Source organism: Pseudorca crassidens, chromosome 5, assembly GCF_039906515.1.
Source record: "Pseudorca crassidens isolate mPseCra1 chromosome 5, mPseCra1.hap1, whole genome shotgun sequence".
In the NCBI taxonomy this organism is placed as follows: domain Eukaryota; kingdom Metazoa; phylum Chordata; class Mammalia; order Artiodactyla; family Delphinidae; genus Pseudorca; species Pseudorca crassidens.
The window spans coordinates 71098491-71386848 of record NC_090300.1 but is presented as its reverse complement, the minus strand read 5'-3'; the positions used below and the strand labels follow the sequence as shown (position 1 = coordinate 71386848).

At 40.1% G+C, this 288358-nt stretch overlaps 1 protein-coding gene, 1 long non-coding RNA gene and 1 pseudogene across 4 annotated transcripts; 2 read left to right on the top strand and 1 right to left on the bottom strand.

Annotated features, from left to right (window-relative positions):
* Positions 1-57970: 57970 nt before the first annotated feature.
* Positions 57971-81997, top strand: LOC137225027 (uncharacterized). Of its 3 annotated transcripts, XR_010943658.1 has the most exons (6): positions 57971-58150; positions 61409-61551; positions 62395-62451; positions 64398-64519; positions 74660-74752; positions 77163-81997. It is a non-coding gene; the product is annotated as an uncharacterized lncRNA (long non-coding RNA). The 3 variants fall into 3 exon arrangements; XR_010943659.1 differs by lacking the exon at positions 62395-62451; XR_010943657.1 differs by lacking the exons at positions 62395-62451; positions 64398-64519.
* Positions 81998-91873: 9876 nt separating this feature from the next.
* Positions 91874-94988, top strand: LOC137225452 (abasic site processing protein HMCES pseudogene; annotated as a pseudogene).
* A 7787-nt stretch (positions 94989-102775) lies between these two features.
* Positions 102776-286319, bottom strand: TPRG1 (tumor protein p63 regulated 1). The gene is made up of 6 exons (XM_067738399.1): positions 286188-286319; positions 213528-213758; positions 204465-204556; positions 175514-175687; positions 115293-115446; positions 102776-102994 (listed from the first exon to the last, which is right to left on the bottom strand). Exons 2-6 carry the CDS (start codon positions 213747-213749, stop codon positions 102800-102802), a joined length of 837 nt encoding a protein of 278 aa, XP_067594500.1. The 5' UTR covers positions 213750-213758; positions 286188-286319; the 3' UTR covers positions 102776-102799.
* Between the last annotated feature and the right edge of the window lie 2039 nt (positions 286320-288358).

Below are 288358 nucleotides of genomic sequence, written 5' to 3'. Positions count from 1 at the left end.
TGTCCAAATGAATGACTTTTATCCAAGGACTGGGAAGTGGGAAAAGAAGGCATCCAAGACATTATTTTCTTTTACTGCTCAAGCTGGTCACCATGAACAGTCTAACACTAGGAATGAAATGTTAGCAAACCCCATCTATTAGCTTATTTGCTAATAGAACTCAGTTGTGGAACTGCATTATGGAAAAAGCAGTAAGTCCATAGCTACTGTAACAAACTTCATTTTTCTTCCTTATGGATTTGCTTTAACTCTGCAACTGATTTGCTTTAACTTTGTGACTTTTCTCATGCAAATGGCCTCATCACTGAGCCACCAGTAATCTCCTCTCACCTTCACAATTTCCACACCCACAATGTACTCATCTTCAGTAAAAACAATGCCCTAACAGAAGGTACTTGTGAGAATTCCATTGCAAATAATATTGCTGCTCGAAAAAATAACAACTTGTAATAACTTTAATGAAAAAGAATCTGAAAAAGAATATATAACTGAATCACTTTCCTGTAAACCTGAAACTAACACAACATTGTAAATCAATTATACTTCAATAAATTTTTTTAATTAAAAAAATGACTGAATGTAAGGGATTCTTGCAAACATTATTGATAACAATCCTCACAAAATACTTACGACATGACACTAGAGGAAGTGATAGCTACCATTTATTAAGCATACACTATGCATTTCAGGCAATTCTCTTTTAATTGTCACAGCTGGGTATCACCAAACAGACAAAGAAAACTGAATTTGAGCTGAAAAGTAACTGCCCCAAAGTCATACAACTAGTTAGTGGTAGAACCATGCAATGTCTGATCCTAAAGTTAGGCAACCACTTATTTTTTATAAGAACTTAAGGCAAGGCTATTGCTTAATTTTTCCAAATTTCAAGTTCCTCCCCTTTAAAGGAGGGTGGGTAATAGCTGTCCTGTCTACTCTACAGGCTGTTTGAGGACCTCAAAGGAGTTAACAGATGGAAGTAAGAATACTTTCCACAAAATATAATGCAGTACAGAAATACTTGGTTTTGTCAGTCTGTCTAATGCATCTCTCCTTTTAAAAAAAAAATAGATATTTATTAAGTACCTATTTACAGTAGGAAAGTTCTAGGCTTTGGAACTATGCTCAAAGATGGACCAAATATATAATGCTCTATATAATAAAAAAAGTTTGACGTTAAGATGAACATGGAGAAGTAAGAGTGAAGTCTAATGCAGTTATGGAGGTTTGGTTCAGAATATCTATTCCTATTTTCTTCTTGTGTGATCTCTCTTTCCTGTGGAGAACATAAAGCTAAAAAAATTTTCCTAATTCATTTTCAGCTGGTGACCCAAGTTTGATTCAGGTTCCATAGCAGATGTAATCACATGAGACTTGAAATTTGAACTGAGATAAATGGGATATTGAGCATGTGTTTTTTCAATATGCATTATAGCAAATAGGGCATGGCTCTGATGCCTAACTCTGTCCCTGAGGCTTGCTGATTTAACAAAAATGGCTTCTTGATAGTAGAAAACGTGGCATGATGGGGAACTCTGAAAGTCTAGTGGCAGTTTCCAACTTTGCACAGGAGGTTCCCTGATTGGACCACAATGATGCTGTTCTAGAATCAGTAACTCTAGCTAATTTAGCAGATCAGATTGAAGCATTCCTATATTCATATATGTAATAAGGGTGCCTCCTGATTTGACAAGCAGCTTCCTGATCATGGCAGGAGAAGCAGCTCCTTTGACAGCCTGGCTCTGCCGTATAGATTAGAGAATAGATTCTGGAATCTCATCCTACAATTTTTTTATTCAACTATTTTAATAATTCTGTAAGCTATCTGACAAGCTATAATAAATTCTTTTATTCAAATCATTTATAGTGAAATCTGTTTTCTGCATCACAATACTGACCAATAGAAACCCTAAAGAGTACATATATGGAACACATAAAAGGATAATTTTTAAAGGCGCTTTTTTTAAGTAAATCAAGTCATTAAGTTGAACAATAGTTGACCCTGACAATAGGTCTCCCATGGCGATTCCTCTCCTTTTCACTGCCAGTAATTTCCTGCTTTCTTCTCTCTATTCCTCATCTGTTGTCTTGCCATTCAGAGGAAAGGTGAGATAGACTGTACTTAAAGTTGTAACATCTACAAGGAAATGTTCTTTTGAAATGCAATGTCATATTTCTAATATGCATTGTTTGATTCCTCCTCAATATGCTGCAATGATTTTCATTCAAATCAAATTCATTTTCCACTTTACCCTCAAGAGTACATTCTCTTAAAAACCCTTCCTGCTAGTGTATCTCTCATATAATTGAAGAGGGGCTTTGATGAGTAGAGACTTTATTTTTCTTGGATACAGCCATGTACCTTTCAAAGCAGTGTTGGGGCTGCAGTTTTGTTTCAAGCTCAGTGTAAGGATAAACAGCAATGCATAATCAGATCTGTCCCATCCCACTCACAGTGGCTAATCTTAAATGAGGTGGTGGTATTGTTCCAGATTAAAGGCACCCAGTGTTTCCCACACCTTAATTTAATTCTGTACAGTTAACTGCATCCTCATAGGAGATGGCGTTTTAAAGAAACACTTCTCGTATAATTTGAAAATACTAAGGTGGCCTGGACTGTTAGAAAGTGTGCTATAAGACTCAAAAGTTAAATTCTATACATGGCTTTGCTACTAATTAGTTGTATAAACATAGACTTGTCATCTTCCCGAGTCTCAATTTTTTCATCTATAAAATGAGAAGATTGAACTGGATAATTTCTGTGTTGTGTTATTTAGCCATCATTTGTTGGAACCTACCAAATGCCAAGTCATATGCTTAGAGCTGATGTTATAGAGATGGATGGCACTATGATCCCAGCTTCAAGGACTGTGACATCTGGTAGGGAGACAGACATAAACCAATAATAATAACTCAATATGATGATCTCTAATGGCTCTTCCAGTTATGAGTCAAATGAAAGTTTCCCTTTTCTTCATAATGTGTGTGTGTGTGTGTGTGTGTCTGTGTGTGTGTGTGTAAGCTCCTGCACATGCTCACACAGGAGTAAATTAATTGCAGAAAAGATCAAGCAGAGATAGACTTTACATGGATGATTACCAGTTAAGGAAGGGCTATCACAGAAGGCATAAGAATAATACTATTTACTCTTTGGATTTTATTTACAGTTACTTTTCCATATGGAATGAGGCAATCTGTGGGAGGTTCATAGAAGGCTGGATGAAATTGAGTTACCAGAGTGAAAAAAATGTGTCCACTTAGTTTCATAATTATTAAGTCATTCCTGAAGCCACCTGGATTCTCATGCTCTGGGATGTCTTCCACCATCAAAGCAACCCAGGACGTGACTTTCCTTGGTTTCCTGATATGCAGGAAGGAAATTTGAGGATTCTCTGATAATAATCATATAGGAGGGTATCAAGTCCCAGGACTCAAACTCAGAACATCTGAGTACTGTGTCTGCTACTTACTAAATACATGTCTGGTCTAAAAAAATGACCATAGACAAGTCAATTGATCCATCTTGGCACTTTTTCCTTTGTAATTGAAAAATGGTGACCACTTTTGTCTACCTCATAGGAGGACTGGGACATTCAAAATGCTTGCAGTCTTTAAAGAGGTTCACAAATGTTAGATGAGGCTATATATTTTGTGAGATAAAATGGGAAAGAGTGGTGAGTGTTGGGAATGGGAAGTTTCAATAAATAACATATCCATATCTGTTCAGAGCTATCAGAGCCTTGGAGATAACTTGGTCCATATTCTCATTTTGCAGATGAAGAACAAGAGCCCTTTCAAGGAAGTGAGACTTGTACATATTCTACTTGCACATATTCCAGCCAAGTACTAAGAATTAGAAGTAACAATTAATCATGCAGATATTTCATGAGTTCAGGAATGTTTAGGACATTGACCGTTTCAATAATTTTTGTTTTGTGCTCTGATATTTCTACAGTGAGTACTGTTCATATTCTACTAATTCACTGGGTTATTCCTTTCTAGATTGTGTTTCTGCTCTAAAAGTATACTCTTTCAAGACAAGCTATCGCTCAGGGCAATGAGGCATTAATTTTTTTTTAAACTTCAAATCTGTAAATAGTGTTTTGGAACTATCTAGGCTTCTGAATTCTGATGACTTTAAGCGTTTGCTCTTGGAAGAGTGATATCTTGGCTTTGTTTAGGGAAAGAGTCTGCCTCTACACCAAATCAGGCATTTCCAACCTGCCCTTATTCACTCTATTCATCCATAGACAATTTTAAGATAGAAAAGTTGCAGCGGTTGTTAGGAGACAATTATCCCTGGGTCTTTCCACATTTCTGTACTTCCTCTGAGCAGAGACACTAACAACTCTGTTCCAGAATATATCGTCAAGGGTGTTCATGTGGTGAAGAGCCTTGGAAGAGAGTGAGAGTGCCTCTTTTTCAAAAAGGGGAAGGCAGGTTTATAGGTCATTATGAAATATTCAAGTTCACTAAACTCAGGATTCTTCTCCTATAATGTACCTAAGTATGTCCAGGTGTTACCTGGCACTTTTTTGGCTGTCCTTTAGGAGGTGGGCCTTAGGGAACCTGTACAAAATTGCTGATGCTCAGGCTGTTTCTCTTGCCATGAGTAAGAACCTGTCCTTTGTTGCTGACCAAATAGGTTTATGTCTTCTACCAGCACCCATAAACTGGGGCAGGCTAACTTAACAGCTTGCAGGTAAAATCTCAGACCCTTCCCAGTTCTCAATAGTAGTTATGGTGACTTATTCATGAACATGCCTTCCATCAGAAAGAATTAATTGAATCCCATTCCTCTTTGATAAAAACGGGTTCACAAATATGCACATGATGCCAAACTAGCCGAGGCAATGTGTGGGGAGCTATGGGAGAAGTCTTTGAGAGAGAAAGCCAAACGTGATCCTTGTAAACATTACAGCAATCTTACTTCAACCCTGGGAATGACAAACACCACACGTGGAAAAATGCGGACACAAAATCGTAGAGATAAGGAACCATCCCTGACTTAAGGAGCTGAAGTCAAGTCACCTAACTGCTACTATGTTGGAGAACATATTTTCTTATTGTTTAAGGTACTTTGCTTCAGGTTCTTCTGTTTACTCTCAACCAGATGCACTCTGCTAATATAGCAGTCCATGAGCAATATCTCACAGTACTGAATCACAGTACATTTCCTCTTTGACCCACTAAAATGAGACTTCTGCTCCCACCCCTATGCTGACATAGATCTCCAATTACTTTATTTTGTTTTAATTTTTGTTATGATATACACACAGAAGAGAACATAAAACTTATAAGTACCATTTAAAAATTAAAAATAAAGCAAACCCAAACCACCACCCATGTTGGGTAATAAAATACTGACAAAAGCTGACACAGGGACCTCGTCACAAGCACAATCCCTCTCTACCCCACTAGAGATGACCACGCTTCAAAATTTTCTCATAAACATTTTTCTGCCTTTCTTTAGAGTTTCACCCTGTACAAATGCATCCCTAATCAATTAATTTAGCTTTGCCTGTTTTTGAACTTTATATAAATGGAATTGTACTCTACATATTATTTTTTTTTCTAGCTTCTATGTGACACAATTTTTTGTGTAAAGCTTCCATTCGTTTTTTGCTTGCATTGTTGCCTAGCATTCCATTCCATGAGTATGCCATTATTTATTTATCTATGCTATGGTTGGCATTTAAGTTGTTTTTATTTGGGGCAGAGAATAAAAATTCTGACGTCTACATTCTTGTAAAGATATCTTAGTACCTATCTCCAAGACACTTTCTAGGTTATATACATAGAGGGGAATCTCTGCATTATAAAATGTGTATATTTTCTATTTTACTATATAGTGGCAAACTTTTTTTTTAACGCCATACCAATGTATCCTCCCACTTAAAGTATGTGAGAGTGTCCATTACAATATATTCTTGAAACACTTGGTGTTGTTAAACTTTTGGGTTTTTCCTCAACAATTGAGAAGGTAATCTTGTTATGTTTTTAATTTGCATTTTTCTGATTATGAAGGAAGTTAAAGATCTTGGTATATCTTTATAGGTCATTTGGCTGTATTCTGTTGTGATTTGCATGTTCAAATGTTTTACCCATTTCTTTATTGTGTTGTCTGCTTTTTCAAGTTTATTTGTAGGAGCTCTTTACATATTCTGGGTACTGATTTCAGACACTGTGGTGCAATATTTTCTTCCAACATCTGTGGCTTCCTTCTATTTCTTTATGCTGTTTGAATGATATAAGTTCAAATTTTTAATACAGATTCATCACTTTTTCCTCTATGATTACTACTTCCAGGGAACTGGTTTAAGAAATCTTAAATCTTCATGAGGTCACAAACACATTCTATATTCTCATGGAAAAGCTTAAAACTTTGACGTCTACACTTAAGGTTTTAATTTGCATGAAATTCATTTTGTACATGTTGTGTAATAAAAGCCTTTGTCTCAGCACCATTTGTTATTCACTTACCTGTGATGCTATCTCTGTTATAAATCAAGTGTCCATTTACGTGGAGATCCATTTCTAAATTCCTCACACAGTTCATCCAAAAGATGATGAGGTCATCACTCAACATAAAAAGACAAAGCTGTGTTTTTTATTTACTAGAGTAGGGGAGACATCTGTGCTCAGTGCTTTTGGAAACTGTGGACTTTCAGAAATGTAAGCACATTGGAAAGTGTGGACTTTCAGAAATGTAAGTACATTGACATAATCTGGAAACGTGTGCTTAACTCAGGTAAGACTGCTATTGACAGGTTGGCATTCAGAGGCGGGTTTATTAGAGTATGTACGTCACTGATTGGCTGACTTCCAAATGAGAAGGATGATACCAAATTGGTTCTCTTACAAAAGTGTGCTCACTAGGCAAGTTATTGTTGTTTATTTGGACAAGCTCGGAATTGGTTCTTGTTGTGGCTACAGAATAATCAACCTTTTCCTTCGTGGAAACTTTTTAAAACATCAGTTCCTTTGTTCTATTTGTCTAACCAGGTACCAGTATAACACTGTGTTAATTACTGTAAATTTAGATGAGTCTCAATATCTGGTACCACAAGTTCTCCCACTTCGTTCTTTGTTTCTTCAAGAGTGCCTTGAGTATTGCCTATTTTACTTATGTATAAATTATAGAAAATGCTTTTTAAAATTATACACACACACATTTGTGATGTTGCTTTTATTCTATTGAAACTCCAGATCAATTGTAGAAAATTGACATCTCTACGTTATTGGCTCTTCTAATCCAAGGATATGGTGTATTTTTTTTTCATTTGTTGATCTCTTCCTTCACGTCACTCAAAAATTTTTAGGTTTTCTTCATCTTGTGCATCTTTTGCTAACTTTATTAGCAGGTACATCCTATTATTTCATAGTACAGTGAATGGCATATTTATTTCTTAACTGCTTGTTTCTGGTAGTGTTTTGCAATTGATTTGTGCACATTGATTTTGTAACTAGCAACATTGTTAACTTTTCTTACTTATTTTCATTATTTATCAATAGATTTGGGGAGATTTGCCATGTACACAATAATGTATCCAGTTTTGTTTCTTCCTTTCCCATTCTTTTAACTTTTATCTCTTTATCTTGTCTTTTGCTTCACTGGCTGAGACCTCTGGTACAATGTTGAATAGAAGTTGCGAGAGCCAGAATTGCCCTGGCCACATTTTGGACTACATTTCCGAGCTTCTTTTTGTAATTACAGGTGGACATATGACTGAATCTTTATCAATGGAATTTGGGGGGAAAATGTGGCATGCTACTTCCAGGATTTATCCAACAAATAATTACATGTAATATTTCAATTTCCCCCTCTCTTTTTCTATTTGCTAGAGGGAGAAGGCTCTGAGAACCTACAGGAGAGCAAGCTACAAGATGAAAGGAGCCTAGGTACTTGAATGCCATATAGATTGTCAACTAATCAGGATACTCATGCTGCATTGTCAGATAGTGAGGACTGAATTTTATTAAGTTTCTTAGCTTTTGGATTTTATTTGGTATATGAACTAGAAAGCATCACCTTAATTACATACATTTAGTTTATTAATTTCAGTCTTTCTTCCTTTCTAAAATATGCATTTTTAAGGCTAAAAATTTCTTTCTAAATACTGCTTTAGTCACATTCCACAAGTTTTAGTATGTAATGTAGTATTTTCATTTGCTTAGTTCAAAATATTTTCTAATTTCCATTTAATTTCATCTTTAATTTCTAATATAGAAATGCACTTTTCATTTCAAACATGAATATTTTCAAGTTATCTTTAAAGTATGTATTTCTAGCTTAATTATATTGTCTTCAATGTTCTGTATATATTGAATCCTCAAACAATTGTTAAAACCTACTACCCAAATTAAGGTCAATTTTTATAAGCAGCTATAAGAATAGGTACCAGAAAGGGTGTTCTGCAGTCATCGGATGCAATGTTCTACATGTCCTTTAGGTCTAGTTTGTGACAATAGTGCTTAACTATACTCTATTCTTACTGAGTTTTGATCTGATTTGCTTGATCTACCAATTACTCAGAGAAATCTGTTAAAATCTCCTACTGTGATTGTGGAATTCTTTCATTGCTCTTACAACTCTGTTGGTTTTTTGCTTTCTACATCTTGAAGCTGTGTTATTAGCTGAATATAAATTAAAAATTGTAATTTCCTACTGAATTAAAATGGCTTATCATTATAAAATGACTCTCTTTTACTTTAATAATGTTTTTTCCTTATACTTTATTGTCTGATATTAATATAATTTTCTTTCAGTTAGTAATTTCATAGTATATCTTTTTCCATTCTTTTAGTTTCAAACTTTCTGTGTCTTTATGTTACATACATAATTTTTATAGAGTATTAATTATATATTTTTCTAATATAATATACCTTTATGTTTTTTTTTTTTTTTTAAACATCTTTATTGGAGCATAATTGCTTTACAATGGTATGTTAGTTTCAGCTTCACAACAAAATGAATCAGTTATATATATACATATGTTCCCATATCTCTTCCCGCTTGCGTCACCCTCCCTCCCACCCTCCCTATCCCACCCCTCCAGGCGGTCACACAGCACCGAGCTGATCTCCCTGTGCTATGCGGCTGCTTCCCACTAGCGATCTACCTTACGTTTGGTAGTGTATACATGTCCATGCCTCTTTATTGCTTTGTCACCGTTTACCCTTCCCCCTCCCCATAGCCTCAAGTCCATTCTCTAGTAAGTCTGTGTCTTTATTTCTGTTTCACCCCTAGGTTTTTCATGACATTTTTTTTTTTCTTAAATTCCATATATATGTGTTAGCATACGGGTCTCTTGTAGACAGCAAATATATGGGTCTTGTTTTTGTATCCATTCAGCCAATCTGTGTCTTTTGGTGGGAGCATTTAGTCCATTTACATTTAAGGTAATTATCGATATGTGTGTTCCCATTCCCATTTTCTTAATTGTTTTGGGTTTGTTATTGTAGGTCTTTTCCTTCTTTTGTGTTTCTTGCCTAGAGAAGTTCCTTTAGCAGTTGTTGTAGAGCTGGTTTGGTGGTGCTGAACTCTCTCAGCTTTTGCTTGTCTCTAAAGGTTTTAATTTCTCGATCAAATCTGAATGAGATCCTTGCTGGGTAGAGTAATCTTGGTTGCAGGTTTTTCTCCTTCAACACTTTCAATATGTCCTGCCACTCCCTTCTGGCTTGCAGAGTTTCTGCTGAAAGATCAGCTGTTAACCTTATGGGGATTCCCTTGTGTGTTATTTGTTGTTTTTCCCTTGCTGCTTTTAATATGTTTTCTTTGTATTTAATTTTTGACATTTTGATTAATATGTGTCTTGGCGTATTTCTCCTTGGATTTATCCTGTATGGGACTCTCTGTGCTTCCTGGACTTGATTAACTATTTCCTTTCCCATATTAGGGAAGTTTTCAACTATAATCTCTTCAAATATTTTCTCAGTCCCTTTCTTTTTCTCTTCTTCTTCTGGAACCCCTATAATTCGAATGTTGGTACGTTTAATGTTGTCCCAGAGGTCTCTGAGACTGTCCTCAGTTCTTTTCATTCTTTTTTCTTTATTCTGCTCTGCAGTAGTTATTTCCACTATTTTATCTTCCAGGTCACTTATCCGTTCTTCTGCCTCAGTTATTCTGCTATTGATCCCATCTAGAGTACTTTTAATTTCATTTATTGTGTTGTTCATCGTTGCTTGTTTCATCTTTAGTTCTTCTAGGTCCTTGTTAACTGATTCTTGCATTTTGTCCATTCTATTGTCCATTCTATCTCCAAGATTTCGGATCACCCTTACTATCATTATTTTGAATTCTTTTTCAGGTAGACTGCCTATTTCCTCTTCATTTGTTAGGTCTGATGGGTTTTTATCTTGCTCCTTCATCTGCGGTGTGTTTTTCTGTCTTTTCATTTTGCTTATCTTACTGTGTTTGGGGTCTCCTTTTTTGCAGGCTGAAGGTTCGTAGTTCCTGTTGTTTTTTGTGTCTGTCCCCAGTGGCTAAGGTTGGTTCAGTGGGTTGTGTAGGCTTCCTGGTGGAGGGTACTAGTGCCTGTGTTCTGGTGGATGAGGCTAGATCTTGTCTTTCTGGTGGGCAGGTCCACGTCTAGTGGTGTGTTTTGGGGTGTCTGTAGACTTATTATGATTTTGGGCCGCCTCTCTGCTAATGGGTGGGGTTGTGTTCCTGTCTTGCTAGTTGTTTGGCATAGGATGTCCAGCACTGTAGCTTGCTGGTCGTTGAGTGAAGCTGGGTGCTGGCGTTGAGATGGAGATCTCTCGGAAATTTTTGCTGTTTGATATTATGTGCAGCTGGGAGGTCTCTTGTGGATCAGTGTCCTGAAGTTGGCTCTCCCACCTCAGAGGCACAGCACTGACTCCTGGCTGCAGCCCCAAGAGCCTTTCATCCACAGGGCTCTTTAATTTGGGATGACTGGTTGTCTATTCAGGTATTCCACAGATGCAGGGTATATCAAGTTGATTGTGGAGCTTTAATCCGCTGCTTCTGAGGCTGCTGGGAGAGATTTCCCTTTCTCTTCTTTGTTCTCACAGCTCCCAGGGCCTCAGCTTTGGATTTAGCCCCGCCTGTGCGTGTAGGTCGCCGGAGGGCGTCTGTTCTTTGCTCAGACAGGACGGGGTTAAAGGAGCCGCTGATTCGGAGGCTCTGGCTCACTCAGGCCCGGGGGTAGGGAGGGGCACGGAGTGTGGGGCGGGCCTGCGGCGGCAGAGGCCGGCGAGACGTTGCAGCCTGAGGCGCGCCTGTGCGTTCTCCCGGGGGAGTTGTCCCTGGATCCCGGGACCCTGGCAGTGGCGGGCTGCACAGGCTCCCCGGAAGGGCGTGTGGCTAGTGACCTGTGTTCGCACACAGGCCTCCCGGTGGCGGCAGCAGCGGCCCTAGCGTCTCATGTCTGTCTCTGGGCTCCGCACTTTTAGCCGCGGCTCGCGCCCGTCCCTGGAGCTCTCTCAAGCAGCGTTCTTAATCCCCTCTCCTCGTGCACCAGGAAACAAAGAGGGAAGAAAAAGTCTCTTGCCCCTTCGGCAGGTCCAGACTTTTCCCGGACTCCCTCCAGGCTAGCTGTGGTGCACTAGCCCCCTTCAGGCTGTGTTCACGCCGCCAACCTCAGTCCTCTCCCGGCGCTCCGACAAAAGCCGGAGCCTCAGCTCCCAGTCCCGCCCGCCCCGGCGGGCGAGCAGACAAGCCTCTCGGCTGGCGAGTTCCGGTCGGCCCGATCCTCTGCGCTGGAATCTGTCCGCTTTGTCCTCCGCACCCCTGTTGCTGTGCTCTCCTCCGCGGCTCCCAAGCTCCCCCACTCCGCCTCCCGAAGCCTCCACCCGCGAAGGGGCTTCCTAGTGTGTGGACACTTTTCCTCCTTCACAGCTCTCTCCCGCTGGTGCAGGACCCGTCCCTATCCTTTTGTCTCTGTTTAGTTTTTTCTTTTGCCCTACCCAGGTACGTGGGGGGTTTCTTGCCTTTTGGGAGGTCTGAGGTCTTCTGCCAGCGTTCAGTAGATGCTCTGTAGGAGTTGTTCTATGCGTAGATGTATTTCTGGTGTATCTGTGGGGAGGAACATGATCTCCGCGTCTTACTCTTCCGCCATCTTCTACCTTTATGTTTAATTATACAATTTAATCCATTTAAATTTCAGTGTTTTACTAATACACTTTACTATCTTCCTTCATCCTTTCCATTAAATACTTTCTCTCTTCTTTTTGACTTTCCATTGGAATTTTTTCTAATTATCTTTCGCTATTGACTTGTTTGGAAGTCATGCATTCTATTACTATTTTTCAGTGGCTATTGAGAAAAATTAAAACATAATTAACATATCAAAGTCTACATTTAATTAATACACTTACCCTTTTTCTGAATAGTCTAGGACCTTAAAACTTTCTTTACCATACCCATGACTTATATGCTACTGTTTTAGTGTATGTTAATTGTCTTTTATTTAACTCCATGATAATTTATTTCCCTAGATCTCACTGTTGCAATTCTTCTGCACTCTGGCAAAGATGAAATGTCTGACTATAGGGCATCATGTGATCATGCAGCCAGAGCTGTCTGTCATAAGCTGGATTTCATCAGACTCACAAATCATATGGTCAGGTAGACCTAATAATGGTCCATCATAACATGGAGATTGTACACTTGTGATTAGATACAAGCAAGGCTAGAGGACATGACTAAGTCACATGAGCAAGTAGCTCAGAAGCCCATGCTATTTGCCACGGTTGCACCAACACTTCTTCTTCCACTGACACCTCTGGTTGCATGGGAATTTTTCCGACCATCTCATAGAAAAGGGGAAAATCTGAGCTTGGTTTATGGATAGGTTGGTTCCATATGTGGATGCCATCTGAAAATGGAAAGCATCTGCACTAAAGCTCCACTCCAGAGTAACCCTGAAAGCTAGTTGTAAGTAGAAATCTTTCTAATGGACAGAGCTTGGGGTTACTATACCTAGTCATCAGCATTGTGTGGAAAACAAGTAGTCTGCGCAAAGAGTATATACATATTCACAGTCAGTAGTAAATGGTCTGGTTGACTGATCAGAGCCTTGGATAGAGAAAGATTGGAAAATCAAGACCAGGAAGTCTGGGGAAGAAGCTTGTGGATGGACATATGAGAAAAGACAACAAGCGTAAAGAACTTTGCATTGCATGTTAATGCCCATCAGAGAGCACCTGTCATAGAAGAGTCAATAAACAACCAAGTAGACCAAATCACCTGGCCAGAGGATATCAGCCAGAGGCATTCATTGTCCTCTCCCTGCTCTGCTTAGTGACACCATGGGTTCATGGGGGAAATAAAAGGGCCATGGAAGTAAGCTTGGAAGCAATGGATGGACCCAATAATATGGGGTCTCCCTTACCAAGTCTGATCTAACTACTGCTACAGCCTAGTACCCAACATTCCAGAAGAGGAGATCAAAGCTGAACGCCAAATATAACTGCATCTCTTGAGGAGACCAAATCATCACTTGGTCATAAGTAATTCCAACTTGGAAAAGGCAGAATTTCATAATGGTTGGAACTGACAAATGTGCAGGAATATATTTTTCTTTTCCTGCCTGTAGGGGCCTCACTGACATCATTAACAAGGGTTTACAGAGCATCCAATATACTGATACATGATCTTATGAAGCAACAACCCATGAAGGAACAAAGGACCCATATTTGCAGCAAGTGCGGTGCAGTAATCGGTACACAATCAGCGGTCCTATGAATACTGCACGACCCAAACACTGCTGGCATGATGAAATAACGACATGTTCTTTTGAGGACATGGCTCATACACTGGCTTAGAGGTGATACCTGTGAGATTGCACTGGCATCCTTCAGGAAGTGTGTACACATATGAACGGCTATTACATGGTACCATCTCTAGTAGGTAGAATATAGGAGTATAGGAACCATGGGGTGAAAATAAGAGTGTCCTCATTGCCAGTGACACACCTGAGGAATTCATGCTTTATGTCTCTGCAACACTAATCTTTCTAAGTCTAAAGATCCTCTTTGGTGTCAGGCAAGGGGTTATCTGAAAGAATTGGTAGACAAAGAAGATACCATCTCTCACAGTTTACAGTGATGGAGAGAGAGAGGGAAATTAAAATACTGCTAGTATAATAGTACAGGTTATTATGAAAACACAGGGAAGAGGATTCTAAGTCAAATATATATATTGGTGGGCAAGGATGAGGTAGGGATTGAAAGAGAATTAGGAAAGGCAGAAAAGACATCCAGGGAGAGGTAATGATTGAATTGGATTGTGTAGAAAGAAAAGGCAGTTAAACATGTAGATGTGAAGATGAGAGTCATACAGGCAAACAGAGAAACTTACCTGAGGACAAGGAGATGTACAGATTTCCATTCCAGTAAGTGGAATAGAGTTTGAAAGGGAAAGGGATGTGCCAGAAGGTTAAGCTGCAGAGGAACAGAGAAGTCAAAGCAGAAGGCTTTAATGCCAAAGGTGCCTGGGGGTAACAGGAAGCCATCAAAGGGTTTTAATCAGGAGAAGGAGGTGGTTCCCTGTGCACTGAGCAAATTGAACTGAGAACATCCATTCACGCATGTCTTGTTCTCATCCCGCTCAGAAAACAAAAACCCTCCCTTTGACAAGGAACCCATATCTTAAAAAGATTTATAAACTTCTGGAGAAATTCCAGTGTAATACTCCAAGTTCAGAACCAACTGTTCTTTTGAGAGAGAGAGAGGAGAGAGGAAGAGAGAAGAGAGAAAACTGCCCTTTTGAGAGTGTGTGTTTTTTTACTTGTTGGAGGGGGGAAGAGATTACTTCAGATTTTTGGATAATCAGGCCCTGATTACAGAGGCAGAGGGTATAATTACTTCAGTAATGAGTTGTTTTAGGAACTAGGAGTTCCATTAAGAAAAGAAGACAAGAAAAGCTACAAGAAACTTCCTCCTGAGCTGGAACACTGTGTTTTTAGTTTTGCAGAGTCACGAATGAGTTACATCAAGGACGACACTTTGCTAAGAGATTACTCTCAGGAAATTAATTAATTAATCAGTTCACTAAAATGCACTTGCTAATTGGCCCTCAGTTAAAACTGACTCTGGGGAGCCATTAAGGAACATCTCCCTCATGGAGAATACTTTCTCATTGCCTTCGGGGTTTCAAAGTTAAAGCCCTGATGCGTTAGAAACCTTGTTCCATGGAATATATGCTCCTCTGTGTGGGCCAGCCTCCCGCTGGACTTTTTATATTTATCACTAATTAGTCCTTTCTTGGCATTCGTGTAGCACTTTTTCACAACCAATCTCTTCATCTGTCTCAACTCGCAGGATTGTAAACACACTAGTCAATAAGACTGCGGATTGCAGGAAGCATGGAATTTTAGTCGGAGGGACTTTGAATTCCAATCCTGTCACTTGCTAGTGGCCCAAGGCAATGAAACCTCTCTGGGGCTCAGTTTGCCCACCTGTGAATTGTAGACACGAGGCCCCTGATGGAATGTTCTTACTGAGTTCCTTTGACAAATGATTCTCAACGCAAGCCAGACATTAGCATCACTTGAGAAGCTTTTTGAAAAGAACTTTGACAGGGTCCCATCTTCAGAGATTCTGCTTTAATGGACCAGGGCGTTAGTATTTTTCAAAAACTCCTCAGGTGATTCAAACATACAATACAGCAGACAACCACTACCTTCAAACAGGCCATCCCAGCCACACACAGGGAACAAGCGCAGAATAAAACGGGCATCAGGCTTCATTGCACCGTGCTCTTCACACTGACCTAGTGAAGAGAGCAGAGAGGTGGGTTCAAGGCTCTCTTTCACCTGTCTGTTGGTGGCATCCGAATGGCTCAGCAATAGGAAGGAGAGAAGAGTCTCCATTTCAGACTAGCAAAGCTTTATTCACCTGAGAAGAGAGTATGAGAACAGAGTCAGGGTGCATGAAGTCTGATCCCTTTACTCCCTCTGTAGTGGTAGAACCTGGGAAGAGCCAGCAAAAGGTCTAGTACTGTTGCCTTTGAAACCACACCATCTTCCTTCTACAAACAACGAGCCCTGGCAGGAAAGCTTTTTCTCTTGCCTGGAGGCCTGGAAAAGTATCTCCTATTAAGAATGGGAACTAGTATTTTGTGAATGTTTGCTAGGAGTTGAGAATTCTGCTAACACAGAATCCCGTGCACAGCACTTGGGCCTCAAGCATCAGTCTGTAAATAGGACCTGCCAGCTTTCAATGGGATTGAGAAGACTTGAAGGTAAAGCAGGTGATATAAAGCAGAATTCTGGTCTGCCACACACCAGTCTCTCAGCTGCTAGACTGCTCAGGCCGACCTGAGGCCAAATGGTTCTTACACTTTAGCAGGTACCAGAATTACATAGGAGGCTTATGCTTACCCATATACAAAGCCATAAATATAAGCTTCATACGTTTTTAAAATTCAAAAATGACAAAGATAATATTCAACAATAAAATATAAAATGTAAGCATGTAGAAATGTAAAAATGCAAATGAAATACAGACTCCTGAGTCTCTGCACAAAATTCCTAATTCAGTAGGTCTGTAGATGCAGCTCTAACAAGTTCTCAAGTGAAGGCGAGGCTCTTGGTCCGGGGACCATACTTTGAGATCCACTCTTCTATGGCACTAGTACAGCAAGCACCCTCCGAATGGGTTATCAAGGATCAGATATGTTTGCTTGCAAATCTCTTTATGATTCTCTTCTTTTTGACACGCTTTCATTAACTATTAGGTAAATAATGAAATACAAATATAAATAAAAGAGTTCTGTTTTTCTCTGAATGCTAAGTAGCATATTTTGGAAATACCCCATAAGGAGGGTCACTTTAAAAACATGTCAGGTTAGTTGCCTGTCAGGTGAAAGATTGGGGGTGGCAGGTAGGGAGAGAGCCTTATAAAACTCTTTAATTTCTGCATTCAGGGTGCTTCACAGGTGTTTTATTATTTCTTTGTTACACTGTAAAGATATTGAAACTACAAAAAGCCCCAGCACTACATCAAAATATCAATTAAATGTGTATGTACATACATTAAATTTAAAAACAGTGTTTCTGAAAAACCTTCTGAAAAGATGTGCATAATATTTTTATTCTCTTTAATTCATATATTTTCTTTATTCTTATTCATGTTATTAATTCAGAAATCGACTGACCAATTATTGATACCTATAATAACTAAACTCAGATCATACTAATTTTTTGCCTGCATAGGAATTACAGAGATTTCTCTTCATTTTAAGGCAAATAGAAACATAAATTAACTTGGAAGGTATGAATGGATTCTGCAGCAAAAGAGAAAAAGTGACCATGTTGTGAGGATTTGGAACACACACACACACACACACACACACACGCACACACAAGCATGTGGTGTATCTCTATATCTCTGTCGACATCACAAATATTGTTACGTAGGCTTTTTTAAAAATAAATTCCTTCTTTTTCCTTTAGCCAATATTTAATTAAAGACTTTTATAATTTCTACATGCTATCATTTTACATTTGTTTAACATAGTGCAGTTTCTCTTTTAAAGTATTATTATTAATATTATTATAAATGATTCTTAAAGACTTCATTCAGAAAGCACTTTCTTTCTTGTATTCAAAGTAGGATATATAAAAAATTAATACAAAAAATAAAGGTGCTTTAAATTAAATGGAGGGAAAATAAACTTATAACAAAAGGGGAAACAAAGTTAGCTCTCAAACATGGAAATAGGTTCCTCTCACTAGTAATCAGAAAAGGCAATTTAAAATGAGACAATTTTGAACTACCAAATTAAAAAGCGTTTTTATGACAATTCATAAAATCACCCAGTGTGCAGTGAAATTGGCTCTCCTGTCAATTACAGCTTGAACTCTTTGGAAAGTAAATTTCAATGATGTATAAAAATACCCATTCATAGTTCTTTATATTTTTGGAAAATCATCCTAAATAATTTAGTAATAAATGTGGATTTATGAAGGGAAACCTAGATGTGCACCCAATATTCATGTTTCCTTTCCATAGGGTGGAGTTGTCACTAGAAAGTGAATTCCCAGCCGTTTTGCATTTAGATGAGCCATATGGCTAAGTTCCAGTGAACAAAATGGGGATAGAATTAATCTAAGCTACTCCCATTACTGTCCAGACTTTCTAGGTTCCAAGCTTACATTTCCTCGTGACTAACACTTTGTGCTTCAGTCTCCTCATCTGTAAATTGTGTTTTATAATAGTGGCTACCTCATAGGGTTAAGCATTAAAAATAAGTTAATACATACTAAATGCTTAGACCAGTGTCAGGAGACCAGCAGTTCAGAGAAGTAAAAGCATTACCAAATGCATCAAGAATGTCAATATAAGGTGTCAGCCCAGAGTACATGTTGTTTGCCTTGGTCCATAGGGAATGGGCCATGGGTCTCAAACTGAAGGAGACTCAGACTACCCAGAGTACGCCCTCCCTTCTCCTGAAAAGTCAGGACAGCAGTGTTGAGATCATTAGGCAGTGTTCCCAGTGGCGTGGAATCTGTGTTTCGATCCAGCAGACCCTCTCAAGGCCATCTGGTCACCATGGACCTGGGAAGACCAGTCACCCTAGCCCCTTCAGGGAACCAAAACAAGGGTCATCTGGTTGCAGGCTTCTAGGGAGTTTGGGTGAGAATTCATGTAAGGTCTCTGGAGGTGAGATGTTATTTATATAAGTAAAGGTCTGTGGCTAGAATTGAGATAGGAAGACAGCTAAAGGAAACCATAAGAAAATAACCCTATTGTCCTGAACATACATTTGCCTTGAAGTAACCAATATCTTTTTAAAAATTATTTAACAACCACTTATATAGCACTTAGTATGCAAAAGGCATTAATCTAAGAATGCCACATACATTAACCCATTCTTTAATCTTCATAGCAAAGCAGTGGGGGATATTCTGTTACTACCCATATTTTGCTGATGAGTTTAGGTAACTTGCCTAAGGTCACAAAGATTGTAAATAATAAATCTGTAATTCAAACCCAGACAACTCCCCAGTCTTTTGTCTGAGTTGCTAAGCTCTCCTGCCTCTCTCATTATACCAAAGGAAAGATGGCCATTAATGCTATTTTTAATACTACTTCATATTAGTGTAGCATAATTTTAAATTTACATAAAGCAGTTACAGTGATTAGCCACAGATTCTCACCATCATCCCAGGAAGTAGATAAGACTATTATTAATTCTCATTTTCCATAAGAAAAAATTGAGGTTCAGAAAATCAAAGAAACGTTCAGAAGAACACATATCTGAAATTCAGATCCTGGTTATTTGACTACTGATCCATTATTTTTTTCTCCACTCCACATTAGTTTTCTCAGTTCTCTATTTTCCCTTAGGGAGAATTTAAAATCAGAATTTTTTTTTTTTCCATTCCCTCCTATGTTGGCACAGTGATTAAATCAAAGAGATGAACTTTTTCTTTTTAAACCCAGAAACTTAAGCAATTCTCAAAATGACTAGGAATGTTTGATTTCAATCTTTTCAGGTAACCCATTTACTTATTAAGAGTCAGGAGGGCTTTTGAAGCTTGATACAATTGTACAGGATGACTGGGTAGAACATGGCAGTCACTTTTCCCCTTCATCTTCAGCCAGCACATTGAATTGCTTTTTTTGCCAGCTAGTAAGGCAGGCATGTTGGGACAGCGTAAAGGCAGGAACAGAAATATTGGTAGAGGAAACCCTGGGGCTGCAGGGAGAGGCCTGAGTTCAAGTCCCATATGAACTCACCATGCACTAGGGAAGCCTCAGCAAATCACTCACCCCTTTAGGCCTCATTTCTTTCATCGGTTGAGTATGGGTTTTGGCCCAGGTAACTGCTGAGACCCCTCCCAACTTCCCAGTTCCTTCGGTGGCTTTAGCTCTTTCTGGCTTTTTCCATGTGACTCTGGACATGTTGGGCCTCAACTGCCTGTTTTGTAAACCAGGAGTCATGATATTTATCATGATCATCTCCCTGGATTGATGAATGAATCTGAGAGGATGCTAGATACAAATGCCTTTAAATACAAAATATGCTTTAAAACAGGCAGATACTTACCACCATTAACTAAGTAGAAAAAAAGTTGCTTAATAATTCAGCAAGTGAAAGCATTGCTACTGATCTTCATAAAGCCCTTAATGGGTTAAAGGTTTGGACATCTGGTGAAATACTAGCCTCAGCTATTTAAGTGACATCTTTCTTGGGTCAAATTTCTCTCCTCTCTCCAGTCCATCTGCTCACAGCCTGTCATGATAAACACTTCGGAGTTACAAAGCAAAGAGTACACAGCAACAGGAGAGGGACAGCATCTTGGATCTTAACTAGACAATAATATCAGAGCAAAAACAGTACCCAGTCAACTACTTTTCATTGCCCCAGCTCCACCCCACGCTACCCACCTCTGCTCACCACTCTTCTTTGCTTCATGTGTCACAGCCACATGTCAGGCTGGAGACAAGTTGAAGGTAAGAAATCAAAGCCACCCATGAGTGACTGAAGAAGAGAGACAGGCTTAATGGGTAAGAATAATGCCAGGTTTAAAATCTAGGTGTCACTTGCCCTTGGTTCAATGAAAGTAGAATGTGTTAAGTGATTGATACTCCCTAGAATAGAATTATCTCAGTGTAGTGTGCTGGGGATCAGGGCACTTGGCTTACCCAGGCACTGTGGTGATTTGTTCTGAGACTTTAAGCAAAAAGTGCTGAATGTTCAGCCTCAGCTTCTTCATTTGTAAAATCACATGGTTTTTGGTGTTAGCAATAAACAACTGTATCACTGTTTTCATTAGGCATGAATAGAGAAGTCTCTGACCGAGCTTGGCATGTAGTAGGTAGTAAACATTTTTTATTGACTGAATGTTTCATACTGGAAAGAGCACTATACTAAGTTCTTGCATGCCCAGCTGAAGACCTTGACCTCTCTTCAACTCTTTAGGAGCGCTGAAGTTTCAGAGCAAGGAAGTGTAATCATTATTGTTGAGGTTAATAGTCTTGGGGAACGATTTAAATGTTCTGTAATTCTCTCCTTGCTCTAACGTTCTGAAAGTCCATGCTACTGCTTTGAATATCTGATTACGTTTAAAACCAAAAAGTTGTGTCATTCCATATGCATTCTGTGTGAATAAGCACATCCCCAAAAGCTAGTTCCTCTAGCCTTGAAGTCACTAACATCAAAATGACCTCAGTAACAAATAGATTACGATGCAACCATACAATGTTAATAGTGGTTATTTCATAATGATTCAATTTCAGATAATAATGTAAAAAAAAGTCTTTAACTCTAGTTTCTTATTCATCTCTCATGAACATGCATTCCTTATGCACTAAAAATGATAAAAGAGAGAGTGTTGTCCAGCCAGGAAGAAAGGAAGGAATAATGTTAGCAAGAAGCAGAGCACAAGCTGGAAAGTGACCCAGCACTTACCATGGTAGGTACAAAAAATAAAGTTTTGCCTACAAATACCTTCTTTAGCAATAAAGTTATCTGTCTCTTCCCACTGGAAAAAAGGTGTATGTTCTATAACAATCCCAAAAAGAATCTGCCTCTTCTTTCTCTGGCTTTGCTTAAGTATCAGCTCTCTTCATTCTTTCATTTGACCAACAACCATTACACTGTACCCACCACGGTCCAGGTGCTGTGCTAGGTGATCAGGACACATAAATGAAAATGATGGCTTCTATTTTCAAGGATATGAAGTAATGGAAATTGTCACACATTGCTGGTGGGAGAATAAATTGGCACACCCATTTTGGAAAAGCAGTTTGATTAGTTGTTACACTTTAAGATGTGACTTTATGTTTTAGGGCCCAGCATTTCCACACCTAAATGTTCTTGAACAGATGCAAATATTGCATGTGTGCACCTAGCAGTCATATGCAAGCCTGTACATAGCAGCGTTGTAATAGAAATGAATAAACTAGAAACAACTCAAATATACATGTGAATGAACTACAGCTGCATGAATCAATAGTAATGAATTTCAAAAACATAATGTCGAATAAAAAATAAATCACAGAAGACCATGTATAATATGGTTTCATTTATATAGAGATCAAAAAGCTAAACAATATATAATTAGGGACACATGTATCTGTGGTTAAACTACAAAAGAAGCAAGAGTATAAAGAATAATTAACATTCAGGATAGTGGAAACCTCTGTAAGAGGAGAAACAAGATTCTTAATAGATGAAGACGACTGGGGGAATTTCAAAGATATTGGGAGTGTAATGGATATATGAGTAATAACAGTGCTATTATTCTTTAAGCCATATAAATATAATGTATATAGTCTTTGTATACATAATATTTTGATTTTAAAAATAAAGTGCACAAAAATGGGATGAAATACACCTCCCTGAAACAATCTTTTCTTTCAAAGCCCAAATCAAACATTTCCCATTTGTGGAGTCTCTCCTGACTTGACTGATATCTTCCCCCCCTTTTGATTGCTTTTTCTATTTTTTAATTGTACTTGTCTTCCTACAGCTCTCAATTTCTACCTTATGTGAGCACACTTTAGGTAAAGATCTTATATCCTAGAGACTGCACACATCTTGAGTATAGTATTTGTGTCTCATTATCTCTGCTTCCCCACAGAAACTCTCTTGGGAATCACCTGTGGTATAGTCCACAGAAATTGGGATTTGCCCTCAAGAGTTTTGAGTTCAAATCCTGACTTTATGACCTAAATCATATGAGATGTTGAACGTCAGTTTCCACGTCCATGAAATGCTGATAATGTCCACCTATTAGCACCACAAATTCAGGATTTTTCTGAGAATTCATTGAGATACTGTTTGCTAAACTGCACTATAAAGCATTATATAAATGTTTATTTGGGCCCTTGAAATAGAAAGTTCTCAACAAATATTTGTGAAATGATTTTGATACAGTCTTACTTTATTATGTCCCAAGCCCCTACAGGGAAGAGACGGGTCTCACGAAGGGTGAAATAACTTGCTCAAGGAAGGTAGTGAGTCACTCAAGAATAACTCACTCAGGAATATTGACTTTTTCAGCATTGAACCTTCTAAGCTAGAAAAGGCTTTTGGTCACTTTGTTTCCCAATCTTTTATGACCAGGGAGCTGTCAAAGGCTACCACACTTTGAGGTCACGTAGCAATGTAAACTATACTCTAAGTCATGAAGAGTGGCTATGAAGCTGATGCATGACAGATTTGATAGCAATTAAAATACCTCAACCTGCTTTTACCTTGAAATGAAGTCATCATTTGTCAACAGTTTTCTTAAAATATAAAATTGGAAATTTTTAGGCTCACTATTATAGACAGTGCTAAAAATGTTCAAAAATTGACTTCCAGTTTGTTAAAAATATTTTAAAATATGTTCTAAAGGTGTTTATTAATGTTTTTCTAAACAAAATTGTTTAAAGAGAATAAATAGGCAAATTGGTTTTACTTCATTTTGGATCTTTGTATATTAAAATGACTACTTTGATTAGCATTTTCTTATTTCCAAAATGCTTTAGGATATATTGTTTTATTTAAACACCTGTGAAGTGAATATTATAAATCCCACTGGACACAAGATAAATCTGAGGACAGACACAGTAGACAGTAAGTGACAGACCCAGTTTCAAACATAAGTTTACTGACTCAGGACCCCAGGCATTCTCCATACTATTACATACTATTCTCCATACTATTACTATTACATTACCCCAGGCATTCTCCATACCATTTACCTTCAACATTTACCTTGGAGAGATCACCTCTCTGACACTCATGTATTTTCTACAAATGTAAACTCTATGCCTAGCACACAGTAAGCAGGCATTATGTACTTATTGAATAAGCAAACTCTTTTTTTATTCAACATCTTCAAATTCCTACTATACATATGACATTGCGTTAGGCACTAAGGCAGAATCACAGGCTACCCCTACCTTCACAAATATAGCATCACAAATATTTTCATCTTTTGTGTGCATCTACTGTAAGCAAGAAACTTCTCAAATAGTTAAAATTTTAAAGGTAAGACATAAGTTTTGGTTCTTCACCTAGAAGTTGGGCCCTTTGATTCCATTTTACAAAGGCAAAGATACCGGCTTAGCAGATGTAAGTGGGAAATTATAAGTAACATTCATGTCTTTCTTAAAATGTGACTGTTTATAAATATAAGTTGAAACATCTTATTGATCTTTCTATCCTCTAAGTTTCTACCACCTTTTCTGGCACATAGTAGGTGCTTCATAAATATTTATTAAAGAAGTTTAAGTCTTGACAATTCCTATAAAATGGCCAAGCCAAGAAAAGAAACAAAGGGAATAGAGTTCTGTGTGTGAGTGTGTGTAGTAAACTTTATCTTGAGGTAATTTTAGATTTAAAGAGAAGTTGAAAATATAGTAAAAAGTTCCCATATACCTCTCACCCTGTTTCTCCTAATGTTAATATCTTACAAATCTGCCCAAACCAAGAAATTAACATTAATACCTTACTATCACTTAAATTTGAGATTTTTCTTGGATTTCACTAGTTTTTACACTAATGTCTTTGTTCTGTTCCAAGATTGAATCAAGGATATCACATTGCATTTAGGAATTTCTAGGTTCATCAACCCAAATAACCAGTTGAAGCCTAATTAAATAGTTCACATTTATCTAGAATAGAAACAAAGTAGCACAAGACCTGTGGGAAATGCCATCAAATAAAAAACAAAGATGAACAAAGAAAAACTGACCCCAAAGACACAAGAATGACACAGGAAATAGGAATAATGTTTACATTTGTAATTATATTGTTAGAGAGATTTGAGAAGATAGTTCACCTATTAAATAAGAATGAAGGCAAAAAAATATACCAGCAATCAAAGAATCAAAAAGACCTGTTGGAGATTAAAAATTCATAGGAATAGAAGCTTAGAAAAGTATTTGAAGAATAGTTTGAGGGAAAAAATTCTTAGATTGTAAAGGTAAAGAAATAGGGATAGAAAATATGAAAAAAATACAAGTGGCAGGGCAAAGCAATCAGGAAGCATGGTACTCATCAAAGAAGTTTCAGAAAGAGAAAAAAGAGAAATGATGGGAACATATTCTCAAAGAAATAACAGAATAATGTTTCACTGAAGTAAAAGTGGACACCAGTCTTCATACTTCGAGGGCTCAAAGTATAGAGCGAGCAGGGATGAATGAAATAATATACCTACTACCTACCTCTTCAGAATTTGAGAATATCAAGGATAAGAGAAAACCTTAAAATCCCAAAAGCAGACAGAGGGAAAAGAAAGAAAAGTATACCTATGGAAGAAAGCATGAAACTGGTCTCAGACTTCGCATCATCTAGTTTTATAAACTAGAAAGTAGTGGAAAAATAGCTTCAAAACAGTGAGGGAAGATTATTTTAACATAGAATTCTCTATCCTGACAAGTTGTTAGTCCAAGTTTTTGTTACAAAATAAAGAGCTTTTCAGACGTGCAATAACACCGAAATTTGTTTCTTATACATCTTATCTAAGCAAGTCAACAGGTAACATACTCCAACAAAACACGGAAATATTGAAGAGAGAAGAAAATATGGAATCTAAGAAAGAGAGGTTCTGATCTGGGAGGACAGTGAAGCTCCAGGATAATACCCTTGCAAGTAGGCACAGAGGACAGGCAGTCCTGATTGTAGTGGGGTGTCAGAGGGTCTGGGAGAGAGGATTTCAAGGAAAAAAAAAAAAGGAAGAAAAAGGGAATTCCATGTAATTGACCATGTGATTAAGAGCCTGAAAAAATGTGGGGATCTGGTGAAGCCATGCTATTGATTTTTAAAAATAAAGAGATGTTAATTAAAAAAAAGAGCTATGCAGAGTCATAGTACAAACATAAAATAAATTAAAATGGACTATGATTTTGAGCAATTGATGGGGTATAAAAAAGCAAATCCAGTTAACACAGATTCTAAGAAAATTATACACCAAGTAACAAAAAGGGATCATTACATTAGATTTTTAGAAAAGGAAATTCATCCTAAAACACTTCAGCATATTTCACTCTGAAATGACCAAGATTTATCAAATTGTAATAGTGCTATCTGCTTATTGTAGTTACCTTTTAGAGTCAATGTATATACGAAGTAAAAACTCATTATCTTTAACTTCAGAAGATAATGCAAATGCTAACCTTGAAAGTTATGGTCAACGGGAATTGAGAGCTAGAAGGGGAAGGTTGTGTAAAAATAAGGACAGGAATACTAATTTCCTTATTTTCCATAGCGAGCAGCTAAACAGCACCGTCTGAAGTTGCTGAAATGAGAAACAGAGGTGTAAATGCTATACTTATAAGTAGTTTAACTTACATTTAAAGTTACAATCAATAGGAGAACTAAAAATAATATGAAAACAGTTTAAATATGGGAAGAAATGAGAAATAGTGTAATAATGTTAAATTCTCATCTTGTAAAATTAGAGAGTCAAAAGATGTCACAGGACAGGAATAAAGACACAGACCTACTAGAGAATGGACTTGAGGATATGGGGAGGAGGAAGGGTAAGCTGTGACAAAGCGAGAGAGAGGCATGGACATATATACACTACCAAACGTAAGGTAGATAGCTAGTGGGAAGCAGCCGCATAGCACAGGGAGATCAGCTCGGTGCTCTGTGACCTCCTGGAGGGGTGGGATAGGGAGGGTGGGAGGGAGGGAGACCCAAGAGGGAAGAGATATGGGAACATATGTATATGTATAATTGAGTCACTTTGTTATAAAGCAGAAACTAACACACCATTGTAAAGCAATTATACTCCAATAAAGATGTAAAAAAAAAAAAAAGATGTCACATAACATTTTCAAATAAAAATAATAGAGGTATAGCACATCATTTAGTGTTTTGGAAGCAACCAGCAGATGAACTTAACCCATAAAAGGGGAAATGTCCTAGACAGTGTTAAAGGCTAAGACATTGGAAGCCTTTGCGTATTTTATTTTTCATGATGTGCATATAATTTTTAAATATTATAAATATATGTCAATTGCAGAATTTTTTAAATTAAAAATCTTTTAAAATAAGTCCATAACATTTACAAAAGGATGTTAGTTGCAGTATATTCATAAAGTGTCAAATTGGATTTAAAAACCAATAGATCAATAGGAGAATATTGTATGGAGTTTAATATGGAGTTTAATGCAGCATTAAGAATAATTACGTGGGGACAACTGTACTGCCATGGGTGGATTTCTAACAAATGTAGTTGGTGAGAAGAAGGAAGCTACAGAATATGTTCAGTGTGATAACATGTATAAGAAGCATAGGGTTCCATTTCTACAGATACAAATGCATAAAGGATTTCAGGGAATAGGTCTGGAACTGACAGCAGTGTGGTGTGAATTATAAGGGGAACTTAAGTTCTACATAGTTTTGTTTTGTTTTCTTTTCCCCTATGACTTTCATTCTTTTTTTAAACTCTGCACATTTTTCTACTTTTTATTGTGGGAAAGTAGAGAGACTAGTATAATGAATCCCCATGTATGCATCTTTCAGTTTTAATACGTATCAACTTAAAGCCAATCTTATTCTATCTCTACTCCTACCCATTTTCACCCTTTATAGATAATTTTGAAGAAAATCTCAGACATAATATTACCTGTAAATATTTTCATGTTACAAGATAATTATCCAGATTTTAAAAATTAATCATTTCATGTCATCAAATATCATGTTCAATATTCTGAAAGATTCATATGTGCACTTTTTTACAATTTGTTAAAGTCATTATGCTTGATTTTTTAACGTTTTAATTTGTGTCATGAAATATTTAAAAAACGAAAATATGGAAAATAATTAACAGGCATGCATATACATACCAACCAGATTTATATGTTGTTATATTCTACCATTTTGGCTTCAGAATTTTCAAGAAATAAAAACATATTTTGGGGAGAAAAAATACAATCATTCTTTAAGAAATACAACATGTTTTCAAAGACATAAAAATGCTGAGGAATAAAAAGTTCATGATACAAATTTATCCTATGCTTCCCTAAACTTCTATTTCCCCCTTCTTTCTCCCCAGAGATCATATCTGTTCTATTGTTAATATATATCCTTCCCATCATATGCTTTATAAGTTTAATACATACATAAGCACATACAAATAATATCTTTTACTAATTTAAAAAACTTTAAATGGTACTATATTGTATGTATCCAATGATATCTTTTTACCCTCAACATTATGTTTCTAATATTTATCCATCTTGATACATTCAGGTCATTTATTTTAATTGCTGCCTAGAATTTCACTGTGTTTATATATTCATTCTCTCATTGATGAATGTTTAAGTTACCCCAAGTTCAGTCCTGCAAGTTCTATCATAATGGTTATTCTTATTTATTTATTTTTATTTTTATTTTTATTTTTTGCGGTATGCGGCCCTCTCACTATTGTGGCCTCTCCCGTTGCGGAGCACAGGCTCTGGACGCGCAGGCTCAGAGGCCATGGCTCACGGGCCCAGCCGCTCCACAGCATGTGGGATCTTCCCGGACCGGGGCACGAACCCGTGTCCCCTGCATCGGCAGGCAGACTCCCAACCACTGTGCCACCAGGGAAGCCCCATAATGATTATTCTTGAACATATTTCTTCAAGTGGATATGTGCGTGTTTCTCTAAGTAATATTCCTAGAAATGAGCTTCTCAGTCATAGAATATGGTATTTTCAAATTTATTTGATATTGTCAATTTGTGCTGCTAGTGATTTTCCCAATTTGTTCTCCCCCAGCAGTATATGAGCTTCCTCTTACCACACCCTCATCAATCTTTGATATTTTCCAAGTTTTCAATTTGCTAGTCTGAGGGATGTGAATTTCACTGTGATTTTAATGAACATTTCTCTGATTGCTAGAGGAGTTTCAGACACTTATTGACCTCTCAGGTTTCTCTTTCTTCAAAATTCCTATATTTAACATCTGGTCATATTTCTATTGGCTTATTTGACATTTTCTCATTAATTTTAGGAGTTCTTTATAAATTCTGGACACAGTTTTCATCATACATTATCATTTATTTGAGTTGCAAGAATTTTTTTTCCCATCTTTGACTTGCTCTTATTCAGAGTCCTGTCATAAAAAAAAAAAGTTTAAAATTTTAATGTAGTCAAAACTATCAACATTCTTCTCTTATGGTTTGTGCCTTCTGGGACTTGTTTATAAAATCCTTTCTAATTCCAATATCCCTAACATATTCTATAATTTCTTTAAAAATTTTTAAAGTTCCAAGTTTCATATTTTGATTTTCATAATAAAAATATATTCATCTATTACTTCTATAATAATTAATAAAAAGATACAAAGTAAAATTCATCCATAATTTTAGCCCTCAGAAACCAAGTGCTGTTAACATTTATACCACATACTTCCAATTTCATTTCTGTACACATATCCTTTCTGATATAAGTAAGATGACACATTACCTATGTTTTTATACACTTTTTTTCCTTGAACAACCCTTACTAATATTTTTAGATGTATAATAATTCACAGAAGGAGAGGTTGAGGCTGGAGTACTGGGAGATGCAAGGTTTGGAGAGGGAACCTGAGTGAAAATTTTCCTTTACAGTGTGCATGTGGGATACAAGCAACCCAAACCACGTACACTAATTAGCGTTTTTTGTTTTTACATAGCCTCTATGTGTCCCCCCACTGTAGCAACTTACATAGTCTTCTAGTGATTGTTACTCGTATTCTGCTTCCACAATTAAATCATACACTCCTTTAGGTCAGAGACAGCTCTCACTCATCTTTGTATGACTGATTGAACCCAGCAAATATTAGGTGCTCAAGACATATGGAAAGGAAGGTGGTAAAGTGAACAGTGAATTAGGAATGAAGAGACCCAGATTCTATCTAGTTCAGTAAGTAACTACCAAGAAGCATCTTAAACAAATTTCTTCTGAAACCCAGTCTCTTCATCTGTAAATTGAGGGGAGGGGATTAGATCACCTTTAAGTTTCCCATCTCCTCTGACATTCCAGACTCTCTTGTTTCCTTAAAAAGGGAAGTATTCACAGGGCCCATAAATATTCTTTAAAAATTTATATTTCATGATACTATTAAGTAGCCCAGGCTTTCAACAACTTATGATATCCAACAGTAACAGGTGTTTACTTAAACACAGATGGAAATTGTGGTCCCTTAAGAGTGCCAATTTTTCAGTAGAGATGTCCTTGCAGGTTTGGATGGATGAGCTGTTTTCTGGTAAGTAGCCATCGGAATACCAGAGAGTGAGCTTAATGTAAGATACCCATTGGAGCTCTGTTACCACTGAGATTTCTGGCAGGATATAGGGCCATGTCATTTCCTGGCTCGTTTGCCTTTCCATCTGTCCCATGGACTCCAACCCACTAAAGGGAGTTTGTGATTACATCTCCCTCTAGTGACAAAAACCTTTGCATAGTGCAAAGTCTCCTGTGGCACATGAGAAAGAACATTTGGCTAGAAAAATATAAATGAAAAGAGAATATACTGGTCCTTTGATAATTCGAGGAACATTTTCTCACTGTTGCTCTGTGAGAGGAGCAAAGTTCATCATATATTTCGCTTTGCATTGAGAGAACTAACAGTCAGCAAGCTGTGTTTTTTTTTTTTTTTTTGCATGTCTGAGAACCAAATAGTCAGGAGTCTGCCCCATTAATATAATGCACCAGACCAACCATCAACCAGTCTCTTATAAACATATAATAGGATAATCTCCAGTGCAAATATACACAAAAATAATCTCTCTTCTATTCATTCTATGTATAGTGGTCCACAAAACTGGTTTTGGTTGAAACAGCCATAGTATAATTTTTTATACTAAGGAACTAAAAATATCAGGAATACAAATTTTTACCCTAAAAATATACATTCATAAGAGAAATTCATAATAATAGTTAGCCAAGGTTAACTCAAAACCAATAGTTGGAGAAATGAGATAGACCAGACAGAAGGCAGTTCATCTTTTGGGACATGATTTCTCATAAGAAAGCTGGTAGAAATGGCCTCTTGTGTATTTGCACCATCCCTTCAGCAATAGTCCATTGTGATTCAAGGGAAAATACTAGGCAAACAAACAGCTATTTTGTTTTCTTCATATTTTGTTTGTGATAAGTGCTGTTGTGATTGTCCAGTACTTATCACAGACCAAATAAGGAGGAAATCTCCCCTGCATTGGCAAAGAACTTGCTTGTGGTCTCATAAGCAAGGGGCCAAACCAGTGACATCACCTCAAAACTCTAACCTCAGGATGTCTCACCTTTCACATCAAATTCCCTAATCCCTCTATTCAGTACAACTTCAGGTCAAGGGATTAGGATGTCCTGGATCTTTAAGAATTTGCCATCACAAACAGATTCATTTCAGGAGCCTTCTTTTCATTGAAACTGTTATATCTGCAATGGAAGCTAGGAACTGGGCTCTGGGGAAGAAGGGATTTTCACCAGCTCCCTGGGAAGTCCCTCTGGTTTCTAAGTTCCATCTCTCAGTTCACTTTACGAAGCTCCTTATACAGCTGGTCCTGTAATTTTAGACCAACATGGTCAGTTTTTTTCACCATTGACCTTGCGGATGGACAACCGAAGAAGTCAAGTCTGTGATTTCTATACAGTTGTAGTCGCTGAATTGACCCAGGTGTCAGAAACGAATCGGTCAGACTTCTTAAGTTTACAGCACAGAAACCTAAGGCCTAGAGTGGATAAGACTTCCCAAAATCACACAGAAAGAGTAAGACTAGAAGCCAGATCTCAGGATTCCAAGGACTGAGTCTTTTGCATCTTGCCATATTGTTTTTGTTTTTTTTTTTTCAAAACAGACCGGAGATCACATTTCCAAATAAACATAGATTTATTTTTGCCCATTCAAAATAGTCTTTTAAGAAGTTTATGGATATTTAAATAATGGTACTTTTATGCAAAACGTATTTAGAATTCATCTTTGGGCATTACACCTAGTCTATGGTACATTATTAATGATTTCCTTAGCTAGCAGGCTGTTAGCTCATTAAGCGCCCAGTCTTCAGTTTTGCCTGTATCTCCAGCACTTAGCATATAATTGGTACCCTGTAGCTCATCGCAAATATTTTTTGAATAAAACAGCTCATCACTGTTTATCATTTGATAAAATGTTTAATTATTAGAAATATCCAATATCACAAAGAAAAAAATCATGAAATCAGTGGTTGGATGTATACACTGCATCATATGATTGAGTCCCTGTCTCTCCCCTGCAGGGCTAGAGTAATCTGAGGGCAGAAACCATGTCTTTTTCACCCAGCGTCTCACAGCACCATGCCAATTCTTGCACAGAAAAAGAACTCGCATAGATAATCAATACATATTTAATGAATAATGGGGCAGCAGGTGGGAATTTGGATGAAGGTGGAGACCCATTGTTTCTAGGTTGCTGCAACAAGAATGTAATGGTAATATTTCTTGGTTGGAACACAAAAAACTTGAGCTATTGCCAAAGTTCTAACCCTTAACTGGCCCCTTTGAATGAAAAAGCATGGATGAAAAAGCATGGCAAGGACCTTGGATGAAAAAGCATGGCAAGGACAATAGATTGTACCATAAACTGACATCTAAATGTCTTTAGCTGCCCATATCCTCATCCCAGAGTGTTTCAAAGACAGATTTTTCTCTTTTTCAAAGATCTCGTCTTGCTCCTTCAATGCAGTGAGTACACACTGCCAGCAGTACATTAAAGAAGGAGCACATATGACTACTGTAAGTTCTCTAATACTTAGGGCTGGTTGTGATCGGTGTTTGGAATTACATATATTATGCTTGGGAATAATGCACAATGGGATATTTTCTGGAAAAAAACTATGCACATACATAAGTAATCAAAGGCTGTGTAATAAATGCACTTGGGCAAAACCAGTGACACCTATCTACCCAAGGTTGTCCCTTTTTAAATCCACAGTTAAATGCTGAGGCTCAGGTGCATATTTTCATCTGATCCCATTTTCTTTTAGAAATGAGAGTTAAAGAATCTTCCCTTTTACCACACATTGTCCTGGGTAGAGTAGAAGGGAATTAATATTTGTGGTAAATAAACTTCAGGGCTCTGAGATCCCATGAAGCTTAATTAGATGTATAAAAAATAACTTTAAATTTGGGCGTAACTACTAGGGTCATCAATAGTGCCTTGGGCATCGTCCCACAATCCAAAATAATTTTTCTTTATAGAGGAATGTGCTTGAAATATTATGTTTCATTCCTTAAGGCGAATCGTCCCTATTTGGGATTCTTAATATATTCTAGTTTAACACGCAGGACTTATTTTTAACAAAGTGTGTTTTATCACTGAATCAGTTTGTGGAAGAGACCAAGAGCTGGTTGCATTCAGTCCCGCCCATATACAAATAAGACTGTTTGGTTGGCGAGGGAAGGAACTTTGTCTTCCATACTATTCTGTCCTTCTACTGCTCCTGACCTAAATCTCCATCTAGAGTGGACGAGTTTATAATATTTCTTTATAAATATTCTGGCACATTAAAGTGAGTGTCTGTACATGGAGCAAGTTGGATGGAGATAAAGTGTAGGGCAGGATAACACTTCTGTTGGACAGCTTGCTGGCTGCTGTCGTGTTCGCTGGATGCCAACATGAAAGATAGGTGAAAAAATCCCTCAACCCAGGCAATGTACATTTCTCATTCCAGTGAAAATTGAGTGAGTGGCTGTGGCTCTGATGCTACTTCCATGTGGCTCCTAAGCCCCAGCCAGCAAAGGCTCTATCTTAAGTGAGTGCGATGGTGAGATTCGGAGGTCTTCAGCTGCTGATGCTGCTACCGTCTGTGCCACTCAAGATCAGTTTGGACCTACCGAGTTCCCCACTTACCACATCAGCACAGAATCGCTTTCCCCCTGACAACCCAAGGGATCTATTGAAGTCTCCAGAATGGGAAGCATCTCTCTTCTCCCTCACACCCTGTAGTATTCTCTATAATCTGATTTGAAGCATGTGAATCCTACCCAGACCCCTGAAATTAAGACTTTCAAAAGCCAAGGGCTAACTCTATTTTTCTCTTTTATTTCTGCTATGTCATCTCTTCTTTGAGGCAATACAAAGAATGCCTACCTGGATGAATGGAGGAAACATTAGGAGTAAAAATCACATCATAATGCTTTAAAAATATGATCTCACAATAACTTGTACATGCATGGAGAGAGAAAAAAGGGATACAAGCCCAGAGAAATGCATTCATAGTTTGTTATTTTAAGACCATGGAGACAAATAGAGATCACCTTGTTTAATCCTTCCATTTATAGTGGGTAGAACCAAGGTCCAGAGGAAGGAAATGCTTTGCTCAATGTGACAGTATAAGTTATTGGGAAAAAATGGGATTTTTGACCCATTTCTTATCAATTTAGTTTACAGAAAAAAATACATACTTCAATGTTAGTCAAATCCATACTTTAATTCATATCTGAAAAAGATTTTTAATTAGTATATGAAATAAATTCTGTCATTTATTAGCATGTGTGATCTTTGGCAACCATTAAACATCTTCAAGGGTTATCTGTAAGTGGGGCTAATATTATACTCTGTAGACTTGTTATAATCAAACTGTAGGTAAAGTATCCAAATTTTTGGCATATACTAAATGCTCAATAATTCATAGCTGTGGTATGAAGTATGATGCTATACTCTTTCATATTTGTAGTTATAGATTATCATATGAACGTGTAGATGAAAGATGCTAGTTAGATGCTTAAATAAATAAACATTATTTATGCTTTTTGTGCTATATTGTGGCATAATAATGTGCTATATTGAAGGCTATAATATCCCTTAACAGGCAAGGTTAAAACAAAGTACTTTTGAACCTTTATTATTCACTTCCAAAAGTACGCATTCAATTAGAAACACTGAAGCATTTACAAGTAGAATTTTCTGACTTTTTAGTTCAAACAGTTCAGCCAATCTGAATACAGGTCAGTCAAAAGATGTAGGATAAGAAAGCTAGATTAAAGGATTAGTATATCTTTTTCACACAAGACACTGAGCCTTACAGAAGGGAAATGACTTCCCCAAGGTGGCAGAGCTAGTTCTTATAGAGCCAAGCTTAGAATCTCCAAATCCAGATATCTAAACTAGGTCACATTACCCCCTCTGTCCCATTTGTAATTTAAGAGTTAGGAAGCGTAAACCTCAAACCTAGAAGTAATCCAGACTCTTCCTCTGCCTTCATACTACACCTTAACATCAACCATCAGAGGTACTATAAATTGCCTTACGTAACTCTTAAGATTCACTCCCACCAATAAAGCGCAGGTTATGAGACAGATATGACTGCCCCAAACTGCTTATCAATGGATTCCTTATTTCCATAAACTATTTTTTCTTATTTATAATGTTTTTTAAAATTACCTGTTATCGATATATTATTTTAAAACCTTTTTAAAGCCACCTTTTTTGCTTTATTAAATTCCCACAATTCTATTTCTTTGGTATTTTCTCATTTTTATTTGTCCAGATACTCAATTAAGAGAGAGAAAAAAAAAAAAAAACAAAAAAAACGGGTTGCCTTACCAGAGTTTCAATCTAGTCCTAAAATAAAGGAGATAGACTAATTTTCTGATTACTCCTTTTACTTAAACAAGTTCAAAAGATAAAAATAAACAAATGCCGGAGTGATTCAGGGATAATAAAGGAATTTTATCTAAACAATCCCAATCACAAAGACACAAAAATACTAGTGAAACACACAAAACATAGGAAGGACAGTGAAAACTGCCTTTATCATAGACACACCTGAAATATGTTCTCAAACCAGTCATGTTCAATTTAATAATAGTTAATATAAGCTGTTGCTACAGTATTTTTACTGTTTTTAAATTAAACCTCACCCATTTATAATCCATATAAACAGACTTAAAAACAAAACACAAAATTCTTAGCATCAGTTTCTTGGTCAAAGTGCAGTAAAAGAACAAGTGAAAATGCCAACAGTGAAACTCAGGAACAAGTTCAAACATCATAGACACAGTTGAGACTCTAAGAGTTGTATCCCATGGTTAAGAAAAAGGGATGCTTTTATAAATAAGAAAAATGCCTTCATCAGCATAAAGCATAGTCAAACATCATTATAACAAATGTTTTTGATGTGACACTAAAGAATAGGATTTGCAGGTAAGGGAGGGATCTGTGAGGCTGACTATTTTCTTGTTTACATCTTCTAATTTTTCATAATATATTTTTGCTATGTGACTTTAGTCTTATCACACTTAACCTCCTTGAGACTCCAGTCTCAAAACAAAATTAAAACAATAATCTACCTCACCTGTCATTTGGTGTAAATTGTGAAGAAAAAGCCCACAGAATTTTTTGACAGAATGAATGTAATGGTGAGAGAAAGAGAGTTGTCAAGAATAACTTTAAGGTATTTAGTCTTAGGGTCTGGAAGGATGGTGTGGCCATCATTTGAATTAGGGAAGCCTGTGGAGAGAGCGTCTGAGATTCCACACTTCTCCAATAGACGTTACCCCAGCTCACTGATCACAGAAGTCAAGAAATTGGAAGGAATCAGAGTTCTTTACAATCCATTACTTAGCCCAGGCCTAGCACACCTGTGCTATGCTTTGTTGGATTCTATGGCGACAGATTTCTACAATTGGCTGCTCAGATATTTCAATATGAAAAAAGCCTCTTTCTAAAAAAGATCTTTACTTCCCAATGAGGTTACCTGCAGAAAGGTGGTTCCCAGTTATCTAGATTATATACTCTATTTCATGAGATACTTGCATATCCTGATTATTTTATTGTTTAATACATTTTATATTAGTGGGAAAAATCATTTGGGATATATTAGATATCATATCTAAAATTAAAATGCAATACACTTTTAGACATAATCGGAAGATAAAATTGCAGCTGAAATGGAGGATATAGTGATTGAGGGACCAAGGTCAAAGGTAATTTTAACATGATACTTTTCTATTAATAATTTTAAGAATGCACAGCTCCTCCTGTCTGACAAATCCCTTCCTTTAGTAACTGTAGGGAACCTAAATTATTCATCTTTTCTATTTGGAAGTCTAAAATGTATAAATAAAGAAATAGAAATTGTAGTCTATTATTTAGAATTAGAAAGGTATCTAGCTGGTAATAGAAAATTAAGATCTATAAATTAGTGAGTCAATGGTGAGAGGAAGTATAATTTTCATAGGAAGGAGTCATTAAATACTGTGCCAGTTGGAGTCTGAGTAGAAAACAGATGGCACACTGTTGTTGAAGAGAGTTTAATGAACAGCAATTTACAAAACTATGGACCATGTTTAGGTAAAACAATCAGGGATGATAAAGTACCCAGATTACATCAAGGGGCAGGTGCAAGAAGCAATTGCCAATACCTGGAGTGACCTATAGCTGTAAGGGAGGGTTCCTCCCAGGAGCTGTGGCTGACAGGAGTTGTAGCCATAGATGGGAGCCACTTCCCAACCATCACCTGATGGAAAGCTAGCCAGCAAGACAAATACCCTCCCTTTGATCTCAAGATGATGTCTCCCATTGGCCAAACCCATTTGGAAGACTCAGGGAATGGGAGCCTAGACAGTGAGATCCAGAGGTCAGCCTCCTAGGTCACAGTGCAGGGTGGAAGATGATGGACAATGGATGTGGAGAAGCACAGAAAATTTCAGCTGGGATACTCTCTAAGAGTGGAAGCACAAACATATTAAAGTTGCCTGGGAAAACACATAGATATTTACAAAGAAACATCATTATTTTTTAATAGAGAAAAGTTGAAAGAGTAGGGTTAAAAATAATTCTTACCACTCGAAATAACCATTGTTTATACATTATTTATACATTATTTCAGATCTTTCTAGATAGATAGATAGATAATCAAAATAAATAAATATGTAGGAAGACAGAAAGGTAGAAGATATTTAAAATTATATTACATCATAATTTCTTATAAAGAGTACTAAATATAATACTACTTGAATACAATGGAGGATAAGTCTAAGATATTTAAAATGTAACTGAAGTGGAATTCAAGGATTTACTGATACATATTTTTTTTACCACAAGCTTTATTAGTATAGGTTCCTTAGCACATTTTGCCGTCTTTTAAAATTTACACTTTATGTGACTTATTAAACTTTGCATTTATCATTTAATTTTTATGGATTCATAGATGTGTATTTTATTCTAATGGCTATAATCCAATCTTATTATTTATTGGGGTGCTTAAGTTGACCCAGATTTGGCCAGTGGGGGCCCCTTCAAACTAGCTTCTCTGTCCTTTTGACATGTACCCATCATTCTAAGAGTATCTCTTTACCCTTTCAGCCTTACAGAATGTTCCAGGCTCATTTCGTGCTTTCTCTGCCCAAGCTCTGGAAATAGCCATTCCTTCAAAGATCCCTGGTTTCTTTTAGTGGAGAATTATATTTCAAAACCAAGACTTAAGTGATATTATGCTCATTTATATAAGCATACCTCTGTTCCCAAGTCCTCTTAGTGAATAGAGCTAGGGAATGCACACACACATTCATTTATGCCTATGCTTATTTATATATCTATTAATTAATTTATCTCTGTATCTATTTATCTATCTAAACTGAAAACCATGAGTTCACATTGATGTCTTCAATTCTAACCTAACACCAACAGTTTCATTTTGTTTTTCCCTTTCCATATTTGCAATGCCCTTCTCTAACAATGAGGCACTTGGCTCCCATGATACTTAATAGTTTTGCTTATTTGATTAACCACTTATATGTTAAAAATCTTCCTCACTTCTGACACATGTCCCTACCTTCCACTGCCAGAACTCCAATGTTCCATGTTGAGCTGTCCCTCTCCCCACACACAGAAACTTTCCTCACCCCTGCTGGGCTCCAGTGCCCTGTGCTGGGCTCCAAAATCTGCACTTGGACACCTCTCTCACACTAGTTGAGCTCTAAAATCTCACTCTGTGTCACCATAGTGTTTCCTCTCTTCCCAATTTTGATACCAAACTTTCTTTGGGCTGAATTTTTCAGGAAGAAACGGGAATAGAAAGAAGAATGAGAGAACTGTTATTTTAAATACCTATGTTAGAAAGAAAAGGGAAGTAAAATCAATGGGCAAACTTTCCACCATTTAAAAAAATCTAGAAAAAGAACAAATTTTAGAAATACTAAAAAAACTTTTTAAATAATTGTGAAAGGAGAGAAAACTAGCAATAAAAGTAACAAAAGAGGAGACATTACAGGTGTCAAAAGATAATTAGGTGATATCATGGATGACATTATATCAATAACTTTGACAACTTGATATAAAGGACAAATTCCTTGATAAATATAACTTATCAAGATGAACATAGAAGAAATAAGAAATCTGACTGCTCATATACTTATTAAGGAAATTGAATTCTTGATCAAAAACCTTCCCACAAAGAGAATCCTGGTCAAAAATGGCTTCAAGATGAATTCTAACAAACAACTAAGGGAGAACTAATATTAATTCTGTAGAATATATAGAAGGAGGAAGCACTTTTCAAATTATATGCATAACCCTAATGCCAAAACTTGACAAAGATATCACAAGAAAATAAAATTATAGAACAATATAACTTATGATCAAAAATTCAAAAATTTCTAACAAAATATTAGCAAGTTAAACTTAACAATATTTTTTAAAGACAATAAATACATCGTGACTAAGTGATTTTTAACTCAGGAATAAAAGCCTGGTTTAATAAGAAAATCAATCAATGTAATTTATCACATAAATAGGACAAAGGGGAAAAATCATACATTATCTCAACAGGTGCAAAAAAGCAGTTATGATAAAACTCTCAATATCCAGGAATAGAAGAAAATTTCATCAATCTGACTATGGGCATCTAAAAATAACCTATAATTAACATTATTCTTAATTGTGAGGGACTTAAAGTGCTTTCTTTCTTAAGAGTGGGAATAAGGAAAGGGTGTCCTGTTCCTCCTCAACCTTTGCCTTCAGCTTTTTAGTGAGAGTCTTAAACAGTGCAATAAGGCAAGGAAAATAAAAGAAAGGGTAAAAACTGAAAAAAGAAAGTATTGTCACTCATAGGTGAAATAATGTTAATATTAAGAGCCCAATAAACTTCACAAAAAATACTGTTCGAATAAATGTATATACCAAGTTCACAGGAAACAAAGTTACTAGTCAAAAATCAATTGTCTTTCTATAAATAAGCAACACATAATTGGAAATTGAAATTTTTAAAATACCATTTAGTATATCATCAAATCCATCAAATATATAGTTGTAAGTATAACAAGATATCAATGCTGAAAACTACAAAATATTGCTGAAATAAAAAAATTAAAACAAATAAAACCTGATGATATTAGAGAGATATACAATATTTATGAATTGGATGACTGAATATTATTTATATCTTCCCTGTCAAAACTAATCTCTAAATTCACTGCAATCCCAATGAAACTTTCAGCAGGCTTTTTGAAGAAAGTAAGATGATTCTAAAATTTATATGAGAATGTAAATGATCTAGAATGACCAAAACAATTTCACATTTGTACACTGTAATATTTGTAAGATCCAGAATCAGAAAGTGACAGTTCTCACAATGACAGAGTGACCTAAGGTAAGGGAAGCCAAGAAGAGGAACTCAAAAATAAAGATTAATAGCTATCTACTTACTGTGTTCCAGGCATTATTAGGACTTTGTATGTATTCTATCTTTTAATCCTCACAATAGCCCTATGAGGCAGGTGTAATTAGGACCTCTACTTTATAGATGAAGCAGGTGGTGGAGCCAGAATACAAAGTAAGGGTTTTCAGATTACAATACTATCCATGAATGAAAAGGAACAGACCAAAATGGCATTTACATTTCATATCCAATATAAACAAGGTGAAACATTCTAAGCTTTCCAATATATTATTAGTATATCTAAATAAGAATGATGTTTCGCTATAAAGTGACAACTTGCTCTTCATGGTGTAAACTAAAAACATTTCTTTCCAAAATTTTTCAAAATGGTTGAATGAACAATGTGTTGATGCAAAGATTTAATGACGACTTGAAAGTAGGAATAATATTAAGAGATGATAGGGTGGGATTGAATCCCAAGCAATTATTCCCAGAAGTTATACAGTAAAGAGTATAAACATGGGCATTCTCAGAAGTCCATTTATGCTACAAGTATGGACACCTGAATTAAACAGTTTTGAAGGAACAAACCTTTATTACTAAACAAGGGTCATTCTCAGAAAATAAAAGAAATCAACATGATGATACAAGGTTTTCCCTGTATCATTCATTAGGAAAAAAAAAAAAAGAATATGAGTAAACTCCCTGTTTGCACTGGGAAACATTTTTTAAATATGTTATTAAATATTTATTCTAATAATATTTGTTGAGTTTTCCTATAGGGAGAAGAGATATAAAAACACAGCTATTGTGTTTGAGAAATTCATTTTAGTGAGTAAACAAATGTATGGGCCATTAACTGAAACTATAGAGAAATCAGAACTGAGAAGATTGTGTAAATTGCCAAAGGATAAATGGATAGTGGAGGCCTGGGGAAGGGACCAGTCAGGGATGGATGCAATGAGAAGAAATTTATGAAGAAAGTGTGATAAATCACTTGCGGGGCAAGGATAGTAAATACATTCTGGATAAGGTATCACTGTAATCAGAGACATGGTGGCCCATAGAGTGTTCTGGAAACTGCAAGAAAGCCAATATGGCTAAATAAATGTGTGGTAGATGGGCAATCAGTGAGGCTCAGGGGGCAGAATGTGCAGGATTTTTAATTTTACCCTGAGGTTATAGAACCATGGAAGGTTTTACACATTGGGGTAATTTATTTGTAGTCTTATCAGTAATCTGGCCCAGGTTGCAGCCTGGATGATGATTAAAACGCTATTGCAATAGTTCACAGGGACAAATCTAAAGACATAGAAATGAGATCAAAAGATGAATTTGAGGACATTTAGGAGACAGGATCGATGGAAATGAACAAGGAAAGCAGAAGGAGAGGGGTCACTCCAGGCTGACTCAGGGGCTGGAGGTACACGTAGCTAGATGAACATGAGCGGTGCTAAAGGATGCCGCCTTTGATTTGATCGTCCTTACAATTATAGACTTCTAGAGCTAAATCGGAGGGGGGCAAAGCATAAGATAAGTAGAACCCCAGTTTCTTAAAGCGAATTTCACCCACCCTTCTTTTGTGAATTAAGTTTTCATAAAATAAGAGCAATCCTGAATATTCTAAGCTTTGACTTTCACCAAATGACAGAATGACCGCTACCAACTTTGGCAAGCCTAATTCTACCCAGAACCTGAGATGTCAAATTTCCTTGTCCTAAGGATTCAGATATGTAATTCCTTTCTAAACATTGTGCATGATTCACTCTGTCTGACCAGTGACGTGACAGTAGGTAAAAGAAAAAAAGAGGAGAAATTGCCACGGAACAACAAATAACGTGAGACCACGCAAATATACTGAATGTGAACACCTGCTATTCCACACATCATGAGTTATTTTAGAAGTTTCAAGTTGAATAAGCACCAAAAGCCCCTGCAGAAACAGAAATATCTCCACCCAGAATGAGCTCTCTTCTTACCACACTCTGGGACCGTTCTCTGTGCTGCTGAAAGTGAGCTAAGCACAGATATGACTGTGTACTGTTGGTGTTATGGGCATACGGTCCAGGAAGCCATGAACAAAATGAATCTCCTCCACTTGTCCTTCTTCCATCTCTACATCTGTTCATAGCCTGATCTCATCCACCATCTCAATCTAAGCTCTGACCTCAGGTCAGTTCTCCAGGGAATCCGCTGGCCCTGGGCCGCTTTTTACCTCTGAGGAATCCCAACACTGATTTGTGGTTTCTTGGGAAGGCCCAGGACTGAGGATCAAGAAACCTGAACTACTATCTCACCTCACTTCAAGTTTCCATTCTGTAAAGTGAAAACAATCATGACTCAGCCATCATAGTAAAAGCCAAACCAAATGGTGTTGTAAAATGGCCTTTGGAAGCTTAAAACGCTATACACATGTGGGAGATTATAATTGTCCTATAGCCTTTCTCAGCTAGTTTATACATTTTGTCTGAATTACATGAACGATGAACTTGGGTATCTTCTTTTGTATTAGGATAAATACACTGCCTTAACAGAGTGGTTATAAGAACAAAATGAGTACACATGTGGAGCACATGGCACAAGTCTTGGAAGCACTACACACTGAATAAAAAGTAGTACTCTTGGTAGTAGTGCTTCTATTATTACCATGACTCCTATTGATCTGTTCCAGAGAAATCAGTATTTGATCCCAGCCTATTTACAGGGCCCAAATGCAGTGCTTGGTGGGGAATCTGCAGATCGAGGGTGCAGAGGGAATGGTGAGTGAGTTGCTTGGTGTTCTTGTTCTTTTTTTTTTTGGCCGTGCCATGCGGGATCTTAGTTCCCTGACCAGAGATCTAACCTGTGCCCCCTGCGTTGCGAGTCTTAACCACTGGACAACCAGGGAAGTCCCATGAGCCGCTTGTTTTAAGCGGCAGATGCAGACTAGACCGTGGCCCTTGCTTGGTACTAGTACAGCATTACCACTGCTAATAAATACGGGCTGTGAGACTAAATTTTCTTAGAATCATGGAATGATTCTGGAATGATTCATGGAACGAGGGCCAAGAGAGTATGTTGTGTGCGTTTTGAATCATCACTGACAGTGAACTTGAGCTCCTGGTCCTTCCCCCGTGGATACAGTTGCTACAGACAAATATCATTATCCTTTCACGTATGGAAAATACTTGGCTTGCCCTTTATTTCAGATCCTAGAATTTGAGAATTGGACAATACCACAGAGATCATTGAGCTTGACCCACTTACTTCCCAGATGATGAGACTAGGCCCAGAGAGAAGCGACTTGCTGAAGGCTGTATACGGCTGTATACCAGTGGAGAAACCAGACCAAGTCTCCTGACTCTCAGCTAGGGCTTTCTTCCTCTTTTATTCCGCACTCGGTTAATTTGGTCTCTGTTGGCCCCGACCACCTTGTTGTTGGTTTTCTGAGGTTGAGCACCTGGATGGGTTCTTATCCGAGTCTTGAACAGCAACCAAGCATGTGGATGGGCAGAGGTGGCTGACTCAGACTTCGGAACACTTTGCGCCTTAGGGGCCAAGGTACAGTGTAAAGGAAGGGTGTGTCAGTGTGACTGGGTGAATGAGAGGGGAGGAGAGTGGTTTCACCCTGCAGGGCTCCTGCTAATGAGTTCTGGGACACGGAGCAGCTTTGATTACTCACCCAACTTAAGAAATGCTTGGCCCAGGTAAACTGAGCCATGAATTACAAGGGCATCCCTCAGCATAAAACAAATAAAGAGATTTGCTTTTGCAGGGAAAATCATTATCATTTTTTCATGCATTCATCCAGTTGTGCAAAAGATATTTATTGATTACCTACCACACGCCAGGAGATGTGCAAATATTCAGGTATTCAATGGCAAATTTCATGATCCCTGTTCTCAGAAAGTGAGAGATGGCAGGTCAAGAGCTAAAGTTGGTACAGTGAGATATATGCTGTAACAGTGGTAAGCACAGGGTGCATGTGGAAGCTCCAGGGAGGACCGTCTTGTGTATGTTTGTGTTGTGCATGTGTGCAGAGCTCAGAAAGATTTACCTGGAAGTGATGCTTGAGCTGAGTCTTTAAGGATACAGAAGGAGTATAGCGTCAGAGTGTGAGACAGCACGGCTGTTCTAGGGAATTAGTAATTCCATATGTCCGAAGTACAGAATCAAACACAAGGATTATTAGAAGAGGCTTTTTTTAAATTTATTTTATTCAAGTATAGTTGATTTACAATATTGTATTGATTTCTGCTGTACAGCAAGAAATTACACATATGTATATTCTTTTTCACATTCTTTTCCATTATGTGTTACCACTGGATATTGAATATAGTTCCCTGTGTTGTACATTAGGACCTTGTTGTTTACCCATTATACATGTACTAGTTTGCATCTGCTAATCCCAAACACCCAATCCATCCCTCCCCCACCCCCTTCCCCCTTGGTAACCACAAGTCTGTTCTCCATGTCTGTGAAGATGCTTGGCATGTAACTATCAACTCGCTGTAGAAATGTCCCATCTCACTTTGCTATCAAGCAAATGGAAGCTCAGGGAGACCAAGCCATTCTCCCCAGACTCAGCAGACGTCAAGCACCAAACCACGATTAGACTGGACCTTCATTTCTCATGTGCCTCTTATCCTCAACTTAGAAGGTCATACTTGAAAAAATTATCTTCAAGTCTTCCTTAACATAGAGACTGAGCAGTAGTTTGGAACTGAGATCCAAATTTCCTATGGAAACCATGGCATAAATGTTGGTTAGGGACCCAGGTTTATCTCACAAAAAGCTACTTAGTCTATGATGCACTTATAACACCGTACAGAACAGTTACAGTAACTGACTATGAAATGTAACCAAGTGTGTGTGGGAAAATGGACTTTAATTCAGAATGCTTGGAAACTCTCACCACCACCTTCCTGAAGTGGGAGATGGAGACTTCAAGATCATACTAACTGTGGGTCCAGGAGGACAGGGAGTGAGAATGCAAAGGGAGAATATGACCACAGGACACTAGGGACCTGGAATATGTGGGACAGAGTGTCTTTTCCAGAACAAATTCCCCATAGACATCTCTCAGTCCTGCAGTCTCCATCATCATCCTCTTCCTCTTCTTCAGGGAACCCTTCCATGACAGCACCTGAGGTGTAAGACCATGTTTTTCTCCTCTCTGATGTCCCATAGATGCTTTCCTTCCCTCCTGAGATAAGCACTAAAAATTTAGAAGTTTCATGAATGGCATTTGTTGCAAGAAACTATGGAAAACTGAGGAATAAAAAACCCTCCAATGTCCTTTATACTTTTTTCAAGTAGATCCTCTGGAGAAAATCGAAAGTGTATAACCAAACCCGCCTTCATTGTAAAGAGGTTAGGAATAATTCTTTGGCTAGGGATTTTGGGCCAGTCTAAGTTTAGTGTCCAGTACACAAGTCCTTGGTAGATTTTATTTCATCTTTACTTTGAACTTACTGAAAACAAAAAACAGAGGGAGGGAAAGTCAGCATGTGGGTGCTTCTCTGTGTCTGGACTCCCCAGCCATCCTGTCACTATAGTCCTGCATGCTCAGGGAGAGAAAAAGGGGCAGCGTGGAGAAAACAGAATAAAAAACATGGCAGCCCCTGATATTATAGTCCTTTTACCAGTTTTATCTTCCCACTCTAACAATGACAAAAACAAATATTTGCCTTACGCTTTAGCGTTTCCCAAAAATGTCTAAACACTTTAAAATATTAAGATACAGTTCTTTAAATGTGAATTGCAGACTGAGTTAATATAAATACTGGAAGGAATTCAGAGACGATCCTGTCCAACTTATTCATTCTACACATGAGGAAACCAAGGCACACAGAGAGAACGCAATTTGTTCAGGTTCACAAAGGGGACCAGAGGCATAGGCAGTTAACTGAGCAGTTTCATATCCGTTATCTCATTTGTTATTCACGAACCTCTGGGTTTGCCCCAAATTAGTTTGGTTAAAGCGATTTACCTAAATCCACACAGTTAATGTGACAGCTGTAAACAGACCCCAGGTTTCTTAGATTCCAATTCCAGTGCTTATAAGACTCCATAAAGATGGCCTTGTGGGATTCCCCTAGAAACATCTGACCGGTGGACTAGGTTAAGAACTTAAAAATAAATGATTGCTTTTGGGTAATCCCAGATAGCAAAATAAAAAAGCCCCGAAATGAAAACTGTAAACAGAACTCTTCTCAGAATGAGTGTTAAACGAACCATACCCCCTTTTTTTTTTTAAGGTAATATTTTACATGGCCCATCACATAGCAATTCAGAACACTCTAAAATTTAGGATTTCTATAAATTTTTCATTTAAAGAAAATTCTCTCATCCCTTAACTCGATTGGTCAAATTGCTGCCATTGTTATTGTTATTATTATTATTATTACCATTATTATCTCCTCTTTGTAGATGAGAAACTGAAGCTCACAATCTCAAAGGTAATAAATGAAAGCGTAAAGCTAGGTTTTCTGTTTCTAAATCCAGTAGGTTAAACATTAATTCTGGCACATTTCAAACCATTTCTTGTTGTGTTTGCTTTAGTCTCATGGAGAAACACATTTGGGCACCCACAGTCCTGAATAGCACTTGTATATTTAAATGTCAGTTTGTTTCTAGGTAAATAGTGACCTATAAATTTGAGACCAATGGATCATTATGTGAAGGTTTTTGCTATAAACACTACTAGTAAATATTGGTTTTCAAGATATATTCATAAGTACTCACCTACCAGATATAGGTTTCCAGTTAAATGTTTAATTTTCAATCTATTCCTCAGGTTTACATATGAATTAATGAAAAACTAAAGTGTATAAATTTCTATACTGTATATTCCTCTGAACAATGAACATAAAAAAGGAGAAATGATGAAAAATTTTTCTTTAAAACTTTGAGTACTTTAGTGTCCCTTTTTTAATCCTTTTCTTGTTTAATTCCCTTTCACTTGGTCAATGTAAAGTTTTATTAAATTCTATTTGTTTAATTAAGTTCATACTAACTTAGTGCAGAAAATGATTTTTTCTTTCCTTTGGTTCCAAGCAGGTAGATTTATTCTCAGTTGCCTGAGCAGATATATCCCTTGGTAAGTATATGCAATAGATAACAGTTCACAATCAGAACAGTTTTACCTTCCTGTACCCACATGATGAATCTGATAGCAATTCATTGTTATATAGCCTGAAAAAGTACCTTACCAATGCTGAATATTGTAGTTCATTTCAACCATTGTGACTGAGAACTAGGCTAGGTTGTTTTGTGAAGGTTAAAATTTAACTTCATTCTGGAACTGCTCTCAGAATCATGGAAGCCAGAATAGCACTCAGAACTCATTTTAACCATCATCAGACAGCAGCAAAGCAAACAATATTTACAAATGAAATTTAACTTTTACACAAAACAAAATCAACTTATAAGTTTAAAAACATATCTCCTAAAAGAAAAACTGTATTTTTATCAGTAACTTTAAAAAAGTTAGTTATTTTTCCTGTTAGGGTGTTTTTATTTGCAATAACAGAAAACCAGTCAAAAGTAATTTAAACAATAAGGGGTTTTCTACCTCGTATAAATCCTGAGGTCAGTAGTTCCAGTGAAACCTAGCAGTTCTATGGGGTAAAATCATAATCTCACACCACTAACATCACTGCCATTAAAGAGAGCCAGAAGTGAATGTAATAAAAAAAAGGTCAATGGAATATTACTCAGCCATAAAAAAGAACGAAATAGTGCCATCTGTAGCAATGTGGATGGATCTAGAGATTGTCATACTGAGTGAAGGAAGTCACAGAAAGACAAATATCAAATGATATTGCTTACATGAGAAGTCTAAAACAAGGTACAAATCAACTTATCTATAAAACAGAAATAGAGTTACAGATGTAGAAAATAAACTTATGGTTATCAGAGGGTAAGGGCAGGGAGGGATAAATTGGGAGATTTGGATAGACATATATACACTACTATATGTAAAATAGATAACGAGGGTAAGGGCAGGGAGGGATAAATTGGGAGATTTGGATAGACATATATACACTACTATATGTAAAATAGATAACTATTAAGGACCTACTGTTACAGCACAGGGAACGCTACTCACTACTCTGTAATGACCTATGTGGGAAAAGAATCTAAAAAAGAGTGGATATATGTGTATGTATAACTGATTCACTTTGCTGTACACCTGAAACTAACATAATATTGTAAATCAACTATACTCTAATAATTTTTTTTAAAAAAATGGTCAATAATATGGCTTATTACAGGTAATTTAATATTTTAAATTGTAAGACATTATAATGATGACATTAAATGGTTTATTTATATCTTTATTAATGTGCATGTCCTAAAATATTTATGAAATTCCAATAACTCATTAGATTTCTGAAATTAAAAATTTGACTTCTAACAAATTTTAAAAGTCTGATGTCAGTTATCTTACTATTGATAAAAAGGATGAGAGGTATACTTCAGAACTTTATTTTTTATAAAAAGAGTATTAATTAGTGATATTTATTTATGTAAGGATTATTTTAAATCCTTACCCACATACACACACAGCTTGACCTGTGTTATTTTGAATTCCTGGAATTTCTGTTAAGTAACTTTTTCTTAAACAAGGAACGTGATTATGTTCTGAACTTAAAGAGATATTGAGTGAAAGTGAATCAAATGTGAACATGTAACTACCTCCTTCTGATCTTTTCCACCCTTAGAAATCACTAAATGTATGTACACGTGTGAGTATGTATGTGAAAATTATAAATATAGAATTATATATTAAGTACTTGTATCTATTATATATATGAATTTTGAATCAATATAAATGAATTACAGTGCTGAAAACAAGGAAGATTCACCTCCATTTAACAGAAATTATACTAGATCATTGTTTTATATATATATATATATATATATATATCTCACACACACACACACACACACACACACACACACACACACGATTTGATTCCTGAGAAAATCACAGTTCAATATACTTAAAAGGGAGCACTGCTATAAAAGGTAGAAATGGCTTTGGATGTTTGTTTGCCAAGTTTAAAGGTAATAGATCCTTAAGAAAGGAAGTCTTGGGGCAACCTTCAGGATAATATTCAGAGAGATCTGCTCTTCACACCTCTCACTCCCCAGGCAATAGACAATAGAGAAAAATGTGCTTTCGCGCTAAGCAAAAGCAGTAATTATGAATGCTTAGACCTGAGACACAGGGTAGGACCTTGGATGACTGGTTACATTTAAAAGGAAGAGGAAATTCTCATATTTTCAATGCCAGCTATTGGTAAAACCTGACAAACAGCACGTTTCTCCCTCTTTTACAATTTTGAAGACAGGGTGGAAAACACAGAAATCATATTCTCAAAACATTAAACATTCTTAAATACAAAAACAAAGAGAAAAATTAGAATCATCAGTATCTGAGGAAAACCAATAACATGAGTAATGTTATTGAGTAGTAGTATATATTAGTATAATAATTAGTAGTATAATAATCATTTAATATAATAGTATGCAATAATATGTGTTAACATTTATTATAAGTGCTTTACTTAAATTTAACAGAAGCAATAAAAAGTGAAATTAATCTGAAGTTGCTGACTTTTTTGTGTTTCTTTGCTACAAGAAATATTATTTTGTAAAAAATTCTTCTAGATTTAAAAGAATTAGTATAAAAAAACAGGTGAAGTCATTATGTTTTAACTATGCACTTTGAATGTAGACAGGATTGTGGATCCTTTGGCTAAAAAGATGAGCGTATGAGAACTCTGACAATTACTGCATCAAATCCCTCCTCTCAGCTTGTGGTTTCTATTAATTTTACACTGCTAATATTTGTAAAATATACTTCTGTTATCATAATTAGCAAAATTGTTTTGCATTTTTTCTGTTTTTAAGTGGAGTCACTTACTTAGTCATCTTTATTATTTTTTTAAATCATGCATTTTTCTTTTCTGTATTCTTTGAGTCATCCTTTAATTGACTAGATATTATTGTTAAGAAATGTTTTCCAAAAGGGCTCATGCATACTTACACTCCCTGGATTCTTTCATGTGAGAGAATGTCGACCTGTAACTGTCTTTATACAACGTATGAATCTTGACTAGTAGAATATCCTTTAGTCACAGTTTATTTCCTTAGATACCTGAAGACACTGCTCTGTTGTAATCCAGAATTGAATGTTACTGGGGTAATGTCTGATTTTGGCCTGGATTTTTATATCTTGTAGATTTGTTTTCTCTAACTGGATGCTGGAACAATTCCTTTATTATTTTTCTTCAGATTTTTTTTCCTGTTTTCTTTCCTTTTCAGAGAGATAAAATATTACAGATATAATTTAGCTACTTATAATTTCCTTCCTGATTTGAATCCCACCCCCTATCTCCACAGAACCTCTATTTTGACTTTGTGTTTTATCAAATCTCTGTAGGCTGCTCTACTTTTACTGTCCAAATTCCATATTATGTTTTTGAGATATATCTGTACTAATATACATGGCTTTTGTTTATAAATATTAACTGCACAGTTTTTGCCGGGTATTGTATTGTTTCTAACTCATCACTAATGCAGCACTGCAATGCAATGAACATCCTAAAACAAATCTCTCAGGGCATGAACACAAGAGCAATTCTTGGGGAGAAATTGAGGGGTCAAAGAATATATCTTCAGCTTTATTAGATATCTCTAAAATTGTTGTATAATCTTATTTTTCCACCAGCAGTGTAGAAGAATTTCCATCTTACCACTTACTCTTAAAATAGCATGTAACACATGGTGTTACCAAACCAAACTTGGGTCCACTGTCCCATGTGCAGTAAAGCCAATCTACTGACACTGGCTTGCAGTAAAGGAAAGTTCAGAGTTTATTGCAGGGCACCAAGCAAGGAGTCCAGGCAGCTATTGCTTAAAAGGCTTAACTCCCCAATGGCTTTCAGGAAAAGGTTTTTAAAGACAGAGTTAGGTAAAGGGTTTTAGGGTGTGTGATCAGCTCATGGACTTTCTTCTGGTTGGTGATGGTGAGATAATCAGGAGTCAACATCATCAACCTTCTGGTTTCAACTGGTCTGGGTTCTAGGTGCTTGTGGGCAGCACAGTTAACTTCTTCCACCTGGTGGGGGTTTTAGTAGTGGTCAAACAGCTCAAAGGATATGGCTCAGGATATGGTCTATCTATAGACCTTGAGGAGGAACTAAAAGTCCTTGACTTTGTTTAATGGCTAAACTATTATTATTTTGTCTTGATTGTTTTCCTTTGTTGCTGCATTTTCTCACTTCTCTGATTAAATTTATCCTTTGAAACTCGGAAAAGGCTTAGGAGGCTAAAGTTTTTCTACAAACAAGAGGCAGGAAGAAGAGACAGGGGATTGTGTCCCAGGAAGGCTCCCTAGGGTCCTGCTCAGTTACAACGGTAAAATACCATATAAGTTTTACTGTTATTGAGATTGAGATAATATCTACTTCATAATATGAATTAAGTTGCTTTTTCTATGTATTCTCTATTTTATATATGTATTTATGTATGTACAGATATAGATATAGATATATAGATACACACATATTCCTTGAATGTGTGGTAAAAATCAACATTAAAAACATGACCTCTGTATATTCTGAAGGGAATATTTGATTATCAAACTAATTTTTATAATTACTATTCATTTAATGCATTTATTATTTTTGTTAAGTCAAATTTAAAATTAATATTTTTCTACAAAACAGTCATCTCTTCTTTTTATTCCTAAGATTTATTGACCATTTAAAATTATTTATTAAAATTTAATACAAATTAGTGAATATTTAGTACATTTATCCAATCCATTCTCTTTTCTCTCTTTTTGTTGATTAGTTTGGGTAGAGGTTTATGCAATTAAAATTAGTTAATTTTTGTTTGTTTAAAGAATTGGCCTTTGATTTTGTTGTTTACTTTTTTAAAAATTATTTTTGGTTCTTACCATTTGCATTTTTTTCCTCCAAATTTCTTTATTTTTGCACAGTTCCTCTTTTGTACTTTCTTGAGTTGAATATGAGTTGCTCACTAACTCATGACTTATTTTAGAGTGTGTTTCTTTATTTGAAAACGTGTTATTGTTGAGTGTCGGTGTGAGCATTCTTTTATGTAGCTGATGTCTAATTTAAATCCACTTTGGTTCAAGAACATGGTATTGATTCTCTGAAACTTGGTGAAACTCCCTTTGTGACCAATTGCTTGGATATTTAGATCAGCTAGTTAATTTTGTCTTCAAATCTTCCATATTCAGTGCTAAACTTTATTTGATTGGTAGATCGGTTGCTGACACGTGTGTTAAAAATTTTCAGCGATTATGAATTTGTCCAATTCATTTTGTGAACTTTGTATTTTGAGACAATATTCTTTATCAACTACAAGTTTATGATTGTCCTCTGTTCCTGGTAGATTGTAACATTTATCATTATTGTTATTATCATTATGCTGTTTTTGTTATTGCATCTTTCTTAATTCCACTGAACTAAAATAATTCATTTGCATTTTTGTCTTTTAGGAAATATCTACTGAATTATCTGACATATTTTAGCTTGCAGACTCATCAGTGTTAGGAGTACTCTTTCTTCATGAATTCCCAAAGGTGATAAGAAAGGATTTCATATTGCTCACCAATTCAAAATCATGCTAATAATTAATTAACTGAGGGGATCCATGAGAGATTGCATTGGATTAGGGGGATAGTAACAGTGGTGCTGGTGGTGTGTGTATACACATGCATGTGTGTATAAATACAACTTAGTGTTTGTGACTAGATAAATAAACCCTGGTGGACCTAAAAGCTTTTGAAGTATGGTGACATGTCATGCTATAAATCTTCACAATTTTAGAAAAAACCTGTTGTTACTGTTGTAGCGGGAAATCACAGCATAATTGTTTTCACACTCAATAAAAATTAATTGGCATTAGTTGTCATAGAAAACACTCTTGAAAAGCCCCTTTTTAATCCATTGTAATCTTGTATATGGTATTAATTTACTTAAATTCTTATTTCTAGACAGTTCAACAAACTTGAGTGATATCTTTGTTGGAGTCTCATGATTTCTAATGATTTTCCTTTTTCTGGTATCAGTATGCACAGTGCCATTTAATTAATTAATTTGATGACTATCCATACAGTGTTCATTTGGAACAGGACCCTGTCTAAGGCTCTGGAGAGAAAAAGACTAAAGGGCAACATTTTGTAGACTCATACTTTAGTAACAAGGATAAATATACAACAATGGTATTATATGAAAAATGTTATGGGAGCACAGAAGAGGTTGTAATGAATTCTGCTAAGGGTTGCTACAGAAGGGCATGGTGTGAGAAGACTTCAAAATGCAATGTCAGGGCTTCCCTGGTGGTGCAGTGGTTGAGAGTCCGCCTGCCAATGCAGGGGACACGGGTTCATGTCCCGGTCTGGGAAGATCCCACGCGCCGTGGAGCAGCAGGGCCCGCGAGCCATGGCCGCTGGGCCTGCGCGTCCGGAGCCTGTGCTCCGCAACTGGAGAGGCCGGCGTACCGCAAAAAAAAAAAAAAAAAAAAGCAAAATGCAATGTCACAGGATCCAAAAGCTAAAGCATGAGAACATTTCATCAAGAGGTTAAAGTGAAGGAAGTTCATTTCATCAGAATGAATGACTCAAGACTAAGGGAAGAGATGGGAACATGCCTGGTTTGATTGGGAAGAACAGGGAGTCTGGCATAGTTGGTGTGTGAGGAGCAGCGTGAGAACAGTGGTTAATGCAACTGAATAAATTAATTAATTAAAATTATTACTATTATATCTAATACTTTTACGATGCTACTGTCTGCCAAGCTGCATTCTAAGTTCTTTACATATGATAATTCATTTAAGCCTCAAAACAACTCTATGAGATAGCTACTATTATTATCTCCATAGTACGGATGAAGGAACTAAGTACAGAGAAGTTACCTTTGCCAAGGTCTCAGAGCAAGAAAGTAGTAGGAGTGGAATTAAAATCCAGGTATTGGGCTCCAGAGCCAGAGTTCATACTATTCTACACATTTTAAGTAACTACACATGGAGGGAATTTTTGCAAGATCAGCTGCTATCCTAAAAAAGCATACAGATTTCATTTATTTTTCTATTTCCGTGGCATAAATGATTCCCCTGGGACAATAGTTATTTGTAAGTACCATCCAGATATAAAGGCAGAGGCAACACAGGTAGAAACTGACAAGAACCCAAGAGCCTGGCAAACCTAATATCATATTTTAGAATTATTTGTATTCATTACCAAAAGCTAAACCTTATGATGTGTGAAGGTAAGACAGTGTGAAAACAAGCCCTCAGGAGGAAAATCATAGTAGACATTGTCAGCTGCTCCTGTCACTCTGAAAATGCAAACTTGTGAATTATTTCAGGCCCTTACACAGCCCTAAAGGTCTTATGAGCAAATGGTTTTATTTTAAAACAATTTAAAACACTTTAAGTTAATTTACCATTGTATTTCTGTGTTCTGGCCTAAAGCCAGCATCTTCCCAGTCCTAATTTGGTACCTAGTTGAATTCAAATTTTAAACTTAATGTTCCCAGTGAAGCTAACCCTAATTTCATTTACCTCCTTAGGGATTCAGACAAAGGTCCCCCCTGTTAATTTCCCATGCTTAGGTGTACTTCTGAAACATGCAAACAATGTATTTTTCCAAACAGGAATCTGGTTAACTTTGCCAAACTTAATTTTAAGAGACTCTTGAGTCCACTGACCTCACACCATTGTTCATTTCCTTTAAACTCAATGACTCCCTCTTCCATGGCAAGGTCCAAACCCCAGGACTAACTTCCAGCCTTGCCGTGATTCTGGGTACATCAGTAAAACAGAGATTTTCCCCCCAATTTTCTACATTCTCTTTCTTTAAAACTTTATTGATGCTTTTTTTCCACTCTGAAATATCTTTCCCAATTCTTCCTACCCCACGTTTCAGAAAAATTTACCCAAATTTCAAGGCCCAGGTCACGTACAATTCGTCTCCCTGAACTGTGCTCTTTTTCAACTTTACATCCAAAACATTTATTTAAGGTTCTAAGAAAGCTCTCAACAAAGCCCACTTGGAATTGTGTTACCTGATATAATTTTAAAATATGGGTGCTTCTCCCCCCCCAGATATGAGCACCACCCCCGATGATGATGACTCACATAGCTTTCATAGCATTCTGTATACAACAGATGCTCAGTAATAGTAGTTGGGATGAACAACAAAGACAGACATGTTGAAATCTGCAGCTTTATAGTTGAAGCTGGAAGGAGTAGTGAAAAAACCATAAACCAAAAAAACTCGTGTTCAAAGCAGGGCTCTACCACTATCATTTGTAATATCAGACAAATAACTCTCTCTCGGCCAAAGGAGAATGCATTAGATAATTTCTAAAATCCCTTCTAGTATTTGGAATTTGTCATTTTATGATTTCCCCAGTAATATTATACACATAGAACACTGACTACTTCTATCTTAACCCCTAATCCAGTTTGAGAAATTTTATTTTGGACTATGATCCATGAAACTACATCATATGGGGTCAACTAGTGAAGCTACATGGTATAGTTTGACATTCCCTGACATTCTTGGCCACCTGGAGGACAAAAAACAAAACAAAACCCTAAAAAAAAAACCACTCTTAAAGAGAATTTGAATGTAAATTTAGAGGCAAAGCCTCATTTCACTAAAGAAGAATCTCAGTTCCAGGAAGGTAAATTATTTTCACTTGTCACACAAATAGTTATGAGCAGAGCACAGGCTTCAGCTCAGAGTTCTTACCTCCCTGGAAGAGCTTTTCCTATAGGAATTTAGAATTTAAATATTTACCTGACTTAAAGGGCTGAGATAAAGGTAATGAAGAAGAAAAATAGAGAAACAAGGATGTGTTTAGAGCTTCATCTGGGGTACTGAAATGTGGTGGAATTAATCACTGGGTTTCTGAAAGGCACTGTAATTGTAGTGTATATGAATTGTAGTTCAAACTTGCAGATAGGAAAAGTTTTCATTTTATTTGTGTGTAATTGAACATACTGTATATGCTGTATTCCCGTTCTACCAGGAGGTAGAAACTTAATCTTGGCCACTTAAGGGATCCTCTCTTTGTCCCAGGTTTTCGGTTCAGTTCCAAAGGATTTATTTTATGCTGAGGCACCAGGAGACATCTGGTCCTCTACTGCCATCTAACCATTCACTGAGATATCCACCATGAATTTGATTCATGTCCCTAGGTCCACACAGGTCACTGCTCAGTCATCCCTCATTCTCATGGCCAAGAGGTCTGGTTCTCTTCCTGTGTTTCCTTGGTCACCTTCTGCTGCTCTGGGCCACATTCGGCCATAGGAAACTCTGTGAGGCCAAGGTTCTATTTGCACACACCATACACTCAGTTCCACACTGGGTTTTCCTTCTTGCCCAAGCTTTCCTGGGAAGTAAGGCACAGGCCTCTCAGCTCTCCAATTCTACAAATCTACATGAGGATTTGAGTATCCTTCTCAAGGTTTTAATCTGGGATAAAAAAAAGTGGCAGAATAACTTTTTCAGGATCTCATAATATCTACATGTTCATTGCTTTGTAACCCAGTTCTCTCCCCAACCTAGGAAATATTTTCTTCTTTTTTTAGACTTTTTAATAATAAAAGGTTGCAAATATATACAAAAATAGAGAAAATATCATGACCCCCACGTATCCATTACCCAGATTTAGCAATCATCTACCCCAAACCAATCCTATCTTATCTATACTCCCACCCATTCCCCACCAAGGTTATTTTGAAGAAAATCCCAGACACCATATTATTTCATTTGTAAACATTTAGGCAATCTCTAAATGATAAGAATTCTTTTAAAAAGCAAGACATAATCCTATTAGCACACAAAAAATAATTCCCTAGTATCATCAAATATCTACTTAGTATTCATATATTTCACACTTAAAGTGTCTAATAAATATTTTGCTTTTGAAACAATTTGAGATCCAGACAAGAAGGGTTTATTGCTACTGATTGATACATCTTATAAATCTATTTTTATCTAATAGGTATGGCTCCATCAATCTTCACACACATCCCTTCCCAAAAAGCAAACAAACAAAAACTTTTCTTGAAAAAAAAACAGGTCTTTGTCCTATGTATTTTCAAGAAATCTTTATCTGGACTCCAGGTGGGGAAACTCCAGCCCCTGCCCCACCCCTTCCCCTCACATATACATATTCATCAGATATCCTCTTCAATCTATTCTTCAAGCTTTTTTCCCTGTATTAGTGCATGATACATAAACCCCAAATTGGAGTGGCTTGACACAATAGAAATATATTTCTTCAAGTTTAAACAGGTGTTGCTGATCATCTGAACAGTGGCTCTCTTCCATGCAATGAAACAGGGCTCCATCGTGTCTAACACAACACTCTTGAGTTTGCCAAACATGTCCTCTCATTCCAGTCAACTAGCCAGCAAGGAAAGAAAAGGAACATGGATTATCCCATGTAGAGGTATTTGTTTTTTTAATGCTCCCAGCCTGGATATGGTGCACATCACTTCCATTCGTATTCCATGGCAACACCTAACTGCAAAGGAGGCTGGAAAATAACAATGAGCTGTGTGCTATAGGAGGAAGACGATATGGGGTGAGTATAAAATCAGCTGGTCTCTGCCCCTGCTCAAGAGCTATACTTTTAAAGCTCAAAGGCCAAAATTACAGCTCTGCCACCTCTTTCCTCAATTAATGCATTTAGATTTACCTAGTTTGGCTGGGTAGCATCATGGCATTAAAGGGAGTACCAGGGTTAAGGAAGAAAGATATCGGTTATAATTTCCATTTTTTTTCCTGCCACTCAACATAGTATTTTTAAAGACAGGCTTGTAGTAGGGTCTGATTGAGTTTGAATCCTTGATCTACCCCTATCTAGTTGTGTAAACTTGGTCAATTTAATTCCTCTGAGCTTCGCTTCCCACATTTATAAAATGACACTTACCATTCTTTATTTCATAGGCTCGTGGTAAAAATGAAAGGGCATAAACAAAGATTTTAATACAATTCCTGATATAAGGTCGAAGCCCAATAACTGGCAAGTAGTAATAATAAAGCAAATGATGAATTTTTCTGTAACTGTAAGTCATTCCTCATTACTTCAAGCCTGGTTCTATAGATCAAGCCTCTACACAGGTACATCTCATTTTCTGAATGTAGTCTTCAAAATCTACCTGAAAAGTTTCGAATGCCTATCTCCTCATCATGAATATGAATAACTACAAACATCAGAAGCAGCAGAGTTACAGAACGCTATAAAAATCTGTCAATCTAAATAGTGTATATGTTTGATTCACATTTTAAATGGATTATTTCCTTTAAAAAGGATGGAATAATTTTTGTTGTTTTTATTCTGATTCTTGTTTTCTGTTTTGTTTTGTTTTGCTTTGGACTTGTCAGCTTTTTGCCCTGAGCAATCTTCACAGCTGAATCTCCAAATGCCTGGAAATGAGAATTTGTCAAGGTAGCTGTTGCTCTTCTGCCCTGTCAGGCTGAGGGATCCAGCTGGAAATAAGAGCAGCTGCTCTTGGTGCCCTAGTTTAGGACACTTCAAACACAGCTTTAGCTTTATCCCGTTTTAAGTCCAGACATTTCAAGATCCCATGGAATGGGACACGACCCATATACTTTATATTTGGATGCACTTTTACTGAAGATAGACTGCAGGGGTGGGGGGAGGGGAATGAAGGGATGTAGTGAGAGCCTACTGATGCCAGGTCAATGATATCTGTATTTTTAGAGTACCTTTCATTTCCAAGAATGTGTCCACTATAGCTCAGTATTCTCAGTCATATCAGGCCCTCAAAATTTAGTTTTTTATTGTAAAAATAAAAAACAGATAGTGGTATTTCACTTGAGTTGAAAAAAATGTGAATCTGGTTGGGAATTGGACCTGTCCACCTTTGTGGTTACTCACCTAAAAGAGACCCTTCCTTCCTAGGGTGGAAGGGAGTCACCATTTCACTGCCGTGCTAACAGCCTATTTTTACGTTCAGGAAGTAGAGTTATTGCAGAATCATGAGAATTAGATATGGAAAGAATTCATGAAGCAATCCATTCCAACTGAGGGCCGCTTAAGAATTTTTAGTCTGTTCTCCAATGAGGTGCAGGCCACCACATTCCTCTCACTGTGTGCTGAGCTGACTTTACCCAAGGCTAAACTTCTCTCAGTTTCATAAATAAAAGTATAGAGGTGTTAATGGTCTATTTACAGTTAGTTTTAAGTGGACTGGCTTCCCATGAAAGAGACTATGTTTCTATAGCCATTTTCTTTCACAGGATAGTTATCTTTGGATAAACAAAATCCAAAATCCCCATACACTGATGAATATATATATATACCTGTTAAAAATTAAACAAAACTAAAATTCTATATAAAGTACTTAAAGTACTTAATGAACAATGAGACACCAATTAAAATTTGCAAGACATGAAATACCCTTTAAGATAATGGGACTCATCTAGTCATTATCATCCTATCTATACAATAGCCAAATTTGAGTTATAGAGTCAGAATGCAAGAAAAAAATGAGATCTTTAAACCAGTCTCATAATTTTACTAAAGAAAAATGAAGATCTAGAGAAATCAAGGGACTTGCTTAAGGGCTCCCCCAAAATTATTGGTACGATTCTTCACTGATTAACAGACCAGGGATCTTTGCACTATAGAATACTACTGTCAATTAATTGCTTAGGAACTCTGCAAATATCCGATTGAAATTTCCAAGAATCACTGGTCCCAAATAGCTTCAGCAAACTTTGGTACAACATCTGGTGCACTAGAAGTCTCTCAAGAACTTATGATTAAATTAAGGTTGTGGTGAAATGGTTGGGCCTGGGAAAATTACCTGCTTGAAAATACTATTGACCTTAACTCAGTTACAGAAAATAGCCTCTTAGGACAGAAATCAACAGTGCAATATTTTAGTGCCATCTCTGCCTCGGAATTGTTGGGTGAGTTATGGTATTTACTGATCTTCTCTAAAATAAAGGTATTTAACTAAATCATTCTTAAAGCTCCTCTGAGAGCGCCACTAGTTCACCCAGCATAGCTGTTCTTGCCCAATAAGTATTTATTAAAAGAATTTAGCGCATATGTTCAGTGAAAGATTCTTTCATCATGTAAAGTTCAGAGCATGTCTTACATTGGAAACAATTAATGAGGAAATGTTAACCAGGCATATTGATTTATTTTACAAACAACTATACTCTATATTGTCTTTGTGAGGTTATGCCCTAGTGCTGTATAATAATAAATATACATGTTTAGTTCTGAAAGGAGTCAAAGACTTGAAAACTAATATAAAAAATAAGTAAACCCCCTACTGCAATGGCCGCTATTCACAGAGGAGTTTTTAGGGTGAGAATTTACCAACATGGAAAATATAAAATGAAGGGTAAGAAGTGAAGGCAGGAGAAAGACTAAAATGTCGGGGAAATTCTTAAATTAAAAAGTTTCTGCAATGTAGCACAAGTCCTATGAAGGAAAGGTTACCGGCTTGCCATGGTCCAACAGCTTAACATTGGACAGAATGCCTGGAACTGGCCATTTCCTTACTCTTTTTTCAGCAAAATATCTTCCAAATCATATTCTGAGATGTTTATCATCATGAAACTATGTTTGATTTATAATTTAAGTGATCAATTGTATTTGTTTTACAGAAACGGGCATCACAGTCAATATTTCTAGAAGGCATTTATTCTACATAAATTCTTATTCATATGCACTGTACATATTGAATTGTTTGATGTTAAGGCATAGAGTTATAATAAAATGAAGTCTAAATGTTTGTCAGACAGGAACCTTTTATAACTTAGAGATTGAGAGTAAACCGTGTGACTTCCTTTCCTGAAGCTTCCAGCTTTACGCCCCTCCTTGACATAGTACTGTCATCACATCACCTGGAACTCATGGTTGCACCCACTCTTTCACACACTTGGCCTTCCCCCCTGAATCGCCTTTGAGGACAGGAAACATGCCTACCTTCATAAGCCCAGGTAAATCCTATTTCTAAGACATATTAAATGTTCTTAAATTAATTAATGAAAATTAAGTTCTGTGTTTTGGTGACATTACCACACTCATTATCCATGTGAACAAAGCCCATGATCCTCTCTGATCCCAGATCCCAAATTTGAAGAAGGAGAATAACAGTTATCACTTGGCCACCTTATAGGGGGATTGTATCTATCAAATGGAAAAAAAAGGTGTGACTGTGTGCTGTAATTGTAATTGGCTCTAACAGGTGAATTATTATTTAATGCAATTTTTCATGCTTTTTGGTGGTCACCACTTAGTAACAACAAAACAAAATTAAGGCACTAAAGAAGAGAAAATAAATTAAGTTCACACGGTGTTGCACTTTGGGCATTAAGAAGGATTTTTTTTCTTTAAACTATATGACAGTAACCACTTCCCAGAAAGGTTACCTACTAATGCAAGAAATCAGTGCAACTGAATGAAAAATTTTACCAGGCAGTATTCGTTATTCATTTCATCCATTAGGTCATTTCCCCACTGCTATCTGCATGACTCTGTGCCTTTCACCCTTCAGGTTGGTTTAGCTCAGAGCACGGATATGAAAGACAGAAGACAGCACAGCCTCATAGAATCTGGTCACTTTCATTCTGCATCACATTGATTTTTCTTTCATATCTATTACCTTTCCTATATCTGGTCCAGTTCAGTGCCTTAATAAATGCCTGCCAGGTTGCCTCTCTCAAATCTCCTTTAGACATATTACTTGCTGAATAAATCCTCGCTGGTTGATTTATTAACTTATAATGCTCTCATTGTCCTAGTCTCTTTGCCTCAAAACCCACAACTTTCTCATTTTGCAGTTACCCCAGTGAAAGATTGGAAACCCCCTAGAACCCGACCTGGGATCGCTATGCACAGTATGTGGAATCACCATAGAGAAATCCAACATTCAAGGGAGTCTTCACATTTTTATTACTTAGACTCACTGAGGGCAGGAAGTTACCAAGTGTACTATTTTCAATTTAAGGATGAGAAAGAGAGAGAGAAAGAGAGAGAGAGAGAAAAGAGAGAGAAAAAGAGAGGGAGAGCTCATTGTTCAAGGTCACTCAGCTTATTAGTAGGAGAGCTGGAATTAGGATTGTAGTTTCCGGACTCCTAATTTAGAGCTCTTTCCACTGAACAATTCCATCTCCTTTACTAGTGCTAAAGTTTTAAATACTAAGAATTGTTCAATACCTTTAAATGGTTGAGTGTAAATTCCAAGGACTGTTAGCTTCATTCCTCCTGGGGTCACCCTGACACACAGGCCTAAGCCAGCCATTTTCAGAGCAATCCAGGGACCAAGGAAGGTATCTGTGTTATTGAGTGTGGGTACATTAGTGACTACAAGTAGCTGAAGTTTTAAGGACTCTTCAGGATCGCATTTCCCTGCAAGTTGCACTGCAGTGACCCAGACACAACACTGACAGCTGTAGAGTAAATAAATAAAAACAGAGTATTTTGATCCGAGTGTGGAGGAGGGGCCAGTGAGAAGCTGGGGACAAGAGGAGAAAGAGGCAGACAGAATGAAGCAGCCACAGCTGGGAAAAGAACAGATGCTGGCCAGGAGAGAGGGAGAGCGCGAGAAGGGAGGAGACGGGAGATTAGGGTTCCGCCAATGTCAGAAATGTCGGAGCTCTTGGAAAGGGATACACATACTTGGGACAGGTGGGAAGTGTTTACATTAAAACCAGAATATCAAATGCCTTCCTAAATGCTAGCCAGATCATTAAAGACCCAAGTTGACCCAAAGGAAAAAGCTGAAGTCCTTACCCAGGGAGCCCATTACAGAGAGAGCTTCTAGAATTCTTTATATGCCATTCAAATTACTGGACATCAGCTGTGTGTGGCTGGATATCAACTGTGTGCATTAACTCATTATGCTGTAGGCCAGTGGACCTCAGTGTGGTCTCCAGACCAGTAGTGTGAGCATCACTAAAGACATGGATAGAAATGCAATTTTGGGGACCCATTCAGATGTACTGAATCAGAGAATTGGGGGGTAGGGCCCCAAATCTGTGTTTTAACCAACCTTCTGGGTGATTCCGATGCTCAAGATTGACAACCTCTGCTCTATTTGCCTGACTGCTCAGCTTCCTCAGGATTCTCCTTAAACTCATCACCCCAGGCAACAGGCCTCCCTGTGACCTCACACACGTTGTCTCTCTGGGTTCTGCAGGACCCATGCCCTGACATTAGCAAGCACAAGTCTCCCCAGAGGGGCAACAGAGGCAAGGGACCACACAGCCTGAACATCCAACAGCTGGGCCAACAAACCAACTAAACCCACAGGACAAAACCCTAGAATCCGTGCATTGAGATTCCATTTAGTAAGTGGTATCTGACCAGAAATTGGCCCCATGCAAGGGCAGCCGGCTCAGCCTCCAGGCCATTTTAAATAGCCTCTGCAGTGTCTTTCGTTTAAAGAATACAGAACATTGTCCATTAAGTTATGGAACTTGAGTGTCTAGAGGAAATTTGGAAATTTTGGTGGAAGTTCAGTTCAGTTCAACATGGAGAAAAAAGTATTCTCTATCCCTTGACATTATTTTCGGGCATCGGTGGTGTTGTAGCTGGGGGTCAAGAGATCTAGCTTTCAGTGTTACCTCTTCTACTGATCTTTGATCCCTGAACAGTAACTTGTATTCTCTCATCCTTCTTTCCCCCTCCTATAAAATGAGGAGCTTGATTAGAGAGCATACTTAAGATCCTTTTTCAGCTCTCTTAGATAATATCTTTGTAGTGAAGCTGACTGGTTATTAGAGCCAATGAGAGCAAGTAATTAGGTGGGGCTTCTAAGTCCAATTCTCTGTGTGGTCTGCAGGGCTTGGCTCGGTACAGTCCATCCTCCTTTAACAAACATTGGCTTCTAAAGGACTTTGGTGGTTCACTGTGTATGGATTGGCACCAAGAGACCGATCACCACTTTGGAGAGAATGACTCAAAGTACGTACTGCTTTATACCCAATAGTGTCAACCATAAGGACATCCCAAAATTATCATTAAAGAAACAGTCTTAGAGGTGGGCTAGGGAAGAGTTTCTCAGACCAGGAAACCATCTCCTGATTTCCTGGGACTTTTTCCACTAGGTTCTGCCTTATGTTAAATACCTCAACATATCTAAGACAGAGGGGTCTCACTTTGCCGAAAGACACATTTCTAAAATTATAGAATATCAGAACTAGAAATTCCTTAAAAAGGAAAGTGGGAGAAAATGACTCCCATGAATTTAGTACTAAATACATGAAAATGTATTTAGTACTAATCCTGTACCAGAAACTGTGTTCGATGCTTTACCATGACTATTTACCACACTGAGGAACTCTAATCTTACCCTCCCCATTTCACCACTGGGAAACTGGAATTCGTAGAAGAGACGCCTGAGGTGATAGCTCACACTATGACTTAAAAGCAGACCTAGGACTAGATTCCCAGTCTGGTAACTCCTTAATCTGTTTTTTGTTCCCTTTCCTCATATACTGCCATCACCCCCCGACCAAGCTTCACTATCCTCCCAGAAAAATTTAGAGGTAATACAGAAGTAAGAAAACATGGGGTGGGGGGGGCTTCCCTGGTGGCGCAGTGGTTGAGAGTCAGCCTGCCGATGCAGGGGACACGGGTTCGTGCCCCGATCCGGGAGGATTCCCACATGCCGCAGAGGGGCTGGGCCCATGAGCCATGGCCGCTGAGCGTGCGCGTCCGGAGCCTGTGCTCCGCAACGGGAGAGGCCACAACAATGAGAGGTCCGCGCACCGCAAAAAAAACCAAACAAACAAAAGAAAACATGGGAAAGAAAAAATTCTTTTGATTTTTTTCACTCCTACTACCCACTATAAAAATCGCTGCCTTTTAAAACTTGGGAACAATGAAATTCCCAAGGATAGTTAAGGACTAGCTCAAAAGAGCACCCGGGCAATTGCTTCAGTGTAAGAAATTCTAGTGTGGATTTCCAGAAAGACTTTCTCTTGCAGAGTTTGGGAATCACAGCAGCCACAGTTTGTAGGTGTGGTGTCGTAGTAATAGAAACACGTGCCGATTATTTACTGTGTGTCAGCCACCGTGGTATTACCTAATTTAACCCTCAGAGTCATCCACTGAGGGGAGGATGCCTTTACAGAATGAGGAAACTGAGATCTAGCAAAGAGACACAACATGTCTGAATTTAAACAGCTTCTCAGAGGCAACAGCAACATGTGAACAAACTTTGTTTAATTGTAGATCCTGAGCTTCTAAGCATTATTCTACACTCCCCTTGGGAATAGATGGTGTTAATTAACACCTATGTTGTCCTTCAGGGTTTACAAATGTTAATACCCTCCGTCTTATTTAATCCTCATAAAAATGTGGGAAGGTGTCATGGAGGGAACTGTTAAACTCCATGGAAGGGATGAAAACACGGAAGCCCTGTAAAGTTAAGGAACTGGTCTCAGATTTTACAGGTGGAAAGTACAGAAACAGAACTTCTGAGTCGTAGCACATTGCATTTTCCCTCACATCATAATGACAGACCCTAGCTAACCAAGAAGGGGATAGTGGAGATGTATGACCAAGCTTCAGTCCAAGGCATTGCTTAGTGGGCTAAAGGTCAATCCCACTTGCCCCTGGGGAAGACAGGAAAGGTTGGGGAAGAGCCCAGAGGTCATGGCAGTGATGTAATATGCACTCAGTGCTTGTTCCTCTCACTACCAAATACCAGGTTATTCCTCTAAATATGAGGGGGAAATGAGAGCGGAAATCATGGAAGATGGCTGCTCTTCCTTCTTTGTCCTTTCTCTCCTTCTTTGTCCTTTTATTTTTCTGTCTGTAAATGGACCAGAGGATCTTTAAGCTCTGACATCTGCTGATTCTACTGGCCCTGGGCAGTCAGCTTCGAGTGGGAGTTAGGAACACTCTGCTTTCCCCTATGTTACAGGGTCATGGCTGCCATTGCTGTTGGTTCCCCAACTCCAAGTGCCACTCCCTCCTTCTGGCTGTCTGTGCTGAATGCGTTCTCATCACGCTTTTTGGCAAAATGTGCCTTGTGGTCTGATGAGTCCACATCACACATTAAAGTACATTTCAAAAACAGAATATAAATAATCATATTCAGTTTAATCTTTAACTGACAATGATTTTTATACAAAGAGAAAAGTCCCTTTTTTATAAGCAAATTTTACAGATGCTGGACATCTCACCCCCAAAAACAAAACAAACAAAACATATATATACATTAAAAAAAAAAGAAAAGAGGGGATTATGTGACACAGTTCTTGAATTATTCAAATGCTGGTTTAATTGGAAAGTTTTCATTGATTTTTAATGGAATGTAAAATTATTTTGCAATTACTCCATTGCTGCTTTAAAATATGTGGAGTCTTACTTTTTTCCCCATATGTCCCTATTTATTGGCCATCAAAACTCTGTATTATACATTTGTAAACACACAGAGATTTTGACGTGCATACTATTACAAAATGATAAGCTATAAATGCATAAGCACTAATGAAAAGTTCTAAGGGCAAGAGTTGATTATTAACGTTTTCTCTTCTTTGACCTTAGGCAAGACTTTTAATATCTCTGGTCCTCCGTCTCCATGTCTGTAAACTGGAAATAATAATCTCCACCTTGCCTCCTTCACTACATCACAGAATTTGTATAAAGATTAAACAATTTGGAAAACTATATGGCATTGCACCTGTGAGGCATTTTTACTGTGATTATACTCATTTCTCTTTTTTAACCTCCTCCTCAAGTGCTACTCCATACAATGTGAATCTGTTATCATATTACAGATGTTGCTCTCTTTAGCTGTTTTTATATCCTAGGAATATATGACCATTTAGATTGATGATCATATAAATCTTTTCATTATTTATCTTCTTAGTTACCTGTAATTTGTTACTGTTATGTCATTGTTTCAAAACTTGGGCATGCCAGGTGACAAGTCTTGTTAAGAAGATGCAAGGTATAATATTGTATTTATTTGTTAATGATTAAAATAGTCATGTTTCTTTTCATTCATTTTTCTATTGTTTTATGATGCTTTTGTTTTTTAATTGGAAATATCACATTCGATATTTTAATCTGAATATTTGTTCAAGCTATCCGAGACTGCAACACCCAGAACCTAATAGTAAAGTTGTTGCTACGTCAAAGAAATTTTTTTTTTCTTTTTGTAAGGATTAAAAGAGTCAGAAGTCACTGTGGGACACCTTAGATGTCTGCCTGTCAGAGCCATCTTAAATCTACTGAATTAGCAATTACACATACATATACACACACAAAAGGCAACAAAATTTAAATTGTTTTACTTATACAATGGTGGCAGCTGTAAGATTTTGGGAAAAGTCTTCATTTCTCTGAGCCTCAGTTTCTTATCATTAAAATGAAGTTAGTAATACTCCCTTTATATGTCTTATAGGTAGTTGTGGGGAACAGTTATAACAGTGGTTATGAGTGAAATTGATAAATGGTAGAAAGTGACCAGAACAGAGAGAATGTGTTTCTCGAATTTGTTGGCCCTGATGATGTTTGCAGGTAGAGCTAAGCCAGGAACCAGGGTCAACATTCACAGTCCATGAATCATCACTCAAATCCTCAGTCATAAAGTGAAAGGCAAGTCTAAGCTATCGTTTGATTTGTTGTGGTTTTATGCCCTTTAAAGCCACGCCTACCTATATAAGAACCAAGAACTTATGAGAAATTCATTTGAAACGTTTGTTCTATTGGGTACAGCAAAGTGGGGCCCAACCCTTTCATGATGAACCCAGGTTGATTTAGTTAACGGCTTGCATCTGGTTTCCAAACTTGCCCTTACGTAACCCTGGTGAGTCTTAACTCAGCCTCAAACATTAATAAAGACAGAAACCTCGCACATCAGGGCAAAAAACCCTTGTTCTTACAAACCTCCAATCAGCACAGCTTGAGCGTCCAAAGCTACACAAAAGATACTAGTGTTTCAGGGGTTTAACGAGCCCGTGGAGTCATCCAGATCGCACCCTGAGCTCATTACCATAACCCAGTTTAAGAGCACAGAGACCACAAAATTGCTGTGTGTGCCGAAGCGGGTAATGCAGTAATCCTCAGCTCCTGGATTATCGTAGGGCCAGGGAAATGTTAAAAAGCACAAGGCCTCGGGTAGCCTCTAGGGGAACTACTGGAATGTTGTTTATCTTCAGACCGCAACAACTGGTCCAGTATTTCACAACAGGAAGGTCTGTCCTGGGGCTCAGACGTTGAAGGCTTAGAGAAACAAGGCCTGAAATAACCCCCCCTTCTCTTCTACCTTCTATCTCCCCACCCTCTGGGACCCCTCTCCCACCCAACAGTTCAGATGAAAAAAAAAAAAAAAAAAAAGGCACAGCCAGGGCTGAGACCTTGAAATAGATACAGCTTTCTGAGCAACTTGCAGTTAATTTAATACTCTGGCTGGGAAGGGACACAGCCTGATCCAACAGGATTTTAGGTGACAGGGAAACTAGAAACTATGCCTTTTTTTTTATAGTCTTAACCCCTTAGTTTATAAAACTCAACCTTCCTTCTACAGCATCTGTGTTTTCAGAAGTTCAGATGTATTCTCTTAGATCTCTTATAGGACAGAAAGGAGAAACTGATCATGATTCAAATTCCAAAATGAAAGTCAATGCCTGGTAACTTCATCTTAGCTCCATGTGATTTGGGAAATTCATTTTTAAAATTCATAATAAGTATCTCTGTGATCTTGGACGAATCAGTTAACCTCTCTGAGACAGCGCGTGAACATTCAGAGGACAGATGACAAGAGTTTATATTCAGGCCCATGAAATGGAGAGGTTGCGTGAGCTTTGCTAGTTCAGGATCCAGGGATCTCTGAATCTCTCTGACAGCACAGAACTCAGAAAAATTTCGGTGGTTTTATTATTTAAAGAAATGGGAGCAGATTGTTGTTGAGAAAGGAATCTTTATACACCAGACCATGAGGAGGTTCCTGAGCTTTTGGGGAGTTACAGTAGAGACCCATTGGTCTCTAATATTTATGATCGAGTCTCATCACTTCAACTGCTTTTGCTTTAAAAGCACAAACTGCTTTTACTTCAACTCGGCTCTTCTTTCCTGTGATGGAGAGAAGGAAGAAAGCTGGATTCAAGATAAATCTTCTTCTGGACAAGCCAAGATGGAGAAGCACTAGACCTCAAGACAGATGACTAAATGATAATTGTTTAAGGAAAATGTAACTACTTCATATCCAACTCCTTCTTGGTTACATTTAACCCTTAGCATTCTGGCAGGTCAAAGTGTACCTACTTCTGGTATACCTACCATGTCCAGTCTTAGGCATAAAAGATGAACAATACTCACACTGTGCACTCAAGAAAGGTACAGAGAATACATAGGTAAAAAAAAAATCAACTCTCGTATCAGGCAAAGTGAAGAACAGAGCAAGCAACAAGTTATGGCTATGGAATGCAGAGAAAACACAATGAACTCTGGCTGTGGATGTCAAGAAGGCCGCCGTGAAATCAGTACCACTTGACCTGAATCTCAGAGAATATGGGGGAGAGCTCATTTCAAGCTGAAGTCAAAGCAGCAGCAAAAGCAAAAAAGTGTGAAACTATGAGTGATACATAAGGAAAGCAGTGAGCGATTAGGGAGGCCATAACGGGTTGCTGACTACACCCTCCCATCCTTCCAGAAGGACTCCCACTTTCAAACTGCTCTTTATGGCACCTATGAGGTGGAAAAATTCTTTTCCAGAGCAGCGTAGTGAGGAAGTTAAAAACACAGGCCCGGGGGTCCAACTGCCTTGTTCTAAAGCTAGCTCTGTCACTTACCATTGCGCTACTCTGATCTGGTTGGATGACCTCTCTGGACATCAGGTTCTTCTTCTATAAAATGGGAATAATGACATTACCTGCTGTGAGATTTAAATATAAAAGTGATGTAAAATTCTTGGCACAGTGCCTGGCACAGAGTGAGGATTCAGTGTTACTGTTTTTGTTGTTACTTGCCTATTTTAGCTCTCTTATTAAATAGGTATACTTAAAAACCAAAGGATGATCCATTCCTATTCTTGGCCCAGAATTTAGACTAATGTTTTGCACAAAAAAGAGGACTTCTATAAACACTTAAATAAATGAATGAATGAATGAACTCATGTATAATAAGTGAAAGATCAAATTTCAGATCTAGACTTTCCTATCACCAGGATCTGACTTTGGCTCATGTCATTGAGCTATACGCTATCTTCAACTTTACTGTTTTATAGATGCTAGTAGATATTCTGGATGTGGTGATGTGCACTTGGGTGGACAGCTGGAGAGATGCCAAGACATAGGTAGGGAATTCCTTGGACCCAGTGCTCTGCCATTGCCTGGTCTTTCTCTCTGAAAGGTATTTACTTGGTTTGTGACTAAATGCCATTAACTGTAAGATAAAAATAATTACAGTGACCACTTAGTAGGGCAAAATCATTAGATGACTCAAGAAAAAAACAACCTCTCTGAAAAGGCATTTGGCTAAAACCTAGCCAGATAATGAGGTGTCCCAGGATGTCGGAGAGAATTGCAAGAACAATACCATTTTAAACAAGCCACTTTAACAAACTCCTCGGGTACTTTCTTACATTCTGAACAAATTCAGAATTAAGGATGAAAAAGTAAAACCAAAGTTAGCAGCTATGGGGTAATAAAAACTTTCCAATGTTAAAAAGAATACGCATATCAATACATAGAATATACAGATATCTAGTTCTTTTGGATGGGGAACTGGGTGCATTAAAAAAAAATGCATTCCTTCCTAAATTACCCTCAGGTCAGCTAAAAAAGTTTAGCACTAGGGAGGAGTAAGAGGTAAGGATGCAACAACAAAACAACAACAACAAAAACCACTGCAGAATGGCTGGAGATTCTAGAGGAATAAATGTAGAGAATTTAAAAAATATGCTTCATACCCATGGCCTTGCAGACTTGTGTGAATATTGGTATTTCTGTACAATAGATCCTAAAGAGTAGACTTGCTAAATAAAACAAAAAGGATGGAAATTTTAAAACTAATAGGTGCTGTCAAATTCTCCTTTCAGACTATTGTAGCAAGCTATACTTTGTGCCTGGGGGCCCTGTCTTTGACATCCTGGCCAACAGAGTCTACTGAAAAAAAGAATAAGCTGAAAATTGGAAACAATCCATCAATCCATCAACAGTTAATGGATCAACAATTCTGGTGTAACCCTGTGGCGGACAACTACTGCACAATAAAAAGGGAAAAAAAGTCACTGATGTACACAGCATCATGATAAACTCAAAAGAATACACTAAATGAAAGAAGTCATACAAAAATAATACATAAGATTCCACTTGTTTGAAATCCTAGAAAAAACAAAACTATTCATAGTGACAGGAACCCAAGGCTGGAAGGGAAGTGGATTGTCTATGAAGTGGCAACAGGAAACATTTTAGGTGGATGGAAATATTCTATATCTGACTGGGGTGGTGGTAACATGGGTGAATATTGGTCAAAATGCTAAGTATATCTCAATAAATTCCATTAAAATGTAAAAGAATAAGACAAAAAGAGGGAGGGGTGATCTCCAGGATTCAAATGTGGTTCCGATTGTATCTGACCCTGGATTCTAGTGTTTCTTTCTGTCACAACACCTTCTTTTAGAATATTTTATTTTCACTTTATGCTCCTCTAAAAGTTGAAATCTCAAGGACCAGGGCACTCTTAGACTCTTCCAGGGCTGCCAAGCAAGTAAATTCACTTGGTCTGTAGTCTTTTACATCCAGTGTAAATTTCAAGGAGTCACGTTCTGTATGTATACAAGCGCTTGCTTCCCTGAGACATCCATACCCTCCCTGGGCTATTGGAAGGCGTTAGGGTGCCTTCTTGCCTCCCTATCGTGTGCTTAGCTTGGCTTTGAGTCTCACTGAGCCCTTTCCCACCACGGAAAGCTTTGCACTTATCTCTTTTTACGATCTTTTGATTATATTCTCTTATGGTCCAAGGATTTTCCCCACAAAATTGAAATGACAGAAAATATAAACAGATTTCTAGATACACATGTTCCTACAAAACATTTTCACATGTCTTATCTCATTGGTTCTTCAGCAACCCTGTAAAATAGGAACATCTCCCGTCACTTTCAGGATGTAATTCCAACTCTTTGCGTTAGCTCACAAAGTCCTTTAGCATCTGGGTCCCTCTCACCTGGCTTGCCTCATCTCTAACCCGCAATCCCCTACATCCATCCACCTTTTCCTCCAGCCAGCCTGAGACACTAAGGCTTCCTATCCTTCCACACCCCTAGACATTAATACATGTTACTCTTTCTGCCAGTCACAATCTTCCATCTTTGCCTTCTTGCCTAAAACCTAATTACCTCTAAACGTTGGCCTGCGTCAACCCTCTGAAGTCCACCACTAACTGCTCCCAGGACTCTATTGTAACGCAAAGCAGAGCATTTTTATCGTGGTTTCCTGGATTTCCACTCCCACTGTGCGTTCCTGAAGGCCAGGACATTGCCTACTTTATCTTCTGGCCCCGCAGTGACTAACATGACTGACACATAAGAAGTACTAAAAAAGCATTTGCTGAATGAATGGATGTGATGTGAAATTTCTGGACAAAAAGATGACTGTCCAATGTCTAAAGTCTGAATTGCAGACTCAAAGGAGGAGACAAGATCCTGATTCTGAGCTCTACCCTGAGTTCTACACATGCCTTGGTGGCGTGACTGTAGTCTTTTTGTTTGTCAGAAAAGTCTGAGGCCAACTTAAGGACACAGAGACTGTAATTTTGCTGTGTCGATCTCAGCTGAAACCAAGATATTTTGGCACGAGACAGTAATCACTTAACTGCCTTGCACCTAAGAACACTAATATTTTGGCCTTTCCAGACAGGCTCGGGAATGTGATTAGGAGCCATTTGAAAAATGACACCCCACAGTAAAATGGAGCTTTGTGGCCTCTTCCTCAATCCCAGCTTCTGATCCTTTAAAACCGCCTTTAGAAACAATTATTTTCCTCTTCTTGTGTAAGTTTATTTAAAAAATGAGAATAACAACTCTCTTCTCAACTCTTCGCTGTCAAATTATCCAGTATTTATTTAGGCAATATTCAAGTCTCCGTATTTAGAATAAACCTGAAATCTTCCTATCCAACCGACTAATGAAAGTCTATGCTAGAAGATGTGTCCAGTCATTATACTTTGCCAAAGGCATACAAGCAGAAAATGACTTCGTGAGTTAGGTCCTCATTTTTGGTCTTCCCCGTATCCTGCTGAGCCTTTGAGATCAATTTGTCTCTGTCGATGTTTTCACAGGGCCGTCATTAGCTACTAGAATCTCAGGTTTGGACTGGAACTTGTTGTTTGATCCTTTCTGTACAGCTCTCTGCCAAATGGCTCTGGAATTTCTGTTTGAAAACTCCCTCTAGAAAGAACTCACTAACTCCTAGGAACAGTTCATCCCATCTTTGAACAACACTGGCTACTTCACCTTGTGAAATCATTTTTCCTGGAGCTTCCATAACTTTAGTCCTACTCTAACCCTTAGAGCACAAGTATAATGCCTCCTCCATGCCAGCCTTCAGATGTATGAAAATGATAAAGATAATTCCATTAAATCTTCTGCAAGTGACTCCCTCATAGGAAGTGGCTTGAGTCATGCTCCCTAAAGATTCCTGTCAATCGAAGGTCTGGTCCCTAGATCTAGAACCTGCCACCCACATATGTTCTGATGAAACACATAGAGCAGGACCATTGACTACCTCCGTCATCACTTTACACGATCCCCACAGCTCTTTCCTTCATCTTATATTTTCCATTCTGCTTTCAAATTTCCCTTCCAGTTTATTCTTTCATGAAGCTCGTACACTCATTATATTGTCCTTCCTTTACCCGTGCTATTAAAAAGTGTAGCACATATGGTATTTCCAATACAGAAAACACAGATACACAAAGAAAACTGTAATACAGTACATTTGTATATAATCTTTATATATAGATATATATCAAGATATAAATCTTTATATATAGATATCTTATATAATTGAAATCCCAGTTCTGTCTGGTGGCAAAAGTTGTTAGTTTGTTATTTGACTTTGCTTTTTCCTGACCATGAGATTTTTCCAGATCCACAGGCTGCTATCTCTGAACCCTCCAAGTTGATGCCTGGAGCATTTCCCATACCTTCCATGCCACTCTGAGGCTGCAGACCCTTCTGAGGTACGTCTTTGTTCTTTTTTGCCCAGACATGATGCACCACCAATCCTTGTTCAGCGCCGCTCCTCTGTGTTAGACAAAGTATCCTAGAACCTGCTAGAATCCAGACAGGAAGTAAGCTCCTGATCAGCTATTAATCTCAGATCACCTCACCTGGGGAAAGTGTAATACTTAACCACTCACCTCCCAGTTCTTTCAAGTGAACCACTGAGTAGGGGGGAGTCACTTTCTCAGGAACTTTCCTCAGCTTCTCACTAGTTTGTTCATCTCTCTTCCCCATCTCCAGATTTTTATCTAGCTACCATCGATATGAAAACCATTCTAGGCTTCCTTCTAGGCCAAAACCAATCCATGCCAGAACCTTCATCATGAATTTCTAGAAGAGCCAGACTCTGAAAAGTTCTACCGCATTTGCTCTGAAAGTTTTCATTTCTGTCATGGGCTTTGAAAAGCCTAATTTGAAACTAAAAAATCAAGCCTTTCCCCCTATCTTGTTTCTGTGCTTCTGCAGTAACAATTCACCTTGACAGCGTGAGGCTAAAGAGAATAGCCCCAGGATCCAAGAAATTGGAAGGAGGTAAAAATATCAATTAATATCTAAAAATCTTATTCAGCTTTCCAGAAAACAGAACGTTTGGGATCCCTTGCCAGGAAGGAAGGGTTAAAAAGCACTTACAATCCAGAATTCCCATACCCCCAACCTTTCCATCATCCAGGAGCTCCTGCTGCAGGGTCTTAAGAGACAGGCTCAGATGACCCTGCAGGGTATCTTATTCCTCCTACTTTATTAATCTCCTATCCAAGTGAAATCACAGAATGTATCCCTATCTGATTTATCTCCTGTCCAGTTAAAATGCATGTAAGTCACAAGAATTCCTTTTGGCCCTTAGAATCTCAGGTAGCTATTAGAGTCCCAGTGCAGAATCATGTCAGCAAATGGACAGGAGGCCATCCTAGGGACGGCCTACGAGGGGATCTAGGCAGGCCCAGGATGCGGAGGAAGAGGGTGGCTGAGTCTGCTCAGAAGGCATCCGTATGTTGGTCTGCTAACCTGGAAAGTGGTGACACCTTCCTGGGTGGAAAAAGAGGGCACTATGAAAAAATCATCACCAGATGGAGGGCTATTCCACCTCTACTCACGTGCAAGCCAAGGCAGATCTCCACCGTCAGAGTACCTTTAAAAAGTTTTTTAATTGAAGTTGACACACCATTCTTAGTCAGTTCCTTATGGGTCAGTCAACTATTCAAATTATGCAGTGTTTTCTAAGTCCTAGTCTCAAAACCAGGTAAGCACGGGAGTGTGTTGCCACACAGGAAACCTCAGGGAAGTCCCAGGACCAGAGTCAGGCTATGTTGAATGGTCAGAATGGGAAAGACAATATTATGGCTCCGATGAGGGGGAGCAATGAAGAAACTGGTGAAAAAGAAAAAGCTCAGTGGCTAGGAGAGTCAAGAGGCTTTGAGAAGGAAGAATTAATCCGGGGTGTCATTTTTATTGCATTTCTAGCACATCTTTCCTTTGCATCCCAATTCTACCATAATCCACTGTGAGCTCAGGTAATGCAAACTCATTTTCATATCAGCAAAAGGGATTAAGAAGGTAAATCTTCAGAGGGAGAAAATAACCATGATGTATTTTAAAGCTGAATGCAGTATAAATGATTTTGTATCTGCTCTTTTGTATTATTCATGCCTCAGCTCCCTGTCACGGCCATGAATAAATGAAATTTAACAAATGTTGTTTGGTCCACAGTGGCCCAGAATCACCCTAGAAGCTGAAGATCAGCTGCAACCCCATTCCAGGAGCTCTTAGAGTATGAATGTGTTGGTCTTGGAGATCATCAAAATCAAAATTAAAAGACTTCCTCAGTCTTTTCAAGCTCCCTTTGATAAAAAAAAAAAAAAAAAAAAAATCACACGCCCACATTTAATTGCATTTGAAATTCAAGGTAAATTAAGTATTGTGACAAAAAGGCAAACCAGATCAATGGAACAAAGTGTGCTGCTGTGTATTCATGGCACACGTCTCCCTTGAACTTTTACAGACCCTCCTTGGCGAACTAAGATATGGGTCAGTGATTGGTAAACTATGACCTGCAGCCTGCTTTTATATGGCCCATGAGTTAAGAATGGTTTTCACATTTTTAAATGGTGATGAAAAAGAAGAATAATACTTCATGACATGTAAAAATTATATGAAATTCAAATTTCAGTGTCCATAGATGAAGTGTCACTGGAGCCCAGCCACACTCACCCTTATTGGCCGTGGCTTGCTTTTGTGCTACGGCAGCAGAGCAGAGTGTGTGCAAAAAAGATCATGTGGCCCCCAAGTCCTGAAATATCCACTATCTGGCCCTTTACAGAAAAAAAACAAAATTGTCTAGCCTTTGTAAACCAATGCTTTCTTTTAAAGATGAGAAAATTAAAACTGAAGGAGAAGAAAGATCTCAAGGTCGCCCACCTGGTATTCGGCAGAGACATCTCCAGAATCAACTCATCTAAACTCCACGTGGGATCCTTTCTTATTATACCAAGTGGTCTGGAGTAGAGGTGAGGGGGGCTGTCCCCAGGATTACAGACAGCAAGCCCGTGACTGAACAGGCTGTAGGAACCAGAGCCATGGTTTCAAGGGTTCAGGAGCATACGTGAATAATGTGTTTCCTAAGGAGAAGAGAAGAAAAAACAAGACAAAACAACACTGAAACTAATTATGTAGGTGTGCAGCAAATTCATTTTGGCCCAGCACATGCTCTACTGTGAGATCTGGCCATCTAACCTGGTCTGAATTGAATGCCGCATGCCTTTCGGTCCCAGTACCCATCCACTGCTTGTACTTACTCTTACTTTGCTGCTTCCATTTAAGGGCCCTCAGAAACAGGGATGTGAAATGCTTCATGTAAGGGGAGGCACTGGGAATAAACAGAAAAGAGAATCTGGGGGTGAGGGAGAGAGTTGAGCTTGGTTTTCTGCTGGAGGCTACATTTTTATTTTTTTCCGACTGGCACGCGTCTTCTTTGTTTTGAATAATGGAGATAATTATACATTCAAGGGATCACACTCTAAACCCCCCAAATGATTAAGAAATCTTATTGCAGGCAATCATGAGAAAATGTAAGGGAGGATTACCCAGAGAGACAATGCAAATCATACATCTTCAAGTGCCTCGCTTAGCACAGAGACCTAATCACCATTCTCCTCTCTTTCCCATGGCTGGATTGTTTATATTCCAGGCCTCTCTCAGGGCACAGCAATGTTCTTTCCTAAACCCTGCTCATGTGTAGTCAAAGGTTCAGATGGGTCCCTCTTGGGAAACTGCTACCTCGGTGATTTTGATTCCGACCTGTAAGCTCCCATTTACCAGCAACTGGGAATAGAACAAAAGCTTGCATTATGTTCAGGCTGCAAGATTCTTTATCTAGGGAGAAAGGAATCCTGTGTATCATTTGCTCAATTCAACAAATATTTATTGGGCAGCAACCACAAAGCAGACATTACTCTAAAAGCTGGGATAAAACAGTGGAAAAAATATAATCCCTGACCTTATGGGTCTATATCTAGTCAAGCCAGATAGATAGACAAGGAAATAGGAAAATCAAACGTGTGTCATGAAGGAAATTAAAAAAGTAAGTCCAGATTGTTCAGGGGTTGCCTGGGTGGAGCAAATCAATTCGAAGAGTCCATGGAATTAACAAGGAAAAGAGCTTAGAGGGAGCATCTGTCAGGTGGAGGGGACAATTGTGAAGCCCTGCAGATGAGAGAGGTCATGGATTGTTGACAAAACTAGGGTGGGACTGATCAAACCTTGGGAAGGGGAACAGCAGACACGTGGATAAGGAGGGAAGATGACCAAGGATGGGGCTGGGAATATCAGCTGATGCCAACCAGGAAGGGTCTTGTGAGCCTTATCCCGAGGATATGGAAGGCAGGCATTTCGGAAGGCAATGCAGAGTCTCAAAAGTGTTTTGATGACAGTGGGGGATCGGATCAGGTTTATCTTCCTACCATACCTCGCTGTCCAGGGATCACATATCTGACTCACTATGCCCTCAGGTGTATGGTGTAACAATAATAATAATAAGAAGAAGAAGAGCTAATACATATTGTGTTAATATGTGCCTGGGATTGTGTTAAGCACTTTACCTGAATTATATGATTTACTCCTTACAACAGTCCTATGAAATAGATATTACTATTATCTGTAACTGACAAATGCGGAAACTGAGGCACAGAGGTTGAGTAACATGCCCAAGAGTGTACAGTTCTTAAGGTGAGGAGCTGGAATTGAAAGCCAATACAGTCTACCTCCAAAGCTCAGACTAAACATGGGCCTGTGAGTGAAAAAATCAAATACAACTTCCAGCTCTGGTTCTCAGTGTGATCGTGGGCTTTCACTCTCTGGTCTCCTTGTCTTTAAATAAGAAGAATGAGCTACGTAACTTTCAATCCTCTTTCTCTTGTCTAATATCAAGATATTGTATTTCTCTTAGATGTCAGCAGAAAAGCAATAGTTCAGGGTAGTCATTTGACTCTTAACTGTTCTTAAGGCAAGAAATAGTTACAAGAAATCAACCCCTATAGAAGATTTATGATCTCTCTCGGGGATAATTCCAAATCTTTCTTCCTCTCCCCTCACTCTCTCAGTCGTCTTTCCCAAGGTTTGTGATGGAAATCCAGTGACAGAGTGATTTCCATAAACACGTGTTGATTGTCAGTGGATCAGAAAATACAATATCACTGGAACTTCCCCCCCACACGTCACTGTCATCAGGTTTTGTCTTCTTTGTGGTCCATCGACAGTGACAATAATCCAGGCTCTGTTTTCTCTCTGTCAATTACACTTTAAGCTGGTCAGGGTGAGACTTCTCATTAAAGAAAAATCAACGGCTCTGAAAAAGCAGGTGTTAAAAGTTAACAAAAGGATTGAATATTCATAATGGTTAAATTGTGTTTGTTTAACCAATTTTTGTGTTTGGCATGGCCAACAGGTACCTTTTCCTGAATTTGCACCACCATCCATAACATAGAATGGAAGTCGTGACTGGCAAAAAAAAAAAAAAACGGTTAGAGAAAGGTAGAGGACCATCCTATTTTAGTGTCTTCAGGATGCCAGGGGACTATCCATGCTCAGTTGGGTTTTGATACTAGAGACATAACTCAGTGGTCTCAGCTGCAGAATTCTTAGACTTCGTGGAACCACAGGTCTAAAATCTTGGCAAGCCTGAGTCATGGCTTCAGTCTCTGTCTCCTTCGAAAAAAATCTGAAGAGCAAGTGATTTATGGTATTTCTTCTTCTAGAAGAGCTCTCCAACCCCTGGCCACTGAATGGACTTTGAAATATGCCCACAGGGATCCTTTATCCACGGACAATCTCTGAGTGCTTATTATTCACTTTACTAGTGTAGAAGCTCTTTAATCATTGTCTCTGCGTTTGCTTTAATCTAGAAACTGTCAATTTATTAGCTCATAATGTGCCTGAAGCTTTTCACCATCTTACTGGAGAAAGACTTGTATAAATCCAGGAGATGATTCTAAAGAAGTCAGATTGATATGAGATAAGGATACGAAGAGACAAAATAATATAGCAATTAGAGTACAGAACTAAAGTTTATTTATGAAAAAAAGCATTCTATATTTTGTTTCAAGAAGAGTAAAATCATTTTTAACTCCACCCAGTGATAACTGATGAGTGAGTAAAAGAATTATTTATTATAAACATGAAATTATCCATCACAAAGGATTTTCAGCACCAAAGTCTTAGGAAGTTACCCAGAGTGCACACTGGAGGGATACTCCTGAAAATGAAAGTGGTTAAGAAATCAAAGACCATGAGCTACAAATATATATATATATATATATATATATATATATATATATATATACACACACACATATACATATATATATGTATATATATATTTCTGAGGTTGAAAAATCTCAAATGTGTGTGTATATACATATGTGTACGTGTGTGTGTGTGTTTTCATGGAGAATAATCAGAGCATCAAGAAAAATAATGTTCAGGACACAAAGATAAGTAAGGAGCCCAGCCCAGCACAAGAGCAAAGCAGCACAGAGTGCACATGCTATAGAGAAGATAGCAAAAAGAGTCTAGAGAGAAGGGACTGAAAGAATGACTCCACCTTGAAATAAAACTGTGGAATACTTGGCTTCCAGATGACCTAAAGACTGATCACAGCTAGTCTAATAGCTATAATCACTGTGAACTCTACCTATGACATTCCTGATCTGTTGCTGTTTGTCTTCCATCTTTCTCCCAGGGTGGTTTTATTATCAAGTAAAATATTTGCTTCTTTCTTTTTCCTTACAGAAGAGACCTTTACAATTACCTAGTCCAATTCATTCACTTTACAAATGAGGAAACCAGGACCCCGAGAGGTTAAAGTGAATTGCTCAGTCACCTAGATGGAGAGTACCACAGACAGGACTAAAATCCTGAATCTTCTAATTCCCAAACCACACTTCATTGCAAGAGCCCATTCTTCCTCTGAAATAATTACCACTTTCCTCTTCATCATAGTGGTAATTTCTGCAAAGGCAGAGAAATACTGTGGGTGATTCTCAAATGCTAGATGTTTAAATTAGCATTTGGGAACTATATATCTACATAGAATTACTGGAAGTTGAAAGGAAGACAAAACCATCACCTTTACTTTTAAGAGGGTCCCAACACAATCTTCCAGCATACTTGCTTAAAATTGGTTCTTCCTTCCCTATCAATTAGCCATCTTGCTTTTATTTTCTTACCAGAGATAGAATTTAATGATTCAAAGGATCTTGGAGATCACCTAGACTTACTTTCTTATCTTATAAGTGAGAAAGCTGAGGTTCAAAAAGGATGCCTCACCAAATCACAAAATATTCGAATTTGAAGAAGCAACAATATTTAGTCAACTTTTTTTTTTAATTTAGAGAAATAGGAGAAGTACTTAACTATTATAACACCTGTATTTCTCACTACCTATAATTAATAATTCTTCGTATTTTTCTATATTTCTTTCAAATATTTTATATAAGAAATAAAGCTATGCAGCTACAGTTGAAATACATTTTTCCCAACCCCTAGTCTTACTGACATCCTCATCAACCCAAGGACAGCCGATATTAGAAATTTGTGAATCCCTGTGATCTACTTTGTATAATTTAACATACACATATAGATATCAATGGACAATGTATATTCCCAGCTAGTGCCAGGGGATTGGGGATATTAAATCAAAACTATTCTGAGTTTGTTTGATTGTGTGTTATTCTTCCTAGAAATATTTAATAGAAAACTACTGTAAGACAACAAAATTGCAAACAGTTTCAATCTAATAGACCCGTTTAACAGGTCAGAGAGGTTAAGTGACTTGCCCCAAGTGACACAATGTCACCATCCAACTAGAACTCAAGATGTTTTCCCCCTACACCCATCTCCACTTATCTTTTCATTAGAAAACCCCACCTGATTGTCTCTTTCCCCTTAAGTCCTCTGCGTGTTTTTCTTCATCATTTTCAGAAAGCCACATTTCTCTCCCTTACCTCCCTTCAGAAAAGAAACAATTCTGGGGTTGAGAAATCTCATACCAGAAACAATATACTCTTTAACTTCACACTTTGTTCTGAACAGCAGGGCAGCCAGGCAGACACCAGGCTCACACACCATTATGAATCTGTCAGCAATTAGAATTCTAAACCCTATTCGGTTTTTACTTGCTTCAATCAACTTGTCACTGCAGTGAGGATTATCTACTTTCTCAACATAAACATCAACAGAAATGAGTGCAATGGCTTGCGTCCTTGGCGACGGCACCGCCAGGGAGAATGTTAAATAGAACATTCTGCAGACAGGAGGGATCTGGGGCCTTAATGGGCCATAATTAGAGGGGCAGAGCCTACACTAGCCTTTGTGTAAGGCTTCAGAATTCCTCTCCTTAGGATGGGGAGACATCTTGGGACATGCAAGGAGACTGCTGTTGTCTGCTTCTCCCTTCTCTGTTTCCTGAGCTAGAGAAAGAAAGGGAAAAGAAGAAAATGTATCCCTGCAATGTCTTCACTCAAAACCAAAGGACCTTGGGAGTCATGCCATTCAACCCCCTTATTTAAAGGATTAGGAAGCTGAGATCCAGAGAGGGAAGGCTGTGGCCAAGGTCGAACTCATGAGCCCAGTGTCCTGACTCCCAGTGCGGAACCCTGCTCCCTTCAGGGGGAGTAGAAAAGTTCTGAGTCATAAGCCACGTTCTAACCCAAATACCCAATGATGCAAAAGACCAAGCTACACAGTGCCACGATATGAGGACAGGGCAAGCCCACGGTGCCAGGGTCACCGAGAGAAGAGATTCACTCCACCTCAGATCCATTGTGAAGACAGAGAGTGTGTAAGTACACAAGTAGCAATTAATTCGATTCCTTTCACAAGTTATTTTTTTAAGGATTATCTAAGGAACTTAGAGTTAGGTGGGTCAAGACAAAGAAAGTTTGGTATCTTCTACTACTAAAAAGAGCTAAATTATGTATACTAACTTATTTAATCTTCATAATGACTTTACGAGGTTAGTACTATTATTTTAGTCTTTATGTTACAGATGAAGAAACTGAAGTATGGAGGGTTGGGTACCTTGTTCATGTTTTTGCATATGGTAACGGCAAAACTAAGATTGGAACCTGGATGGACTGGGTCCAGAGGCCCCACTCTTAACCACAAGAGTTGGGTGACAAACCGTCCTGATTTCCTGGGACTGTCCCCATTTTAGCAATCAAAGTCCCATATCCCAGGAAACCCCTCAGTCCTGGACAAACTGGGACAGTTGATCACCCTACGCATAACTATACTGACTCTGTGGTTTGTCAACGATTCAACCCAAGCCTCAAAAACTGGCCCAGTTAGTCTGGTTGCCATATCCGTCTTCAAGCCTTGGGAGGCTGAACTCACAGGGAAGGACTTACTCATAGGTGCCAAGTATTCTTCTGAGCAGTTTTGAGGCTTTATGTTATTTAAATTCTCACAAGCACCCTAGAGGAGGTATATGGATAAGAAAACAAAGGATCCGAGAGGATTGGATCAGTTGCCTAAGATCTTAGTGTTAGCAAGTAGAAAGCTAAGATCTGAACCGAGGCAAGGAGGAAGATCTTGGGACTTCTTTAGAGAGAAATAGCTAAAATGAGGGAGTCTCAAAATCTGAAAGTCCTACCTACTTGGTGTTTTTTTCTGGAGGTGGGAATTCACACCTAGGAAATTAGATATAACTCTTTGAGAATTCCCTCTATCTGAGTAGAATTTTGTGCTTCCTCCTCCTTCTGACTCAGCCATGGGATATAGCATCAGCTGACCACAAGTTGGCAACAACACCCTCAATGCCCTCCCCATCTCCATGCTGTGTCCACACTACTTCTCCCTCTTTGATGATCACCCCCCTGCCATTGTGTGCATGTAAAATTCTTACCCATCCTTTAAGACCTGGTCATATACTACCGTCCCCAAAAGCCTTCCTTGGACTTAGTTTAAATTAATCTTTCTCTCTTCTTCTTTCCCTTAGTCATCTTAAACCTTTTAAAAATAGGTATCCCAATCTGCCTTATTCTACAGTCACAGTGTGCAAGGGTGGGAGAGGGCCATGCCTGGCTCTCTTGCTGTGTGAGCGACTCCCACCTCAGCATTATCTTATTTCCTCTCTCAGTAGTTCACAGGACAAGAGACAGCACCTGCACACAGCCCGTAGTTTGACAGCCTCTTGAATGAATATATGTGCACATCAGTGTGTTTAGTTATGAACTATGATGTTTGTATGTGGAGATGTGGATACGGAAAACGATATCTAGGATGCCTGTGTATGTCAGGGGATAAGTTCTTTGGCACTTCTAGGCTCGGTTTTACTCCCAAACTAAACGATTGAGGCAATTAGCTCGATGTTTGTAGTAGGCACCTAAGTCTATAAAACATACCTAAAGTATCTTTGCAAAATTATTTAGAGTTAAGAATAACGATTATTAAATGGTCTAACAGAAAGAAATACAGGGTAAGGAGTTAGTTTCCACTTTCTCGGTAATGACCCCAACTCACTGCATAAACTTTGGTCCTCTTTTTGCCCAAACTGTAGGATGATGGTGGTAGAATTACACGATTTCTAGGATCTCTTCCAACTCTACATGCCTATAATCCAATAATTCTAATACTTAGAGCAAGTCTTCCCCCACAGGGACATTCTGTTTCCTACTGTAGCCTTGGCATTCAGAACATTCTGGGTGGGTAGTAGAATCAATAACAAAGTCAAGGACCAGTCAAAGCCACTGAGGGAGAAAAGGGTGTTCTGTTTGAAGAAAGGAAGCCAGAGATTCTGGAGGGACATGATGTGTGAAATGCAGGCTTGGGGTTAATGAGTTTGAGGCGTGAAAACCCAAGCTTCAGGCCACATTCTCTGGCAGTGTTGAGCAGGGCATGTCTCCATGCCCTCTGTGGCCGAGTTCTATTTTAGAATGTACTCGAGCTTGAATCCTCTTAACACAGCTGTGACTGTCTGTTAAATTTTAGGCATGGTTCTCCATTCAAGCAAGTGGCTCTTGGTCTTACATTGACAGACCTGCGGAAAAGCAGCTAGAGGAGGACAGACCTGGAAACTGTCAGGGAATTGATTGGTAGTGAAAGAGGTGTATTTATTGAGATTGAGATGTAGTCAGTGTAGCCCAATGGACCAGGGTAGAGAGAAGATTGTTCTATGCAGGTCAGAAGCAAATGCGATGGGGAAGTCTCGCTGGACAGCCCCACCCACCAAGAAATGTTTCATTCAGCATTTGAGAGTCCCTTACGCCTCCTTAGCCATTAACGTTCCTTTCTAGCTAAGACACACCTCTTGAGACCTTAACCCATGGAAAAAATGAGAGCACAGTTGAGTCATTTCACCACGCTCCCACCCTTCTCCCTTCTGGAATCCCTTCCAGGGCCCAAAGTGCCGAGCTGTCAAGTCCTGCCCTGAATGCTTTGGTTAAGTGGATGCCCAACCCAACTGAGGAAGCTGTGTCAGGGCTGGGTTAAGCCCTCCAGCTGCTGGAAAGAGCAGAAGTGGTCACCATGGAAACAAGCCCCTCATCAATCTTGTAGTGACTCACAAGATCACTGGGATGCACAGGGGACTAGAGTCCCTGGAAAGACAACACCTTTTTCCTTGAGAAGAGATGACTGCATTCTTGAAAACCAAGGCAGCTGCTTCTAAAACGGAGTGAAAATAGCCAGGGTTGCTTCTGCCTCCTGAATTTAGGCCTAGATGATATGTGCCCTGAGACCATGAAGGCAGGAAGGTCCCCATTTGTGTGGATTTTGCTACTGCAGCCAGTTCTATTTGACACAATTCAATGTCAGAGGGAGAAGAGAACTGGGTGTTACCTAGTCAAACTCTTATTTTTTAAAGGAATGACTGAGGGGCCAGGGGGTGAATAACTTGTCCAAGGTCCATATTATGAATCAGTGGGAAAGCCAGGACTAGAATCAAGACTTTGCACTCCAAATCTGTTACTCCTTCCACAATCCTAGGGTCAGAGTGGATTTTTTGTGAAGCTAATAAAGATTAAATTTCAAAATACCTCCCTTAATGGGTCCATTCTGAGGCTGCGAGAGGGGCCCTAGCAATAGACGCCCATGGCCATTTTTCTTTCCTTTTATTCCTTCGTTTTCAAAAGTAAATTTTATTTAACTGAAATTGGTTTAAAGTGCTGTTCCTTTCCATTTTGTCTCCCCCTTTATCACTCGTCCCCTCCAGTTGGGTGTCAGAATGACCATAGGCATTTGTGAGATATGGTTAAAGGGACGTTGAGGTAGATTAGCATTGAGCTGTGGTTAAGCAGGTAGGATAAAATTATATGGTTCCCACTCACTTTCACAAAGAGTTAAGTTATCCGTTATCTTGATTGAAGACTGGCCTCTACTTCCGTAACCAACTAGCAACAAGATTCAAAGAAAGGGCAAGACCAAAGTTCAGCTCCTATGAAGATACAAATAGTCCCTCAATTATCTGGCACAGGAAACATGAGGGTAGTGGAGAAGAACAACGGTTAAAATATGTAGAGCCAAGAGGTAGCCCATGAAAATTCTTCCAAATCTCATATGTGGAAGAAACTTGATGAATATTTTGCATTATCAACAATGAATTGTAAAGTTGAATGAAACTTTTCAAAAGTATTAATAATAATTTTATGAAAATACACTTCAATAAACTGAAGAAAAAAATGAATGAACAATTCTCCTTATGGAAAATATTTTTTTTTCCTGTGTAAAAAGCACAATTTATTGCTTTTAGTATATTCACAGAGTTGTGCATCCGTAGCCGTCAATGATTTTAGAATATTTTCTTCATCCCAGAAAGAAACCTGGTACCCTTTAGCTGTCACTCCCACCCTCCCCACCACCCAGCCCTGGGCAACCACTGATCTACTTTCTGTCTCTGTGGATTTACCTCTTCTGAACATTCATGCACATGGAATCATACAACATGTGATCTTTTATCACTGGCTCCTCCCACTCAGCATCATGTTTTCAAGGTTCATTCATGGTGTAATTTGCATCAGTGTTTCATTCCTTTTCATGGCTAAATAATACTCCATGGTGTGGATTACTCAAGCCCGTCTTCCTTGGTTATCCTTGGAGAGACCAAGGTGGACGGTCTGAGGGAACCTCACTCCTGGACCCCAGACCCCCTCAGGTGGAACAGCCTTTGAGGATCAAATGCGGAAGGAGACACAGATCTTTTTTTTTACTTTCTTTTTTTTTTTTTGGCCGAGCTGCTCGGCATGCAGGATCTTAGCTGACCGCAGTGGAAGCACGGAGTCCTAACCACTAGACCGCAAGAGAATTCCCTTTTTTTTTTTTAACTTTCTTAAAAAACAATCTGTATAAGTGAAATAGGTACCAAAATCTCGGCATTATCATTTTACTCTGCTGTTGCAGCCCACACTGTTGACTTCTGGCTTAGGACCCAAGGCCACCTGCTCCCCTTGTCGTAGGAAGAGGTAGTCAAATAATATGCAGTCACAATGAGTATGAACAAAGTATTATTACATAAGTGTGCTAATTAACAAAGGTATTATGTTATTTTCTGAATTTTTAATTTTGTAGTAAATTTCAGGTTTGTAATATCTATACTTTTTAATATTGATTGGGATGATATTTGATTGGGATGTATTGTGCCATTCAAAAACATTCATTTTTGTGCCTAATTGTGTATTTATAGTATTACAGTCTTTTTTGCTCAAGGAGAGCCCCCTTGTCATATAAGCTGCATAAAATCTGGATCTCTCTCCTGCCTGAGATACCTGTTTAATGAGTTTGCATTAATCACAGTGTTACTGAAAATGATAGTAAATATCCTGGGTCGGTTTTGTGGATCAGGAACCCATCACTACTGCACAATCATGCTATCACGATCCTCATTGGAATTTAGCAATTTAGAAGAGTGTTCGGAGTCATTTGCGTTGTGCACGAGAGCAGTTCCCAATGCCAATTCATTGGGGTCAGTTTCACTGCCGGTAACGGAAGTAAAGCCTCATAAGACTTCACTATTACTCATCAGTGTTATGTTTGTCTACACCTATCTCCCAAGTAACCAAACCACTTAATCTCATTTCCTTTTACACATTCAATTCATCTTCCAAATATGCACACTTGCAAAATATGTCTGGGGGACAGGTTATTCTACCCCATTTTAAAGAAGGAGAAGACTCAATGATAGGGGTGAGTTACTGACATTCAAATTACTCAATTCCATCTCTAATATGTTCTCTACTTAAAGAGTTGCTGTGAGGGGCAAATAAAATAATGAGTATGAAATATCCTAACCTGGACACTGGCACATGAGTGCTCGGTAAATGTTAGTTTAATATTGTATGATTCTTTACCGATAGGTAAGCATTTGCCAACTTGTGTTCATGATGTACCCAGATGCCTGGAGGTATTTCTGCAGTTCCTTGAAAGAAAATGTGGCCACAGAACACAAGCTTCAAACTTCTCTGCTCCAAAATGAACCATGGATTTTAAACCTAAAGCAAGAAACCCAACCCATTACTTTTTTGCAAACTTGAGTGGTCAGGGAACTTTACTGAGAAAGATTTGCAAGGTGATATGTCATCAGAAAACTTAACTTGACTGTCAACTTCCCTACTTCCAGTTGCATGACCTTGGTCAAGTCATTCTATTTATTTCTATTTCAATTTCTTTATATGCAAAACAAGGATATTAATAACTTATAAGCCTGTAAGAAAATCATAAGATACTATATGGTAAATTTGGAGACATATAGACAATGAGTTATTATTTTTGCACCAGCAAAGTAAAACGGAGAACTAAAGCAAAGCATAGATAATTTGTCTCACGTTCCTCCTTCCACAAGCCTCATCACTTCTTTTCTCAGAATTACCAAGTGCAGACAAGTGTGACACACTTCATATGATTCCAGAACAGAATGTAAATGTTTATAACCTGGATAAGGTAGAAGTAAATGCATATTTGACAAAAGGCAAAAAATAAGAGTTGCTGGAGAAATCTAGAGTTATCTCACCAACATCTTTATTTTCACAGAGGGAAGATGAAATAGAAACTAATATTGATAGAGAAATAGAAGTGAAAATGTATTATTTAAGTAACAAATTTTATCAATAGAAAAGTGAAAATAAACAGGTAGAGAGGAAAGAGAAGTGTGAAGGATAGTATATGTGAACTAAGTCTGGTCCTTTCATAGAAGGCAGTCAACAGATAATATCTGATATTGACGAATCAGTATAGAGAAATAGAAGGTCACTACCAGCAGAACCAGAAAGAAAGGCTCTTAAGTTACCACTAAGCTGGAAGTGGAAAGAGGTGAGTTGGGAAGCTGTTGGTTTCCGACACAACTCTTTGGTATCATTGGATTTTCTTTACCATTTAATAAAATATGAGAGGCGAAAAAAACCCTCAAAAAGTCATGTGTTCTTTTTTATCTTTGGTGCTATCAATATAAGCTCAGATATTCAATATTGCTATTATTAAGTATTTCATTTTCAGCATCTTTTTCTTTATTCCTATACCTGTGCTATTCAATAGGATAGCCACTAGACATTTTTAGCCACATGAAGTTAGATTCGTTAAAATAAAATAGAATTTCAGTTCCTAAGTTTCATCTGCCATATTTCACAACAAATGGCCTACTGCGTTGAACAGCATAGAATTCTGGAATTTTCCATCACTGCAGAAAGTTCTATATCCTCACTGTAAGCAATTTCATCCACACTAAAGGTTTCAGCTACCGCTCATTCTTGGATGACTCCCTGGCCTTTATCTCAAGCCAAAGATCTTGCCTCCTGAGCAACATACCTTCACATGTACCTGTTGATGAGACAGGAATATTTTCACTTATGTCCCACAGCCCTTCATACTAAACTTATCCAAATCTGAACACGTTGTATTTCCTGTGGAAGTCATTTTTACTTCCTACGTTCTCCACCTCTCTTGTCGGAATCATCATCTGAAAAGTCACTAGAATCAGTTGGCTAGCGTCTACTGCTTGCAGCTCACTTTCCCTGAAGCTGGTGGTAGCCTGGGAGAGCCTCAGCTCATCTCTTCTTCCTGACACACTCCTTCTGGCCAGAATACCTACCAGGTCGTCATGTTCTGCTTATTCTAGGTGTGGCCTACACTTCTGGTAAACTAGCTCCATTCTAAAGCTGTCAAGCTCCTGGCTGGTGCTCCGGGCATCACTCAGCTAGTTTTCTTTATGATTTTTTTTTTACCCCAGGAAAATGCTATTCCTCACTTTCTGTAATGATGACACATTCTGAGTGTTGCTATGTATTTTTGATTTAACCACAACAAAGTCTGGGGAAAAAAACACTTGGTAAAATCAATATATTATTTCTTTTTAAAGTCAGGGAGAAGGCCTAAGTGGGTCTGCTGCTCTATAAAACCAGACTACAAAGAGGCAGTGTTTTCCTGGAAGCTTAAACAAGTGCTACTGACATGGATTGAAACCCAAATGCCTATGAGATCATCATCATAAAACACATTTACCAATTACCTAGGTAACTGTGTGTGGTGGAGGAGGAACGTGGATAACTTCAAGGAGTTGATAATCAGGCTGAAACATAGTTCAACAGTTATCTTAAATATGTCAGGTTGAGGATTCAGTGCAATGACCAGCTCAACATCTCTTCCAACCTTGTCTTAGTAGGCTTTTTTTTTTTTTTAACTGCAGAAGTTAGAAAACTAAACATTACAATTCTCAGATTCCTTTGTAGCTAGATTCTGGATATGATTGACTTCTAGGTTAATCCAGGTCTTCTACCAATGAGTACAGAACCTTGGCCAAGCTTCTTAGCCTCTTTGTACTTTTACTTTCCCCATTTCAAGATGGAGGTTTGACATTAATATTATATTGAGAGATTCATTCGAGGATCCATTGATGTAATGAATGCAAAGATGTTAGCACCCTGCTTGGTACCTATAGATACTCAATAAATTCTTGCAATCACTATTAAGAGGAATAAACAGAATGCTCTTCCCACGTCCTACTTCAGAGTAAGTAAGGAGGATGGGGGCAGAAGTTGTCGTATTCATTTTGCTGGTACAGATCTAGCAGATGTAAAGAGGCTCTGAAGCCAACAGTTCCAGGAAAAAACTCCTGGTTATTGAATTATAGCTAAGGGGCTGTGCTCCTGGTACCTGCTCTTGTGATAGCAGCCTCCTGATTGCCTAGCTTCTTCTGTATGGCAGAGATAACTAATCCTTGGGTGTGCCACTTTTGCAGTGTTGTTCTGGGAATCACTTCCGGAGTCCCAGCCTGTGCCTCCAGCCTTTGTAACAATGTTGTAAATACTTAATTCCATATATTAAAACATTTTGTGTTTAAAATTGTGAAATGGTTGCTATTACGTGGAAATGGACCCAACCTGATACAGGCAAAATGGAAGACGGCATCATGTCTCTACCACTAGGAAGCAGTGGTGGCTCTGTGAGACAACGTGTGAGAGTAACTAGATCACACCCCTACTCCAGATATGTTTCCTCAGTTATAAACTAGAAAGTAGTCTTGAAGCAGAACATGGAAATGGAATTCCATTTACTCTGCCCACTAGGAGGCGTGTTCTCCAGCATCGTCTTTCAGGACCACCATGGAGAAGATGTCACAGCTGTCCACGTCCAGGTGACGCAGCAAGTCATGCAGAGCCATCTATGAATCAGGCTTATTTTTCTTGCCTCAGTCTATTGATTGTAGAGAAATCTCCATGAAGCCATAGGTGTAGGTTGAGAGAGAAGAAAATGTAGTAGGAATAGGTACCATTGTTCACTTACTCATGCAGCTTGCTTGGCCCTCTGGACCTACTTGAGCCTTATCAGGTATATGTCACCTCCAGCTGATAAGAGAGTGCTGCTGTGCATGCCTGAACTTAAGACTTGGTGGGTCAGACTACATCCAGTTCATTATGGGCAGCTTAGGCTGCACTGCAACTTGATGGTGTGTGGTCAAGTGCTCAGTCTCTACTAGGGCCCAGGAGCAATCCAAAAGGAATACTGTTATCTAAAAGAATGGCATATCTTTGCTTAATATCCTAAGGTCTATCCAGTGATTCATCCGGAGGGGCTAGCCAAAGGTTCCCTGCAGCATTTCTATTTGCCACAGAGATTTTAAGCACCACTGGATCTACTGGGGATATAGCCCAAGGGACAAAGTAGCTTTCACAGCAGACTGGACCAGTTGCAGAGCCTTTTCCTTTTCTGTCCCCTACTCAAAACTAGCAGCCTTTGGGATTACTTGACCAGTAGGTTCAAATAGCAGACCTGAAGGAGATAACTGTTGCCTCTATAATCTGAGGAACCCCAATAAGCATGGTGGCTTTTTCTCAGTGATAAGAAGGCAGAAATTCGCCATTTCCCTTAGGAGGCGTATCTTAACATGTCCCAGACCACTGACACCCTGGAAAAATCACCAATGTGACTTTCGGTGATATAAGCCTCAGAATTTGGAGAGATGTGTGTCACACAAGTTTTGGAATACTTTCTACTTCCTGTTCACCTGGTTAGGTCATTACATGATAGCATCAGGAAAACAGACCAATGCCATGTCTTACAGAACAGAGAGGTGATCAAGTTTCCTATTGACTAGAATATGACATAGGTTTAGAAGGTTGATGCACATGGCTGGTCCTAACACCTGGCAGTAAACTGCCACTGATGATTTTTAATATCAAGTAAAAAAAAAAAAAAAACTTGCCAGATCTATAACTGGCAATACCAGGTACCAGGGAATTTATCGTTTCACTCAAGCAAAAAAAAAAAACAAAAAAAAACCCCACAATTGGATCAACAATTGTAGTCAGTCAGCTCGTGATTAAATGTACAATAATCTATTCTCATTCTGCATTGTTTCTAGACTTATAACCAAATTCAGCTTCTAACAAATAAGTTAAAAAAATACTATTCATGAGAAGGTGCAACGTGCCCCTAAATAATTTTGAGGTTTTGCCAATTCATACTAACAGAAAACATGTATGGGAACTGATTCAAAGCGTATTAGATCTAGGTGGCAGCAATATAATGTTGGGACAAACAAAATGTTATTGATTAGAGGGTACCAGGGTAAGATTCTGAATTCAATGTGCTTGAGTCACTAAAAATGGCTCCAACAGGGGGGCCTGGCGCAGGGTGCGCAGAGAGACACGCGGGTGTGGGGCCTGATGTGGAGGGACCCACAGTGTGAAGGTGGCGCGGAGGGTATGCAGGCGGATGTACTGCCACCTGCCCAGGGAGGCCCTCGCCAGGGCCTGCGCCTACAGGGACCTCCAGGGACCCGGACCGGTACTGCCCCTCGTACAAGAGCCTGCAGTCCAGCAGCCCAGTGCTCCTGTCCCGGGTGCACTTGGAGAAGGGCACAGACTCAATTGAGCATATCGTTGCTGCCACGCGATGGGGCTTGGTCCTGTCTTGGTTCAAAGGAGCTGATCCTTTCAAGCTGCAGTTCAACACTCCCAGCTGTTGTAGCGACACCATAATGGAGAAACGGTCCTTCAAGGTGCCTCTGGGAAAAGGAAGATGCTGTGTTGTTTTAGCAGATGGATTCTGTGAGTGGCAGCCATGTCAGGCAAGAAGCCAGAGGCAACCCTACTTCATCTACTTCCCCCAAATCAAAACAAAGGTCAGAGAGCGTGGGTGCTGCATAGGGACCTGAGGACTGGGAGAAAGTCTGGGACAGCTGGAGGCTGCTGACAGTGGCCGGGATCTTTGACTGCTGGGGGGGTGAGGGTTGGAAGGGGTTCTTGTATTTTTACACCATCATCACAGTGGGTTCCTGCAAAGGCTTGAATCAACGTCATCCACCCCAGGAGGTCTGCCATATTAGATGGAGAGGAGGCAGTCTCTAAGTGGCTGGGCTTTGGTGAGGTCTTAGCTCAAGAAGCTCTGAAGTTTAGCCACCCCACAGAGAACACCACCTTCCATCCAGTCTCTCCCTTGGTGAACGACTCCCGAAACAGCACTCCTGAGTGTCTGCTTCCTGTCCACTTACTGGTCAAAAAGGAGCAGCAGCCAGAAGATACTGCAATGGCTGGCCACAAAGTCACCCAAAAAGGAAGACCCCAAAACACTCCAAAAGGTAGAGTCAGATGTGCCCCTGTGGTCCAGCTGGTTCCTGCGGAGGAGCCTCCCCGGCCCCGCCCCCCCCCCAAGAGAGGCGGGGCAGGACTCCTTGAGCAAAGCCTGAAGCGGAAGAAGGAGAGGCGGGGTTGCTTGGGAGGAGGTAGCACAGTGTTAAAGAGTCGTGGCTTCTTGGGCGAGCGGCTGTCCTGGTTGAGACCAGGAAGCCCCCAGTGGGGTGGGTGGGCGGGCAGCCTGGGAAGAAGAATGGCCACCGCCATCAATTCCTGGTGGGAGGGGAGGGGCTCTTGTGCCTACCGTCGTCTGCTGGTAGGACCGGTGGGCTTTCCCTCAGAGCCTGACCCTGCTGGCTGTTCTCAGCCTGACCTGACCTGGTGCTGTTACAGAGGCTGTTTTCTGCTCAGCCTTTGGGCTTTTTCAGTCTTCTTTTGGAATTAAATTCTTAAAACACTGTATTTTTTCTGAATAAATTATATTTGATAAACTGTCTACATTTCAGAAAATGCTGCTGGTGGGAGGAATTCCAGGTCTCACTGTTTTCTCCTGGCATCATACCTAGGGAATGATTTTGTAACAAATGTGGGGCACTGGGATTTTCTGTGGACAAAATTGCTTTTTTGGAAACAATAAAAAGGCTTGGTGGGAGAAAAAATGGCTCCAATAATTTGCTTGCTTAATTGATTGAGAGGTGTACCCAGAGGAAGGGTATACTGAATGAAGTTGAAATGCTAGAAGGAGGTATCCAAAGGCTTAGGGAGATTGTGATGCTCAAGTGTATTTATTATGTAAGAGCTTCTCAGTTTCCCTCTAACTATATCCCCTCAGAAGATTCAGAGACACTTCCTTCACCAAGGCCAAGAGAAATACATTCGTGAGGGGAAACCCAACATTCTTAAACAGTTTCATTGTGGCTAGTCTCCATAGGCCAAAAATGACAGTGGGAATTATTGCCATTGAATTGGGCAATCTGCATTCAATGAAGATAATAGTATTGTGGTGAAACGGAGCAGGACCTTACGGTCCTTTCTCCCCCACGTCCTCTGCCTGCCTTTTGTATGTAGAAAAACTTTAGCCAAAGAAGAACTTTAATCAGAGAAGTGAGAAAATGCAGAAACAAAGGAAAACAGTCAAACAGGACAATATAATAATAGTTTAGTCATTAAGCAAAGTCAAGGACCTTTAGCTCCTCCTCAAGGGCTATAGATAATACTCTGAGCCATATCCTTTGAGCTGTTTTGTAGAGACTGAAACCCCTACCAGCTGGAAGAAGTTAACTACATAATGACCAGACTGTAGCCATGACATAAGCTGCCACAATTCCGAGAACTGGCCTCAAGGAAATGGGAAGAAACTGACTCTGGAACTGAAGACTAACTGTACTTTGAACAATCAAGATGATGCTGATCAGACCACCACATGATCAAGTTCAAGATGACTGTCAGAGCTAGCTGCGCTGTTGCTGCATGTAGCCCCCTCCGTCTGCCTATACACGCCTGAATCTCCCCTTTAAAGGTCTTGCCCACTGGTTGTCAGCATGGGGGAGTTGGCCTTTGGACATGAGTCCACACTCCCCTCCAACCCCATTGCTAGCCCCTGAAATAAAGCAAATTTCCTTTCCACCAACCTTGTCTTTTTGTTGGCTTTAGAGTGGCAAGCAGCTGGACCCCACTTTCAGTAACAGTGGGGTGGTAGGTGCTGATTCAAGTCAGCCTTCTGTTTACTCTTGCCTACACAGACCAAATAAAACTTGAGTGGACTGCCCATCTATTTTTGCTCTGAGGACAAAATGATCAGCTAACCAATACCAAAGATCTCTATGGGGCTTCCCTGGTGGCGCAGTGGTTGAGAGTCCCCCTGCCGATGCATGGGACACGGGTTCGTGCCCCGGTCCGGGAAGATCCCACATGCTGCGGAGCAGCTGGGCCCGTGAGCCATGGCCACTGAGCCTGCGCATCCGGAGCCTGTGCTCCACAACGGGAGAGGCCACAACAGTGAGAGGTCCGCGTACCACAAAAAAAATAAAAAAGATCTCTATGGAGTAAACCATTCTGATTACTGTACCTCTTTGGCTCAGCTGCCCATCATGGTAACAATTCCCACTTTGTCCTCTAGACGGAAGACAGAAAAAAATTCCACTTAAAAATAATGTTGGTTGCCAGATACTATAGAAAAATAAGTCTGACACTGATTCTGGATAAAATATTAAATACATACTTTAGAAAAAATTTAACAAATAAATTTAAAAGTCAAAAGAGAAAAGCAGTGATTACTAGGAGCTAATCCAGGTTCGTTACAATTAATCCATACTAAAGTGGCCTCATTGGTTCCTTAAATGATATTATTAAATCAGAAAAATAATGTTATGCATTATATATAGTATGAAGTTGACCATAAGCTTCATGTGAACAAATAGTATAATAAAGAAAACCTGGATTTCATTAATAACAGTACATTGGCAAGTGAAGAACAACTACATTCTAACCTGCACTGGTCAGACCATATTTGAATTGCCATGCCAGTGTTGAATACAATATTTTAAAAGAAATGTTAACCAAACAGAATAGTCCACGAACAAGGAGGAGTTCAACAGGGGCTATGGATAATCCAGCACATGAAGAATGGTTGTGGTAACCGGGGGTCTGTGTCAAAAAACAAAAATAAAACTACTTTGTTGGGACAGCACCAGTTAGCTGCCTTTATTTGAAGTGTGGCCATATGAAATAGGAAATTGATTTACCCGGGGTAACTTCAAAGGAAGATCAAGGACCAAATAGGTAACTTTCCAGGGAGGAAGGTTTGGATGTAATATTTAGAAAAACTTTCAACTCACTGCAGTTGCTTGGCAGTAGAACTAGCTGCCGTAGAAAGCAAGGGATTCTCTGCCCTGGCAATGTTTTTGCAGAAGCTGAGCCTGCATCTGCTGTGTGTTTTGGTTGAGGGCATTCCTGCAATAGGTAGGAGGTTGAACTAGATGACCTTTAGGGTCCCTTCCAATCTGTTTCAATAATTCCATAAAGAGTGAGCAGGAGATACAAAAGGAAGGAAAAGTAGTTCCTGAGATGCATGAGGTAGCCCTGTGGACAGGATGTGAGAGACGAGGTGGTAATTCAGAGAAATTGATATCAACATACTCTCTACCCATAATGTAGCATCACAGTCTCTCATATCTACCTAAAAACATGAGAGTTGATTAAACTGGACCTATTGTTTTCTCACCTCAAAGTAACTTATGATACACCGATTTAGATGACAACTGTGAAACACTGATTTAGATGATATGCCTTTCCCTGGGAATGGGGATATATGGAAAGAGCAGTGGCTAGGAGCAGGAAAATGGAAGCTTTAGAGTTTCATCCCAGTATTGCCCAAAACTCACCATCTGCTTTTTGAGGGATTTCTTGCAAATTCCATTTAGCTTCACTGAAAAGGAGACTTTGAGTTTACTACAAACTTTTAAAAACTGAGTGTAAAATAGCTCATCAGATACAAGATCTAGGCTCAGAAGCAACCTCCTGACTTCGCCTCTCATATTTCATATTGCAGCCCTGAAATGAAACAGAGCTTGTGTTTTTTTGTCTTGGGTTTTGAGGTTAAAGGGAGGATTTCGCAGAGGATATCATAATTCCTCCCTGTGGCTATAGAATTATCCTAAGGGGTTGCTACAACTGAGTGGAGTAAGGTAAGTACTGATCAAGTCTCAGTCCCTCCCAAGGCCTTAAACTGAGTTCTTCCTTAATCTCTGAGGAACTGGTATCTGTAAGAAAATCAGGAGGCCTGGTCCCCGAACTGCCTTCAGAGCACATTGTGGGAGGTGCAGACCAAAGGTGAGTTTACACATCAGTGACTAAAGTTTCCTGCCACTAAGCATAAGAAGTCACTCATGAGCAGCGTCCCTAAACCACAGCTACAGGATGTGGGCACAAGCCCTCGTACAGTTGTTGGCCAAAAGCCAATGAACATTCATCCCTGTGCAAATACTCGGGCTTTGTTGTTGTCGTTAACCTTTGAAAACCACAGGCATTCATCTCTCTCTTTCTTCCCCTTGGCAGGAGTCATCTTCTTTTCTCCAACTTGGTCTCCTGTGTGTAAAGAATTTCTGAGGAGCTTTTAAGCCTGAATTTAATACTTTTGCCCTCCCCTCTTCTGCCCCACAAAATGCCAGGCAGAGGTAAGGCTGCCTTACAAAATATCTGCTGGCTTCCGCAGCTTTGTTTGGGCTTTTAAATCAGATAGGACATCAGAGAGCTCCATGAGTGACCTTAGCCTTTAAGAAAATACAGGTAATTTCTGGAAATTCCCCCTGAACAACGGTGACCTATTGTTTTCTCACGTCAGAATGAACACAGAAACTATGATACGCCGATTTAAATGACGTGCCTTTTCCTGGGAATGGAGGTATACGGAAAGAGCAGTGGAGCTGGAATTGGAGATTGGAAGCTTTAGAGTTTAATCCCCATACTGCCAAAAATTCGCCATCTGCCTTTTGAGCAATTTCTTTCCAGTTTCCAGGCCTTTGCTCTGTGTTCTGTGAAATGAAAGCATTAGATTCGATGGTTTCTTTGCTTCCTTAGCCCCAGGGCTCTATGAATCGGGCTTCCTTAGTAAGGCTTCAGCAAAGGGACAATGAGAAGGGGGTGCAAGGCAAAAGATCCTCATAAATTGGCTTCTCTTTTCTGCCTTAGAGGCTGGTCAAATGTCAGCCTCCAAGAAGGCCCGACTGCCCACTGGGAGGCCAGGCGTGGTGATTCATGGCAGCTCCCCTTCTTGTCACGTGTTAGAGAATCCATCAACCTTGGTTCCGTAACCCCAATGCCCCACATTCAGGTACTGAAACACAAGCTGAACCTACTCCAGCATGGGAATGTTATTTTTAAATAAAAGAGATGGCAGATGGATGTTCCCGAATCTAAATCAACAGGAGAACTTTCTAACCATCAGAGCTGCCCAAGATGTATCAGAAGACTATGAGCAATCTGCCAACAGAATTGTTCAAATAGTTTCTGAACAGAGCTTTATTGGAGATTTTCTAGTAGGGTTTCTTGAATAGACAAAGATCAGATAGAGAAAATGGCCAACCATGACATTTTTATGATGTTATGCTTTGTACTTAATGCCTCTTGTATCAAATCTTATTCCCAATCAGACCTAGGATGCCCCTTTGGGAGACGTTATTGGTATAGTTCAGATGATAGCCTGAAGGAAAAGCCCAGGTATACATATAGGTCTCCTGATTTGTGGGTTGTGGTTACTTGTCAAGCTCATGGACAAGGAACCCAAGTGAGAATACCATGTGTCAAATGGGAAAGAGGTGGTCGGCAGGTCCATGGTGACCAAAAAACAACTCCCAGAAGAACTGAATTTCGTTCCCTTGGATGGTGTCCCAGCTTCTGCTGCCAAAGTGACATTGCACTACAGGCAGATACTCAATGATTTTTATTTAATAAAATAATTTAACCTCATTTCCTGGAATCCTCACAAGGTCTTTATGAAGTAGACAAAAGAGATAGCATCGTCTCCATTTTACAGATGAGGAAATTAAACCTTAGGAAAGTTCAGGTAATTTTCCAGGGTCTCACATGATTGATTCAACTCTTTCCAAAAAAAAGGATGTATTACCTAATCATCGACAACAATTATTTGGAGAATCATAAGGTCTCTGGTTTTAAATGATTTTATCAATCATCCCTTTAACAATCCCTTTCACAATATCCACTTTATCTAGTCCCTACTAGTACACATCAAGTGATGGGAGACTCTTTCAAGGAGCAAAGCTTCCCATCTTTGGACATTTTTAACTATAAGAAGTTCTTTCTTGTCTTAAACTGCCATCCAAATCCCTGAATCCTCTCATCCTCTGGTCATAATCCTGCCTTCTAGATCCCATTTATCAGTTTCTGGAATATCCCACAGGACAATCTGTGTGAAATGTGAAGACAATTCTCATGTCATCTCTGAGATCATTCTTCTCCACACTAAACAACCTTGGTACCCTCTTGGTACAGACTGACCTCAGGGCTAAGACATATTTCCCTCCTCTCATCTTTTCTGATTTGCTCCATTGATGATGCTGCACTGTGTCCTTTCGAAGGTCATTTGGGAACAGTCCAGCCTAGGTTACAAGGGGAATAAATAAGCAGAAAGAAGTCACTTGTCAGACTGATCCTTAAATGGTAACTCAAGAGAATGTGCTGGACATTTCGGAGGCTTCTGTCAACAAACGCCACTACCTTGAGGCAAATGGGGATTTTCGGGCAGTGGTGTTATAATAATTTGCCAATTGTGCCTGCTTCAGAACCACTGCCAAAACAATCCAACGACTTTTCATTCCACTACTGTTGACAGGACGGCTAAGGATTTCAACATTTCCTTTTACAGTCTGAAGAGAAGTTCCCTGCCTTGGGGACTATACCAATATTTGCCGTCATGAGGGGAAAAAAAGTGGGTGCTGGGAAATGGAAAGAGAGGGAGAGAACTACTAATGGAAGTAAACAAAGATAAAGACAAAATAAAATGAGGGTTATTCAAAGTTTGGATTTTGAATGCCTCCATCAAATTGATGTTTGTGAAATATCAGAGGAAATCTTTGAAATCGAGGAAGTGAGCATTTTGAAGAAAAGACTTTAGACTTCACACAAGCACCCCCTTCCCCCTTCCCACCCCCCAAAAAACAGCTGGAATTTTTAACTTGAATACCAGCCAAGGTGTCTCAACTTTGGTCCTTTGGACAGGCAAAGAGCTAATTATAATAATGTTTACAGTGCTCAACATTAAAAGTTTCTTTTCAAAATAAATTAAAAATACAATAAAATTGAAAAAAAAATTTAGAGATGAAAACAGATGAGATGACCTCCTGAGTTCTTCACAATTAGACCTAAGTCAAGGAGCGACAAAGAGGAAATATGAGAGAAAAGAAAACAGAAACAGAATGAGCTAGAAGAGTATTTTTGGAAACATTCTTCTTAAACTCCTGTGGGATCCATAGACATTCCACAGAGGCACTTCTGAGACCCAAAAAAGAGGAGATCAGTGGCATTCCCATCTCTATTTCAATCCTAGTGGTCCTACTTCTATCTGTTTTACATATTGGGCAACTGAAACAGATTTCATTAGAAGGAAAGGTCTGCTGTTAAAAAAACAAAACATATGAGCAAACAAAAAAAAAACCCTGCAAAAGGAAATGAGCCATTGAAAGTTCTTGAACAGGGAATGATATGATCAAATTGTGCTTTAGGAGTCTGGCAACCAAGTATAAAATGGATTAGAAGAGGGTCAGCCTTGGAGCAGGGATACCAATTAAAAGTCTATAACAAATATCCAGGTAAACAGAATTTAAAACATGATCTAATAACATACCTGTGAGAATGGAAAGGAGAAGGAGTATATGAACAGTTTTGAAAGAAGAATGAACCTTAAGTTTGACATCTGGGCATTGGGCACAATCTAAGTCACATACAGATGTGGTACTTCTATGGTCTGAACGTTTATGTCCCCCCAAAATTTATATGTTTAAATCCTAAAGCCCATTGTGATGGTATTAAACAGGGGGCCTTAGCTTATGAGGGCAGAGCCCTCATGAATGAGATGAATGCCCTTATAAAAGAAGCACGAGAGAACACTCTTGCCCCTTTACCTGTAAGGATATAACAAGAAATCTGAGCCCCAGAAGAGGGCCCTCACCTGACCAGGCTGGCACCCTAATCTCAGAATTGCAGCCTCCAGAACTGTAAGAAATAAACTTATGTTGTTTATAAGCCGACCAGTACGTAGTATTTTTGTTATAGCAGCCCAGACAAAGACAGATACTATATGGAATGTATCTGGCAAGAAGTTTAAAGACATCAAAACTGATGGATTTCAGGGATGATGACTGGGACCATTAAAATCCCATACAGAAATCCGAGATTTTGAAGATGCTGAGTGTAAGTGGCCATTGGAACACTGATATAGATGATCAGCAGACAGAAGTGCAAAACTGAGTCTTAAACACCAGGGATGAGAATATGGATTTGGAAGTCATCCCCATAAAAAAAGGTAGCTAAAATAATATAGATTGAGACCCCAATGAGAGAGAAGATCAGGATCAGAGGGCTGAAAATAAAAACCCAGAACAAGCCTACATTTAGAGGACAGAGAAACAAGAACCCAGAGGGTCCTCCCCAAGTTTATGATCAGGTGTTCATTTGTCATTCATTTGCCAACATTATTTGATGGGCTCAGGAGAATTTATTTTCTGGTTTGAAGAAATTTGATTATCCTTATATAAAGTCTGAAGTGTGCATTTATCAGTCTAATCAAGCTTTTAAGTCCCCTAAGATACTGAATCTTCAAAATCATGTAATACTATTTAACAATAACTAATTGTTTCAGTCCAAAAATACGGTGGGCTGAAACAGAATCTTCAGTAATGGTGTAGCTATGGATGATGTACTTATACCCCCAAAAGAGTGTCAAAAACCAACACTCCCCCGGGCAAAGGAATAGCCAAGTTTGTTGCAGTTTCCAATGAATGACATCAGACCCGTGTAGGTCTCAATCAAAACGGGTTCAGTTAACACCATCAATCCCTTTCCTCTTCCAGATCCAGTGGAATTCCTGTGGGCATTCTGGATAGCTGGAACAAGCTTAGACATGAACCTGGACGACTAAAGAGGAGAAGGCACAGAGTTAGTGAATGCAGAGTAGGTCCAGAGACACCTCCTCCCCAGCCCGTGCTCACAATGGTTGACCACTCTCCTGGAGCTGCAGTTATTCTTACTTCTTAAACAGAAATCATATCTCAGAATTGTTAACATTGCTTCTGTTAGTCTTTTAATAAATTAATCCGTTAATAAATTATGTACATAATAAAATTAGCTACCACATCTTGTTTATTTTTCATTATTCATAACTTGTACAACATTAAGAAGTCAGTTTAATAAATATTTGCTGATAGTCTATTATGGATCAGACACCAGTCGGGTACTGCTGAAGATTCAAAGACAAGGGAGATATAGTCTCTGCCCTCACAGAAGTGACACTATAATAACATAAAAAATGAACTTGTGATGATCGTACAAAGTCCACGAAAATAAACAGCAAAAAGAGGCACATGATGCTAAAGAAACACAAAAGAGGGAGAAATCATATGTGGTTAGAGGATTAGGAATGACTTCAAAAGGAAACTCTTGAGACAATCCTTTAAGGGTTAATAGGGTTTCAATGGGTGAAATGAGGTTAGAGAGGGCCTGTCAGCAGCTGTTCTTTCCTAGCCAGCTTCTTTTCCTCCATTTGAGACTCTTCTTCCAATAAGAGTACCTCGATTTTCCTTTGCAGAACCACATTCTTCCATTTAGTCCAAATAGCTTAAGCAGAGCTGACTTTAGCACATGACTCAGTCCTAACCAGTCAGAGGAATCCATTCCTCTGGTCGAGGAGATTGATTCAGGTATGGGCACATGACCAATGTGGCTGTGAATCTGATAGCATCCAAGCCCGGAGGTATTCATGGTCATTTTGGCCACACAGTGAGAACCTGACTGAGACTGAAACCAACAAAAGTGAAAGAACTAAGACATGGAGAGAGAGTAATTCTTCACAAAGCCATTTGGGTTACTGGATCAGCCTATCCTGAACTTTAAGTTAAATGAGTGAAAAAAAAAATTCCTTCTTTTGGTAAAATCAAGTTGAATTGGGTTAAGAGGAGGGTAATTCAGGGAGCACTGCAAACAGAGATATAAAGAAGGAAATGAATTAGGAAAGCTCATATTTTTGTATTTCCAATAAGCTCTTTTATATCCATTATTTCATTCCAGTATAAGCCTATCAGGTAAGTAAAAGAAGGTATCATCATTCCCGTGTTGGAAATCAAGACTAATAGAAGGTAAATGATTTGTCCAGAATTACTCCACTTTCTGCACCATGGTAAAAAGGAACATGAGGAATAAGGGCCTGCTCACAGTAAGATCCAAATATGTTTCCTAGGCAACTGGCTTACAAGTCTAAATTAAAACTTTTAGAGTATATTCCAATATCAATCTAAATTATTAAGCATGTACAATAAAGACACCATTGTTTTTCCTTTTCTCCATGAGGAGGCCAATCTTGGCTTTGAGGGACTGATACAGAATGACGATTCAATGAAGAATGAGAATGTAGTCTTTCCCCATAATCCCATTTTCAATATAGGTTTTATCCTGGATTCTTAATTTTATACCAAATTGCCCTTGGGCAACCACTTCTCCATTGGAGGTTTAGTTTCCCTGTTGGTAAGAAAAAGAACCTAAAATTTAGAATATGTCCATCACTACTATTTGACCTAACCTATAAGGAAAAAAAAGAAAGAAAGAAAAGCCATGCAAATAAAACTGCTGATTTACTTGCTCTGTGACATTGTAAATTCTCTTCCGCTTTTTGAGCCTCAGTTTGCTCTTTTGAAAAGATGCATTTAAATCTATGGATTTGGGATAATATCAGAAGTTAAAAAAAATAGTGACTTTATGATAAACAACATAGAGTTTGCTAGAGTGCCTCAGTATCTGTGGGTTTTCAAAATAAACTAAGGTACTTGTCTCTCTACTTTAGTTCAAGTAATATTTACCAAATTAGATAATGTCAAACCTTAATTTAAAAAACAGACTCACTTCTAAATATCACTGACTAAAGAATCCAACAGACAGGTAGGATTTTGCTTGCTTTCCATGAGCCTATAGTGACAAAGACAGACAGAAGTTACCTCTTATTACTAGTTCCCAGGCCTAGCATCCTCTTTAAGACCTTAGAATGGATCTAAATATTAGTATCATTGAATGAAATAAACTATAGTCATGTAGCCTGGGGATTCTGGAAAGGAGGACATTGTACTTTACAGCAAACTCCACCAGTTCTTTAGTTGATTAGATAAGAAAGCCAGAAAGGGGACTTCCCTAGCGGTGCAGTGGTTAAGAATCCACCTGCCAATGCAGGGGACACGGGTTCGAGCCCTGGTCCGGGAAGATCCCACATGCCGCGGAGCAACTAAGCCCGTGTGCCACAACTACCGAGTCTGCACTCTAGAGCCTGCGAGCTACAACTACTGAGCCTGCATGCCACAACTACTGAAGCCTGCATGCCTAAAGCCTGTGTTCCACAACAAGATAAGCCACCACAATGAGAAGCCCACACACTGCAATGTAGGGTGGCCCCTGCTCGCTGCAACTGGGGAAAGCCCGCACGCAGCAACAAAAGACCCAACGCAGCCAAAAATAAATAAATAAAATTTATAAAAAACAAGAAAAGAAAATACATCATCAGTATCTTCAAGAAAAAAAACAGTCAGAAAGAAGTGTTCTTTCTTAAGTTTCCAGGAGAGAAAAGCAAAATCGGAAGAATAAATTAATAACATGGAATAATCAAGGTCAGAAGTGATCTTAGGTTTATAGATTCCAGCCACTCATCTATTGTTTAATTTGCCTACACTCATCCTCTCCAAGAAGCCACACCCCTCTGCATGGACATATACAGTGATATGGAACTCACTGCAATCTAACCATGTCCATTCCATCACTGCATATAGTGGGAAAAAAGTATGTTCCCTTGCCCTATCTGTTACTGATGATTAGACTTTGGAAAAATCATTTAATCTCCCTGAGCCTTAGTTTACACATCTGAAAATGGGAAAATAATAATAATGATAACGATGGTAAATATCAACCTCATTAGACCCAAGTGCATTGCTCAAAAATATTTTTAAAGCATACTATTCATAGATATAAATATTATCACTTACAAGCAAGAACGATTTTAGCTTCCTTAGTCCTATTCCCTTCAGTTTCAGACTTTGAATGCCATTTCTTTAATATGCATGATAGACTCCAGAAAGCACTTTTGTAAAAACCTGTGATATGCACTATTTTAAAATAATAAAAGTTCCCTAGATGCCAAAGGCTATATTAAATTCCACTCAGAAACCATGACTTCAAAAAATATGGGTTGAGCATCAAAGTACCTCTTCCAAGATATTTATCAATTATAAAGGGAAAAATACTAACTTTACAAAGGAGCAATATAGCATACCCCATCTTAGACAAGTGATCAAGGTTAACATCACTGGTAATAAGACATACAGGCATCGTGAGCCTGCAATAGAGGTAGTGAAAGGACACATCATTTCTGCAGTATCTGTGCCCCCCAAAAATCTAATTCAATTCAATCTAATCATGAGAAACCATCAGGCAAACTCACAATGAGAACATTCTACAAAATAACCGACCAGTATTCTTCAAAATCACCAAGGTCATGAAAATAAAGGAAAGACTGTGAAACAGAATAAAGAGACAGAATAATTAAATGTAATATGGGATCCTGGATTGGATCCTGGAGCAGACAGAGGACATTAGGAAAAACAAAACAAAAAACTGATGAAATTTAAATAAGGTCTGTAGTCTAGTTAATAGTATTGCACCAATGTTTAACTTCCAGGTTTTGATATCTATATCATAGTTATGTACATTGCTAGAAGCATTTGAATGAAATCCTAATATTTAGGAAAGAATTTATGTTCCTCTAAATAAATTTATGTTCCTCTAAATAAATTATGAAAATTTATTTTCAAAAGGGATAGAGAAAAAATCAGACTCAATAATTTTCATAACTTGTTCCTTAGAACACTAGATTTCTTCATAGGTTGGGTGACCATATAATTTATCATCCAAACCAGGATTCTTTTGAAAAGAAAGAAAGTGCTATTATTAATAGTATTCAAACAACAGATACCTGAGGATCTGGGGAGAAGATATGGAAGAAAAGGTAAAAGGTAAGCTTCAGTCCCTATAGTCACATCGATCAGAGCTGCTCAATTTTTGTAGGTTTTATGTATTTGGGTTCTGAGTAAGATCTTATTTTAAAAAGTCTTTTCCTTTAAAAAAATTTTTTTAAAAACCCACTGTACTAAGCTTGCCTAAGAACCTCTAGCTCTGACAGTCTGTTCAATCCACAAAGATCTATAGTGCTCATTTTTTTAACCAAGAAAAACTAAAAAACCAAAAATGAGTTTTGAAAAAACTCACTTTTCAAAACGAAGCTCAAATCCTATCTCTTCCATAATGCCCCGCCAAATACTCAAGGCAAAAATTATTTTTTATTCTGTTGCATTTCATGTATGCATCTCAAATATTTCATCCAGTTTTCTAAGAATTAAAGTCAGAAGTATGGCTGGCCATCTATACAACTAATCCAAGATTTCTCTACCTTGGAACTATTGCTGTTTTGGACCAAATAATTCTTTGCTGCAGGGGAGTATGTCCTCTGTATTTTAGGAAGTTAAGCAGCATCCCTAGCTTTACCCACCAGATACCAGTGTCACCACAACCCCAGGTACGGCAACAAATAGTGTTGCCCAGATATTGCCAATGTGCCCCAGGGGTAAAATCATCTCCTGTTGAGAACCACTGAACTAAAGGAAGTATATAGCATGATGTAACATGAGTATTAAGATAAAACAGATCTGCTCTTACATCGCAGATATGGCCCTCACTAGCTGTGTGACCTTGGGCAAGTTACCTAACCTCTCTGAATTTTATAGTTTCCTTTCTATAAAATAAGGCTATTAATACCATCAAATTCATAGGTTGGTTACATAGATTAAACTAACTTTAATAAACGTAGGGTTTGTAATAAGCTCTGTGTGTGTGTGCCCACATGCTAATGTCTTTCAGGAAGGGTTGGGGAAGGTGAATAAGATAAGGCTGGAATTTGGAGTCATATTGCAAAAGCATTAAAGGAAGCCTTATTGCCAGTAATGAATATTGTCAATAAATCATTAACTACATCATCACTGTCATCACCGAACTATGATTTCCTCAAGTCCAAGGTGCAATTCATCAATTCACCTCAACATTTCCATGGCCAACACTCTCTGGATTGTCAGGATGCCTTTTCACAGATCAATATATATCAGTTTGGGTTACTGGATGCCTCCCCAGAGTCCTCATCATAAGCTTTATTTCATGAGAATTCTCTGTGGCCTCAGAATCAAAGTGCTGGAAAGAAAAAGTTGACACTATTTCATACTCAGTGAACTTGGCATTTCATTCGAGTCAGATGCACTTCATTTCTAGTCATTTCTGTGAGCCCTTTAAAAAGAGGAGGGGCTGTGAAGACAGAGGGACAAGCTGTGCATTGAAGGAGGCAGACAAAAGGCCAAGTCCCCAAGCTGGCTCTCGAGCATTTCAAGCACCTGAACTCAATCTGTGTGACAGGAACGCGGTGTCATTTGATATGAATGCCACCAGCCACATACTTTTCTCTAAAAGCTTTTATACACCCACCCCTGGCTCTCTCTTTTATTCCAGTCTCAAAAACAGAGGGTCAAGTTTTAACAACTCCGGTTACATAGGGTCTGTGTGCTGGTTAGGGTAAAGTATAGCTCTGTGTGTGCGTGTGTGTGTGTGTGTGTGTGTGTGTGTGTGTGTATGTGTGTGTGAGTGTGTAATGTTCTTCTTGACTTTACAGCGATTATTTACCAGCTGAGTGACTGGGCCCCTGGTTTGCTTCAGATGCTGTCTGCCAGCAGTTCACTGTCCAGAGTCTCAGTTTTCCTTATTACAACCATCACTTGCTTCCTGTTTACACTGGGTAAAGAGACCAGGTTTCATGCCTGCAGGCCCACATTCTTTAGCTGAGCAGGTTTTCCAAGCCTTCAGGCTACAGGTTTCAGCCACCCCATGCAGCAAGTGAAGCATGTTGGAGTAAAACGTCCATCCAATACCCAGCAATGGAAACCCCTTGGGAAGCCACACAGCTGAACAGAAGATAAACAGATGTTTATATCATCCTTGCACGTATTACTTGGAATTATCTTTATAGAGACACCATGACTGTGGGTATGTTCAGGAATATAGATGGAAAAAGGAAGATGCGGCAAAAGCTTTTTTTCCTACACAAAAGGGTTGTTTCTACAAATCCTCATCCTACAAATTTCCATCCTCATCCTATTCCATTTTCCCAACCCTCCCCGTGCACACGCGCACATGCGCACACACACACACACACACTTTAAACTCTAGCTTAAGTGAACGACTCTTTGTCCAAGAACATTTTATACACTTCTGTAATTTGCAGCTTCTAATCATGTTTCTTTTATTTAAAATGTCTTTCCCCACCTGCTTTGATGCTTAAATCACTCTTACCTTGAGTTTCACATCAAATGTAATCACATTTGTTAACTTTTGGACTTAACTGTTCTCTCTGCTGGGCTCTGATAAAAACTTTGAATCTTTCTATCAACAGTATTTGCATATTAAATTATAATTTGTTAATTACATTTTTTGCCTTCTTCATCTACACTATAAATATCTGGGGGCAAAATCTGTTTTATTCTTCTTGCTATCCCAACAATTATCTACAGCATTGCTCAGCATGTAGTACTCAATGCCAGGTAGGTATTCAGTAAATATTTGTTAGGGAATTCCCTGGCAGTCCAGTGGTTAGGACTCAGTGCTTTCACTGCCAGGGCACGGGTTCAGTCCCTGGTCAGGGAACTAAGATCCCAAAAGCCGCGTGGCCAAAAAAAATTAAAAGAAAAAATATATAAATAATTCAATAAATATTTATTGAATTAATGTAGCAGGAAACCAAGGGGTTAAGAATATGAAGTTACATTTGATTGCTAAAACATTGGTTCACTTTCATAATTCCCTTGAAAATAAGGAGAAAGATGCCAGACAAAAGTAAAAAAGGTTGGTCTGTAAATCACTTTGATTAAGCTGTAGAGCATCCACGATCCATTCACCATCATTCTACAGCTCTACAGCTCAATCACTAGTTCCTCTCAGCAAGACTCCACACAGTCTAAGAATCCAGCAAGACAATGTGAAACCAAGGGCAGTCATCAATTAGATCCCTTGAACTAAAACTTGCTTAATAAATACTATTCTGTAACCTGCCTTCATTGACTAAGCTCTCTTTAATTGTTCCTGCCAATTGCATGCCCTCCGAGCTTCATGTAGGTTAGAGAATATATCGCAAGATTCCTTTAACTGCCCCCTATAGATAACGCCTCTAACTTACGGGTGGCCAGAGAAACGGTGGCTTGAGTTGTTTTTCAGGAACATGGAGCTAGTCTTGTCCAGTTCAAACTGGTCGAGACCACTGACCGTTCCACTGTGTAAGTGTCCAGAGGAAGACCTTTCGATGTCAGAAGGCCAAAAACTCCACCCTCAGATTATACCAACACCATCATTTTCTGAATAAGCACCCTAAGAAGAAGAATGTAAATCCGATACGCCTGCACAGAACACAGATTACCTCAGTGTTTTCTTGCCTCCAATCACCTTTCCCCATGCCTCAGACCACCCTGTTTCTTTATCCTATAAATATCCCAAGCCCCTTGTCTTTGGGGAGGCTGACTTGAGATCTGTTCATCCATCTCCTTGCTTGGCTGCCTTGTGAATAAACCCTTTCTCTGCTGAAAACCTGGGCACCTAAGCGTTTGGCTTGCTGCCCATTGGGCAAACAAAACTGATTCTGTTACAAATGGTTAAAAGGGGAAAGATAATGCTAAAAGTTGCAAATATAAAGTGGATGGAACAATTGAGAATAATTAACCTTGGTTGTAAAGTATCATATCATATTATATCATAGCAAAGACTATAATAAACACACACACACACACACACACACACACACACACACACACAGAGTTCTTTCTGGTTTTTAACTATTTCCCTGAGCATTTGCAAATTGTGTGTAGAAATACAGTTATGATTATAATACCTCAGTCAATTCACTTAGTCACTCTAAGTACCTTCACTTTTAAAGTGGAGATAGCATCCTGCCCTCAAAGGGTTTTTGTTACTTGAATTACATGAACACGTGCAAATTGTAATCAATAAATATAAAGTGTAATTACATAACTCATGAGATCATTTTATGTCTTGTAATATAAAATCAATACCAAAAATATTATTTCCTATTTTCACAACTGTTTTATATGAGTAATGCAAAGTATGTGCATGCACAAGTTGAAAACAGTTGGTAAGACTTGGAGATAAGCAAGAATGTCTGGAAAGAAGCCATTTGACCATCACACTTACCGGAAGTAGAAGTGATATAGAGTTAGTGAGCTGGGTAAAAGAAGTAATGTCTTTTGACCTAGTATTTCATAAATTTGACAGTGATTTTTTTATATCAGTGCTGAAGGACTTAGAGATAGTATAAATTTGAATTTGAATGCAATTTTTTCCATTAATTCCTCTTCCTCAGGTACTTTTCTGACCAATCAACCCCATCACTCAGCTTCGACCCGGTGCTGTGTGGTATGAAACCTATATAAACAGCTCAACTTTCTCTCCTGAGCTTCGGACAGACCTAAATTTCTAACTGCCTGGCAACCAACTCAACCCCACATTCCATGGACCTTTCAAACTCAGCATGTCTTCAACTGAACCTTTAAACCTACTCTTTTTTCAGTTTTCCTCATTCAAATTAATGGACTCATCACCTACCCAAACCAGACCATGGCATCTTTGACTTCTTCCTCTCCTTCACCTATCATATCATGCCAGTTACCGTCTTCCATTGATACCCTGAATATCTCAAAATCTCTTCATCTTCTCTCCATTCCTAGCACTCCTAACTTAGTTTAGGTCCTTATACCTATCATCTGAGCCAATACAATTATGGTGGGAAATATACAAGATTAAACTCCAGCTAAACTGTCTGTCTCTAAGGTACTCCATGTACCTTCAACTATCTCCAATTCTCTTCATCTGATCCAAACTCTGTTTCAGTTCTTTAGCACTTATTTAAAAATCTTTGCATTTTTATCTGCATCCTCTATTAAGCAATGCCTTCCACAAAGGGAAGAATCTTGTCTCATTTATGTTTGTATTCTTAACAACAATCAGAATAGCTGCACATTTTAGGTACCAGAAAACATTTGTTAAATAGAGAGAGTCCAGGTTCTGTAGAAGAAAAGACTGAGTAAAAACAAAAAAATGAATTTTATAAAAGTACTTCTAAAAATAAGTTATTCAATTAGATTGTAAATAATTTGAAATTTTTGACTGTGGATATCTCAGCTGTACATGATTCCCGCTCCTCTGCCATAACAGGTTTGCTAAATTGAATTAAATTGCTTCAAGTGTTTTATTTAGTTATGCATTTCCCCCGTGTTCTTCTACTTTTTCCTATTTCATTCATAGGGGAAATGAAAAAACTAGTTTATATCACCCTTTTAAAATCTTATTATGTCAAAATATTCATACAAAAGATTCTATACCCCCAGAATTACTGTTCTTCTTATTTATACTTTCACACTAATAAAACTGAATATTAATCAAAGCCAATTTTGGAAAATGTCCTGAACACAAATAACTTCGTGACATAAAAACCAACAACAAAAGAGAAACCAAGACACAAAGAACTGGATCAGAGTAGTCATCATCTCATATCCCAGACAGAGATCACTTGTTTTCTTAGGGAGCTGGGACTCGGGGTGGCCTTTAACTGAGAAATGGCTTGGCAAATAAAAGTTCCAGACTGTTTTCAGGAACGAAATAAAGACTTTAAAACAATAATTTAATGAGAAAAGCCTTAAAGAAAATACACTTAACAGATTCAAAAAGTAGTTTGATTGACTGGAAACCAACCAACTAACTAACCAACCCCTCATGGTGCTCATACCCATGCATGCATGTGCACACACACACACACACACACACACACACCTGTTGCTCCTTCTTCCATCCAAGGAGAGCTATATGAACATCAAGTTTCCCCTTTAGCCTTGGCTGACAGGAAGTCTTGGGCAAAACTTAATGCTCCAGTCTGCTAATTGTGTTCATGGGCATTTGGGGAACAGTTATTCCATTCCCCCTTTTTTTCCATTCCCCTTTTGATATTTTATTTTTTAGCTTCCTTCTAAATTATTAATTTTATTTCTCTATGGCAGAAAAACAATAAAGCACTATCAAGTATTAGACTAATGCAGTGGCATATCTCTGTAGTTCATACAATTTCTTTTTTAATCCTTTACCCTGAATTTCTTCCAGCAAAGGACAAGTACAAGAGGACAAGTACAAAAGGACAAGGACAAGAGAACAAGTACTTAAACACACCAGATATGAGAAATAAGAGAAGACTTTGCCCAGGAAGTGATGGACATAATAACCCAGGCAGTTGGTATTTATTTTTGACTTAAAATAAAAAGAATTACTACTACTTCAAAATATATATTAAATTAATTACTAGAACCAGTTTTCCTTTAAAGGCAGGAAATAGCTTTGGAAACATACATTATTAAGTTCTTTCAGTTGGATTAACAAGTGTTAAAAAGAAAAAAGAAACAGATAAATGACTGCACATTTAATAAGAAAGAGAAAAGGAACAGGAGTTTGGGGAAGAACAAGAGCAGGATAGAGAGAAAAGGAGAGGAGACTATGAAGTGACGTATCCGAGCATTATTATTAATAAGGTCTTTTAACAATAAGGAGAACAGATATTCCATTTGAATTTGGGGGCATTATTGTGATGTAAACTCCCACTCTATCTCCCAGAAGTCCTCAGTGAGTCTACTCTCACATAAATGCCTTTGTGTCAGTGTTATGTTCTTTCTGGTTTTCATTTTGGGTTTTTGTTATTGTTGATTTTGGGCGGTTAAGAGTCAGGCTAGGGGCTGATGTTGATGCATGGGTTGAGGTATTGTGAACTAGGAGTATAACAGGGAGACTAGCAAAACGATCCATACAAAGAACTAATTTAGTGCCTGCAAGAGCTTGGTGTCAGAGGCAAACCTGGAGACCAGAAGCCCCTGAGGACATCTGCATAAATCTTGAGAGGACAACTGAGCTTTGCTGAGAGCAGAATGGGATTCAAGCCAACTTCACCTACAGGTTAGGAGGAACGGAGGCCCCATCTAGCCTCTAACCACATACATTTTGCCTCAGATCCTTTTTCATAAAATAGGGAACTTACCAATTAAAAATATTTGTTTGTACATATACATATTCACTTGTATGAATAAATGTGTTTAAAATAAGGCAAGAAATGCAATGTATGCCATCCAACCACAGGACTTTAGATGTAGACTGTCATGTTTTGAATTTATAGCAAATAAAGTTATGCTATTCTGAAGTGAATGACAGCATATAAAGATAAACTTAGAGAGAACAGAGAAGGCAAGAATTTCTAGGCCGTAAGCACACTCCTATGTGAACATCTGGTTTTGTCGAAAGTACACAGGTTGCTCGTTCACTGCATTTACAGCTCCAGCTGTTTCACTTCCTGACTATGCAGAGTGTCCAAGGACTGCTTAAGTCTCCCTAGGGAAGATGAAACAATAGTAGAAGGGGACCTCCCTGCCACTGATGAATTTTAAATTTACTCGGGGAGATGAAATTTAAAGGCATTAAAAATAACTCTTAATTGCTTTACGATATACAGAACATTTATATATGCTTTATCCCATTTAACCTTACAATGGCCCAGTGAGGTTGAGAGGAAGGGCAGTTGTTCACTGTGTCCATTTTAGAGATGAGACTACCAAGTCCCAGAAAAAAAAAGTGACGTAAACATGACCACCGAGCCGTATCTGACTTCATATTTCACACTATTCCAAATTCCTTCTTTGAATAAAATAATTCAAATTTAATTATACCCAGAAAATTTCATGTACCCTGTAAGCAATAAACACAGACAAACAATACTACTGCAATTTTAAAACAATATTACACTACAATTTTTGCTCAGAGATTAGCAAAGAGGAAACAGCAGTGGTATGGTTACTATAAATATTGCTATATATATTTTTTCAAATATAAAACATCTCTACTGTTTACTGAAAAAGTCCTATAAACTTTTATAGTTTTTATCTATATAAACCCCAGGTTGTATCTTATTTTTTTTTTTTTTAACAATACCTGGTTTAAAAGCACATAGCTTCACCAACAAAGCTAATTGGAGAGTGATGCCCAAGCCGTCTCCTACCTTGCAGATTTCGAGAAACTTCTCACTGGTGTATTTCATAGGGTGCTCAGTGAAGGTAGCATAAGGCACCTCAGTGGACCATGGGTTCCAACCGGATAATAGTGACTGCTGCTCTGGACGTCCCCAGTACATCCTAAGGCCTTCTCCTTGTCTCCTGCAAGAAAGGAGTTTTTCTTTAGATTAGCCATTTTCATTAGATTAAAACAAACAGAAAAGTGTGGGAAGGGAAGGGAATGCCCCAGTCAGCCTTTCTATGGATGCTGAGATAATTGGCTGACCAACTAGTTAAATTGCTACAGGAAATTTAGGAGGTGAGAAGAAAAGTGTGGATTAGGTTGCAAACATGATGAGTTCAAGATGTTGTTGAGAATTCTGTGGGTAAATGCGTGGCTGGAAATGTGACACTGGTGCTCTGCACAGAGGCCACGGCTGGAAATATGGGTACTGAACTCATGCCAATATTCTGGTGGTCAAAGTTGACAGAGGAAGGAAGAAGGAAGAGTCAAGGTGGTGGGACAGGAACTGAAACATGGAAGACATCATCAACATGGGAGACAGTTTCGAGGAGAAGGAAGATGACTACAACTACAGTATCCACTAAGCAGTAAACTCAAGCAAGAAATGACTGAGAAAAGAACTGGGACTTCCCAAGCACTGGGAAGAACTGGGACCTTCCCAAGAGGGTATGCCTGATCTTTAAGAGGGTTGATGACCAATTCAAAATACCCTGCGACCTCAGCTTCTACGTCTCATGGTTCTCTATTCTCTGCACACATTCCTTCTACCAAAATTGCAGCAACAAACACGTCAGAGCTCATAGGAAGACTATGCCTGGTCACAGTCCTGACCCACATTTTGTAGGAGGCAGTAACCATCTGTTACAGCGCAAGCCTGGTCATCTGGTAAACCCAAGTACAGAGCAAGAGAAAGTCAGCTTGGGAGTGGTGATGGGAGGAAAGTTGTGGCAGGGGAATGTGGCCACACTGGATAACAAATTTGTAATTTCTGCGGCCTCTGCTTTTGCATGTACCCATCAGAATTTATGGTTTATGGTTTTAGACATCTCTGAATGCAAAAGAGGTCCCTGGAGATTAAGCCTAGCTCAGGTGCTTTGTATTCGACAAGCTTTAAAACTAAGTTGCCTGTAATTCTAAGCAGACCCATGGAACATCACAGAGGTCTCGTTTCTTCTAGAAATTAAATCCTGGGATCTAGAAGGAAGAACCAGACCTCAAGGGAAAACTAGAGCTCAATTGTGATGCCTTCACAAAGCTGTCACTTCCTGTATTAAAGACAGGATTCCTCTGGGAATGTCACTGTGGTTTCTGAATGTTTATCCGTGTAGAAATGTCTGTAAACACAATCTCACACGTATGCATATAACACCCCAACGGGCTGATTCCTCAGCTTCTTCTTTCAAAAGAGAAGTAAGAAAAGAGCCTGGCTCATTCTGCTGCTCAGTTCTCAGATTCTTGATGATTATATTTGAAGGCTGATACCCACCTTTTTTGTACTTAATCCTTTGCCAAGGAAGGGGAAAAAAAGAAAGAAAAAGAAGAGAGAGGGAAATAAAAACATCATAAATACCTCTAAAGTTCCCTTTCTAACCCTTCATTTTCTCAGCTGCTATACTGACATTTATCTTCCCCAGCTGCTATACTGACATTTATCTTCCCACCCTGTACTTTCCTTCATTCTTTTTTTTTTTCCCACTGGCCTGGTAATAAGCCCTAAGCTCAATGAATATTCTATGCATGTTAGTTAATGGAGCATTCTGGCTTGAGTCCCTTAAAACAACTTGCACGATACAATTATTTACACTTCATATGTCAATTTATGTGCTGGGTGCAATTTTGCTTTTATTCAAAGGCAATGAAGCTCTTCCAAGATAGCTTTCCTAGTAAATACAGTTTCTATCTTTCACTTCAGGGAAACCTCAAATGAAGTTTAAGCATGAAATTCAAGAGGGGCCCTATTTCTAAATAATTAATCAATTTGAGTGTGGCAATGCCCTTTCTCAGAGATGTAGTATACTTCTAAACATACAAGCTTAGCCAACCTTCTCTCCTGAGCTCCAAAGGTGATAGATGGGAAGAGAAATCTACAACCACGCAGTCTCTCCAAAGGTAAAACTAAGGTGGTATTTCTCAGCAAAACTTTTAGTACTAGAGTCGTATAAAAATCTATCATATTCTGTCAAATGTCTCCTTAGGGCAACTGCAGAGAATATAGTTCCCTTTATGACTGGGAATGCTTTATTAAACAGTTACTCGTGCTTACCATGAGAGTGGTCATCCGAGGTGACAGGAGTAGAGTAAAAAATGCAGTGAACAGGAGGTCAGGGAGTGCTGTGTTAGTCTTGGTTTTGACACTTAATGCTGTATGACTATGCGACTATAGGCAAGCTCATTTCTCTTTCTGAATCTCAGTTTCCCCATATGTCCTTCAGGGTGTCTCGATGTGGTGATATTCCATGACTTCGGTAACTGTGTAAATGGTATAGACAGCTATGGTCATGATGCTGCTAGCATTCACCCTGTCAAGGACATACAGGATCCCTAAGAAGCCTCTGGATTATGGCTTCTGTAATTTAGGGGTACCAAAATAGCCTCCTTAAGTAGAACAGATCTTCTGCTGCAAAGCCTACACCCAGTATTATCCCATCACTCCTCAGAAACTTTAGCACCTACCACGCTATTTTACAAACATGAAAAAGCACAAATCAGCCACCATGTGGAGGAAGAGTAGTTTAAGGTTTATAAACTGTAGAATGTCAGAGCTAGAAGGGCTTTTGGAAGCTATAGTCCGGTGTCTTCTTTCTGGAGATGAGTGGAGATGAGAAAATTGAGACTCAGGAAGGACTAAAACTTTCTCAAAGCATCTCAGCAGGCAGGGCTGAGCTGGTGAGAGCCCTGGTCTCTCAAGACTTCAGTTAGGGTTCTTTTCACCATCCTGGGCTATAGTCACAAAATACATTCAAAGTGAAGCTCCTGCCATTACACAACATAGCCGGCTTTATTTCCAATAGACACAGAGTTAAAAGAATTGCCCTTCGGAGCCTGCCATGATCTGTGGGCAAAAAACCTGCCCAGGGATCCTAGCTAAAGGTCAGAAAGAAAATCTCTGTCTCAAAAGGAACTGTAAATTTTTATATATGCTCAACAATAGCAATTATGAGATTATAGGAAAATAAGTTAGCACTAGAAGGGTAGGGGGAAATTACAAAAATGTTATGTTGTCAGGGTAAGAAGATTGGGTCTTTCTCGCCGAGCTGCTTTGGTCAAATTAATCAATGTGGGAGTATAGTCCCAGGTAAAGAATGCCAAAATCAAATTATTTAGCAAAGAAAGACTTTTGGCAGCTCTCTTCCCAATATCATACTCTGAGTGTAAACCCTGGCTTTCGCTAGCTCTGTGTCTTTGGGCATTTCACACCACCTTTCTCATCTTCAGGTAACAACAATTTTGTGAGGGACAAGAGGATAATGAATGAAAAAATGTTTTGTATGCTGGAAGGCTCTGTCCGACTGAGCAAACATTAAGTCCCTATTATGTACCATAATGCTTACTGGGTACTGTTAGAGCCTTTATATATTTTTTCATTTTATTCAACACTTATAAGCAATTTTTAAATGTTTTTGATAGAAATAGATGAAGTTAACAGGACATAAGATAAAAAGTACGACCAGGTTTAATCAGATCATCAAGTCAAGAACCACTAGTGGAAGAGAATAAAAAGAGGGAGGATAAACACCATGATCTCTGGACATAGACAAAACCAGAGGAGCAAATCTTTAGCACAGAGGAGGTGCTGGAATCTTCTATGTTCTGCTTCACCTATTAATCCCTTTCTTTCATCTGATTCTGAGTCCCAGGGTATTTCTTATGCATTCAGCTTCTGTTTCCCATCAGTGTATTGATGTATATAATTTCCTACTTAAATCCATCAGAGAGACTCTCATTCACCTTAAAACACCCTTTCAATTCTCTGTTCTTCAGACTGAATAAGCCTAGTTCTGTAAAAGTTTTATAATAGGTTAAAAATGATCTTTTAAATCACCTTAGAGCTGGTTCTCTGAAACATTCCTAAGTTGTCTATCTTCAATTCCACCACTTAATTAGCACATTCTCTGTGCAGTGTGTTATCTCGAGTAGAGAAATGGATAAGGCCCAATCCCTGAACTCCAGATGCCCATGCTCTAATGATCTCTGGGCGTATTTTACTATTATCTGCTTCCCAGGCCTAAACAGGTACACATAGAAATCTGACGGTCCCATTACGGAAGTAGAGGAGCTCACCTATTGCAACTTATTTTGTTCGCACTTTCTATCCTCAAAGACACCAACTGGATCTGGCCTCCATTGTCACAGTAGTGGAAGCAAGAAGGTTAATGTACCCTTCACTTCTGATAAATTTCAAAACCTCACAGAAAGGTATAGAAGTAAAAGAAAGGATCCATTAGGACTCATATAAGAACTTGGTAGAGGAAGAGGGTTTATAGTAATAGCTGGAGATTTTTAGGATCCTAGACTGAGTTGGAAGGCCCCTTAGAGGTGTGTTTCTAATTCTTTCATTTTATAGATATATAAACTGAGGACCAGAATTTTCAAAGACCAGAGTTCTTCCTTTAGTCATGTTAATTACACGTTTTACTCAGTGATTCAGATGCAAAATTCTACTCAAATACAGTTGCTGGCAGGGTGGAAGGCCCAAGCAATTACTACTTTAAACCATCACAGCAGCCCAGTAGAAGATTTGCTTCCTACCCCAGAAAAGCAAAGCCATGTTGAAGCGATGAGGCTTACACAGAAGAAGCTATCAAACGAGGGCCAAAGGACCAATCATGGAAAATAAATACGGTTTAACAACACAAAGAGGAGCTCAAGTTCAATGAAGGGAAAACTTTCTTCAATTACAAACTTTGTGAGACAAAAGTTATTTTTGTCAGACTCCTCTCCGTGAAGTCATTTTTAGCTGAAGTAGAAAAATATGCCAGCCGGTCACCAGTCTGGGTTCATTTGCTCATTCCACACATTTTTCTTTCTTCGGAGAGAAGCCATGCATCCTTTTGCACAGTGTGAGATAGCCAACATCTTTTCCCACGACGGCCCCCTCTCCTTCCATCCTGGCCTTCACAGATGCTGTGCTGAGGTATAAACTACCTGTTCAAAGAAGCAAATGAGGAGTCTAGCTCCCCGGAAGGAGCAATAGCAGCTTCCATTACTACATCCATCCGCTGCCCCTCCTTTCTACTCATTCTCGACTCTCAAAGCTCCACCACAGAATTAAAAACATAGCTCCAGGCAGCAAACCGAGATTTATGAGGAAGCACAGACATTAACGCTTGCTCTAAACGCAGGGCGTGTGCTTGTAAGTATGGGTGAGCAAACAGAGGGAGGCCGCACAGGAGGAAGGAGGAGGGCGGGCAGCCAGGGGGAGAGAGCAGTTCAGAACAGCACAGTGTGTTTTCTAAATGGCTCCTTTTCCCTACCTCCCAGCCTGTATTGTTGAAAGGTGGGCCTTCTAAGCCCATGAAACGTTAGTTCCTTGCTTATTTAACCTGGACAAAAGGGGGGACTGGGTTGGCACCCTGGAGGGTATTCAGTGCTCCTCTGTTCAATGAATGACCTCAGAGGAAACATTTTCCATGACAAGAACCCAAAAGACGCTGGCACAGAGTCAGACAATGAGATTTGCAGAATGTGTTTACATTCTCTCCGTGTCCCCAGGCTGTTCCAAACCCAAGGCAGGTGCTGCCTTTATCTGCTCTCTTTGCTCACCTGGCTCCCTCCCAGAAGTTTCCAGGGCCTTGGACTCAGTGCGATTAACCATTTACTGGCATGGGTAACCAAGAAACTCTGTGAGTTACATTCCTTGAGGAAGAGGTGAGTGATAAAGTTAAAAACAGATCAGCGGTGTCTATAAAGAGAGAATTCAGGGGCAGTGTGGTGTCAGAGGTGGAACTTTGTGTGGCATTAGGAAGCCTGCATTCAACGGATTGATCTGCCACCCACTTGCCGAGTTACTTGAACCATTTTCTTCTCTCTGGGCTCCAAGGGTCCTCTGTGAAACCAGGTAGTTGAACTAGATCATCTCTAAGATCCTTTTCTGTCCCAATAAATTAATATCTGTGCAGAAAGACCAAAATAATGTGCATTAATAATGTATATTATTAGACAAAAAGCCAAAGGATAACTTAATGGCTAAGAGAAATTCTCAGACGGCTGCTGAGACCTGACCTTTCTCCTCCTAGAAGAAGAAGAAATCATCTTAAACGGCAGAATAAAAGACCTAGGGTGAAAACAAAAGCAGAACTCAGAGAAAGTGAGGGTGAATAATTACAAAAAGGGTAACAGAAAAAATGTATGGAAGCTCCAGGGCTGAAAGTCCTTAAAGGAGAAGTTGATCTGCTTGGGAAACTTTAGATGTGCTTGTCCTTGAGCTGGTCACATTCAGGGTTGAGGTGAAGAAGACTGAGGTCCAAACCAAAGGATGACCTTTGATGAGCTAAGATTTCATGGCTCACAGTGCTGTTGTTGTGTGTGCGTGTGTGTGTGTGTGTGTGTGTGTGTGTGTGTGCTCACAGCAAATACTTAGAATAAAGTAAAAAACATGGACACTTATAGTGCCAGGTACATAGCAATCACTTAATAATTCCTTCTTTAATGATGATAGATGAATAAATAAATTCACAAACCAAGTTAGGATGCCTACGAGTTTGAATGCCATATGAGTCCATCCTTAGAATGTTACATTTTATGGCAGTATGTTTCCTGAACTGGCAGTCACTAAAACCTGGGTCTAATCCTAGCACCAATGCTAACTTTCTGTGTGGCTTAGAGCTGGGCACACTATCTCTGGATCTTCATTTCCCTTTGTTACGTTTTCACAGTGTTTGTGTCCTCCCAAACCTTATATGTTGAAATCCTAATGCCCAAGATGATGGAATTAGGGAGTGAAGCCTTTGGGAGGTGATTAGGTCATGAGGGCAGAGTTCTCATGAATAGGATTAGTGCCCTTATAAAAGAGATCCCAGAGAGGTCCCTCACCCCTTCCGCTATTTGAGGACACAGAGAGAAGGCACCATACTTGAAGCAGAAAGCAGGCCTTCACTAGACGTTGAGTCTGCTGGCACCTTGATCTTGGACTTCCCGGATTCCAGAATTGTGACAGAGAAATTTTTGTTGTTTATAAGCTACTCAGTCTTTGATGTTTTGTTACAGCAGCCCCAGAAGACTAAGACACCCTTCTTATAAAATACTGAAGGTTCTAGATTAGTTACCCTCTAGAAGACACTCAACTATGCACATATCCAGCATTTCTGACCAGAAAGAGCCAAGTCTTATCTACTATGGGGTTTCATTTAAATGACATACAGAAATTTTTTATTTTCCAGAAGTTGTATGAATGGATTATTTGGATGGATATCATTTTAAAACTTACATTCTTACTTTCTTAAACAGTTTATATTAAAAATAACTAATTCTTTTATGGCCTAATAAAAATCATCACGAACCCCAGACTTTAAGACATGGAAGGGATTTATTATTCATGTATGTCCTATGTCCTTCACCCATTAACTCTGCCAAAACAGAGACAGAAATTTAGAAGAGTACCTAGATTAATACTTAAACCTCCATACTTCTTTCCTATCCTCTCACGTTTTCCTTTAAGAAAGCCAACTGTTGTATATGAAGAGTAAGGCTATTACTCAAGTTCTAAAACATTCTTGACTGCTAACTTTATTAGTTCTTATAACAGCTCTCTCTTCTCTCACCATCAGGCTGTCATTTCCTGCTGCTATCAACACTCCTGACTCCAGAGCTCTTCTTTCTAATTTGCTATTTCTGTACTCCTACTCACAGGTTAACTAGGAATGTGTTACTATTGGAGTCATGGGCAAATAAACAAACAAACAAACAAACAAACAAACAAACAAAAACACTTCTCAGTCCCTTTCCTAAAGGGAAATGTGTCCATTTTATAGCAAAAGCTTTGGTTTCACAGATGCCACTTAAATGGAAAGCAAATCCCATAAGGTTGAGGGCAAATAAGTTTTAGATAAAGGAGAAGAAACTGTATGGTTCTTTTAGTCTTGGGCACCTAAATGCTCATGTTTTAGAAGGTCATTTGGAGCTCCATGCTTGTCAGAATGAAACAAATTGTGATCCCAGGATTAAAAATGATAACCTGCTTGCCACTGATGAAGATGACATGAAATTTTGTCATCCTTAGAGACATACCCTGGTAGACTGGCGTTATGATATTCTGTACAAGGAGCCTCATATTCTGATCCTTCCTTCAAACCTTTTAGAGTGTAACTCCCACAATATTTAGCAATTGCTTTGAGTGTCAACATTATGAGCAAATCCCTATTAACATTCCTCTATAAAGCCCAGAGAAATTGCTCTGGATAAAATTGTAAATAAGATCTTCAACCCTGTACCAAGTACCATGCAAAGAGCTTGAAGAACATATAACAAGTCTTCAAGAAACTCAGAGCAGTCTAATGGTTTTGTAAAGTAGATGGTCTTTTAGCTGGGGTTTGATGGATATGAGGACTTTGATAAGTCAAGAAGGTGACTGAAAAAGAATAGCATTAAGTGCACTGAAGACAGAGGAAATCATGAGAGCAAAGACTCATTTGGGTTGGGGTTGGGGAGAGAAACAGAGAAATTCAGTGTATGTGTCATGATTTGTATTTTTATGATGCTCTTATCTATTTCCAGTTTGACTACATACGAGTCAGCAGGGTAGTGGGAGACAGGCCAGAAGAAGGCTACATAAGTGGTAAGATTGAGGTTAGGTGGTTGATCAGGACTGTGAAAGGTCTGGAGCAGCCTAATACTAACATAGAAGCTAAGATGGGACTTCCCTGGTGGTCCAGCGGTTAAGACTCGATGCTCCCAATGCATGCGGCCCTGGTTCGATCCCTGGTCAGGGAACTAGATCCCGCATGCCACAACGAAGATCCCGTGTGCCGCAACTAAAGACCCAGTGCAGCCAAATAAATAAATAAATACTTTTTAAAAAGAAGAAGAAGAAAAAGCTAATGAGAAGCTACTGGAGAATCAGTGGGGAGTGCTTTAATTAAGTGAGAAAATATGTCCCTGACAGGCACACTCAAAACTACAAAAAATATCAAAAACAACAACAACAACAACCCAAACAAAGATGGGCAGAAGACCTAAATCGACATTTCTCCAAAAAAGACATACAGATGGCCAAGAAGCACATGAAAAGATGTTCAACATCACTAATTATTAGAGAAATGCAGATCAAAACTACCATGAGGTATCACCTCACTCCAGTCAGAATGGCCATCATCAAAAAATCTACAAATAATACATGCTGGAGAGGGTGTGGAGAAAAAGGAACCCTCCTACACTTTTGTTGGGAATGTAGATTGGTGCAGCCACTATGGAGAACAGTATGGAGGTACTTAAAAAACTAAAAATAGAGTTACCATGGGATCCAGCAATCCCACTCCTGGGTATATATCTGGAGAAAATTATAATTCAAAAAGATGCACGCACCCCAATGTTCATAGCAGTGCTATTTATGACAGCCAAGACATGGAAGAAGCCTAAGTGTCCATCAACAGATGAAGAGATAAAGAAGATGTAAGATACACACACACACACACACACACACACACACACACACACACTGGAATATTATTCAGCCATGAAAAAGAACGAAATAATGCCATTTGCAGCAATACAGATGGACCTAGAGATTATCATACTCAGTGAAGTAAGTCAGACAAAGACAAATATCATATGATATCACTTATATGTGGAATCTAAAAAAATGATACAAATGAACTCATTTACAAAACAGAAATAGACTCACAGACATAGAAAACAATTTTATGGTTACCAAAGGGGAAGGGTGGGGGATAAACTAGGAGTTTAGGATTAACAGATACACACTACTATATATAAAATAGATAAACAATAAGTACCTACTGTATAGCATAGGGAACTATACTCAATATCTTGTAATAATCTATAATGGAAAAGAATCTGAAAAAGAATAGATTTGTATATATAGGTACAACTGAATCACTTTGCTGTACAGCAGAAAGTAGCACAACATTTTTACAATATAAAAATGTTACATAACAACTATATTTCAATCAATCAATCAATCAATAAAAAAAAGAGACATTTATCCCAACCAGTCGTTCATTCCCCAGTGAGCCAATGTAAAGACAGTCATTTTGTTTGTTTGTTTGTTTGATTGTTTTAACATCTCTATTGGAGTAGAATTGCTTTACAATGGTGTGCTAGTTTCTGCTGTATCACAAAGTGAATCAGCTATACATAAACACATATCCCCATATTTCCCCCCTCTTGCAGCTCCCTCCCACCCTCCCTATCCCACTCCTCTAGGTGGACACAGGGAGGGGGAAGGGTAAACTGGACAAAGTGAGAAAGACAGTCATTTTGGAGCTCACATTTTCATTTGTACTCTCTCTTCATCTAAATTAACCCACCCTCTGCCTTTCTCCACAGTACTGATCCAGCCAGCTCAGAAACTTAAAGGCACTTACAGATGCCTATCAAATTCGAAACACTTGCCCAGCATGACATTCAAGCCCTCAAACAGCAGAGTCCTAGCATTCATTTCCAATATTCAAAGCCAGAACTCCTCAAGCCTCCAACCAAACAATTCAACTTGCTGAGCCTATCTTACAGCATGTGTGATCATTTCACCAACGTGAAAGTATTCTGAATATTTGTCTTATATCATCAGATGAACTGGAACTGTTTAAGAATAGAGTCTATGTCCAAACCATGGCCACTGCCTTCACAATATCCACCTTGTAATTCATGGCCAGCCAGTTTTGAAATGAATAGACCCATGGTCTTTACTGTTAAAAATACAAATCACAACACAACAGAAATATTCATCCCTCAGACTAGATTGATCTGGCCGCTGCTTTTTCCTTTCGTTAGTCTACATTTCTGAATTTCATAGTTTTAAAAATGAGCTCTTGAATTGATTTTTGTTTGTTTAAGGGAGATTGGGGAATCCATCCATTCTGAGGTATACATAAAATGAGATTTTTAGAGAAATGCCCAGAACAGAAGGGGTTGTACTTTTGTGTGCAGGTAGTCTATCTGTGATCCTGCTCTGAAAGCACTGTGCTGCTGAGGCTGGCATGCCAGTCCCATATTGGGATCCTTCTGTGCCAAGAGGCTGTCATGTACACAGAGGAGAGGTTAACTCTTGCAGAGCTACCAAGAAAAAATGCCACACAATAAAGGAAACAATTTTGAGGCAACTCCCTCTATTATCAATTACTATATTTGGCAAATTGCATTGGCTTCAGGCTTGTGTAAGTTTTTGTTCCTTTCTTAAAAGGAAGTTACTTTTAAGCACCCCCAAATAACCAAGTTTCAACAAGCACAGAGTAGCTAAGTTAAAAAAACAAACAACCAAAACACAGCTTCTTCTGAGAAAAACATTTTTTGAATCTTATCTGTTTCATTTCTTCTCAAGACAGGTTGAGAGTAGATTGTCTGGAATACATAAAAGGGCAATTAGATAGACCAGTTATTGCAAACTCCTGGCCCACCTCTCCATGGCCCTTTGGGAAACAACCAGGGTTGCCCAGAAAGGCAATGGGCAGAGAAGACTGACTGACAGAGCAGAAACCCAGATCCTCTCCTAACACTGCCCCTTGGATCATGCTCCGATGGCTGCAAACGTTTCGCTTTTCCAGTTTGGGGGAACTGAAACAGAATAAATTTCAAGAGACTGAATGTCATATACTTATTTATTTTTCCCTTTAAGTTTATGAAAACACTTCTTCGGGAAGTTTATTTATGGTATTTAATACAGTACCTTTTGTGGACAAAGCAAAAATGTCCATCTCTAACTCCCACACAAAAATGTAGTCACAATGAACATCACGTTCCCTCTTGGTCACGGTCAACGTGAGCTGTTTAAACTGTTCAGCAAGAATTGGGTGTTCAGTGGCCCCTTCCATCCCTGCCCAAAAGGAATATACTCTGCCTATCACAAGTGAAACTCAGACAACAAAAAGACCCCATGGTATTTAATGAGGTACTTTGATGTACTAAAAGAAGTCATAAAGTTTAGAGGATACAGACCTGGGTTCAAATTTCAGTGTCTTCATTTACTACATGGTCTGGGGAAGTCACGTTAATCCTCATAGTCTGTTACCTGGTTTGCAAAGTGAAGATAAGAATGCCTACCTTGCAGAACTATTGTAGGGTTATATATAGAGTGCCTGGTACTTCTCAAAACAGGTTTAAAGCACTCCTTTAGCAGAGCTCTGTAAATTAAATCAAAAGAAGAGTCTGAAATCTCTTGCCCTCCTGCTAGTTTCTTTTGCATTTTTGCAAAATCTGCCAAATCATAATTTGATGGGGGAGGGTGTGTGACCAAGAAGGAACATGGTGTAAAACACTAAGCTATGTACAAAGTTAAGAAATTCCAGACAGTTCCTGAAATAGAACTGATTTACCTACATTCCACAGTGTATATTTGCTTTGAGGTAAGTGAGGTAGGGTTTACTTGGGGTTTTTGATTTATCTTCATGTTGAAATAGTATTGTTTTGCATACATATGAGCTTGGTTTTATGATTTTGTTTTTACTTAAGATTTACCTCTACCACAGAGCTTTATATTTCCACCCAGGCCCAGAGCAACAATACAGATAGAGAACTGAGATCCTCCCTCTTATTTCAATCCTTGTTTTCTCTCCGTCAGTGTGGCAGCTTTGCATACATGAGTGAGAACGATTAGCCCATCTCTCCAACTTCCATCCATAACTGTGCTTCCTAAATGGTCATCTCTTGGTCACCGCTCAGGCCTAAGTACATGTCCATTGGCAGCATGGTATGCTCTTGGGAGGACAAACCCATTGAAGAGCCCTGAAAGCAGGTGTAAGGCCACTTGGGCCAAGAATTCTAGCATCTCAGGTACCCAGCCTGGTCTAAAACAATGCTTGACAAATTGTAATACATATTTGAATCACCTGGGGAACTCGTTAAAACACAGATTCTGATTCAGTTGTTGGAGTGGACCCCGAGGTTCTGGACTATACTTCTAATAAGCTCCCAGATGATCCTAATACCACTGGTCCTAGTAAGAAGTAGCTGGGAGGGAGGGACATGGGCTATGGGTGGGCATAGCCCTTTGGCCCTAAATGCTCCTCACCCTGTAGGGATGGGCACAGCTAGATAAGGATCAAAGGAGGGCTATCTACAGTGAGGACCTAGGGCAGGGGTCTTGGTTGGCTGGTGGAAGGCACAATGGTTTGTACATAATTGCAAGGCAGGTATGTAAGAGAAGAGGGTTCTTCTGGTAATCTATTATAGTTCAAGGCAAAATCCAAATGCTAAAATTGAGACAGTTTTCCTACCATATAATGGAATTATAAAACAGAAACCCTCAAGAAAATTCATTTTTCATCAAGAAAATTGACTTGTATTAGGTTTGCTTGAAGATTATTCAAATGTTGACAGTGATACAACTTTCTATCATAGAATCTCCCTCTGTGTATGTGTGTGTGTGTGTGTGTGTGTGTGTGTGTTTTAAAGCAACAACAATGACAACAAACACCTAGTTCCTTCAACCATTCCTCACTTGACAAGGTCAAAAATCCCTGATCAGCCAAGTTACCCTCTTCTGAATATGTTCCAGTTTCTCAATGCCCTTATTAAAGTATGTGGCCAAGAAAGGAAAACAACACTCCAACAGTGATTCAGGCACTGTGGAATACACTATGACAGCCCGCTCCTTTTTTCTAGAGGCTGCATATCTGCTAATCTATCCAACAACAACATAAGCCGTGCTGGTGACTTACCACACGGCTGACTTACCTGGAGTTTACCATCAAGTACAGTTTGTAATTCCTGAGTCTTTTTCACACCTGCTGCTGCTAAAATATCTTGTGAAAAGTTGATTTTTCAAATTGACTTTTGGAGAAAGTAGACATGGAAAATATAACTCATAGTTAAATTCCACCTTTGGCACCTGGTCTTTCATAAAGAAGTTTTTGATCAGAAACTATACGGCAGAACAAACAAGCCCTTCCGATGACTTATGTAGGCTAAAAGCTCAAGGCAAAAGCAAAAGGAATTCAACATGCTATATCATGGCAAGACAGGCATTGAATTACCAGCTTATCATACAATGTACCTCCATTTTAGAACTAATTCTTGAATTAAGGAGGATAGAACCTCAAACAGGTGACACTGATAGATAAATAGATAGATTGATAGATAGGTCTCCTATCTCCTAACCTGGCCAAAGGTTAAGAAATGACTTAAGTGTTAAAAACAAAAGAGATAGTTTAAAAATGAAACCAAATAAATCACCTTCCCGCAACATAATCAGGAAGTGGCAAAACATTTCAGTGTCTGGCAAAATTAATTCCATTTGTATTATGAGCATTATCCAAAATGCTGTAAGAGCTACAAAGACAGTTTGAGCATCGTCTTTAATTAATCCTGCATCATGCCTCATACAGTAGCATGCACCCTTGGGAACTTCTAATCACTGAAATTAAAATCTGCACATACGTGAATCCCCTAAAGATGCTTCCTGTCCAACTACTGCCTTCTTCTACCATATCCCCACATATTTCTACAGACAGCAGAGAAGAAATGAGTCTCAGAGTATCAAAGTAGCTTCTTCATAATAATTTAAAGGACAAAGAGACCAAGGCCCTTTTTGTAATCAGAGTGATGCCCAACAGAGTTTATGTTAACTAAGTACTGAATACTAAACAAAGATGAATTTCCATTTAAAGCCATAGAGACGATCGAGTTTTAAAGATGTAAAGGATTGAACTCTATCTTAGCAACAATAATATTCATTCAGCAAACGTGGGCTCAGTGGGACCAAATACTGCCCTAACAGCATTCACTGGTCCAAACACTGCCCCAGCAGCATTCACTGGAGATAAGCCAGGGAAGTCCTCTGCATTAGGCTGTTCACAGTCTACTGGGAAAGACATACGTGGTCTAAGAAAGAAGGGAGGAGAAAACCATGAAAAGAAAAGCAAAAAGAGAGATTTCACCACTGACTTAACGATCAGTGAATACTGAAAGAAGTAGCGATTGGAACATGAAGGTATAAGAAGAAGTGGATACCCATAGATGAGAAAGGTCATTCCAAATAGAAAGACATGATACGAAGGCATGAATGTGGGAAAGTGTCGGAGTTTTTCTACTTCTCACCCTAGGCAAGATGAATATTGAGAACTGTCAATATTAATATTACACTTAAGTCATGAACCAGTTGCTCCCTGCGCTAAAATAAGGGAGAAATTCTCTCTCTCCACTGCCCCCATTGTGTGTGTGTGTGTGAGAGGTGAGTGATTGGGGATGACACAGAAAAGGGGAACATTCATGTTCCGCATGGAAGCACGTAGTGTGTACATAGAGAGCTCTCTCTGGTAAGTCATGGCCTGGTATGATAAGAAACATGGCTGTTATTTAATAATCAGACCGTTTACATTCATTGCCTGTACACCTTATAGCAATCTTTCAAAGCAGATATCATTTTCTAGATTTATGAGGAAATTGAAATGCAAACTATTCAAAAAGCCTAGCTGAAAGTAGTGAATTATTGTCTTTGGTCTATTTGACCTTAAGGCCTATGTATTTCCCCCTAAGATACACAGCCTACTCTTCATCTCTCCAAAGCGGGTAGAGGCAGGCTGGCAGTAGGTTTTACCCGGCCAAACTCCCTGCAAAAATCGTGTAAGATGCAGAGTCTTTCAGTAATGTTAGTTTATCATTCTAGTTCTACCTTTGCTCAGTCTCCCCCACTCAAGAAGTAAACTGGGTCCCAAGCACAAATTTTACTGTCTCATATGGTGATATTATGCCATCAATCTGATTGTTACATTATTTAGAAGTAGTTCCAAGAAAAGCTTGCTTTTTTCTTTTTCTTTTTTGTTTGTTTGTTTGTTTTGTTTTTCCCATCTGTAGGATCTTAAATATCACTGTTGCAGAAGCAACACAGTCTGAACACTGAATCCCAAATCTTCTTCACACTAATCCTTCTCTACAAACTTAAACTTCAGTTCAAATCACCAGTCAGTCCCTCATGGGCAGAACCAGCTGGTGGGAAGGTTAAACTGACAGGGAGACATTCACATATTTCATATATCCAGCTACTCCCTTGTACTTAGAATATTGCATCATATTCCCAGAAGAAATTGTCAAACATTGCACAGAAAATGTTGAGTATTCCAGTGTGACTTAAGCCTGGTATACGTGGGAGAAGTCAACCCAGAGGTTGGACAAATAGACGGGAGTCAGGTAATAAAACATATTGAAAACTAGGCTAATGAGTTTATCCCTATCCTGTAAGATATGATCCTATCAACAATTGGGAGCTGAGAAAAGCTTTTCATAAGAGTATAGATATGAACTTAACTGCAGCTTTGATTTAAAGAAGATTAAATGGTCAAAACTTGAGAAGCAGGTTGGATTGGGGAGAGTAAAAAATAAATGAGATCATTTAGGAGCCTCTGCGTGAAGGAATCACAAGACCTGGAACAAGGAAGTAACAAAAATATTAAAATAAAAATAATAATAATAAAAAAAGAACTACAAAGCTACAGTAATCAAGACAGTATGGTACTGGCACAAAAACAGAAATATAGATCAATGGAACAGGATAGAAAGCCCAGAGATAAACCCACACACATATGGTCACCTTACTTTTGATAAAGGAGGCAAGAATATACAATGGAGAAAAGACAGCCTCTTCAAAAAGTGGTGCTGGGAAAACTGGACAGCTACATGTAAAAGAATGAAATTAGAACACTCCCTAACACCATACACAAAAATAAACTCAAAATGGATTAAAGACCTAAATGTAAGGCCAGACACTCTCAAACTCTTAGAGGAAAACATAGGCAGAACACTCTATGACATAAATCAGAGTAAGATCCTTTTTGACCCACCTGCTAAAGAAATGAAAACAAAAATAAACAAATGGGACCTAATGAAACTTAAAAGCTTTTGCACAGCAAAGGAAACCATAAACAAGACCAAAAGACAACCCTCAGAATGGGAGAAAATATTTGCAAATGAAGCAACTGACAAAGGATTAATCTCCAAAATTTACAAGCAGCTCATGCAGCTCAATATCAAAAAAACAAACAACCCAATCCAAAAACGGGCAGAAGACCTAAATAGACATTTCTCCAAAGAAGATATACAGACTGCCAACAAACACATGAAAGAATGCTCAACGTCATTAATCATTACAGAAATGCAAATCAAAACTACAATGAGGGCTTCCCTGGTGGCACAGTGGTTGGGAGTCTGCCTGCTGATGCGGGGGACGTGGGTTCGTGCCCCGGTCCGGGAAGATCCCACATGCCGCGGAGCGGCTGGGTCCGTGAGCCATGGCTGCTGAGCCTGCGCGTCCAGAGCCCGTGCTCCACAACAGGAGACGCCACAGCGGTGAGAGGCCCGCGTACCGCAAAAAAAAGAAAAACCTACAATGATGTCATGTCACACCAGTCAGAATGGCCATCATCAAAAAATCTACAAACAATAAATGCTGGAGAGGGTTTGAAGAAAAACAAACCCTCCTGCACTGTTGGTGGGAATGTAAATTGGTACAGCCACTATGGAGAACAGTATGGAGGTTCCTTAAAACACTAAAAATAGAACTACCATACAACCCAGCAATCCCACTACTGGGCATATACCCTAAGAAAACCATAATTCAAAAAGAGTCATGTACCACAATGTTCATTGCAGCTCTATTTACAATAGACAGGACATGGAAGCAACCTAAGTGTCCATCGACAGATGAATGGATAAAGAAGATGTGGCACATATATACAATGGAATATTAGTCATAAAAAGAAACAAAATTGAGTTATCTGTAGTGAGGTGGATGGACATAGAGCCTGTCATACAGACTGAAGTAAGTCAGAAAGAGAAAAACAAATACCATAAGCTAACACATATATATGATGGAATCTAAAAAAAAAAAAAAAAGAAAAAGGTCTAGGGGCAAGACAGAAATAAAGATGCAGACCTACTAGAGAATGGACTTGAGGACACGGGGAGGGGGAAGGGTAACCTGGGACAAAGTGAGAGAGTGGCATGGACATACATACACTACCAAATGTAAAATAGATAGCTAGTGGGAAGCAGCCACATGGCACAGGGAGATCAGCTCGGTGCTTTGTGATCACCTAGAGGGGTGGGATAAGGAGGGTGGGAGGGAGACGCAAGAGGGAGGGGATATGGGGATATATGTATATGTATAGCCGATTCACTTTGTTATAAAGCAGAAACTAACACACCATTGTAAAGCAATTATATTCCAATAAAGATGTTAAAAATAAAAAAAGTTAAATAGGTAAAACTGTTCTATTATGGAGATTGTCAATTTTTTTTAAAAAAAGAAGGAAAGTAAAATCCATTATGTTCCGCTTATAAAAAATGCTCCTAAAACAAAAACACACGTAAAGACTGAGTATAAAGTGATAGAAAAAGATATGCCTTGCAAATTACTGCACAAAGTATTTTAGCAATATTAATATTAGTCAAATAGAATTTGAATAACAGAACATTAAGAGAAATTATTTTTAATATTAATAAAGAACAATCTTCACACACACACAAAGAAGAGGTAGACTTCAGAGTCAAAGCTAATAGGTTCTTGACCTCAAGTTGGAAATATCCTTGAAGAATTGTTTAGTGCACCCTTCTCTCAGCTTTTTGATGGCCCTGAAGTTTTCATTCTCAGTGAGTGAGAAGACAGTTGTGCCCTTAACCAGAAGAGTCAGTGCAGGTCTGGGAGGAATATGGGTTTATTCCCCATCCTGCTGAGTTTGAAGAGTCTGTGTTGTAGCAAACCCACCCTTGACATTTCTTTGCTCCCTTTCCTGCCACATCTTTCCCCACCTTCCCTCAGCCAAACCCTCACCAGGAATGAAAGAGCTCTTCCATTATCCAGGCCCCAGATCTGGAGGCCCTAGGTTTTACATGCAGAGGGTAAAAGGAAAGTGGCTGGTTCCTGCAGGCACTTTGCCACCAGGGCTCTTCCCCGTGTGCGAAGGTGAGGATAGAAGATGGGGGCCTCCCATCCACACAGCCCAGGCCTCCAACTCTGTGGAAATTGGGAGCCAATCTAGGGACACTGCCAGAGGAGCTGCCACAACACCTCATTTATAACCTGGGGAAAAACAAAACAGATATGGGTGTCACGGAAGCTCTTCTCACAGTCTGGCTTCAAGTCGCCAACTTTAAAGAAAAGAAATTCCTAAAGAATGACATAAACCAATTAGAGAGAGCTGCCTACACTGAGCCCAAGCTCTGAAACGGAGGCCGCAGGTTCCTATTAGGCGGAGTGATCTGAACAAGGGCCAAAGCGAGCAGACGCGGGACCCCGGGACGCCTGAATTCTGGCCTGTCCCAGGAGAAAGCCAGACACTCCACACTGCACAGGCTACTGCCTTCCGTCTCCTCACTGCTAAGGATGTCTTTGCAAACAGTGCTTCACAGCCTCCTGTCTATGATAACCTGGCAGGCTTCTCTGTTCTTTGCCACATAGCATTTAATTAGACTATCTTGTAAGAGCCTGTCACCAAAGGACATGTGGGAAAGAATTGAGATTTGGGTAATTAGTCACCTTAAAGCATTCACTTAGTTTTGCAAATGTGTATATTTTATTCCACGTAGAATTATTTTCCAGCCTAAAACTACTATAAGTTTGAAGAGTAGGAAAGAAGAGGTTAGGGTGGTGGTAGATATATATTAATTGATCACCTATCATATGCCATGACCTTTATGTTATTTCTTTTAATCCCTCACAACTCTGTGAGCTGTGTGTTATTATTATCATATTTCATAGATAAGGAAATTGAGATACAGGGAGGTGAAGGAAGTTTTCCAAAGTCACCCAGGTAGCAAGTAGAGGGGACGTACACCAGCTCCAAAGTGTGGTAGTGTTGCCAACCTAATATAATTGCTATTTTTACATAAAATTTAATGAGGAGTAAAAAACAAGCAGCAAGTACAGAGAAGCAAAAAAGCAAAAAATAAGGAAAATTACATCTAATCCCACCACCCAGAGATAATCCCTCTTAATATTCTGTTGTAAATCCTGCAATTGCAAAAGTTTTAACTCGCTTTTTGGAGCTCCTACACTGATGCTGTAGAAAGCTTTCAAACAAATTACATCTTTTTGCTATATTCAGAATCATCAAGCAAAAACAAAAAAGACGTCTTTAGAGTTTTTAAAAAGTGAATTTGAGAAGTAGTCAACAAGGCCTCCGATGCCCTTGAACACCACTTGGTATGCGGAAAATTAAAAGGCATCGGTGTTCTTTTAGTACCTGTCTTCCAGAAGCTCCCCCAAAGGGCAGCCATGGATGAGTAGAGGCATAAACCGGAACTCTGCGAGCTCTCTGCAACGGCAGCAGATGGATCCACTGTACCCTCCATAAGCTTGTTTTGTGACCGTGACCATAAAACAATGCTCCTGGCTACAGTTTTGTCCATCTCCCAGTTGATCTTTGTCACTCTCACCCTGCTTAATGATCAGGATTGTTTTCAGGAGTTAATGAGATAAATATTTATGAAAGCCCTTTGAAATAAACAAAGCACTATGCAAATAAAGATAATTGTCAAAATCTCTAATAATTAAGGACTTGAATTCTGAGATGAAGATTTTGCCAAGGGGTTAAGGGAGTCGTGATACTACTCCTTTAAAACCCTAAACAATAAATTAGTGGCAAAACCATAATCAAAATGCTACCATAATAAAATCATACCTTTTCATGGGTGTAGAATATAAGTAGTAATAATAATGATCATGATAATGATGACTAATACCTATTCCCCTTGGCATCATCTTTTCAAACACTTTGTAAATGATTTGCATGGCTTTCTCATTTAATCCTCAGCATAACCTTTGTGGAGATATATTATTATCTCCATTTCACAGATAGGGAAACTCCACTAAAATTTACAAAGTGTTTTTATATATAAACAGATCACCTAATTTGACTCATATCCCTACTATCATTTCTAGTTTTTGGATGATGCAACTATGACTCAGAAAGTCAATTTACCTAAAGTCACAAAATTTGTAGAAGTCAGATCTTGGTCTATAACTGGGTCTATCTAGGGTTTTTTCAACTAAATTTTGACTGCCTCAGTGTTCAGTCACACAATCATCAAAAACTTCCTCATCCAGTTAACTCCCCAAATACCCCAAGGTCGGCCCCTGCACCCACTATTTTAAGAGGGGGTTTACCTGACTTAGTTCCAGCCCATATAACTCCAAAGACATCTGCAAAGGTTTTCCAAAATGACCACGTCCCCGACTTCTTCTCTACCTAAAGCAGTCTGCAGTCAGACATAGCCATTCCTCTCTGCCCTGGAATCATTCAGAGAGTTTTTCTTCACAAAACCTTATTCCTTCCAAAGAGATCCAACCTCTCTTTAATCAATGCTCCCCCCTGAACTGCTGATTCCACTGATGACAAATAATATATCTATTTGTTTATTTATCTCTAACATGGCTTAAGACATAGCTTTCTACATTAGGGTGCTCAATGAAAAAAACCTTCAAGTCACCTTTCATACCTCTCTTTATCAATTCATCATCAAGACTCTAGCTGTAAGACAGGGATGAATTTAGACCAAAGGAAAGTACATGCAATGTGTGTGAGTGTTGGTGGCGGTGGTCGAGTGGTTTAGAACAGTTCAAGAGGAAGGAACCAGGTGAGTCCATTTACTGACAGAGGAAAGATGGAACATGTATGGGAAACACTGATATGTCTGATTCGACGAGGTTTTCAATTATATAAAGGGAATTTAGGAATGGACAGACTAGAAAAGTAGGTTGGGATCATACTGCAAAGATCTTTTGAGTCAAGCTATGAAGGTGTATATTACTACTTCTCACACTTTGCAGTGGAATATCATCAGTGCTGTAGGGTCAAAGCCACTCACTACAAACACACGATTTATCATTTGTCATTAAAATTTATCATCTGTCATTAAAATCATGTAATTCTGTTTCCTACTGCATTTAATTTGCACGGATTGATTTTAACAAGAATTAATATTCTAAAATTTAAACCATTTAACATTGATCAAAATTTAGACTTCAGGAGGATAAGGCATGTTTATCCTGTGGCTTCTCGTAGCCCCTAGCACAACTCTCTGTTACCTGAGATTTTCTGTAATCCAGTTTATGAAGCATAAGGAGACAATGTAGCATCACTGGTGGAACTTTGAGCAGAGAGATAAATTGATCAGAGTGATATTTGAAGAAGATAATCTGGTAGCGCTAAATTGCATGAATTTAAGGACTAGTGGACAGTGGAGGCAGGAAAATCTAATCATCTTACAGTACTTAATATTTATTCAGTGCAGTGTTAAGACATTTAAATAGTCTCAATTAATCCTCACAATCCTATGAAATACAAAATAGCATCATCTCCATTTTATGGATGAAGAAACTAAAAGAAAGAGAATATAAAAGATATTCTGAAGAGTCTCTAGTAGGCAAATGGCTGAACGTGAACTTAAGCCAGCACAGAAAGTCAGGAGAGTCCAGGCTCTTAACCGCCGCATTGAAGCACAGTCAGGAAACAGCCATAATCATTAAAATGAAAATGAAAGATAAAGACCCAGAAGAGGACCCGACACTGGAAATGGAAAGGGTTAGGTTTAAGAAATGCAGCAAAGATAAACTTGACAGTATGTAACAACCTGATTAGATGGGCGGAAATAAGAAGAAAAAGTCAAAGATGAGTGATTTTTCAAGGCTGGATAACTGCGAAGATAATGAGGCCATCCTCATAAATAAAGGCCTGCAGAAGAGAAACAGGTTTGCTGGGGGAGCATGAGATGGGGGGCGGGGGCAGGCGGAGATGATGTGTTGAGCTTGAGATGCCTGTGAGGCACACAGGTGGAGACAGCCAAGGGGAAGAAATGCAGGTGTGGAGTGCCTCCCATCACTGGGCCTCCACATTTGCTGAAGGTCCAAAGCAGCTATCGTCAGCCTAGGTTTTCAGTCTTAGGCCTACCCTGCACGTTGGTGAGAGACACAGGATAAAATTTGCCCTAAATGCTTGGAACTGAAAACAAGAAAAAAGGCTCACTCACAGACACAGGCACCCAGAAACTCGACCACCTCATAATAAGCTGGAGTCTTTTCCAAAACCATCTTAAGCTGCTTATTTTCCAAACTCAAAGTATTAGGCACACAAATCAGTGGCTTGAGGATAGATGCAGTGACATCTGAGTACTTTCTTCCTTCTCTGCAGCAAGGTGCCCTTGTAAAGGTGAATTTGCTCCTGCATATGCTAATGAAGTCTATTTAGGAATTCTGAAAGTGCAGGTTGGCTCAAAATGATTTCCACTGCTCAGGGTTGGGCCTAAAAGGGCCCCTGGCCCTGCTGAGGTGGAAAGAGAAAAGAAAGGCAAAAGGGGACAATGGAGAAGAGTCCAAGGTTGGCAGAAAAAAGAGGAGATGAAATACAGAACCCCCAGGGTCCTTTACACAGCTGGCTCTGGATGTCAGTTACTAGGGATTTATGGTCATGGGGTTTGCCCTTCCTAAAAATAAGCATAAACCCAAAATTATATGGTAAATAGTATGTAGCTTTTCATAGTAGTTTTTTATACTATACTTATCTTTCCTTTCCTCCTACAACGTATGTTGACCTTTGGAATTATGTTCTTACTTCTCACTGCCATCTCATTACAGATTCCAGAAAGAACTAAACAGAGTATATAAACTTTGCTATCTCATTTTTTCACAGATAGCAGCATCTGCTTGTTACACACAATATATTACGTACTTTTTAAGATAAAAGTGTAGTAGCAACATTATTTGTCCAAAGCCAAAAAATTTGAAACTAGTTTTATTATTTAGCTGAACTTTGGACATGTACACACACACATTTTGCACATCATTCTCTCTTTTTCTCTCTCTCTCCTCTGTCACTGTTTTTAATATAAACTGTTTGTTAAAAATCAAAATGCTAATTTCCATGAGTATAGAGTTAGGTGATATAGCCCTATTTCATCATTGTGAACTCAGTTCTCTAAATCTTTCCCCATACTCCCAACTAATTCTTTTCTTTAAAAATCAGACCTTAAGTTGGGGAAATTTTTACAAAGATGAACACATTTGAGTTATGCTTTCAAGATTTGACTTTGCATTGAAAATGCTGATATAGTAAACACTCATTACAAACCCTGGTGATTTTTCTGGGCGACACTAACTCAGCATCTTCAACCAGACTGACATTGGTAATGACAGATATTGTGATGCCCATAGCACTTAGAACAGTAAAGCAACACCAGAAGCTCTGAACACTTCCCCTCTTAAATCATCAGTACCCAGAGCAAATTGCTCAGATATTAGAAACGCTTTCCTGGAAAAATCACAATCACAATGCCCTCTGAGCTGCCTGGAGTGCGGGGGATCTAAAGTATTTCTTGTTTCTTTTCTCGTCTTATCTGTTGGCTTCCACTTTCCCTCTCACTGGTGCTCATAGCCGAAGTCTATCATCACAGTACTAGCAGATGACCACTTAAAACAAGCATTTTAATCATTTTCAGCAAAGTTTATAGTCATGTCCTTTTTAGAGGATCTTAATCTTAAGATTTAGAGAATCTTAATCTATAGGAAAATTATTTATTTATTTATTACTAAAATCAAATAAAACATTACTTTTATTTGAATTCTAGAAAAATACACAAAAATTAAACAGTACCAAAAAAGTTTTAAAATGAGTAAATTATTCACCCTCTGGCACAGAGAGTTCTAAGATCTGGTACTCAATGACGTGTATATTCACTTTTTACAACTTCATTGAGCACTGACCATGAAGATAGCCTTGTTAGAAGTGTATAAAAGAAAGTTAAGGCCCAGCCCAACCAGCAACTGCTTACAGTGGAGCTATAGAAGAGTTAAGACATGAAGTTACACAAGGAATGCTGTTGGAGTCAGAGAAGACGGCAATTAATATGGTTGGAGCTGAGCCTTCCCTCATGGAAAATAAGATTCTCAGACAAATTAAAATCCATGATCACATTTCATATGGATACATGTTATATGTCCAGCACTATACTGCATGCTCTGAAGGTCACAGAACAAGCATTAGATGTGTTCCTTCTCCCAATGTCTTGCTTTCAAATTGGACAGAGAAAACAACTGAGAGCAATTAAGGCTCAATTCTGTGATACACAGCAGGTTCTTTGGGCCTCTATTTGCATCAAATTCTGTTGACCAGCTAACCAAAAGTCATTTACAACCTCCTTTTCCTTTGCCATCTGAATCTAAAAAATCTAAAAGCTAAAATACTTGATTTCTCTGCTTAAGAATGGGACACTCTTCTGGACAATGAGATACAGGTAGCATTCCCCAAGGAAGACTTTCTGTCCAAAATGAAAAGGCAAAGCCTCACCAGGAGAACATTCTTTGCCTCTTCCTCCTTCCCCTTTTCTCTTGTATGACGTACAGAAGTGAGGCCAGGAGGCGCAGTGCCATCTTGCCCATGAGGTGACAAGCATGAATACCATGGTCTTCAGGCGAAGGATGACAGAATGGGAAGATGAAAGGAGGCTTGATTCCTGATGGCCTCAGTGAGCCATCATGGATGCCAGCCCTGAACATCTAAGTGTTTAAGCCACTCAATAGCTACAAAACAATCCCTACAACTAAACCACTCAAGCTCACCTAGTGAAAAGAAAGAATTTAATATAAGGGTACAGAGATCTCTCCCCAAACCTGGTAGAGAAATGCAGCCTGGCTTCCTAAGAAGTAGAGAACAGAAAGTAGAAAGCTACCCAGGAACCCAGACAGCTATTCCATCTCCCTCTATCCCAGGCCACATACTCTGTTATGCCTCTGTGCATAACAGATTCTGTGCAGCCTCGTCATTATTCTCTCTTTGGAAAAAGACCAGATGTTTCCTCTGCCTCCATGCACATGGCTGGCCTCCAAATCTAAGGTTACACGTATTTTCTCATCCTACTCACAACCCCAATTCCTAATCCCCACTTAGTGTCTCTCAGACCCGACTCCAAATACCTGGGTGGGAGAATATGATTGCTCCTGCCTGGGAGAGATATCTGCTCCCATGGCCTGGTTGTAGGGTAGCACAGAATGAACATTTATTCACTTAGTTGCCGTCAGCTATTATTTATTGAGCTCCTACTCTAGGCTGGAGCTGTTTTAGACACTGGGGATACAGCAGTGAACAAAAACAAGTCTTAGCTCTTGTGGAGCTCACCTTCTGGTTCATGAAGACAGGCAAGAAACAAACAAATATATAATATGTTGTGGAAATATGTGGTATAAAGAAAAATAAAGCAGTCTAAAGCAAAAGATCAATACAACAGGGAAAATTATTTTTTTCTGTAGGGTGATCTGGGTTCTGGAAAGGTGACATTTAAACATAGATCTAAAGAAAATAAGGGATCGATCCACGTGATACCTGGGGAGTGATGTTCTCGGCAGAGAAGAGCAAATGCAAAGACCCTGAAATCAGAGCATTTGCTTGGCATTTTTTAAGAAACACCAAGGAAGCCAGCATATTTTCAGCAGAGGGAGGTAGGGTGCGAGTTGTAGCAGATATAAGTCAAGTGAGGGATCAGACTATGACTTCTGGAATCTCACCTTTGAGAGCAGGGCCCCCATGCAAACCAGACTGATATGGACTGGACAACAGCCCTCAAAATATCTAATACAAACTGGTATAAATGGATTAGAGTACTTAGAAAAGATAAATCATCATGTGTGGAAAGTCAGAGAAGTCTCTATGGAGAAAGTACAGGCAGAATTGAATAAAGGGTAGATCATGGGCTGTAGAATCAGAAAGACCTGAGTTCAAATCCTACCTGGACCACTAGAACTGCAGGACCTTGGACAAGTGAATTACCCTCTTTGACTCTCAGGTAAAACAGAGTTAATACCCACCTTAAAGGATTGTTGTGAGAAGGAAATGTTAAATTATGCACAGTGCCTCTGATATTTACATGCAGAAAGTCTATGAAGAAAGAGTTCTATGATCAAAGAACTTTGGGAAACACTTCTCTCTTCTAGACATTCTCAATGAACGTTAGTCTAATAACATTCTGGACGTGCATCAGGAAGAAATCCTTGACTTCATGCAGGCTGATATGTCTTCATTTACTTGGAGTACCGAACACCTCTCTTACGTGTGTGATTCCATGGAACACATCAGGCCTGATGTCCTGGAAGGACGCTTCCCTCTCTGACAGAGAAAAGCTGCAGTGCCTCACTAAGTGGAGCCCTGCAGCACCGCAGACCCACCTTCCACAGGTCTGCTGGGTCCTGGCAGGTACTGGAGAGAAAGATTCACAAATCAAAATCCATCAACGTTTTCCAAACTACTTGTAACACCCTTCTTCTCCCAACAACGTGACAACCAGTATTACAGAAGAACGATAAAGTCCATTCTTAAGGAAAAGTGGGGAATTTGAAAGGGAAAGAAAAAATGAGGACAGAGGACAGGGAGAACATTTTCTTCCTGAAGTTAATGGGACAACATTGATCCAGAGCTTGGGAACATGAGTGGGACCACGTTGAATACCTGCCGTTGTATTAATAATATCTGTGTATCCTTTTTCTGTTAAATGTCCTTGCTCTGCCCTGCTTTTTTTTTTTTTTTTTTTTTTTTGCTGTACGCGGGCCTCTCACTGCTGTGGCCTCTCCCGTTGCGGAGTACAGGCTCCGGACGCTCAGGCTCAGCGGCCATGGCTCACGGGCCCAGCCGCTCCGCGGCATGTGGGATCTTCCCAGACCGGGGCACGAACCCGTGTCCCCTGCATCGGCAGGCGGACTCTCAACCATTCTGCCACCAGGGAAGCCCCCTCTGCCCTGCTTTTAATATAATTCTGGTCATAGGAGAAGGAAGAAAGTCTCCAGTCATCTTGTTTATTGCAAAACATAAAAATGGCAAAGTTCAAAGTGTCAGTCCCTCTATCCAGATGTTTGATTTATTTAACACAAAAGTCAGGTTTAGATCCTGGCTCTGCTAGTTTCTAGCTCTGTGATCTAGACAAGTCACTTCATCTCCCCATGCCTTACTTTTCCTGTTTTTAAATGAAACATTTGGGCTGGAGGCAGTGACAATTCCTTGCCATGCTCAGTTTTAACAGGTGTTTATGGAAGCAGTGACTGACTGGTCACTGCTAACCATTCTCCATCATGAAAATACCTTCCCTCTTGGCTTTCATGACTCCATCCAATATTATTTTTAAGGATATTGTTGAAAACATCAATTTCATAGTCAGTAAACTCTAACTGTATCCAGTTACTCTCTAGTAAAATATATTTTAAAAAAAAAAGCACTCTAATTTCATAGCATTCAAATTGCCAAGTCATATTATAAGAAAATCTTATTAATTTTCATTATTGATATAAAATAAATGATTCATTGTCTTTTTGAAAGAAAAACCAGAATAAAACCTAAGAGTCACCTAAGAGACATTCCCAGTCTTAAATGCTGAAGGAAGACGAATACCTATTTAATGGATCTGAAAATGATTAGCAGTCCATAAGATCTAAGATGTCCCATTACTCTAAAAACTAGGCACAAACATGAGGCACAAATAACTGAGGTTTGATATAAAAATGAAAATGAATGGTTGAGGAACGCCAAAGCCTTTAATAATTAATACATAAACCTCTGGTAATTTAAATTATGGGCAAGGTAACTCAGACCCAATATACTAATTCACCTTGAGAGTGGGTCGACTTAAAGTTTCCTTTTTAGATATGCATGGTTTACTCAGTAATAATAATGAAAGACAACCACAAAATTCCACATATACAGCATCACTCCCTCTGAACCAGCCCCAGCATGCCAGGTTGCAGAGCTCTTAAACCCACACACCAAGAGTTTAACTTGAGCTTGGCTGGAGGACTTGGACGAGACTTTCACTATTTAGACACAGAAAATATTCATTATCATCAAATCTGTCATTATCTTCCCATCCCCCCTCCACATCTTCATCTCACCTATCTGAGCCTTTTTCCCTCCAGCCAGCAAAATGAAAAGCAGTGATTTGCTGAGTGGATTGTGGTTTCACTCAAAAAGAAAAGGGGCCAGCTGTGTACACCTATTCGAAGTAATCAAAACAAGGAGATGGGAAAGATATTCCTTGAAGTGCCCCAAGGCGATTTTGTAGAAAATCCAGAAAATATGATTTCTTTAGAACAGCTACAAAAGAAAGGCAGAGAAGAAGAGGGGAAAGGGAGAGAGGAAGACAGAGACTGAAACAGAGAGAGACGGAGGGAGGGAGAGAGGAGATGACTGAGAGGGAGTTGGGGAGTGAACTGACAAGAGAGGAATAAAGAGAAAGAATAAGAGAGAGGAAAGAAATCAAAGGAGAAAAGAGACAAAAACAAAATGAGGCTCGAAACCACGTGTTTAATGCCCTCTCCCCGACTCTCTCTGACTTTTGAACTGCATGTCCAGGCAGATAAAGGTGTGCAGAAGCAGCAAACAGAATAGGCCTGGCATCCTGAAAGAATACACAAACGCCTACAAGATATGACTTCAGGAGCGCCTGGATGACCCACTGCCCAAAATAACACCATTCATCCACTGGCTGATGCCTAAAATTCCACTTTTCATGCTTCATTTATTTTGGAAAGCTCTGTGATGCCTACTGACATTGCCCTGGGTTAGGGAACTCTTTCAGTCCGCTTGCAACCATTTCTAATCGTCTTGTAGGTGACTTTCAAAATCTTTCCTGGGTGGTGGTTTGGACCCGGGGGGTAAGAAGAAAATATATGACACTAGTAGATACCTGAGCAGGAAAAAGAGTCAAACCAGAAAGCTACAGTCATGGAGGACAAAAATTAGCCTGCTCAACTAGCGTTCAATCCTTGTGAAACCCAGGCTTACAATGAACATTAAGTCTGTATTTAGAAATTAAGGATGATGAAAAAATACCAATTATTATACATTTTGACTTTATAAAGTTATATATGGTCCTCCCAGACATTTACTTATGTTAAGAAGCAGTATTGTTTAGTGTTTAGGAGTAGAGAATTTGGGGCCAGACTCCTAGGTTTGAACCCAGATCTACCACTTATTAACTGTGTTGCATTGGACCTGTTACTTAACCTCTCTGTTCATTAGTTTCCTCATCCATAAAATGAGGTTAACAGTATTTACCTCATAGGATATATGTAAATGTATGTAAAGACCTTATAATAGCACCTGGTTCATAGAAAGTCCTATTACATGTTAGCTGTTATGTCTGAATTGGGTCATACACTTAACCCTAAAGCCTTCACTGACAAGAGAGGGAGCTCACCAATCACTCATCTTAAGTCCTGGAGAGCCCCCTCTCTGAATCACATACTTCTCAGAAGAAAATCAATACACAAATAAAACTAGTTCTGGCTAGAATGGAAGAAGGGGTTAAGTGATTGCTGGGTAGGCAATCAACAGTGGCTGCTACATGTGTTGTATCCATTCATCCTTATTACAACCTTATAATGCAATTGCATCATCCCCATATTACAGAGAAGCTAAGACTCAGAGGGGTTAACTGGCCTAAGATAATGGAAACAGCAATGATAGGTTTGGTACTTTAAACCAGGCTGTTTGCAAGTCCTTTGTTCTCTCCATCATGATCATCAGATCCACTTTAATGGAAGATCCAAGGCTTCTCCAAATCTCCATTTATATAGCTTTCCCTTAGCCCTAAGGAGCTGCGTGCGGAAAGGATTTATGCCCTTGTCTCTATTCTACAACTTAGGAGAGTGGAGAAATGGAGGAAGTGGGTAAGAAGGACATAAAAAGAGCCACAAGTTCTTCAGCTATTATTATTAATACATCTATTAAATGAACTGTGTTTGAGTCTCAGCTCACTCAAGACACTCATACTCTTTTTTTTTTCTAAAAGTTTGAAAGGCATTAGAAGTATCTTAAGTGCTTACAAATAAGAAAGAAATGATAAGAATTCTGATGCACTTTTGACTCATTCTTCTAATATTTTCCATGAAGATAGGTTTTATGGAGTTTTCTTCTTCATGAATTAGTTTTCGTATTTTACATTTTGCCAAGAAATCATCTGTTTCCTTTCAGATGTCAAATATTTTCCCATGGAACTGTTTGTAGTATTCTCTTATGATTATTTTAATCTTTTCTCCAGAAGTGGTTATACTCTTTTCTCTTTCCTAATTTTATCTATTTCTGTCTAAAATTAGTGATTTTAGTAGCTAATTCTCTGTTTTCGTATTAGTGACAGCTTTATCTTCCTTGTTTTGCCTTAAAATGAATCAGGTTTTAGATGATTTGTGTATTTATTGCGCTACCTTCTACTGTTATTTTTTTTAATTTCTATTTTCTCATTTCTTTTCATTTTACTTTAATGTTCTTTCTCTGTTTTATAAGTATGAGAACTAAGTAATTTTTAGATAGTTTCTCTTCTGTCATAAACGTATGAAAAACTTTGCTGAGTAGACCATGTTTCCTTTTAGAATTTACTATATCACATAGGCTATATTTTTTCCTAACTAATTTATCATTTCAAGTATGACTCTCATACTTATTAAAAAAAAAAATTTCTCCTATACTCTGCTAGGCTAGAGGGACCCAAAGCTAAGTAGAACCCAGCTCACCACCTGAAATATCTTCAAGTCTAGCATGGTGATAGTCCTGTAAACAGCTGATGCTGCTGATATAGGATTTATATTAACAGCAAAATCCCTAAATAGCAAAAGAGAAGGTTATTAATATCACTACTCCCTTCTGTCCTCTGCAATAGGAATCCCATCCAACCACAGAGATCACAGGAAGTGGCTGCAGATCCAGTTCAGAGATTTTCCAGATAAAAACCTGTGGTTTAATAGAATATTCAGACTATTCTAACTCCTTGTTTAGAGACCTCTTCTTCTAATTGCTCTGCCTATTTGAAGGCCTGGACCCAGTCTACCCTTTTATTCATAAGTTCCCCCTCTGTAACTTTCCATAAACACTTCACTAAAGAGCGAATCACCTTTCTGCACTGTTCCATTCAAAGTCACGATATACAGGTTGATAATGTGTCTAGACACAATGTGAAGTAGCAGTTGGGGGATTCTGCTTCAGTGTGATGAATCAGCTTATGTCATTTCTCCTCCAGACTGGACAGCTTCCTTTGTTCCTGTGATTGATTCAGTGAGGTTACTCATGCTACCTTTCATTGAGGACTTACTATGTGCCAGATATCACATTAAATACTTGATATACATCATCTAATTTAATCCTTACAACAGCCCTTTAGACAGGTAAAAATAGGGCTACTTCACAGAGGAGGAAAATAAAACTCAGAGAGGTTGAATAACTTACACAAGTTAGTAAGAATTCTTCCAAATAGAAAATGGCAAAGCTACGATTTAAATGTTGGTCCACCTAACTCCAAAGGCAGTGCGCTTAGCCACTAGACTATACCTTCCTCTTCCTGCACCCTAATCATGTTGCATAATATATTAGAGAACATTCTCGATTTCCTGAAATCGGCAGATTGACCAGGTGTGCCCTCTGCCTTCAACTGAATCACGCACAGGAATGCTGAACAGGACACAACAAGGCCTTGCTATGACCCGCCAAGGACTGCCCTCCATAACGCCAACTGTCCACCCTCTGGGGTAGGGACTGACAAACTAGGGCCTGTGGCTAAGTCTGACCCACTGCCTGTAATTACTTTAAAAAGCTTTATTGGGACACGGCCACATCCATTCATTTATATATTGTCTGCAGTTGCTTTCATCCTGTAACAGCAGAGCTGAGTAGTGTGATAGACACTGTATGGTCCATAACGTCTTACATATTTGCTATCTATTCCTTTAGCAAGAGAAAGTTTGCTGACTTCCAGCCTAGAACATACCTGACCTCACACATATCCTGAAAGGTTTGACCTGTGGAATTCTATTATTTTATGCTACGTACACACTTCCCAAGAACACTGAGCAGTGCTTGGCACTTTTCTCCTTCCATGATGCCATACCCAACTTGATGGAATGAGCACATGGACTATGACTGAGATAGAGGGAAACAGGCATTCCTCACAGCATCATTTACCACGTTACTGAGATGGGACATTATGGATCTGGAGGAACTACTTGCTCAGTCTGTACATCAATCCACTTCCCAGCATCCGCTTCTGACACCCCATGCTGGGCGAGAAGACCCAAGACTCCTCCTGGCCTCTGGACCCCTGCTGCTCTCCCCACTCAGGGGAGTGGTGACCACTACCCAAATGCTTGCCTTGAGAACACTCGTTCTGATGATCCAGACCCTAGATTTCCCAGGCCCCTCGCTGTTCCTGAGCCTTCGTGTCACAGCACCATTTTAACTCCACAAAGACAGAACACCATGCAGAGAACAGGCACCAGGCCTAAATCAGCCAGCAGGGGTGCGAGGAAGGGCATAGAGACAGAGGACTTTGACAGAAGGGAACGTCCTCTGTGAAGAGGGTCGATCAGCCTGGAGACACAAAGCCTGAGAAATCACACGTTCACAAATCAGAAACACGTGTATGGATATGAAGAACTAGGCTTCCATTTGGCTACAGAGGCAAAAGAAGCACTATGGGGCAGATTTGGCAAAACAGGAGAAGTTTCTCTGAATGATAGCTCATTAGAAAATGGAACACGCTGCCTCAAGAGGTTGTGAGTTCCCAATTTCTGAGCACGTCAGAGCAGACACCTATTTCCCTTTGCTAGCTAATGGCGATTCCCACGTAGACTGTGACATTGGACTAGGAAAGCTGGAAACTACACTCTAATGCATGGATTGATGCTACCCATGCTCCTCAGTGCATTTGTTTTGAGGTTGCCTATACATCGTTTTCCAACAATTGGTCTCCCTGAATGGTTAATTGGCTTTCAGCACTTCAATCCATGAACTTTCATGTAGTCTTCTATATTCTGCCCACTGGGCAAACATGTGCCGAGGGCAGAGCACAGACATGTGCAGAGCCCTAGTAAGTGGCACATTTTGATTTGGGGAGGCTTGAGTTACAACTTAGAAAAAGAAGATGTGGAACATATATACAATGGAATATTACTCAGCCATTAAAAAGAATGAAATGATGCCGTTTGCAGCAACATGGATGGACCTAGAGAATGTCATACTGAGCGAAGTAAGTCAGACAAAGAAAGAGAAATATCGTATGATATCCCTTATATGCGGAATCTAAAAAGAAATGACCCAAATTAACTTATTTACAAAATAGAAACAGACTCACAGACTTCGAGAACGAAATTATGGTTAACAGCGGGGAAGGATAGGCGGAAGGGATAGTTAGGGAGTTTGGGATCAACATGTACACACTGCGATATTTAAAATGCATAACCAACGAGGACCTACCATATAGCACAGGAAACTCTGCTCAATGTTACGTGGCAGCCTGGATGGGAGGGGAGTCTGGGGGAGAATGGATACATGTAATGCATGGCTGAGTCCCTTTTCTGTGTACCTGAAACTATCACAACATTGTTAATTGGCTATACTCCAATATAAAATTTTAAAAAGCTTGTTTCTAATAGAATAGAACTGTGTTGCATTCTTATTCTTAACTTCATCCTACTATCTGCATTCCGTCTTCCACCAGACAACCCAAATCAATTCCTCTCCTTACTTTGAATTAACCCTTTTTCTGCAACATGTATAGGGGTTTTGAAATTCCCCTAAGATTGCAGAGTAGGAGGTGTTGTGTTTGCATATATCTGTGTTTAAGCTGCCCCTTCAGAGCAAGATAACGATACTGGGGACAAAAGCAGCATCTTACACTCCCATCTTACACTCAATGTCTTGAAAGCCCTCGGAGGGCTAGGAACTATAGGGGAAGCTGCCTTGGGGGCAGAAAGCCACAAGGCTACATGTTTCACACAGACCTCCTGTCCCATGTTATTTCCTCTCTACCTTTCTGTTGCCAAACCACCACAGTGTAGCTAATTCCTCCTCCAGCAGCATCTCCCCCAGCCCTGCAATTACAGTGGAGACAGAGATGGAGTTGCAAACGAAGTAATAAGGAGGCAAGGAGAGGAGGCCACCATGATTCACCCCTAAAGCATGTGGGGTCATTAAATATATATATGTGGTCCAGTAATCAATAATTTTCCCCACTATGTTAAAAGAAAAGGGGAAAAAGAAATGAAAATTAGGTGTTTGGAGAAAACCCTGCCTCTGTTGGTTTCTTCCCCAGGAAGAAGTTTGCTTAAGGGGGCAGGTATATGTTCCAAGAAGAACGCCAAACCTGTCATCATAAATAATCCCAAGGTATTATTTAGAACATCCATAAGCCAAGCTAAGGAATTGTTAATAATATCTGGTTTTTACACTTTACAGTTAATACACACAATCTTTTTGCCCTAGACAACAGCACTTTAAAATGTACTTGAGGCAACATTTGGCCACTTGTCCTATGTCCTGAAATTTTCCAGGAAGGAAGAAAGAGAAACTATGACATCATAACGCAAGAATTTTGCTCATGGCCCAGTTTTAGGAAATTTGCTTTTTCTGCTTTTCAGTAGTCACTCAACACTGAATTCCACACATTTCCCCTGAAACCAGCTTCTCATGACTGCTACTTTCCCTAACAATAATAGCATCATCTTCCTCACCTCTCAGACTGCCAATCATTGTTTTTAACTCCTTTTCTCATTCTCCTCCACTTCTGCCATTCCTACCCCCATTCCCACTCCCAGCATCAAATCGTGATCTACTGCTGCTGCTTCTTTCATAGGAGTCACCATCTCCTCATCCTCACAGCCATCTCAGTGGTCCAGGCTCATCCTCTCTTACCTATTCTGTTGCAGCAGCCTCCTAACTGGCCTCCCTCTCTTCCCCATCCTTCTTTCCCCATCCCTCCCACTCAAATCTCTCTTCCCGGTGTTCCTTGTGTTAACAATCATATAAATTGTTCCAAGGGTCTTATTGGAGCAGAATTTCTCATTTCCTCCACCTAGATGACTCCCATCCAATCCTTAAGGTTTATTGCCTTTAAGAAACTTCCCATAATCCCCTAGTTATGTGAACAAGATATCCCTCTTGGTACTCATACCTCTATCAAAATAATTGTATTTGCCTCTCCTCCCTGCAGACCTTGAGGTTTGAGATCGTCTATTTTCTTTCTTTGAATTGTCAATAGTTTACACACTGCCTGACCTATACAGAGCACTTCAAAAAAATTTTGTTAAATGGATGCACTTCCTCATTTAAAATTCAGTAGTAGCTCCATTTCCACCAAGAAAATACAAACACTTTATACTGGCATTCAAATCCTCCCTCCTTTATCTGGCCCCATCTCTAGGCTCATCATTCCCTATGCCTGCATTATACTCCAGCAAAACTGCATCCACTCACTCTTCTCTGAATTTCCCTGCTCTTTCCTGACCATATGGCTTTATTCTTGCTGTTCCTTCCACCTGTACCACACTCTTCCCCTAACCCTCTCTTTACAACCCAGCTCACCACCAATATTCTAGCTCCCTCCTTCAAAGTCATGTCATAAAGTATTTCTTTTATGCTCCCCAGATACAGCCTCAGCTGTATGAATCCTCTCTTTGGTGCCAACTTCGTTCCAATGGCAAAGCTTACTGCATCTTAAAGCATAGCTGTCCGTATACTCAAATTAGCTATTGCAAAATGCACCCTTCATAGCAGAGACTATGTTACTTAGCTCTATATCTCTACAACACCTGATATAGTGACATACACATATTCATACCCGATGCATGCTTATTCTAGTTGAGCAGATTGTTTGAACCTGGTTTGAAATATTACTTTTACACATGCTACTTGGTGTCTGAGCCAAGTTATCGAGTAGAAGCTTGATCTGGGGGAGATCAGTCGAAAAGGAAAAGGCCTCAGGCCTCCCTATAGGCGATGCATTTTCTATTCTCTTCTTCCTAGAGCAATCAAAAGGCATAAATATGTGCAGTGCCTTTACCTTAGTACATTTTTGATAAATGAATGGTTTTGTGGCTTACAGTGGCTTATTACAGTAAATAATAAACTTCACTTTTATACATATATCAAAATTCACTAAACTCCCAAGATATGCTCTTGGGAAGACTTAGCGTCTTGTATTTGTTTTAGAAGAAGCACAGATGAAAATTAAGTGTAAGGTAGGAATGGACAGCTAGTCATATGTTCTCAAATATGATCAAAATTAGTCAACTCTCTCCAAATGTTTTTAAATCAATGAGAAATACCTATTGCCAAGTTGAGGGACAAGCCTTCTTTCCTTTAGAAAAAAAATCAAATAAGAGGAGGTAGAAAATCCTGGGGACTCTTTTGCAAAAATCTGAATCAGTGGTGGAAGTTTACTGAAATTTCATTAGAAAATCTATACCCTGACAACATGGTCTTAGAGAACTCTCAGTGCTGCTACCTAAGTCCCATGCCTTAATTACTACTCTCCCTACCACATATGTGAGAGTCATTCAAAATCCAAAATTCAGTGACTCCACTGTCTCTTTGAGTCCATGTTCTGATTTAAGTCCTGCATAATATAAAAAACCTCCCAAGAAAGATTGGCATTGACCTTGAAATTTACCCAGACTGGCCAAAAAAAATAGCAATTATATTTTTTCCTATTCCAAAGAAAATAATATTTTATGTAATGGACTTGGAGACTGGATTCCATATCCCATCATGAAGAGATTTCCCTCCAGTGATTGTGAGATGTTCCATTCACCCAATATTTTCATTTTATTTTAGTTCCCAGAGCTTATCAGAGCTTGGTTGAAGCATGTGGGAGTAATGCCTATCTCAGCTCTAAAAGACTTCTCAGACCCCTGAGTCTGGTCCACGAGCTCTTTCTCTGAAAATCCCTCCAAGGATCAGTGAAAAAAATTGGAATGAAAGAATTTTAAAAATAAAGGATTTGAGATATCAAGGCATTTGGGGCACAAAATAACTTGTCATCAGGCCATCTCCAACATAAATTTTTTCATTGTCCTTCAGACAAACGCAACATTATTTCCACACAGGAGTGGGCAGACATTGCCTTAGTCATCTTTTTTTGTGCTGGTCAAGGGAAAGATCCCAGGGGCAACTTCCAATTTGCCTGGACACGTTTAAAATTTCTGTGGGTTTCTCTAAGCGTGCTTTTAAATTTAATGCTTTTTAATTTAGTGCTGGGAACTGTTCAGGCACAAGCTAAGGGTCACCCCCATGTAGGTACATAGTATGGAAGAGGGGGGCTCAGTGAGACTTGATAAGGTCCAGATACAGGGAGAATTAAGTGCTAATTTTCTACTCTAGGCTGACCAGTGAGGAACGGAAATAAAGAGGAGGGAAGTACCGGGAGATTCATCAGACGAGTGCGTCGACTGTTTATTTTAAAACGTCCAGGACTAGTAACATGAAATGGTGCTACCTGCGTCCTCTACTACAGGACATGGGCTGATGTGTTCCATGTCTCACAGGGACAATGGTAGCAAAACTGGGATTAGAACTCAAGTCTCCCGAGCCTTTCTGTAACTTCCAAAATTACACTGCCTGTCACATCCTAGAAGTACAGTTAACATGCAGAGGATAGAGATGAAGGAGGACATAAAAACGTTTGGTTTTCAAACTCTTTGGGGTATCTTTCCCGCCCTCCTTCTCTGAGTAAGATGCACTCCTCTGTGTCTCCATTTTAAAGCAGCAATTGTTACATCACACTGCAATTGACATTGTACTTGTCTAGCTCTTCAGCGACACTATAAGCCCCTGAAAAAAAGATGTCATATTTTGCCTTTCCAGAGCTCAGCACAGTGTTTGACATATAATAGGAACTAAGTAGCTGTTGAGTTAATGAACTGACGTTTGATTCTGTGTAGCTACAGAGGACAATACTAGGACCAACAGTTGATAGCTTCAAGAGGAGCTTATTTCAACTCACTAGAAGAAAGACCATTCTAACCTGAGCCTCCCAGAGTGGGACAGACAAGGCGAGAAATAGTGAATCCTCTTTTACCAGAAGCCTGAAAACAGAGGCTGGATAACCACCTGTCAGGTTTACTGGAGAGAAGATATCTGCTTTGGGTGGTCTCCAATTTAGTGATTCTGTGATTCCATTCCATTCCAGATCCTAGGCCTTCTCATTTTTCTGAGACAAGAGTCTCTAGTGCCATCTTCCTGTAACCTGGGGTACTTTGTAAAGGTCTATCCTTGCCTGAGCTGACTAGTGAACTTGCTGATCTTATTTAGTATTGGGGCCCTGCAGTTAATATCAAAACAAAAACCAAGAACAAAAATAACCATAAACCCACCCAATTTAGCAGGAGAAGTCTATGGTTAGGAAGCCGCTAAAACTTGCACTATTAGGTTGATCTGAGTTAGAAGAATGACACTTGCTCACATCCCACTAGAGCACAATACAGTCATAATAAACAGGGGTCTCAATATATACCAGTAGAAGAAATATAGACAAACCAAATCTGAAAACTTATCAGAAACTTATAGATCACCTGAACTAAAATGCTCAGGTATAGTCCTCAAGAGGAGACATTTATAATCACATAGCTAGTGCCTGGTCAAGTTGGCACAAAATTCCGCTGATTATAAGGCCAGAATTCTTTTCATTACCCAATGCTGTGAAGCCCACTATAATATAACACTTAATTATACAGGTTCAGAAATACAAGTCAAAGCAGATCCCAATGTGATAAGAGATGCTAAAACTACATATGGGAAAGGCATGCTGTAACATGGTTAATCTATGACGTAAATAAATTACAAACGGATTGATTGCACTGTATTTTTCCTATCAAGGACTGAGTTGTACTCCTGTATCATGTAGTTCATCTGTGCTGTAAACTCTAAAACACATGATCTCATTAGAATCCAAACCAAATAAGAGACATTGGGGCATCAGGCTAGATAAGAAAGACAAAGTATACAAGCACTAGGCTTTTGAATATACTAGCTTATTTAGACTAACCAACTACCCGTAGTTATAATTATCTCTATTTTTAAAGATGAGACTGGGGCTCAGAGACATCAACTGTTTAACCTCTTGTCACACTGCCAGTAAATAAGAGAGTCAGGATTCAAATCCGTATTTATTTGGTTCTCAAGCCCAAGCTCCTGTCCCAAGGGATCAGGACACCCCAGTCACCCATGACTCTGTAAATGAGTTTGATTTAAATAAATAACTTTCCCTCTTTTGGACCTAGATCATCTCTAAGGCCCATTCTAGTTCCAGAAGTTCTCTGATGCAACCTCCAATATTCAAGATTTGAAAGAAGTTCTTATATATATATTCTATCCAAAAATAAATAATGTAAAACATAAGCATGAACAATAGCGAAGATATCTAGATTGCTTTCTTTGTTATTTTCTGCTAGGACTCATTTAGCTAAGTTTGTCTGAATGTTGGCACAAACTGAGGGCCTTCAGTAAAGAAGCAACACATTCAGTTTCTTTATGTGCATGATGGGCAAACTTAAGTGAGACATATACTCTGTGCAGAGCTCTGTAACCAGCTGCAGCTTACACAGGCATCATCATAAATGCAGGCTGGAGTCAGCTTGTGTTAAAAGATGAGGGCCACCAAATGGATGGAGACCATCTCAGTTCTATGCATTAAGGCAAAGGTGAACGGTCCCTCTACCTTTGGTCCAATTGATCTTAGAGGACAGCCCGTGTAGAGAAAATAACCCATCTCTTCAAGGCACTGTGGTTTAGTGAAAAAGCCCCAGCCTAGGGATCAGGAGACCCAGCACTGCACTATTTACTGAGGACTTTGCCAAGATGACTTCACCTTCAAGTGAGTCTCCGTTTATTCACTTATAAAATTCAAAATTAACCAACCTTCCTGCATTTATTATGAGATTGCACATGCATGTGTGTGTATGACAGAGAGAGAGAGAGGAGAATCAAATCAAATAATGAGTGTGCAAGGTGTCTTGCAGATTCCAGGACACTAACATACTGGGAACAGACATTACTATTCTCTCTCTAGCCAAAATTTTGCCTGACCCATTGATTCACCCACCTCAGAAACAGAGGTGAGATGTCTGTTGTTGGCTTTATTTTTTCAGCACTCCCACGGTAGGAAAAGTCTAGGTTTTGGTGTCATAGGGATCTGTGTTTCATCCCAGGTAAAGTGCTGGATGGCTTTGTGACCTTCAGCATGGTTCAGATAATTTTTCTTTTCTTCAGTTTTCTCATCTGTAATATGGGGATAATAACACCTTGCCAATGGTGATATATGAATTCACAATGACATATCTAAAGAGCCTAAGGCAGTGCCTGGTCCATGGCAGCTGTTCAGTAAATTGTAGTGGCTACCATAATTATTTACCACCCTTTTCAAAGGACCAGTGACAAACAATGGGAAAGGACAGCTTCTTCCTTTACCTGCCAATCCCAGCCCTACTAGCCCTTCCAGCTGTATCACTCACTTGCTATGCGGACTAGGGCATACACTTGGTGCTCAATGAGTCTCGGAATGATTTTGCCATTCTGCTTTTTACATAGGCCACCACTTCAGCACTTCTGCTGCCACCCAGCAACTGCCCAGGGAAACTGCATAGATTTTAAGAAAATTAGGATTTAAAGAGATGGTTATTTGAAAATTCTAAGAAGCAATGAGGGGAAACCTTTTTTTGAAAGACTCTTCCCAGCAATGACAATTGACAAAGGCACAAGGGATTAAATGCTGAGATCAGGTCAAATTTAAAACTACTTCCATATAGTATAATTTCTATAAAACCACCTGGACCTTTTTTTCACCTTAGTGTATCACTCTTATTATTATTTTTAAGAGCAATAACAGTTTCATATTATAGAATTTTTGTTTTGAAAGACACCTGGAAGATCACAGACTGCTCTCATCACTCTACAGATGTCTAAAAAACAGTCCAGAGAAGAGAGAAGATATTCAAGTGTAATGTCAGGAGCTCATTCACGGAAAGTCGAAACTCTTATTCTACATCTTCTATCTACCTGGCCAATGAGTCATTCTCTAGATGTTTCTAAAAAGCAGATTCCCTGTTTTCTGATGACATAAGGAGAAGAAAACCTAAAATGCTGGAATTTACAGACTTAAGTCAATGAACAACCTCCTTGGTTGTTTCTCCATCTTTAAGCTCTACTCTCAGCTTTGCCATTGGGGGTCTGGACCACAGTCCCCTAAGACCACAGTTTACATCTATAAAATGAGGAAGATCGACCCAGATACTCTAAATTTCTTTCCAACTCCAAAAACCTATATTTCTTGGCACTCATTCTCATTTATTGAATGATAATAATAGCACATTGAAAGAATTTAAACACATCATAAATAGCAGTTTTTTCTGCAATAAATCAGAAGAAACCAATCTTGAACTTTGACTCTGCCAAGTGTCCCCCAGTCCCCATGTCATTCCTCCAGATGGATTCTCACCAAAACAGACCCTACATAGCCCGGGGGCTCAGCCCCATCTGTTAAACTAGCCTCTTCTCACTTGTATTTTAGCTGGTACACATGGGTAAGGTTTCTTCTTTCTGACATGATCTATGTCAGTGGATCCCCTAATGAAAGGCATCCAAAGTGTTAAAAACAAAAATCATATATTTAAAAAATAAAATAATACTAATAAATAATACATCACTAGTGATTAAGTTATGATTCAGAAAATCATGGGGAGAGTCCCAGCTTGTGACCTTGATGCCACATGTTGTCATATATGTTTAAGATGGATCTTGAGAGGAGGATCCAAAAAATGAACTCTGATCCAGAACATTGGCGTGATCATCTCTTTACTTGTGTTTTTGCTTATGCCTGGTTTTTTGCTGTGTGTTTTCATTTGTGTTTTGTTTTGAGTTCTTAAAAGAAAAAACATGAGGATGTTAACTGGGGAATTTCTAAGGACAGATGATTCCCAAAAACGTTATAAGATTGAATTGCTGAGTCCTAATAGTCTCATTCAGTGAAAATGGAAAGAAAATACATAAACTAAAAGGATGCTCTCCATAGAGAGACCAGAAAAAGCTAAACTGGTGGGGCCTGAAAAACCAACATTCAAACATGGATTACAAAGAGCAATAGCAAAGGCAAGAGTGACTTACGTCTGAAAGATCCAATTCCCTAGCTTCCCAGACTCTGTGATTGGATTCCAGAAAGAACCAGGCTCTTTTTCAGAGAACTGACTTCTCTCTTTAAAGCCAAATCCCTAACTTGGATTCCATTTGTTCTTCAGAGTCCTGCCATTATGACACTGAAGACCAGAAGCATTTCCCCCAGAGAAATGTAGTGTCTCTAACACTGCTGGGTTTTCTTGTAATTCAGAGCAACAGAGTTCAGAGAACCTCAAAGTGGATGCCCTCACACTAAGTGTATAGTGAGTACAGAAAACATTTTAGGGTGGTTCTCAAACATTTCCTAGCAGGGGTGGGATCCTGCCCTCTGCAGGAATTCCTAGGCAATAACTTCCTAAGGAGGTATTTCTCATTTAAATATAACCTCCTGGCAACCAAATATTTATCTAGAGGAATAGCCCTGTCCAATCAGGCACCTGGGTTCAGTCCATTACTCAAAAATAACAGTATTGTGGCATTTGGGGAACGCCTCCTCTCAGAGATTTGCCAAGAAATAGCTCAGCAAAACCCCACCATCCTTGTCAACACGCCTCCCAGGGCATTATGAGTGAGTGGACAGCACCGCACCCAAGATCAAATCCAGGGCATTCTTGGCACAGATCTCCAAAGGCAAAGTCAAGAGCATGTGTGACAAAATCCTTGCCTGTTGCCCAGTTCATCGCAGTACGTGATGTAACTTGATACTTGCTGAAGATGGTAGGTCCATAAACCCTAAGGCAATTCTGTTTCCAGATTTCATCGTCGTCCAAGCAAATCTCAATGACTTTGCTCCATTGGAGTCTGAGGCCATTAATCAGTGTTGCCTTCAAGAGAATGATACTCAGATTCTCATTTATGACTTCTCCTTTCCACACTTAGGTCAAGCATCCAACACTTCTCACCAGGACTGACTCAACGATCCGATCATATTTTTCTCAGTGCTCCAATCCATCCCACACACCACTATCTGGTGTGGTCAGGTACTCACCAGTCACTGAGTACACAGTAATGTGCCTGCCACATACTAATGTACTATAGGCTGTAGGGACACGAGAGAGGCAGAAAACCTCTCTGCAATGAAACCTTTATGACTCCCACTAGCCAATCAAACTATATACAACCTCCTTATTCTGCCATTTGCCATTCTCCATGAACAGGCTTTACTCTCCCCCTCCTCTCTCCAACCACTCTCTCTACACTCCAGCCACCCAGGAGGCTAGTCATGGTTTCTGAAGCAATGTTTTATACTTTTGTATCATCACATCTTTTGATAATACTCTTCCCCTAGTCTGAGGCACCTTACTGCTCTCTACCAAAATTCATCAGTCTCTTTAGCAAAAATTCCCAACCTTAAAAAGAAATAATTGGGGCTTCCCTGGTGGCGCAGTGGTTGAGAGTCCCCTTGCCGATGCAGGGGACACAGGTTCGTGCCCCGGTCCAGGAAGATCCCACATGCCGCAGAGCGGCTAGGCCCGTGAGCCATGGCCGCTGAGCCTGCGCGTCCAGAACCTGTGCTCCGCAACGGGAGAGGCCACAACAGTGAGAGGCCCGCGTACCGCAAAAAAAAAAAAGAAAAGAAAAGAAATAATTGCTTCATCATTGTTCCCATAATACATTGCTTCTGTCTTTCACTTAGGGTTTGTCATGTTATGTTTTGTTCTGTGAAAATTAGTTTTCTATATATTTACTCTCCCTGTTCCCAATTACAGCTCAGACTGAGGGCAAGACCAATATATAATTCATCTTTCTTTCCCTACAGAGACTACTAGGCACTGTCTTCCATTTGTCAAATCATCACATTAAAACTATTACAATTAAAGCTTGTTTCCAGAATCCAGGTGCAGCAATATCCAATTTACTGTGAAGGAGAAAAAAATGCAATGGCAACACACAAAGACTGTAACTATATGAAGTAGCTGAAACAACTTTTTAACTAAAAAATCAAAGATTATTAATTACTTAATGTTCTTAATTGTAAGTCAGGTTTTACGCTAGAACCAGCTTCCTCTGCCTGCTGCCACATCACCAAATGGTAAAAAAAAAATATAACCCTAGTTGTTTCAGGTGGCCGTGTACTGGGTTTAAGGCCACTTCTCCATGCATACCTGTAGAGTCGTCCCTTCTTATACGTGCCTCCTGCTTGGTCTAAACTGAGGGCTACCATCTTGTTCCTAGGAGAATTTTAACATGAACTTTCCCTGCTCCCAGAAAGACCCCATCTCCCATTAACAGGGCTTAGGCTTTCTCAAACCAACTCATCAAGTTCCTACTTCCATCAGAAAACAGGCTCCAGTTCTCCATTATTTTGCTGCAGAGTAACAGGCCTTGAGTTGAGTGAATAATTAACATTTCTTTCCTGTGAAACTTACAGCATAGACCTGTAGTCCTAACTGTCCCATCAGTGACTCAGTAACTTTTCAGGTAGTGTCTCTCTATTAGCATTTTGTAATACTTTAAAGGATACTTGTAGAGTGCCACCTTCCTAATTGAAAAAAAAAAAAAAAAAAGCAGAGCATATTGGAAAGCAAAAAGAAAGTAATGTGTCTGGAGCACCTATAACAGTCATCAGCTTGGCACTCCTCAAGTGTTCTCATTTAATCTTCACAACTCTATATGGTAGATATTTATTAACTCCAAAATATGAACTATATGGCTGGGTCCAGGGAGTTTGGACTAAGAGAAGAGCAGGGGGGTAAAAAAGAGGAGAAAGAAGAAGAATGTGTCAGTTGAAGCTGGAAAAAAAAAATGTATCAAACACCAACTCTGGCCTGTATTCTCTCCACTGGTTCCATCTTTCCCTGGGGTCTGCAAAACGAATGCACAAAAGTTCAAGTTCTGCCACCAATGTTAAACACTTTCCCAAAACAAAAACTGTCATTGGTCACAATATTCCTTGACTGCTGACAAGGAGTTCTTACTGTTCTCATTTCACAAGAGCAATGGTGGAAAGAAGGTTATAAAATCATTGGTCCACAAGATGGCAGAGACCTTAAAGGTTGTCTAATTTCATCCCTTTCATGTTACATGGGGGTAGAGCAAGGCTCTGAGAGGGGAAACAACTCTCTTTCAAGGACATACCGAACACTGAAGACACAATAGGGATAAAAATTCAGATTTTCTTATTCCCAGCCCAGCAGAATCTCCATGGTGCCTTTCCAAGTAGTCACATTCATTTGACTTGGATTGATGAAGGCTAGTGCCCTTCAATAGCAGAGCAGATAGCTAAAAAGAGAGACCTCCCCAGCCCCCACCCTGCCTCTCCATGCCTACACCCATTCCGTCCACCTCCCAACAGCTTGCTGCCTCGATTTCCTAACGTGAAACCCTCCTCAAGAACTCGCATGAACTTCCCAGGTCTCTTAGTTGGGAGTAAAAGGCCATAACATCAAGGTGCACATCTGATTTTAATCCCCCAAGTCTGTTTCCATCATCGCTGATAATGCCTTGTGTTTATATACCTTTCCCCAAGTAGCCCAGCATGATTTATGAACATTATTGCATTACACAATAAGTAATTATTCTAAGAGATAAGTGGGCAATTTGACTCATTTTATACACTGAATCAGACCCATTTTCCAGCAGTTCCAGAAATGGTCCTACAGTTTACAGCAAGGGCTTTCAAACTAGTTTTACCTGTGAACCCCTTCCCTCTAGGGAATGCCAGTGCAAGTGACAGATACAAGCTGAATTACTCTAATTCTTCCAAAAGCCATAGCTCATCAACAACTAAATATAAAACTCATCTCCACATCGGTGTCCCTTGGGCCCTCATGTTGGCCTGTTTGGAGTTCCTCAGAGGTGCCAGGCTCTCTCCCTCCTTTATACAAACTCTTCTCTCTCCCTGGACCGCTCTCCATAACTTCCTTCACCTTGTCAACACCTACTCATTCTTTCAGTCCGAGTTCCAGAAGCCCTTCCTCAGAGAAATCTTCCTTCATCTTCACCCTCCGATTTAGGTCTAAATCCTGTAATAAATGCTCTGATCGCCCTCATGCAGTAGGCTACCTGTCCCATAGCCTCCAGCGTCTACCTCCTGACATGCATGGCCTCGTGTGGCATCCACCCCTTGAGCATAAGCTGGATTTAGCAACTTGCCTCCAGTGAATAGAACATGGCAGAGGTGATAAACTGTCCCTTCCAAGATTAGGTTACCTAAAGACTGTGGCTTCTGTCTTGCTTAATCTCTCTCTTTCCCTCTTACTTCCTCCCTTTTTCCCTGTGAGGGAGGCCAGCAGCCATGTTGTCAGTAGTCTTAGAGAAAGGCTCACACGGCAGGAACCGATCTCTCTGGCCATCAAGGACTTCAGCCTGCTGACAACCACATGAGTGAGCTTGAGATGTCACGGCCCCAGTGACCTGAACCACAGGACTCAGCTCAGCCACACCCACAGTCCTGACCCAGAAACAGAGAAATAATAAATGATTTTTATTTTATGCTACCAAGTTTTGAAGTAGTTACTTAGCAATCTATAATTCACATACCGCATATAGCTCTTCTTCAAAGCACTTTCACTGTTGTAATTTTATACTTATTGGTATGATAATTTGACTGTCCCCTTGACTGTGAACTCCGTGAGGGCCGAAACTCTCTCTTTAGCACAATGGCATCACAGTGCCCAGCCCAGCATCTGGTAATGGCAAATGCTTGGTGAATGTCAGTGGCGTGAATAGTTTATTCCAACCATCGACTTTTCCCCTAGCCAAGCAGGCCCCCAAATAATAAGCGTGATAAGCGTCTTCCACTTGTAGGCTCACAGCTCCTTCCCTCACTCCCCCTCCCATACAAAGAACACCTGATTCGGAGTTTCTACTGCCAGAGTTTCTACTGCAGCCAAATCTCACATCCACGGTCTCCTTTTCTCATCCACTGACCCAGTTCAGATTATTATAATTTCCCAACTCTACCCTCAGAGAATCTGAGAATCTCTCCCTTAGCCTGCCCCTTTCTCCAATATCTGTTTCCTCCAAACCATCTCTTATATTGTTGCTCCCCAATCTTCCCAAAGAAAAATGCCAATTGTTTTAGCTCATCCCCTAAAACCTTCAACGTCTCAGATCCTAAGATGATTAAAACCTAAACACCTCATATTACAAATATCATATGATATCACTTATATGTGGAATCTAAAAAAAGGATACAAATGAACTCATTTACAAAACAGAAGTAGAGTCACAGACGTAGAAAACAAACTTATGGTCACCAGGGGGTGGGGGGGGAGGGATAAATTGGGAGATTGGGACTGACATATACACACTACTATACATAAAATAGATAACTGATAAGAACCTGCTGTATAGCAGAGGGAACTCCACTCAATACTCTGTAATGGCCTATCCAGGAAAAGAATCTAAAAAAAAAAAAAAGAGTGGATATATGTATACGTATACTGATTTATTTTGCTGTACACCTGAAACTAACACAACATTGTAAATCAACTATACTCCAATAAAAGTTTAAAAGAATAAAAATAAACACGTCACATAATTATCCAAAACCATTCAAAAGCTTCCACCATGCCTTCTCAACAGCTGAGACCCAGCCCCACAGGAGAACTGGCATGATCACACCAGTTGGGCATTCGTCTGCTTATGCCTGAACTACTCCTCACTCTCTGCCCCAAGTCTGCTCATCCTATAAAGACCTGCTTAAATTCCACCTCCTCTCTAAGACCTTCCCATATCTCCCAGGAGAAATTCTCTTTCCCTCTCCTGTGCCCATGGCACTGTTGGCTTTCCACTGGAGCAGTCATCAAAGCCTGGTTAAAGCATTACATCATATGTGTCTGTCTTCCCATGAGACCATAAACATCCTGGGGACAGAATCCAGGTCTCATCACCTTGTCATCATCATGCCTGCTACATGGCCAGAGCTCAGGAAGGACTCAGTGAATGTAATCGAGTTACTACTTTGAAAGAACAGACATGTAGGGAGCGCTTTTTATTTTCAGAACGCTGCTGGGAGGGCAGATGACTAAGTCAGTGGCTTTTTTTTTTTTCTTTTTTTAAGCAAAGAGACCACAAACCACCTTTGAAGCGAAGAAAAAGATGTGATTGGAGGGAAATGAACTGCTACCTTTAATCCTCCAGGGAGTTTGGAAAAACAACAAAATGCCGGCTTCCACCAGATCATTTCTTTTTAATTAAAAGTTAGTTGGATTCCTTTGGAGCACTCAATTTTCTGGTCAACAAGAAGTAACCAATGCTATCCACACCCCCTCCCCTGTCCTTCCACCGCCACTCCTGGAGTTAGGCAACCCTTGGGGGTGGCAAACACTTCAGCTGTTTGCTCCATGCTCATAATTAGATTGTCTAGACAGGAGATGTTGCTGGAGCAATAGGAAAATATGTTACAAGGCGTTCCGCAGAACCACACTTTATAACAGTGATTAGGACGCACTGACAGACACGAAGCCAGCAGAATCAGCCTGGGCCATGAGCTGGTTTCACCCAGAGCAGAGGAGAGGCCCCTTTGAAGCTCTCATCTGACAAACGTATGCCCAAATTAGAACTCTGGGGGCACGGAGCAGCTCGTTGGCCTTTGGATCTCAGGGAGCAAGGTTGAGGGGATGGGTTAATGTCTGGGATGCCCTCCTCTCTCATGCCTTCCTCCTGCTGATACTAAGTCAACAGGGACAGCTCCTAGCCCCTGCTTTCACCAGCGTCTCTATGGACAGGATGAGGGGTGACCACCTCAAGCAACTTCCGAGCCTCTCTCCTGCAGCATTGCTATCCCTTATATTTTGCAGAATGCAAATTTTCAACGGCATGGAGAGATAAATGTGTAATGCCTACTCTTGCAGGAAGGCATTTCTAGGCCTGACCTTCCCACTCAGCTTTTGTTGGCATATCAATGTGACAGCAACAATATTTTCCAGCAGAAAATCTTAGACCTTTTTCACAGGAGTAATTGACTAGGTAAAATCATTCAGCCCTCTAAGATGAATGACTTGGGGAAATTGCTACATAAATAGAGTACCACAAAGCATAGGATTTCAAGACCAAAAAAAAAAAAAAATTAAAAAAGGAAAAAAAATTTAGAGATTCAGGGATAAATTAGGAATTTGGAATTAATGTATACACACTACTATGTATAAATAGGTAAGCAACAAGGACCTACTGTATAGCATAGGGAACTATATTCAGTATTTTGTAATAACCTATAAGGGAAAAGAATCTGGAAAAGAATACATATGTGTGTGTGTACATGTGTGCATGCATATATATATATATATATATATATATATATATATATATATATATGAATGACTGAATCACTTTGCTGTACACCTGAAACTAATACAACATTGTAAATGCTAGGAGTTGCCCCCTGTTGACTTAGTATCAGCATGAGGAAGACATGAAAGAGGAGGGCGTCCCAGACATTATACTTCATAAAAAAAATTCAGAGATTTTATAAGTGAGGAAACTGAAATTCAGCCAGGGGAGGAGACTTTCCTGATTAAGAAAGTAGATCAGGACCCAGATCCCTGAATCCTCAATCAGTGTCTTTCTCCCAAACCTATTATAGAAGCTTACATCCTTCAAGTGCTTATTACATACCAGATACTTTTCTAAATATTTTATATGTATTATCTCATTTAATCTTCAACATGGACTGAGATAGATACTATTACCCTCTCCAGTTTCCAGGTGACGAGACTGAGGCACAGATTGTTGTGTGACTTGCTCTAGGTCACCCAGAAGCAGATCTAGGATTGGCTCCCAGGCAGCCTGACTTCAGAACCTGCTCTCTAAGCTCTAAACTACTTATCCTCTACCTCCTGATTACAGACTTCAGATAGGAACAGAGGTCATGAAATGGGGCCCATTTATCCTCAAAAATTACAATGCATTTGAGGACCAGTAGGAACTAGGTGCATGACAAAGGGAGGAGTTGAAATCAGAGGATCTCATGTTCAAGACCCCACCATCATGTTATCTGTTTGATTACATACAAGTCACTTGACCACTCAGTTTCCTCATCATTATCTCTTGTGGGCATATTTTTAAAAATGGGAGAGTTAGCAAGTAAATATGGATTTTTAGAACTCTTTAAGTAACAATTATTTTAACACCTTACAATTTACAAAACACTTTTATATCCTTTATTTAAATCTATAATGACCTATGAGTTAGGCCTGACAGGGATTTTTATTATTGACATTTTATAGATCGGAAATTGAGAGCCCAGGAATTAAAATGAATTGTCTAAATTCAAGCAGTAAGAAAATTGCTGTGGCTAAAATTGGTCATAGCTTTAACCTAATGGTTAATCTCATAGAAACGGAGTCTTCCTCACCCTCCTCCACTTTTCTGGGAGGTTATAGACTCAACAGGATTACAACAATTAAATTTTAATTAAAATCTGGGAATGAATCCAATTATGATAGAAATAAGATATAGGGTTCTCATCTCAGATAAGGAACAATAAAGGCTATGTACTAGCAACTAATTAAGCTAGTTACTCTGTAAGATCAACCAGACCTTTTACCATTTCCCGGTTTTGTGTCTGGTGAATGTTCTAACCCAAAGAGAATCTTCCTTCATCTCACAGATAAATGATCCATAGCCTGTAGGTGTCTCTTCCCATCACACTCTCACTTCATATTAAGCCAAAGGCAAATCAGTGAATAAAACAGAACAACTCTGTTTTGTAAGTACCAATACGTGGGATACACTGGCACAGGTTCTGCTAAGTTCCAATAGACCTCTTCACAGCTTCTTAAGAGAAGCAGAAGCTACATTACCAGGAGAGGTTATCTTCACCCAGAGAGACAGAGAGGAGGAAAGGAGAGGACAGAGGATGAAAACACAGAAGCAAGATCATAGACAGAGAAAGAGGAGAGAGAAGGGAAAGGAAGGGACAAGGAGGGGAGGGGAGGAGAGGGGAGGGGAGGGAGAAGAAAAGGAGATAAAATATTATTTATTAAAGGAAAAGAACACTGGACAGGAAGTTAGAAGAATTGATGTTGAAGCCCAACTCTAATACTAAATAGCTGATGGCGCAATGAATCCCTGGACCCCTCTCGGTCTCACTTCTCTCATCTCTAAAATGCAGTCAGTCCATGCTATTTATTCTTGCTGTTGAAGGTCAAATGGCACGAGGGAGGTAAGAGCTCTTGGTAAACAGTGTCAGCATTGCCTTCTGCAGCCAGCAGGTGCTAATGTTAAGTCACTGCATTTTCTTATAACAAGGGAATGTGCTCACTCTATTCAGGCTTTCCTCTGGATTCAGTTTATGATTATTTAGCAGGTGCTTTTCCCTTGCCTCTTCCTCCTTTCCCTGCCTGATGAACTCTGACTTATAATGGTGACTTAATGCCCAACCAAGAAGGGCTAACTGACTTGGAAATAAAGATAAAAAAATCAAATTAATCTACTTAGTTCCATGTTAACAAAAGCTTTCATCTGGGAGAAAAATCAGAACTTGTTAACACCTGATATCTATAAGGCATATTACAAAGTGCTTTCAAATTATCTCATTAGAGCTGTACAATAAGACTATTAATGAAACAGAATGACAGTATGAACGACCTTTTGAAAGATGAGGAAACAAAGTTAACAGTTGTAAAATTAGGACTGAAATCCAAGACTCTATCCTCTGTTCAGAACTCTACTATGGAGGTTTGCTAAAAAAAACTGAGCAGAACTTTAAAAACCACCCTTTCATCACACCATGTTTCTACACCTGGGGGGCACCCAGAATAAGCATTTTAATTTTTAACAGCATGCTAGCTGCTGGGACACGCTTTCTTACTCTAACCCAGGATGAAAATCTGAATAAAGCCATACAAGTTAATTAGGAGGCCCAGAAATACACCAACTCTCTATGGTAATAACCAGGTGCCTCATGGGAAATCAAATAAAACAAGCCATAAAAAGTGAAATTTGTCTGGTAAAACTAATGAAAGAAGGAAGGTGAAGGATGAGAGGATGTGAGAATAGTATGAATATGCAGATTTCTTATGTCTCACCATGGAGCTTTAATATACACTGCCGAAGATGGCATATCAAGTGGAAGCATATTCTTTAAATAAATAACCATGATATAACTAATAATAATAATTATACGCAACTTTAAAAAATGAATGATAGAGAAGTATAAAAAGAAGATGAAAAAGTGGGTTGTTAATGTAAATGAGTTTATCTTAGGAAGTAAATAGATAATATTCAAAAAAGATAGAATTAAGATTACTATAAATTACACTTATAGTCACTAGTAGAAAAAGACTCTAAACTTTCTTGATTAAAGAAAAATATGCTCAATGGAAAACAAAGGAAATATAGAAAATACGGTAATATATTTAGAAAAATGCAATAATACAAAAATCAAGATGGCAGAACTAAGACTGTAACTGTCACATTAATATGTATAAACAGGTTAATCTTACCAATTAAAAGAAAAGACCCTCAGGTTGGATCACAAAGTAAAATTCAATCATATGCTGCATACAAGAACACATCAAAAAATAAAGAAACCCCAAAAGTTTACAGTAAAAAACAGGCAGAAATATATGAAGAAAATTCAAATAAAAAGGACATAAGGTTTGCAATATTCAGCAGACAAGACCAAAAGCAAGGAAGACATTAAAGGAGATAAACTTTATAATGAAAAAGAGTATAATCTAAAATAAGGATTCAACATCTATAAATGTTCCTACATCAAACAAGACAATACGAACATTCATAATGTTAAGTCACAAAGTTAAAAAAAAAAAAAGCATAATAGTTAAGGAAAATTTAATTCTCCTCTCTCAGTCTATGAGTAGATCAAGTAGCCAAAAAAACTTAATTAATGAATAACAGGCAAAGACAAACAAGACACAAAGAACATAATGATAATGGATCTAAGTACCATTTATCGAATTCTATACAAAGAAAGCAGAGACTGCACATTCAAGTATTTATGAAATGTTGATATAAATTAACAATTGAAATGTAAAAATATTCAGTAAATCCCAAGGAGTAGAAATAGTAGAGAAGACATTTTCTAAACACAGTATAATATTAAAACTAGAAATTAATAGCAGAACTCAAGGGAGTAGGCACATTATAGTCAAACTTCTGAAAACTAAGATAAAGGTAACATTTGAAAGCAGCTAGAGAATACACAGAGGAATAGCAGGTCAAATGACTGTGGACTTCTGTCCAGAAATTATGGAGGCCAGAAAACAGTGGAACAACATCTTGCGAATGCTGAAAGAAACAAATGTCAAGTCAGAATTCTCTAACCAGAGGAAATATTCTTTAAGAATAAAGGCTAAATAAAGACCTCCCCCAAAATAAAAAATAAGAAATTTTATCATAGTAGATTACACTACAAGGAATGCTAAAAAGTAATTTTTCATGTGTAAGGAATATGACCTCAAAGAGAAACTTGAATCTTCTGGAACAAACAAAGAGCATCAGAAATGAAAACATGTGCATATAAAAGATAACTTTATTTTCTAATTTCTTTGAAATACATATGATTTCTTAAAGTAAAATTTATAATGTTATCTTGTGGGGTTTAAAATGCACATGAAAGTAATATGCATGACAACTGCAATGTAAAAGGCAGTGAGGAGGGGATATAAATGGAGCTATATGTATATTGTATACATATATTTTAATTTTCTGTGTATTATAATGTTCTGACATCTTTCTGGCAGGGAAGAGACTGCCCCTCTTAGGGGTAGCCAACTCTTAGAGATAGCAAAATGCCCAACACATGGACTTTGATATGCAAATTAAATAATCCAGAGGCATACCTCCTCTATCTGGCCCATACTTCCCATAAGGCAATATTCTTTTGCCTTAGCTAAGAACCAGGTACCAGGCAACCAGGAACCACCTGCAGTTTAAAGTCTATCAAAATTATTCATACTGGCCAATCATAAACTGTTTACCCTGCCCTGCCTTGCCTTTCCTGTGGAAACTCTAAAAAAGATCATGGCCTAAGTTGTCCTCCAGCTCCTGCCCCTCTGCTTCTTGATGGACACTGTGTCTTCCCTTATGGCCCTACATGGCATATGGTGACTCCCTTTCTGGGACTTGTGAGTGTAATAAACTTCTTCCTTCAAAGCCTCATTCTTGTTACCTCCTGTGACTACACTGACTTTATCATGTCATTTCCAACATTTACATTCTTAGAACAATGTATTTACAAAGTTTCTATGTTTTAAGTGTAGTGTTATAATATTAAGTGTAGTGTTATAATATTAACTCTAAGTGCATGGTGAAAAGTATTTATATTATAACTTCTAGAACAGTGGTTCTCAATTCAGAGTGATTTTACCCCCAGGGCACGTGTGGCAATGTCTGGGGATATTTTCGATTGTCATAACACAGAGGCACGGTGCTATTAGCACCCAGTGGGTAGAGGCCAGTGTTGCTGCTAAACATCCAACAGTGCTCAGAACAGATTCCCACGCCAAAGAATGATCCTGATCAAAGTGTAAATAGTGCTGAGGTTGAGAAAATCTGCCTAAAGCAACTACAAAATTATGTAAAATGTTATAGCTAAAAAGCTTATATATATTGTATTGGGTTGGCCAAAAAATTTGTTCAGGTTTTCTGTAAGATCTTATGGAAAACCCTGAACGAACTTTCTGGCCAACCCAATATAAAATTATGAAGAATTATATATATAATTTGAAGAATATTTATATACTTACAAAGAAGGTTGAAAAAAGTACAAAGAAATTAAAAGTAGAAGGGGGAAAGAGAAAACAAGTAATAGGTATCCTTAACTTCAATCATATCAAAATCACTAAATTACAAAAGGAACTAAACACTCTAATTAAAAGGCAGAGATGATCAGAACAGATTAAAAGTATGACCCAATTATGTGATCCCTACAAGAAATGCACTTTGAATACAAAGAGAGATAGTAAATGGATGAAAAAAATATATACTATGTAAAAATAAGTATAAAAATGATAGAGTGCCTATAATAATATGAGATACAAAATAGATTTCTAGACAGAGTATTGCCAGAGATAAAAAGCAACATTTCATAATGAAAAAAGGCTCAATTCATCAAAACGGCATACCAATCATGAATGTGTGTGCATCTAACATAGACTCTCAAAATACCTGAAGCAAAAAATAATAAAACTAAAGAGACAAGAGAAAATCCCATAATAATAGCAGATTTTAACATTCCCCTCTCAGTAACCAATAAAAAAAAAATAGTAGACAAAAATCAGTAAACCCATAATCTAAACAACATTATCAAACTCAATGAATTAATTGATATCTATAGAAAACTAAACACAAAATTCTTTTCACATGCACATGATACATTCAGAAAGATGTACTATATAGTTGCGTCAATAAAAATGTCTCAATACATTTACAAGGATTAAAGTCAAAGACAGTATATTCTCTAAGTTAAAACTCAGTAATGTTAAAATATTTAGGAAAACCCAAAATATATGGAAAATTTCCAGTACACTTTCTAAAGCATCCATGGGTCGAAGAAGAAATCACAAGGAAAATTAGAAAATCTTTCTAACTGAATGATAGTATAAACACAACATACCCAAATCTGTGAGATGTAGGGAAAGCAGTGTGTAGAAGGAAATTTATAGATTTAAATGCTCACGTTAGAAACAAAGAAAGGCCTAAAATCAATGCCCTCAGGTTCCACATTAAGAAGTTAAAAAAAGAAAAAGAGAAGTAAACCAAAAAGTAAGTAGAAGAAAGAAAAAAATAGAATAGTAGAAATCAACTACATAGAATCAATCGTGAAAATTGGCAAAGTGAAAAGCATGTTCTTGTTAAAACCAAAAAAAAAAATCAATAGGTTCATCAATAGAAAAAATAAAGAGAGAGAATGCAGATCACGAAAATTAAGAAAGAAGACATTAAATGGATAACAATGGAATATTAACAACTATATGCTTTCAAATAAAACAACTTAAACAACAAATTCCTTGAAAAATATAATTTACCAAAACTAACACAGAAGAAAAAAATACGAGTAACTCAATATTTATAAAACAAATTAACTTTATTATCTAAAACTATCCCACAAAGAAATCTCAGGCCCAGAAAATTTCCTTTGTAAGTTCTATCAAACATTCAAGGAAGAGAGAACACCAGCTATACACAAAATCTCTTAGAAAATAAAAGAGAAGGGAACACTATCCAGCTTGTTTTCTGAGGCCAGCATAACACAAATACCTGGCAAAGACATTACAAAAGAATGAAAATAATACACTAATATCCTCATGAACATAGACACAAAACTCTCTAATAAAACATTAGCAAGCTGAATTCAACAATGTATAGAAAAGATAATACACCATGACTAAGTGTGTTTATTTTAAGACTGAAAGGTTGATTTCACATTCGAAAATCCTATTAACAATAGGATTTTTTTAAATTAGGCAAGCTGATGGAAAACTAAATATGCATAAATAAATAAATTCTTGTAAAAAATTAATAAGAGGGGAGTAACTCTACCAGATATTAAAATGTAATAAAATGTTATAATAATTAAAATCATTTTGTACTCTAGTAAACAGATGAATGGATAATCCAGAAATAAACACAAATACACATGGTAAAATATATATTGATGAAGGAGAGCATTGAATAAATGATGTTGAGAAATCCAGCCTGCCATCTGGTTAAAAAAATAAAGTTGATTGCTTATCTTTTTTCTTACTTAAGGTAAATTCCAGATGAAACATAAATTTAACTATTTTTTAAAATAAATTGTAAAAACTTTAGAAGAAAAGGTGGAAATATATTTTATAATTTCAGTGTGGAGAAAACCTTTCTCAAAAAGAAATAAACTCAGAAGTCTTGAAAGACTGATACATTTGACAACCTAAAACTCAAAGACAGTAAAACATAGCATTATAAAGTTAAAAGAGATATGACAAACGGGAAAAAAAATTTGCAATATATATGGCAGAAACAGGACCAAGTTCTTTGATATATAAGGAGCTCTTACAAATCAGTAAGAGAAAAATCAATATCTCAATAGAAAACGTATGGGCTCTGATGAAAAATAGGCAGTTCACAGAAAAAGAAATAAAATTACTTTCTAACCTAAGATAAACACTCTCAACTTCCTTCAAATTCTAGTGATGGAAATTAGAACAAAAGTAAGACATTTTTCTTTATTTCCCTGGCAAAGAAAAAGAGTTTCATAATACAGGATATTGGTGACAGTGAGTGAAAAAGGATGCTCACACACTGAGGGAGCATGAACTGGCATCACCTTTTTAGAAGGCAATTTGACAGTAGCTGTCAGTTGAAATTCACATGACTTTTGACCTAATAATTCCGCTTGCAGAAATTTACATTACAGATACATTTGCACATATGCACAAAGTCCTGTAGACAAGGATATTTATAGCAGCTTTGTTTGTAGTAGAGAAGATAAAAATAAATATCCATGAATAAGGGGCTGGATAGATAGATTAGACTTGAAATGGAATATTCTGCACTATTAAAAGGACTGAAGTTAATCTTTCCATGATTACATAATAAAGTCTCCAGGCAGGACATTTTATGGTATGTGTACCCGCTGGGTAAAATAATTTGTGATAAATGTATGTGTATATCAATATTACAAATATGTGTAAACCCACATATATACATACAAAGACATTTTTATCCTTATATATTTGCAGATTATTTCTCAAAAAAAAAAAAAAGCATAAAACACACGAAACTGCTAACTATCACCTTTGAAAATAATTCTGGAAAACTGAAAGTCTGGGTTAGGAGAGATATCCTGACAATAAATAATTTTTTGCGACATTTAAATAGATGTTTACCACGTGCCTATATTATTGAAAAATCCACCAGTTCAAAAAAGTCAGTGAACTAAATCAATCATTTCTAGCATCCATGAAAAGAGCAAATAAGAAATAGGTTTCTGATATGATATGCTTTATGTAAGGAAACCCAATCACTTGATCGGCCTATACTTTTTTCAGTATTTTAGAAAGATTTTTCAGCCAGGTGCTTAAAGAAGGACAACAACAAAAGGTACCTGCCCTAAAAGAGCTCACAGTTCCATGGGAAGAGTTCACATTCAGAGGTTCAGAGGAAGACAGCTGTCCTCCGGCTTAGATTTAAAATGTTGAAGAAAGTCAGTTCTTCCTGAGACCATAACAAGAATTTGCTCAGTTCAGCAACCCTCCTCTATAGACCTCACCAGGTCTCTTGGTAACTGTCAACCTCTCTGAGAGAGGTGATGTCCCCTCCTCCACTAAGCTTCCAGGAAAGATCCCAAAGAGACTTCTTTCAAGAAGTCTTATTAGCCATCTTGGGTTCTGTTCATTAAGCTTTGTAGAATAATTTCAATTCCCCAAGGCAAGTGACAGCTGCTGGGGGTGAGGATGGCAGCAGGACCCCAAGAACAAGGCCCCCCAGTGGTTGCTGTTATAAAGCCACACTGGTGCATTTGGCCGCACCTCTCCCTGGAATGTTTCAGACCTGGTTGACCCTGTGTGGTAGGCATTACCTTTGTAGAAAAAGTTGCAGGAACATTGTACAGCAAGGAAGGGTAGAAATGGTCAATTGCTTGGGGCTAGAAGCCACGGGTTAAAATGTCACGAATAAAGGCACCAAGGTGTCTAGAACCAGACTGCCTTAATTAAAAGCGCTGGGTATTTTGCAGGTGACAGCACTCTTAGGAGAGGGGGGTATTCAGGCTTACCTCACAGATGGGAGTGGTACTGTATGGTGTTTACTCTACAGAACTTTTTCCTACCTTCATTCCTTTGGTTGCTCTCTCTTCCTTCTGCTTGGAATATTCTTAAGCTTTTGTTCTTCGGCTGACTCCTACCCCATGTCAAATATTGGCTCAAGCTCTTCTCCAGGAAAGCTTCTCTAATCTCTGCCACAGGGATTAGGTGAAAACCGCTTCCTCCATGTCCCCACAGCTCTTTCCACTTTACATTCAACCACTGACTTGTCAGGTACTCATATTAAAGTACAAATGTACTTAAAATTGTATCCCTGGTGTCTGACGTAGCGTGGAAACTCAAGGATTGTTTGATGAATTCGGCGACAGCGTCACTGTTCTCCCCTGGATTCTCCCAGCTTACAGCACTGAACTGAACGTGGTGATTGTTTCCCCTGCCTGCCCCACACCCACTGCACCACTTTCCTGAGTCTAAGACATCATACTCACTTGTCCAGTGACATTGTAGGGAAGGAAAACTTGCCCAGGCAGATGCCATAGACAGCACTCAGGGGAATCCATTGCAACCGCACACAGCTGAGCATGATGAAGTCGTATTTGCAGATCAAGAGAATCCTGTCTGTGACCAGCAAAATCCTCTCCTCATTGTTCCAGTGGTCTGTCCTGTAAAAAATCACCACAGAGAACAAAAGTTATTTGCATAATCTTTCCAAGTTGAAAATAATGGAATTGTCTGAAACATATCTACTGACACAGAAAATAATGAGGTTTGATCACCTCGGAAGAAAGAGAAGCTGAAGAATGCCATCCCTTCTCTCTCATTCCAGCCCCATGACCAAGGGAGGAGAGAAGTGGAGGATCACAGGGAAAGGATTTGTTTTGTTTTGTTCGTTTTATTTTTTGGTTTTTTTGGCTGTGTTTGGTCTAGGTTGCTGCGCACGGGCTTTCTCTAGTTGCGGTGAGCGGGGCTGCTCTTTGTTGCGGTGCACGGGATTCTCATTGTGGTGGCTTCCCTTGTTGCGGAGCACGGGCTCTAGACACGCGGGCTTCAGTAGTTGCGGCATGCGGGCTCAGTAGTTGTGTCTCACGGGCTCTAGAGCGCAGGCTCAGTAGTTGTGGCGCACGGGCTTAGTTGCTCCGTGGCATGTGGGATCTTCCCGGACCAGGGCTCGAACCTGTGTCCCCTGCATTGGCAGGTGGATTCTTAACCACCGTGCCACCAGGGGAGTCCACAGGGAGAGGTTTTACGGCCACAGAGCTCAGAGATGATTAGCCTTGACAGGATCCATTAGGGGAATAGCAAGATTGTATCATGTTGGCAGTCAACTGATTCATGCTCCTCCATGTCTTCCCAGTTCTCTAGAAAGCCTTCATGGAGCACATCTTCCTCAAAGCACACCAAAAATAATCTTTGTTCTAACTCAATCTGGATGACTCACTAGGCATTAGTTTATGCTAATCTCCAAAGGTCGCATTGCTGACTGAAGATAAAATGGAGACTTGGGGCTTCCCTCGTGGCGCAGTGGTTGAGAGTCTGCCTGCCGATGCAGAGGACACGGGTTCATGCCCCGGTCTGGGAGGATCCCACATGCCACGGAGCAGCTGGGCCCGTGAGCCATGGCCGCTGAGGCTGCGCATCCGGAGCCTGTGCTCCGCAACGGGAGAGGCCACAACAGTGACAGGCCCACGTACCACAAAATAGAAAAAAAAAAAAAGGAGACTTGAATATAGGTCCAGTGACCTCCACCCAAGCCATCACTATTTCAAGCTCATTCTGTCATTTTCTTATGGTATAAACATAGTGAAACAAGTGAACTGAGATTCTTACAAGCCAAAGACAAAGCAGACACTGGGTAAGTGTTTACTGAATTGATTTGCTTCAGATTTAAGAGCCTTTCAGGATATGCATGGAAAATTCTGAGTTAAGAATCTCTCCAACAGAGAGAACAGAGAGAACCAGAAGCAATGCTTCTGGTTAAAAGAAAGGGAGCATGGTCTGAAATTCTCCTCACTCTCAACGCTTTTGCTGTCTGTCTGCTACAGCCTTTGTATATAGCACTGCATGACTTATATGATAACCGTTTCAGTGCATGTTTTGTCTTCCCTAAGAGACAGAAAAGGATGATTTGTGACTGATTCATATCTGAACCCCCACTACACAGAGTCAATCTAATGTAAAAATTAGGACTGGGCACCCTGCTCCCATCCATTCTCACATAGTAACCAGAGTGCTATTCTTCAAATACAAACGGAATGATGTTACTCCCCTGTTCACTCTATTAAATGACATCTTTTTGATTTCAGAATCAAATCCAAGTTACATAATATGGACTACAGGTCCCTGTATGGTCTGGCCTCTGCCCAGCACCATCTCATAGTAGGCTGAGAAACTCATTGTTCAAGTCATGGTTCAAATGCCTCACTCAAAGGAGATTTCTTAAACTCCGATATAAACTTGTCCCCCTATTACATTTTTTTAAGCTTTCTGATCCTTTTCCATTTTCAGCACTTCTCATAGTTTGTAAGAAGGAATGATATGTTAAAAGTTTAGTAACTGGTACCACATGAACACTGACAAATCAGAATGGACACCAAAGTACAGAGGGTAGGGCAATGCCAGTGAGTGTCATCTGAGGATCATCCCTATGTGTGTGTGTGTCGTGTCTTTGTGTGTGTGTGTGTTCCATGAGGGCTGTGACTGTGCCTGCGGGGCTATTTACTCTGTTCCTGTCAAACAGCCTGCTCTAAATAAATAGCTGTTGAGTGGTAAAGGAGTGCCAATCATAATCATTTTGGAGGCCTTTGGGCTGGGTGAGTAACTGGGGATGAAAACTTCCAGCTAACTAACTCTGTAAGATTGGCTGTTGAGCCTGTCTGTAGCTTACGTTCCTTATCTGTGAAATGGAGACAGTACTCATCGCCTAAGTTTGGGGAGAGGATTAAGGGACATGATTCTCAATCGGTGGTTTGTAAATGAGCTGTTATTATCATTGTCAGGGACCTAAGTGTCCTTGGGTAACCCCAATATGTGCCATTCCTCAATGCAGTCTAAAGACAGGCGAGACAAAATTAAAAGTTTAATCAACAGGAAGAGGAACAGGAAGAGACATGAAGGAGAGAAAAAGGGAGATGAAGGAGGAAGAAATAGGGAGAAACAGAAGGAAAGAAAGAAAGATGAGATCATGCCTTATTATATGCCGGCCCTTATGCTTGTACAAGTATTAGCTCTACATCTCCCCACCACCCTTTGAAGAAAGTCACATTGAAAGCCACTGAACTAGAATACGGTAGTAGTGTTAGTGATGTAGGGTCAAGAGATCTGGTTTAAATCTTGGTCCTATGGTTTCCATCCGCTCTAACAATGCTGCAATATTCAACTTCTACTCCACCAAGAGAAGGAAAGAATTCTTGATAATCTGTTTAACATTCTCCGTCTTAGTCAGAAAGAGACGAGGATTCTGAAATGTTGTATCAGATATCTACATAAATTTCTCTAAATAGATTGTATCTACTTAGCAGCAAGTTATAAGCTGCTGCCTAATAAACCAGACTTGTTTTTAGTCTAAAAAATCCTCAGATTTTAGTTTAATGGTTTTACTGAAAATGTCAGCACTCCATAATGAGATTTATTTTAAAAGGTAGAGGATGGATTCAGGAAAAAAAAAAAAAGAGAGAGAATTCTTTTTAGGAACAGAGTGCTCTGCTGTGACACAGACTGCATAATTTACATGTCGGAAAAGTCTGAATCCAAGTACACACACAGGCTTATACATAGTTTGGGGCCACCATCTCTAGCTTCTGGGTGGTAGATTTATTTATTTAGACTTCAATCACACCTTTTTTCCCAGAGAACTCTTGGAGAAAACATTGAATTTTATATTCCTAATATTAATATAAGTTTGGCGGTAATATTCAGAACAAATATAGGAGTAGAAATAACAATAACATATTGTGTTTGTGTAGTCCACGGACATTCACAAAGCTCTTGAATATCAATGCTTTTGTTTAATCCTCCCAACGATCTTTTGGACTAAAAGCTATTACCCTCATTTTAAGGATAAGAAACTAAGGTCCAGAGACCCTTAAAATGACTTGCCCAATGCTTGACACCTAGCAAGTAGTAGTTCAAGGCCCTGAAATAAGTATGGAGACAGCAAATCCAGGCATAGTGTTTGCTTTCTCCATGGGACCACTCACCCCCAAATAGAGGACCCTTCAGTGTGGTGTGCAAGTGTGGTAAGAGCTATCTCTGGAAGGAGCTGATGTGATGATCTATACCACTCCTGAAAATGTTATCTCTGGGAAACAAAGCAAACATCTATGACTGTCCCCTCCAAACTTTGACCTCTTCCAGTGTTCCTATCATGGGGGAAAACCCTTCTTCTATCCAGTTATGTATGCTAGAGACTTAGGAGTCTTTCGGGACACATCCTATTTCTTCACCTCACATGCCAAGTCCTAAACATTCTACTACCCAGACATCTCTCAAAACCATCCACTTCTCTCCAACTAGACTTTCACTATCTTAATCCAGTCTTCCCACATCTCCTGCCTGGACTCGTGCAGTCCCCTTCTCACTGGGCTTGGGCAACTAGCCACCTGGACCTGGTTTATCTACATATACTTTATTTCCCTCCCAGCCTCATACATACTGCAATGAGGTAGACCTTTTTAAAAACAAATCTGGGGCTTCCCTGGTGGTACAGTGGTTAGGAATCCACCTGCCAATGCGGGGCACACGGGTTTGAGCCCTGGTCCCGGAAGATCCCACATGCCGCAGAGCAACTAAGCCCGTGTGCCACAACTACTGAGCCTGCGTTCTAGAGCCCACGAGCCACAACTACTGAGCCCACATGCCGCAACTACTGGAGCCCGCACACCTAGAGCCCGTGCTCCACAACAAGAGAAGCCACCGCAATGAGAAGCCCGCACACCGCAACGAAGGGTAGCCCCTGCTCGCCACAACTAGAGAAAGCCCTCACGCAGCAACCAAGACCCAACGCAGCCAAAAGTAAATAAATAAAAAAATAAATAAAAACAAATCTGTCTGTCCTTTACCTCCCAACCCTGGCTTCAAACACTTCAACGGTTCCCCATAGCTCTTACAAGAAATGACAATTTTCACCTGGTCTAAGAGGCTCTGTAGGGTCAGGCCCTACCTATTTCTTCATCGACATTTCAGACCTCTGCACTCCCTTCTCTTTGATCTACTTTCAGTTTCTTGGACTCAACGACGCCCACTCCTGCTGAAGGGACTTTGCACATGCTGTTCCCTCTGCCGGTCACGTTCTTCTTGATCTTCTTTACTTAATTAACTCCTATAGTGCTGAGCTCAATTACTCCTTACTCTGGAAAGCTTTCCCAGACCTCCAGGACTACTTCTCTTCTTTCTAATATATACTTTCATAGAACTTCACATCTCTCCTTCACAGCACTTCTCCCAGATGCAATTTTATAGTTATTTCTGTGATTACGTAATTCATGTCAGTCTTCTCTCCTATACTGTAAACATCACAAAGAGAGAGTCAGTTCTTAGCATGGTGTCACCACTGTCGTAGGTGTCCAAAAACTATTTCTGAAATGAATTGGTGAAGAATTAACAATTCTTGTGCAGTGCAACCTATATGCTTTTCCTCATGCTGCTTGAAGAATCCTATCCACAGTTGTACAAATTGAAATACTCCCCCATAAAATAGCACATTTTCAAAAAAAAAAAAAAGTAACATTGGGAAAATGTTCATACCAAAAGAGTGAGAAAGAGGAGGATACAAAATGGTACCTTCAGTGTACTTCCAATTTTGTAACAACAGCAAAATACATAGATCAAAATGTTAACACTGATTATATTTGAGTGCTGGGATTTCAAGAGACTTTCATTTGTTCTCATGCTTTTATTAGCCAAAGTTTAATTTTTTATGATAAACTTTCTACTTTTATGGTAAAAGAGATATATCTTTTAAAATTTTTATTGAAATACAGTTGATTTACAATGTTGTGCTAGTTTCAGGTATACAGCAAAGTGATTCAGCCATACACGCATATATAAATATATATATTCTTTTTTATATTCTCCTCCTTCATAGGTTACCACAAGATATTGAGTATAGTTCCCTGTGCTATACAGCAGGTCCCTGTGGGCTATTCATTTTATATATGGTAGTGTGTGTATTTTAACCCCAAACTCCTAATTTATCCCCTTCCCACTATCCCCTTTGGTAACCATAAGTTTGTTTTCTATGTCTGCGAGTCTATTTCTGTTTTGTAAATAAGTTCATTTGTATCTTTTATTTTTTTTAGATTCCACACATAAGTTATATCATGTGATATTTGTCTTTGCTTGCTTAGTATGATAATCTCTAGGTCCACCCATGTTGCTGCAAATGTTGTGAATTCATTCATTTTTATGGCTGAGTAATATTAAAAGAGATATTTTTTAAGTAAAAAAATCACCTATCCTTCAGGTTCCCAGCTTAAATGCTATCTGTTTAATGGCACCTTCCCCTCACCTCCCTCGCCCCCAAGTAGATACCATCTCTCTTTCCGTTAAATACACACAACATTTATCAAGGTTTCAATTGTGGCCTTAGTCACAATTTTCTGTACTTCTCCTTCCGTTCCCCACACACATGATGGAAGACCCTATGGTGTAGAGTCAGTGACTGAGCCCTATCTGGGTCTCCTCACTGTGCCCAGCATAGAGCCAAAGAGAGAGCAAGGTCTTAGTAAATGAACAGAGCATGGAATAAAAAATTAGAATCATAAGATTCATCCCCACAGTGATGAGAGCCTGTCTCTCCTGGCAGAGAATTTGCTACATTCTCCTACCACTGCTGTTCCTCAGCACTAGCTGCATTTCCCATCTTTGATGGGAAAGGGGCCTAGACCTCCTGGTGGAAACAGGGAACCTAGTTGCTCCCGGAGATTTGCAGTTTCCTGGTACTACAACAGTTTGGCCAGCAGAGGGCAACAGCGAACCACCAATGACAGGTGGGACCCATCCGAGCAAGTTTCCAGGACCCCCACCCCATTACTCAAACCATCCCAGATGCTTTGCCAGTCGCCCCAGCCCTACTCCTAACAATACTCTCAGTTGCTCTTTTAAGTCTGTGTCAAATCAGTTTATGGTTTGGAAATGATTTTTCTCCCCCAAATATATTCTTCTAATATTATTCCCCCGAATATGCACACGCACACACACACACACACACACACACACACACACACACACCACTAAGACATCGTCTCTGATATTGAATAGAATGATTATGCCTGATTTACAAATCAATCTTCTTTCCTGTGCCCCTCTAGCCTCTTAGAATAACCAGCTCTTGAAAGAGGAAGACAGCTCCTTGGCTAGCCAAGAATCAGCAACTCAGGAGGAAAACACTGAATCATTCATTCCACACATATTCCCTGAGCACCCACTGGGTTCCAGGCCCTGAAGAGAATCCAGTTTGGGTTTACAATTCAAACACAAACAGATGAAAAATGCATGGCATTGAAGCAGAGCAATTTGCCTCCCCCTGAGTTAAGTGAAGTCTTATAAAACATTTAGCTAAATAACCCACATGCAGTTCTTTCAATCACTTGGTTAATCTCTCCCTGGGCCTCTCCAATGTGTTTAAAATAGGGGACCCTCCAAGTAAACACAGCATTCTAATAAAAACCCGATGTCCACAAACCTTCCTTGTTCCCGTCCCCTGACTTGACTTCCTGTGGTTCATTTTTTTCCCACTACCCCATGCAGCCGGCCATGTACCTGGCCCCGCACTTAGCTACTGGGAATACTGAGAAAAACATTCAACTCTTAAGGAATACACAGTTCTCTAAGATGTGAGGTGAATCACCTAAGGAAGAGTTAATGGGTATGATGAGACTGGATAATGAGAACACAAGTCCACAGACTCAGGTGTCTGGATTCCCAGCCCATTGCCCACAGGGCTCAGGAAAAGGAACCCTAGGTATCTATTTGATGTCCTTAAAGAAGACTCTCTTATCAGCTTTTCATTTCCTGCTGTTTGGTGAAGATCTCAGTGTTGGAAAAGCATGAGTTGCAAAGTACGGATGATTCTCTGGAGGTACACTAAAAAGGCCTCAGGAATATTTATTCATTTCTCCAACACATCTTTAACACGTACCACTCAGTATAGGACAAAGTGTCCCCGTAAAATATGGACAAGGATGAACCTGGAAACATCCACTTTTGTATCCACAGAACTACTTTTTGACTGAGTAAGAGAAGTCCTACCATGAAATTTCATATTGCTCCAATTGAGTGCAGAAAAAAACAATGGTCACTTTTCCCCCTGGAAAACAAAGTCCACAAGATGGGATCCATCATGTTTTATGAAACAGCAAGGAAGCCAGCGTGACCACAGCAAAAGGAACAAGGAGGAGAGTGGAAGGAGATTTAAGCAGAAGCCACATCTCGTGCTGAAATGACCACGATTTCTTTGCAATTTGAGAATGTTTTCACGTTAAATGGTTATTATCCCCACTCCACAGGTGGAGGAACCAAGTCTTAATAAAGTGACATGCATCTAGTACCAATGACAGAGCCATGGTGAGAATCCAGCACTTCTGACCCCCCAAGCCCAGGCCATATACATTCCATCTAGCGGCTTCTCCCACGTGTCTTCCCCGTGCAGCAAGCATTTGTGCTCTCCCCCACCACCGTACCATCAGTAAGAGGATATTTTAAAAGCTACACAAAAGAGAAGACCATGGGCACACCCCATCCTTCTCTCTTTCCCACAAAACAACTAAATAGCTGTTGCATAGCTACTGGGCACACCAGGTTCTAATAAGAGGCCCACCCCCGAGGGGCTCTCTCCTCCCCGCCTCCCCCAAATTCACTTTAGGGGATTCACTTGATCAGAAGCCAAAGAAGCGGCAGGAGAACAAGGACTAATTTTGAGGAGGCAACAGAGAGGGAAGAACAGAGGGATGGGATACAACAAACGCTCACATCTTGCCACCTCCCTTGTTTTATTCTTTTAAATGGGAGAGATATTTGCTTACTGTACTGTGTTAGTTACACCTCCTTGGGTACAGGAGACACATCCCACATCAGGCAAGTCCAGGAAGAGGAGATGTGTTACAAAAATACTCTGAGGAATCCCACAGAAATCTACGAACAGGAACCATAACACAGTAGGGATTTAGGAAACCTAGAAAGTCACAAGGAATGAAATGCACTCTCGAGGGGCTGTCTCTCTCATGATGTCTGTGTATCGCTCCATGCATCTCATCTGTTTCCTCCTGACTGATGTGGCCTTCTGCCTACTGCCAGTGTTTGCTCCTCTTTAATTCCACCTTGCCTATGACCTTATTGTTTCCTTAGTCCTGACTATACATGAACTTGCAAAATCTGCTCTCGTAGCTAACTGGCCTCTGTTGTCCTAAATCTCCCAGTTCAGACTCTCAAGATAAGGGATTCTGTTAGCCCAAATCATTCCTCTGAGTTATCTTCTTGAGTCTCACATCAGCTAACCGATTAGCCCCCATTTGTCCAATCAGCTCTGGCCAGGGGCTGAAGTTATAGAGTAGAAAATAGGATTTGCCAGTGAGAAACACTTTATTCTTCTTTTTTAGAATTGTTTTAACTATTCTAATTCCTTTGTCTTTCCATAAAAATTTTAGAATAGTGACTTCCCTGGTGGCACAGTGGTTAAGAGTCCGCCTGCCAATGCAGGGGACACAGGTTCGAGCCCTGGTCCGGGAAGACCCCACGTGCCACGGAGCAACTAAGCCCTTGTGCCACAACTACTGAGCCCACACGCTAGAGCCCGCGAACCACAACTACTGAGCCTGCATGCCACAACTACTGAAGCCCGTGCACCTAGAGCCCATGCTCCACAACAAGAGAAGCCACTGCAATGAGAAGCCTGTGAACTGCAACTAGAGAAAGCCCGCGTGCAGCAACGAAGACCCAATGCAACCATAAATAAATAAATATTTTAAAAATAAAATAAAAAAATAAAACAGGCAAACTGAAAAAAAAATTTAGAATAGTTTTGTCCATACCTACAAAAATCCTGCTGAGATTGAAAGGAATTATGTTGAACCTGTATGTCAAATTTGACATCTTTACTATATTGATTCTTCCAATATATGAACATGGGATTTAGATCTTTGTTTCTTTCATCAGCAGTTTGTAGCTTTCAGTGTGTAAGTCCTATACATATTTTGTTAGATTTACACTTAAATATTTTTCTTTTTTTGAGTGATTATAAATGTTATTATATTTTTGTTTGTACCTCCTCAATGCTAGTGTATAGAAATATAATTGATTTTTTATTTTTAAAAAATTATTACTAAAATATATATATATATATATATTTTTTTGCGTTATGTGGGCCTCTCACTGTCGTGGCCTCTCTTGTTGCGGAGCACAGGCTCCGGACATGCTGGCTCAGCGGCCATGGCTTATGGGCCTAGCCGCTCTGCGGCATGTGGGACCTTCCCGGACCAGGGCACGAACCCATGTCCCCTGCATCGGCAGGCGGACTCTCAACCACCGCGCCACCAGGGAAGCCCTAAAATATTTTTTGTATGTTTATCGTGTACCCTGCAAACTTGCTAAACTCATCTAATAGTTCTGGAAACTTTTTGGTAGATTCCTTGGAATTTTCAACATAGACTATCATGCCATCTACAATTAGGAACAGTTTTTATTCCTTGCTGTTTGACCTGTATGCATTTTATTTACTTTTCTTGCCTTGTTACACTGACTAGAACTTCCAGGACTGTGTTGAATATTGGTAGTGAGAGTGGACGCCTGCCTTGTTCCCAATTTTACGGGGAAAACATTGTCTTTTCCCAATAGCATGATGTTAATTATTATAGGTTTGATATAGATGTTCTTTATCAAATTGAAAAGGTTCCTCTCTGTTATTTTCTGAGGGATTTTGTCATGAATGGGTATGTTGAATTTTGTCAAATGCTTTTTCTGCATCTATTGATCTGATCATATGATTTTTCTTCTTTAGCCTGTTAATATGGCGGATTACATGGATTAATTTTCTAATATTGACCTAGCCTTGAATCACTGGAATAAACCCCACTTGGTCATGGTACATAATTATTTTTTTTATATTGCTGAATTCTATTTGCCAAAGTTCTGTTAAGAATTTTTAAATCTATATTCATGAGGGGTATTGGTCTGTAGTTTTATTTTTGTACTGTCTTTGTCTGGATTTAGTATCAAGTTAATACTGGCTTCATAGAATGAGCTGGGAAGCATTCCTTTCTCTTCTATTTTCTGGAAAAGATTATGTAAATTGGTGTTCATTCTTCTCTAAATGCTTAATAGAATCCTCCAGTAGAACCATCCAGGCCTAGATGTTTCTTTTGGGGAAGGTTTTTTTTTTGTTTTTTTTTTTTGCGGTACGCGGGCCCCTCACTGCTGTGCCCCTCCCATTGCGGAGCACAAGCTCCAGGCTCCAGATGCGCAGGCTCAGCGGCCATGGCTCATGGGCCCAGCCGCTCCGCGGCATGTGGGATCTTCCCGGACCGGGTCACGAAACCGTGTCCCCTGCATCGGCAGGTGAACTCTCAACCACTGCGCCACCAGGGAAGCCCTGGGGAAGGTTTTAATCACAAAGTTAATTTCCTAATTGTTATAAGGCTACTTAAATTATCTATTTCATCTTGGGTGTGTGTATTGAGGAAACGGTTCATTTCATCTAAGTTGTCACATTTATGTGTGTAGAGTTGTTGGCTATAATTCCTCATTATCTCTCTGGTGTTTGTCGGGTCTGTGTGATAGCCCCTGTTTTATTCCTAATATTCGTAATTTATGACTTTTTTTGTTTTTTGGGTCATCCTTGCTAGCAGTTTGTCAACTTTATTGAAATTTTCAGAGAACCAGCTTTTTGCTTCTTTAATTTTTCCCATTGTTTTTGTTTTTTATTAACTTCTACTTTTATCTTTATTACTTCTTTCCTTCTCAGCTTTGGGTTTATTCTTCTTTTTCTAATTTCTTGAAGCTGAGGCTTCTACTATTGACTTAGGATGTTCCTTCACCTGATTTGAGCACTTTTCCTTTAATGCTGTAAATTTCTTTCTCAGGACGGCTGTAGCTGTATCCCACACAGCTATGGATATGTTTTGTCTTTATTTGCATTCAATTCAATGAACTTTTTAATTTCTTTGAAACGCTCTCTTTGACCTCAGGATTATCTACCCATATTTAGAAGTATGTTGTTCTGTTTCCAAGCATTTAGATATTTTTCTGTTATCTTTCTATTACTGATTTCTTCTTTGATTCCACTGTAATCAGAGAACATACCCTGTATGATTTCAATTCTTTTAAATTTGGTGACGTTTGCTTTGTAGTGCAAGATATGGTGGATCTTGGTATATGTTCTGTGGGTGTTTGAAAAGAACACGTATTCCGCTGTTACTTGGTGGAGAGTTCTATGAATGCTGATTGGGTCATAGTGTTGTTAAGTTCTTCTAAATCCTTGCTGAAGTTTTGCCCATTTTTTTATATCAATTATTGAAAGAACGGTCTTGAAGTCTCCAACTGTAATCATGCATTTGTCTATTTCTCCTTTCATTTCTATCAGTTTCATTTCAAAAATTTTGCAGCTCTATTATTTGGTGTATACACATTTAAGATTTCTCTGTCTTCTTGGATGAAAGGATTGACCCTTTCATCATTATACAGTTTCCTCTCAATTTCCCTGGTAAGTTTCCTTGCTCAGAAGATTACACTTTTACTAATTCACATAGCACAGTGTTTTCAGAAGCCACAGCAATTCTTAAACTCGGTAGTTCTTTCCATTGAACATACTAGTGGAAGCAGAGGCTCTTTTCTCTTTCACATTGATTACTCTTCCTAAACCCAACCTACTTTCCCTACAACAGGGCATTTTGGGATAACCTAGGGACCCAATAGAGTGGAGACAATTTCCTCTTTGTGTATCAGGCAGCACGTTTATTCGTAAGAGACTATAATAGTTGTCTGTATAACAGCTGTAGTGACCTAAATGTGTTGATAGCCTCAATATTAAGGTTGAGGTCTTATTTGTTTTCTTTAATAAACCACACATTGGCAGTCCCCTAAATAATCAAGACTAAGTTTAAATTATTGGGCAACTATTTCCAGAATCTATTGCCTGTCTAAAAATGTCAACACCCTATTTAACTCAAGACAGCAATGCCTATATAGTGGTCATGAAGGAAACAAAGGCAGTGGTGTGCTGTAAATGGTAAACACATTCTAAAGTAACAATAATGATAATGATGAAGCCCTGATTTTATTTCCTTGGTATAAATTCTCCTGTCATGACTGATTTCAATATCCCAAGGTGACGTCACTGGACCTGGAGTTGGAAGAGATGCACACAGCTGGCCATCATGAGTGGGAGAGCCGAGCACACACCACTGCATCAGGGAATGAAGAGGGGCCAGTGTGAGACAATGGGAAGTGACAAGGTGTTGGCAAACTGGAAGCACATACCTTAACTAAAAACGTTCAAATTCAAATTTTGAAAAATACTTAGCAGGGTGGAAATGGCTTATGGATCTCCAATTTGTGACTCAAGAAAAAAATGTGATCCATGCTCCTTAGCCTGGTGTTCAAAATTCTTTCCTTTCTGGTTCCTTCCTGCCGTTCCAACTTCTTTCTAGTTCTCTGACTCTTGCTCATTAATCCAGCCATAGAGAACTGTCTGTGGTTCCCTGAGCCTGTCTCAGTTACTCTGCACAGATTCTTCCCTCTTCCTGAGATGTTCTTTCCCATCATATCTTTTTTGGAAATTTCTCTTCCTCCCTTGACCTATGTCAACAATACAGACACACTGAGTTCTGAGCTCCCACAGAATAATTTGTAAGACCGTGTATCAGCAAGTGTCATACTGTGCTGTGACTTCCTTTACATGTCCTCCTTCCCCACAAGACTGAGAGTTCCATGAAGACAGAAATTTTGTCTTACTTGTTTCTGTATTTTCATCATTTAGGGCGGAGTCTGGCTTATGTAAGGAGCTCGGTAAACACGTAAATGATTGTATAAATGGGTGAATATTATTATTAATAATAATAACCATTATAAAAGCAAACTCTTAGGTGGCACATACTATGTGGCCAAAATTGGTATAAGCATGTATATATTTTAAATAATTTAATTCTTAAATTAATATCCCTCTTTACATGGTCATCTTATAAATGATAAAACTGAGGCCCAGAGGACGTAAGAGACTAACATACCAAGGTCACGTAGCTAATAAATGATGGAGCTGGGCATTTAGCTTCATCAGACTTTCTTTTCACCTCTTGGCTCTTCCTGACACCTCCTTAACTCGTAGCAGTCTTGGGAAAACAAACACTTCCAAGTACGTTTGTGACTGCAGCATCTAAATGCTCTCACTGTCCTGTAATTCAGGTTACTTAGGGACCATTAGCTATCTGGTTGAGGCTGTTGCCATGGAGGAATTTATAGAGAAAAGCAATGTGTTTAATTAAGTGGTTGTCGAAAACACCCACCCAGTATAAATGGATTCTGGCAACAGAGGTGCTTTTGTTCCTGCCAGAGTCCTGCCACAGGTCATTAACATCTTGATAGATTTGAGGCATTTTCAGCCTGAGTGCTTTCACCCAAGGATGGAGGAAGTCTCGTTGGGCTTTGAGCTGCTTGGAGGCCCAGGGTAATAGAGTTAGGACTCGATGGATGGACCCTGCTAGTGTCAGTGAAGGGCTTCAGGCAATAGATGGCTCTATCAGAATTAGATGCAAGTCAAGCCCATGATCAGTTCTGAGCCCCTACCAAATGCCAGACACTGTACTAAGTACTGGGAGGTGGGCCGAGCTGGGCTTGGACAAAGGTGACTCCGAATCAGGCCCTGACTTAAGGAATGCTTTCCTCACAATGTACACCATGAACTATATTATGTTGTATAAGGTGAGCACAGAGAAGGGAGAGAAGATTATTCTGGTTGAATTAATATGGAAAGGCTTTACAGGCACAGTGTCCCTGAAGGACAGGAAAGGTCTGGATGAACAGGAAGGAGAGAAAACATACCAGATAGAGCAAATTGGATGAGTACAATCATGAAGCCAAGGTATTGTGTCAGGAACTCTGGGGGAACGGCAGGTAATTCAATCTGATTGGCAGCATTTGTTAAAGGGCATAATGGTAAATAAGGTTGGAAAGGGAAATTCGGTCCATGACATGTAGGGTCTTAAAGATGCAACAGAAGGGTATATAGGCAGTGAGAATCCACTGATATCCTCAGAGCATGAGCATGAGAGTGATCTAGACCGGTGCTTCTCAAACTTTAATGATAGGAATCAACTGGAGATCCTATGAAAATGCAGACCCAGGTTTAGTATGACTGGGGTGGGTCCTGAGGGTCGGCATTGCTAACAAGCTCCTAGGTGATGCTGCTGCTGCTGATTCCAAGACCACACTTTGAGTAGCAAAGTCTAGAATAAATGAAAGGATGCAAAAATGAGTGGGGTTGGGGAGGAGATACATTTCAGGTTGTTAATTTGTATATTACATTTATTATTCATGACTAAAATGTTTAGCAATCCCCGATTCCTCAGTTTACTTGGGGTTTTTGTTTTATGTGTGTCTTTATTTTTTAAATTATTAGTAGCAGTGTTTTTCATTACAAAAGTAGTTCAGCATTCCTAATTATACTGTGACAAGATAAAGTATGATTGACCTTAGCCCATCAACGGCAGCCACCATTCCCTACAAGTATCTGACTTTTTAGTTGATTCTGGGAAAAGACTAAATAAAGTCAAATGGACAACACAAGGCCAGAAAGATCTGGAGAGGAAAAGAGGAAAAGGTCTCTGAACCTGCCCAACGAATCACTGTCCTCCTCCCTGAAAACAACAGACAATCAATGAAGAAACCAGACACAGGCACAAAGATCATTTAACCAATTTAAACCGTGGTGATGGCTGTGTTGGGAGATGAAAAAAAATCACAAAAGGCAGCAAGAGCAGTACAGTGAGAAGACAACTGGGCTGAGAGAGAGGTCCCGGGAAGTCAAGCTGTCCTGTGACCCTTAATAAGTGGTTGCCCTTAGATAAGTCGTTTAATCTCTGGGTTTCTTCAATCAGAAAATAAAACCAATAGTTCCTTCTTGCCTTCTTCCCTGGGTCTGTTTGAGGATCAAACATGAGTGCAGGTGTGAAAGCAAACACAGGCATTGCTTTGGGGACCAGTGAACTCCAGTGGCACCCTGTGCCTGGGAAATCGTTTGGTCTCCTCTGCCTCAACATTGCTTCGCTTCCCGGATGCCTTTCTTTTTATTTAAACATCTAGGACAGTTCTTTCTTCTGGGAAATCATTCTAAATTAAGCAGAGATGCCCTGCACAATTCCACTTACCCCACCAAGCCCAAGAAACAGAATTCTGAGTTTAACCATTGGGTTACAGTCTGAGAAGGGGCACACATGGAATCTGGGCACAGTAGCAAAAGATCATTTTAGCAAAAGTCAGGGCAGAATAATGCATTGGAGCCCTGTCTCTGCTACTTTAGAGCTGTGTTACTCTTCTTTTTCAAAAATTTTTATTGAAATATAGTTGATTTATAATGTGTTAGTTTCAGGTGTACAGTAAAGTGATTTAGTTATACAATACATACATATACATATATATACATATATATTCTTTTTTCACATTCTCTTCCATTATAGGTTATTACAAGATATTGAGTATAGTTCCCTGTGCTATACAGTAGGTCTTTGTTGTTTATCTATTTTGTATGTGTTACTTTTCTGAGCTTTGATTTCCTCATCTGCAAATTGGAGTTCATGTTTCCTGCCTCAGACAATTGCTCTGAAGATTGAATTAAATGAAGAAGAGTAATTTTTAAACTATAAAGTGCTACAGGAATATTACCTACTATTTTTTATCAAAAAATAAGTGGGGAATGCTTTATACATTTTCATTTCTCTTTCCAGTTGTGGAATGTTACTCTGGCCCACTGGTAACTCTCCCTTACTTGGTGCTTCAATTCTAAAAAGATAATATAAACCTTTACATTTGTGTAGCCACTGACAGTTTAAAAGTAACTGTCTAATACTTTACAAAAACTACAAGATAACCAAGAAAAATACGAGGAAAAATCCCTAAGAAAAATGCCATTTAGAGATCATCAAAATTATATAAATTATACAAATATAACGGCAAATGCATGGAAAGCACTTATCGCAAGGTACAGTTTAAGTGCTCAGTAAATGTTATCTATTAATATTATAACAATCTTTGACAGAAGATTGCATGGAGAAAAGCTGGAATGATATATACCAAACATTAATAGTAGCTGTGCTTCTTTCAAGAGCAGTGGATTTCTAATGGATTAAAGACTGTATTAAAACAAATTCACTAATTTAGAAAAACAAAATGGAAAGCCCACTCAAGTTCACCTAGCTACACTGATAATAAGTAGCAGAGCCAGGAATCAAACCCAAGTCTTCTGATTCCAAATTCAGGACTCTTTCTATGACACCAGGCTGCTTCCTTGACCTCACTTTCATTCTACTGTCTTTATGTCCAACACAGATAATTAGTCGGATTTCACCAAAGTCTGAGGATAAAAACCTAGGTGGGTTTCAGGAGAGGTAGGCAATGAAACATGCTGAAAGTATTTGCCATGAAGATGAAGAGCAAGAGTTACTTGATCCCAGCCACTAGAGGCAAGTCCTCTCCTTCAGGAATAAGGGGAATGAGAACAACAACCCTCACCACCACTTCACACTAATGTGTGTGGAGGGAAGATCTCATCTCCTCCCGCCTCCTTAACCACCGCAGACAAAGACATCTTGAGTACATTTGACTGAAGAGCCACGTCATTGCCATCGTATCGCACTTTTCTGAGACTCCACAGAGTGTCAAGATGTTCTCCTTGGTACTGGCTTAATGGATCACTTCTAAAAGCGTAGGCACTATTTATTGTAAAAGTCCTTTCCCAGAGGGCCAAGAAAGACAGTACGAGGAGGAGATAAACATCATCCTGTCTTTACAGCTATAAAGTTATAAAATTCCTAAATGGGCTGGGCTGGGCTGGAAGCCTGAGTCTCACTTGAAGTCTCCTTACGGTATTCTTTTTTTTTGAATTTTGAATTTTTAAATTTTATTTTACTTATTTATTTTTTATATAGCAGGTTCTTATTAATTACCTATTTTATACATATTAGTGTATATAGTACACTTTAAGAATACCTTAGGGTATTCTTAATGGTTTCAGCTAACTGGGATCTCGCTGGAGCTGATAGCATCTCTCCAGTTCTCCTTTTGGTCTCTCTGTCCATCCTCCTTGTATTCGCTACCCAAGTGCCTTCAAACTCATTTTTCTAATCTGCTGAATGATATATCTGTCTAAATTTAGAACATGTCAAAGAATTTAATCTGCACTAGTTTGGGTGATATCCCTTGGAAAATGCTTTGACTGACTTAATGTTATTTCATGCCCTTAGCACCTATAGAAGTCAGGCCTATATAAATACGTCAGGATTACTGTCCCTTTTGAAAACTAATGAAGAGGGCATCTGTACACATACGTAGAACCATCTATTCAATACCACTATGAGGAGGCACGATGGATACCTCAGGCACATTTTTTTCCCCACAACTTTATACAACAAGTTCTGTAAAAAGTGAATGACAAGACTGTTGGGAGGATTAAGTGAGACTGTGTGCACAGTTTCTCCTCCAATGTTTGGCATATGGTGGTTTCTCAATAAGGTAGAGTTACCATGTCCTTCTTAACTTAGAATTGTGGCACAGACAGCCCATCAGTTTGCCAGGCCAAAGCCCAAGCATTACCCTGAACTCCTTCCTCCTAGATGATTAAACACAAAGATCCACAAAGCCCAGCTATGTCAGTTATCAACTTACTGCTTCTCAGTTCCTAATGCACACTTCAGTATATGCTCTATGATAAACATCAGATTCTCTTAAGCACTTCTGCTTTCAAGTGTGCCCCCATGTTACGATTTTGCAGTAGAGAGCACTAGAGGGATACAGAGGAAGAAGAGGCCTTTTGGAATATCCAGCTTAGGCTGGGAGTCAGCAGGTTGATGCGAGAACAGCCAATGGCCTCTGCCCCAGCCAGAACACAGACGCTCTGCAACCCTGCAACCTCTGCTTGGCGTTCATCTTTCCTCAGCCACCTGTACAGACTTCATCCATTCACCAATGAAAAAGGTGACTTTTTGCTAAATTGGATAATAGTTTTTGAATTCTGGAAGAATATTTCCTCAAACTTTTTGTGCTATGACAATATTATAGCCACAGACACGACTCACTTTTAAACTTAATCTGCATTGTTAACATATACTCTATTACTTTCTTAAGTTTAGACAATAAACAAAACAATAAATCAAACTCTGACCTCTAGTTGGCTTATTTTCACGGGATAATTGCTGCCACCAGGGCCAATTCCAAGCTACCAACCTGATATCACTGAACATCCAGGTGGTAGAAAGGGGCAGGAACACACTGTCCTGTATTATTTCCACCACACAAATAGAATAGGCAAAAATAACCCCCAGAGCATACATAACAACAAAGTGAAGTAAAATCATCAGAGGATGAGGCATTTTGAGTATATTACCTTTGTTTTAAATTTATTTGGGGTGAAAGGTAAAAACCCACCAAACCAAACAAATGAAGAGGAAATAGGCAGTCTACCTGAAAAAGAATTCAGAGTAATGATAGTAAAGATGACCCAAAATCTTGGAAATAGAATGGAGAAAATTCAAGAAATGTTTAACAAGGATCTAGAAGAACTGAAGAGCAAACAAACAATGATGAACAACACAATAAATTAAATTAAAAATTCTCTAGAAGGAATCAATAGCAGAATAACTGAGGCAGAAGAGCGGATAAATGACCTGGAAGACAAAATAGTGAAAATAACTATGGCAGAGCAGAATAAAGAAAAAAGAATGAAAAAAATTGAGGACAGTCTCAGAGACCTCTGGGACAACATTAAATGCACCAACATTCAAATTATAGGGGTCCCAGAAGAAGAAGAGAAAAAAAAGGGGACTGAGAATATATTTGAAGAGATTATAGTCCAAAAACTTCCCTAATATGGGAAAGGAAAGACTCAATCAAGTCAAGGAAGTGCGGAGACTCCCATCCAGGCTAAATCCAAGAAGAACCACACCAAGACACATATTAATCAAACTATCAAAAATTAAATACAAAGAAAAAATATTAGAAGTACAAAGGGAAAAACAACAAATAACATACAAGGGAATCCCCATAAGGTTAACAGCTGATTTTTCAGCAGGAACTCTGCAAGCCAGAAGGGAGTGGCAGGACATATTTAAAGTGATGAAAGGGAAAAACCTAAAACTAAGAGTACTCGACCCAGCAAGGATCCCATTCAGATTTGATGGAGAAATTAAAACCTTTACAGACAAGAAAAAGCTAAGAGAATTCACCACCACCAAACCAGCTTTACAACAAATGCTAAAGGAACTTCTCTAGGCAGGAAACACAAGAGAAGGAAAAGACCTATAATAACAAACCGAAAACAATTAAGAAAATGCAAATAGGAACATACATATCAATAACTACCTTAAATGAAAATGGATTAAATGCTCCAAACAAAAGACATAGACTGGCTGAATGGATACAAAAACAAGACCCATATATATGCTGTCTACAAGAGACCCACTTCAGACCTAGGGACATAAACAGACTGAGAGTGAGGGGATGGAAAAAGATATTCCATACAAATGGAAATCAAAAGAAAGCTGGAGTAGCAATTCTCATATCAGACAAAATACACTTTAAAATGAACACTATTACAAGAGACAAAGAAGGACAATACATAATGATCAAGGGATCAATAAAAAAGAAGATATAACAATTTTAAATATTTATGCACCCAACATAGGAGCACCTCAATACATAAGGCAAATGCTAACAGCCATAAAAGGGGGAATTGACAGTAACACAATAAGAGTAGGGGACTTTAACACCTCACTTTCACCAATGGAAAGATCATCCAAAATGAAAATAAATAAGGAAATACAAGCTTTAAATGATACATTAAACAAGATGGACTTAATTGATATTTATAGGACATTCCATCCAAAAACAACAGAATACATTTTCTTCTCAAGTGCACATGGAACATTCTCCAGGATAGATCATATCTTGGGTCACACATCAAGGCTTGGTACATTTAAGAAAATTGAAATTGTATCAAGTATCTTTTCCGACCACAATGCTATGAGACTAGATATCAAGTACAGGAAAAGATCTGTAACAAATACAAACACATGGAGGCTAAACAATACACTACTAAATAACGAAGAGATCACTGAAGAAATCAAACAGGAAATCAAAAAATACCTAGAAACAAATGACAATGAAAACACGATGACCCAAAACCTATGGGATGCAGCAAAAGCATTTCTAAGAGGGAAGTTTATAGCAATACAATCCTACCTAAAGAAATAAGAAAAATCTCAAACAAACAACCTAACCTTACACCTAAAGCGATTACAGAAGGAAGAACCAAAAAAACCCCAAAGTTAGCAGAAGGAAAGAATTCATAAAGATCAGATCAGAAATAAATGAAAAAGAAATGAAGGAAACAATAGCAAATATCAATAAATCTAAACGATAGTTCTTTGAGAAGATAAACAAAATTGATAAAGCATTAGCCAGACTCATCAAGAAATAAAGGGAGAAGACTCAAATCAATAAAATTAGAAATGAAAAAGGAGAAGTAACAACTGACACTGCAGAAACACAAAGTATCATGAGAGATTACTGCAAGCAACTATATGCCAATAAAATGGACAACCTGGAAGAAATGGACAAATTCTTAGAAAAGCACAACCTTCTGAGACTGAACCAGGAAGAAATCGAAAATATAAACAGACTAGTCTCAAACACTGAAATTGAAACTGTGATTAAAAATCTTCCAACACACAAAAGCCCAGGACCAGATGGCTTCACAGGCAAATTCTATCAAATATTCAGAGAAGAGCTAACACCTATGATTCTCAAACTCTTCCAAAATATAACAGAAGGAGGAACACTCCCAAACTTATTCTACAAGGCCACCATCACCCTGATACCAAAACCATACAAAGATGTCACAAAAAAAGAAAACTACAGGCCAATATCACTGATGAACATAGATGCAAAAATCCTCAACAAAATACTAGCAAACAGAATCCAACAGCACATTAAAAGGATCATACACCATGATCAAGTGGGGTTTATCCCAGGAATGCAAGTATTCTTCAATACACACAAATCAATCAATGTGATAACCCATATTAATGAATTGAAGGAGAAAAACCATATGATCATCTCAATTGATGCAGAAAAAGCTTTCGACAAAATTCAACACCCATTTATGATAAAAACCCTCCAGAAAGTAGGCATAGAAGGAACTTACCTCAACATAATAAAGGCTATATATGACAAACCCACAGCCAACATCATTCTCAATGGTGAAAAACTGAAAGCATTTCCACTAAGATCAGGAACAAGACAAGGTTGCCCACTCTTACCACTATTATTCAACATAGTTTTGGAAGTTTTAGTTACAGCAATCAGAGAAGGAGAAATAAAAGGAATCCAAATTGGAAAAGAGGAAATAAAACTGTCACTGTTTGCAGATGACATGATACTATACATGGAAAATCCTAAAGATGCTACCAGAAAACTAGTAGAGCTTATCAATGAATTTGGTAAAGTAGCAGGATACAAAATTAATGCACAGAAATCTCTTGCATTCCTATACACTAGTGATGAAAAATCTGATAGAGAAAGTAAGGAAACACTTCCATTTACCACTGCAACAAAAAGAATAAAATACCTAGGAATAAACTTACCTAAGGAGACAAAAGACCTGTATGCAGAAAACTATAGGAAACTGATGAAAGAAATTAAAGATGGTACAAACAGATCGAGAGATATACCATGTTCGTGGATTGGAAAAATCAACATTGTGAAAGTGACTATACTACCCAAAGCAATCTACAGATTCAATGCAATCCCTATCAAACTACCAATGGCATTTTTCACAGAACCAGAAGAAAAAATTTCACAATTTGTATGGAAACAAAAAAGACCCGAAATAGCCAAAGCAATCTTGAGAAAGAAAAATGGAGCTGGAGGAATCAGGCTCCTGGACTTCAGACTATACTACAAAGCTACAGTAATCAAGACAGTATGGTACTGGCACAAAAACAGAAATATAGATCAATGGAACAGGATAAAAAGCCCAGAGATAAACCCATGAACATACAGTCACATTATCTTTGATAAAGGAGGCAAAACTATACAATGGAGAAAAGACAGCCTCTTCAATGAATGGTGCAGGGAAAACTGGACAGCTACCTGTAAAAGAATGAAATTAGAACAGTCCCTAACACCATACACAAAAATAAACTCAAAATGGATTAAAGACCTAAATGTAAGGCCAGACACTATCAAACTCCTAGAGGAAAACATAGGCAGAACGCTCAATGACATAAATCACAGCAAGATCCTTTTTGCCCCACCTCCTAGAGAAATGGAAATCAAAACAAAAATAAATGGGACCTAATGAAACTTAAAAGCTTTTGCACAGCAAAGGAAACCACAAACAAGACAAAAAGACAACCCTTAGAATGGCAGAAAATTTTTGCAAATGAAGCAACTTAAAAAGGATTAATCTCCAAAATTTACAAACAGCTCGTCCAGCTCAATATCAAAAACACACAAAAAATAATTCAAAAATGGGCAGAAGACCTAAATAGATGTTTCTCCAAAGAAGATGTACATATTGCCAACAAACACATGAAAGGATGCTCAACATCACTAACCATTAGAAAAATGCAAATCAAAACTACAGTGAGGTATCACCTCACACCAGTCAGAATGACCATCATCAAAAAATCTACAAACAATAAATGCTGGGGAGTGTGCGGAGAAAAGGGAACCCTCTTGCACTGTTGGTGTGAATGTAAATTGATACAGCCACTATGGAGAACAGTATGGAGGTTCCTTAGAAAACTAAAAATAGGGCTTCCCTGGTGGCGCAGTGGTTGAGAGTCCTCCTGCCGATGCAGGGGACGTGGGTTCGTGTCCTGGTCCAGGAAGATCCCACATGCCACAGGGAGGCTGGGCCCGTGAGCCATGGCTGCTGAGCCTGCACGTCCGGAGCCTGTGCTCCGCAACGGGAGGGGCCACAACAGTGAGAGGCCTGCATACCACAAACAAACAAACAAACAAAAAACTAAAAATAGAACTACCATACGACCCAGCAATCCCACTACTGGGCATATACCCTGAGAAAACCATAATTCAAAAAGAGTCATGTACCACAATGTTCATTGCAGCTCTATTTACAATATCCAGGATGTGAAAGCAACCTAAGTGTCCACTGACAGATGAATGGATAAAGAAGATGTGGCATATATATACAATGGAATATTACTCAGCCATAAAAAGAAACGAAATTGGGTTATTTTGTAGTGAGGTGGATGGACCTAGAATCTGTCATACAGAGTGAAGTAAGTCATAAAGAGAAAAACAAATACCATATGCTAACACATATATATGGAATCTAAAAGAAAAAAAAAAAGGTTCTGAAGAACCTAGTGGCAGGACAGGAATAAAGATACAGATTTAGAGAATGGACTTGAGGACACAGGGAGGGGGAAGGGTAAGCTGGGACGAAGTGAGAGAGTGGCATGGACATATATACACTACCAAATGTAAAATAGATAGCCAGTGGGAAGCAGCTGCATGGCACAGGGAGATCAGCTCAGTGCTTTGTGTCCACCTAGGGGGGTGGGATAGGGAGGGAGGGAGGGAGACCCAAGAGGGAGGGGATATGGGGATATATGTATACATATAGCTGATTCACTTTGTTATACAGCAGAAACTAACACACCATTGTAAAGCACTTATACTCCAATAAAGATGTTTAAAATAATAATAATAAATAAAATAAAATACAAAAAAAATTTATTTGGGGGTGAAACTAATTTTATTTAATTTTACATATAATAATAACTTGTAAAACTATTTAATTTAAATTTAAGAATTAACAACTGACTGTCAAAATTCCTGAAATCCTACCATTCACCTCTTATGAGCAAGTGTGAACCAGCTCCAGCATGCCACTGGATCAGACCTTCATGGATATTGCATAAGTATCTAAGGTGTCACCTAAACTCCCACCCATTTATTGATCCTCCACATTTCAAACATGTACGGGCCACAGACCCTGATCCACAATTTCAAATTCAACAAAGCTCTGAAAATTGCAGCCGTGGTGCAAACTCACTTTGCGGTAAAACCAGATCTGAACCAGATGACGATTTATTCTATTTTTAATATCACATGTTTCCCTGAAAAGAGATTAATATGTTTGATTAGGGTGGGTAGTCCCAGACCTCCACTTGGGGCATAAAATAAACAACATATGCATTGTTTTACATTTCCAAAATATGAAAAATTCTCAGCTGATGCAAGCGTTTTGGATAAGGGATTGTGGACTTTCAGTGATCTTCATAAAATATAAATACAGAGCCTCACCCATCAGAGCCTCCGGATCACCTAAGGGATAGAATCGAAGTTCTTAAACATGATACACAAGGCCCATAAGTCCTTTTCAAGTTTCCTCTCAACAGCTCCCACCTTGCCCTCCTATATCAAACTACTTCTAGGAGTCTGACAAACCATGACTAAAGATGGAGCTGGGCTTATCAGTTACCCCTCATCTACACTGTATATACTTGGGGAAAGAATCAGAACCCAGCTAACGCAGGAGTGTGGTGGTCCATCTTTCTTGCTCTATCACTTATGGGATCTTCATCTGGCCACTTCATTTTCCCTAGTCTCCACCTCTCATCTATAAAATGGGAATCATACAACTAACAAGGATGTAGGGAAGGTAAAGCAAGTTCATGGACATGAAGATACTTTTACATGTGCTATATACTACATTAAAAGGTTTTTTACTATTCATCATTCTGAAACTGGAATACTGGTTTGAAAGCAGATATTCTTTAAACCACTGATGAGTAGCCAGGGATTTCTCATCTCCCCAGAAGGAGCTGAAAGTTGATGTACATGAAGCCCAGCCTTTTCTGTCACATACAAAAAAAGTGTTATGCTTGAAAAGAGTCTTGTGTGGTTGGTAAGGCTGGGGAAATAGGTCTATGTTACAGCCCCTGTAACTCTCAGGAATGGATGGGTCTTATTCCATTAGAAAAAGGAGGAAAGGGGACAAGAGCAGCCCAGGTTCTCACCTTTCCGGGCCTGTGTGTTTATACATTTGTTTTGTTTAGTCTTGCTGTTGTTATTTTGGAGGTTTTGTTTTTTGTTTGGTTTTGCTGTTGCTGTTTTTTGCTGCACTACAAATAAACAGAGGACTTAAGTCTGAAAGGTCATTCAAAACGTATGCATGCCCCTCCTTTGACAAACAGCTTCCTATCTTCTGCTTGAACAGTCACAGTGAATGGGAGCCCATTCATTTAGTCCAGATGCCTGAACATTTTCTTTACAACTGGTACCTCCTCCTTCCATTACATGAAGGCAGTCTGAACCAGCTACAAAGAGTAACAGGAAAAGAAAAGAAACTGGCAATGTCTTACACTGGTAAAAAGGACTGGAATCAGATCTTTTCCTGAAAGTAGATTTTGATGGAGGGTTGTGGGAGAAGTAAAAGAATTTTGAGAGAGAAGAATGACCAAAAAAGAACACAAAATCACTACCATTTAAAAAGGAGAAATGGGTTCCAATGTGCAAAGGAAGAAAGTCTGATAGCAAATAAGCAAATATGATTGCTTGAAATTCTACATGCATAGGATACATGCCTCATTATTGTCCTTAATATAAATGGGTACCACAAGACAAAAGAGAAATAGAAAACTAGTTGCCAGAGGTTTCTTACCAACTTTCTGAACGTCCTATTAGGTTCAGAGGTAAGTACAAGGCTTGCGTCTTTGGGGCAAAGCTGTTCATATTTACCTGAAAACTGCTGGTGTTAGCAATCATCCTAGCTGATGTTAAATCAAGCACACAATTATAGTGCTAAACCTCAATGCAGATCACACAATCAGATTTATCTTCCAAAAATTGATATCTACAGGCCACTGCAATCACTGAGCAGAAACATTCAAACAAACAAAAAAACAAGTCAAACTTCTGTACAAATAAAACCAAACAAAATATGCACCCTTAAAGAAATTACTGATTCTATTATTTGAGAATTCAAAAGTAGCCACCACTGGATTTGAAAGACCATGTTTGTGCATTCTTTCTTATAAATGAGATACATTGTAGAAATGAAATGAGATATATTGTAGAAAAAAAGTGAGATACATTGTAGAAACAAAATAGGTAAGTGTTTACTTCTGACGTGACCTTCAGAATTTATGTAGACATCTTGCTTAATCAAGGCAGCCTTTTCTTTCTTTCTTTTTTTTTTGCGGTACGCGGGCCCCCCACCGCCGCAGCCTCTCGCGTTGCGGAGCACAGGCTCCAGACGCGCAGGCTCAGCGGCCATGGCTCACGGGCCCAGCCGCTCCACGGCATGTGGGATCTTCCCAGACCGGGGCACGAGCGCGTGCCCCCCGCATCGGCAGGCAGACCCCCAACCACTGCGCCACCAGGGAAGCCCAAGGCAGCCTTTTCATTTGCACAAATCATATTTTACTCTGCAGATGGGAGGTGGAGAGTAGAGAATAAAATGTAAGTTGGTGAAAGTGAATAAATTAAAAGACTTTTCATTAAAGGTAACCCAGAGATGATAGAGATAGAGATGGACAAGATAGAAATAAAGGTAGAGGCTACCAATAACAACATCAAAAAGTATTGCCTTTTACCAATAGTTAGTACTTGAGAACAGAGGAAGGACACTGATGTCCACTGAAAATCCACTATGTGCTAAGGACTTTGCTAAGAATTTTACAATGTTACCTTGTTTAGTCTTCATAACAACTTGTCAGGTATATATCATTATCTGCAATTCATAGATGAAGACACAAATGCTCAGAACTTGTCAGCTTGGTTTTCAAAAATTCATTTTAATTCAAGTTTTGGAACTCATTTGAAACAAAAATATGCTATGGTGGTCAGAAAGATGGACTCACAGTTTATTTGGTTTCTGCATTCCTTTGATTGAGGGATTTGTTCTGCTCGACTGGAAGGTTAAACATCCCAGTGTTGTCCTCCTAAAATTTATTCAAAGAAGATGTCCCTCCCAGAAGGGAAAGATAAAATGATTCTTCACTCAGGTGTAGAAATGACTGAGATTTTCGGCTGGAACCTTTGGTGCTTGTACTACCAAGAAAACTTACTGAACCAATGAAGTATCTCAAATGGAGTTCTAATTGCATTCTCCATTTAATATCATGGATTCTGCAGAAGAAAAGAGATGCCTCTTACCCTTATTATGTGCATATTTTACTTACTACTATAAGGACTATGGCATTCCTAATAGTCACCTGGTGGGTGAAAAAAAGGTCACACAGACACTAGAGTGTCAGGGTAGGACAGAAAGTTAACCATCTTCATTGTGTCTGGCAATGAAAACCCCTGTAGCTAAGATAAGCCTTGAGGGTGAATGGAGCAGTCATTAAAATGACAAGCACTTAAGTGTTAGATTTGGTTTTTATCTTAACTCTGGACAGGTGGCCTTTCTTTTGAGGGCTTTTTATTTGCTTGTTTTGTTTTTTTTTAATTTTTATTTTATATTGGAGTATAGTTGATTAACAATGTTGTGTTAATTTCAGGTGTAGAGCAAAGGGATTCAGTTATACATGTACATGTATCTATTCTTTTTCAAATTCTTTTCCCATTTAGGTTATTATAGAATATTGAGCAGAGTTTCCTGTGCTATACAGTAGGTTCTTGTTGGTTATCAATTTTAAATATAGCAGTGTGTACATGTCAATCCCAAACTCCCAATCTATCCCTCCCTCACTCCAAGGTGGCCTGTCTTTATCCTGCATGATTTCCCTAGTTTTGTTGCTCATGTTATTGTACCCAATTTACTTAATGATAAAATTCACACTGTATATGTTGACCTCATTCATCCTCTTTCCCAACCTTCCTTTCCACTGTACCCAGAGTGGGATGGTTAGTAGCCTGATGTGGTTGGAGGGAGAGTGCTTACAAGAAACAGAGATTGGAACCAGAGAGATCAGTGAGGAGGCTAATACAATGGTCCCTGAGAGCCCTGATGAGGGCCTGACCTAAGGTAGTCACAGTGATGGTTGAGTGAAGCAACTAGCCTGGAAAACAGTGATAGAAGTCAAACCTGGTCATACCATCAGCCATGGGGCACCATGAAACTTTACTCTCCTGCTCGATATGTCAATCAATTATCTCACTGTAAGCAGGAGAAATTCTTCCACTGGGCCATCTCCTATTCTATTATGGTGTTGTCAAGGAAAAGGCTAGATTTCCACTGCCCTTCACTTAGTCATAACTACTCACTCTGTCGAGAGCCAGAAGCCTTGAATGTTCTCTCCAGAAGTCTTGGCAATGTGGCCTTTCAAGTCTTCCGTGGCAGGCTCAATGGCCCCTGGCTGAGTAGGAGAAAGAGAATACCTAGTTTAGAGAAGACTGAGTCCTCTTCATGCTTATGATTAATTACTATATCCCAGCAATTCCTCCAAAAAGTTGACCAGGAAAGATAATTCTTGGAGTTGCCTGTTTGTTGTAGGCACTGCCTGCTGGAGAGCTTAGTCTTAAACTCTGGTATTCACTAAGTTGCTCTCCTTGGGTGGGACAAAAGTGATGCAAGTCCTGTGAGATTTCTATAATCTTACTCACATTTTCTCATAGAAATGAAGATAGCTATTTTCAGAGCACCAGTTTTTCTAATAAACAAATGTGTATCAGGAAGTTCAATGCATTTAGCAATACATACATTTTTAAAATCTAACCTTTCTCTCTTCAAAGAGTACATGGTCATAAAACACAAAGAGGAAAGCTTCTTCCAGTATTCTGACTATAGTTTTATCTGGCTCTGGGAAATGAATTTTTTGTCTCCTTACCTCTCTTTTTTTACCTTTATCCCAAAAGGAATTCCTACTATGAGCCTGCCTCTAGCTTAAAAATGGATTAACCCTGTCTTAATAATACATTCACAGACCCTCTAGCTCAGTGATTCTTAAACTTCAGCACACATCAGGATCACCTGAAATGTGTCTTAAAACAGATTTCTGGGCACTGTCCCCAGAGTTTCTGATTCAGTAGTTCTGGGGTGGGCCTGAGAATTTACATTTCTAACAAGTTCCTGGGTGATGCTCTTGGTGTGGGACTCTACTATAAGAACCATTGTTCTCTAGGCAGTTACTCTCAGCCTTGGTTACCCATCAGAATCACTGGCGGAGCTTCTGAAAATCCTAATGCCAGGGCTGTGCACCAGGCCAATTATATCAGATACTCAGTGGACTGGATTCACCTAACAGTACATCAGGATTTTTTTAAAGCATCCCAGATAACTCCAATGTATAGCCAAGGTTGAGAACCACTACACCAAGGGCTTATCTATTAGAAGCCATCCCATTTTATAAGTGTGAAAACAGGGGTCTGTGTAGGGAAGTATATAACTTGTCAAGTTCACTCGGCCAAGAAGTGACAGAGACAAGACAGGAAACCCAGACATTCCACTTCTAGGCCTACAACACAGTGCTGGTCTCATGCCCAACCCTGGGACTAGTATGTTACAAGTTCTCATATAGTCTCTATGTAATAGGGCTTTATGCTAGACACCTAATCTTCCACAAACATTAACATTCCTAATCCTCCTAGCTTGAGACCTTTCTCTCCCAGAAGGAAATGGGGATACTAGCCTAGCTAGGACCCATTCAAATATCTTCTCTCAGAGGTGAGGTGATTGTAGGATTTTGGTTTGCTTGTTTTCTCAAACTACGATAAAAGGCTTTGAAAGACTACAGCCACAGAGTCCATCAGTTAAGAAAAATCTTAGATGAGTCCACATGTAAAATACAGGAAAAGAATGGAGCTGCTTCAGATGAAGTGGTAGTAAATGGTACAGAACTTCAAGTACTTATCTGTCCCCCTCCCTTCCACTCATTCCACACAGCACAAGTCATCCAGGAAATGGATAGGACAACTACAGGGAATTGAGTGACCTGTGTTCATATTCCAGATATGTCATGAATAAATTCTGTGGCCTACAGATAATTATTTAACTTTCCTTGGCTTCCATTTCTTTATCTATAAGACAACTGAATAGACTGAACCAAAGCTTTCTGAGCCAAGCTGATGATCAAAACCTCCTGGAAATCTTTAAGAAAATATGACCATAGCCTTTTACACTGAGAGATTCTAATTTTCAATTTTAACAAGTTTCCTGTTGGATTGGACAGTCAGCCAGGGGACTGAATGATTTCCAACTCTTTTGTCATCCTCTGCTGCTGGTTAAAGGATTGTCAGAAAGCTAGTATGGTACCCCGTGCTTGCTGAAACCTGTGTGTCACAAAATCAGTAAGTTCTGGGACACTAGTCAAATATGCCTTGAGCTCCCACTGACACAGGAGATTGTGTCAACATCACTGGTTTCCAGTAATCCAGCTGGTAGGACTGGACTACCCTGCAGGGAAATTTCCTGATTCTGTGACAATTCTCCCATCATCCACCATCCTTGGCTCCCCGTGATACAGCCTGACTCTACTAGGCCCACTGGTCAAAGTTCTCTAAAAAATGATGCTTTCTTTGATGACTCATCGTGGCTATTTTTCCTGTCTCTTTTCGTGTAGTCACATAATTTCTGCCTCAAGCTAATATAACTTGGTAGTGAAACTAATACTTTTCAGAAGAAAAACATTATAAGTGGAATTGGAGAATAATGAAATAATCCTAAAATAAGCATTTTGTTGGATGCTTTTATGCCAGATACTTTGCCAAAAACATGTAAAGATGAATAAAAGAATGTAGAATTTTTCAAAACCTTACTTGTCTTCCCTATGGAAGGCAATTGGCAAAAGCTATCAAAATGATCTAATCTTCGATCCACACATTCCATTTCTGTGAAGTTATACTATAGATACTCTTGCATATGTACAAAATGACATATGTATAAAGTGTCCTTTGCAGCCTAGTTTGTGGATAGCAAAAACTTGGAAACCATGCAAATATCTATCAATAGTAGAGTTGTTAGATATATTATGGGACATATCCATGCAATGAAATATGATAAATATGTAAAAAATGAAGAAACATGTACTAATCTTTGATTTCAAAATACGTTATTAAGTGAAAGGAAAAAAATGTTCAGAAGAAAGGGTAAATATGGCAACTTTTTGTGTGAAAAGGAGGAGAATGGGTAAGAATACGTATTTGTGTTTGTACAGGCCTAAAGTCACTCTAGAAGGATACATAGAAAATGTTAACAGCGGTTCCCTAAGGGTAGGGAAGGAACTTGGTGGATGGAGCCAGTGGATGGGTGTTGTTTGGCTATACACATTTTCAAAAGTTAAACACTAAAAATGAAGTGTATTCCTTATAGAACAGTTTGGAAGTCTCTGGAGTTCTGTCCGTGTCCTCACTGCCTGAATTCTTACCTTCAGTAGAAATATCAGTTATGCCTCTATGGAACAGTTATGCATCATATCCTGATAGAGTATTTTACTCTCCTCCATTTGTTATTATTGGTTACTATGATAAATTAACTTCAGCCTTTTAGTGTCAAAAATGAAATAAAGTGTGTGAACACTTTGACTTGTGTCTGGGACAAGGTTTTAAATCTCAGCCTTTCTGCTGGCTGTGAGACCCATGGTAAGTCACCTTGTCATTCCATGCATCGGTGTAAGCATTTGTTAGATGGATAAGATATCATTAACTGTAACAGCTGTTAGGGAATGGTGAAAACATTTGGTAACACTGAAGAATAAAAGACTTCATTATCATTCTTCTTGTTAACATTAAATAGAAGGGAAATCATTGTACCAGGATTGGGGGATCAAATGGTTACTGAACAATTAGCTCTGAGACTCCTTGCACTCTAAGACTCATACGAAAGTATAATGGAATGATATGTACTCATCACTCGACCAGAGAAAGCCTGGCAAGAGAGTACAAATACATTTCTAATTCTAAATTTTAAGAAAAAATCATTAGGGGGATCCTTACTTATAAGTCACTACATAGCTTAATGGTCAATATTTTCTCTAATAGTCTAGCACTAAATATTTTCAATCAAAACAAACGTACTGAGGAAAGTTCAAAGACATATGTATTTGTCTCCTTGTGTTTCCTCGAGCTAGAATAGCCCAGGGCCAGGAGCCACACAAACAATATTCATGTCTGCTACTAATATTTTCCCATGTACTGGACCCCTTAGCTAGACAGTGAGAGGATGGGACAAGATAGAAAGGAATGCTCCTAGGGACTTAGACACAATCAACTCTCCCTTGAGGGTGTCGTCATACCAAGAGTTTACTTTGTGGTATCTTCATAAGGTAAGAAAACCAGCTGTGAATTGGATGTGATTTGTAAAGCCCAGACAGATTTGTCTCTCCCTGAAAATGAAGGAAATGCTTCTTATTTCATGATTGTTAAGTGTCTGCCCTCAGATAGAAACATCAACTTTATTACCATCTTCAAAGGATTTCAGTGTAAGGAGGGGATTCAAGAAACACTTTGCCCAGTGAGATATATAATTTCTAAATCACAAAGAAGCTCATACAGACAATAACAATACAACTAATATATTTAGTTGTTCCCAGTACAAGAGCAAGACATGGGGAAGCGTGTCGTAAGAGAAGAGGGAAAAGGAGAGAGTATGAAAGTCAAATTAGTGTCATAAAGGCAACAACATCTTGCCACACAATGGGAAGTCCCAAACCTGCTTATTAAAATCTTGTTGCTCACAATAGAACACAGGCTATAAAAAGGCCATGGGGAACCATTAATTAAATATTAAAAGATCAAAGAGTTTTAGTCCCATTAGTTTGTATGTAATTTACATTCTCAAGTATAAATTTAGAGATAATTCCCCATCTCTAATCGCTTTCAACTTTCTGATAAGGTATCTGCAAATACAGAGTCCTACAGGGAGTTTAAATATATCTTTCCCCATGCGGATCAAGTATTGTTCCTTTCATAAGAAGTTGCTTTTGAATATCACTCTCCACGACTAAAGTGATTATCATAATATACCTCAAGTTATTAGCCTTGAGGGGTACTTTTGTTGAGAGAAGACAGTAGGCCATTTTTAGATATGTCTAAGCAATAATAGCAGATGAACAAAAATATGAGGAAAAGGTTATCCAAGCACACTGATAGCAAGTGGTTCAGACCTTCATTACTGTGACTCCTCATTCATTGTCCAAGGCCAGAGGCAGTGGATGGGTGGTAGAAAGTTCCAGGAGTCTTGGGTTCCTGGCCTGCTATGACCCCTAAGTTGCTGGTTGTCTTTGGACAAGTCACATCTTCTTTATGTGTCTCAGGGGTGGGGTTGGATATTTTATGAGGCCCCTCCTGGCTCTGAGAAAGAATGCTAAGCTGTATCAGAACGGCAAATTTGCAGTAAATAAATAATTGGCTGGAAGCCTGAGGGAAGAAAGCAACAACCCAGAGTGACCCATAAAAGAACACAAGAGGTTGAAGGGACCAGACTGGTTTGTTTTACGACCAGGTATTCAGAGATGTGATCTAATGCACGATATTATGATGCTAAAAATGCCTTGTTTGTCTTAAATTGATCTATACTTTCATATCAGTCACATCTTTGCATAACCAGCTTGAAACTCATATACTGATCCTCTTTCTTATTATAGCATTGGGTGTCCACTCCTGGCAGCTGAGTAACTGAGTGCCATCCTGCCTCAGCAAGCCAAGGAATAACTTTCCTTTCCAGATATGAACAAGAACCAACTTAAATATCCAGCAAAACTTACACAGATTGTACTACATCTCCATAGCGGGATATTATAGAGTGTTAAAAATGATTTTATGAAACTACAGTTATTGACATAATAAATATTTGGCATGTAATTCTATTCCTTTGCACAATAAAATGTACATGTAAGAAAAAGTAAGGTTATTCACCAAAATGTATAAAAGCACATTCATATATTTTGGTTAACTTTGAACTGTGGAATTATGGTGACTTTTATCTTGCTTGCCCACATTTTCCAATTTTTTTCAATAAACCACCTCCTGTGAAATTATTTTAGAACCCTGTAATAAAATAAAATGCATGGCTAAGGAATTTCTCCACTCAGTCACTTACTGCTTTTCTGAATTTGCAAGATATATCCTTAAAATTCTTACACTGTAATAAACTGATTTATTTTAAATCACTGCATGGGATCACAGAACTATGAATGGGAATTGGGGAACATTTGTTCTAACCCTAGCTTTGCTACTTACTAACCTCTTGGGCAAGTCAGTGCCCACTAACTGTTAGGACCTTGGGTGAGCTACTGCCCCTCTCTGGACCTTAGTTGCCTCTAAAAATTAGAGAATTGACTAGCAACTTGGTGTTCAAAGTGTGGTAGGTGGACAGAAAGCATGAGCATTGCCAGAGAGTTTATATAAATGCAGAATCTAAGGCCTCATCCCAGACCCATTGAATCAAACCAGTATTTTAACAAGCTCTCCAGGTGATCCGTTTGCACGATAAAGACTGAGAAGCATTGGCCCATATCATCCTTAGATCTCATTTCAGCTCTAAGAAGCAAAACATTATGATGTATGTTTCATAGATCTGAGTCATTCAGAGCCCTGGCCTGATCTAATTATCCCTTGAGAAAATCAGTTAGCTTCCTTCATTTGAACCTCTTTCCTGCTACAGACCCTATAGGTCTACATTTGTATCTCACCTTAGGGGTCATGGTGAGGTCATGGGCATCTTAATATCATTCCTATTACCAATAACAGGAATGTGAATGCCAAGTCAGCAAAAAAGAGAAAGAAAGCATTTAGAATAGCAAGAGATGCTGTTTATGAAATGTTAATAGATGTGTCTTACACTGTATTAAGAACTCTTTAAAAATTAGCTTAAACTCCCATATAAAACTGACATTTTATCCATACTTTGAAGATGAGAAAATTTATATATATGTGTATATATATATATACACACACACACACACACACACACACACACATATACATACATACAATGTCTCCTCCCATTTCCTCAGCTACCACCACATCAGCAGATTTGTGGTTTACAAGGTAGTAAAACTGGATCATTATTTATTCAAAATAATATTTATCATTGTTTCAGTCGAACCAACAATTGTATTTTCATTATCCTCATATGCATTAAAGCACGTTCATTATACTCACATGCTAAAAAAGAAAAAACCTCTTCATATTTTGTCTCTTGGTCTGAAGGAAAGTTAATGCTGACTGCTTGGGAACGTAGCCTTTACAGATACCTCCTAAAGAGTCCTCAGGTCTACTTCAGACTCACTGATAAGATTAGAAGAAGGTTTTCCTTTCCCAAGCTCTTGAGAACTTAAAGTTACTTTCTATACACCTATTGGAGAAGATGTTCTTTACATGAATCGTAGTCAATCACTGAAAATCTTTACTAGGGGGCCATACGTTCAATTGTACATTATGGCAGAAAGAGCACCGGACTTAGAGACAGAAGGTACAGAGTCTAGCTACAGCTCTTACACTAATATTACGTGGCTTAGGTCACTTCACTCCTCTGAAACTTCAATATGTTTACCACTAAAACAAGAGTGATAAGCCCCTTCCTGCCTACCTCACAGTGCTTCTCCAGGGGACTGTATTTTATAAGCTACATAGAGCCACACACATAAAAGCATCATGTAAATAAATAAATAAACAAACAAAAGCTCTGTTGTAGCTTTAGACTGTGTCAGTTTAGCTAAGCTAGAACTACATTTTCTAGAATTTCCTTTCCTGTCTGCTTCTAAACTAGTGTTGGCCACAAGAGACGTTTGTGTCAGATTTGAAAGGCAGAAGTGAAACATCAGTCATGATTCCTTATTGAAGATGAAGGCAGGACAATCAGGCCCAAGTGCAGCTCATATTCACAGCTGCCAACCTCCTGTTTACTTGATGGCATGGGAGGGGGTGGGGAAGCCCCTGGACCTACAGCTCCTTTTGCTACAGTCAGACCTCCTCCCTCAGATCCTCCTTCCCTGAACTGGGTAAGTGTGCAGCTCACTCGGTGGAGAAGAGCACTGGCTTCTCCTGAAAGTGACTCACATCTTCAAGTTCAAACTTGGTGGGAGACAAACACAGGTTCCATTTTTCCATGGTGGGAGCCGCTCGGTCAAAAGGAATTCCAGTTTGTCCATCCAGGTTGAGGTTATTCCCTATTTCCTATTCCTACTTCACAACAGCCAATTGGTTGATCTATAGCAACTTCAGACCCATCATCAGATGCAAAGACAACAGCTTTGCATAGACTTCTCAGGCAGCTCTCTTAATTGAACCAGCTTCCAATGATAAAGCCCTTATTCTATATCATTCATCACTGTTCTTCTCTCGTCAAATCCTGTTCATCTCTCATCATCACTATCAAAGAAAAGGACACTCTAAGGGATGCTTTGATTTCTTTCCCAGCTATATCTTAAGCTTAACTTTGCATATTCAATAAAGTTCTTATACTTTAGAAAATAAACCATTTTCTTTCCCTATGCAAAAACACACAAACACACACATAGTATAGAACATGCCAAAGCACTCTGCACATATGAGTCACTGAATACAGGTAATATAGGTATATATCTTCAAACACACACACACACACATATTGAGTCTCTTTAGCTACAACTTTATCTTAACCAAAGATATATTTTAAAGGCTAACAAATCAGGGTTTGTTAGTTAAAGCATTATAAATAGTCTCAAACTCTTGGCCACCACTTATTTAGCAGTTGAGTTGAAAAGTTTTTTTTCAACAAAGAGATGTTCCATGTACACTTGAAGAAGCTCTCTGCTGCCACAGAGCACAATCTGCAATGTTGCCCCCAGTTGATGATAGCCTACAAGCTCACTGCTTTGACGCACACGGAAGAAGCTCAGCTCCAAACTGCAGCTATAGGATTGGAATAAAGTGTTTGTCCCCGTAGTGTTATACCAGCATGCCCGTGTAGACCCTTGAGGTTTAGCCCATGCTCAGTAACCCTTTCCACTCCATCACCCATGTCTTTTCCAGACTTACAACAAATATTCCCTCTGGGCTCCCAGCCTTATATTCTAGCCAGTCTGGTTCTCTCTCCATAGAGCATTAATTTATTGAGGTCAGGTCTAGCATGAATACAGGACTCAGGAGCCAAAGACTCATGGAGGCTGGAGAACATGCTTCTCCTTGATACTATCTGGTAGTCAAAAATAGACCCTTAACTTCTCCGAAATTCAGATCTTCCGCCTATAAAATGGAGATAAGGATGACTACTTCACAGTTATTGTGACTATTACACAAGATAACGAACATGAAAACAGTTGGTAAAACATGTGGTATATGGAAGGATATTAGGATATTTTTAAGGAGAAGTTTTATGTAGTATTTAAATTCATGATTTTATTATTTTACCCGTGTAATGAAGTACTTCCGTGAGATATAAGGCTGGTGATAGGGACTGGGGTAGAGTGCTGATTCGGTCACACTTGGAAGCCTTGAAGTCTGCCTTGGCCCTGAGACAGTGCCTGGGTCACCCTCCTCCGTGGACAGCTGATCAGTCTCAGAGTTTTGGTCATCTCCCTCTTGCTTCGGAGACACAGGCTGCAATCCTTCAAAACTCCCAATGGTTGACATTTCTTCAGCCTAAAACAAAGGAAGAAACAATCTTCTCAGAAAAAAAAAAAGTCGCCTGTGTCCTAGCTATGACAAAACAGTGTATGATGAGCAAATGATGCTCCTGAAACTGACAAACCCACCGCACATTAACTAAGCAGAGGCACTGATGGATGCAGTTCAATAACACAGACTCTGCAGTCCTCTGTGGACGTTTACCAGGGGAAAGGAGCAGAGACCCTCTGGACAGAGAAAAGGAAGCTGCAAGTATTTCCATTTTCCCCGTCTTTATTCCCAGGGACAGGAAGCTGAACAAGGGAACAGCAGTATGAGATCATTATCAGACAATTTCTCTTCAAGTTTTCATAGCATTTTTGCTTGAAAACCTACTAGCCTGCAAGCTTATTTAAGAGTTAAAAGCAATGATATTGCACCTTCTTGTGTACTTCTTGGGTAGTAATAGGGCACGAAAGCACTTAGAACTGAGCATATTTTTAACCGCAAGACTGCAATTCTAAAAATGTATCTTCAAGGATACACGGGGAATATAGCCAACTGTAAATGGAATATAATCTTAAAAAATTGTGAATCATTACATTGTACACCTGTAACTTATATAATATTGTACATCAACTATACTTCAGTAAAAAATTTTAATAATAAATAAATAAAAATGTATCCTAAGGAAATAATTCAGACAAATGCAAAGACATAAATATAGAAGGTTGTACATTACAACACTGTGTCTAATAGTAGAAAAGTACATAATTTTATGTCTAATAGCAAAACATTGTGTACAATAGCAACATTACACACTCACACAACATTGCATCTAATACCAAAAAAATATAGTGAAACTAAGTATCCATCAGCAGAGAATTGGCTAAATAAGACACGTTATACTGCACAGTGAATACAATGTGGTCATTACAAATGTGAGGATATATTTTTACCATGGAATGATGTCCAAAAAAACAATTGTTAGTGGAAAAAATGTTATAAAATATTATGAATAATGTTATTCAAATTTGTTACAATAATTCAGAAAGAAAGAAGGAAGGAAGGAAGAAAGGGAGAAAGGGAGGGAGGGAAGGAAGGAATATTACCTGGACTTACATATGTATATACATGTGTGGTAGGACAGAGGTTAGAAACAATCTAAAAGGAAATAAAATAAAGTATTAATACTGATTATCTCTGACAAATTAGTGGTTACCAGTGAGGAGAGGGAAAAAGGGAGGGGCAAGATAGGGGTGGGGGGAAGATGGCTGAAGACTAAGACGCGGAGATCACCTTCCTCCCTACAGATACATCAGAAATACATCTACACGTGGAACAACTCCTATAGAACACCTACTGAACGCTGGCAGAAGACCTCAGACCTCCCAAAAGGCAAGAAACCCCCCACGTACCTGGGTAGGGCAAAAGAAAAAAGAATAAACAGAGACAAAATGATAGGGACGGGACCTGCACCAGTGGGAGGGAGCTGTGAAGGAGGAAAGTTTTCCACACAATAGGAAGACCCTTCGCCGGCGGAGACTGCGGGTGGCGGAGGGGGAAAGCTTCGGGTCTGCGTAGGAGAGCACAGCAACAGGGCTGCGGAGAGCAAAGCGGAGAGATTCCCGCACAGAGGATCAGGGCCGACCGGCACCCACCAGGCCGAGAGGCTTGTCTGCTCAACCGCTGGGGCGGGCGGGGCTGCGAGCTGAGGCTCGGGCTTCGGTCGGAGCGCCGGGCGAGGACTGGGGTTGGCGGCGTGAACACAGCCTGCAGGGGGTTAGTGCGCCACGCCTAGTCGGGAGGGAGTCCGGGGAAAAGTCTGGACCTGCCGAAGAGGCAAGAGACTTTTTCTTCCCTCTTTGTTTCCTGGTGCGCGAGGAGAGGGGATTAAGAGCGCTGCTTAAAGGAGCTCCAGAGACGGGCGCGAGCCGCGGCTAAAAGCGCGGACCCCAGAGACGGGCAGGAGACGCTAAGGCTCCTGCTGCCGCCACCAAGAAGCCTGTGTGCGAGCACAGGTCACTATCCACACCCCCCTTCCGGGGAGCCTGTGCAGCCCGCCACTGCCAGGGTCCCGGGATCCAGGGACAACTTCCCCGGAAGAACGCACGGCGCGCCTCACGCTGGTGCAATGTCACGCCGGCCTCTGCCGCCGCAGGCCCGCCCCGCACTCCATGCCCCTCCCTCCTCTCGGCCTGAGTGCGCCAGAGCCGCCGAATCAGCGGTTCCTTTAACCCCGTCCTGTCTGAGCAGAAAACAGACGCCGTCCAGCGACCTACACGCAGAGGCAGGGCCAAATGCAAAGCTGAGCCCCGGGACCTGTGAGAACAAAGAAGAGAAAGGGAAATCCCTCCCAGCAGCCTCAGAAGCAGCGGATTAAAGCTCCACAATCAACCTGATGTACCCTGCATCTGTGGAATACCTGAATAGACAACGAGCCATCCCAAATTAAGGAGGTGGACTTTGAGAGCAAGATTTATGGTTTTTTCCCGTTTTCCTCTTTTTGTGAGTGTGTATGTGTATGCTTCTGTGTGAGATTTTGTCTGTATAGCTTTGCTTCCACCATTTGTCCTAGGGTTCTATCTGTCCATCTTTTTTTTTTTTAATTTTTTTCTTTTATTCTCTTAATAATTATTTTTTTATTTTAATAACTATTATATTTTATCTTACTTTATTTTATTTTACTTTATCATCTTTCTTTCTTCCTTCCCTCCTTCCTTCCTTCCTTCCTCCCTCCCTCCTTTCTTTCTTTCTTTCTTTCTTTCTTTCCTTCTTTCTACTTCTACTAATTCTTCCTTTCTACTTTTTCTCCCTTTTATTCTGAGCCGTGTGGATGAAAGGCTCTTGGTGCTGCAGCCAGGAGTCAGTGCTGTGCCTCTGAGGTGGGAGAGCCAACTTCAGGACACTGGTCCACAAGAGACCTCCCAGCTCCACATAATATCAAACGGCGAAAATCTCCCAGAGATCTCCATCTCAACACCAGTACCCAGCTTCACTCAACGACCAGCAAGCTACAGTGCTGGACATCCTATGCCAAACAACTAGCAAGACAGGAACACAACCCCACCCATTAGCAGAGAGGCTGCCTAAAATCATAATAAGTCCACAGACACCCCAAAACACACCACCAGACATGGACCTGCCCACCAGAAAGACAAGATCCAGCCTCATCCACCAGAACACGGGCACTAGTCCCCTCCACCAGGAAGCCTACACAACCTACTGAACCAACCTTAGCCACTGGGGACAGACACCAAAAACAACGGGAACTATGACCCTACAGCCTGCAAAGAGGAGACCCCAAACACAGTAAGATAAGCAAAATGAGAAGACAGAAAAACACACAGCAGATGAAGGAGCAAGATAAAAACCCACCAGACCTAACAAATGAGGACAAAATAGGCAGTCTACCTGAAAAAGAATTCAGAATAATGATAGTAAAGATGATCCAAAATCTTGGAAATAGAATGGACAAAATGCAAGAAACATTTAACAAGGACCTAGAAGAACTAACGATGAAACAAGCAACGATAAAAACACAATAAATGAAATGAAAAATACTCTAGAAGGGTTCAATAGCAGAATAACTGAGGCAGAAGAACAGATAAGTGACCTAGAAGATAAAATAGTGGAAATAACTACTGCAGAGCAGAATAAAGAAAAAAGAATGAAAAGAACTGAGGACAGTCTCAGAGACCTCTGGGACAACATTAAATGCACCAACATTCGAATTAGAGGGGTTCCAGAAGAAGAAGAGAAAAAGAAAGGGACTGAGAAAATATTTGAAGAGATTATAGTTGAAAACTTCCCTAATATGGGAAAGGAAATAGTTAATCAAGTCCAGGAAGCACAGAGAGTCCCATGCAGGATAAATCCAAGGAGAAATATGCCGACACATATTAATCAAACTGTCAAAAATTAAATACAAAGAAAACATACTAAAAGGAGCAAGGGAAGAACAGCAAATAACACACAAGGGAACCCCCATAAGGTTAACAGCTGATCTTTCAGCAGAAACTCTGCAAGCCAGAAGGGACTGGCAGGACATATTTAAAGTGATGAAGGAGAAAAACCTGCAACCAAGATTACTGTACCCAGCAAGGATCTCATTCAGATTTGATGGAGAAATTAAAACCTTTACAGACAAGCAAAAGCTGAGAGAGTTCAGCATGACCAAACCAGCTTTACAACAACTGCTAAAGGAACTTCTCTAGGCAAGAAACACAAGAGAAGGAAAAGACCTACAATAACGAACGCAAAACAATTAAGAAAATGGGAATAGGAACATACATATCGATAATTACCTTAAATGTAAATGGACTAAATGCTCCCACCGAAAGACAAAGATTGGCTGAATGGATACAAAAACAAGATCCATATATTTGCTGTCTACAAGAGACCCACTTCAGACCTAGAGACACATACAGACTGAAAGTGAGGGGATGAAAAAAGATATTCCATGCAAATGGAAATCAAAAGAAATCTGCAGTAGCAACTCTCATATCAGAGAAAATAGACTTTAAAATAAAGACTATTAGAAGAGACAAAGAAGGACACTACATAATGATCAAGGGATCGATCCAAGAAGAAGATATAACAATTGTAAATATTTATGCACCCAACATAGGAGCACCTCAATACATTAGGCAAATACTAACAGCCATAAAAGGGGAAATCAACAGTAACACATTCATAGTAGGGGACTTTAACACCCCACTTTCACTAATGGACAGATCATCCAAAATGAAAATAAATAAGGAAACACAAGCTATAAATGATACATTAAACAAGATGGACTTAATTGATATTTATAGGACATTCCATCCAAAAACAACAGAATACACATTTTTCTCAAGTGCTCATGGAACATTCTCCAGGATAGATCATATCTTGGGTCACACATCAAGCCTTGGTATATTTAAGAAAATTGAAATTGTATCAAGTATCTTTTCCGACCACAACGCTATGAGACTAGATATCAAGTACAGGAAAAGATCTGTAAAAAATACAAACACATGGAAGCTAAACAATACACTACTTAATAACGAAGTGATCACTGAAGAAATCAAAGAGGAAATAAAAAAATACCTAGAAACAAATGACAATGGAGACATGACAACCCAAAATCAATGGGATGCAGCAAAAGCAGTCCTAAGAGGGAAGTTTATAGCAATACAATCCTACCTTAAGAAACAGGAAATATCTCGAATACACAACCTAACCTTGCACCTAAAGCAATTAGAGAAACAAGAAGAAAAAAAAAAACCAAAGTTAGCAGAAGGAAAGAAATCATAAAAATCAGATCAGAAATAAATGAAAAAGAAATGAAGGAAACAATAGCAAAGATCAATAAAACTAAAAGCTGGTTCTTTGAGAAGATAAACAAAATTGATAAACCATTAGCCAGACTCATCAAGAAAAAAAGGAGAAGACTCAAATCAACAGCATTAGAAATGAAAAAGGAGAAGTAACAACTGACACTGCAGAAATACAAAAGATGATGAGAGATTACTACAAGCAACTCTATGCCAATAAAATGGACAACCTGGAAGAAATGGACAAATTGTTAGAAATGCACAACCTGACAAGACTGAATCAGGAAGAAATAGAAAATATGAACAGACCAATCACAAGCACTGAAATGGAAACTGTGATTAAAAATCTTCCAACAAACAAAAGCCCAGGACCAGATGGCTTCACAGGCAAATTCTATCAAACATTTAGAGAAGAGCTAACACCTATCTTTCTCAAACTCTTCCAAAATACAGCAGAGGGAGGAACACTCCCAAACTCATTCTACGAGGCCACCATCACCCTGATACCAAAACCAGACAGGGATGTCACAAAGAAAGAAAACTACAGGCCAATATCACTGATGAACATAGATGCAAAAATCCTCAACAAAATACTAGCAAACAGAATCCAACAGCACATTAAAAGGATCATACACCATGATCAAGTGGGGTTTATGCCAGGAATGCAAGGATTCTTCAATATACACAAATCAAACAACGTGATACACCATATTAACAAATTGAAGGAGAAAAACCATATGATCGTCTCAATAGATGCAGGAAAAGCTTTTGACAAAATTCAACACCCGTTTATGATAAAAAACTCTGCAGAAAGTAGGCATAGAGGGAACTTTCTTCAACATAATAAAGGCCATATATGACAAACCCACAGCCAACATCATCCTCAATGGTGAAAAACTGAAAGCATTTCCACTAAGATCAGAAACAAGACAAGGTTGCCCACTCTCACCACTATTATGCAACATAGTTTTGGAAGTTTTAGCCTTAGCAATCAGAGAAGAAAAGGAAATAAAAGGAATCCAAATCAGAAAAGAAGAAGTAAAGCTGTCACTGTTTGCAGATGACATGATACTATACATAGAGAATCCTAAAGATGCTACCAGAAAACTACTAGAGCTAATCAATGAAGTTGGTAAAGTAGCAGGATACAAAATTAATGCACAGAAATCTCTAGCATTCTTATACACTAATGATGAAAAATCTGAAAGTGAAATGAAGAAAACATTCCCATTTACTATTGCAACAAAAAGAATAAAATATCTAGGAATAAACCTACCTAAGGAGACAAAAGACCTGTATGCAGAAAATTATGACACTGATGAAAGAAATTAAAGATGATACAAATAGATGGAGAGATATACCATGTTCTTGGATTGGAAGAATCAACATTGTGAAAATGACTCTACTACCCAAAGCAATCTACAGATTCAATGCAATCCCTATCAAACTACCACTGGCATTTTTCACAGAACTAGAACAAAAATTTCACAATTTGTATGGAAACACAAAAGACCCCGAATGGCCAAAGCAATCTTGAGAATGAAAAATGGAGCTGGAGGAATCAGGCTCCCTGGCTTCAGACTATACTACAAAGCTAAAGTAATCAAGACAGTATGGTACTGGCACAGAAACAGAAAGATAGATCAATGGAACAGGATAGAAAGCCCAGAGATAAACCCATGCACATATGGTCACCTTATCTTTGATAAAGGAGGCAGGAATGTACAGTGGAGAAAGAACAGCCTCTTCAATAAGTGGTGCTGGGAAAACTGGATAGGTACATATAAAAGTATGCGATTAGATCACTCCCTAACACCACACACAAAAATAAGCTCAAAATGGATTAAAGACCTAAATGTAATGCCAGAGACTATCAAACTCTTAGAGGAAAACATAGGCAGAACACTCTATGACATAAATCACAGCAAGATCCTTTTTGACCCACCTCCTAGAGAAATGGAAATAAAAACAAAAATAAACAAATGGGACCTAATGAAACGTCAAAGTTTTTGCACAGCAAAGGAAACCATAAACAAGACCAAAAGACAACCCTCAGAAGGGAGAAGATATTTGCAAATGAAGCAACTGACAAAGGATTAATCTCCAAAATTTATAAGCAGCTCATGCAGCTCAATCACAAAAAAACAAATAACCCAATCCAAAAATGGGCAGAAGACCTAAATAGACATTTCTCCAAAGAAGATATACAGACTGCCAACAAACACATGAAAGAATGCTCAACATCATTAATCATTAGAGAAATGCAAATCAAAACTACAATGAGGTATCATCTCACACCAGTCAGAATGGCCATCATCAAGAAATCTAGAAACAATAAATGCTGGAGAGGGTGTGGAGAAAAGGGAACCCTCTTGCACTGTTGGCAGGAATGTAAATTGATACAGCTACTGTGGAGAACAGTATGGAGGTTCCTTATAAAACTACAAATAGAACTACCATATGACCCAGCAATCCCTCTACTGGGCACATACCCTGAGAAAACCATAATTCAAAAAGAGTCAAGTACCAAAATGTTCATTGCAGCTCTATTTACAATAGCCCAGAGATGCAAACAACCTAAGTGTCCATCATCGGATGAATGGATAAAGAAGATGTGGCACATATATATAATGGAATATTACTCAGCCATAAAAAGAAACGAAATGAGGTGGATAGACCTAGAGTCTGTCATACAGAGTGAAGTAAGTCAGAAAGAGAAAAACAAATACCGTATGCTAACACATATATTTGGAATTTAAGAAAAGAAAAATGTCATGAAGAACCTAGGGGTAAGACAGGAATAAAGACACAGACCTACTAGAGAATGGACTTGAGGATATGGGGAAGGGGAAGGGTGAGCTGTGACAAAGTGAGAGAGAGGCATGGACATATATACACTACCAAATGTAAGGTTGATAGCTAGTGGGAAGCAGCCGCATATCACAGGGAGATCGGCTCGGTGCTTTGTGACCGCCTGGAGGCGTGGGACAGGGAGGGTGGGAAGGAGGGAGACGCAAGAGGGAAGAGATATGGGAACATATGTATATGTATAACTGATTCACTTTGTTATAAAGCAGAAACTAAGACACCATTGTAAAGCAATTATACTCCAATAAAAAATAAAAAAAAAAGAGAAAGGGGTAGGGAATTAAGAGGTACCAGCTTCTATGTATAAAATAAATAAGCTATGAGGGTATATTGTTTAGCACAGGGAATGTGGTATTGTATTTTATAATAACTATAAATGGATTATAATCTTTAAAAATTATGAATCACTATGTTGTACACCTGAAACTTATATAATATTGTACACCAACTCTACCTCAATTAAAAAATAAATGATTATCTCTGGGTGATAGGGTTACGGGTGATTTTTATTTTCTGTTTTCATAAGTCTCTGGATGCTTACAATGACTACATCTGACTTAAAATAAATAGAAACACAATAGATTTATTTATATTTTGTAAATATAAAGAAGTAACACAAAGCAAAACAAAATAGAAGGTACATGCTAGCTTAGCAAAAAGTGCCCTCAGTCAAGTGGCCATTCTCAAGCGGAGGCCACATAGTTATGGCTACAGCACGCACACCACCAATGCTACAAGGTAGGAGGGTCTCACACACAGCATCACAGTGGGACTGGAAATGCCATCTTAGTGTCAAGGTTGCCTCAGAGTTCTTAATCAGACAAATTCCATTCCTTTGTTCTTGTGAAATACCAGAAAGTGAGCAATGGCCCCTACCCATGGCAAGTTTGCATTATTGAAACTGGGAATAATTCAAGTATTCAAGAGAGCTAAAAATAGTATGAGCATATAATTTATTGCCTAACCCTGGACACTTTTGAGCATGAAAAAAGTGTTATTAACAATCATGCCAGGATTATAGGAGTAAACCAGCATTGTCTCAGGAAAATGTAAACATACACAGTCACCCCGAGGGGCTTCAGTGGAGGGAAAACACAGCTGGTTAGGGACTCACGAGTGAAAAACCCTCTGTAGATCATACTACAGGTTATTTCCTCTGATTCTCCCAGCAGCCCTAGAAGGATGGTTTTATCTCCATCTCTCTGGGGATCCCAGAATTGGTGGGACCCCCCCCAGGGCACACTTAGATAGTAGTGACAGCACACAGCCTTCCACTCAGGACTCCCAACCACGATTGGAGTCCAACAAGCCCACCATGATGCACACTGTCTTACAACAGAAAGGACCTGGCTGAGTTTTCAGATGATTTTTTAAAGTTATTAGCCTGTGGGAAATACAAGGGCACGCATGGAAAAGCAAGAGAAATTTACTGTGTGTGTGAGAGAGAGAGAGAGAGCATTGAGGCACTGCGGCCTCCCTGGCAACTGCATGCTCTATTTTTGCAGGTCTGCCGCCTCTATTACAGTGGCTGTTGGGAGGATGTGTGTTTCTAGAGTTCCCTGTAACCTGTGAAGGAAGGTTTGTGCCTTTGGAGAAGGAAAGCCTGCTTCTGCATTTGCAGAATTCTGTGAACTGGAGCCTAACAACAGACATCTGTGAAAGGCTCCAGTGCCTGGAAAACAGAGGGAGGATTTAATTAGCACCACTTCCTCTCCCTCAGGCTGTCTTCTCTGGAAATACTTGGAGAAGGGAAGTGAAGCACTTGGAGACTGAGATTTTGAGGTCCAGGAAGAAGGAAACTCGCAGCTCCAGTTAAATTCTGACAGTCATGAAGCGTAGAAAAACTGAGCCCAGCCACCTCAGTGCAGAATGATTCCAGCTCTGTTGCAGTCATGGGGGCATCTTTGCAAGCACAATGAACGTAACTTCTTCAACAGCCTCCCGGATATGAGAGAAGTGCCATGCGTCGAAGCAGCCCCCAACGGTCCTCAGCGCCACCTGCCCAGACAATGTTTATTCCCAATTCAATAAAACACATCCTCCTATCTCTGCTTAACCAGATTATATACATTGAAATACTAAAAGCTTGTACCTGGATAAATTACGCCTTGCCTCAGACCCATCTAGAGCCATTTAGATTTGAAAAGGATCATCATTCCCTAAGATTGCCCAGTAAATTTATCTTAGCATGTGGTGCTCAAGAAAGTAAAGGCAGTATAATTTCTAAAGGAAGCAAAGGGTCAAGGCTTAGCAAAGAATTATGTCCATACTTTTTGACCTCGTCTTCTCATTTGAGGGAATTCATGTAATGAAAGTTATCCTAAAAACAGAAAAGCCTACAACACTGCACTACTTTCATATTCTAGGCAGTAATGAAAAATTGGGAACCAGCTAAACACCCAATGGCCAAGGAATTGCTAAGCTACCCAACTGATATTGAGCAGACATTTAAAATATGTGTTGCAGCAGCTGGAGTAAAGGATGTATCTTCTTGGGTCAAGAAAAGCAAAAAACAGATTTTCTCTGGGATGATTGAATAATCTTTACATTGGTAAAGACCAGAAGGGAAATACTTGGATTTATTGATAGATTGATCATAAATGAATATTTGGGTTTTTTTTTTAACTTTATATCATGTTAGTTCTGCTTTAGTAATAAAAAATAAAATATATGAATAAATGTGTTGATTCACAAACTCAGGAGAGCTTCCTGGGTGAAATCTGAAACTGAGCCCTGTACAGAAAGGCCAAAAGAGACCGAAGAAAGAAGCAGACCACTCCAGATTGGCAGGTGGCAGGGTTCATAAGCAAGGGAACTTACATACCAGGCTTGTCTTGGGTGGCCTCAAGGTGAGTAGATCTCCACACCTGCCCGCCAGCATCTTAAAAGCTTATAGAGAGGCCTTAACTGGGTCCAGTCATGTATTCAGTCCAGATGGTCTCAATACCACACTGCTCTCTCAAGGCTGTGTCCTCACAAAGAGCTGCCACGGTGGGAATGGTGGGTGAAATGTACATGTACATTGCATGGACAGGGCAGGGGTGAGGAACCGCCCATGGCCCAGTCCACTTGCCGGTCAGCTAGCAACCATGTCCTCTGGATGACCTCCTCCAACAATGCCAAATAAATCCATAAAGAAGTGCTACCCTTTTTTTGGTCAGATAATAAGAATTCTACATTTCTCAGCTTCCAGCAAATTCATAGCTAAATTTAATATTGTATTGCAGTAAATAACTTATTTCTGGATCCTCGTCTAAGTATACCTGCCTCCCTTTGTACCTGCTTTCATGTATCTCTCTGGGACTTTTTCTAAGAATATTTCAGAGGCATATAGGGCATAAATGATAGCTAGAGAATTATTGTCCAGTCCAACCCCTTCATTCTGCAAATTTTGGAACATGGATGTAAAAGACTTGCCCAGGGTGACACAGCTAAATAGAATCAAAACACAGAATCAGACTCTGGGGCTCTAGTTCACTGCTTCAAGTTGTAGCATTTAGAAGAAAAGCAGAGAAGCAGTTATCAGACTTACACATTGGTAAACTGAAGACACTTTTGCCAAATGCCTGCAGTCTGTCAGCCTTGCTTTGCTTTGGGATGGAAGATACAGCTCCCGTGAAGCAGGGGTTCTCTCCAGCTTTTCCCCCACCCAACACTGCAGGTGAAGTTTCCTCCTTCACCTGGCATCAGGCTGACTTATCCTTAGGCACAGGAAGCACAGTGTCTGGGTCCACAAAACTTTTAGCGGCTCGGGAAATGTTTTCATGTATTTTAAAATCAGAAGAGAAAAATGAAATTTTAAGGTCAAAAAAATGTTGTTGTTTTTTTCTCATATCAGAGAAAAGATGAAATTCGTAGGCCACCCCAAATCTATTACATTTTGCCTAAAAACCAAAATAGATTAATTAATTAAGTAATTAATAAGAAACTGAACTAGGTACAGTTATAGAAACATAAATTTCAATAGTGATATTATTTTGGTAGAGACATTCACAAAGGCAAAAGAGGTTTAGGCCCATAGAAGTCATAATGTGGACCTGACTTGAATCTGTATCCCACAACTCACATTCCCTGCTTAATATTCCATTCTGGGGCTCCACACTAGACCATCAGAGCCAGAAACATCCCCACATTCTAGCACTTTCCAATCTCCTTATAAAACCATGGGTAATCATTAGTCAAATCCATCTCCCCTGCCTTCACTAATCAAGGTTGTTTAAGATTTTGCATGTTCTCTGAGCAGCATGTAGCCTAAGTGAGAAGATGTTTGCCGGAGGTGTGTTCCAGGAACTTGGAGTCAGCTGTGGCTAGTTCGAGCTGAGTCATTTAGGACTGGAGAGGACCACTGACCCTCCAACTGGGCATGTGTAAGTGTCCATCTGCTTTCTGACATTCTGATGCCAGAGAGCCAAGACTCCACGCTCAGATCATGCTAAGCGCCTCCATTTGTGAACATGAAAGGCCTGTGGGCTAGTTATATCTGCGCAGAATGTCTGTCAATTACTGCATCTTTTTCCAATCATTTTTCCCCACACTCCCCGCGCTCTCCACTCCTCAGACCACCCCGCTTCTTTGTTCTTGATCACGTAAATACTCAGAGCCCCTCGCCTTCAAGGAGGCAGATGTGAGACTGGCTTGGCTGCCTTCTGAATAAGCCTTCTCTCTGCTGCAAAGCTGGGCGCATCAGCATTTTGACTTGCTGTGCTTCTGTCAATATGGACGCGGTTCGGTAACACTTGCCCTGGAAAACTCTGTTCTACGATGCACTGAAAGATTTCTGTCCTTGTAGACAAACTGTACAATCTTGAGATAACTATTTTTGCTTTCTTAAAATCAAAGGGAGATCCAGCATAGTCAACCTCCAATGAATATGTGTTTCCCGGAGAAGTAGATGAATAACTACCCTGAGAACTTCTACTAATCAGCTTGAGTGGCCACAACCCCAGCCAGAGGCAAAGAAACGTGGAGTCTGGGGATTTTTTTTCCCTCTCTCAAGAGTTTACTATAGAACAGTTTGGACATAACAAAAAGCATCATATTTCTGATCAAGAAAGCAGGACTGACATTACATAGAGATACTGGTAAAACTCGGGGCTGTTTCATGGTGAACCCCTTCTTAGGGCAATGTACTCTCCATTTCCACAACACGATTTTTCCTCTTTGTCCATCTAGTTTTAAAAAGTCCTTCCCGGCTCCCTGCTCTCTCTGCCACTCTGGAGAGCCCGCACGGCCAGTCTCAACCTTGCTTTCTTTACTTTCCATGCCTGTCTCCTAAGAGCTCCATTAAGTCTCCCTGAGATTTATTGATTTATTTATTTTATTTATATTTTTTTGCGGTACGCGGGCCTCTCACTGCTGTGGCCTCTCCCGTTGCGGAGCACAGGCTCCGGACACGCAGGCTCAGCGGCCATGGCTCACGGGCCCAGCCGCTCCGCGGCATGTGGGATCTTCCCGGACCGGGGCACGAACCCGTGTCCCCTGCATCGGCAGGCGGACTCTCAACCACTGCGCCACCAGGGAAGCCCCCAGTCTATGATTTGTTACCAAGAAATGCTCCCCTCTTGCAGGGGAGGTAGCGCTGGGCTGGGGAGGAAGTGTGAGCCTTAGTTCCTGTGGCTTGGGTTGCATTCAAAGATGTCAACTGTGTTTTTCTGATGGTGATGCCTCTACCCACATGAAGGGGTTAACTTTCTCGAGGCACAGTCCCCAAATAAAAATCTGCTTTTAGTTTTGACATTTCATAAAGGTAATTTATGTGTGCAGCCTTTCCTGGGTCTCTCTGTGAGAACAGCTGAGGGATGTGCAGTGGATACACAACAGTACTCTAACACCTCGAAACTCTGTGCCAGTTGAGATAAGAAAATTGGCAAACAATTCTTCACAATTTCACATTTGTACATTAGTGATAACATGCCAGCAGGGCTGCTCTGTGTCCTGAGAGAAAGTGGAATTTATGGAGGGTCTCTTCCCTCCCAGCTTCTCTTCTGCCAGGCGGGGCCCTCTGCTCTGCTACCTGAACTTTCACTCAGTAGACGGGGTTGGGAGGATGAGGGGAGAATACAGGCCCCGGATAAAGAAGTGTGGGTCCCCACTCCCTGCCTCCCTCACTGGGTAACCCTGGGCAGTTGCTTCCCCCCTTTTGCAAAGCAGTTCTTCATCTACAAAATGAGGGGCCAGACTTTATGGTTGGCAAATGTGTACTCCTGAAAATGACTCACCCATTTCAATCAAAACAGACCCACTTATCTGTTTCTGTACTTCCTCTGAAGCTTTCATTTGCCGGGGGAAAATGTATTGAAGTCTGAAGTTGTTGGACTAAATTATTCCTTCCAGCTCAATCACTCCACAAGATTTCATTTTTCTCCAGTGCCCAGAAGATTCCAGATCTAAGCCTACAGAGGCCATTCAATATGGCTTCCCCATCCCCTCTCCAGCTGAGCAGGTTACTTCCTTGTGATGCAAATGCTGTGAGGTCAAAGGAGGAGGATTGTGCTGGCAGTCGTGAATTCAGGCACCCACTGTGGAAATTCTGGGGTTTGGCCTCTGACTTACCTCTAATGCAAGTGGATATCCCCAACGACCAGAGATGTTAGGGACACCCACAGTGGAACATTGGACACCCCACCTGCACCATGGCCAGAGACATGCTAGATCCTCAATAACTATTCTTGCATTTAAGAAAGGAAAAATTTAGAATTTTGCTGAGCTTCTCACACAAAACATTAATTTTTAGAAGGGCTTCCTCAAAAATATACGGAAAAGAATTGATTAAGATAAGGATATTGGCTAGAGAACTCGGTGAGATTATAGATCCCTTGAAATTAACTTTGCCCATTTCCATGAACACTTCCACCACTCACCCAGTCCAGGTTACAATGACGCTGGAGTTCCTGACTCCTGTAGTGTATGTCACGCTGTTCTGTAGTCACCATTTACTTTGCTCTCCTGGCTTCACTCCTGGGCTGTGAGCAACTCTGGAGCAGGGACTGTGCTACCTTCATCTCTAGAGACAGCACTTGGCATGGGATGATCCAGAACAGGCACTAAGTTCTCAAATGCATGAAGGGATGTCTTGCTTGTTTCTCTGTTAGGTCGGAGATCTGAGGGCAAGTCTTATGTCTGATCCGTTGTTGTTTGCACATTACCTCATGCGTCATCCATGAGTGCTCAGTAAATGCTTGTGCACTGAGTAATGAAGCCCTTTGTGGGGCATGAATGGAAATAGCTCTGTACACGTGCACTTACACTCAGACACACATCGAAACACATTCCACAGTCTTTCATCTATAGAAGCTCATAGTCTAGTGGAGGTGATGGAAACATAAGTGGATAACTGCAGACCGATATGATAGAGCCGGAATACAAGAATGTGCACATGGGCTTCCCTGGTGGCGCAGTGGTTGAGAGTCTGCCTGCCGATGCAGAGGACACGGGTTCATACCCCGGTCCGGGAAGATCCCACATGCCACGGAGCGGCTAGGTCCATGAGCCATGGCCGCTGAGCCTGCGCGTCCGGAGCCTGTGCTCCGCAAGGGGAGAGGCCACAGCAGTGAGAGGCCCGCGTACCGCAAAAAAAAAAAAAAAAAAGAATGTGCACAAATACAATGGAAACAGAAGTGAGTGGAGAGAGAGGCTGGGGAGGGTGGAAAGTTAGAGCTATGGAGAAAGGTGTCTCAGAGCTGACTGCATGTTAGAGGATGGGTGAGGACATTCCTGGCAAAGGTGCAAAGGTGTGAGGTGTGAGGAGAAGGGTGTGTTCAAAGGATGGTGGGTAATATGGTGCGTGTAATTCAGATGTCAGCTGCCCACATCCAGCCCCTACCCCTTGAAGAGCTGGTAACACTTGGTTAAAACTTCGGCTCTCTGACAGGATGAAACTCTGGAATCCTCCTCATGAGTCCTCTGTATTCCCTTCTCTCTGCTGTCACACCTCCATCCCTGCTGGTATAGGTCCCTCACAGTCAACCCAGATGCAGTGTCTGGGCTCAGCACTGTAAGATTCCACTTGCTTCAAGAACTTCCTGAGATTAACAATTTCCTTAAAGATTTAGAGCAGTTGTGGAGAGGTGAGTCACATTGTGTATGGTCCAAATTTGCCCCTTCATTTGTTTCTTCTCTGTCCAGGATAACAATTTCTGTTTTGTGTGTGTTTTCATTATTTGAAACACTTATCTATTTTATCCACATAACCTGATCTCTCAGGTTCTCCCCTCAACATCCCAGAATAAATGGAATTCCCCCACCGAGATGAATTCTGGAGGTAAGTATTAATATAAACCTGTACAAGGATTTGTGAGTCAGGGAGATGTGTCTGAAAAAGTAGAAGGCATCCAACCTATAAGCCAGACATCAAGGGTAATGACTTATCTCAGGCAGTAGCAGAAGCATCTACTTTGCAGCTGGCCTAGGGCAGAGAGGGGACAGGAAAGTGGTGGCATTCTCCTCCTGCGGAAGAGAATAATTAAGGCTAAATCAACAGCCTCCCTACATGCTCCAAAGAAAGAATAAAGAAGCATGCGAGGAACTGACCAGGTTAAAGACATTGGTCCCAACAATGTACTTTGGGGGTCTTGTAAGCACTCAAATATTTTTTTTCCTGTACAAGTGAAAAAGAAAGGAGCAAAGAAATGAAAAGAATCAACAAAGGCCAACAATTCAGCTGGCAGCAGCTCCATGTTTTTCTCTCTCTAACGTAATAAGATCCCTGATTTTGAGTCTGCTGATTCAGAAACTAGATGGTGACAATGTCTAGAAATTAGAGCCAGCCTGTTTCCCAGTTATTGGGACGTCCCAGGGGAGTGTGTGGGTTATGAGACCAGGGATTACTACCTACCCAGCATTAATCCTGGTGCCAGGGAGAGGGGCACTAGCACACATTCCTCAACCAGGTGTTCCTGTCTGGGAGCTCTGTTTCAGGAAGTCGTCCCAGAGCCTGGGTTTCCTGCTAGGCCAACTGTGACTTCTCACGTACAGGTTCATGAAATTCAGGGAAAGACATTCATCCAAATGCTAACAACAGCCTTTTTCTCCCCCAAATAAAAACTACAGCCTTTATTATATTAATGACGTTTTCATTATAAACATTTTTATTGAGTAGGACATGCATTCCAAAAGTCGTAAGTGTGCAGATCAAGGAAGTATCATAAAAATAAACACACGCATGGACCCATCACATAGGTCAAGAAACACCACATTACTGGCACCCTGATAGGATTATTTTTCTCAAAGTGAATATTCAGTTGGTTTAATGGAATCACTGCCAGACAGTTGACATCTAACTCAATACCCTCGGTTTACAAATAAGAAACCAGATGCTCCCATGGGATCAGGGAAGTGACCACCTCAGGTCACAAAGCAAGTTAGAGGAAGTACCAGGGTTTCAGGGCCCTCTTTCCTGTTTTCATTGCCTTCAATTCCTAGGAAGCCTTAGCTGGCCTGTGAAGCAAGAGGAACTTGCTGGGTGACTCCTTTCTCCAGGAGTCTGAGGTCAGCCCTCTCCTGTCCCCACGAAGCCAGGCTCTGAGGACCTGTCCTGAAGACACTGCTCTGAAAGCTACACAGATCATCACTTTCCTCTGTCAGAGTGCCTGGTATACTTCCAGCACACGGTAAACTGTTAAGTGAATTAATGAAGAGACACTTCCTGTTATCAACAGATGCTCTTCAAATCCTCCCTCTTCTTTTTCCATTACCAGACTGGTCATTTGGACCCACGGCCTGTGAGATGGCCTTCCTCTTTTCTAAAGAAGTTATCACATGGACGGTGAGTGACCACTAACTGCGTCACAGGAAGAACAACAGAGGGAACTGGAGAAACTGAGTTGAGAAGAGAGAAAATGTGGAGGACTCTGATCATTCTCTTTGGAGATCTAAAAGCTTCCCAGGAGGAAAAGAGCACATTTATTTCATTTGACCTTAGAAAGTCCAAGAAGGATGAATGGATCTCTTGTTTTTCATGACCAAGTTTCTCGAAAAAAATGGTCCATTCTTGCTGTCTCTCATTTTATCTCATCCACCCCTTAATCCACAGATTTTAGCACATCTTTGAAATAATCTCAACAAAGCTCTGATGACTTAAGCCAATACTTTCCACTCTTTATCTCCCTTGATCTCTTTTGCACTGTTGATTGCTGACTCATGCTTCTTGAAATTCTTGTTTCCTTCTGTTCCTGGGCATGGCAGATTCCCAGTTCTGTTTTTTTTTTCCTACTTCCTTGCTCATGGCTTATAGTTTCCTTCATGGAAACTATACCTCCATGCCTGTCATGTTGATGTTTGCCAGAAATCACTCTGTATGCTCTCACTAAGCTATCTCCTTTGTTCTCATTGTTTAACCACAGTCTGTAGATCTATGACTCCCATATCTACAACTACAGTCAGATCTCTCTTCCAAGCCCCAAATCCATCTACACAACTGCCTACTAGATCTGTCCTCTTTGCTGGCCCACAGGTAATTCTTCCTGTCCAAAGATGAACTTATCATCTTCTTACCTCCCCCATAAACATGCTCCCCCTTTTTGTTCCAAGCTCAGTGAAGGAGATCACAGCCATACAGTTGCCCAGGCCAGAGAGCTGCCTGATTCTCTCTTCTTGCCCAATACTGACCAATCAGCTGCTTAGTCCCACAGTTTTTAATTCCTTAGTAGCTACTGAATTCTCTACTTTGCTCCACTCCTTGCCATAGCCTTCGTTCATCTCTTGAGGATCATCATAAAGGTCTTCTAACTGATTTCTCTCCAATATTACTCTCTCAAATGTATGCAGCACACAGAGGGAAGACTCATCTTCCTAAAATACAAACTGTATCGTGTCACTAGTTACTTACCATTCAATGAATCCCCACAGCCCTCTAGATAAAATCTGACTCCTGAGCATGGTAGGCAAGACCTTCATGATCTGAACTCCTACTAACCTGTAGAGATTCATGTCTCACCAAGTCTTTTCCTTCCTTTATCTTCTCCCTCTTCTTCTCCCATCTTCCTCACCCCACCATGCACTTATATCCTATGCTTCAGCTGTACTACTCTACCTGTAGACTCATAAATTCACCAACCTCCTGCTCATTTCCTTTACCTGATTAACTCCCATTTCCCTTATTTGTCTCAGCTTAGAAAGCAGCTGTAGGCTTCCTTGGCCAATGTCATCTCATGACTTATATGCCTCTCCACTATTTCTCCTTGTAGACCGTATTTATCATTACAACAGAACTTATCATACAGTACCTGTCAACTTGCCTTAACTTTCACAGCCTCCTCACTAGTACGTAAGATCCCTGATGATAGGGACAGGATTTTGCGTTTTTTCACTACAGTATCCTTAGCACCAAGTGGAGCACATAGAAAGCATTCATTATGTATCAACTGAACAAATGGATCAATAATAAACATCCGTACTCCATGGAGCGCCCGTGGCGGAAAATACAAAGGAGATTCATCTTAGAGAGTCTCTCTCCTCAGATGTGATGGAGTGGGACCTGACAAGTGATGATTTGAAACCCTTTCTTCTAGACCAAGCTCCAAGCTCACCAGTTCCCTCAAGTTTAGCATAAATGGCAATTTAGAAATGCAATTTGACCTGTGCTCTCCACAGACACCATGATCTTTTATCAACCAGTTCTTTAGTCATTGCCTGTAATTGGTCTCCATGAGGAGATCGTGAGCTCCGTGAGGGAAGGAACCATGCCCTCACTTGTCCTCTTGGATGCTCACAGGATGCTGGACCCTGTGTTTGGCACACTGAGCTCAGTCACAGAGGATGTCACAGAAGATATCTATACCACAAGAGACACAGAACAAGGAAAAGCTCACTTCTGCCTGAAACTACCCTGCGGGGTAAATGGCAAATATGAGAGCCTCTCCTAAGAGCTGGATGGAGGGAATAGAGGAGAGTTTATCTGAAAACCAAAGGGCAATACTTGTTGGGGAGCAGGCATTTGAAAGGGGTGGGAAAAGACCAGAAAGCAGAGCGTCTAGGGTCACAAAAACAATACTGCTACCTTCTCATCTTGTGGGTCACCATCCCTGAAGGACAGTCTGTGGTTTAATAATGAAGTGTACATTGAGTTCCTAAAATGCTGAATGCTAAACAAGACACCTAATTGGACAAAATAAGTAATATAAGAAAGTGTTAGAGGAATATTCTAAGGCAACTTTGACCCTTTTTCACTCCTACTAGGCGAGAATGTAAACAGAAATTCAGTCTGTTCTACAAGGTGCAAGAAGATCTAAATAGGTCTAGAGAGTTCCACCAGAGAGAGAGAAAAGGCAAGAGAACTAGAGCAAAGGGGTAGCTCTCATGAAAATAATGAAGGCCAGGATACAAGTATAGAGAAACCAAAGCAGTTCAGATTCATTACAAGATGATTTAAGAAAAGTGCACGGTTCAGAATGCTAAAGAATAAAAATTAAAAATATATATATATAGTATATAGAGTATGCATATATAGTATATATAGAGAGTATATATAGAGTATATATATATTAGCTTGCTGAAGGTAGTTAGATAAGAGACACAGGTGAAGAACAGTAACATCTGTCCAGAAAGGCTTTTTCTTGTTTCTGTATTTCAGCAAGAAAACAAAACAAAAATATGTGTCTAAGAAAATAGAATTATACACACCTATAAGTGCATAATTTTAGAAAGTAAGGATAAATGTATATTTATGAGTGACCTGCTACAACTACTATTAAAGCAACCAGCAACATTAGCCAGAATAAATAGTAAATGCACTGAGAAAATGAAAATGCTACCTTGATACTCTGATTTCCTTGGTTCTGTGAATGTGTATCTCAAGGCTGGCTAACTCGGGAGAGAGGATGTTTGTTTTCCGTTTTTTGTTTTTTTGTTTTTTTGCGGTACACGGGCCTCTCACTGCTGTGGCCTCTCCCATTGCGGAGCACAGGCTCCGGACACGCGGGCTCAGCGGCCATGGCTCACGGGTCCAGCTGCTCCGCGGCATGTGGGATCCTCCCGGATCGGGGCACGAACCCGCGTCCCCTGCATCGGCAGGCGGACTCTCAACCACTGCGCCACCAGGGAAGCCCTGATGTTTGGTTTTGATCAGCCTTTCTGTAAATGTATGACTTTACTCAGAGTGATCAAGATAGGGGTAGCATATGGACCAGGGAAAATAAACATTATTAAGTGTGGTCAGTAATGTCATCTTCATATACTAAGTGTATGCATATGTCCTAGTAATACCTCTCAACTTCTTTATCTGCAAAAATGTGCATGGAGACACCTACCTTGCTTACTTTCTGAGATTTTTTTGTAAAGATCAAATAAAAAAGTTGTGAAAGTACTTTGTAAATGATGGAGTGCCTTGATCTTGCATCTTTTGAAGAGCCATTAGTATATTATCATAGGAGGAGAAGGCAATAAAATAATATTTGAGCAGTGCTATTTGCAGTCTCTGAAAGATGCCAAAGGGAGAGTGGCACTGCCCAAAGGTTTTAGGGAAGGTCAATTCTATATTGACTGAGTTGAAATTACTGGCAAGATGTGTGGGTGTGGGTGATGGTGAGGAGAGGCAATGTACTGAGACCAGGGCTGTGCCAAACCTTCCCAGGAGGCCATCTTCCCACCCAGCCCTGGGGAACAAATGGAAACCAAAGTCCACAGGGCCAGAATTTGATGCTGCCCAAGTTACTTGCACACATACTTCCTGAGTCAATTCCTGCTCTAGAGTATCCTTTCAGAATACAAAAGCAGTGGAAAAACATCTGTGGCTTTATGTCCTATTTGTGATGGAGAAATTCAACTGAATGGATAAGTTTGACCACTCCTTAAACCTTCTCTTTTGAGATAAGTGTCACCAAAGTAGGTTAGTTCACAGTATAACTGTTTGGCTGTATCTCTGCATCTAAGAACTTCAACTGTGACACTGCATGGTATTTAAAGAGATCAAGGAAATGTTTGACACATCTCCAAAATACATTCCCTGTTATCTGTAAGGGAAGTTCCATCTTCCTTTCTTATTTATTTATTTATTTATTTATTTATTTTGCGGTACGCGGGTCTCTCACTGCTGTGGCCCCTCCCGCCGCGGAGCACAGGCTCCGGACGCGCAGGCTCAGTGGCCATGGCTCACGGGCCCAGCCGCTCCGCAGCATGTGGGATCCTCCCTGACCGGGGCACGAACCCGTGTTCCCCGCATCGGCAGGCGGACTCCCAACCACTGCGCCACCAGGGAAGCCCCCATCTTCCTTTCTTAATGAGTTGGGACCAATCTACAATAACCAGTACTATTCCTATTTAATGTTATTCATTACTTCTTCTCTTGCAATCCCCTGAAAATAGGTAATGCCAGGTTCCAAATACCATCAATGTTTGACTGTGAAACTCTGTAATTCTCCCACCAAAGCCCAGTCAGTGGATAAACTTATTAGAAAATGCTACAGAGAGAGCTAAAACCAGCTCTCCTGTTGGGACTGACTGAATGTAGAATCTTGAATTTAGCAGGGACCTTAGATAGTTCAACATCATATCCAGCAGGTATCTCTAAGCTGGTCACTTTGGTTTTCTAATAACGTTACCTATCTATAGATTTAGGTCTCATGACAAAGGAAGTGGGATTAATCAGTACATCATTAGAAACTGTGATGGTATATTTTAACATACAAAATAGAGAGATCATTTAAAACAAGTGATATATCTAGCTATCTTTTTAATTCATCATCTTCCAGTGGCAAATCTAAGTACATTCCTTATGCCAATGCCCTTTTGAAAATAGCGATACTATATTATATTTTATTTAATAGCTAAACCACCTAAATGTAGTTTAGATAAAATATTATGTAGCTGTTATAATTAACATTGTACAAATACAATAGGAAAACATCCACAGTATATTTTTGAAAGTTATAAAATAGGACATAGAATGATCTTAGTTTTTATCAAAACAAAATATCATTATGTGTAACTAATGTATTACAAGAATATCCACAAAAATGTTAACATAGGTTTTCTCTGGGTAATTTAGATTATAGTTTTTTTTTACTTAATTATCTTTTCTAATTTTCTACAATGAAAATATTATAAAGAAGATAAAATAAGAAAAAATTATTGGCACTAGTCATAACATTTGAAAACGTAAAGGTTTTTTAAGCATTCACATTTTCATCACACATTACCTATTCTCCAGTACAAGGGGAAAAAATAGTTTCATACAATAAATACACCAAAATTTAGCCCTCAGAAATTTTCCAAAAATTAAAGTCAAAAGAAGACTAAAATTCATACCCAAATAAAGACTTTCCTATACACAGATAACTGTATTTTGGGGCAATGACTTTTACCTGCCCACTAATATGCAAAAGCTGCATTCAGGAAATAAAATCAAAGAAGTTTTGAGAGATGGTGACAGATAGTGTCTCTTGGGCAAGTTTTATCACAAGAATTTATGAAACTGCTATGTGGGCCGAGAAGTTACAAACTCTTTATGTAAATTATGTAATGGAAAAAGGTGGGAGAAATATTGTCTTAGAGAGATAAGTCCAATGCACCTCCAGTGAACAGATCCTCTGAGAACAAAGCCCTTAGTTACAGAGGGACTGGACAGAATAATTTGGCAGAAGTTCTAGTTTTCCCAGCAAAAGGTCATAGCAAGTTATGTGGAGTTGGACAGGAAAGGGGTGGCAGTGACCCTGTTTTAAAGAGTAACCTTGGGGAGGCACAGTTGGGGGGCTGTGGAGGGGAGCCATTCCATCCACCCTAACCTTGACCTAGGCCAGCTTCAAAAACATTGGTCTGAAACGAACTAGAGGAAAATAATTTTCCTTTTTCCTCCTGTGTTACGTCAGAAGAATTAGAAGTCGTGGTATAGCCCATCTTTCTTTGAAAAAAGGTCAAGAAAAAGTGCCTGGCCAAGGGAATCCACATCCCAAAACATAGCCCTAAATTTCTTTCAAGCCTGCTAACTCTTCCATGACTCTTCTGACATCAGCGCTTCTCCCTGAATACATTCTCTCTCTTAGTAGAGATGCCATTACTTAACTTGAACAAGGTTTTTTTTCTTTCTTTCCCTTTCATGCTTCTATTTTCTTCAACTTTTGCAAAACTTTAATTATTGTTTGTTTTCCATTGTTAAGCTTCAATCCTAATTGAAGCTTAGCTGAGCTCCATTGGCCTGAAGCGACCCAGCACTGGAGCCTACCCGGCTCTTTAGTGGGGCTAATGGCAGACTCTGGGAGGGCTCACGCCAAGGATTACTTCCCGGAACTTCTGCTGCCACTGTCCTCGTCCCCGCGGTGGGTCACAGCCACGCCCCACCTCTGCAAGAGACCCTCCAACACTAGCAGGTAGGTCTGGTTCAGTCTCCTATGGGGTCACTGCTCCTTCCCCCTGGGTCCTGATGCGCACACTGCGTAGTGTGTGCCCTCTAAGAGTGGAGTCTCTGTTTCCCCCAATACTATCATCAAATCCCTCTAGCCTTCAAAGTCTGATTCTCCAGGAATTCCTCCTCCCGTTGCCGGACGCACAGGCTGGGAAGCCTGACGTGGGGCTCAGAAACTTCACTCCAGTGGGTGGACTTCTGCTGTACAATTGTTCTCCAGTTCACCCAGCGGTTATGAGATTTGATTTTATTGTGATTGCGCCCCTCCTACTGTGTCATCACAGCTTCTCCTTTGTCTTTGGATGTGGGGTTTCGGTGCTCTCGCAAGAGGGAGTGAGCGTACATCCTTCTACTCTGCCATCTTGAACCAATCCAAACAAACACTGAGTTGAGCTCCATTGGGAGCTCAGCCAATCAGTAGGAGGGGCTAAGATACGCAGTTTAGCTCATTGGGAGCTCAGCCAATCAGTAGGAGGGGCTAAGCCACGCAGTTTAGCTCATTGGGAGCTTAGCCAATCAGTAGGAGGGGCTAAGCCATGCAGTTTAGCTTCCTCCATTGGAACCTGAAAGATGCCTTTATTTTTTATTTAAACACAACTTTGTGGGCTATGTGTCAAGATCACTCACCTACAACTCAAAGACACAATAATGTTTGGAGAATTAATGAAGCCAACCTTTCCACAAGATAATGGATAAGGAACAGTAAAGACATAAATTGATTCATTTCGTGTAATCAATTCCTGTATCAGGAAGTAGGCTGGCATAGCAGAGAAAGCTTTGGAGTCAGACAGACCTGGGCTTCAATCCAGACTCCACAACTTACCAGCTGCCTGAGGTTGGGTAGCAATTTAAACATTTTGAGCTTCAGTTTTCTCAAACGTGAAATGGATCCAATATTTACCTTGTAGGACAGTGTAAGAATTAGGGGAGCTAACGGATCTAAAGGCATACCTAACAAAGTACTTAAAATATAGTGGGGTTTCAAAACATAGTTTTAAAGGTTTAAGGAAAAGGATGGATAGAAGGAGTCTAATAATCAACTGAATCTATGTGAGAGCAACTTTGAACAACTGGGAGAAGACGCTACACTAACTAGTGATGGTGGAAAATGCCTTAAAGTGATAGGAGTCAGGAAATCTGGGTTCAGATGTAAGTCGTTTCTTCTCTTTGGGCATCATTTTTTCACCTGTACTAAGAGGGTATGAACCACTTGACTCCCACATTTCCTTCTAGCTCTGGTAGTCTAGGACTCCACACAGACCTGATGGGGAGTCTCCATTCTAAATCAAGGTGGAGAGCTAAGAGGTCATCTGCAAAGCAGGTCAAATACCAACAATAATAAGGCTGGAATATTTTTAACTGTATCACCTTTATCCCATTACAAATCAAAACTTTCTAGTCCTTGGTTGTATGTTTAAAGAAAATTGCATCTTTAAGAGCATCCTGGAAAAGAAATGAATAAGAACAAGAGACCAAGTTACTAGCTTGTTTTTGTTTTTGAATTTAACAGGCAAGGAACACTGAATGGTAAGAACTTCTTGTTTGGTTTCGTTAGCTGATTCCTCCAACCTATGAGAGCGGCACTTCAGAGAGGACTGACCTTTCTAGGCTGGGACATCATCCAGCTAGACCTGGTCCACCCAGAGTAAAATTCTCCCTCCCACCAACCCAATTCAACATTGTGAGTAAAGCCTGAAACAACCCAGTCACAGCTTCCTGGATCCCTGAATATCATAAAGGCTTCCATTTAGAGTTCATTTCATTTAGAACAAAGGATTTTATCTTTGTCAATTGACTACAAGACTACAAAGAAGAATCAAAACTGGATCTTCCTGCATGGAGTTCAGAACTTAGAAGAGGAGATCATGATTTAAGCATCAATCCTAAATTAGAGGTACTTATTGTATTACACTATATGTACACACTCATAGTGGAATATTATGCAACCCTCAGAGATGGTATTTTTTAAGACAATTAAATGACAGAAAAATATTCACAGAATAATGCTAAGTGAAAAGTAGGGTCCTAAGCTACACATATCCTATGGTTTTATTTTCAAAACCACAAGTATAGGCAAATAAAGATACTAGAAATTCACATATTGAAGTGTTAAAAGGAGTTTATCTTTAGGAGAGGGAGGTTATAAAAGATCTCACAGAATAATTCTGTAGACAAATATTAATTTTCACAAAAAGATATATTATTATGAAGCAGAAATGCAGCTTATAAAATAATATTAAAAATCACCCACACATGCATTGGAAGCACATGCACCAAAATGTTATAAATGATTATTTCTGCATGACTAACTTATGGATGATTTTTACATTTTTTTTTACATCTTTCTAAATTTTCCAATTTTTTTTTTGGCACTGAACATACATAATACTTATGATTGAGGGAAAATATATTCAAGGAAGTATACCAAGTGAATATAAGTCAGAGTCATAGGGCTATGGCTACAAAAGAAATTAATTGAAATAGAATAAAAATCAAAGACCCCAAAAAGTGGTGGGTAAAGAAACAGTCATACAAGAAATCTCATCAAAGGTAATGTGACACAAGGAGCTTGGAAGGACTCCATCCTAGTCAAAGATGACTATACCTGTGGGCTATGGAAACATAGTTGTTTGTAAAGTCCATCTAATAATCGTTCAGCCCTACCTCCTTAAAGGTTTCCCTAGCTACCAAAACTCATTTGCGACAGATGGACCTTCTCAACAAGATGAAGCATCTCAACAAGATGAAGATGAAACATACACCATTAAGGTAAATGTCCTTTCCCTCTAGGGCACTCTAAACTCCTCTAGGTCAGAAACCACCCTCTGTGCTGCTTGACACCCCACTGTCAACACTGAGTGTTCTGAACAGAACAGATATTTATGGTGCACACCACAGGGGGTATGGCAGAAGGACAAGGATAGAGGAGCAAGGGAGACCTGGAGGTAATCAACCAAGCACTACCAACCATTGGATATATAGCCTTCATAACAATAGTATGGAGAGATTTTAGTGACTTGACAATGAGGAAACGGTGATAACACAGGCAAAGAACTACTGCATTGATAAATGTTCATTTATTTTTAGGGATGGATGTTAATGATTCATTGGACCCATTTAACTTTTCTTATTACATTATTGGCCATACATAAAAGCAAAAGAAGGAAAAGAAATCTTTCCTTAAATCGACCGTGCAGAGAAAATGAAAGTAAATCATTTTGATGTATATCCTTTAAGACTTCTTCTACATTTATGACAGATGTTATTTTTTCTACTTCAAAAACTGAGTTATGCTGTAAACATCGTTTCAAAAGCTGCCCTTTACACTTAACATATTGACGAGGATGCTGACACTGACAATGGTAGCAATGTTTATTAAGCACTTACTATGTACCGAACACTGGGCGTTAATTGCATTGGCTCATTTCACACTCACCATAGCCCTGTGCTCCAGGTATTACAATGATCCTCATTTTCCAGATTAGTTACAATGATCCTCATTTTCCAGATTAGTTACAATGATCCTCATTCTCCAGATTAGTCTACTGAAACTCTGAAAGGTTGAGGAATTTGCTCGTTTGCACAGTCAGTGATAAGAGCTTTAAGTTGATCAAATATCTCTCAGATTTCAAGCCCCTATTTTCCACCACTGTGCTACACTACTCAGTTCATGAATAATTTTCTACAACAGCACATTAGTGACTGTGTAGGGTTCCATTATATAATCATCCATATTTATTTAACTCACCCCTTATTTTTACTTGTTCACGTTGCTTTTTTTCCCCCTTTGCTTTTATAATGACCATGCACTGAACATCCGTGTAGGTACAGATTTTCATAATCCTTAATTTTTTCCTCTGCATAAATTCCTAGAAATGGAAATGCTGGGTCAAAGAGTTTGTAGATTTAAGGTTCTTGGTATATATGGCCAAATTGCCCCTCCCAGCAATGTTGTAGCAGCTTAAGTCTTAGCAGATTTTGAAGCTTATTTATATGTGGAATCATTTTTAAAAAAAAAAAAAAGCTCACAGATACAGACAACAGATTGGTGACTGCTGGGGGTAGAGGGTGAGGAGGGGGCTAAATAGGTAAAAGGGATCAAAAGATATAAACTTCCAGTTATAAAATGAATAAGTCTTGGGGGTGACTATAGTTAATAACACTCTATTGCATATTTGAAAGTTATTAAGAGAGTAGATCGTAAAAGTTCCTACCACAAGAAAAAAATGTGTAACTATGTGTGGTAATGAATGGTAACTGGACTTACTGTGGTGATCAATTCCCAATATATACAAATATTAAATCAGCATATTGTGCACCGGAAACCAATATAATGTTAGATGTCAATTTTACCTCAATTTTTTAAAAATTACAAAAAAATTTTTAAAGAATATGAAGCCCATTTTTCTGCAGGTCAGGAGAGGGTTTCATAATTTAAAAATATATATTTGGCAATAAATAGTTTAAAATAGCACAATATTTGTTTAAATTTGCAATGCTTTTTTGTTTTTTAGTTGTAAGATTGAAAGGTTAGGGGAGTGTATGTTTGAACATTTTTATTAGTCTCATCTCCTTCGTCTTATTGATCCACAAGACTTCTTCATTTATTAAATACATTAACAATCAAACGAATGTTTATGACATCAACAGCTGTTAATGACTGTACTGGCACTCCTGAGGGTTATAGGCATGAGTAATGATGATGTGAAAATTTCAAAACGGACACATCCATTATACAGGTTTATGTATCCCTAACTATAGAGCAAAATGAACCACACCAGCTAGCTTCCAAATTAGAGATTTGATTTGCCTCATTCATTAATTCTGTTTATAAGGATATCTTAACTTGGATACTCTACTTTTTTCTTATATGACTTAGGTTAACCTCCATCGTGAAGCTCTACATGGTACAAATTGTTTCATTTAATTTAATATTTCAAACACATTTGGGGGGACTTCCTCTGTGCCAATCACTGTGCTAGGGAAGAGAGAGAGAGAGGTGGAAAGTAGAAGAAAACCTGCAAATATAATTTCTTTCTTTTTTAAGGAGCACACTGTCGGTGAAAGAATTAGAATTAGATCTGCAAATAGATAATTACAAGAGGGCTGGATAAAGCCTAGTGCAGTAGAAGCATTCTAGGGGCACCAAAGAATCACACTAAGCTATCTAGATACATTTGGATCGAAGAGCTCTTGCACAAGGCAAAACAGGCGCCAAGGACCCAGTATGACCTGCTGCTGAAAGATAACAGCTATATTTTATGTTTCCTTTTGGTGCCATCAGTGATGGGAGAGAACACCTGCCAGCAGGCAGGAGGGTGGGGGGCTGAGGGGGGGGGACAAATGGTATGCAAAGTTTTTTATTCTAGACTTTGATGACAAATTGCCATTATAATGGAATAATCATAGTTCAGGTAGACAAAAATGGAATGGAGTGGCCATTGAGGATCTGGTCTCAGACATGTCCCTGTCACCACTGAGAACTTGAATTTTCTTTACCCAAGGACACCACCAGCATACTCAGAACAACAGCCAACAGCTGCAACTTTACGGTGTCAAGGTCCTGCTTTGTAACTATCAACCATTTCAGATCCCAACCAATCCTTGCTTAACAAGCTTCTCACTTCTTGCCAGCTGCGATTCTACTTCTTGACAAACAACTTGTGTAACTCAATAGCCTTGCAGCTTTTGCCTTTATAAGCTTCCTCTATTTTGCTGTCCAGCCGTCCTAACTAACCCAAAGTAATTGTCTCTTTATTTCAAGCAGGTCTCCTTTTCTGCAATTTTGGTTAACAACCTGCATTGTCCAGGGCTGGATCAAATAATATGTGTTTCACTGTATCCCTGTTTAGGGACTAGCAATATCCTGACCCTGAAATGTGTGGTTGGGGCTCCATGTAAACAGAAAGAACTTTAACAGTGTGTCAACCTCAAGTGGACAGAAAGCAGACAGCATTAAGAATGTATCATGAATGTCAGCGAGCAGATAGAAATTCACTACTAGAGGAAGAGATTGATGTGAGAATCAGTCCAAGATTACCCGCCCAAGAAAGTGCATTCCCACCCCCCAGCAGGCAGATGGTTCAACCTGAAGCCCTGTGTTGACCATATTTGAAACGCTCTTTCCTAATATTGCAAGTTTCCATTGATGCAGATGCTGAGTTCTAGTTCCCTCCTAGGGTCCCAAACATCCTGCGTCTGGTATAACAGCACATGCAGCTCAGGAGACATACCTGAGAAGTGTGAATTCCTGGGATTTAGGAAAGGTCCTTAAATAATAACAAAGTGAAAGTTCTCTAGAACTTCATAGAGAGTTCTAAAGCTATAAGTGACCTCCAAAATTATCTGTTTAGTATGAGGCAGTGGCAGTGAAGAGAAAGGGGAATTCGACTTTTTGAACCCAGGTGTGAATCCCCTCTGGTATTAATTTGCTCTGTGATTTAGAGCAGATGACTTCAACCCCCTGAGCCTTATTTTCCTTCCCTGAAAAAAAGAAAAAAAAAAGTAAGCAATAACCCTTACCAGGACTACTTACAGGGGTAGGAGAGAGAAAATAAAATACTCTGTGGATCAATCAAGTTACAATCTCTATAAATAAAGTTCATTTCCATCATCTTCCAAAAGTAAGCTCCTGCTGTTCCTTCCAAAAACCTGCTCCTCTCATGGTCTTCTGCGACCCCAATGAAGGCCACTCCTTCCTACCAGTTGCTCAAAAAAATCTTGGAGTCATCCTTGTCTCCTTCCCGTCTCATTCCTCCCCATTAAATCAATCAAACACAGGTCAAAACACTTCTTACCACCTCCACCACTACCCGCGTGTCCAAGCTTCCACAGCAATCATCTAGACGCTAAGGAGAAGTCAAAGTACCTAAAACTTGCAATTGAAAGGAGTCTTAAAGGGCATCTAGGTATAGTCCCCAAAATGACAGAGCTAATGCTTCTACTTAGGGGTGCCCAGCACCATTCACTACATGTAGTGGGCAGTGAAAGAGTTACAGCCCCAGAGACTACTGGCTGCCTGGCCTTGTGCACACCGTGTCATCTTTCTGAGCCTCAGTTTCTCTATTTTGAATAAGGTAATTGGTTAAGTGATTTCTTCAAGACCCTTACAGCCAGAAAGACACTTAAGAATATATAGAAGCCTGCTATAAATTATATAACATTGCAACCCACTGCATTGTGGTGGGCCCACGGGGATGAATATTAGTACTGTCATAACAAACTCAAACAGACACACACACACACACACACACACACACACACACACACACACACACACAAAGGAAACATTTCCTTCCACAACTAAGAAAGATACAACCTTTAGCGCATGAAGAAAAAAAATGATAGCTAAAATTAGCATCTTAAAAAAATAAACTACATAATCACTGAAGATGAGATTTTCTTAAAACTGTAGAACAATGAGATATAATGATAGCTGTCATAAGAGAGGAAATTGTAGGAGTCAATCTGAAAGGATTTGGGGATGTTTTCCCCCCCCCATTGAGATTTGTTTTTCCACATACCACAGTAAGACAGAAAAGCTGAAGTATTTCCCCAGGGCTGTTTTAATCGGTGCCTCATAACACTGTTGTTGACATTAAGAAATTGTCATTCACGTTGACTGATTTGTGTATATTGAAGAATCCTTGCATTCCTGGGATAACCCCACTTGATCATGGTGTATGATCCTTTTAATGTGCTGTTGGATTCTGTTTGCTAGTATTTTGTTGAGGATTTTTGCGTCTATGTTTATCAGTGATATTGGCCTGTAGTTTTCTTTCTTTTCGACATCTTTGTCTGGTTTTGGTATCAGGGTGATGGTGGCCTCGTAGAATGAGTTTGGGAGTGTTCCTCCCTCTGCTATATTTTGGAAGAGTTTGAGGATAGGTGTTAGCTCTTCTCTAAATGTTTGATAGAATTTGCCTGTGAAGCCATCTGGTCCTGGGCTTTTGTGTGTTGGAAGATTTTTAATCACAGTTTCCATTTCAGTGCTTGTGATTGGTCTGTTCATATTTTCTATTTCTTCCTGATTCAGTCTTGGCACGTTGTGCATTTCTAAGAATTTGTCCATTTCTTCCAGGTTCTCCATTTTAATGGCATAGAGTTGCTTGTACTAATCTCTCATGATCCTTTGTATTTCTGCAGTGTCAGTTGTTACTTCTCCTTTTTCATTTCTAATTCTATTGATTTGAGTCTTCTCCCTTTTTTTGTTGATGAGTCTGGCTAATGGTTTCTCAATTTTGTTTATCTTCTCAAAGAACCAGCTTTTAGTTTTATTGATCTTTGCTATCATTTCCTTCATTTCTTTTTCATTTATTTCTGATCTGATCTTTATGATTTCTTCTGCTAACTTTGGGATTTTTTTGTTCTTCTTTCTCTAATTGCTTTAGCTGTAAGGTTAGGTTGTTTGTTCGAGATGTTTCCTGTTTCTTAAGGTAGGACTGTATTGCTATAAACTTCAGCCCCAAATGAAAGCCAAAGCATGTGTCAGGCTCCTCGTAGTGATATTCTCCAATTTGCATAACAGTGTTCAGTTAACAAGGCCACCTTACGTACATATTCTCATCCATTCTCTAAAAATAGTCCATTTGATGAAGCCTAGATATCACTAGAAAATCTCTCTCAGATGAATTCAAAATATCCCTCTCAATCTGCCTGAAAGAAAAGAACACCTTTTGTTTGCCATTTGACAGTTCAGGAAGCCCTTTCACTTCTCTTGGCTTTTAGAGAAAAGGTGTGACCTGCTTGGGGGGGCGGGGTGCAGGGGGTGCAGCAGAGAGGGAGAGAGAAGGAGGCATCAGATCTAATCTTGGCCTTAGTCTGCAGATCAAACTTGAACAAATCACTTCTATTCACTGAGCCTCAGTTCCTAAGCCACTGAATAGAGACGGTTCTTACAGGGCAGTTAAGATCAAAATCAATAGAGAGAGAAGTATGTCCAGGGATTTTGTAGGCTGAAAATGCTGGTCTACAAATCTCATGAACCCTGAGCAGTAAGGAATAGAGCATTTTTCATCGGGTCATGGAGAATATGAGTCTAGATGGAACTACAAGGCAGTAGTGGAGGGGACGCGAGACACAAGTTGGGGACAAGAGGAATCAGCTCATAGAGAGGAGCCCCATCTCTTTGTAGAACCAGTGACAGGCCACCTGGCCTTACCTGAGTAGACTCTGGCCAGTCCTCAAGGATCTTCCTCTCTTCTTGGACAAACGGGGCCAGACCACAGACAGTGGCCAGTGGAGATGTGGTTGGCTCAGAGGAAGCCAAACAAGAGGGTGTTTTCGTGCTGTCACCCCACTCGGTCTGAATCTTGCCTCACCCAGAGGGCTGAGAGTGACGTGCTCAACCTCCAACGAAGGGTCAAATGAAAGGACTGGAGATATTTACAGGGAGGAAATCCACCTGTCAGAGATGGGGAACTGGGTTTGTGGGTGGAGCTTTTCTTGTTCTACAATGACACACCTCTCTCTCCTGTCCACTCCTTCAAGAAGTCCTGGATTTTTCTGCCCACTCCCTCTTTGATTGACCTCTTATGATGGCGTGGGCAGAAGCAGCCTGCTGTCCATTCCTCCCTGGCATCTGTATGCTTCCCATTCACAGTAAGAAAGCTTAAGCCTGAAGACTATCCTCCTTTTATTAACATTATCGATGAGTTGGGTTTTTGGCTATTTGTGATTTTGAGTATCACCATCACTTTCAGATCAGGAGAGGAGAGGCATGTAGAGCAGTATGTCTATAAGAACAAACACAAACTCTCCGGTCAGTATTCCTATTAGACTATGTGCTACATGACACTCTTTTCCACTTAAGTGGATGTCCCTCTCACTAGACTATGAGCTCCTTGAAGGCAAGGACCACATCTTATTCTCCCATAGATTCCCCCACAATGCCCAGTATGTGGCAAGCAGCAAATAAATGCATATTGAATGAATGGTGATCAATTAGTATCTAGTCAGTGAATCCTGATCTGCCATTTAATGGCTTTGCAACTTATGGCAAGTCATATTTTTACCATTCTGAGCTGATATTTCTGTAAATTGAGGATATCATTCCTCCTTCAGGGATGTGGATGGAATTTGAAAGGCAGCCTATGAAAACGAATGTAGGATAAGACTTGACATGGCAACAATGGCTAGAAAATGTAATTGAATCTTAGATTTTGAAACCCAAATAAGAGTTTACTACTTAGAGAGTCATTAGAAAGTAAAATATGAACTGTGAAGAGAATCACAGGTCCACGTGTCTTTTTTACACATCTCCACAGTATCTATGATGTAATCAGTTTATGCTTTCATGCAGCAAGTAGTTAACTGAGCAAGGACCTTGGCCAGTCTCAGCTCTCAGAGCAGACAAGGATCGGAAAATGAACTAGACACAGCCTCTGACATAAGGAGTCAGGAAGATGAAATATGTAGAAAAATGATGAACACCTCAGATAGGATCAGAACAAGCACTGTGGTGAGTCACAGGAAAGAGCAATCCAGGGAGGCTTCACAGAGGAAGAGGCAGCCTTCACTCTGGGCTGTTAAGAAGAGCTGGCATTTCAACAAGTATAGACAATGGAGTTGGATATAAATGTTAACTGTGGGATGGACTGAGCCACTGTTCCCTGATCTCACTGATTTTTGTCCTCCTTAATATAGACTCCAGGATGAAAAGTTTCACATAACTGGTATGTAGGTCACACCACTTACACACCACAAAACTACAGGGCCATTAGAAGTAATTGCGAGACAAATACTGTTCCCACTGAGCTCCAAGTGTCTTTATGATGGCTCAGGATGGGGGCAAAAGGCGGAGAGGAGCAGAGAGATGCTGGATCCCAGCCCGGTCATTTAGGAGGGGGACCAACCAATGTATTGCTGTTGAAGTTATTGCTGCATTGAGTTAGTTTAAAGGGCAAGATGCTCTGTGAAAAGACACCATGTGTCCACGTGGCGGCTATCTAATTATCACTGGTTTCCAGGGGCTGCTGAACCCTCCTCCCAGCTCCTGCTGCACTCCTGTCACATTGCAGCCTGCGGTAACTGGAGCAGGAAACAATATACATCCAGGAAAGACAACAATCAGAAGAAAGAATGTCACACAGAAAACATGGGCTCTGGTCCCTCATCCGCCGCCCAAGGGGATAGGCAGCAAGTACCTTAGTCTTCGCCAAGCCTCAGTTTCCTCTTCTGTGCAATAAGAATTATAATACAGACCCCACCCACCTCCCTGGGCGAGATTCTGGAGGTAACGCCAGCTTTGTAAATGCTAATATTTAGGCATGAATGGGCAGTGCTATTATGATGGGACATAAGATGACACGTGGGATTTGCCTCATGTCTACTGTTCCCAGTTGTATCACAAGCTATGTACAGATCTCCTGGTGGATGAGAACATAATCAACAGCTGAGGAGCACAGAATCACAGAAAAATTTTACTAGATAGGCACTTAGAGATCATTTCTCTTGGAGTGTTGCTTCTTCTCTCTCTTTTGCAACAGCCTTTACAATTGATTCCCCTTCCTCCGCTATTTCAATCCTGTGCTCCCTGGGAGAGAATGTTAAGTTGTTCCTTATTTGGGTTAGGAAACACTGGTTTATTAGACCTCCTCCTCTCCCGCCAGTTTTCAGATGGAGATGGAGTAACACCCTGATGCGCACTCAGCTAGCTCTCATCCTGGCCTCCGCAGGGCTATTCTCTTACATACGTCCTGGGGGCAGCAGATGGACAGGGGAAAGCATGAGTAGGCACGGATCCTCACCACATCTGAACCAGAACCACCTTTTCCACCCTAGCTTTCCCCCCACCCCCAGTGCAGAGGATTGGTACATAGCCATGCATCACTGAGGATAAATAGATTCTGTCTATAAGAATCCCACATCCCTACTCCCCAGCTATGCGCCCTCCCCAGGAGTCTTTTAGGAAAAAGGAGCACAGTGATGATAAATAGATCCAGGCAGCAGTTGTTGGAGCAAACAGGAACCAGCAGGCCGATTATCAACTGAGGCATGTAAGTGGTATGACTTTCTCCTTCTCCTGAGTTCCAATAGCACACAGCAGGCATCGCTAGCATTACTCCCATTGTGGTTAGTTTTCTCCCCTCACACAAAGCTGTCTACTTTCTGTAAAGGTAGGGGCGATCTCGTAAACATTCTTTTCAGGATCTAGCATGGTACAGGAGCTAGAGGTACCATCCACTAAGGAAACAGAGGTGCTCAAGAGATGCCTGATAGATGGAAGGATGAATAAATGCACGAATATGTGATCTACTGGGCTCCCCTTCCTGGCTCCATGAGGTCCTGATGCCTGAGAGATGACAAGCAGGAGAAAGAAGCAATAAGTTCCCCCATGATTTTGACATGGAACTAAATTCAGCCCAAAGCATCTTTTTTCCTCTCTCTATTTACTCTGGACAATCTGTCCCTTATCAGATGAGCTCAAGGCTGGTTGGAAATATGCGTATTTTATTTGAAAATATCATCTTCTTCCAGTTTTGTTTTGCTGCACAGACATTTGTCTGCTTTGCTGTGTGTTGTGCATCAGATAGGATTCAGACAAACTGCTTTGGCTTCCTAAACTGTTTTGTTTTCTCCATTCAATTATCATTTATCTCATTTCCCTTCCTGCATCTCGCTCTTATTCTCAAGTTCCAATTTAACCCACAATGAGAGAGCACAATTTTGTTGTTACTCAGCTCCAGGCTGAGAAAGGGCATGGAAACTAGAAGGTCTGAGACTTAATCCCCATTTGTCACTCACCAGCAGTGTGACCTTCCAGGAATCCCCTTTCCTATCTTGGTGTGCTTCTCCTTTGCAAAATAAAGTCTGCTCTTGACTGCCACAGAATCTAAGGGCAATTGCTTGAAACTCTCAGGGCACCAGGCTGTAGTCACCCTTGTGCCATTTTCCACATTCAGTGCAGCTGGGGAAGACTTCTCGTCACTTCTGGCTTTGGTTCGAGGCAATGGTCTGGGGTCTACTGGCCGAGTCAAGTCCCTCCCTCTCCACCCCAGATTCCCACCCCACTCCCTGAGCCACCCTCCCGCAGGGCAGCTTCGGGCCTGCAGTCTGAACATTGTACACAGCCCAGCTTACCGAAGGGCCCCATGTTTGGTTTTGCTCTGCTGTCACCATCTTGAGAGCCTTTATAATTTTTGAACAAGGGGCCTGCATTTTCATCTTGCACTGGGGTCACAAACTATGTAGTCAGTCCTGCCCCTTCTCTTCCACCCCCAGCCCCCCAAAGCAAGAAAACTAAGAATCGTTAGGAAGAGGGCAACAATGGGGCAGCTTTGCCAGGCAGGAATGGCCCTGAAGGGATCACCCCAATGCAGAGCCTTGCCATGGACCTCCCTTCCTTATACATAGAAAACCAGAACGTGGAACTGGCCATAAGCTTCCTCTGTATCAACCTTCTCCCTCTTGGGAGGCTTGGGGGCCTGACTCATGCCAGGGTGTCTCACCATTCCTGCTAAGTACTGGGCTCCTCCCTGCTCTTAGGGCTCAGGTGGAAACGTGGGCTGCCCTGGAGTGGATGTGGAAACCATCCAAACACCACCCGACATGGCAGAGCTGGGCAGGATCTCAGAGAAGAACCCAGACAGCCGTCACAACCCAACTTCCTTTATCAGTGAAACAAACCGCAGCAGATTAGAGAAAGGACTGACCCAAGTTCACACTGTGAGTCAGTTTCCCGGCTGCTCTTGTCATTGATTCTCTTTTAGATCCTTCCCATTTCTATGTAGCTGGGATCCACACGGGGGGAAAAATACTATTCTTCGGTCCCACAGATAACATAGTCCCACACCCAGTGCAGAGACCAGCAGGTTCCGCTCCTCAATTTATATTGGTCAAATTAAATCAAAGATGATCCTGATATCTTAAAACTGCAGCAAGATGAAATGATTACCATTGGGTCTCTTCTCCTATCCCAAGTTCTTCTGAGAGCCTGAGTCATTTCACATGTCTCAGCGGGAAAGAAATCAAAGGAGGAGGGGAAGCTTGACCAAATTTAAACATGTAAATAAATAGAGTAATAGAAACTACAATGCAAATAAGACATGCTTTTGAAACACTGAGACTCCAAGGAAAATAGGAAGGGCACTGGTTAGGATAAAAGGTATTGTACATCTGTGTAGGTATGGAGAGTTACTTCTGGGTCCTAGTTCACTAACTCTCTCCGGGTGTTCCTGAGCAAATACATCTTTGAGAAAGTTTCTCTCTCTGGCCTTTGGCTTCCTGGTCAACCACATGAAGACGATCAGACACACTCAAAGTGAAGTCCCTTCGAGGGCTGGCATTCTATGGTTCTAAGTACCAACTGTTATCACCTCCATGTCAGTGTCATGACCAAAAGACTGATCTTCAGAGTAAGATTACATTCTAGAACCTAAGTTGGTGTGGCAAAATAATGAAGACAGCAAAAGAATTCAATTCAAAAAGTTGAGCTCTGACTATAGGAAGTGACCCAGAGAAGAAACTGCTACAGAATTCTTCTGATGCCAAAGAGGATACAACTCTGAGTGACAAAAGCATATCGGAGTGGGTTGGGCCCCCAGATCAAGCCTTGGGCAATAAGGCTCCCACTCCCAAGTGACTCAGTTTGGACTGACACCCCCAGCCCAAGCACAGTCACTTGCACAGTCATTCTGTTCTGTTGGGACATGTGAAGATGAAGGGAAGAGTGGCCTCTGAGGCCAAGGCCATATTACTGAGGGACTTCAACACTAGGCCAAGAAATTTGGTCTTAATTTTCATCTTTATTATGTTTTAAGGACCATATTCCCTGATTGTCTTGACAGTTGATGAGTTCCTGTGAGATGTGACAGCCTCAGATAGCCTCCCCAATCCCATGGGGAAGGGGAGGGAGTGTCCCTTTTGTCTCACTTCATCCCTGACCCAGCCACACTCCTGCAACATGAGGGATCTGGCATGTCGGAAACATTCTGTGACATCTGAACCAAAGCCAGAGCTGCAGTGTGGGCTTCATGACCCCAGTCTCAGGCCATACCTTCAGCTCAGGGCATCCTTTAGTGCCGGGTCCAGGAAAGACAACCCTGAAGATATTTGATGTGCGGGCAGTCCGCACCACTGGCTTGAGAACTTTTCACTAAAAATGCATATTCTCGGGTCCCATTCTTGATTTGCTAGGTGAGAACCCCTGGGGCGGGCCCAGGAATCTCCATGTTAAGAAGTTCTGCCAGAGAGCTGTTCTGTACACAAAAGCTTGAGAAGTAGAGTGTTAGACTTTCTCAATCTACTACAAGAAAATTCCAAAATGGAACAGCCTGTGAAAAACTCAGGGGCAGGAGCTTCGAGGCTGAATCCATCTGCCTGCAAGGAGGCAGTGGTGAAACCCATGCAGCTGAGCGGTGGGCAGAGTGGAGTGTGTGATAAAGTTAGAAGACAAATAATTTGTCCATAGATGACCCACAGCCCTTTTATTTCTGTCTTGCTCCTGACTCCAGGATGCTAGAGGTCTTAGGTGAACTCTGAGTTTCAACACTCTCCATCCCAAATTCATAGCTGGATTCCTGTTCTCTCACTGCCTTATTATACACAAGAGAGGTGCTTGCTTAGCAACGATAATAAGAATTAAAGATGCAAGGGACAGGGGCCAGAGCCACCCACATGATGGGAAGGTTCACAAGAGAGAAAGCCTGAAGGCTCTAGTGAAAGGAAGGAGTTTGGCCATCCGTGCTTCTAGAGAGGCTCTCTGCCACGTTCAGGTGTGGGGTCAGTGAGGACAGGCTGCCACTCTCTAGAGTTTTCTTAAAGCACCCAGGTGACGTGGGACTGCAGAGGGAACCTGCCACACAACATGCCATATCCGTTTTCAGAGGGTGTCAACACCCTCCTTCCCACACCTGCTGTTCCCAAATATCACAACCTGATTTTTTTCTCCAACCTCCTGTCTTGATGATGATGATTAAATATTCATGGGATGCTGTGATGCCAGCATACTTTGTGAAATTTCAGATACCTTTTTTTAAATGGAAGCTTTTTTTTTTCTTTCAGATGATCCCAATTTTGAAGAGAGGTAAAAAGAAGGACAAATGCCAGTGACTCAAAAACTAGAAACCGAACCAAAAAATCTAGTATCCTAAGTTTTCACAAATGTGTACCAAGCCCACAGCATCCCACTTTAAGAAGAAGAGGAAAGCACAGAATCTAGAAAACAGAGACATCCAGGAGTTCGTACTACAAAAGAATGTTTCATTTTAGCGTGGGGTCCATTTACATAGCAAAATCCCCAGCTCTGAGTAAAATACAAGTAAATTTATTCCTGTCTGTATATATTTATCATTTAGTTAGTTATCACGCAAAAAGAAGTTCACCTTATTTGAAAATAAATGTATATTTTTTAGAAGCAGAGTCTGTTAGCTAAAAGCATCATCTTACCCAGTTGTTTTCAGAATGAGATTCAGGGGGCCCTGGGTCAACCAAGATGTCTTGGGGGCTACCATGAGACATAGGCTGAGCCCAAAAGGGTAGAGCTGGGGGGTGACCATCCCAAGTCACCCAGCACGATGCTACTCCCCCCAGGGTATATATTAGAGGTACTTATAGGATTTAATTTTTAAGAAGTTGGGCGGAGGTCTCAGTATACACAGAAGCCTAATTCCTTAATTTTACATTTTGGGAAACTAACACAGAGAAGTGACTTCCCCAGAGTCATATATTTTAGCTTCAGTCCAGTATTTCCTTTTACACTGTACCTTATTGCCCCACAGAATTTGATTAAAGAAGCTTGTTCATCTCCTAGAAAAGTTAGGGCTTAAGCCTGAAATCAATCATTAAAATAACCAGTCATAATGCCCAGCTCAGAAATAATCATCAACCGAAGGTAAATCGCAAAACATTTTCTTGTTGAACAAGCCTGACATTCTCAAAGGTCTCCAGATGAGCTGGATAATGTCAGTGTTGATCACAGCTCCGTCTTGAATCACAACACAGATAACTTGAGCTAGCACCTTCTAAAATGTTATTCAAAATAGCAACTAAAGTAAGGCACCGTCAAGTTGAATCAGTGCCTCAGAGAGAAGTCACTCAGAGGAAGATGTATTCATAAGAACCTTATGTTGGATCAACGTGTGTCCTATATTCATTTATTTCTAATTATTTAACAAATACCTGTGTCGTTGCTTGCTATGTGCCGGGAACTGCTGTAAGCGACTTACGATTATTAATTATTTCATCCCCACAAAAACGCTGTGAGGAAGGTTCTATATATCATTGCCATTTTACAGGTGGGAGAGCTGCTCCCCAGGAGACTAAGTAACCCTTAGTTACCACGATCACACAGCTGTTCAGAGTGACGAGTCTCAGAGACAGTCTCCTAGGTCACATTCAACACAAGGGGTACTAGATCGTCATCAGGATTATTTCCCCAACCTCCTCCGAAGTTACTCCAAGACCTCCAAAAAGCAGAACCAATCAGAATCTGTGCCGTTCATTTCATTATTAACATTCAGCTGATAATATCATCTAATATCAAGGTCTTGTAGTCTGCCAGCACCGCGTTAATATACTTAAAGGCATGACAAGTCTATTAGGGAGACAGCATCATTAGACCCGTTTTGCAGCTGAGGAAAGAGGCATAGAAAGGTTATGAAATAGGCCCAAAGTTATGGGAACCTAAAAGGTAGAGTTGGAATTCAAAAGCAGATTTATCTCACCACACGATGTGTATTCTAGTAGCGTTCTTTAACTGACTCCTGCAGATGTTTGTTTTGCCCAGAGTGTTTTTACCATTTTTTTTGAATGAGATGCTGAAATCTACTAACTGAGAAATTCCCATGAAAAATCCAGAGTTGGTAGGAGGCTTCCCTCTTTAGAGGAGGCATATGCCCTTTCCAGGATGTCGTGGTTTCCCATCTTCGGACACCCAGCTGGCTTCGTGCCGTTGTTTCTAGCCTGGCTCCGTGAAGCACTTAAGCTTGAGCTGCTGGGCAGGATACTCCGGGAGGCTCCCCGTGGCAAGTGATCCTTGGCAGACCCTCAGTTTTTCAAACTTGAGAAATGTATGGACAGGTTTTACAAGGAAGAAAAAAAACAATAGTGGCGCGAACCTCTGAAATACATCAAAAATCTCTGAGTTACCAGAGCCCTATTCAAAAATCACTACGTTGAAATGTAATTGCTGTGACCTACGCAAATATTTGCAACTGCAAATTATCACTGCACAGCATCAAAATTGATGCCGCTTGTCATTACTACTGAAATAATACAAAATATAAAAGCTTCTATAGCATAATGCTTTCCAAGGTCATCAGCCATGGTGGAGCATGTATCAGTCCTTCATTTCTTTTTAGGGCTAAATAATATTCCACTGTATGGCTACGCCAGATTTTGTTTATCCATTCATGCATCTGTGTTTGTCAAAGGGTGGGGGAAGGGGAGAGTAGGGAGTGGCAGCTTAATAGTTATGGATTTCCTTTTGGGGTGATGGAGAAGTTCTGAAACCAAATAGATGATGGTTGCAACAACATGTAAATGCATTTGATAGTTCAATGGTAATTTTATGTTATGTGAATTTTACAGCAATTTAAACAAAACTTTAATAGCATACGAACCTTCCAAGAAAACTGACTTCAAGGAAGCAGTAATCAAAGTTAACTTATTTAGGTTCTTTCTTTGATAGACTTACACGTACTCTGATCTCTTTTAAAATAGAAACCAGCATCACTGATATGAACCCTCAGAATCCCATTGTCTTTACTTTAAATTCATCTGGTCAGTTCCCCTACTTGTATCTTATATTCACAGCATCCTGGATTAATCTGTTTTCAAACGATTCCCAAGGCTTTCCCACCTCTGAGTCCTTACTGTCTGCTTGACTTAGAACTTGGAATGCTGCCATACTAGCCATCACAGAACCAGATAAATACCATTACCTGGCCATTGCTAGAGCCAGATGTAAACATCACTTCTGATACAACTCACTGTACCTTTCTTGTCCTCTCAAAATAGCTCTTAGTGTTTCCTCATTGCAAATCAAAATGAGTACAAAATTAGTATCCTGTCATTAACGACTCTTAACAATAACGCCTCACCTTTATTCCCCATTATGTCCCTTTATATATCATATCTTCCATCCAAACCAAACTGTCACCATTCCCCAAATGTGTCTCATGCGCTTCTACACCCAAGCCTTTTCTCAGGATGTTCCCTCTGCCTGGAGCCCCTCCCCATCACCTCCACCTAGAGGAAGTCTTCATAGCCCGAGACTTTCTCAACTGACCTTCTCCACCGAGTTTCCTCCAATTGTCACCAACCTGCCACCGCTCAGGTGCTACCTGCCTCGACTTTTACCCTCGACATTCTTTCACCTCTTTTCCAGCACATACAGTCTCTGTCTCATTATATAATTATTTCTGGACTCTGCCATTCCCTGATCTGGGAGCTCTTTGAGAGAAGAACTGTCACTTTAATCACAGTAAGTCCTGTCATCTCTGGAATATAATAGGTGCTCAATTAACATTTATTTCATGGAAAGGAATGGTATAAAATGGAACAAATAAAAGGTGAAAAAAAACAGATAAAGACCTAGGCACAATCATTTAGACCTAGTGCCAGGGGCTTTTGATCCTAGAGAATGAAATATTTTGTACAGTCGTGGCACCTGAAAAAAAGTAGTTGGTGAGGGGAGGCAGGCAGATGTGGATAAGAAGGACAAAAGGAAGAACTTACTATTTATTAAGCTAGGGAGCCAAGTACTCTGTTGGGCAGTTGGCATATTTGTATCGTTTGGTTCTCACAAGATCCCTGCATTCAATGGCTGAAGAAAGCTAGGAGAAGCAAGAGTGAATGCATATATCCATGCCACTCTCTCACGTCGTCCCAGCTTACCATATGTACACTACCAAATGTAAAATGGATGGCTAGTGGGAAGCAGCTGCATAGCACAGGGAGGTCAGCTCGGTGCTTTGTGACCACCTAGAGGGGTGGGATAGGGAGGTTGGGAGGGAGAGGGAGGAGATATGGGGACAAACGTATACGTATAGCTGATTCACTTTGTTATGCAGCAGCAACTAACACACCATTATAAAGCAATTATACTCCAATAAAGATGTTAAAAAAAAAAAAAGAGTGAATGAATTAGTTGCTCACGGCCACACAGGCAGTCTGATTCTAATGCATGTGCTATTTCCCGAAGCATGTGGTTTCTCGTAACAAAAGAAAGGGGAGAAAGACCACGGTGCCTATTCCCTCTAATCTTGCCCTCCATGCTGATCTTCTACTAGATTACGTCAGCAGTCATATGTAATAAAAAATTAACGATAGGGCTTCCCTGGTGGCGCAGTGGTTGAGAGTCCGCCTGCCGATGCAGGGGACGCAGGTTCGTGTCCCGGTCCGGGAAGATCCCACATGCCGCGGAGCGGCTGGGCCCGTGAGCCATGGCCACTGAGCCTGCGCATCCGAAGCCTGTGCTCCGCAACGGGGGAGGCCACAGCGGTGAGAGGCCCGCGTACCGCAAAAAATAATAATAAAAAAAATAACGATAAAAGCTGTACATGTACATGTCTACCACGTACTCAGTGAATAGGTACTTCACACACACTGTCCTAAAATTTCCTGATCATCCCATGAGGTAGGTATTACAAATATCATTACAGGGAAGGAAACTGAAGTTCGGGGATGTGTCCATGGTCATGCCACAGTGCAAAGCCAAAGATCCAACCCGGATCTCTATGAGGTGCCCTTTCAGTTAAAGCTCATTTCCTCTACTCCATAGATTCTACTCATAAGGGATTTAAACACAAAAACAAAAACAAAACACCCTAGAAGGAATCATTGCTTTGAATATGAAGCACACAAGAATTTTCCATTTGGTGATCTACATTTTTATTCCCCAGAGAAGAATATACATGGAAACAGTTCTAGCAGGTGAAGAGGGTGGGGCAACGCCAGCATCCCAACACTTCCTCTGAGCTTTCACCTTTCCCTGGAGTTCTTTTATTTTGATGCCTGTTGCCACCACCAAGCTAAGTCCCCATCTCCCAGGGCTGGGGAGGCAAGGAGGATGAGAGAGAAATACTTCCCCGCTTTTCTTCTTCACTCAAGGTAAACATAATCTTTCTCCTTGTTTTTCTTAGCACAACTGAGACAGGCTGACATATTCAAGATGAAAATTTACCAAACACTGAGAAAAACCTAAAAGTAAACAAAGAAAATAACAGTACAAAATAGACGACCGATCCTAAGACTTCTAATTAAGGAAGGGGTTTATTGAGCACCAAAGTCTATTGTATTCCGCCAACCAAAGATTATTGTAAATAATACAGCAGCACCTTGCAGGGGGTCCCCACCCCCTTGATGCCCATGTGGGATTATCTTCCCACCATGAAGAAGAAATCGCCCAATCAGATCCCCAGAGTCACCTCACAGACTGCCTAGGGTCCTTCCACTCAATTTTATTTTTCTTTCAGAAAATTCAGCTCATAGATCATTTGTCAAGAGGTGCTAACTGACATCCCAGACATCTGTAAGTCCCAGTGAGGTCTGTAGCCCATCTCAGTTCAGGCTGACAACTCCACCCACTTCCTTCTCAGCAATGTCTACCCCTCCACCCATCTGCCCACCCAACCACCAGAGAGGTGTTCCTTTGGAATTTGAATTTTAGAATTTATTATGACATGAAGCAGAGAGTGGCAATGTCTGAGAAGGCCACCTCCTACACTCTTTTGCAATGCTTACAAGACTGATGACAGTGAATCTTTGCAGCTCAAACTCCACAAAAAAACTTTCCATCAAAGCATCACCTACCACAACAGACTTTACCCCAAAGTTACGGGTATGAACCTGCAGGACCTGAGAAAAACAGAAGTCCTGTTTCTCATTGCCCATCCCACATTGCCTTCCTAAGACCAAGAACAACATAGAAGATAATTTAAAAACACCAGCCACTGAATCAAATCATTCCTGTGTGGGACTCGTGGCTGACTTCAAGTCATTGATAATAACAATGACAAGAACACGTGAATAACAATATCGGTATGAGCAAACGCAGCTGCCTTATATTAGTGCAGCGCTCCATAGTCTATGAAAGCTTCCCATCATTCATCTCTATTGGGCTTGCCGTCAGTTCTAAGAAATCACCAGGACTGGGGATATAACTCTGTCCTTCTATCTTCCCAGCCCTCCTCCTCCAGAATCATCTCTCACTTTCCCCTGGTCTCTCCCTCTCTATGATCTTGACACACCATGCTTGCTTATGCTTCTCTAATTTTGTCCATCCTATTTCCTCTACCTGAAATACCACCGCCATCTCTTCCTTTACCTGATGAAATATGCCACCTTCGGAGACCTATTCCTTGGGTAACTTTTGTAATTCTCAGAGTTGGTTCTTCCCTTGCTTATCTCTTTATCTGAAAAGCTGGAAAGAAACTTTATCTTTTTTTAAGTGTATTGCTCAGATTAATTACCATTTAAAATATTTTTTAAAGAGTATACTTTGATTCAACATTGAAGCAAAAAGTTGTGAGCACAGAATGGCACAGACCCAGGGCAGCAGGGTGTAAATGTGGTGTGAGTGGAGTACATTTTTATCATTTTAAGAATAACTACCAGCTACTCTGAAGAAAAGTCTGGAGGCAATAAGCTTTATTGTCTTCACAGCTTTCACAATAATTCTTCTTAAGAAGAAATTTGCCTTTGTCTAGGGCAAAAAGAAAAAGAAATACCTTGATAAGCTCTTGAGATAGAAAATGTGTTTTTGCGGACAGCTTCAGAGAAGTGGGCAAACCTCTGCAGTGAAAATGAGAGTAATCTGGTTTTATTCCTCAGAAGAGGGAATGAGAAAAGAAGCCAACAGAGCTGTGAAAAGAAGGAAAACAGAGAGAAGCCAACAAGATGGGAGCAAACTGAACTAAATAAATGGAGGCCAGTGTAATTCCACATTGGTGGGAAGGATGGTTTAAGAAAGGTGATGCCTGCTCTTCCCATTTGATGGTATTAAAAGGCTTTAGGTCCACTTGATTTCTGGGAGCCTCAGTTTCCACAGCTGTCCAAAGAGAATAATAATGAAACCTAGTTCACAAGGGCTGTTTGGTGGACTGAGTGATACAAATTAGTAAGAACAGTTTGAAAACCAGGAAATAATGATAGTGACTATTTCCTACATGAGATGGTTTGAGGGACCCTCCCGTGGTGATGGTGAATAACTATGAGGTCGTCATTCAATATCTTTTCCATCACAAAAGGTTTGGGCAGAGTCTTTGTTTTATAAATGTAATCCCTGAGAACAGAGTGATGTAACATTAATAAAGTCCTGCAGTAAATAGACAATATCCTTTTAATCCATTTGCTTATTTATTCAAGCTTTTATTAGTCTCTATAATACACATTGCACAATACACGGCACTAGTAATTCAGTCTTTGGTGTTGTTAGACAGATCAGGTTCCCCACAGCCAGAAAGGAGAGAGGATGGTGGAATTTATGAGAACTTCTGTCACGTAGACCCAGCAAGCTCCAACTCATCAACCTGGTCCAGGGAAGGAGATGGGGGGCACATTCACAAAGCAGATGTGCCCGTCCTCCTGGGAGGCAGCAGGAGGGTGTTTTGTTTTGTGTCTTATTTTCATGGACATGTCCTCCCTAAAGGTAAAGGATTTCTGCCACACTCTCTAAACAGTCTAATCCCTTCCTTCTTTGCTTTTTCTCTTCTTCCTTGTCTTTCACCAAAAGCATCATTAGGCAAACCAGAACAGAAGGTGGCCGGAACCTGCCCTGTGTGTCTGCCTCAGAGAGCTCCGAGCCAGAAGGAAGGTGCCCCTCACCGAGTCCCTGGCATTTGATGTCCAGTCTGGAAAGGAAGTGTGGCCATCTGCCTTGGACTCTACTGAATAGATAGAGCCTCACAGCTCAGTCCTGTGGACATGTGAATCGCGGACCACTTGGAACAGAAACAAGCCCTCTAACGCAGCCTAAGAAATGATCACTCCAGGGTCAGAATAAAGCCCAGTGGGACGGCAGGGGAGAGAAGATGAGAGAAGCAGGTCAGTGCCTGCTCCTCAGAATGCAAGACAGAACCATGGCTGGCTGAAGGCTCGTTCAAGCTTCTAAGACACACCGCTGATATTGGTGAGAACCAGAGAACCAGGTTCAAGGAGCCTCATGGAAAACATTGGCTCCGGAACTCTCAATTTACAGATGAGGAAACTGAAGCTGAAGATGAGAGAGGGACAGCAGGTGAGTAGCAGAGCCAGAGCCAGAGCCAGAGTTAGAGGGGCCTGCCACTCCCCTCACTACTCTAATAGGACTCTGGTCACCTGCTGAGGATAGCCAGAGAAGGGCAGTGTTGTAGGCGGCTGTTTCAGTGATGCTCTGTGTAAGGAATCTATCCCACAGCCTGAGAACCCCATCAGCAGACCATCAACAGGCCTCCAGATAATACAGTTTACGTCAAAATGACTTTTATTTCCTGAGTGTTTTCTCAGCTGTGCCTTAAAATAAAATATATGTGTCTAATCTCATCCAGCTCTGTGCTACCTGCTGGCATCAGAGCACAGTGAGGGAGTGCTGATAGAGAGAAGCTGCAACAGAGTGTGAACTCTGCCGGGAAATTAGCAGTGGAGAAACCCATCTGACCAACTGAGCTGGGTGCATCTCCCATGAATGTCATCCTGGCTCAGCTCTTTCGCATAGTAAGGGGAGAAAGGGCACAGGCAGATGGACCTGGTCTCACTGTCACAGAGCAGGTCTTCCCCATCACAATAAAGGACATCCTTCCAGTGACTCCATCAGACTCTTAAAGTTATCCCCGACTTCCTTTTTCTCCCATTTTGCATCCATTCCATCAGTAAACACTGTTGGTTCTAACGCTATAATATAGCTTATATTTCTTCCCTGTTGCTGCTATAACAAATCCCCACAAATGTAGTGGCTTAAAAACACAACACAATTTATTTTGTCTTATAGCTTTGGAGGCCAGAAGTCTGCAAGGCTACATTCCTTTTAGAAGCGTTAGGGGAAAACCTTTTCTTTGACTTTTCAGAGAAGCTTCTGGAAGCCAGCTCTATTCCTTGTCTCACGGCCCCTTCCTCCATCATCCAAGCCAGCAGTGTAACATCTTCTCTCTCTCCTTCTCTTATCCTCACGTTGTTTTTTCTCTTTCTCACTCAGCTGCATCCCTCTTATAAAGACCCTCGTGATTACACTGGGCTCATCCAATAACCCAGAATAATCTCCCCACCTCAAGATCTTTAAACACACCTGTAACATCCTGTTTGCCATAAGGCTCTAGGGATTAGAACACGGACATGTTTGGGGACCATTATATAGCCTCCCGCAGAGCCCAACTCTGATTATATTCTCAGCAAGCTTAGCCTCCATTAACACTCACCTGGTCTATTGCAGTAACATCCTAACCAGTTTCCCTGCTTTTGCCATCCCTCTACCAACACTGCCCTCCCCCACCCCCAGCCCTACACACAGGAGTTCTTCTAGAAACAGCAGTCGGAGTGATTTATTTGAAATGTAAGTCAGATCACGTCAGTTCTCTGCTCCATACATTTTCTGATCTCCAAAGCCCCTGTGATCTAGCCCAGTTACCTCCTCTGGCCACTCTATTCCTTGCTCGCTCTGCCCCAAACACGCTGGCTTCCATGCAGGTCCTTGAGCTTGCCAGGTGCAGCCGTGCCTCATAGCAGTTTGCACGTGCTGTCCACTCTGCCTGAGAACACTCCTCTCCAGACCCTCACATGCCCACCCCCTTATCTCCTTCAGGTCTTTGATGAAATGTCACTGTCTTAGCGAGACCTCCCTTGACTACCCAACTTAAAATGGCAAAATCTTCACAATAAGGCCGCTTCCCTCCTCTCCTTCCCTGAGTTGTATTTCTTTCTAGTATTTATATTGATCTGATATACTGCAGGATTTACTTATCTATTATTTTCTGCCTCTATCACCCCCAACACACACAGACATGTACACTACATGAGGGCAGGGATTCTTGACGATTTTGCTCACAGCTGAAACCCCAGCACCTAGAAGAGTACCTAACACGCAGTAGGCACTCCACAAATATTTGATGAATAAATGATTGAAGGTTCTTAACCTCTCTAAATCAGTGAATGAAGTTACTCCTCTGAACCTCAGTTTTCATACCTATAAAATGGGAGTAACAATAGCCATTTTGCAAGTTTCTCAGGAGGTGTTTTGCACATGCCTTCCATTTTCTGTCCAGCATCCAACCTTTCTTTCTATTTCTGAAGAATATCCCAGGACGTGAGTTATGGATAAGATGAAGTGTCTTCTTCCCATCCAAGAAAAACAAAAGAGTTTCCCTCTCTTTATGTCCAGACATTCGGTAAATGGACATATGATCTCGATTTGGCCAACAGATGCTTCTAACCAGAGGGTTGGCTTTGAAGGCATGATGGGATTTACTCACAGAGGCTCTGGTCCAGTCCAGTGGCATCTAGACATGGTGCTGTCTTAGCTAGTCAGTTATGGCTGAAAGATCCTCACTGCACTGAGGGTCTTCTGAGACGTGATCCTCTTGGCCCTCTTAAGACTGCGTTGGCTTCTGCCAATGGTCCAAATCTAGTCCCCCTCCCTCTCCTCAAATCAGTCAGCCCTCTATGGCTTCCAATCAGTTCTTCTTTTGCCTACGCTAGCCAGAGATTTTTTTGCCTGCAGCCAAGCCCCTGTAGTAGACTCAGGGGGGAGATCTGGAATAGATGCTACTGGTGCCCCATCCAGATCCCGCTTGCCAACTGGTGCACCCATCTTGCAGCCCCTGAAGGTAGTGCAGCTAACAGTTTACACACGTGATGTTCAAAGAACCACCCTGGGCTAATGGAAGCTGACTCCCCAGAGACACTTGCGAGATTACCCCATCCCTCACCCCTTATATTCAATGACTGACTGATCCAGGAGTCAAGAAGCCCAGACCTCTTGCTTCAGGTGGGAACCACTCTCCTGTGTGAATTCTACTCCACACCTGCCCTGAATCAGAACGAGTCTTGATGTCACCTGAGATCACATTGTTGCTTGGTTCTTCCCTTCCCTCTCCTTCCCTTTCCTCATTCCCTTGGTGACATTTTTCTGCAGAGCATACCCTCAATTCACCATGTGCACCCAAATCCCTTCTCAGTTTCTGATTCTAAGGAACCTGAATTAAGACAGATCTTGACTGATAACCAGATGAAGAGAACTAAAATATTTACTTGAAACAACCCTAGCCATGCTTGGCACGTAAACGCCCAATCAGTGCTAATGATGATACCTGTCAAAGTCTGGCAATGGTAAACTCATTATCTGATATAACCTCCAACTCTTTCTATATTGTGCTCTGTCAGAAGAAATATTTTCCTTAAGTTAAAAGATGTTTCCCTATATATGTCCTGTTCCTTTGTCCTATTTCTCTCCTCTAGAGTGATCTGAGACACACCTGATACCACTTCCGTAAGATAGCTGTGTAAATACCAGTGTGGCAATCCTAGTTCTTCTAAGGTGTTCTCTTCACCGAACGAACATTCCCAGTCAAGCAGACACAACTGCCCCACCATCACACAGTCCTCTGTAAAGGAAACGACCCTTGTACCGTCTTCACTGAGTGATGGGATCTCCCTCTGGGTTTAGAGTAGTTATGTTCATAGGCTAGAACCTGGCTTCTGGCCAAAGCTGTTTAGACCAGGAAGTGCCCATGACCTAAGGGTTGCTGAAATATAGGCTAATCAACAACTATGGAATGACTTGAAGAAAACAATCTACCCAGCCAGGGGTTATGGTAATTAACCACAGTAATCAGATCATGTCTCACCAGATTTTATAACGTGGACTAAATGACGAAGCTTGGTAGCATGGAGAGAAAAGGATAGATTCTGAGAGAAGCAGACATGACAGCAGCCGAGCTGCACTGAAGACGAAGCGCAGGATCAAAGCAGGTGTGCCTTCCTTCCCACAGTCCTTAGAGCAGGTCTAAGTCAGTCTGTTGGATCCAGATCGCCTTCCCTTTCCAGGCGCTGGGTGAGGCCCGATGGTTAAGATTCACCTGGCTTCCAGTGAACCCAGAGGCCTGTTTTCACATGTATGCACCCTTAAAATTAATCCTCCATCGCTCGATCTAACTGGAGTGACTTTCCCTTTGTCCCAACCAAGGGAACTTAACACCCTCAGTTACTAAGTACAAAGTAGTACCCTATTCTAAAGGCCTTTGCAGTGCAGTGGTTTTAGCTATATTTCGGGTCAGTTTTGACTCCATAGAACATCTCCAACGTACCTACATTACAAAGTGAGAAGACTGTTACTGGATATCAGCTCTCCCTCTCAAGTCAAATCAGTTTCTTCAGCATTGGTGAGTGCCTAATAGTACAGGAACTGCAAAACCCACCTGCTCTTCTGAATGCTCGAACCTATTGCACCCCAAGGACAAGCAGCGCTAAGGGACTCGTTTTGGAGGCATGCATGCCATTTGAATTATCTCCACTGATCTTCGCCCAGACATCTTGAGAAGCGGATGGGAGCCAACACTGGACTTTTACTAATTGAAAATTACTCAGCAGTTTCAATCAAAACGTTGGGGGTTTTTTGGTACCTGAGACAAAACCAACGAAATCCAAGGCACTGTCAGAGATGGAAGGTCCTGGAGAGTCGATGTCCTTATTTCACAGGTGGGAAAACTGAGGCCCTAAAATGAGTGACTTACCCAGGGTCACGTATGCAGGAGCTGGGAGAGCCAGGGCTCTAATACAGACGTCAGAACCTCCAGCCCCGCCTCGCTCCCTCAACATCCACCCCTCCCTGCCCTCAGGGAGCTACAAAGGAAGCTGAACAACCCCACTGCATGAGTAGCACTGCATTGTGTTTACTTATTGATTTTCATTTGAAATTATTCCAGAAAAAAAAAAAAAGGGACATCTGGTCTTAAGGAAACTCTACTGAGGGCCCACATGTCTTCTGTATCCATATGGGTTCTTATATTGAAAATCCATTGAAAAAGTAGTTATTGATCATGTACTGTGAGCCAGGTCCCAATCCAAGCACTGAAGGCTTCTTCCTTCGAGGAGTTCAGAGTTTAACAAAGGGAGACGAGCATCAAAACCAACAGTTACAACTGAGTGAGGTCAGTGAGCAGTGGATATTCATACGAAAGCTAGACAGTGGGCAAAGACCTTCCGGCCTCGCCTCGCTGCTCGTCAAGGGCTATAGGCTAAGTTACGTTTCCACTTTCTCTAATAAAACAGAGAACGGCCCCAACCCATTCACTCCAAAGTGTGCTATTCACTCGGTTAATGTTTACTGAACTTGGCACTGGGTGCATAAAAGGACACTGGCCAATGTGTCCTCAGGAAAATAACAATTAACTTAAGGAATACAGGCAAGAGTCTATGCTAAAGTACCTGTTCAACCATGTGGAAAATTCTGGGTACATAATCAAGTCCTGGGAAAAGTCTGAATGGAAGTTAACATCTTTTTGTGAAAGCTTCCAAGAAAAGGTGGGAGCCTGAGTTGGAAAGATGTGGCAGATGTCAGCTGCCAGATGGCAAGAAGGAGGCAGTTCCGGACACAAGCCTGAAACAGAGAAGCTAGTGTGGGAAGGTGAGAGCAAACTGACCCCATCGTGCAGAAAGAGTGGGCAAGGCGTGAGGAAAGACAAGGAGCAAGAGAAGGAATGAGAGGAAGTGCTGTAGGGTGGGTGGCATTTGTGTTTTGAATATGAAAGTGTAGATCTGAAAGGGTAGAAGGATAACCACATCAGGGGAACAAAGCAGCTTTTGGCCATCAAGGGAACAGTCACTATTGATCAATTAGACTGAAATCCCTCTCCTTGTGGCAAATGCCATCCAGAGGCTATGCATCTTTACAGAACAGAAAGACCTGCAGCTCTCCATAATTCAGCCACTCATCAAAAGGCTCTTGAATACTTTCCCAGAGTGCAGTTCTTAGAATGAAAGCAACAAGTTGCATGACATTAGTGAGAGCCAGAAGATTCCTTCTCAAAACTCCTTCATAGATGGTCTGTGGGCTGAGGATGGAACATATGCTGTAGATACTGAATGTGAGTTAATAGACTGGGCAGTAGACAAATGATGCTTAATAGACACTGCAGAGATGACTGGTGTCTAGTCACCTTGCTACAGATGCCCTCTTATAACGGGAGCCAGGGACCGGGTGATATAGGTTTAGTGTTTAAGAAAGTTAATTTACTCATAAAATGGGGGTTACCATAAAATGGGGTTTTCAAAACTGTAAGCAACTCTAGTAAAAGGCATAGGAAAGAAGTCAATCTGAAAAGGGTACATACTGCATGATTTCAGCTATATGACTTTCTGGAAAGGCAAAACTTTGGAGACAGTAAAAAGGTCAGTGGTTACCAGGGAGTGGGGAAAGGGATGAACAGGCAGAGCACAGAGTATTTTTAGGGCAGTGAAACATTAATGCGAACTGTGCACATTGGTTGATTATGATGTGTCAATGGAGGTTCACCAGTTGTAACAAATGTACCCCTCTGGTGATGGATGTTGATAATGGGGGAGGTTATACATGTGTTGGGGCAGGGAGTATATGAGAAATGTCTGCACCCTCCTCTTAATTTTGCTAAAACTACTCTAAAAAAACAAAAAAGAGTATTTTTAAAAATCAAAAATAAGTAACACATTTTTTTGATTAATTTAAAAGATCTAGAACCTAGTATATGAAGACCCATGTCATAGGAGGGAAGGATGTAGTTACCTTCAAAACCAGGCAGAGATGATCATGTTAGCTAAGGGACCCTCCACAGTGGTAGGTATCAAACCATGTTTTGCTGGGCCTTAATATTGCCCCAGAGCATCCGTATATACCAAGGATGGGAGATGGGAGATGGGAGACAATTCTTCAGGCTCTGGACTGTCACTTCTGCTTCAATCTGAATATCTATGGCTTCACCTCGTTCACATAATGGATTTCCATAGAAGATTTCAAATAAACAAGAGGGTCCAGATGCTTAAAATCATACGTACAGACACTTGTCTATATTACTTTACCAACGAAATCTGATCCCATCTTTTCCTGCTAACTCATCTTGAGTGGACTCATTCCCTTGCTCAGACATTCAAGGTCCTTCGTGGTCTGGCCTCAGACTTCTTCCAGCTTTTTGTCTATAGCTTCTTTCCCACGTTCCTTACTTACCAACCAGACTACCTAACAACTTACACTTTACACTCCTAAAATGGTGCTTTTTAAGTTAAAATTACTTGCTAACGTGTCAAGTGCTTCCATTAGACTGGGAACTCTTCAAAGGCAGGAACCATGTTTTGTTCATTACTGCTTCGTAACAAAGCGTTCGTTGAGTAAACGTTCTCATTCAAATTGCAGTGACCAACAGTTCCCACCAGATGGCAGTGTGTGGATACCAATCAGAAGGGAGGGGAAGGGTTTAGGGCAAGTTGCCTTTCATCTCTGCCCTTGCAGACCGACAAGCAAATCTCTGCAGACATCAGGGCTTGTGACTGGGCAGGAGAATTCACATCGCTGAATCAGAACCTCAGGCGGCCGTTGCATTCCCTCGATACTGCCTCTCTCTGCAAACGTTCCTCCTGGAGGCTAGGAAAGGATTATGCTGCTGTGTTCTAGGAAGGACAGAGGAATTTGGAGTTGAGTTTGATCGTCACAGGCACAAGGTGACCATCTTTTCAGCACTTAGGAAAAATGGCCACCAACACCCACTGATTGCTGCCATCTGTCGAGGTTCTTTAACCTCCTGCCCACCCCTGTCTGCCAGACCCAGGCAGCAAGCAAAAGTCAGCCAAACTTGCAGGCTGACTTATGAAGACAGTGTCTTCCTGGGGTTCCTGCCTTCTCCACTTGAGAGTACTGGGATGGTCAGCTCAGCAGACCTGAGGTGCTCTGAGCATAGAGCACCTCCCCTCTTTACCTGGGGACCCTGTGCTCTGCTCTGGAGCTTCTCAGAAGCAAAGGGCTCCCAAATGGAAGACATCCCCAGTCCAAATGAAAAGCAATGAGAAACATCTCCAAAGAAGGTCCCAGACTAAAAACGCCCAGGGGCAAAAGGGGCCTCACCTTTTCACGTCCTTCTGTTTCTGTGAGTCTCTCTCCTCACCACAGTCCTGGAAGGCAGGAGCCTTCCCTTCTTGCTACTTTGAAAGCTTCTATGTTGTTTCTGCCATCATCCTAGATGCTCTAGCTCCTCTAAACTCATCCTATTCTTACAGACCTCTCCTTTCTCACTGCTAGAGCAGAATTTATAATGGGATGTGAGTCAAGAAGATTCTGGACAGTTCAGCTTCTTTTAACCATGCAAGGCTCTCATTTCTAAGGGGGGTCTCCCTGGAGATGGGACTCACTGGCTAACTCTGCCCCGCCCTGGGCGACATGCCTCATTCAGTGAATAGCAGGGTGGTTAACACTCAGGCTTTGGAGTCAGCAGACCTGGGCCAGTTCTGGCTATGCCACGTCCTAACTGTGTGACCATGGGTGAATTGCTGAGCCTCTCCGAATCCTTGTTTCCTCATCTATAGAATGGGGAGAGTATCTACATAGCTCAGAGGGATGCTGTGCTAGTTAAATGACATGTATGTAAAGTGTTTAGCACACTACCGGTTCAAGGTGCACTAAATAAATGCTAGCAATCACTACAAGCATTAACAGAAATACCCTGCAGAAGACACAGCTCCCTAGGAGTAATTCTTGGTGTTACACTCAGCACAGCTTCAGAAACATCTAAAGAACCCAAAAGCTCTTCATAAATCGTGTCAGGACCCATCCCTTAAATGAGAGCCGTTTTGCTTTTATTTATTTAGTCTTTCGTTCAATAAGATCTAACTGAGTCTATAAGCTGGGGCAAGCTCGGGGGAGGCCATGAAGATACCCGTTTGAATGAGACATGGTCTCTGTCCTCAAGGAGCTCACAGCGCATGGAGAAGCCCACCCATAAGCAATTATAGTGTAGTGGGATCCGTGCTCTAACCTGGGAATGCACATGATACAGCAGATGCAGAGGGAAGGAGCCTGAGACCTGATGACAAGGCATTGCCATCCTTCATGCTCTAACCCTTGCCTTCCTGTCAGCGTCTGCTCCCAGAAATAACTGTCTCCCTGATGATACATTATGATATCTCAGACATCTAAACTTGGCACTGACCATGCTCTCTTATGGAATGCCCGCCTGCCTCGAAAACGCCTACCAATCCTCCAAGTGTCTGCCTAAAGGTGGCATCCTGTGAGAAGTCTTCCTCAGTCCCCCCAAGGAGACTTCGGGGCTTCTTCTCCCCAAGTAGCTGTGGTCTCACTGAAAGTGGGTCCCGCACACTTCCACGTTGGCCCTCAGCACTTGACTCAGTGGCCAGTGCACAACTGGCATTCAGCAATGGTGATGCACAAATGAAACCTGCTTCCATGCTCCCCACACTGTCCCACCCCTTGCAACTAGCACTGGCCTTATTTCAGCCAGTCCAGGGAAACTCAGCTGGCCGAATAGAAGGTCCGCCGTCCATCAAATCACCCGGATCCATTATAGGAATGCTCTATTGCCACAGCAAGTTTTCTAATGTCATCTGAAGCTTCTTTCCTACTAATGCCCACCAGTTTGGGCCTGGTTTTTCTCTTTAGAACAATGCAGAATAAATACGTTCCTATTCTCTTCAACACGGCAGCCCTTCAAATAAATGAAGATATCAGAAAAATATAATATCAATATAAAATCCTCCTTTGTGCTTTTCCTCTTCAAACACACACAGCTAATTAAGCCATCATTAACACACATTATTTAAGTGCCTAACATACGCTGAGCTCTTCTTAGAAGCTTTTTTTCTTTTTTTTCATAGAGATATATTCACGTTTCGTCCAATTTCTTCCTAAGCAAGAAAATGGTGAATGGTAGACAAATTTACGATAGTGGTTACCTCTGGAGGGGAGATGAGGAAATGGAATGGGAGGCTCCCTTCTCCCCAAAGAAAAATAAATTAATCAGTTATTACATCCCCAGAGAGTATTCACTGGATTTTTTCTCACACACACACACACACACACACTGTACTTTATTTTTACAAGAGATAAATAAACTGACACCAAGCATTGTAAATGGGTGACCACAACAAAAGCAACAACGACTGCAATTATCAAACACGAAACACACTCATACTACGTCATAATATTGACATTCAGTCCAGGAATCCTCCGCTATAACAGCTCCTTTATTTTGCAGTGCAAATTGATTTCTATATTTTTTGCCTCTGAGTCCTTGTGGGTTCTTAGAAGCTTTGAGTGTCATAAATTTAGTCCTGATACCTCCACCACCACCAGCATTCACATACCTAAGTTTTGATTTATTTCATCATGTTGGTTTCAGTCCCACGTTCTAGAGGTTCTAGATCATTTTAGATACTAAAGCTTCATTATTGTTATTAATATTGCATTAATTTATTAAAAATACATGCCAAGCATATTAGGCTTCTTTTTAGATACTCATATTGAACTGAAAGGGCAAGCAACTATATTGCTTCTTTATAGGTAATGAGACTGAACCACCAGAGATTAACCCCTGTTCAATGTTACCTTGCTGATAAGGGTCAGAGACAAGAGACAAGGTCAACCCAGCCTTCCTCCAAGACCAGGCCTCCTTCCACTGTATGTACAAGGCCAACTCTTTGTGCCAGTCTGTGGCATTTGCTTTTCATTTTAGTTTGGTGTCATCTGCAAATTTGGACATTTCTCCTTCTAGAGAACCTTTCAAGTCATGAATAAAAAATATTGAAAAAAGCCTTTGGTCCTCGCCAGGGATCTCTTTCTAGCCGACATGGAGCTGTTAGCAACCCTTAAGAGACATTTTTGTTACCTAACTGTGACACCAGTGAATGCATGACACAATCCTGCTCATATGTCACCATCTTATGCAAAATCACATCACAGGAAGCCGTGTGAAGTCCGTTGCTAAAACTTCCTCATCCTGCTGATTCACCAATTTAGTGGCACAATAAGAAGAGAAAATGTGGTGTGTCTTGCATGACCCGTTAGTGGTACACTTGCATGAACTTCCAGTGATCAGTGCCTTTTCTTCAAAATGCCCACAGATCAGCTGTGTAATGATCTGTTTCAAAATTTCAGCAGGAACCTAGATAAAACCCATTATTTCCTGGCTTCAGCGTTTAGTCCTGTATTAGGATGCCAAGTAGACCCCTTTATTCAAAGGGGAAACGCTTATGAACTTGTCAAAATGTTACCTGTTCCCAGGGCTATTGAGAAACATCACCAGTTACGTCGAATGCTCAGTTTGACAGCAGAACCTCCTGCTTCTTCATTTTGGTGCACGACGTCACATCTGTATTTCATGTCCCTTTTTCTTTCATTGCCTATTTGTCACCTGGCAGATTTCCCTAACCCCCAGATTGAAGGCTAAAAGCTCTTTAAAATTGTAGGAATAAATGGCTGCCTATGAGGTATGCGGATCTCAGAAGTCCACTTACAGGAAACAGCTTTCTTGCCCCAAGTGTGTTAAATCCAGGAGGATGTGGGTGAGGTCAGATTGTTCATCATTGTATCCCCAGTGCCAGGAGCATAGTAAGTGCTCAGGAAGTATTCTTTACAGCAAGTGGGGAGAAGATACAGCAGCTGCAGACCAAAGAATAAAAATACGAAAGTACGTATACCTTTAGGAGAGGGAACTCAAAGTTTCGAACTCATACTAAATTATGTGTGATTGACCTGAGAGACTTCCTAGAAACTAGGTCTCGTTGGAAGACTGCAGGAAGAGTTCCTGAAAAGGGAAGGATGGGAGGATGGGAAAGCTGCGGAGAGAGGAAAGGGAAGGGAAAAGTAGAAGGGCCGGGGAGCTGCACTGGAAACAGTAGAATAAGCTATAATGTTGGAGACAGAGGTCCAGGGTTTAAGCCTCCAGTGTCCACTGTTGGCTGTTTGCCCTTGAATAAACCTCACACCTTAACAGAGCCTCAATCCTAAGTGACGTGACAGAAATAAGAAGTCACGTCTCACAGAAGCGCTGTGAGCATCTAATGAGATAAAGAATATGAAAGCACTGTATCAAATCAGTGTCACCTACACCCAAATCTGTGTTGGGGTCAGCCTGAATAGAAGAGCAGTGGATCACAAGAATATAGCTGGGATGGATTAAGAGACCGCTGTCTAACCGTGAGCTTTCAGGCCAACTTGAAATGTTTCTGACTTAGGAGAAACGTTGATCCCCACCAGGTTGAGAAGACAGTGCTTATGCAGTATTGGAGCAGCTGAGAGACAAAGCCATACACTACCCATCCAGCTCTGGGTCCTCCAGTCCACAGAAACTCAGTACCTCCTAAATTGAATTTAGAATCTTTCACAGAGAATCAGTCATCCCTATTTCTGTTACTGATAGAACTGTATCTCAAGCCACTTGAGCCTGAAATCTGTGTCTTCATTATCAACCCTCTACCAGTCTAAGTGGGGGGGGGGGGGCGTAGGGATGGAGAGAACTGATGCAGATAACTGCCATCCTGAGACATCTTTTCTCTGCTCTGAGCCCCCTTATTCTCATCTGTTGAATGGAGACGACTCCACCTGCCCCACTTGATTTCAGCATTTTATGAGAATCAGTGATTAATGTGAAAGCTTTTTGAAAACTGTAAAATGCTCTGAAAAAAAATAAAGATGTTCTTAATATTTGCAATAGTTAAGACTAAACTTGCAAGACTGCCTTTATCTAGCTTGTACGCAGAAAACTGAGTCCAAAACACTGCTATTTAGTAATACCAAAAGATATTGTCACAAACAATTCATACTACCACTTGTCTAATTGTTCTACTTGTTGTCTAGCTAAATAGCTTGAATCTACAGAGTTCTGATGCTGAAAGAATTAAGGAAATCATTACCACATTAAAAGTGCAAAATTTTTTTAAAATATATTCATGAAGTGGTGGGAAGCAGGCTGCGAGTAAAGGAAGTTTGGAAGTGTTTGCTTTCCCTAATTAAATGGAGCCAATGAGTTTCTCCACTGAGCCTCAGTGCTGGGCTGAACAGTCGAACAAGCCTCAGATTGCTGTGATCTCAATAAGAAATGGCCAACTGGCAGCTGAAAATAACCTGCATCATGGGGTGACTCATCCTTCACACCTTTGGGTGAAACCTTTGCAGCAGAAGGCAGCAAGTCGCAAGCACCACGCAGGGCTGAAGTCAGATCCTCTGGGGTCTTCAGAAGCTGCAGATTCCTCGTGACGAGGGACCTTAGCATCATGTCACGACGAGGTACAGAGAATCACAAAGTGAAAGCCACCCTAGATCACGGATCAGAACAAAGTGGCAAAGAGGAGATGGAATTTAATTTAAGTGACATTCATTGAGCCTGGAGGTGCGGAGTAGGATACAGAGATATAAAAGGCATAGTCCTGCCCTCCTCCTACAAGCTTTCGAACAAGTTGAGGAAATAGATATGATTTTTAAAAATTAAAAGACAAGGGGCTTCCCTGGTGGCGCAGTGGTGGAGAGTCCGCCTGCCGATGCAGGGGACGCGGGTTCGTGCCCCGGTCCGGGAGGATCCCACATGCCGCGGAGCGGCTGGGCCCGTGAGCCATGGCTGCTGAGCCTGTGCGTCCAGAGCCTGTGCTCCGCAACGGGAGAGGCCACAGCGGTGAGAGGCCCGCGTATCGCAAAAAAAAAAAAAAAAAAAATTAAAAGACAATTTAGAGCATCCTCAGGGCTTCCATTGTGTCTCCAGATATAAGCAATCCCTCAGCATAGTTTATGAAGCCAGTTATGACATGGCCCCACCTCCCTCTCCATTTCTGGCCACGCCCTGAATTTCTCGCCAGCACACCCAAGAGGCGAGGATGGAGCTTCTCTCAGACCTGGAGTGCCCTTTCAGACCCGTGTGTGTGTGTGTGTGTGTGTGTGTGTGTGTGTGTGTGTGTGTCCCTCTGGCCTTGGAGAACCATCCTTAGTGAGGCCACATGGTCAAAGCCCTTCCCGGTCACCCCTTCTGGTCACTCTGTTTCTCCCAGTTCTTCAAACTCTCTGTGCTCATTCGCCTGTGGGACTTTGCGCATGCACTTTCCTGTCTCTCCCATTCTTGTTCCTACTCAACTCTCAGGTGTCCACTTAAATACAGCATAGAGAAGCATTCCCTGACGCCCCACCGCATCTAAATCAGGGCCCTATCTTATTGTCAGCTAGAATCCTGTTTTCTTCCTTCATTACACATATGGAAGCTTTGAAGTGAGTAACAAGTAATAAATTGTGGCTTAATCTGTCTGCCAGCTTCCTTGTGGCAGGAATGGATTATTTACCACTACATCCCTAGTGCCTAGCACTGTGTCTGGCACACAAATAATTTTTTTTTTTTTTTTTTTTTTTTTTTTTGCGGTATGCGGCCCTCTCACTATTGTGGCCTCTCCCGTTGCGGAGCACAGGCTCCGGACGCGCAGGCTCAGCGGCCATGGCTCACGGGCCCAGCCGCTCCGCGGCATGTGGGATCTTCCCGGACCGGGGCACGAACCCGTGTCCCCTGTATCGGCAGGCGGACTCTCAACCACTGCACCACCAGGGAAGCCCACAAATAATTTTTAAGAGACTAAATGAATCAATGAATGAATGAGTAGAATTTCTTCCCCCATGTTGTCCCGATCCTCCAAAGTACTCTTCAAACGTTGAAAGAATATTATGTCCCAGGTCTCTGGTGTTTCATACACCTTCTATGCCTGTGATTCCCGCTTGGAGCACATCCAGTAAAATGTATAAAACTTCCTATTTACAGAATAGTTGCACAACGAGAGCATCAACTACCTTGAAATAATGATTTTTCTCCACAAAATGATGCAAAGACCTGGAGGCATGAAGCTTCCCTCTCCCACTGAATTTAAAGCATCATGTGATTTATTGAACATTGGTATCTTTGAATTTCCCAAGGAGATGTCTATTCTGTAAAGCTTGATGTAGTCCGGCAAAACATCACTCATCACCAGATAGGACCCAGCAGATAACACGCCCCCTCCAAATACTGTGCTCACTGTGGCATGGACACACCCCAAGCAAGTCCGAGAAGAGCGGCCAGGCTGGAAGCGGGGCTCAAAGCTGCACCAGAACAGATGAACCGGTTTGCAGGGCAGAAATTGAGACACAGACGTAGAGAACAAACGTATGGACACCAAGGGAGGGAAAGCCGCCGGGGGGCGGGGGGATGAATTGGGAGATTGGGATTAACATGTATACACTGATGTGTATAAAATGAATGACTAATAAGAACCTGCTGTATAAAAAAAATAAATTAAATTTAATTTAAAAATTAAAAAAAAAAAAAGATGCACCAGAATAGGAAGCTGAAGGTATAAGAGGTGCTGCATGAGAGTAGAGAATGTTTGCAGGGTGCCTGATAGCCTCTCCAAATACCAAAGGGCTACCACCCAATTCAACTTCTGTTGTGTGTCCCAGAAGAAAGGCTCAAGGTGGGGGTGAGATTTGTGATTAATATAAGGAAAAACTGTTTCACAGAGTCATACAGAAGAGAATGGGCTGCCTTAGAAGAGACTGACATCCTGGACACCAAAGGGATGCAAGACCAGAACAAGAGAACAATGAAGGGTGAATCTGTAAGAGACGTGAAACATCTGATTTGGGAATGGGGATGGTAGGGAAGAGGTAGTGAATACTAAGGGGCATAACTGCTTGAGTCAGGTGTGTGCTTAGGCATTTAATCCTCACAACATCCTAAGTTGTGAAGGTACTCTTAACACCCTCCATTTCATAGATGAAGAAACTGAGTTACACGAAGCTTCAGAAAGTGCCCTATGGCATCAATCCAGGGATGGCATCAAGATTCATGCCCAGGTTCACACTACTTCAGAGCCAGTGCTCCAAAGACTGCTAAAGTCCCTTGCAAACCTAATATTCTGTGACATTTTGAACACAGAGATATCAAGGAAAAAAATCAATAAACCAGTCTCAAATGTAACTCATGGAGCTGAGTGAGTCCTTTGCCTTCTCCCTTCCTTTGTCCTCCAGTGTAATGCCTATGCTTGTGAGTACAGAGCATCTAACCAGGTTTCAAGTTTCCCGTGTGTCTCTGTGTGTATAGATCTGACAGGGCTAGTTCATTTCAAGTAACCAAGTATGTCTTTGGACAGCTCTTGTCAAGATCCAATAGAAGAGCCAATTCCAAAAATATGTTCCTTTAGTGGTTTTTTAGGGTTCTCTGCTCTGCACGGATTGACAATGTGGTAACAAGAGACATTCTGGAGACTGGATTTAATGCAACCATATGCTAGACAGAATGAGAACCCATATTGCAGCAGACCAGCCGGTACATTTCCATGTTAACAGAAGCTTGACTGCAAATTACATTTAGTCTCAACAGCTCAGTTCACTGCACACAGATGCCATGGGGGACTGTAAAGTTAGCGAGATGTGGGGGAGTACGACTAACATTTTTTTTTTTGAAAAAAAAAATCCTTCAGCTGATAGAATGCCAAGGAGCATCAGCGCTGATGCTGAAAAGAAAATGCTGCTATATTTGTTTTGCCAGGAAAGGAAAAGTAATCATTGTCGCGAGTTGTTAGTCAAATTATGAATATGAGCTCGGCTGGTAATTGTCTGATAATACAAACAGTGATATCAGGGCTATCAGATGCTTCATGTGCTGTTTGACAGCTAACACGTACGTGCTCTCTGAATGAGGAGTTGGTTCACTAATTCCAAAAGTTAAGCAGACAGAAGGGCGGGTAATGGAGGAGAATTTCCCCAGGCTCCTGGCTTCATATCCAGGACTGGATCTGGGTCAGCTTCCTAAAGTGTGGTCAGTATCTCCCCCATGCAGAGGCGGATCTGTGGAATTATAGAAAGAGCACAATATGGGTTTGAGTTGCAGGTCTATCTTTACTTGCTGTGCAACCCCGGGTAAGTCATCTAACCACTCTGGGCATAGGTTTCTCCACTTCTAAAATGGGGATGATAATATTCAACCAGGTCCTCTTTCCAAGGATATTTTGAAGATCAGCTGAGAGCTGGTGTGTGAACATACAGTAAACACATGGTGCTCTAAATGTTGGGGCTATAATTTGCCTACTTGGCTGCGTTTCTTTTTGTTCCCATTTTAAGAGCTGAGCTGAAATGATTTCTTGTCCATTGTCTCGTGCCTGGAGCAGAATTTTTTTGTCTAGGTACAAACACTTTTCAGTTAGGATCATCCATCTTCTTTCTTTGAGGAGTCTGGCAACCAGGCACCGCTCACCCAGAGCCTGACTTGACTCCTTTATCAGGTGCTTTTCCCATAGGGAAGCTAGAAGGCTTTCATCAGCTCTCATCAAGGATGCAGAATGCCTTTATTCTCTCCACCCTCCTGTACTCCAGACTCCAAGCTGTGGTAGAGACTGTCCTATTCAACAATACATGTTCTCCCCTTAACCGCTAGTTCCCAGAACCCCATTGCAGCTAAGTGTGGCCACGTAGCTAGGTTCTGGCCACAGGAATATGAACAGAAGTAAAGTCTACGACTCCCTGGTCTTATCTTTAAACTTCTTGCCTCATTCTCTGTTGCCATCCACCAGCTGAGTGGCAAAGACTCAAGGATCTACGGGAGGACAGAGCCACAGATAGAAGGAAATTGGGCCCCTGAATGGCTATCTGGAGCATAATTCCCTGCCAACCTGCTCTAGGGTCTGAACTGAGTGAGAAATGAAAGTCTACTCTCTTCATCCACTGAGGTTCATTGGTTGGTTGTTAAAGTCGGTAGCCTACCATAAAACCCAAGCAATCATCTATTTTATCTCACCATATAAAATGTACTGTTACCAGAAACACAATGAGTATCTCATCAAACACACCCCCAACACAGCACGCACATTCACACATTTCCTCTGCCTCCGTCATGCCCCTCAACCCCAACTATATACTTTTCTACTGAGCAAACTCCTACTTTCAGGGTTCAGCTCTGAAGAACCCACTCAGATGGAGTTAATGGCTTTCTTTTGGGGGGTTTCACAGAACTTGTAAATGCCCCTTATTGGATTATAGTGGAATTATGGTTGACATACATCTCCCTCCTCTTAAGGCAGAGAAACTGTCTCACTCAAACCCTCAGTGACTGTGTGAGAAAGCATCTTTCTTATTTTACTTCTGTTTTCTTTCGTCCACTAGCTGTGGGATTGGGGGCCCTGGGGCTGTATCTTCAGCTGAAAGATGGAAGAGCACAGAGGCAAATGTAAATGCCCATTTAACTTTACAAGCTCTCTTCCTACAGCTCAGGAAAAGAAAGATCATATCTCTTTTTCTATGCATCCACCCACCGAGGCCTGCACTTGATACCTACAGAGATGTGAGGAGGGGGCGGGTACTGGCCTGAGAAAAGCCTACAGAATGTGTCATGGGCATGAAGCATGCCCCATGAATGGAGGCCTCCTCCCTCTCCCTGCTCACCCCGTCTCCCACTGTCACCCCACTGGAACCCCTATTGATCATCCTTCAAAAGGCAAGAGGTAAAACCATGGCCTTTTCACATCGGAGTCCAGCTCAGCCTGTCAATCAGGGATGCTTGGAAGATACAAATGTAGAGCTCTGTCCACAGCAGGATGAGATGCTCGCATCAAACACTGCTTTGTACAACTTAAGGACACCCTGCTGGGTCCCCGCTCTAAGGGAACAAACCATTCTTGTTTTTGTTTTCCAGTGGCTATTGCTCTTGTCCTTGTTTTGGTTTGTGATCTATTCCCCTTCCCCCACTTTGGGGTTTTCAAGAATTGCTTTATTTACTTACTTTCTTCTATTTGTTACTTTGGGCTTTTCTATTTGCTGCTCTCACGTCCATCTGCAGTGGCATTAACTATTTTTTTCAGCTAACACCTAGGGGAAGCTCAGGGATTTTCCAACGGCGGTGAGACACAAGGATGGCTACATTAGGGTCCTGGATTGGGAATGGGCAGTCCAGCTGAGTTCCAGCTCTATCACCTACCAGGGGCAAATCATTTCACCTTCGTCTCCTTGTCTCTATGAATAAAAATATGAACTCGGTCCCTCTAGACTGTAAGCTCCATCAGGGCAGGGGTCATGTCCATGTTGTTCAAAACTGAACACACCCAGTGCTTGGTATGTTGTAAGCCCTCAATAAGGATTGTTCGGTGACCGACTGTCTATTGTAGAGACCGAATAAGGTAATAGACATAAAAAAATCTTTGTAAATCCTGTAGTGGTATACCCAGGAAAGCGTTATTATTGCACAGATGGGGAATGCATGGACTGTCCTCAAATTGAGAGTTGCTTAGCTATTTTAAGATATTGAAAGATACTTCGGCAAATACGTTTCAAATATGCATAATATCCTTGGAGTGGCCCAGGGATGCAATTCAAATGGGAGACAGGGCGGAGAGGTAATTGCTGTCTTAACAAAGATGAAGAGAGGAGAAAGCAGCATGTGTTAGAGAGGCCTGGAATGTTCCAAAGCAGAAGAGTTACATGTCAGAAGTGAATCTTATGCTCACTTGTTCTAGCAGAACAGGTTTTATTGGCTGGCCAACGTCACTGAAATCTAGAGTCCGATAAGGATTTTCCCAAGGAGTCATTATTTCTTAATGTGTTTTATATTTATTTATAATCCCACCGAGTCTGAAAAATGACTTACTTGTCAAAATAGACCATCCCAGCTGACACTTGAGCTGGTCGAATCTCTCATCTCATTGATGGGAGGAGAATTAAGAAAATGATGTGCCCAAGGTAACTCAGCTGGTGTGATATTCAGTGCTAGCCACATTCCGAACACAGCTTTCTGAATCACAAAGAGCTGGGAACAATGATATTGGCCTACAGCAAGAAGGAAGATTAAAACACAGAAAAGGCACACGGAAAGAACAAGGGCAAAAGTAGAGCCGCTTCTTGGGTTCCCTATGGCTCTCCATCCTTTGGTTCCAGCTCAGTTCAAGACCTAGTTACTTCCTTGCCCCTGGGTTCTGACACCCAGATAAATTTATCTTTGTAGTCTGGCTAGCAGAGTTGGGTTTCTGTTCATGGGAACTAGGAGTCTTTACCAACCCAACTACTTGCGAGATGCTCCTTGAGGGTTCATATGTTCCCACAGCTCTGGCACAATGCCCTGCACAGAGAAGGTGCAGTAAATATAAGATTTGATACTGAAGCTTCAGGAATCTTCCCCAATATCCTCTCTCCAGGAGTGGCTCTCCTTTCCCCGAAGTCCCCTCCCATACAGATCTTGTACTGTAATTGTATTGTATTGTAATTGCCAATAGACTCATCCCATCTCCCTTTCTCAATGCTCCCCTGTCCCAACATAACCCCCACAGGTTGCCATCCAGACCAGGTAGTAGTGGTGGAGGTGAAGAGGCTGGAGAGCACTGTCCTAGAACTGTAAGCTTGTGTATTACATGAAGTTCATCAAGCATCCACCATAAATTACTCAATGAATGTCAAAGGCACTGAAAGGGAACAGAATCACCATTCCAGACTTGTGACAAAGAAATGAATAAAATAGAGTCCCCAGCCCTTAAGGAGCTTAGAATTTGTTGGGAGATACAAACTAACACACACAACTAGAATATAACTTAAACATCATAAGAGACACAAGTACATGGTCCTCTGAGAGCTCAGACATCATTCTGGGACGTGGGATCAAAGAAGGCTTCAGGGAGTAGGAGACATTTGAACTGGGCCGTGAAATATGTGTAGGACTTCCCCAGATGGCCAGAGTCAGGGAGAAGGGCATTCTAAGCAGAGGAAATAACAAATGCAGTGACAAAGAGGGGTGGACACATGTGCCAGTGATGGGGGGCTACAATTCATCTGGAATGGCTAAACTAGTATTTTCCAGGAGATGCTCTGGAAAAAAAATGCTCTATGGCCAATAAGTACTGGAAATGCATCCTGTATTCCCATTTAGAAATTTAAAATGCCTATTTGCCTATCAAAGTCTCTGAGAAACAAGTTAGGAGACTACATAGCTAGTCCAGGGAAATATGGCACAGGCCCTGAAGAGGGGCAGTGGAAGTGAGGACAAAAGGGCATGTATGTGAGAGAGATCTCAGAGGACGCATAATCAAGACTTACTAAATGCAGAAGAGGAAGGGATTTAAAAGGACCAAGTTTTAGCTTGTTGGACTGAATGGGTGGCAGTGCAATTTGAGAAGAGAAGTATTTGAGGAAGATAGCACAGATTTTGCTTCAGTCCTGTTGAATGTGAGCTGACAATGGGGCGACCATGTGAAGATGTTAACAGAGAGCTGACAATACAGGTCTAGGTTCCAGAAGTAGTTCAAGAAGTTGCTGGACAACAATTATAACCATTATGGAAAAGATCAATCGCTGGACAGGGCATGGGATTGGATAAGCTCCAAGGTCCCTTTTGGCCCAGAACTAGTATGATTTTATGGCCAGAGGGGCCCACACTGAGGAGTGCAGATGGTCCAGCCTCTGCCTGCTGATCACGTCCAAGTGCATAACCTCTTGCAGCTGGTCATGGAAGTAATGATTGCAGAGGAGTTTGACATCTGCACACATCCCAATGAATGGAAGTGGTTTTTAAAGAAATGTCTTTTACTAGTAAAACTTTATAATGACCCCGTAAAATGGTTCGATTTCTTATGGCCTGGCCTCACTGGGGAGAAACAATGGAAGTACAGGATATTCAAGAACCATCATGGAAATTGAGTGTGTTCCTTTCAGTGTATTTCACTGACCCTTCCTAGGTATCCATGCAGCCTGGGAGAGTGGAGACAGCACTGGGCTGAAAGTCAGGTAGCCGAGGTCCTGACTGTATCATTAAACCACTTTACATCCTTCGGAAAATTACCTACATTCTATGTATCTCCATGCTTCGATTTACACATCTGTAAAATATGTTAAAATAATGTTACCCTCACTGCTTATTCCTAAGGTTGTCAGGAGGTTTCAATGAGATGGGTTTGTATTGTGAAAGATAATATTAACAATGGAGACCGCCTGTTCTAAATATACATCTTAAACTAGTGGAGTCTCATGGGGCCCTGGACACCGAATCACAGAACAGGCTCATTTTGCAGATGGGAAATCAAGTCCCAAGGAGGGCAGGTGATTTACCCAAGATCAGACAGGCAGCAGAGCAAACCCAGCATATAGGTATGTGCTCTTCCTTCCAAGCACCACTGCCTTCCAAAGACCAAGAACTGGGACCATGGTTGGAAAGGAACCACAGGCTGGAAAAAAATGTGGTTGAGTAGCCAACCAACAGTATTCAGAACCCCAACCAGCAAATCAAGCCTTCAGTGTGAGTAGGCCAGCTAAAACCTATTTACCCCATATTTCTACAAACTGAGCAATCTTCCTTTGTTTGTGTCAAGCTGAGTTGGCCGCAGCTGAGTCTCCCTGACCCCTCAGCTCAATGACTTCAACATACACTAACACATTCTATGATGATGAGCATTTTTACATTGATATCTTCACTGACTCGATGAGAAGTTTAGACATATGAACTTCACCCTCTCTTGTAGATATTCTCCTCTCTAACCCCAGAGGGAATGTTCTAGGTGGGGAGCCACGAGCTGTCCTCTGACACCAACTGTGTGTGGGATGGTTTCCTACACCAACCAATTGTCCAGCTATCTAACGCTAATGACTCAGGATTAAGGTGGACCCCACGGGTTAAGAGCTCATTTCCGCAAGACTGTCCCCACTTCAGATGCCAGTTTTACCATGTATACCTCTGACCAAAGAGTTGTCAATTCAGGGGCTTCACACAAGCCTCTCCTCACGTTTGATAATTTGCCACAGTAACTCACAGGACTCAAGAAAACACTATTTACTATCACAGATTTATTATAAAGGATACAGGTCAGGAATAGCCACATGGAAGAGACGCATAGGGCAACACATGGGGGAAGGAGCATGGAGCTTTTCTGCCCTGAGTGTGTTACCCTGCCAGTACCTCAATATGTTCACCAACCTGGAAGCTCACCAAACCCCATTGTTTAGGGGCTTTTATGGAGGTTTCCTTACGTTGGCGTGGTTGATTAAATCCTTGGCCATTGGTGTTTAATTCAACCTCCAGCACCTCTTCCCATTCCAGAGGCTGGGAGATGGGGCTGAAAGTACCAACCCTCTAATCATATCTTGTTCTCTTTCTGGCAACCAGCACCAATCCTGAAGCTACCTAGGGACCCCCAAACACCAGTCATCTCACTGAAAAAAAAAAAAAGACATTCCTATCACCCAGGAAATTCCAAGGGATTTAGGAGCTCTGTGTCAGAAGAGCAAAAGATGCTCTTATTACTTCTATCACTCAAGAAATGACAAGGGTTTGAGGAGCTCTATGCGAAGAACCAGGGACAAAAACTGAGTAGTGTATATTCCTTATTATGCCACAGTGGTCCCACTTGATTTAGGCAGTGTCTCCTAAGTGACCCTCCTGGATCTGACTTCTCTTTCATCTCTTCTCCCCACACTTGACTTGTTATCTTCCATAGCGTCACACTTCTCCCCCTCCCCAACTCCACAGAATACAGGGCAACACCCAAAACTTCATCTTGGCCTTCAAAAGCTTTTTGGATCTGGTCCCAATCTGTCTTTCCAGATTTATTTCTTCTACTCCCTTACTTGTACCCGACACGCCAAACTAAACCTGGACTCTTCACTGAATCCTGAATACACACAGGCCTTCCTTCACACTAATCTCACACTCTGGTAGGCCATTCGTCAAGGTCCACCTCTGTTTCCTTTGCACTTTCATAGTCTCATGTTTTTCCTGTTTTCAGCGCACATTTTCTTTCATAATACCGTGATGTGTGTACTTGTCCCACTTCCTCATTAGATGGTCCTCATATCCATCCCCCACTGCACTCAGCTCAGTGACTGAAAACCAAGTCTTAGCCAGAAAATAACATATTATTTGAGAGAAAAAAAGATACACACACTGCACCAGAACTGAAGACCACCATACTCAAAAACAAAAGCAAAAACAAAAACAAAACACCATTGGCTAAAGATGAGAGCAGTTCCATGCAGCTTCAAATCAGAGCTAAGTAGCTGGCTCTCCAGACAAGCACTTGGAAAAACTGTTTTACCTGTTCCCCCTCTTGTCTGTTCAGTTGCCTAAGTTGCTTTGAAGTCTGTAAAATGGCCAATACCTCCAATCAGAGCGGCATTTCCTTTCCAGACAGGAAGACTGCTAAGGAGAGAAGCCACGCTTGTTTTTGAGGTCTGGGCTGCTGCGGTGACTCATCCAGTAAAGCCAGAGCCTGTCTATTTTGATCTTTCTATGTTCAGAGGCTATTTACGGTTGTAATTTTCTTTCTTTCTCTTTCTCCCTTCCCACCTATGGTGACTTATCGGACTGGTCACACACATTTGACAAACGGAACCTGTATGAGGAGAGAGTGAGCAGAATGGAACAGGCTTTCAGCTAAAACCCAGGAATGAATGAATGCTGTGTTTACAGCTCTGATGATAGTGTTCTGGTAACGACTTGGCCTTTTTCTCCTTGACTGAATATTCCCCTGGGTCTGCCAGTCTGGGCTCCTGTTATTTAATGAGGACATTGGAGCACAACCTCAAGATGTATGCAAAAATGACCTTTTCTTTGGGCTCATTCCAAATGCAAAGAAAAGTAGAGCCCCAATTAGACAGGGTGCTTCTGGAATAGAGCTTTGGAATCCACTCTTTTCCCCAGAAGCTCAGAAGCTTGGAATCACACCCTCTCAGAGCCAGAGAGAACCATAGAGATGATCCGGTTACCCATTTTCATTCTGTGGATGGAGAAATCCAGGACCAGAGAAAAAAAAGCAAGTCGTCATAAATCATCACCGGGCAGGCATAATCACAACAAAGTCAGGCTTGGGGCCTAAGTCTCTACATTGTAGTCAGTCTACTTTTGAATGGGTCGAGATAGAAATTAACAGCTGGCTAAATGGTGGCTTACAGAAAGGAAAAGCTTCTCTTAATTTCCCCTGTGTGATACTGTGGCAGCATTACGTTCTCCTTTAGCTGTGCTCACAATGAGAGACTAGCAGCATGAGCAAAGGAATTAGCCTCTAACTACAAACTCTAACTATAAACTCAGTGTCACACTTATAGCTTTAAAACGCAAGAGGAAAGCGATATGGGAACATATGTATATGTATAACTGATTCACTTTGTTATAAAGCAGAAACTAACACACCACTGTAAAGCAATTATACTCTAATAAAGATGTTAAAAAAAAAAAAAAGCCAATATAGGATTAGCATAAGAGTCAGTGGTGTTGAGTCTTAAATAGGACAACCTCTGGGGTCCCAGAGTTGCCTCATTCACTCTACACCTGCATTCTGGCTTCACCTGCAAAATGGGGAGGGAATTCGTTTACTGACTGTGAGCTTTCTTATAAAGTTTAAATGAGAAAACATGGTCAGAAAGTTCTTGGCAATATAAAGCTCTGTTCTACTCGTGAAAAGGATTTTATTATGTTGTTAGACTTCCACTTATAGGGTCTTATTTTCTTCAACTTGGTGATTTCATAGTCTCCTATCAAAGGAGACCCCTTAATTCTAAATGAGAGATTTTAAAGATTATTTTTTGCTACAAATGTTTCACATGCTCGTTGTAGACTACCCGAAAATCCAGAAACGTCTTTTTAGAAAAGAAAATCAACCATCTCATTACCCAGCTATAACCACATGCTTACACTGGGACTAAATTACTATAATTTTGCCTTTTTTGTGAGCTTTTTTCCCAGGTCATTTAATATATGTATATAATATATATCTGCATACTATTCCATCATAATGCATCATAATATATTTAAATGACAATCATTTTTTAAATATTTAAGTAGTTTATTAGTGATTTCCTTAACATAAGTTTAAAGACTGCATGCAACCCAAGTTGGAATTTCTCTGAGCCGTCCTATAAATAGGGTGACCCTATGTTCTCTGGTCCAAAACAGGGCATTTTTTTAGAGTAGAAAGTCAAACTATTGATAATTATGCCGTGACAGAAAGCATAAATCTGAACCGTTTTGGGCAAAGTGGGACATATGGCTACTCTACGTACAGTCATAAAGAATTTTGAAATATCACTGCCCCCAGGCAACACTGCCTAAGGTAAAAAATACACACTCTAGAATCAGAGCATTTGGGTCCAAGATCGGGATCCACCATTGTTAGCAAAAATAACAGAAGAGCACTGGACTTCAGTTTCTTCATTTTAAAATACAGGCTACTACCTGAATCGCAAACTTATCTGCATTTGAGTAAGAATG

Coding starts and splice junctions, on each gene's coding strand:
- TPRG1 (XM_067738399.1), bottom strand. CDS start 213,749: ATGTCAACCATTGGGAGTTTTGAAGGATTGCAGCCTGTGTCTCCGAAG. Junction 115,447..175,513: donor CCTACAATGTCACTGGACAA/GTGAGTATGATG, acceptor CCTTTCTTGCAG/GAGACAAGGAGAAGGCCTTA. Junction 102,995..115,292: donor AGTTTCTCGAAATCTGCAAG/GTAGGAGACGGC, acceptor TCTCCTCTTTAG/TCGTCCAGGTTCATGTCTAA.